Source organism: Molothrus ater, chromosome 7, assembly GCF_012460135.2.
Source record: "Molothrus ater isolate BHLD 08-10-18 breed brown headed cowbird chromosome 7, BPBGC_Mater_1.1, whole genome shotgun sequence".
Classification (NCBI taxonomy): Eukaryota; Metazoa; Chordata; class Aves; order Passeriformes; family Icteridae; genus Molothrus; species Molothrus ater.
In genome coordinates this window covers 20995241-21283598 of record NC_050484.2, presented here as the reverse complement: position 1 = coordinate 21283598, position 288358 = coordinate 20995241, and the positions used below count along the sequence as shown (strand labels likewise).

Below are 288358 nucleotides of genomic sequence, written 5' to 3'. Positions count from 1 at the left end.
CAGAAAAATGGTATTTTCTTAGTTTATGTTGGCTAATCAATTAATTTCTCAATCAGAAAAAAGGTTTTATTTGCTGTAAGTTATTTAGGTCACCAGTAGATACTGCTAAAAGCCATGGAAACCTATTGTCAAGGCACAGGAAAACTAAAGCTAATCTCACACAGAAAATTTTTATTCCTATGCATATTAGACTAATGAAAATATTTTCATATCTTTCTGATTGAAAATGAAAAAATTAAGACATTTCTGTTTGAACCACCAGAAATATGTAACAAATATACCTCTCAAATCTTGATCAGATATTTATTTGAATATTATTTCCCTGACCAATCAGATTTTTCTAGTTTTCTAATATATTTTACTACAAGTGTAGTAGATTTTTTGTATCTATGTACAATTTTAACTAGCTTAATTTAATTGAGTTTTCAAAAAAACTTTCAAAAGTCACATTTGTATCTCTTTCCAGTTAAAAATAGAAATTATGAAGTTACATTAAAAAAGCAGTAAAAAAGGAAATATTTTCATATGAACATGCATTAATGAACAAAATAGGTTTCTATTGAAATGAAACTGTCTGCAAATAGCAATAATTTCTAGAAATAAATAAATTACTTTTTCAGGTAGGTGTATTATACATATAATTTATCCACCATGCTATAATGCCTTGTAGAAAGTTCTGTAAAATCCAACAGTTCTAGTCTAAGGAATTCCATAGTAGGATGGAAGATTAAATTCAATTTTATGCAATAATCCCAATAACTATTGAAAGGCTTTAATTTTACTTCTGTGCTATAAAATTTCCTTTTCTGATCTTACAGTGATGTGGAAATAATAGTTGCTTGAGACAAACTAATCTAAAAGTGGGGCAGTGGAGTGACAGTCTGTAGGGTGACAGAGTGACAATCTGTCTGGGACAGTTTAAAATCAGTGTCTACATAAACCCACTGAATTTGTTTCTGTGCTTCTAGCTTAATCCTCATTGATTCATATTTAGGCAGTATCTATAAGGAGTGAATAATTTTAAACTCACATAATCTATCGTAAATACCCCACATTTATTAAATATTTCTACAGAAGGTACTAAAGAAGATAAAAATATAAAAATCACTAATTGTGTATCTCATTTAAATTCTTACTACAATCCTTGTCTTTCATGTTCTCATGGTTAATCTTCCTTCTTTCAATTAATTCTGCAACACAAACTGTTGATTTCCATTTATCGGATCATTCTCTGTTGAAGTAATCAATACATCAAAATATTTAAATTATGATGTCATTAACTCCAAATATCAGTGAGTATAACCTCAGAAGAAAACACCAATTTGCTGAAAGATCTGCACCTCTACTGCAAACTTTGGGCAGCACAATGCAGATAATGCACTCGGCTTTCTCAAACAAATAACTGGTAGTTCATATAAATCTTACCTTATTTTACTTAGAGGTGATACGTGGCAGCTGCAGAAAGAGCTACTCTCTCTTCTGCAACTATGGCAAGCCTTGAGGATCCTGAGCTCTGCCTAGCTGCCTCTTTTGCACAGACTTATATATATACTGTTCAGCTCTAGTAAGCATTACAGGAGTGCATCATTGCTGACAGTTTCCTTATTCAACTTTAAAAAAAAGTCATCATATTTGCTATTCATTTCATTTGATAATTTTACAAGCAATTTCACACATTCATTCTGCTTACTTTATGACATCAATGCTAACATGGATTTGCAGAAGGAGTGAGGTAGCAATGTCCAAAGTAGTAAATATCAAACAGAAGGGCATTAACATGACAAACAGTGGGCAAAAGGTGCCTGGGATCAAGGCAGCAATTTCTCTAATTTCTGATTTGCCACATTTAATAGTTAGAATCCTGATTCTATTGACATCAATAGCATTGTTTTCACTTATCAATTTTAAATCAGAGTTTATAAATTTAATTCATTGTTAAAAATAAGCACAACTTTTCCAAAGACCTTGAATGATTCTTCAGGTAATCTTGTCCCAGTATAATGAATATGAAGAGATGAGAAATATTGCAGTGATGGCTACCCACTATGCTAGCACAGGTGAAATTTAAAAAAAATGTTTTGATTAGCCCTAGATGTAAAATTCCAAATTTGCTACTGTAAGAAAATTCACACTCACTTGAGAACTATATGCCAAACATTCACCGTATACTGAGTTTCACACCGTGGCCTATAGATTTATGCAAGATAAACCATTTGCTCACATTTCCATTCCCTACAAGGAAAAAAATTAAACAAAATAGATTTGAGATGTGTACTACTGCCTGTTCAATGCAATTACTCTTGTTCAGTGGAGACAATTTCATAGCTCTGGTGGAGCAGCATTGCCAAAGAAAGCCATGGTCATCCATGCAGTGACAACACAGAGACAGGTAGGGGAGATAGTCAGGTAGGAGGAAGGTTCTGGAATCACAGCAGACATCTCACTGAATGTTAATGACAGCCTGTGTCCCAGTCGGGAGTGCCTCACGGTCTGGTTTGTGGCACAAGGCACATACTTATTACAACAAACCTTATTTCCCTTAACACTGCTCCTCAAAGCCAGCAAAGAATGTGCTTCAGTGAGGTAATTTTCTGCTGATTGATCAGATTGGCATCGCCCATAAGATACAACTGAGGTAATGTATAATCTTAATAACCATATTAGAGTGGCAAACAAAAATTACTGGATCCTTCCTAGTGCTCTATCGTAAATACCTGGCTGTGGTACCATGGTATGGGTTCAGGGAAACATTAAGTCTCACTACACAGTCCCCATAATCAAGTTTAATTTTTGCTTAGTGTAATTTTTCTATGCTATTGAATCAATCGATGAGATTCATGGTTTATTTTTTCCATTTGTAGTCCTCGGGGTGAGTGAGCCCGCGGCTCCCGCGGAGGCCAGCGGTGCGTCCTGCAGTCCCCGGGCAGGGCAGCAGATGGGGATCAAAGGGCCCCTTCCACCGCCTCTGCACCGGGACCAGCACGCACACGCTTTGCAGGGATCGCTACAATCAGCGCTCTGCGCGCTGAGCTAGATACTCTGGAAAGAGGCAGTACGGAATGTGAGACAATATCCTCTCCTCCAGGAAACAGACAGCTTTTCTCTTTTTGTTTATCTCAGTTTCTTTTCTTGTGTCATATAAAGTTCCTTGTTTACAGTAGGATGACTTCAGAAAAAAAAAAAAAGAGACAAAGCACCTCAGTGCACCTGGTTGGGCAGGTTGACACAGAGCTGTATCATCTAGCAGGTCATCTAGCATCTAGAAGGTGACCAGTTATTTGTTTTTCAAGTTGTACAGAGAAAATAAAATGTACAGGAAAGAAGTGAACTGCCATCAAGGACCATGCAACCCTCAGTTGTCATAACTGAGTCTATAGTACATATTTCAGGAGTACAGCAGAGTTTCCAAACAAAAGCAGAATATTATATCAAGTGTATGAGACATACACATACACTCAGTTTTGTTCCTCTCACATTTTAAAATACACCAGTTAGATGGTACCTCTTGGCAAAATCAAGGGCAACCTCACTGTCCTCTATATCATTGTTCTCAAATGAGACGATACTTTGAGTCAGACTAAAAGACAGAAGCTGAAAGGGGCCTGCCTTCGGGAAATTTTCATGTTTCTCATGATTCAATTGGAGTGGTTGAGTTCACTGTATCTGGAATTTATCAAAGTTTCCTGCACTATCATCTGATTAAAATTGTTAAGATTTGAACATTTTAATGAATTAGGAACTTGCTGGCTTTTGACAGTAAAAAGTAAAAAAAGCCTCATCAAATGCTTTCAAAAAAGTGACCTCCCCAAATTCTTCTGTGTATTTCTTCATTACATATTTATTGCTATTGTATTATTATCCACTACATGTCTAAAGGGAGGAGCATGTATCTTGGCGTATGACTATGGGCCCACACCCTTTACTTTCTTATATTATACAGAAAGCATTCTCTCTTAACCTTGTCAGCTGTGAGCTCAGAGGGCTGTGCTCTGCAGCCCCTTTCGTTTTGCTATCTTTGTTACACGATAATCACAAAGAGCATTCCCCTCCTGAGAATGGGAACCAATAGAGGAGGAACATATGTGTAAACACATGCACACGTAACAAACCCACCATGTTGCATCCATAAACCTGTGCCTGTACATAACACACACAGTGTGTGCCTGTGTGTGTATACAACTCCACGGCCGCCCTTCGGGGAGCAAAAATGGCTTTCTGAAATGGAGGGTGAGTTTGGGGTCTCCAGGCCTTTCCACAGCGCGCAGCTCCGTGCTCTCTGCCAGGGGTGATGAGAGTTTTGTACCTCAGCAGCCACAGCCATTGTAGCTGAGCTGCAGCCCACACTGTCTGCTCAGAGAAGTTGGAATCGCTCCACTGGAAGTCAATGGAGCTGCATCAATTTGCGCAAGCAGAAGAGCTGGCCCAATATGTACTAGTTGTTTTACATTCTGAGAAGACAATGTTCATAATTGAAAGTAATACCAAATGCTCTTTGCAAATACTATGAATTATTCAGATTAAATATAGAGCCTTCAAATGACTCTATAAAATGTTCTAAACAGCTGTGCCTTGTAATTGGAACTGCCTGGCAAACTGGGAAGTATTGAATGCACTCTGAATTGGACTTGATATCTGAGTAAAATGAGTATAACACTAACCATATTCTAGAACCTGACTGGTTTTCTGCGAAATTTCTCTTCAGGACTTTTCTTCTTTACAGCTGCTGTAATCCTGTGTGAAACAAATCATGTAGGTCTCTGTTTGAAGTATAAGGATTGCAGGTTCTTTCATGTGCACAGCTCACACAGCATGAATAAAGTAGATGATGAGAACAGGTTTGGAGTGGAATCAGTGACTTTCTACTATTTATGTACACTTCAGCTTCTAGAATAAAGGAATTTTTCATTTTCAGCTCTAGTTTTGATTTTTAAAAGCTAGAAAGAATTCATAGTGGAAACTGACTTGTAAACAACTGTATTTGTGGTTATTTATCAAGGGCCTGTCTACCTAATTCAGAAAAAATATATTCTACCTTCAGAGGCTTGGATACCTTGTTTATATGACAGGTATTTGAAGACTTGTGTTTCATTGTCTGAAGTGGTGTGTTTGAGTATCTGAAGTGTGAGAGCGTTATCCAAAAGAGAAAAGAACAGAAAGTGCTCAGCATTTTTTGAAAACCAGATTGTCTAAAACATTTGAAAGCGGGAAGCAAAACTTTGAGCATGTTAATTCTTGTCATAAGAGCCTAGCTTAATTCAAATTGTGTCCTGGTGTTGGCTCTTACACACCACATTCCATGTTTGAAGTATAGTTATATATATTTTCATTCACATACTTTGTTAGCTTCACCTTGATACCACAGGACAAGCCCTTTCACCTTGAACTACTGAAGATGTGTTACAACAGAGCCTGTCCTGTAGCCTCTTAAGGCTCTTCTCTCTGATTGAAGTGTAGTGGGGCAAATACCTGTCCAGTGAATGTTTGGGGTAATGCTTGTAACATGGATTGTGTTTGTAGACAAGTCAGAATGGAACATATTCTCTTTCTAGAGAACAAAAGGCTTGGGAGAATCTCATCACCATATATAAATATCTGAAGGGATGGTATCTTCCAAAGGAGACTGAGCCAACCTCTTTCAGTGGTGCCCAACGACAGAATGAGAGGCACCAGGCACAAACTGAAACACAGGATGCCTGTCTGAGGAAAAGGAAGCACTTTTTTACCATGAGGGTGACCAAGCACTAGCAATGGTGGCCTAGGGACATTGTAGAGAATCCAGATGGCTTTTAGTTATTCAAAAGCCACCAGGATAAAGTCCTGGGCTACGGGATGTAGGTAGCCCTGTGTGAACGGGGAAGTGAGATAAGTAGGCCTCCAAAGTTCCCCTCCAACCCCAAGCATTCTGTGATTCTGTTAGAGTACAAGGGTATGTTTGCAGTACTCTGGACCCTTTCTAGTGACTGACTGTGATATTACCTGTTATAAGCACAGGCCCAGCCAGCAATCTGATGTTGATGTATTTTTAAGAGGGTTTTTTTGACACTCACAGCATCCTAGGACATTTTCTCCCAGGTCATCAAAACACATGGTTGCTCTATCATAAGGCTTTGAGGTTAGACATTATTTCAGCAATTCAGTGTAAATGTCACACTCTGCTGGAGACATATTCCCATTCTTTGGCAAGAACATTGTGTAAGGCAAAGAAATTAACAACGTGAAAAACAATGAAGGAAAAATGTTGGCAGCAACTGCACTTATTTTTTTTTTTTTTATCCCCACAACTGCTGCCTACAAGCCAAAGTAGATGGTGAACAATTTGGAAGATGTGTATTATGATTGCCTTAGGAAACAAACAGACCTCAGGGCAGATGAATAATGAAATAGCTAATGCACCACTTGAGAAAGATGTACCTTCTGTTATTTTATTCGACTGATTTTCCTGAAATGTCCCTTATTTCAAATACTTCCAAAAGCTTCAGACAAGAGACCTGTGGGCAGGGTGTGGACAACACATTGCATCATTTTATTACTTACAGTACCGACAAAGGGCCAATCTATCTGCCCAGATTTCCAGAACTTAGATGATTTTTCAATAGAATAAATAAAATAAAGGTGAAGAAATTGAAAGTGACCTTAATATATTGATATTTATGTGTGATTGATACCATGCTTTTTTGGAAATTACTTAGGTTCTCATTGACATATTCAGGTATTTTAAACGTATAAGCATCTCAGATAAGAGCTTAATTTTTCTCTCTTTCACCACAAGATTACAATTATTTCCATGGTGTTGTATCAATAGAACAAATTGAGAATTAAATTTCATTATTTCAACTGAATTGTATTCCTTATTTGTAAGATAACCATATTTCTGAGACTACTGTTGTGTGCAGCAAATGCACATAGGACCATATAATCAGCATCTAATTAGGCCCACTTCATGTTATATTTGCTTAATTTTAACTTTCTTACAGCTATAATTTTTTCCTTTAGCCATTATAGCAGTTGAATTTTAATTACATTACCAACAAAAAGCTCATTAACATCACGTAATTGGCAGCATTTCCAAAAAAACCTGAACTAATTGAGTGTTTTCTGAAGAGTTCCCATCAAAGTATAATTTAACCATTACAAACAGCTTGGCAACTACATTTGCATAAAGATGTATCTAAGGAATGTTCTCATGTGTGGAAAATCAGATTTGATATTGCCATTAACAAACGAAGGAAGCTGTTACATAGCAAATTACTTCCACATTTTAATTATTTTGGCCAAACCCCATGTTTTTGTCAAGAAAGTCAAATGAAACCCCTTGCTTTTCCACAAAGAAGCAGCAACTGGTCTCTGACTGAGAGTTATGAAGCAGCTTGCTTTGTGGGAAGGCAACACAATCTATTTTAGGTTATTTTGCACTCTCAACAGCTAATAGCAGAGATTGTGTCAGAAAGACCATGGTTCTTATGCAGTAGACTAATTAAACACATGACCAAGCAATTGTTTAATGTACAATGGATCTCTTGCCAATTATCTTGTTAATATTCTTATATTATGACAGGACTGATTTAATTACTAATGAAAAGAATACAAGTATTCCAATAATTTTTAGCTTCCACCATTTTTTAAAGACTCCCTAAAGTTGTTGCACTAGAAACAAAACAAAGAAAGCTTGCACAATCCTTTGATCCTTCCCCTCCAGTCTGTGATGAATGACACTGAGATCAATTTGAATGCTGAGGTGATGATTAGAAATTAAAAACAGGTCAATATGGCTCACGTACTTTGAATACAGGTGAAAAACCCACTGATATATGATAGTCATTATGAGTGTCCTGCTTTCATGTTTAAACCTGAACACTGAGAGTTTTGCAGAATCAAGGTTTCAAAGAAGAGTTGAATAAAATTTGAACACATTCAATACTGTCAATAGGTATCCAAACTTCAGTGTTAAATATTGTGTGTTCCTATGTCTTCTTGGATTCTTTACAAAAGGTTGGAAATCAATTTTGAGAAACTGGTTCTTGTTAGAATGCTAACTAGGTGCTTGCAGTGCTTCCTTTGTCCTTTCCCACTTTACAGTTCTAGTTAACAAATGCAACCATATTAATCTGACAGTGTGCATTTGCAATGAACCACCATTCTTGGACTGCAGAATGTAAGTTTAAGCAAGTCAGCAATAGATGCACAAGACCCTTTACATTCTGATTTTATTTCTTCTGTCAAAAGATATCAAATGTGTCAAAACATTTGTTACCGTAACATTTGCTAATATACAATATCAAAAGTGGATGTAAACATGAAGTTTAAAATTTCAAAGTTCCTGTGATCAATTCACCTGAACACTATACAACTTGGGCACTGCTGTCTTTTCATTCTCCCAAAGATGTCTCAGATGCCTTAGCATGCTCTGAGTAACCTACTTATTCTGACAAAGAAAAGCATTGTTTGAGGAAGTGGGTCATATGTGTGTAGAGATGTTTGCTGGAAAGGCCTGGAATTCCATGGTTCTGATCAGTATACCACTGAAAGAAAAAGCAAAAACAAAACATAAACCCCTTATGTCATGTTTTCAATTCTGCAAGAGTCAAACAAAATACAAAAAAAAATGTATTTTATTGATACACATAAGAAAGTGGATGGCTCAAGAAAAATGAGGAACCTGATAATTTTATTTTTCATCAGTTCCCAATATATTCTTATTCTTGCTGAAAAAAAAGTTTCTAAGCCTTCTGTTATTTAAGAGTAAGCATTACTGCCTCAGTACTTAGAGGCCAGTTGTATCAAGTCAGGCAAAAGAGCCTTGAGATGCTGCTAGGGATGAAATCCCCTTGGCCTGCTGCATGGCCTGGGTAATAAGGGTAAGAGTCTTGCTTAGGAATAAGTACTGAGCTCTAAGCAACAAGATTTCAGCTAAATGTTAGTTCTATCCAAAACAATCTGCTTTATAGCAGGGCCATGAACCTTGTAAGTGATGATCTGGAAATAAAACACACATATGAATTATGCTAACTCAGAAATATCTGCCATTCCACTGTAGCTGAACCAGAATGACTACATCTGCATACAGTGTTCCAGATACTTAAGATATAACCAAGATTTGCTAAAGATCAGCAAAGGAGGCAGAAAATGTGTAACACACAAAAGGGCCTATAAACCCCTATTATCCCTTTTTGGGGAGTTCATGGCCCTGTGAAACCAGACTCAGGCAGAAAATCAGTATGCTTGATAGCAGGCAAACACTTTGGTTATTAGCCCTGAAGAAAAAGGTTTGGAAGCAGAGGTTAGCATATAAACCAGATCTACATTTCCCCTGTTTATTTCTCCTTTATATCCTGCAACCTCTTGCCTATGTGTTTCTCTCTCTGCCTGTGCCTGCTATCCCATGCAAGTTTTTCAGAGAACTTTTTTTTTGCTGATTCTGGATATATATTTGGATATCTTACACCCTTTTTGCTTGTTTCACTTCTTGTCTGTGGCAGGCAAGTCTAATTCAAGATAGACTCTTCCATAACTAGTGACAATTTGGCCCCAGAACTCAGCTCTTTCACCTTCCTCTTTTACCCGGTATCAAAAACACTTATAAGGAGGCTGAATTCTTATTCTTCTCCCTGGCTCATTTTAAAAGCCTCCAAGTTATTCTTGACAAGAGGAAAATCCTGCTAGCATGCAAAGGGCAAAGAAAAAAAAAAGAGCGGAAAAATCATTTGGGGAAGAATTTGAGAAGTTGTTTATGAAGGATAACAAATGCACTAGCAATTGCCAAATTTTGAAGCATGTTCAGTTGAACAGGGTAGTTAAAAACAGTGCCAAATGTCAGATAAGCTTATTGATAAAGTTATGAACCACTTTTCAAAATGAAAAATAGTCTATTATTTACCATTGCCTGGAAATCCACCTGTGCATTAACCAGAGCTTTTGCAATTTGTGCTGAGTTCTGAAAATGTACATTATCTGAAAAGAAAAAAAAAGAGATTGTCTGTTGAAACATGTTAATACCACAAAGCATAAAGTTATAGTGCATTTAGCTGTGTCCACTAATTATCAAGTGATACAGTTGACATTACTAAGAACGAGTAAGCATCTTATGATAGGTCATATGGAAATCTACCAAAGATCTAAGTCCTGACCCAATCAAAGATAGATGCTTAATGTTTTTCAAACAAAGTGATTCTGGCTCTGTGTTTGTTCTGCCATTTGCAAACCTCACCATCTGCTGTTCCATGGATGAGAAGATACTCTACATTTTGGAAATTCTTTGCTCTTGCCATCACAGTTGAATTCTGTTGAGAGGAAAAAAGAACAGTTCAGCAACTTTAATTTAAACCACTTATTATAGTGCTGAAAGGCTTTCATTACCTAGTAGAAAAACAAACGGTTGAACTGATATGACAGCAGTGACTTCATATCAATCTGAGAATAGAAACTATGTACAAGGCTGTATATGTGTGTGTATATATATATATATATGTATATATATCAGTCTCTACAGTGGGATCTGAACGATCTGGATCAATGACCCAAAGCTAGTTGTCTGAGGTTCAACAAGGGAAAGTGCCATGTCCTGCTCTTGGGTCACAACCACCCCTATGCAGCACTGGGGGCCATGTGGAAGGGTGGCTGGAAAGCTCTCTGGTAGAAAAGGACCTGTGGGTATTGGTTGAAACAGCTGAACATGAGCCACTGCATCCCCAGGTGGCCAAGAAGGCCAGAGCCATCCTCGACTGTACCAAAAGTAGTGTGGCTAGCAGGACCAGAGAAGTGATCATCCCCCTTACTGGGCACTGGTGAGGCTGCATCCCAAATCCTGTGTTCAGTTTTGGGCCCAACACAGACACTGAGGTGCTGGAGTGTAACCTGAGAAGGGTAATGGAGCTGGGGAGGGTCTGAAGAGTGAGTCTTCTGAGGAATGACTGAGGGTGTTCAGCCTGGAGAAGAGGAGGCTCAGGAGGGACCTTAACATTCTCTATGACTCCCTGAAGGTATATTTTAGCCAGGTGGGGGTTGGCCTCTTGTCCCAGGCAATAGTCAACCAGACAAGAGGAAATGGCCTCAAATTATGCCAGAGGAGGTTTAGACTGGATATGAGGAAAAATTTCTTTATGGAAAGGGTAGTCAGGCATTGTAACAAGCTGCTCAGGGCAGTGGTTGAGTCACCATCTGGGAAGGTATTTTAAAGATGAGTAGATGTGGCACTTGGGGACATGGTTTTGTGGTGCACTTTGCAGTGTAGGGTTAATGGCTGGATCTGATGATCTCAGAAGTCTTTTCAAACTAAATTATTCTGTGCATCTGTGATCTGTGACTTTGGCTTCAGGACAGGAATACCTATAAATAAATACTGTTTTTTTCTTACATCATTTGCATGTGTTCTGAAAAGCACCAGCAGAAGAAAAAATATTAATCTGCACCATATTGATGATATCTGTCCATAGAAGGTCCCTGTGCAAGGCTTGGCTTGCAGCAGGTAGCTTTCTGTGCTGTCACAAATGTCTCTACACTATCAGAAACAGATTTGATATTTAGTGTCTTTTCTATGGGCCAAATCATACAAAGAACAGCACTAGTCATGTCATTCCCAGAATGCTCTAATTCCTGGCGACCCAGACAGCTCCACCAGGGCTGTTTGGTTCGAGTGTTTCTGTTCTTCGAGTTGGGATGGAAATACGTACCAGAACACGATCCAAATCTTTAACAGAAGTGTTTCCACTAAGTTCTTGGATGTTAACTCAGGCCTCTCTGTATCTAGAGCTGGCGTGTGCTGCTAGAGGAAACTACAGACTTCCTATCAATGTGAAGAAAAGAATGGCAAACTGTTCTAGGTAGGGGAAGCTGCTCTGATCATTTAGTATGCTTATGATCTTATTATCAGAGAGCTAAATTTGGATGAAGCAGTTTGCATATCTCAGCTAACAGTACCAACCAAAACCTTATTAACATCAACATTTTAATCCCTCTCACTTCAGTTCTTTTCTAGGCTAATGTTTAGCACTGGCAGAACAGTATGATTTGTCCAAGTAAGAAAATAAGGACTTCCATTTAGCTTTTTTGGGATTTATAAATACAAACCTACAATTAATTCATGGCAGTAGCTTTGCTACAAAAGGACTGTGTCGTGGTGAGGGAAACTTGGACACTCAATATGAGTGTTTAGCAAGCTTCGTTTATTGAAGAGAGCATCACACTTTTATGCACAACAAGTAATAAGCTCATATATATTCTGCAAGCTAAGCAATTTATTGGCTATACTACAGTATCAGCTCTTCTTCATACCTTAGAGGTTACATCTTTCTTTTCTCATGTCTCTCTCACTACGTGTTATTGTACTACAGCTAAGCTCAAGGACACAGTGTTTTGCAAGTGCAGAGACCCAAATTAGCTGCATCCTCCTGATTCTTAGTCCAGAACGTAGCCCCTGTCACGTAGCCATTCCTCCACAGGACTGTACCATGAGAGCTGGTGGGCCACTTTCTTTCGTCACAGTTCCACTTACCCATAGAAGTGTTATTCAAATTTAAGGCAGAACAGCACAGAAACAGAATTCTCACCTTATAGTGCTCAAGATTATCAGACTTTATAGGAAGACCCATAAATCGTTCTGTGTAGATTGATGCTGAAATTAAAGAAGAAAAAAGCTATAGGTAAAGAAAGTGCAGATATTTTGTGGCTTCAGTGACACATAGGAATTAAATGATGTTTAACTGTGTCTGTTCTTGGCTTCCTCATAACACATCAAATTTTCACATATTTTAAAAATCAGCTATGAAGGCTAATTATTCACTGTTCTCCAAACCATCTTTGCAGAAATAGTGGTTTTATACTCATCTAGGTTTTGGGGATAAAGGTAATTAATTTATATGGCTTTATGCTGTTGGGTTGAACTCCAGAAGTCAGTTGAATAAGGCAATGAGCCAATATGAGTGCATGGTGGAAAGATGACACAGACTAATTCTGACACCTTAAAAAGAGGAGATGAGGATTTGTATGTGTATTTACAGTAAATATGGATATGCATGTTGTCATTTTCCTATTGAATGCATATATGCAGCAACTAGAGAGAGCAGGAAAAGATGCAGGCATGAATGAAAAGGTGGCCCATTGCTTTCCAGGTCTCTGTTCAATTCCTTTTTCTAACTACAACAAAGACTGGTAACAGATTTGACAAAATAAATGTGAATAACTGAACAGTATCCATCATCAAGAAATCAGTGGAAACATCTCTCTTTGAGCTGCCTTGGTATTTGTAATTTAACTAGGAGCTGCTATGAAAATTTATGGAAAACTGACACAGCAGCTGCTACTACCAGAAGATTACTTTCTTTATGACCTTGCCTTGAAGGAGGAACTGACACATATTGAGCAGTTAAGCTGCAGAATTACAAGGACTTTATTTATTTAAGGAAGTCAGGGCTTTCTGACAAAGAAGAGTTGTTATCTTTTCCTCTCAAAAGACAGGTGATGGCCATTGTAATCATTAAGGAATTGGGATTGTCTATCTTGTTCAGTTTGATACCCTGTATCAGAAGAACTTTTTGTTAAAAAATAGAAATGAGAATCCTCCCAGGAAAAGAAAATGAATCAATATACTCATGTTCCCATAGTTTATTATGTATCGTTTACATGTGCTACCTCTGAGAGCTAAAGACATGTACTATGTCTCCCACATCAGCCAAGCAAGGCTTCTGAAGATAATTTGTAATATAAGTACCAAAAAAATTTAAGTAGCCTATCTTTTATCAAAATCCTTTATCATTCCATGAAAACAGAAAATGTGCAATATCTGTTGTCAACACAGTGTCAAACAACCATATTGGGCTTAAGTTTTCAATAAAATAGACTCTTTCTGAATGGCTGGCATTTCTACAGTATTCTGAGCCAACTTTTCCACCCTCTACTACCAGTATAGCTACAACAAGTCCACAAAGGTCAGCAGAATTGCATTATAATGACTAAGTGGAAGATTCAGCTTGTCAATTATTGAGGAAGGAAAAGGCAGATGAATTTAAATAAATTTTAATAAAATGGTCACAGATACAATGCTTTTAACTATACATTATCCCTGAATGGAACCTTCCTTTCCATCTTATAACTGTTCAGCTCTGACTCAAAATGGAGGGGGGTGGGACAGTTTCTGACAAAAGATTATGGCCCAGAATCTCATCTGTGCATCTAAAAGAGGGCTGGACAGAATTTAGAAGCTCTAGGGGCCAGTACATCCTATGACATACTGATACTACTTGGAGACTCAAGGAGCTAACATCCTGTAGTTTTACTCCTAACACAGTTCACCCTAATGGTAACATGATCTATTTGCCAAAACTTATGACTCATGTTTCCTTCCTTCCTTAGTGGAGGTACATTTGCCTGTTTGGATTTTACAGTGTGTTTTCAGCAAGATTCTTTAATTGCCACCTGAAAATTCAGCTGATGTAGAGATTGAAATGGTGCAGGTCTAATCTGCTTAAACTTAAAAACTTCATTTGAATTTTGATGCTGGGACAAATTTTTATAACATGTCTTTTATTAAGGGACTTTTGCGAAAGCAGTGCTTTATGCCTGCATTCTAGAAATAATTTTGTGATCATGAGTAAAAATGCCTTAAAAAAATCTTGATGCCAGTGAAAACACGAAGACTATGCTTCCTGTGTCATACAAATATTTTCCCCTTTGTTTGCAAAACACCATAAATACAAGGAATGTCTGTGCTAGCAGTCAGGGAAGGAATCTTTCCCATTTAACCAAAAATTTTTCTCATAACCAAGACTTCTTAGAAAACGACCATATGCTAAGTAAATGTGTTCAAAGTGCTACATTTTACTCATTGAAAATATTCATGCCATGATTTTTTTTTACACTAAGGTTCCTTAACACCATGCCAAAAGCTTAGCAGGTCGGCAAGTATGAGTATGTGCCTGCTTTATTCACACAGGAAGGCCTTGGGAATATACACCCAGTGTTGTTTCCTCTCAACAGTTTGCAGCCTAATTCCATAAATATAAATAAGAATATGTATTGTACATATTGTACAACAATACAGGCATGGCTGAGAAACATTTAGAGGGAAAAGTATTAAATTAAAAAATATTATATTGAACACAATAGTCTTTCACTTTTTCCACTGCTTTTTGGAAACAACTTTGCAGTCATCAGAAATACTGATTCCTGACATAGGTCATCTGTGGTTTCAGAAGTTGAAATGTACTATGATTCTGTTGCTGGCAGATAAATCAGTTCAGCTGTTTCTGAATTCAGTGATAATGCTTTAATAGGACTTTAAGGCAGATCACTCCTTAATAGCAGTTTATTGAGAGGGCTTTATACACTTACTGTTTTAGAAGTGCATATGGAATTATCCAGACATACCTTCTTTGTGACAAAATCAGTTCCAAACTGCCAGTTGTACTCAGTTATTTTCAGCAAGAAAAACATTAAACTTAAGGTCTTAAAAGTTTTAAATCTAGGTAATTTGAATGTCTTTATGTTTCAAATTGCCAGTCTCCTGCAATGATTTAATTTAAGAAGTCATTAAATGCTACATCTTGCTTTCCAAGTCAGTATTTATGACAAGTTTCCATACCGTAATATTCCCAGCTGGAAACAGGAGCCACAGCCATTCCACATTTAAATACTCCACTGCCAGATCCAAGTGCCAAAGAAGTTACATAGCCACCATAGGACTAGGAGGAAATCACAGACGGTTTAAAATTACTGGTGAAGTATCATTCTATTTTCTGAATTAAACTCATGTAAACTAATTCCAAATGAACTAATTTGCTTTGCATGCATGGAGGACAAAATAACAAAAGGTTGAGGGTTTTTTGAAATTAATTTATTGATATCAAATGGATCTGATGTAATTTCTTGTGAGACAGATTAGACAAATTAATTTCTTTTTTTTTGCTGCTTCTTCAATGTTTATCACTGTTTTCATTACCACTTACAGTCACAGAGAAATTGAATTTTGTAGCATCCTTCACGGTAATCTAATGCAGCCTATAGCTCAAAACAGGACTAACTTCACACAGAAATGACACTGATTGCAGTCTCATCCATAGTACACATCCTCTCCACTCTATCTGCTTTAACAGTGATCAATTTTGTAATATTTTTTCCCCTAAAACCAAACAGAAACTTTCCTTCTGGTAGCTTGTTTTCATTGTCTCTCATCCTTTCAACGTGCACCTCCAAGAAGAGTTAGAGGTTTTTTTCCATCCCTTAACAAACTACCTAGGTTTTGCTAAAGATCAGCATGTTGAACTGACCCAGTCATCAGTACTAATAAATATACTCATTACTTCAGGATGGAGCAATTCTTCCCTATGGCTGCCTGTCACTGTTCTTGGTATTTTCTGGCCTGATTCCTCAAACTGGGACCCAGAAAGGAAGAATAAGTTCCCGGCCATAGGAAGGGTAAAGCAGTAAGTAAACCTGGATATAAGAATAGATCTGTGAAACTGAATGGGGCTAGTTGCTGAGACAGGAAAATAATGTAAATAAAAAGCCTTTGGTTTGGCTCTCCACAGGATGTGGAACTGAGGTTGGAAAAACTCATATAAGGTCTTTGCAAAATAATGGGTTTCTGTTTACTTGGAATGGAGGAAGGGATAAAAGTATGGCGTGTCATGAAAAATTCTGAAGATTACTTCAGTAGTATATGAAAGACTAAGGGAAATAAGCAGATTTTTTTTTTTTTTTTTGTACAGAAGTTAACTTAGTCCATCCTCTTGGCTTTTCAGCTTGGAATGATAGTGAGGGATATAGTGGTAGAAACACTAATTAGTAGAATTTTTCCAACTCATCTGATTTGCTCATTTGATCTTTCAAAAAATCAGTCCACAAGGCTAAAAAGTAAGGGATTAGGATTGGGCGATAAATATGTTCAGTGTAACAGGCTGAGAGAGTTCACAAGCCAAATTACTTTAGTAGTTATTTAAGAGCTTTTGCCATCTTGAAGAGTTTGTTGAGTCTGAAAGCACGAGTTCATGCACACTCATCAATCTGCAGCCTACAAATAAGAAAACAGCTTTCAACTCCTTTCAAAGCTTACAGACTAAGAAATGGTATAATAAATTGCAAATAAATTGGAAAAAAAGGTTGATAGGTTTGGCAGTAGTGCCTTTATTTTAATATTATATGCACTACTGGAATACAACGTGTCCAAGCTCTTAGTTGGTTCTGGAAACACTGTGGTGAAAGAAAATATGATGTGACTTAAAAAAGAAAATATTTTCTTGAGGCCTTAAATTACCTAATGTCACTTTAGAATTATTCACTTCTAAGCATCTGTGTCATTTAATTTCACCATATGATACCCATTTTATTCTGGTATTACAGTAGTAACTGTACCAAAGTAACTTAAATATTGGTTGGTAGAAGCTTCATAGAAAGATTTTTAGCAACTCTGCTCACGTGCTGTCTAAGATGAGGCAATATATCTGGCTATTAAAGGTTCTGGGAGCATTACAAAGAGAAATACATGATAAAAGCAAACATGAAAAATAGACTAGCTAATAATTTGGAATGACTCCCATACTGCCTAATTTTTCCATGTCTTGGTGAAGCTGTCAATGTTGTAAAGCCCTCAGATCCAGATTTCTCCCTGATGACCATTGTAAAGCCAGACAAGTACACAGTGATTCAGGATGATGCAGGGGTCACATTTTCTGATGAGAGATAGTCATAGGACTTTTCTCACTATCTTAAACTCAGATCAGAAAGGACAATACTTGAATTTTGGCAGTAAGTCCCTAAGTTAAAACTAAAGCCAAATAAAATGTCTTAATTTGGCTTGACTTCCAGTCCAAACAATGTATTAGATATGAGCTTTTCAAAATTCCCTCTTGAGCTGCCAAAGGTTCATTTTTGGGGGCTTGAACTGTTGCAGTTGCATGTATATAAGTACCCGCAGGAACCACCCCCTTTGGCAATACCATCATATATTTGGAGAAGAAATTTTATATATACTTAAGACAGAACCAGGAATAATAATAATAATAAGAAAAAAAAATTATACTGCAGGATTATTTAAAGATAGATCTAAAAACTCCAAACACTTACCCAGCCCCATATTGCTATTCGTTTCTCATCAATAAAGCCCATTTCTACAAATTTTCTGTGGAAAATAAAATCACAGATATAAATGCATTATTACAAAAAATTGCTAGTACAATAACAAATTAGCAAAAAATAGTTTTTCTTGCACTTTTTTTTCCACACATCCCACCAATTTCAGCAAACTGACAATCAACATAGCATGCCTGATTTCTACAAAGCATCAACTATTCAATCAATAGGTGTTGAAAGGGAAGAGGAAGAATTTTTCCTGAAAGAAAAGAAAATACTGAAATCAATACTTTCATAATAATAATTTTTATTCCACTGGATGAGGATAATTTTCATTGCTTTAGTGCCAGTGGTGCAGGATTACCATTAACATTCAAACTTTATCGTGCAAGATACCCAATATACGGATGTCACAGTGAGTTAATACTTTGATTTCTCAACAGGAACAGTATTGACTTCTGAGGAGATTAGGGATTCCCTGCAGAAATAAGCGGTTTTTTATGTGCCTGAAAAGTAAAAAGCTCTTATGGCTACTTTAATAAAAAATAATAATGAAGGAATCATCTACTAATGCTCCAAGTAGGTAATAAGTTTGAAATGTATAAAAGGTGCAAAACTTACGCTCTCAAGAGTCAAACAGGTCAAAGAGAACCATAAATATTAGGTCTCCTACAAATACCCTGAATCAGAGTGTGGAGACTGTATTTCTAAGGAAATATTAGCAACAGCAAAGAAGAGAAGATGAGGCAAAAGACCACAAAGGATTGAGAGTGACAGATAAACACAATAGGTTTGATACACATCAGAAACACAGCAGCCTTATTTACCAGGACAAGGGCAAGTGGCTGACAACACCCAGAACGTGGGATACTATCTGGGTGGGACAGAGTTAGAAAAGCCAAAAAATTATTTAGTTTTGTTATATTACTGTATAATCCCTGGGGCTCCACCTGCAGTAAAAGCCCCCTCCAAGAACTTCCCACTAGAGTATAGAGGCTCTCTAAAAATCATGCATCTTAATCCATGTGTTAGATCAGGAAGATGGAACGCACTACATTTAACTGAATAAAAATTTAGTCTGGGTGCTGACAGAAAACTGGGAAGTGTGAAGTCTGAGGTCATTTTTTCATGGCCTGTCTCAGCAGATTTTGCAACTGCAGAATCCATTTAGTTTCCCTCTGATATTCTATGTCTGAGTAATGATTCAGAATCATATAGAAACATTCTTCTTATATTTTGAAGTATACCACTCCTCCTAAAATTTTCAAGATAAAAAACCAGAATAATAGAAAAACTTGGCATGATATACAGCTATTCTGTTTCATTTATCACTGAAAAGGATAATGGTGCATTTATATTTATAACATTGAGGAAGAAATGAATTATCACAAAGCAGAAAGAGGAAGGAACAGATATCCTTCCCACACACACTTGTAAGTACAGGCAGCGCTCTCAAACAAGCAGAGAAAGCTGTGAAAATCTGGGTTGCTACATCCAATTTCCAGCTAAGATACTCTAGTATCTTCGTGGAGTCTGGAGGAAATAGGGTATTTACTGTTGCACCTGGAAGTCTATCTATCTAGATAGACTGGAAGTCCATATCTATCTATCTATCTATCTATCTATCTATCTATCTATCTATCTATCTATCTATCTATCTATCTCTAATATCTCTGAAATCTATCCAATCTATCTCTGATGGGCCAAATTCCATACCAAAGGCTAGGCTAAATTCCTGCCTTGCACTCTTCTCTGTGGGGTTCAAACTAACCCTTCTTTGAATGCTCACTTTAACAGTGCTACTGCATCTGTAAAATTAACAAGTCAATCTTTCTTGGCAATCCTCATCTTTCACTTTCTCCCAAAAATCTCTGCATAGGGAATCAGTTTCCCCTGGAACACTTTCAAGTGTTTTCATGCAAAGGAGCAGCTGTTGGGGAACACTTATCAAGGGACCTCAGGTACTTTCTGTGCTTAACTGTCCTACAACAGCACAGAATGCAGGTTTGTGACTAATTGACCTGCAGAACATTTGTGTCAGTTTCAGTTTCGCTACCGAATTCTCATTTAACCTTTAGCTAATCAGTGAGGTAAATCCCTATGGATCTCTGGCTAATCTCTATGGTCACCGAGACAGGCTTGCCCTACAGGAAATAACTTCAGAAAAATGGATAATTGGCTTAACTTTCACCACTGACAATTGTATTTCTTTAGGCTTAGGAATGAAGCCTCTGATGATTCTCTTATGCAATGCAAATGGTGAGGTCCAAATGTGGACTTACTGGTATATGGACTTAATATACCAGACAAAACCTCACTGACAGCAAGCAAACACTAATATTTTATTTTTACAAGTGTTTTCGTCTTATATCCTGGAGACCTCCAGTCTTCAGAAGAAAGGCTGAGAATTCAATATTTCTTTCACCTTACTACTTCTTGGTATGCAAATACAACAGCTATACAGGGAGATAATCTACTTACTTAACTGCTGAGATTTGGTCCTCAACTTCATAGACTCCAAGTCTTCGATATACTGCATGCAAAATCTTGTCACCTTGATAAGCTGTCCCTCTGCCATCCACCAGAGCAACAATAATTCCCTCTTTGCTTGCAAGATAGGTTATCCAGCTAATGCTAAAGGTTGCCTTTACATTTTGAGTGCAAGGTCCTCCATACCTGAGGATGAAAATTCACAGATTTTCAAATCACAGATTTATAAATGGTTATTGGACACTGGACAATAGCTATTGGTACTGATAACATGTCCTCCACATGTATTTTGCTACATGACTGTGGTTCAGAGAGCTCAGTAGACAAACAGTTCTACTACTATTATCAAGTAGTTATGAGATTTGTTATGCTATCTAACATCCATTTTAATAATTTAAGTCTTATCTGTGAGGGAAATAATTAGTTTCAGCTTAGACTAAATGGTGCAGTTTCAGCTGCTTGTCCTAAGGGGAATCCTTGGAAAAGCTATCCCTAAAAGATTCAATTCTTTGCTCTCTCCAAATTCCTTAGGAGTAACATCCTTTTTTGGTGCTTTTCTGCTTTTTTGCATTTGATTCCAAATGCAGAAAAAAAAAAGCAAGATTAAGAAGTACAGTTCCTTACACTTTTTGGCTATCCCCAGATCTTATTTGTTTCAGTAGGGAATAACATGTGCTGTTGGAAGGGTGGGCAGAACACACCCCACATAGCTGAGGAAACGGAGACACTCCTCATGAGAATGGCCTAATGCAAATTACACATTTGACCTCAAGGACAGGACTTTTCTACTCTAAACTTCAAATATACTTAGCATTCTCGGACCTTTGGATCATCACAGGTTATAAAATAAAAAATTATGTAATTGTTTATTACACCCACTCAGCTCTCCTTTCTCCATATTTTTTCTTTTTTCACCACTGCAATTTTTATCGCTTTTCTGCTTGCAATAAATTATGTCAAGTGCTCTTAACAGCTTAGTTTTCTTTTCATCTTAAAAAATGAAGCAGGCTCTTGTATTTTTTTCATATTAGCAAAGCTGAAATCAATACTACTTCCGACTACCTCATGATAAACAGAAGAAGCAACAGGGCTAAGATCTACAAGGAATAACCCAAATGATTTTAGCCTTTCTCTTTCTCTGAGAAAGTAATCCTTATCATGCTAAGATTAACACTAAAATCCTTATCGATCTCCATTGGGATGAATTTCTATTCCAGAAATACATTGAGAAAACCGCAACAAATGAAACAGAACTAAGTAGTTTTGCTTTTACTTTATAAAATGTTGCAAATGTCCCAGGTTTGTTAAATTAGAAAACTTATTTTTTCTAATGAAACAACAAGATTCAAAGAAAGGAAGAGTTACATACACCTGAATAAGCAGAGGGTACTTCTTGGATCTATCAAACTGTGGAGGTAGAAGCATTTTGTACCACAAAGCTAGAAAAGACAAATTAAAATTAGATTCTTAATGGTTGAAATGATTCCTCTAGGCATAATCCAGAGTCTGGGGTAACAGTATATGAACATGAATCAGCACACAGTACACAATGCACAAACTGTGAATCACAGAACTGATGCAGTTAACTGTTTATATTGAGCTGTTGAAGAACAGCTTTGAAGAAACCCACATTTCAATTTAGCTATGCTAAATTATTACTTCACAAAAGTCTAGGTTCTCAGTTTTTCCAGGTGCCTAGAAAAGTATAACCATTTTAAGATTATCAGATATTAGTTTTGGAAACTTTATACTGATTTATTACCATGGGATACTGTTGGTAAGTCACTACTGAAAAGAACAGTGCAAGCAAGTCAATATAATGCATAACACATGAACAGCATCTTACATTTCCCATTTTATTACCACCATATTATATCGTTTTTCACACGATATTTAAAATCTTTACCAATAGTATTAAAGATTTTTTAAAAATGTGCATTGTGAACCAAATGTATTTTAACTACTATTTTACAGAGAGATAACCTGAGGCATAGACAAATCAGCTGTTATTGAACAGGGCAGAACCAGGCCTCTTCCCAATCCGACAGGCCAACAACTCTGTTCTACAGAAAGACAGTATTTACTATAATAAAATTCAGGCAAAATATTAAAATGGTAAGAATAAAAAGCACAATAAAGACGTGTAATTCTTACTTATACCATCCACTTCAAGCTTATTAATTTCTTCTTTTGGCAGTCTGATATCTTGCAAAGCAGACTGCAATTCCCAATTGTCTTCCAATACTTTGAGCTCTAAGTAAAAGAAATGCCTGAATTATTAACTGATTTATTGTTAATTTCTCTTCAGTAATTAAGATTCTTTTACTTTGTGTTATTAGAACAGAAAGGAAATCTGTGAATTTTACAAGTAGAGTAATGAAATCCACTCAGACACTTCTAATTGGGCTTGATCACATAGCTAAATGAAAGAAAAGCACTGGCATTGCAGTGCACAAATACTTGTTAGATTTTTATAGGATGTACATTTTGCAATGCAAATCATTTCACATGTTGCCTCTGAGTGTTAGAGTCCCGCTTGTTAAGAGGAAACAGCTTTCTCCTGCAGATCCCTCATCCCAGTTTTGTAAAATGGGGGAGCTAGAAATGCAAAATTCATAGCTCTGTGCAAAACACAGTCCTGTGTCTCCGGTATCTCCTCTCTTGCCTATCAGACTAACATCAGTTTAACCTCCAAGACCCTTGGGCAGTGTGGTCAAGCACATGGTCATCAGGGAGTATCTTGGTTCTGGGTAATACAGGAAATTCAATTTCTCAAGGGGTTATGGCAAAGCTTCACTTAACCACTGGACAAAGTAGGTGTCTTTGTGTAGGTTAATTCCTACACAAAGACACCAGACTTACCATCTCACTGTCCTTATTACTGCTCACTTAGTAAACATTTTTTTTCCTTTTTACTTGCTTTAGACCAAATTCAGTTACATAATTTAAAAATTACTGTTTAAAATTTAATTAACTTACAGGACAGATTGCAGAACTGTATATTATTAATAATTTGGTTCTCGTTTCTTTATGTGTTTTCCCTGTGAGTATTGCGGGATGAAGAATATTGAAAACATAATGGAAATCTGTGACTTTTAGCTTCACTTTCAGAATGAAAGAACCTTTTAAAACTGCAGGAGATTTTTCTTTTTTCCTTTACCTTTCCCTTCTACTTGTTTCTGGAAATTTTCAAAAAAGTACAAGAAGTATTCTTCTCTCAACATATATTGAGCTAGGTAGTGCTTAGGACATGCCAGAAATATAATACTGAAATTCGTTCTTTCAAAGTACTCTTGACAAGTTTTGCAGATTCAAGTGGGTTTTTTTTATGGCTGAAAGACCATCCTGCTCTTGGATGCTCATGCAAACTGAGCTGAACCCTTTTCCAGCCTTCCCCTCAAAACTCCTGAAACTTTCCCATTACCACAACTGAATTGTAGGCATCGTGGAAGGAACTTCCAAACTGATCTATGTCAGTTTAACTGTCTCCTACTAAAATTCATGGGTGATATAGTTTCAAAATGCTGCCAACTGCAATGAAAATGGATTTACTAAAAATAGTTTTGCACCACAGAAGAGATTATGAAAGCAAGGAACTGAAGGAAAATTAATTCTAAAAATGTAATGAAGAATTTAAGGAGAAGCCTGAATTTGTTTTTGTTCCTGAGAATAACATCACAGAAGAGAGAGGCATGATGAAACCTCCATCCTTCAACCTCCAATGGTGAAAATCCATTACAAGAAACTGTTCTCTGCTGCAGAGAGTTTAAGAAACACATAACTGCAGTTGGGCACTTAGTTATATTTCAAGCAACGCATAGTTTGATAAGATAGTAGGGGCCCTTTACATAAAAGGTAACTGAATCAGAAAAAAACAGAGGTATAAAAATTGATTAAATTAAAAAAAAACCAAACACGCATGCATTGTATTTAAACCTTCTGCAAAAGAAATACCAGCACACAGTGTTTGTATACTGTAAGTGCAATACACATGTTAACCTATCTTTTCCATTTGCAAGAATTTTTAAGTGGTTATAAAATAAGATGTACCAACTGCTACTGGAGTCTAAATAATGTGATGTTGCAATTCACTGACTTCTACATGAATCACCACAGATTAAGTCAGTTTAACAGTTTAGCATTTGTCCTCCTTATGTTTTTGCATGTCTTTTGGTCTGACAACTCTCAGTTAACAGTGGGTTATCAACGCTGGCTGAACTGTAAGGACCATTACAACTACCAGCTCATTTCCACTGATTGTTGGGGAAGGAAGAGGATGCTAGATCTCTGAAGTTTATACAGAACCATGCTAGTTTTCATTAAATTCCAGGAACTGAAGGCTTAAAGTCAGAGAAGAACTTTTAGGGAAAAAAAAACAAGGGACAGAAAGAGAAGATTCACTGCAGAACAATTTATATTTTCATAGTTAGAAAGTTCCTGCTTGGCTTGGTTGCAAACAGTCTTCACTAAGAGGCTACTTAAATAATAAGGGCTCTGAATATTTCTTGCTGAAGATCACACTTTCTATCAATAATTACACCTCGTCTGAAGCAGTTATTTGAACTGATCATCTGAAAGAGCTTCTGCTCTTCTCTGACATCTCTACTGATGGCTGAAGAAGTCATTGATCCAAATTCTAATTAGTACAGCACAACAGGCCAAAGTGTAAACTCTAAATAGTATGCTATTGTCTTTTGTTTAAGGTAGTGTTGCCTTGTGAAAAAGAAAGTCTTGTGTTCATCCAAATGTGAAAAGGAATATTCTGGAAATCACAATAATGCTTTCTACAAAGTTTGACTCAAAATTTGGTAGACAAAGAGTTGCCCATGTTACTTTTATCTATATTGTGTAAACAGTAAAAACAGCAGGATGCTATGAAAGTGCTGGACTCAGGAATTGAGATAAATGCATCAGTGTGTTCATTCCCATTTGGGTTTTACTCATGAACATATCTAGAAAGACACTAGTTGTTTTAATACCAAACAAGATGAAAGGCTTCTTGATCACAATCCTAAGTATTGTACTAGGAGACCTTGATCTGTAAAGGAGGTAAAGGAGTAAACCAATTGCTCAGAAATAGGCAGGACACTTGCGGTACCTCTATCACCACGGTTCTCAAAAAGAGTAGAAATGGGAATCCCAGGACCTGTTGAAAGAATGATAAAAAGTCACTTTACAGTTTGAAGCTGGAATTAGGTGATGCAGAGTGTATTACATTAATATTGATAACCGGCAGGAGTTAAAGAGCTCAAAGCTGATGCAAAAATCTGAATCTTCTCTGCTGTATAAGTCACTATCCCTGCTACAATACATAAGGTTCTGTGTGTACAAAGACTTGGCATTGCTCAGCAAATGTAATAGAAGCAACTTTAAATTTACTAACGCTTTGTCCCTAGAGATGGAGTGACATCTAGTTAATACCTGAGATGTGATTACATAAGGTGAATGCAAAACTAACAATGTGAAACATTCTTCTGAGAACATGTCACATTGGATTTGTGAAGGTGAGTGCCTTTCACATGGTGATGACCTTACTGACTATTTTGTGCAAGAATGATTGAAAGGTGTTGTTATTTGCTACATTTGGTTCTCTCCTCCACAGAAGTTCTAAGGAACTTTTCAGCTGATCAGTCAGCGCAGAATCAGAAGAATAGTAAACTTTATAAGAAGTACACAAAAGGAAAACCTTGGATCCTTTTCCTCTTTTTTTTAGATTGTGATGTCACTGATTTTTGAGTACAGCAGTGGATGAAACCTCAGATCACTGAAATCACCTAATTTATTACAAAAGAGCTAAGACTTCCTTTAATACTTGTGTCTTGCAAGCGGATTCAATGATCACTGTCTTGAACTGAATTTTTCTTAGATCATTTATTAAAAATGTCCTCAGGTGCTAAACGGCCAACATTTATGGCTGACACAGGTCTTTATTTCAACTGGGAAACAAAGTAAAGTAGTTTCTCACAGCTAACTTTGGTCACATAAACTGAGAAACAGTATTTGTTTCTAAATCCTGCTCTGGCTGCTGCAAGAAAAAACATGGCTTTCATGAGCTGGATTAAAATCTGTTTTGTGACATGAAGGACATTCACTAATTCATTTTAAATTCTCAAAATCCCAAGCTTTTTTTTTTTTTTTTTTTGAAAAAGTAAAAAAAAAAATCCTGAATATATCTGTATTTACTGAAACATCACAACATTTTTGAACATGGGAAGTCTCTTTTTGGAAATCTTTCCTGGTTATTGTGAAATTTCTGTGAGTCATACAAAAATCATTTGGGTAATCAGCATTAACTACAGTGCTGATAAATTCCAAAGAACAACTGATTATATGTTCAGTCCCATGCCATACATACCATAACAGATCAAGGCATAATACTTTGAATGTTCACTGAATCTTGCTGTATAATACTGACATCTCTCTTTCCTTAAATTGCAAGTAATGCATTGTTTTCTCATAGGTTTACTTCCAATGCTGATTCTAAGAGAAAAATCAACAAAGCAATCATTATTTTGCTAAAATTAACTTTATATTTGTCTGTCTCATATTCTTGGATGCAAGCCCTGTACTTTCAGAACAGCTAATTTAAAAATAAATGCTTGGTTTTTTAAATCAATTTTCCCCCAAGAGTATACTTAAATGTTAGATGGCATTTCTCTCCATTGTCAGATAGAATCTGAGGTTAAGATTTAGTTAAAATAGCTTGTGAAATTACACATTAAACATCTTGAAATGAAATTGTTTTATTGACAAGTCCAGAGACATCTTCTAATAACCTACTATCATTAAGATAATGTTAATAAAACTTACTTGTAAATATTCCTTCTTCCAGGATAGCCTTCAAATTCATTGCTTGAATAGAAACTGCAAATTCATTTATATGTTAATAAATAATCCATAAAGTGATGACCTATGAATGAGCATCAAGATGAAAAGCTGTCTTGGAAGTTAATTAAGACTTTTTGAGATTTCTGCATGCGATGGAAGAATAGTTAAGCTTATATACCTTTCATCTTAATAAATCTTTGCTCAGACTATGATTAAGTGACACATAAGCCATATAAATAGGACTTCTTTCTTAATTCTCATGAGCTAATCTCTCCAATTATTTAAGCTGCCTCTATCTATACAGTAATGAGAGATCATAAAAAGAGAAGTAACTGCAAATTGTGTGAGGGTTAGCCACATGATTAAGTTAGTGTTTTTAAATAAGCCTCTCTAAGATGGGTGATAAAAATAAATAGAAAATTGAGGGCCATTTGCAAAGAATCTTTCATAAGTAAATAATTTTTACAAACCTATGCAGTACCTTAGCATACAAATTTGTTGTGGATGCATTCAGATAAAAAACAAATTACACCTAATTATAATCTGACAAGTTAACAAATTGTGTTCAAATTATTAAGTGTTGCTTTTACTGACAACATTCCCAACCTTTTTACTTCATGACACTTACATTGCATCATTTGTTACTCTGAAAATGTATATTGCCTCCCATTCTCCACTTGTAACTTGGATTGCATTCTCCTGTGTAGGGAGACATTTAAGTTACTGAATATTGTAGAATTCCTTTAGGACAGTAGATCAATGTAGAACACTTGGCTTGACTTACCACAGAGCCATTGATGTAATGAATATGCTTATAACCATTTTTGTCACTAAAAATTTTGTAGTATGAACTGCTGTCTGATGTAAAATATGGTGCAGAAACAAAGAACTGAAACAATGGAAGAAAAACAGCAGATGAGACATAAGGCTGTCCAAACTGTTTAGCAGATTATACCTCACATTACTAAAAGTAACAAGACCATTTAATCAGTTCAAATGGGACAAACTACTTTGCACAGGTTTGTACCTGTGATATTCAATCTTCCCGTGATCACATGTTACAATTTCTTTAATTTAGGATTTCTTAAATCTATAATATAGATACCACAAGAACACCACAAATATGAGCTCTCTACTTGTAAGTGGAATAATTTCTATATTCTCAATGACCTTTCTTTAGTTATTTAAAAGCAGGCAGAAATTATTTTTAATAAGAAACTTTCTGAATAATGCTGATGTTCAAGAAAGGTGCCAGACTGAGTATCCTGTGGACCTCAGTTTGTCTGCTTCACTGAGCAAGCACACCATCAAAGAAATGGATATCTGAAGTTTCCCATACTATTCCACTAATTTTAAAGAACAGATTATTCCAGATAAGATCATTCAACTTTTACTTCCTTTTGAAGAATCACATCTTTACTAAAATTGTCAGTCAAGGTTGAATTATTGCAACTCTAAGTTTTGTTTTCAAAACATAAAGATATGAAGATATAGGAATGACTTGCAAGCACTTCAAACATAGTCAAACATTCCTGAGTGAGTATACCTTTTGAATAATATTAACTCAAGCTCAACTAGGACTTGTGACCACAAGTTAAATTCCCCCGGAGACTGTATTTGTGATTCCTAATACTTGAAAGCCTATAAAGGCAAAATCTGGGATTTATGCATGTGTGCAAATTCTTTAGCTCTAATAAAAATGTGTCATCAGAACTTCAAGTGAAGTGTCAAAAAAAAAAAGGACCAAGTAAAATAACTAATTCATCTAAACATATGATCTTCTCATTAGACATCTCTTAAGGGACAGTGCACTGAAAATTGAATCTCATTGTTAAGTCCACTACAGGACATTCAGGCAGTGTGAGGTTCACACACTTGATTCTGTTAACTTCCCCTGCCTGAAAGTAAATATAAGCAACACTACATATTCACTGTTGGAATAGTCTGTATGACTGTAAATACTGATCTCATGATCTTACAATTTCCTTGCAGGTTTGTTTTTACTGCAAGTTGCTGAAGGTATATGGTTGTCCAGGGTTACTGGGCAGAGAAAACATCTTTTGCTAAGAGGTAACTCCAAAGAAATATCACCTACCATTCTAAGGAGGTTCCCCCTTAGCTTACCTTGAAGGTTCCCCCTTAGCTGAAGATGTGCACACACCTGGCACTAAAACTGTTCTGAGTGGAAGGCTTTTATTCTAAAGATTCTAGATAGCCCATTTTATCCCTTGTCCTAATGCCACCAGAGGAATTTTACATCTATTCTTAGGCTCCAGAATGCTTCTAAGGATTACACTGCACTGTAAATCCACCTCTTTTCATTAATTTCCTCCCTTCATTAAATTCTGTCTCAACCAACTTTCCTGTCTAGTCAGTTGGTCAGGACAGAAATAGGTTTTTAAATTTAGAAAGCAGATAGCCAGATACTTCGTCTAGCACAGCATTAAAAGCTTCCGTCCTACAGCGCAACAAGTCTAAGCAGTAGTGCCTCAGAAGGCTGCTTCATGTTTCAAAACACTGATGGCAAGATACAGGAAGCTGTATCTTCTAACTGAATTAAAATAGAGTGCAAGAAGAAAACCTACTCCGCCCGCCCATCCTGTTTGACTCTCTTCTATGTGCTGTTGATTCTGAAAAACAAAAGCAACATTACACTCTTTAAGAAGATTGAGTTTAAGGAGATTGGAAATCTTCAAATAAATCAGTAGCTGCCTGTAAAAGGGAATTTTAGAATCTTTGCTATGAAGGTTCAGGCCGTTGGAGGTTGTCTATGTAAATAATTTTGCTGTATTAAGGTTGTTATGTTAATTAAACTATTGTTTTTAACAGCTGACATCAGACCTAAAAAAAATTTAAAGCAATTATGCAACTTTTTCACTGAAAACAAGAATGAACAACTACTTGATCTCATTAATTTTTTGGCAAAAATCCACGTAAAATAGTATCAGGAATGTTAATACTAAAAATTTGGTTTAGATTTTCAGCTTTTTTGTATTTTCTTTGATTTCAGAGTTGAGATGTTGATTTAGAGCAGTGGTGATGTGACTATTAGGCATTCTGAGACTAGAATATAAATTTAGAACATCTTAACTCCTTGTTCTTAGAGCTGATTTGGAAACAGACTTATACTGAGCATGAATGATGCAGCTAAAGGTGCTTTTATATTTGTACTTATGTTTTGCTTGTAAAGTTTCTAGTGATATATTTAAAAAATCTGCATTCAATCAATGTATTTCTTTTTTATCTTGCAAACTTTTCTTTATACTCTACATTCAATATAGTATTTCTTCACAGTTTGAAACGAATTTAACAAATTTGCTTTTTAAGGAATATGATTTGTATTTCTTACCCTCAACATAATCTACTACTTTTTAAAATTATGTGTTCTTCCTTCTAATTTATTCCCCACAAAGTAACTTGAGGAAAAGTTGCAGGTCTTTGCCCCTTAGAAGACTAGCACTTTGCAAGGGCTCCACTGAGCTACTAACTGAAAAGACAGATTTTATTTCTTTTTAAGATGATAAAAATGGGATGTATTGTTTTATATCTGCATCCTAACATTATTTTCCATTCTCTCATTTGAGTAGCCCCCATTTCACAAAGACATGCCTACCTTTTACTCACATGAATAGTTCCACTGCTCATATTGGTTTCTGTGGTCTAGTCACATGAGAAAGAGTTGAACATGTGAACGTTTCTGATGAATCCATACTTTGGGAACATCTTGTAGATTATATTTTGTTATTATTTTCAGATACATAAAACATGTACAAGCTTATTGTACATTAGAGACTCAATGCAATCTGAATTCAACAAGAGAACTATTTTTGCCAAAGGAAATGTTCAGAGATATACTTTCTGATGGCAAATAGAGCTAATGCAGCAGTCCCATCTGTTCACACTCCTTTGATTGGCCATTTGTGCAAACTTTAATGTGATAAAAGCATTGTATCACTGTTTAAATATAGAATTATAGAAACGTCAGTAGTGACTCCATAAATAAGGTTTCATAGAGAAATGCAATTAAACAAGGATCATGAACAAAGTCCTGAAAGATGTTAATTGGTCTGGTCTGGTCTGGTTCCAGCAAAGCAATTAAGCACATGCTTAATTTTAAACACATAAACAGATCTGCTGAAGTAAATAAAACCAGCTACGTGCAAAAAGTTAAGCTTGCGTTAAAGTACTTCGCTGGATTGTGGTAGAATCCTAGAAACCTTGTATCTTTTTTCTTTCCATTAAAATATGTAATTATTAAAATATAGCTTACTGGCAGGCAAGGTAGAGATTCATTCAGTGTTAATGAACCTATAAAATGGAACAATTACTTAGGAAATATAGCAAATGCTGCATGAAACATGGCTTATTCCTACTAAATTACAGTATTTCTCTGTGGACTACTACTTCAATGACAATGTTTTTGAAGTAACAGGACCTTAAATTCCCTTTAAATTTGCAACAGTTTTCATGTCAAAGAGGAGTAAAAATTATTTTCAACTTGAAAAAGACTGTGTCAATAAACACTGAATTTATAATTTATCAGTTATACAAAATGCTTTAATAAATATTCTTGCCTTTTATTTCCAATTAGTTCAAGGTTTCATCTAATGTTAGCTTTAATAGGTGTACCATGAACCCTAAGAACAAGACAAGCCAAAAGCGCCGATACTAAAAGACAACAAATGGGATCTCTGTACTAGAGTTACTGAAATTCAGAGTTGTCTTTCCTTCAGGATCTGTATAAATTTATCTGTGTGTACACTTTTCAGGCTTTACAAAGCTCTGCTCTGTTCAGCAGAGCATAGTTTTCTTTCCAACTGACTAAATCACAGAATGACATATTGAAACCAAATGTAGTTACTGTTGCAATCAGCCTGAAGTTTTCTTTTTCGGATCTGATTGTGTTTCCGAAAACTTGCTTACTGTCTAGAACTGTATGATTTGATAAAACAGAAGACTTTCTTCTTCCAGAAAACCTGCCTTACAATTAATGTGTATGTTCTTTCAAATAATCTAAGATTAATCTAAAAGAACATGATTTAGTCAGACTTAGTATGGAATTTCAACACAGCATAATAAGATTTTCTTTAAAAAAATACAGATCCTATATGGTTTTACTTTTGAAGATGCTTACACAAGAAGGAAATAAAAAACATTACTGAAAGCCTCTCAACAGCATTTTAGGTGGTTGTTTTTGTTTTGGTTTTTATTTAAGTTTCACAAAGAAAAAATGCTGTGCTTTTATTTCCTGGAGTAATTAGTATTTTTCACCCCTCTTCCAGCAATTAAAATATTTAAAAATGTATCACTATAGTAAAATATTATTGTGATAAAACACTGAAAAATATAATTAGGGCAGGGAGTAAAAAATGCTAATTTCAGATTAGTAAAATTCAGTAATTTAAGATTTATATTTCAAACTTCATTACCTCTGGACAGTCCCAAGTATTTGAATGCTCTTTGAAGTCACAAATAGCTAAGACTGAAAAATTCTGTATTCTCTTCAGCCACTGCACACAGATTCGAGTATCTGTTACCCAAGTAAGCCAAGTAAAATAGTGATCACTAAAATATAAAAAAAATTAAAAAGGAAGAAATGGCAGTTATTAAACAACAGGAGTATAGAAGCATTGCTAAAGATTGCATTCCCCACATTTCTCTCTGAAAAACAGCAGCAAAGCTTTCACTGTTTTAGGGTACTTTTTTATCCTCTGTAACAATGTATCATATGGACAGCCGAAAGAAAAATGCAATATTTCTAGTTAGCTTCTGATCCTTCTAGGGGTTTAATATGGCAGTACACTGTTAGATAAAATACAACTCAGAGGTTCAAGCATTTAAAACAAATAGACAAAACTTTTTTTTTTTTAACCAAGAAAAGACATATTTGAGGGCACACTACCTGGATGCTATGATTGCAGGAACTGGCACCTCCTTAGGACCAAATGCTTCAGAGTTAATAGTGTCTACAATAAACACTTTAACAGTAGGATTTTTAGCTCCAGCCTTCAAAGAAAATGTTTTAGGTTATTAAAACCAGGCTCTGAATAATTCAAATTGAGGAAAATCAAAACACTTTTTGCAGGAAAGTATACAGGTAACAAAATATTAATTCAGTTGAGTATATAAGAGCAAATAGTCTTATAAGATCTAAGAGTGATACTGCAGCAGTAGTACATACTTAGTTTTCTATCATTTATATTTCTATATATAAAGAAGAAAACCTTTTAAACATTTGAGTTTAGTGCCTTTCTCTACAGAAAATGTGCTTGGTGGTAACGATTGTTCTGTTTGCAGTGGGGCCCTTGCAGCACACATTACACTGACTTCAGCATAAAACTCCAGTTTATTCACATGATTGCAAGGGCTGTTTGACATCCCAACTGGGAAATGGTTGCTTAAACTGATTTCATGGTTGCTTCTTCACTGCATACATTATCAGTTTTTTAATTCTTCTCCACGTGTGGCCTAAACCACCCAGTTTTACTTTAGAACTGTGAGCCAGCTGACAGGTGAGCAAATTCTTTAAATACATTAGCATGATCCCTTGCAATCATATGAACATGATAAGAGTCAGGAGAGCTTTCTAATGCATGTTGAAGAAATGCCAACCCAAAACCTTATTGCCTTAGATCTCACACTTGAAAGCAATTAAAATCCAAAGCCTCTTCAGATCAAAAAGCACTATGAAGTGTGCAAATAAAGTGAAGACTTTATTTTAAAAAATATATATAAAAAACACCTTAGTCTCATAATTTATTTACCATAATGAAAAATAACAACTGCATCATTTACACACCAGAATAAGTAAACGGAATTGAAAAAATATTGAGTACTTTTGCACATGCTCTTTACCTACATGAGTAATTACATTTATTTCACTGATATTATATTTAAAATATATAAAATACAAAATATATTTTAATATTATATTTAAAATTGTGTCTGTACCTACAGCTGTTCTGAGCTTAGACCAAGCTTGTTTTCTTTTATTTAAGTCACAATGGATTGAACCATGGTAATACTTAAGGAATTAAGCACAGTTAATTTTCTCATTGTCATAACTAATTTCTCAACAGAAAAGAAGTCAAAAGAATGATAAAACATACCTTTGGGTAAGGGATGGTTATTTTTCTAGGATACTGGTCCTCACCAAAATATGAATATTCAATAACTGGTATGTCAGAATCATTAAATTGTACATATGCTAAATATCTTCCACTTGGAGACCACCACAGTGCATATTTTGTTGCTAGCATCTCCTCTGGGGAAAAAAAAATTGTTTATAATTGTAATCTACCTTCCAATCTGTTTTAGCACTCTACTCAGCACACGTAAGGACAGTTACACTAAATAAATAACATCAAACATCTCCAAACATGCACACAGATTCCACTTAATTCACTTGGGATTTTCCTGTGTGCATGTTTTTTTTAATTTTTTTTTGGATGCACTGAAGTGCCAAATTTTCACTGAAATTAAAACTTTAAATCCTAAATCCCAGCCTCTGCCTTTGCAGAAAGAAGACAACTTTGCAGAGGTCTGATACGGTTTCAGACTCAGGATTTTGGTTATGTGTTACAAATACAAAATTCATACATTGTACAGTAAATACAATATGGAAAAAAGAAGTAATGCTTAGGGCTGAAAAAAAAGAGTATAATCACAGACATTTTAAATGGATTGTGAAAACCAGAACCAATCTAAACAAAGCATTTATCATGTTGCTGCCCTTCAAGATTTACTTACCTTCATAGACCCAGTCAGGAATCCCATTAAATATTTCATTCTGTTTTCCATCACTAGTTATTTTAACTGGTGCCTCTCTAGGACTTGGTTTCAAATAGATATTATTCTGATAAACATATACCTAAAGACAAGAAAGTTTTTTTTAAGAGTACAGGCAACAGGATTAGAGCAAGATCTTCTGCAGTCAATACTCCTACATTACAATAGCAAGACTTAATGAATACAAAATGGGAAATGATACACTAATAGCCCTTGTAAATTCTGCAAGAGCTGGTACCTCAGCAAATAAATTATACATTGCAGGCCAAGTTCTATGTTCAGTAAAAATTTTAGAACAGATTTTAAATCCTGTATCTGTAAATCTCCATTTTAAATTCACTTGTTACACAGCATCAAAGGGAAACCAATTGGTTTTCAGGCCTTGAAACAGCATTAAATCTTATATAAAAATTATGTTGGTCAGTTCTGGATAAAGACTAGTGAGCAAACTGGAACACATAATGTACCTGAGAACATGGATTATTCTTCTCTTGAGACACAGACAGTAAAATCTGAACAAGTTAAAACTGTTTTCTTTGTCATAACCAAGATTAATAAACAGGCCTGTCAAAAATATGGCCTAATATAAAAAAAAACCAAAACAACCAAACAACCAAAGATAAATGTCTTTAAGCCATACAAAGTAAATTCATTCTAGGACTTAATTATCTTTACTAACCAATTTGTGTCCAACGGGTGACCAGGATATATACTGAATTTTATGTGGAAGCTGATTTTCTGTTACAAAACCACTAAAAAAAGGAAAGAAGTTGAAATGGCTTTTCGTGCACAGTGCAAATGGATCATTATACTGTACATTAATAAAAAAGTCACAAAATCATTTTCTAACTGCTTATTGTTTCTCGAGCAATGCACAATAAGGCAGGCAGAGACATGCAGTTAACAGGATGGTGTGCACCAGTGCTGGCAAAGGCTTAAACTTACTCCTTTGAACACCTATTCAACTGCCTAAGGAGCCAGCCTTATCTGTTTCCAAATGCTGCACAAGCACGTGCAGTCATTTGCTGTAGCTGCAGTCTGTGTTACAGTCTCAGCAGGTTATTGGGAAATGTGAACTCAGCATGCACTGAGGCAGGTGCGACAGCAGCACCTCCAGCACTGGGTGAGGATCCCAACTCCCAAGCAGTGTCTCTCTACTCACAGCAGCTTGCACCAACTTCTTCCTGTCACCTTGAGCCAGCAGTTGCCCAAGAATGATGCAGCTCAGTGCAGTCCCTGTTGCTCAAACTAAGCACATTTGGTCACACTGCTGCTTTCAGCATAAAAAGGGATTGCAGAGGCAGATGGCCTCCTTTGGATTTGGTTTGGGCAATCTTGGGAAAGGGACCAAATGCCATGGGACAAGCTATAGCCCTTTAAGGAATGCAGGGTTGGCTGTTAAAAGAGTTTTAGGGAAGCTGAGGATTAGATCAATGATAAAAAGAATGAATTTTTAGAAGGGGATGGGGACCAAAGGGAATATTGAGCAGTGAAAGTTTTAGGGCATGAAATAGAAATCAATCCAGATGAAAAGAATGTATGGTTTTTCCTAGAGAACATTTTCTTTCTCAAGCAAACAGGTAACCTGACAGATTCAGGCAAAAGCAAAGCAAGTTGGTAGCTCATTACTACAGTTTTGGAGTGAATGCTTGCAAGCACATCACCACAGTGTATACACCACAGCTTTCTGTAAGAAATATCAGGCCTTACCCATTTATGAGATCATAAATGTGATATGATGCTGTATAAGAGTATCTCCACAGCTGCATAAATGAATAAAGATAATATTATTAACCTTGAAAAAGATAATCTAATTACAAATAATCAGCTGCCTCTTCACAGCCTATCCCTTTCTCAAGAAAGTACCAAGAAACATTTATCTATGGTAACGCAATTAACAAAATGCTACATAAAATTAAACATTACATTAAGAGGTAAATTAAAATAATTACCTTTGAATAATTGCTTTCCAGGGCTATGAAATATTTGTCTGATGACATCACATAATTTGAAGCATTAACTTGTTTCTGAAAAATTAAGAAGTAGATTATATTCTAGTCTTACTCACTTTTAAACTGTAACTTGAAATACAGCAGCACTTTTTTGCTTTTTTTTTAATGAGAAACGTACATACCATTGTGCTGTTTGTCAGGATGGTGGTTGCGTAGTTAATTTCAACATTGTAAAGGATAATATCATCCTCTGCAGACTGATGAAGATATTCATTATCTTCATAAACAAATAAATGATTGTTACCTTCACAGAAGATACTACACAACATATCTTTTTATCAACAAATTCACACTTCTTTCAAATAATAGGTTTTAAGCAAACATCTTTTGGCATCTACATAAATGTATTCCTTCTAATGAATCTGAGGTACCATATTCATTAGAGTAACCAAGAAACCATCTTCAGGGTTCTTGAGTACATTCTTGAGACTATACACTGCACAGAGGATCAACTATTTAACTTCACAAGTAAATGCCAAGAATGCCAGTGACAGACCCATTAGAAAGTCAGTATCAAAATGTAAATGTTTTAAAGAAAAATATCTTTGCTTATCATTTTACCAGAACACTCTCATTTGTATATTCTGCAGATAAAAGCAGTACCACACAACTGACACTGCCTGATTCTGCCCTTACTCACAAGAGTCCTATGAAATAAAGGTGAGTGGGCTTCATTGAAAATAGAATTTACCCTGCCTTTGCTCAAGATCTGAGCTACAGTTTGGTAGAGAATAAAGACCAGATTTTTAGTTTCATATTATTATTTTCACTGCTATAAACAGAGAGAATGAATTACATATTTGGTGTAGCTAGAAAACAAGACTAAAAGTTAAATAGGAGGCTGAAACATTGTGAAGATGTTCATTTTTAGGAAATTAGATCACCCTTGAATCTTCTGAGCACTCTTGTGTGATTTTTGTAACAGTATTTGTGTTTAAAATCATCCTTAGGATAAGATATACAATTTTGACTCCTTGTTTCAGAAGAGAAGCAGACATATGGAATGCTGTAGGCATGGCTATCTATGGAATCTATGGCATGACTTTTGTGTGAGTTTGTGACTGTTAAAAGGAAAGATAAGTCTAAGTGAGAAAGCTATAAAGAGAGAAGAAGAATATTAGGTTTAGGTGATATGCTGCCTACATTCTTCAGACATTCAGACAGAATTCTAACAAACAGTGACCTAATTTTTAAATCATACAAGCAATATCTACATACTTCAAACTGCTCATTGTAAAATTGAACCACTCAAGCAATGCCTCACTCATAAGGCTTTACTTCAGTTCTAAAATTGTGGGCTAAAACTAGCTTGGTGAGACTCCATGTGAATGGGCACTACTGGCAGAGAGCAGTGCTTGAGGCAGCACAGAGATGGGTGTAGCATGTGTGCTAGAATGTAACCAGGCTAGCTCCAGTCTCCCTGGCCTGTGCAATTCAATGATAACAAGAGCAGCACTTCAGCCACACACAGACACATTTATATCAGCAGCAATCAACCTCATGTCTCCACCTTAAGGAACTTAGAAAGTCAGCTTTCTTTTCTATGCAATATCCTGGAACTCAGGAATTTCAGCAGTGTCAGCACTTCCTTAAATGAAATTAGAACAGCTGGCCTCATTGCCGAGCCAGGTACTACTGAAAACAAAGAACAGGACCTGTAAGACAGACTACCTCAATCATTACAAGTGGTAACTCAAAAAGTGCTGTGAAAAGCATGAAAAGAAGATTGCTTAAGGAATGACTGACACATTGACAAATTTCTTTCACTTGCTGTAGTGAATATGACAGTAAAAGAAATAAAACACTGAAGGCCTCTGTAAAATTATAGTTTATACTTGACTCAGACATGTCTGTTGAAGCATCAAATACCTGGATTTTCTAGAATGACTGACAGAACAGTAAATTTCAACCATAAGTTTTGACTAACACATTGTTTAATTTCATAGTTAGCATTCATTCAAAGTAAAGCTGGAAGGAAAATACATTTCTCAGTCTGTGTAAACCAGTCTGGAAATACATATTAGAAAGGCTTATCTATGTCTGAGAAAAGGTTTTACTTACCTGACACCCAATATGGAAAAAATGTTTTATATTGGAAGTTTCCATTCAAATAATCTTCCAAGGTAAGAGCTCTAGGACCATCATCTGTGTTGACAACTAAGCATAAGACAAACATTTTCTGTTAATGGCAAGAGGGAAAAAAATTGTAGTAGAGTGCTTTGTTTTTTCTTCATTTAGTGCCATGCAACAGTGAGGATACCATACTCCTGGAGATATGCAAATCGTGGGTGCAGCAGAAAGGGAAGATCCCTGTTGCTGTTCTGATAAATTCCTTCAGTCTCTGAAAGACTCATCTTTGGGAATGCAAAATTAACTAGACAAAATAATTTATTTCAACCATTTATTCATGCAGACACATTTACCTGAAGACACTGTGAGTCCAAATAAGCCTTTTTCACACAAAAGCCAAATTAAACGTTGCTTGGGTTTTTAATTTTTTTTTTTTAAGCATGGATTTCACGAACTTGTAGAGGCAACTATTTTAATCAGGACCTTCACACGTCCAGCAAATGGTCAAACAACAGGATGTAAACCCTAACTTCCAAATTTTGTACATGCTTCATTAACCACTGTTAGAAGATAGCTTGCAAAATAATCACCATCCACATATATTTCTTAGATTTCTTAGTAGTCACATGAAAAACTTTGATGAAGGAATCCAGATAAAAAACAATTCTGAAAAGTAATGATTGAGTGAACCCAAACTTGAACTTTTATTTAATGCTGCAAAAGAAATGATTCTTGTAAGAAGACAATGATTCTCGTAAGAAGACAATGATTCTCCTAAGAAGAGAGGTACTCAAATATTTGATTTCTAAGCAGGTCAGATAACTTTATTAAAATAATACAAGTGGAGGCTGGTTTCCTGGATCTTGTCTGGCTATATTTTTCCCCAAAGCTAAACTACTTAAGTTAGGGCAGATTGTAAAAAAAATTTCAAGGTCAATCAACTGGATAAGAAGAGGATTATGCTGTGCAGTTCCTGTGTAGAAGCCTATGCAATTCACAAGAGTGAGAATAATCAAAATATTTAATCCTCAAAAGACACATGAATTGTTCTGATGAAGGCCAATTTTTAAAGTTCAACAGCATAATGATGGCAGCTTTCAGGTCTTGGCATTCTGGATGCTGTGCTTTCTCCTTTAAAATCAAAGGGTCTTCTGCCAGGGTATTCAGAGGTAGTGGAGATGTCACACTGCAGCTTAGTAGATCTTTGCCTCTTCCCCTGTTTGTTCCTTCGGAGCTCTCAGATGACAGTCAGATAATCAAGATGACTCGTTGCTCTCAGGTTTCATATCATGCTCCATCACTTGCTCATTAGTTGCCCTCTCTGTTAAGATCACACTGACTTCCTGGGAAATGTTTCTTCATATTGCCTTCTATGCTGCTTTGTAATGATAACACATATTTTCTTCTGCTAAGTGACTATTATTCACTGTAGAATACACATGTCAGGTTGACTGTTGACACAAGCCTTGTCTGCACTAATGCAGAAGAAAGCTGTCACAAGGAATAAAACTGAATGCCAATCCAGAGGCAAAAACCTGTCCCTATAAACTCTGAGCTAGCAATATGTCCAGAAAATATCCCAAGAAGTTCAATAAGAAGTTAATCCCTCTTGCTAATACTATGACTGCTGTGTTACAGATCTTTGATACATTAATGATAAACATAGAAGATGGCAGACTTAAAAAAAAATGCTCAGAAGATAATTCCAAAGAATCCAGTGCTAGTTATGTTGAATGATGATTACTTAGCACTATCTCTCAGTTAAAATTCTCCAAGTGAAGAAGCTTATTAGCAAAATAAATCAGGATCTATTTCCAAGGTTGTTTGTATAGAAAGCTTAAAATTTGCAGTCCTTTTTGATACCTTAATCTGGTAAAATTACCTGGTTTCTTCTCTCATCTTAAGAGACAAGCAGTATTGCAAACTTCCATCACTGGTCTAATTTTCACATCTCTAATTCAAACCTTACCTGTGTTAGATATTTCACCCTTACATACTTAATATTCCATGAGGATTTATTATGACTGCTGATTTCAAAATGTGCCCACTAAGGTCTGAACTTCTACCACTGTACTGCCAAAAAATTTAAAAACAACTATTTCTCACTTGAGTACTTACACTTTTGAATGCTTGTTTTTAGGTAACAGCTTCGTTTGTATTGCCAGGATTATTCTGTTTCAAAGACTGGATATGGGGAAACCAACACCACCCTTTATATCTCAAAGCTCTCCTGGTTTATGGCTTATTCCACATGTTCTAATGTGCATCCTTATAAATTGTGTCTAGTCTTGCCAAATTACAGTAAGCATACATAATAATCAGAAGGTATTGCTGTTTCTGTATATGGTTATTTTTATAGGTATATATATATATATGTATGCATTTTATATGTATTTAGCATATATGTATTTATATAAGTATTTTATTTAGCATCCACTGCTAAACATCAAGTAGATGACATGACAAATGAAAACTGGTTAGCACAGTGTTATTGTCTGCTTCTGGACTAGAATTTCCATTCTCATCTCTGTGGGCTGATGCTGAATAGCTGAAGCACAAGCTCCTCCAAAATGAGGAAACATAAAACTCAGTTTAGCACCAGAAATTAATTCCAATACTCCTGACCCTGCTCCAAAACTTTGGTCACACTCAGCATCAACTCACATCAACTGAACTTGCTTTTCCACTTTGGATTTGGCTGAGGTGTTGCAGAGAACACAACCTCTTCATAAGAAACTGGCTGCTCACCACTTTGTGGCTGAGCAGTAAGCTCTATGACCTCACCTGTGAAATCAGAGAAACGGGGATTGGGCCTCAGGCCTAGGCCAAGAGTACACAGGGAACAGAAACTTTGACAGACATGACTTTGGACATTCATTAAAAATAGCAGAAGAGATTAATTCAAAGCCTAAGCAATACATACAGTGAATTGTAACCCTGCGGGTCCACTATTGCTTCTCAACTGCAGACTGGTATTTTCTTTCTTTATGCTGCAGAAGAAGAGGACTAGGTACACCAGTGTACAAGTGAAAAGCTCCTTTCTGAACCATTTGGAGCTGCAGTATCATAGCTGGGTTATCACTGTCAGGTAAATCCCACCACATATTCCTACCTCAAAGATGTGTCAAAAAATGGTCAGTGATTTCTTAGGCATGGATGCTATTTGCTACACTGATATTGCCCACCTTGCTCTTCTGAGCCCCACAGAAATTGTCTAATACTTGCAGTTGCAAGTATTTGCCTCTTAATATCATCTCAAAAAAATTATTTTCCAGTTAACTTTTGAGAATTTTTTGACATTTTTATACACTTGCATGTGTAAATCCAAACCACCTACCACATTTTGAGAAGTCTGAAGAACATGAAATGACTAGAAACTTAGCAGACAAAACCAGAACTAAATGCTCGTCCATTTTTCTTTGCAGATTTCTTAAGTAGAAATTTATTTGGTCTGTGTCTATACATTTCTTATATGCAATTAATTGTCTTTCTAGATTGCCACATCCTTTCAGTTGAGCAGTGGTAAAGCCGGAATGTACAAACAACATTCCAGCGCTGTAGCCATTTCCTGTCTGTCTCCAGCTTGCAAAATTTGTAACTGCAAAATTAATTTATATTTCTTCTATTTCCAACTGATCAGTAGACTACTTGGAATTCAAAAAGGTTAAGGCATTTGAACAGGTAACTGCAGCACTTGCAGTTCCACCTGAGAATAAGAAGCCATAATCTGACACATCCAACACAATTGTCCAACATATGTGTTGGACATAACTGTGTGTTTGTCAATTGTTTAAAATGCTCCCCCAAAAGCATCCTGTGAAGTAAGATAATTTCTTTATCATCCTACTGGATCTAAATATGATCTTTGGTATGACTGGTTATTGGTATGACTAGTGTCAATATTCCAAGAGACACTACAAGAGTTCTCCATAATTGCTGAGGTACTCCAGAAGAGGCCAGAGAGCAGTATTTGACAACAAAAAACACACATTCATTTTTTCCTACAGTACCTTCCATCATCTTTATCAATTTCTTCAGGCTGCCAAACTGATCCTTGGTCTCCAATCTCTTTGTTCCCTCACTACTATTTTTTAAATTTAAATCTCATAAAAATATTCTGCCTTCCCTGTCATAAAATGCAGATCTGATGGGAGTAAGTCTGACTTGATACCATGTAGTGAAAGCTCAGATTTGACCACGCGTAGCTAGACAAAAAATCTGGCACCCCACTATTGACACTAAAAGTCAAATCTGTCTCTCTGAGGTGCTATCTCTTCCAGCACTGCATAGTATATATGCATATCTATATCTATCTATAGATGTATATAACTGATATGCATCTATTCTCATATTAAAATGCTACATAACAAAATCATCCCTAACTGCTTCAGAAGCCTTCAACCCTTCTCTCAACAGCCCAGGATAAACATTAGCCACAGAAATGTCAGATATGAAAGAGATTTCACCTTTCACAAAACCTGCATATTAACTGCAGGACTTAACTTTCACAAGACTTAAGCAGATGGTTGATTTTATAACATTTAGTTGTAAATACTGTTTCTCCATCTCGGTCCCCCTGCCCACACACATAAAGAAGAATAATAACAGAAAAAATATCCTTTAAATAGATAGTGTTACTGGAATATAAGCCTTTTATTAATATTTTAATTATTTCAGAGGCATTAAAGTAATCTGCTATAGTGATAAGGTCATGTACATACTTCTATTGCTGTTACTTTCTTGTCATAGAAAACAATAACCACCAAGTCAGTGCCACTCAGTTCAAAATTTCAAAACTCATTTCAAGCTTCACCAGAGCACTCAGCAGACCACACTGGGTTGATTTACCTACAGCTGGCATTATAATACTAGAGCAAACTATCCATCCCTTTTTTATACAATGCTGACTTTAATTTTCAAATGCAAGCTTGAATATATTCACAAGTAATTCATCATACCCTATCTACAAAAAAAAAAAAAAAGAAGTTTAACTTGTAATTGGATACAGAACTTCTGTAATTATTACACAAGCATTTAAAACCAAATGCAAGTTCACCAAGCTAATGAAAATTACTAACAGTTTGGGAAAGTCTCCTAACCCCTCAAACAGAAAAATAATATGGGAAGATCTGAAAGATATTTTTGCAGCGGTGACTAAGAACATTATATATCATGCACAATGAAGTGAATTCAGGTGCTTTTCACTTCAAGGAGTTCCTTGTTTCAACATCTGCTGGCATTTCAATTCTACCTTCAGGATATTTCAGCTGTCAGTACATTTCTGTAAAGTGATAAAGGCATAACAATTCTGACAGGACAATCCTAAACATGATTTGATAAACTTTTGTGAACTTCAGAAGCCACAATAGCCAAAGATACTGCATTTTACACAACATAAGTTTAGAAATACCTTACCTCTTGATGGTAGCAGTACAATACACATAAGTAATAAGGAAAGCAAAAGACATATAACCACGCCAAATATGATTTTTAGCCGGGTCTGCAGAAGAGAAACAAACAATAATTACATTTTCAATATTGTCTCAAGTTTGTTTCCATGGCTGGTAAATAATGAAATCCTCCTTCCCTCTAACTGCTGTAATCGGTCCTAGCAACAAGCAAAAAACATCCCTGCAGTACATATGAAAAGACTTCCCTTTCCTTCTTTAAAGCAAATATTTTCACATCAGAGCCAGCCTTGTCTAACAGCTGACAGTTTAAAACAAAGGATGTAAATGCTACCAAAAGTTGAATTCAGGAGCATACAGACCTTCATTTTCCTGTTGTATTCTAAAGAATGTGAATTCTCTCTTCTGGGTGTTGGTCAGTAGATCTAGGAGAGGAGTTCGAAAAGGCAGTGTCTGTTTTCACAGTTGGAGGCCAAACCTCTGGCAGACTTTTTTTTCCTACATACTTTTGGAAACTGTGCCAAATTTCAAAGGCTTTCTATAAAATTGAAACCACACTTTTGGGGAAGTTCTTGGACAAAAAATGGACAGTGGGAGGCTATCGGGGTGGTGATTATGTACTTCCCCTCAATGTGAGCTGTAACCAACATCTGCTTACACTAACTTGAGGTTTTATGACTCATCAGATACTTGACATGCACTGTTTTTCTCTGAAAAGTATCTACTGTGTTTTTTGGCACTCCCCGTCATGACCGTATTTCTACTCTCTACAGAGAAATTAGAAGAAAATCCCATAGCTTTATTGCTTATGTGGAATTCACATACGTTTACTTTTAGAAATAACAAATGATGGCACAAGAATGCAAAACAAGCAGCAGAAACAGTACTGTTTAATGTCTTCCACATGTGAGAAGAATTGTTGTTTTCCCCTGAAAACTATGCACATCTATAGGCTACGTAGGAGAGCTTACAGAAGTAAATACATACAAGCCCAGCGGAAATTCTGAAATAGTTCTCCAACCGCCAATTACACCTATTTTATTTAGCCCACTGAAATGAGGTCAGCTGAAAACTGGGAAAACTCCGGAGACCGCAGTGTCAGGTTACATAATCCATCCCTCAGGAGAGCGGAAAAAGGCTGGAAAAGGGAAGAAACGAGCCCGCCGTGCGCGACTCCCGACGTTACCCACACGGCGCGGCTGCCGCTGGCCCCGGCCCGGCCCGGCCCGGCCTGAGGGAGCCGGGCCCGCCCCCGCTGCCCGCCCGACCCGGCCCCGCACCGCGCCCCCTGGCGGCACAGCGCGCACACACACAGGGACAGGGACACACACGGGGACAGGGACACACACACACACAGGGACAGGGACACACACACACACAGGGACAGGGACACACACGGGGACAGGGACACACAGGGGGACAGGGACACACACACACACAGGGACAGGGACACACACACACAGGGACAGGGACACACACACACACAGGGACAGGGACACACACGGGGACAGGGACACACACACGGGGACAGGGACACACACACACACAGGGACAGGGACACACACGGGGACAGGGACACACACACACAGGGACAGGGACACACACGGGGACAGGGACACACACACACACAGGGACAGGGACACACAGGGGGACAGGGACACACACACACAGGGACAGGGACACACACGGGGACGGGACAGGGACACACAGGGGGACAGGGACACACACACGGGGACAGGGACACACACAGGGATAGAGACATGCATGGGGACAGGGACACACATAATGATAGAGACACGCATGGGGACAGGGTCACACACACGGGACAGGGACACACACACAGGGGGACACACACGGCGACAGGGACACACACAGGGACAGGGACACACACAGTGGGACAGGGACAGGGACACACACAGAGACAGGGACAAACACATGGGGACATGGACACACAGGGAGGCACACACCTGGACATAGACAATACATACACATACACAGGGGCATACACACAATGCAGACACACAGGGACACAGACACACAAATAGACACACCAAATTTTCCAGCAGCACTTGGGCCAACTATGATGTATTTATTACAGAGTATCACAAAGAAAAAACATCTATTACCCCTCAAGTGGCCAAGTTACCACCTTAGCTTAACAGTACGGGCTGGAATTTGAATCCTAACTGTTACACCAGACTTGGTGAGGCAGAACTGATCTGGCCAGTATTTTGGCAATATTCATTGCATTAGACTTGGAGAGAGAATTTTTGAAAATATTCAAATTTATTGTGTGGAAAAAACAATGATATGAAACATGCCTCATTTTCTCATAAAAATTCAGTTCCCCTCTCTCTGCAATTCTTGTCACAACAATAAATTACAAGTTAAACAAGATGAGATTTCTGAACAAGATCCATGTTGGTCATGTAAGAGATGCAGGACAAAAAGGCTGAGAAGGCTAAAATATATTCTTTATGTGTATATTTGTTTATACAATGTTTGTATATACATTTTTTGCATATACATTGTTCATGTATATTGTTTGTTATGCTAAAATACACTGTCTAATAAGGGCAGAACTCAGCTCAAAACCAGTGGTTTTCCTAACAAGATAAAACTGCAGCTACTCAAAATTTCCATAACAGAAAAGAATTGTGACAAACGAATTTTTCCCCTTGTAACTCGTGCTTCATATTCATATTTCCAAACTGCTACTTATTTCCTAGCATTCCATAATTAATGCTGTTTGTATTTTCAATAGCATGGTTTAGAGAAATACATTTTTTCCTACCAACATTGGTTATTTCTGACAACCAGAACATCACAAAATTGCAAATAGAGGTTTTTGATCAGGCTAGTTTTCCATTCCAAATATGCAGCTTCTTCTAATGAATGCATACTTAGAGAATGCTTCAAAGGAAATGATTCAATCTCACATGATCTAAAAGGCTTTACAAAATGACTTTATGCTGCATACCATGTATTTGTCTACTTCAGGAATCAAATTATTTAGGCATGAGTTTAAATGAGATTCACAATGGCTGCAGATTAGAAGAAAAAAATTACCTGTCAGAGAATGACATTTACAAGCTTTGTAGAACTGCTGCTAATTCCTGAACTCCCTTCTCTGGACTGTTTAGACCAGCACCAGTGAAGAAGCAAACAGCAATTCTTTCAACAGCCAAACTCTTCCTAACTTCTGCAACATAAGGAACCCATAATGTAAGAGAAATAAAAGTGTAAGAAGGGTAGAAAGAGGGTAAGTCACTTGGTGAAATGGACAAATTATGGAACAGAAAACACATTCAGTTTGGCCAGCAGCTATCCAACCAGTCATGCAACTACTCGAAGGTTACTGAAGTATTTGCTCTTCACACATGAGGAAATGCAGATTTACAGATGTAGGTTGTGCATGACAGCAGACCAAAAGGAGATACAGCAATGAACACACAACTAAGGTGGATCCAGTTCTTAAGCAGCCATACACACAGCTAGACAAATCCCCAATGACTTTCTTCTTTCTATGTTTGTGAACTAATAAAAACTGTAAGTAGTAAATACAATCAGGATTTGTCACACTCCCTGGAGGACGTTGGGTCCCTAAAGGCAATAAAAAGCAGAGCTAAGCAGAAGATAAAATACAGCAATTTAGCTTGTTTTTTTACAAATTCACACTCCCTGGATGGGTAATATAGGTGTGTTTTACAACCCCATTCAGAGAAAATAACTTGACTGGAAATTCATTACCCTACACACCAGCAGGATTGATTTGAGGTTCATTATGCATTATGCTGAACTGAGATTGTGCAAACACTCTTTAGGCTCTAGTGACAATGTGGCAGAGTCACGCTAGGAACTGGGAGTGTAACAACAGCACCCAGGTGAACTACAAGAAGCCCAGGTATGTTTGTCACACAGGTCTGTAGCACGTGTGCAGAAATTCATCTGCATCTACTTTCATTGCTTCAGTAAAGGGAAGTGTAAAAAGCTCAGATTTCAGAAAATCTACTCAGAATGGAAATTTATTTGATTGAAGACGCAGCAGAAATCTATGAAATGATGTAGTATTTTTACCAGTGTTTTACACTTATTTAAAAATAGTGAATAAACTAATTGAGATACTTGAAAATGCTATGTACAGAGTATTATATTGCATTTATTTACCCGTAACAACTCATTAATAAAGAAATCCAGAGATGACTCAGAGGATGAATGATATCTGGATGATTTCCCACAAGGCTATTCTAATAATTAATTCAGTTACTGTTGTAACAACAAATAAACCTTCCTTCCACTCTTCAATATCTTACTTGCACAATGGGGGGAGAAATCTGTCCATGAGATAAATATGGAGAAACATGCTATTTTTACAGTCAGAATACTACCACCCTTTAAATTTCTAGGATGAAGCTATGGTATTATTACTGTCTAAATACTTCCAGTGGAAGAGAATTAACAGTATCACAGTTGGTAATTGTTAGTTGTAGCAATTTATTGAAAAAAATACACACCTCATTATGTAGCCAAGCTAACAGTCCCATGAAACTGACACACAGAGAGTCACTTTGGCAATGTGCTTCTTGGACAGTAAAATAATCAATTTCACGTTAAGGGCTTGATTTCTGGAAATGTCTTCTAAGGGAAACCTAATTTTAGTCTGTCAAATTGTATGAGCTTTCAGCTATATTTATGAAGGGAGGAATTCAGTCATGAAAACACTGATGCAGCAACAGTGATTCAGAAATAATGGGTGACATCTTCTTTACGTGGCTCCTCTTTTGAGATCCTTTATCTTCAAAATGGTAATAGCATGAAGAAAATAATGACCATGGTATATCTTAAGACCAGACAACAGGTCATCTAACACACTTTTGACAGTGTTGTCATCCTGTAGTGAAAAGAGACAGGAGTTTGTTCCATAAATACACATGACTACAATGCATTTGCCATCTTTGTCCAGGAGTACAAATCTGAGAGCAGATAGCAGCTGTGTGACTTTGTCCTTCTCCCTTCTTGTTTCGCTTTTTGTCTTCAAGACAGTTTCCTTATATCCAGGAGCTTTCACAGTGCTTATGATGCAGCATGCTCTATAGGACACAGGAGCTTCTGATCAACAGAGAGAAGTTGAAAAGGGCTTTTATTTTCATTCCAAATCCTTAATCTTCATCACTTGAAGGACAATGAGCTGCATAATCAAAACTAGGAAACCTGATGGGCAGGTCTCCCCATTTCTTAAAAATATTGTTTGTTGTTTTCTTGTCTGCAAACACAACCACAAAATTTCTGATCTTTAGACAAGGCAGGTCAAGACCTCGGTGAACCATCATATTTCCCCAAGCCTGCAAGTAGAAGGAAATTGCATTTCAGATAAAAAAAGGCAAGATCATTAGACAGAAACAAATACAGACAAGAGTATGAAAATAACATGTTCCTTACTTGCCCACAGTCTTTGCATATAATTTCCCCATTTGTCTGGTAATCAGCATGCTTATCTTGCAGTGTTTTATTTTCTCTTGTATGATAAAGACTTCTGAAAAACAGACAGCAAACATCAGAATCCACTGGTTATTCCATGCTACATACAGACATATATGAACAGTGACTAAGACTGCTGAAATCAGGTATGAAACCCAAAAGTCATAGACTCTGACTGTTTGAGAAAATGCAAGGTCATGCTTCATACTCCTAAGTAATGATGAAATACACATGTACTCCCTGTCCCTCTTCATTGCCTATCAGGAGCTGCATCCTTCCTCACACATCTTGAAGTGGGAGCTGCAGGCTCTTGTTCTAATAACAGACAAATCTAGCTTGTTTTTTCAGGTGCCATGAAACTGTCAACGAAATAATACCTGAAAATAAAAGGATTTCTTTTTATTCCCTGTAGTTCAATCTTAACCCTTAACAGAATCATTTGGCTCTGACTACCCAGACCTGCAGAGTATGTGTACATTCTTGAATCATTTATTTAGAGAGTACTTGATCCTGAAGGTTACTATTGGAATATATACCGTACTACATAGTAAGTGACCTAGTTAATAGTACCACAGAAGCTGCATCTTTTTTTTGAAGTCTTAAACTCAATTCACCTTGAAATCAGGAATAAGAACAAACATTTTGTTCAAGCTCCTTAACTGTAAACTCCATAGAGCCTAGGACCCAACAATATTGGAATAATCTATTTTTTTTCTCACAGGGCCTAGAGGGTTACAGGCCCTGTTACAGCCTCGATGAAAGGAAAATCTGTTTCTGCCTGAGAGATAAAGTAGTTCATAAACACTTACTGGAAATCTTTTTTCACACTGACATGATGCATGTCTTCAATAACTTGTATGTCTTCTCCAGAACATATCGGCTTGGAGCAATTTTTGCATAAGAATTTTATTAGTGAAGGATTTTTCTTGTATGTCTTGCGCTGATCTCTCACCACCTTCATTTGTTTTTCCACTATACTTTGCAACTGGAAACCCTGAATCTAGAAACAGATCAGTAAGAGCACTGTAACATTCTGCTGGAATGACAGTTATAGTTTTCTTTCTCAGTTATTTCACTGAGTTCACTGTCAACATGACTTCTAGTCAATTTTCCCTTGCTTGTGTGTTTTCCCCTTACCAATAGAAAACCAGACTTTTCTAAAGGACAAGAAAACAGATTATAAACCAAATATTGGCAAAAGAATTCAAAGCCATATGTAGTAACAAGTATTATTTCAAGTTTTCCCCCTCTAAGTAGATTTCAAATAGAAAGTATTCTATGGAATATAAATCAGTATTCTTTAAAGGGAAAGTGAAGAGTTGTAGTGAATACCTTATTTAAATACTCTTCCTGTGGCATCTTCTGGACACGCTGAATGGCCTTATACATCATTTTCTCACGAAAAATATTAACATTTTCACGTTCAACAGCCCCTGAGCCACTTGAAGCCACAAGAGCATAGGTGCTTTCATCAGCTCGAGCTCTACCACGAGCCTACAATTTGCAAGGAACACAAAAATAAACACCACAATACTCCCTATTACATCACACAACAATTTTTTTCTTGCACTATTCCACTTGCACTATCCCCAAAATGCAGTTTTTTCCATTTAACTCAGACAGATAAAGAATCAGTGAATAATGCATACTATTTCTGCAGTATCATCCATACCTGTGAGAACTGCTCAGGAGATTTGGGATTAGCCTGTTTTGCAATGCCAAAACTACATTTTGTTCCCAAAATATAAGCGTGCATTTAAATATTAAATGTATAAATATTTGTGTTCACAAGTTAAAGGAAAGCATGTATCAAACTGGTATTCTGATATGTAATAATCTCTCTTTATCTGATGATGATGTGGTGTCCATACACTGGTGGTACAAATGCCTCTTGTATCAACTGGTCTGATGACCATATTCTTGTATCTCTTCTATTAAAAGAGCTTAACATTTGTGTAGAACTTTGAACTGATGCTACACCATTACAGAGAGAGGCAAATTTTATATTGCATATGGACTGAGAATGGAAATTGGAAATGAACCTTGTTGCAAGAACATTTTCTTTTTTAGCATTCAAGTATTTAAAAATTATTTCCAAACGCCAGGTATATGATTCACCATTTGCCCACTGCAAAAAGAAAAGCATTATTAAAATAAGGTATGTATGCAGAAAACTCCTACCTGCACCATAGCAATTTCATTGGTGACGAGGCCATAGCGAATAACGATGTTACACTCTTTGATGTCCAGGCCTTCCTCAGCTACAGTAGTAGCAATTAGTAAATTTACATTTCCACATCGAAATTTATCAATAATTTCCCTTTGCTCATTCTGCAAATTAAAATCATCAAATTAACTTTCAGTACTAGTTTCTGTTACAAGTTTATTCTAATTAGTGAGTTTCAGGAATTAAAGTCCCATCATTTCTGAGCTGAGTGCCAAACATCAAGTGGCCATAACAACCACATTTAAGCATCCTGCAAAAGAAGGAGTTTCTATTGAACATAACATGAGTTCAGCACCGTATTTTGAGGGAGGAGGGAGCAGAAGCCAATCCTTTTATGGTAACTGGGCTTGGAACTTCATAGTCTATGTCATAGGTACTAGGAGATTCTATAATATAGTTGTTCTATTGTTTTCAAAATTTTAAAGTACTTACCCATAAGACAAGATTTTTATCACTTCAGTAATTTCTGATTAAAATACACACTTCCAGCTCTAGTTCTAAAGCACTTAAAATTCTCCATAATAAATGGAGACCATAACTCTGGTGATCACAGTAGCACCAAAAAGAACAACAATGATACAATGAAAAAGAAAATATCTAAATCACAGACTTCTGAATCAACTGGATGTTTGTCACCAGCTTGAGCAGAGGAACAGAAACTTGCTATTTGCTATATTCAGTTTCAAAATGCAGAAGATATTGGTTTTGTTTGTGTAATGTGCCACAGAAATTAAATTCCAAGTTTGATAGAACTCAAACAACTTTTGGAGAGAATTTTCTGAGAGAATTTTTCCTTGAAACTCAGGGCAGCAGAAGAAAATGGACTCTGCCCAGCTGCAAAACACACCATTTTTGCTTAAATGCTGATATGGGGAGTAAGGACCAGGACAGAAGAGACACGAAGTGCTTTGATTTGAAAATGTTTTTAGTGCAAGTTCAGATCACCAGAGAGATGTGGTGTATGGAATCAATGTAATGCTACACAGATGGACACAACTGAGTGATCAATTGTTATATTTCCGGTATCAATTTTGGCAAGTTCTCTTTCAATGGTTATACATCAGTGTGAAGCATGCATATAAATTGGTGTAATTTGATTTAAGCAATGATAATACAAAAAGACAGGAATAATCACCTTTGTAATCTTATTTGTCAATTCAGCAGCTAAAATATAACGTGAATTACTGTTGTCCTGATAAGCATAAACTCATTTAATTGCATTTTTACTCTTTCCATTTTGTTTACTTTTGCTTCCCATGCCTGGCTATAACTTGGGTTCTTTTTGACTATACACTACTCCAGGCAACAGATGCTGGCTACTCCTATTGCCATAGAATCCAAAGCCAAAAATGCTTGTTACTTGTGGAAATAAAATTATTCCAGAATTATTATTCACTTTTAATCAACATTATTATTCATTTATCTTTATGAAGATAAGTTGCTGGCAGGTATGAAACCAGAACTCTGGGCTCTGAACTTCAGTTCACTGGCCTAGTACTAAGACAAGCTGTTTTCCAAAATCATGTACAAGAGGTAATGTTGACATGCATTGTTCTATACCTGAGTCATGGGCTTCGTTTCACTCTTATGTCCAGAGCCGATAAGATGATGGGCCTTAATTCCCACTTCTTCAAATTTTGGGTTGTCCTTAATCCACTGGTAAAGAGCAAAGGCACTTAGACGAGTCTTCGTGAAAATGATTCCTCTAGGTTCTTCAGTCTTCGTGAACTCCTCCATTAAAGTATTTCTCAACTTCGTTAGCTTCTCATTTTCATTTTCTGGATTTCTAGTCAACTCTTTCAGCTGTTTCTTTTTTGCTTTAAAAAGAACAGATGTAAATTAAGAAAATGTAGCTATGTAAAACAACAGCTTGAACCAAAATAAACCCCAAAACCCACAAAACAAAGAGCAACTTTCTATATAATTCTCCCAGCATGGCTATTCACATTCAGTTTGAAGAGCTGGGGCATACCAATTACTTCTGAAGTGAGTTTATAGTCACTAAATACATACTAATCAACCAAAATAAATCACCATTATCATACACTTTGCCTATATTTCATGGTAAGAATAAGCCAAAGGAAAAAACCTGCCTATACACACAAAGTTGGTACAAAGTCAAATGCACTGTAATAAAGAGTTAAATCACAGCTTATAATATTTACAAAACTATTTTAAAACCATAGAAAAAGGTCTTACAAGGAGAAACAGATTAATATGTACAGCCTTGGAGCTGGTAATGGTTTTATAAATTTAGACATAAATTGTCCATGGGACATGGATTAAAGTAGGAATCCCCACTAGAAACATGCAGTAAAGCAGACACCAGCATGGGCATGTTATTGATATTGCAGCTCCAAGACATTTCAATGCACTCAGTGAACTGTCAAATGAATGATTCTCTTCACCTGGCTCTATTGACCAGAAGGAAGGAGGATTCCTCTGTGTTTTATACTTTTAAAAAACTTATCATATTTAAAAACCTATGTCATTATCAGATGATTACGCAAACACAAGAAGACTTCAAGGTAGGGACTTGGTGTGTTAGAACACTGATGTCATGACCCTGTGCAGACTATCGCAGTGTACCTAATCCAAGGCAATCATACTCAATGTACCACAAACTGTTACTCTACCTAGATAGACTTTATGACTAGTCTTATTCATATTTTTTAATTCAATCAAACATAGAAACACATGCAAAAAGTAGATAAATGTAACAAACTCACACAGTTTTCCACTTTAGTTAAACCTACACTAAGTGCCCCAGGGCACTTATCACCCAAAGATGAATTCTGCTCTTAAAGCTGAGAAATTTTAGACACTCTTCTATTAATCCTAGCACTTTCAGTGGTAAAATCCTAAAAAAATGGAATTTTTTTTTCAGGTTCTTTTGACTTCATTTACCTGCAGAAATAAAAGCAACCAGAAATTACACTTATGAAACTGAGTTTTATTTTTAGTTGGTTTAAATTTTTGGTTCTCAGCAACAGCTCACTACTGAAAATCTAAACAAGGAAGGATAGACATGTATGAAGAGTCATTAAAACAATGCTGACATTATCTAACTTACAGTTTTCATTCTTTTTTTTTTATTTCTCAACGATAGTGAGAAAAATTTGTAGTTCATTGGATACATGAAGCTGGGCCACATTCTGCAGTATAATCTATTTTTTTTTGTACCACCCAAGAGCCATGGGTGATGGAAGCAAACTTCTCTAGCTCTTTCTGCTTGCAAAGGCAGTAAAGGAAAAAATATGAGTAAAAAAGATTAATGAATAAAGCCTACTTCCAAGGTGACTAATCTGAAAAAAAAACTTTGGTCTTTGCAGTTTGATCTTTTGTTTAATTCTCTAACTAAATGTTCTTTGCCTGAAACTAACTTAAAGTTAGCACTTTCCTTTCTTAGTACATAGACAAATGAACTTTGGCAGAAAGGGCTTGTTAAGAACTCATTATTTCATTACTTTTGTATTCCATTTGCTCAACCTTTTACGCCCCCAGAGTGTCCACTGAAATACGTATTTTATGTATCTGCTAAGAGTGTCCTCAGGGACACTTCACTGGATAAAAGCAGAAAACAGCTTTTACTTACTGGCAGCAAAAACAAAGGTGGCTTTATGTGGGAGGTGAAGAACCATTGTTACATATTATGACATGATCCCACTATGATGTTTAATGCATTCAAAAGTGTATGAACTAGGATATCAAGACACTGTGATAATAAACAACACAGCAGTTTCCAGGATGCAATGGGCCCATGCAAACCAGTTAGTGCACAATTATGGACTTCAAATATTAAATATCACAATGTATTTCAAACTCACCATGGAATAAACCTATTAGAAATTCATCTGTTTCATCCTGTTTTGATACTGCTGGTTCATCATCATCATCATCATCATCATCACTCCTTACTGTCTTCTTACTTTTCTCCTCTTTATAAAAGTTATTTAGGTGATTGTAGGCATCCACCATTCGGATGGTGTCATTTATCTGGAGAGCATCATTGTATTTCTTCAAGTGCTCTGCACAGACACGTTCCCTGCGTTTTTCTTCTTTCGCAGCTAGAATTGAACAAAAATACAAAAAAAGTCTTAATATAGAACGACAGAAAGAAATCCAGAGCTGAGGTATATTTGCTATGCAGTTACCTCTTCTCTCTTCTCTGATCACCCACTGCTCATATGTCTGAGTTCCAAACTCAGACTTTGGATGCAGCTGGCAATAGCTCTGTATTTCTGTCATGATCTCAGTGATTCTCTCTTTAAATGGATCCTAGAAATACATTGATCAGGCAAAGTAAGTAAGCACATTCTGGCAAAAAAAAAAAACACTGGCTAGTACCACACTGAGTAATTTTTTATAACTTAAATCTTAAATTAAAGAAGTAAGGCTGTTAAGTGTGTTTAGTGATATGGAAATATACAGTTCAGAATATCACAAAAATTATACTGAGAAACAGCACTTTTTAAAAAAACCCTGAATATAATATCATCACTTCAATACAAATATTTCAGCTTTAGAAGGTCTTTTGACCAGATAACTCAAAATATAACTGATGTAAGTAAAAATTTAGTCCTATTTGACTTTACTGTTACTTTTTGAAACAGAGGAAAGCAACAACATTCAAATTAGCACTCTGGATCATCTAAAGTCCATAGAAAAAGAGCATTAGGAAAAAGTTTTTGATACTGTACAAGACATTTTTAAAGGAGAATATAACTTTAATACTGATTTTTTTGTAAAAAACATACCCTTTTTTTGTCATCTGCAATCACAGTCTTCTTAGACGGCTCCTTCACCTGATTCTTTAGCTGGGAGGCATGCTCTTCAACAGTCATAATTCTACATGCATCAAGATTGGCACAGATCTGGGAGAAGACAAAATGCTGTTTTTTTAATATTGAATGAGATATTTCACATGAAAACTGAATTAATGCAACAGAGCTTCTTATTTAGATATTGAGGTTTATATATAACTTGACTTCCCACAAAAATTGGATAAAGGCAGTATCAGCACAAGAAAGTCCAAGTCTTTGAAAAACATTTGAGATAAACTGCACAAGTTACTTTTTAGGCCAGAAGTGATTCTTGCATACAGGAAAAAAATTGTAAATCAGGATGCAAACCAAGTATTTTGAGAAGGAAAATATAGCATTGGTACTTTGGAAGAATAGATTTTGGAGCACAAAATAAATAAATATAATGGTGAAACAGAAAAAATAGAAGATAAATATTAGGGATTAATTATAATAGTAAGAGCTGTTATGAGATTACAAAATAATTTGAGATAATCTTTCCTGGAATTAGAAGACATAGAGACAATTTCTGTGCTAAGTACACAACTGAACTGGACTTTTTTGCTTTTGACCTCTTCCAAGGAGAAAATATGTACATGTCATTAAGTAATAAGGGAAACTATAACACTATTCTGAGCAGAGAAAACAGTAAAGGAAGACTGACAGGTGAACTTTTTAATGTCGTCAGTGGTAGTTGTATATTTCAGCTTGCATATTCAGATTAATCTTCAGATACAAATCCCAGAATCCTATCACTAGGAATTCAGAGCTGATGAAAAGGAATTTTCTTTTTCTGCTAGCAAGTTTTTGTGTCAAAATTCTGTCTACTTCAATACAGCATAAAACATTCTTGCAGGCCTCACTAATTCAATATCACATTCTGTTCTGGTACAATTTACCAGTCAGAAGTTTTCATTGCCATACTGGGCTAAATTCTACTTTTCTATTACTAATGCAAAACCATTTAATTTCAAGTAAAATATAGTTTAAGTATAGAATTTAACAGACTATCTTTAGTCAGGTGTTCATGCAACCTCCATGAGTAACTCCAACAGAAAAAAACAGAACACATTTGTATGCTACCTGTATCTCACAAGTGGTTTCTGCTTTGTTTAAGTACTAAACATTGTTTTTCATTTTTTTGGACACACAAAAATGCTCATCTTAGTCACTCTAGAAACACAGATACAAAAATACGTTGTGTCTCTAGTATTTAGGAATACACAGTAAATTATAAGCCATCAATGGAATAATAAGACTTTCAGTAACCATAAAACCATACTACATTGTGGATTCCTTGCCTCTGATCTTGGGAATTTTTTTCAAATGAGGCAATTATTTAACTTCCCTTTTCAGTAACCTTACTCCTCCTGTAAAGTAACCTTTATTTGTGTATGGATTTCCATTATTTTTTAATGGTTATAAGCTGGACTTCCATGTACACAAGAAAAAAAAAATCAGATTGTCTATTTGGAGCCTAAAACTGACTTTAGAGGTTTTACTTGAAGAAGACAACATCCCTTTGATGGTTTGTAAGTGTTAGGGCTATTTACTTTCAGAATATGCTCTTCAGCTTTTGAGTAGGATGTTGCACCTCCTACACCAGGTGAGGCTGTAAGTCCCAGAATCTGAGGCTGTGGGATCAGTGGTTTGTTTTCTTTTGCCAGCTTCCTGTTCTTCATCTTTTCTTTTAAGTAACGTCTCATTATGTTATTGTAGACACCTTCCTTTTGAGTATGATGACACTCATCGATGATGATGAGGGAAAAATCTGGAAAAAAAAGACTCCTAAAGTGAATAATTCTATTTCATATGCAGAAATTGCATGACTAAATCTTGTAACAGGTAAGGATGGTGTTGAAAAGAACCCATCAGTTTGTCTGAGAACTAATGTACTACGAAGTTGAGGTACTGGAGAAAAGCGTGGATGGATGCTGAATATATTTAAAGGACTTTGGAACCTTTGCTACAGCCCTGTTGTGCCAGGTAGTTTTACATTCCATGTAATGGAAAAAAAGACTTTATATTTTTGCAAAAACAATCTGATTATATAAACAATTTCAGAGAAATATTTTTCATATCTTACCAGTGGTAAGAACATATCATAGTTGAACTCAATACTATCTTTTATGTCCATAACTGTGTCTGACAAACTACATATTTGCTTTTGAGAAGACACATAATATGTTAGAAGCCTTTCAGACATTCTTGAAAGGCTTGTTGTGGTCAAAATATGCTTCCATTTTGTAGCAACACAGAGATTTCCTCCCTATTAGTGTCCAGTTAAAAGATTTATATTACTTTATGGATGTGTTATTGGAAAGAACAAACAGATTAGTGGGAGCACTACCACTCATCTCTCTCTTGTAGCGGAGGAAACTGATGGAAATTCAGACAGGTATAATGTGCTTTTTGGTCACAGTATATTTACATGCAAACAATATACTGTACAATGAAGAAAAATAAAATTATTTTTTGTTTCAAATTTCTCAAAAGATATAGAAAACATATCTTTAATCTTTCTGCACATGCAGCCAGTGACATATATTTCAAGGTTCTGAGCTGAAAGAATCAGAAACATTTTTCTGTTTTTCTAGCAGCAAAACTGGTTTCTAGGAGCTCCCAGTCCTTCTGTAGCTGGCCAGTAACTCTCTAATTTTACATTGTTTCCAACAATTTGAATTCAGTTTGTGGACATGACTGTAAAGAAGATCACTGAAATGATCAGGGTTAAACTCTTCTACATATTTTTTTTTAATGTGGACAATTTCCATGGTCTTGTTTACACATTGATGTGTAAACATATTGATGTGCTCAAATTGTTGCACCACTATAAGTCAGTTTACAACAACTGGCAGCAGGAGCTGGAAATTAACAGAGAGCTAAATCAGTCTCAGCTGGTATTGAAGAACCTAAAGAAGGATGGAGACTAAACAAAGGAAGTTATATTGGAAGGGCTACACCAAGCACTTCTGCTAGCAAAGTAAGCCAACGCTCCATGTCACTGGGGAAAGCTGATTGCCTTCACAGTGGTTCAGGAAGCCAGTATGGACTGGGGTGACGTAGTTTCAAATCTAAATTCTTATTTATTTCCAAGATTTCTACACACTGCAAGATTTCAGAAGCAGTGCTGGCAGTTACTCAGTTCTTCTGCCAACATGACCTTACTGCCTCTGATTTTGACCATCATCTCCATCATGCATATTCTATAACTACTTGTGTAGAAACTAACCTACCAGAAAGGATGTGTTTCCTCTACTAAGGAAGTGATACATAGCTTTTAGAAAGTCCATACTAGTGATTTCAGCCCTTGGAAAAGAGAGTAAACATTTGATAAAATGCAATTAAGAGAGTCCCCGTCATTTCACAGAGGCTGGAATTCCATATTACATGCAATGCAGACCTCTGTGGAAACAGATGAAAAAAGTATGCACAGAAATCTGGAAAAAAACTTTAAACTAATTAGGATGATTTATAAAGGCTGTGAGTTACCCAAGTCACAGCCACAGAAATGGAGCTGGCTGTGCTCATGCTTGCTTGGCTTTGGTCCAGCTGAACCTACGAGCACAGGTGTAATAGAACGGAAAAAAACCCCTGAGGTGCAGGGCAGCCTGAGTTCTGGAAAAAATGTAGCTCCTTATGAAGGAAACTTCACAAAGTGTGAAACCCATTCAACCCACTTCATTACACAATCTGGTTGGGACTCAGCCCAATTCTAAACAGGCCAGCAGTTCCAGTAGAAATGTTCAGATGCCTCCATACATCATTCCAAAATGATTCAGATGTAGGAAAATTTATTAACTTAAGACGCAGTGGAGAGGAAATAAGTATAATAAAATTGCTGGTACTTTGCCTAGGTTAATAACAAGGCATTCTGAAGGAGGGAATGCAATTCTGAGGTACCCAAGTGGCTCTGCAGGAGTTAATTTGGATCAAGCAGTACCCAAGTCAGCACCAGGCACTGACAGACACAGACCAACCCCTCAGGTTTCTCTGCTGTCTCTGTGACATCCAGACCAATACTTTTATTTCAGGGCCATTATTTTGAATATCACAGTTCTCCCCCACATCCTTCACCATCTGAAAAGGAGTTGATTGCAGGCAAATAGAAGGAGAAGCTAACATCTCACAGAGGAAGGTCACTGTAGCCCAAGCCTGGGAGCTGACCTCATGGGCTGCTCTAATTGAACCTCCCTGACAGATAATATAATTTCCTTTCTGATCTTCCAGACCACCTGCCACTTCAGCATTCTGGGAAAACAATCTTGCCTTCTTTATCTTTTGCTTTCTTCAACTTCCTTCATGTGTTGTAGGAAAATTTTATATCTGCTGAGCTCAGAGAGACACAGTTATAAGCCATCATATCACTGTATTTTAGCAAAATTACCAGAGTTTAAAGAATATAACTTTTACGAAAGATTGGCTTTTATCTTTTGTTCCATTGTACTTCTCAAACTACCAAGTGCATTTGAGTTTTGACAGTTTTTTTTCTCATCCTGTATATGGCTTCTATCTGATGTGATTTAATGCTCTGCTGAGCTTGGAAAGTGGAACCAGTACAACTGCATGTGCACAAAGTTAAGAATAAGAATAAATAAGAATTTATTTAGATAAAATAGGAAGCATGACAAGTATTTAGTACAAATAAGCTAGAGTCTAATTTTGGCCTGCATGCTTGTTAATTGAGATATGATTTTACTACAGCTTGTATTTATAAAAAGAGTAAATTGAAAAAACCCTACTGAATGTGGCACATTTTTACTCTGCAATTTTCCAGAATAGAGATATACTTTTATACCCTCTGTAAAAATTTCAGAATAAAATACTTGCCTGATAAGTGGACACTTTCTTCATCTTCCTTGGATGCATTTAACAGTGAATTCTCAAGGATCTGTGCTGTACTGATGATGACATCATTTCTTCTGACAACTTCAGGAAATGAGATTTTCAGCTGAGAATCACCACTTAAACCAATAACCTGATACCAACGCTTCAGGAATGGACCAAACTCTCTTTTTAAATGCTGTTCTACCAATGGAACCTGAGCAAAAGTTTTCAAAGAGTTTAAAACATATTAAACACAGGATTAAAAATACATGCCCATTTGCCACAAATGTTGTTAGATAAACAAAAGAAAATTAGGCAGCAAAAATCCCCAAACCAATTTCCCCCTGCAACTTCTCCTGTGAAACCTTTTTGTCCCAAGAACTTTGGCTTAACTGAGCCTTTGAAAGAATGAACAAACCATCCATGCTCTGGCTATTTAACTGAGCTTATAAAGTGCTTTCACATTTATCTTATAAGAGAATATGGATATTGTTTATAATTTCAGTAAAATTCTTTAATGTATTTCTATATTTTAATATTACAATAGAAGATTAATTTATATGTGCTAAATTTAACTGAAAAAATTAAAGCAACTATCAGAAAATCTGACAATATATTACTTTACTACTGTAAGACTCATCAGGTGGCCTTCATTAATAAATTGAAACTCAGAATGTGAAAAATATTTTTATTTTTCAAAATTCATTACAAAATGAAATTGTACTTTTCCCAATAATGTGGTTGTTACAGCACATCTAAATTTGCACTTACACTGGGGGACACTAACGTAATTTGTGCTTGCACAAGGCTGATGGTGCAATGGAGATGATAGTCCAGATCTGTATGTCTTTAAAACACAATATACCTGGAGAAGCTGAGAATTGTCTTTATATTCAACATTGTCTTTGTATTTACAATGTTTGTATTAACAATGCATGATGTTTGAAAAATATTGTTCTTTAAAAAATGAACCAACTTACCTTGTTAACAAGTACTATGACTTTTCCAGGCTCTGATGCTCTTTTCTTCTTATCCAAGTGATCTTTGGTAATGTAAACAGCCACTCTGGTTTTACCACTGCCTGTAGGGAGACATATGATAATATTCTCCCCATTCAATGCTGGCTTTGCAACTTCCATCTGGTAATCTCTCAGGGTCAGATCTGGCTCAGGTGAGTCTCTCTTCTCCACTTCATCTTCATCTAAGGGTACAATGAAATATGAGTTTCAAACAGGAGGCACAGAACATGTATTAGAGGAGTGAAAAAATGTCAAAGGGAAAAATATTAATTTACTCAGAAGCATCTTATGAATAGAAACAGCACACTAGCATAGACAATGCTGCTCTGAGGACCTGTGCCACTCTGGATCAGAACTGCTTCCATCCAGTCAGCGCTCAGGGCAGGTGGAATAAGCCACAGTACAGTTTCACCCATCTATGTTGTAATGACTGCTTTTAGGTATAAATTCAAATGATACAGTTCAGTAGCACTGGGACCAACAAAGGTTGTGTTTGGAGCTGTGGTATTTATAACCTAGCCAAGCTTCTGTGATGTTCTCCTTTATAAATACTGAAATTTATTTGGTTACAAGGGAGTTACCTTTATAAATACTTCCCAGAGAATGAAAAATGGAGCCATAGAAAGAAAAATAGATATGGAACACTTAAAAATGATCAAGGGAGTTATAGAGACCAAATAGATAAGAAAATTCAATTGCCCATACAAGATGGAGCTAACTGTAGAATGTGTCACACCCACTCATGGTAGATTGTGTTGCTTCTTAGCCTGACACATACATAATGCAATTGGAGATTCATTAAAAAGCCATATACATCTGCCACCTAAGGCCAAAGCCTTCCATCTCTTATTGGAAATGCAATGGCAGAGTTTAGATCTATGGCTTGTAGAAGAAACAAAGAATGTTCTAAATGTAAAAGTGAAAAAAAAATACTGCTGAATTATTTTGAGCAGTAAGAAAAGCATATCAAGTCTCTTGAATTTACATATATTTAGGGAGTCAGAACTTATATATATATATCTTAATATCAGAAGGATTTATTTAAATTGACCTTTCATGGGTCATGTTTTTTTTTTTTTTGCTACAAATAAGTTTAGATCACTCTTCAAGTATTAACTGCCCTCAGTGAAGAAAATGCAAATTCATTCTACTAGATTAAAACTAGGGGAGAAAAACCCTAGTTTTGTTTCCTGATGATATCATTCAATGCAGAATCATGAGGATTTTATTATCACTGATACATTACACACAAAGTAAGTATATTTTCTAGTATTCCTGATTCCATTAAATAAAATTAAGCTAACAAAAAGTAATGAAGCTTGATAAAACACTGTTGATGGAAACATCTGAATGCCATTCTAAAGTGTTTTTTGCTTGTTTTGCCTTTAGTGTGAGTGCAGTGCTACCTGGACACAGGGACATTTGCACCAGAGAGTAGTTGATGTTACTTATCTGACTCTACTACTCTCTTTTGAGGAAGAACATTTGTTTGCTTTCTGGTTGGGTAAATTCAATAGCTCAATCATATTGAAACTAGCACTTTATCACCCATCTGTTTGGTTAAATTTCAGTTCCTTAAAATCCTCAATTAACAGTCCAGGCCTAAAAAATATTTAACTTAGCTCTCTCCTAGCTTCTTCAGCCCTTGTTTAGATAAAGGCTAATACAGGAATCTTTTCACAGATTAAAAAATTAAATACTTAAAGATTTTTCATCAAGCACAGTGTAGCATTAGGGAAGTTGTCTGCCCTCATACAAGGCTCATGTGAATTGCTGCTCTGGGCTAAAAGAAACATGGTAATTATTCTATTGTCCTACCTACACAATTTTATAAAATGTGAAATGAACCTTGCACATAAAAATGCAGCTGAATCCACATGATTCTTTGCATTAAAATCCAAATAATGTCACTGTATAATGAAACCATCCGAACATCTTTGTTAATACAACAGCCTTACTGTAACATTTCAAATTACAAAATCCATTAATAATGCATCTACATCTTCTTAGAAATTTTTTCTCATTATTGCTCTGAGTTTGCTAGACATGATTAAAAAGCATGGATGTTTTAAAAAACTTTTAAACTACTTGTTTTTAAAAACCACATGAATATAGAACATATAGCAAGTAAACACTGAAAAAATCTGTTCTCCATTCTTCACAAAACTGCAGTGTTTGGGTTATTTTTCTGGATTACTGGACACAGCAAATGCCCAATTTGCTTATTAAGAGGTACTTCAGGAATCTTAAAGGATGAGGCCATACGTACATGCATATGTGCTGCCAAATGTCATGAGCCTGGCTCAGCCTGAGTGACTGATACAGTGTGTCTGTCTGTCCACAGAACAGAGAAGTTCCCATGCCCAGACATTTCATGTGACAGAGTAAGCCAAGAAATACAATGTGACTGATGAATTTCCTCAGTTGCTAAAGAAATGCAAAGTGAATTCTTTGGAGTTAGCAACACACAGACTAAAATCTTAGCTGCAGTGTAGCAATTTAGATATGAGCTATCCTGAACTTTCTGTGTGCTTACAAAATATGTGGATTTTAATACTTTAAAGCTTCAAAGTATTTAAAAAGTGCTTATAACAAACACTTTGCAGGTATAGGAAATATAACATTTACAGTGACCTTACTGATGTAATCCTAGGTTTATTAGGCCCAGCTGGCTTGAAAGGCATTCAGAATTTTTTCTAGCCCTTGTACAAGATATTGTCCCAGCACAAATGTTATAAAGGCTAGATTCCAAAAAGTAGTTCTTGAATTCTGTATAAGTAAACAGGCTGATCACCATGGTGGACGCCTCCCAGTTTGCTTTGCCTGAGGTTTGGAAAAAAAAAAAAGGAAAAAAAAATACTGGGATGTCTTTTACAACAGCAATGTATAGTTTCACTCAGACTTCATACATAGCAAGATAATACTTTCTGCTAAGTATCATTTAAACACAGTCCAATATCTAGTTTAAAACTGTATTTAGAACATGCACATGTGTTTAAATGTGAGGTTCACGAAGATCCTCAGATAGCAACCCCACTGCTCAGGTTGCTTTTACAAATTGGGCTACTAAAGTACTTGGGCCCAAAGTGGACCTTCATTATTGTTCTGCAGGTACCCAAGAGATGCTTCTGCTCACCTTCACTGCCTCTAAAACATTCCTATTCCCACTCACCCTATGTAGGGGCCAGGCACAATCTAGCTCCTCTCTGAGAGCAAAAGAAACACGTCTGTGTGGCAGCATCACGAATATCTGTCCAGGTGACTGCACTGGGTGACTTCTAGTCCCTTCAGCCTATGTGATTTCATCATTCTGCCTCACTGACCAGTTCATACAATGATGATGTCTAGAGCCCTGCTCAGATTATCTCAGTAAATTGACTGTGTTGGGGCTAGGACTTAGGTCCAGACCATTACCAGATGGTCTGGACCTAAAATGCCCAAAATGGCATCTGTTTTCCAACAAAGTAAATTAATTTGAACAAACTGGCATCTAAATATGGTGAACTAGAGTTTACAGTGAAAGGAAGCCCTTCACTGAGTTTCATTTTAGCCCACTCACAGAATACTTCCCCCAGAACTTACTTTGCAATTAGTAAATAATAACAGAAGGGAAACGTACCTGAATCACTGGTTGTGCAGCTCTGTTCCAGGCTTCCATTCAAGTTACTGACACTTTCATCTCCTATGGAGACATCTGACTCTAAATGAAAAACACAAAGAAATGTAGCATAATATATTTGCTGTACAAATATTAATGGCAAAAGCATATTGTTTGCTCTCCCCCTAAGTTGTTAAAGTAGGTTAGATGAATGTCAGGCGGGGAGGGCTGAGATCTAAACCTTCTCTATTTTTGGTAGAGATTAAAAAAATGAACAATATAATTCATTTTCTTGTGGAAGAAAATATGGAGTGGAAGATTAATATCCACATCATGGCAGAGGTAAGGCACTATGGGTCATGATTTATTGCCTAAAACCAGGGGTTCCAGACATCATCACCTGCATAATCCCCTTTAGTCTTATTTTACTGTATCTTTCCAGAAAGGTGAAAAGCCAAAAAAAAAAAAAAAAAAGTTGCTGGCAAACTGAACTTTCTCTTTTACTCACTGCAAGCCATGAGAGCTACACCTGTAGCAGAACAAAAACAAAACCAGAATTGTGACTGTTTTTTTTTTTTTTTAAGTTTCTTGGTATTACATGAAAAGAGCGAAGCGTAGTTTCCGACTAATTGCAAGCAGCGACGGGGCCTTGGAATGGCGCGGAGCAGCAGCGGCGGCTCCGCTCGGCGATGCCCGCGCTCCGCTCGCCCTCTGCCGGGCCGGGCACGCCTCACACGCGCCCACCCGGGCCGCCAGCGCCGCTCCGAAAGCCGCACTTCCCTGAACTTCCAGCACACCCAGCTCTTCCGGGAAAACTGCCGCGAACAGCAGCACCTGAGCTGCCAGCCTGCCCACAGCGCTCTGCAGCTGAGCCCACAGCGCGCAGACGGAATCAGGCACAATAATAGTGTTGACCAATGTTTTGCTTAATTAGCTAGTGAGCTTGTGTTTCCATCAAGGTCTTTCCAGTGAACATCCTATTATAATATAGGATATCCTGTATCCTAATATACATATTTTTTGCAACTTACTGTCCCCCAAAAATTATTCATAAGGCAAAATAGATTATGTGAATGAGAATTTAGCACTGAATGGAAGCTATGGTGTCCTAGAAAGGAATGCCTGAAATATACATTATAAAGTGTTGGTGAGTGAGGTAGTGAGTGAAGTGTTGGTGAACCTAGTCTGCATTCAGTAAAGTTATGAAGCTATCTTAGCTACCACTAGGAGTCAGGTATTAGTATGTTTTCTAACAAATGAATGCAATCAACAGAAAGGCACAAAAAAGAAGAAAACCTCACCAGTTACAAGCCATGTTCAAAGACCTGTGACAAACTAATTAGTAGCATTAGTAGGAACTCCCAGCTATGAAGATGACACTGCTATCTCTTCCTTTTGCTATCCAGGAATCCACATAAAATAGGAAAGCGAGGACAAAATTAAAATTCTGTGTATCTATTCCATATGATCTCCCATCTAAACTGACCTTCTGAAAGTCATGAGAATATGAATCCATAAAGTGTTTTGCACACAATTATCTTAATTACAATGTGCAGCATGCATTATACAACAATCTCTCAAACAGAAAACAGCAGTGATGATGTGAAATGCAAAATACTCATCTTCCAAAGAAAGGTGAATAGAATAACGTTCTCCTTTTTCAACTGCAACTTACTTGAATTATTCTAAAGGAAAATAAATTTTAAAAAACCCAAAGCAGTAAGCATTTTCAAAACAATGAAAATAAAAGAGTTATTATCCTAACAGCTGTTTTTACCACTTCTGCTAATCTTCCCTTAGAGTCCTGCTTGCACATTGTAATGTGGAATTTCACAGGAAGATTTTCAGTCACTTTACACTGAGTACTAAATAAGTAGAGAGACAATGGAATGGAATGCAATGACAAGCAAGCCTTGAAAAAGAGAGCTGCTATTATTTAAATTGGTGTTTATATAGGTAACTGCAGCAACTTAATCCGTGTTAACCTATAGAATTTACTTGCTTTTGTGTAATTTTGTGTGTGAAGTTTCTCATCTGTTTTTGCATGCTCAATTTTTTCTCTAGTTATCTCTTAGGCTAAATGATCTACTTCTACTTGGTTTTATGGCCTTACTGCTCTCATACCTTCTGACTGTCTCTGTTTTGTCTACCTAACTAAAAGGGTCAGAGGAAGCTCCAGATACAATGCAAATGGCAGTAATTTCAAATTACCTGAAAAGCTTCTTTCTTCTTGAAATATGTCCTTTTCAAGACATAAAAGAATTGTGGGAGTGTACTGCAAAACTGACAACACTTGATAGCATCAAATTACAAACTAGGTGGGTTCCCAGCTCACTTGGAAGTAGAATCTGGGTTCCATTTGTATTTTAATCTTCCTGGTCTAAAATTACTGTCTTATGAAATCATTAGAAAGGATGGAAATAGGAAATGAAAAAAGACCGAAGTGCTGTTAAGTCTGAGTGTACAAGTGCACTGATATCAAAGGTTACTGCACTCGAGGATGGCTGAATGTGAGGCAGTTCCTCTGCAGAAATCTCCAAGCAGCACTGCCTCCTGGCAGCCCTTGTTACCCTGCATCTACACTGCTGCTTTGGTTCATCTCGGAACTGCGTATTTTCAGTGAATCCATCCATTGTCTGCACTTACACTACTTTGGTTCATAGCAGAGCTGGTGTAGATCAGAAGAAATGAACTGTCAGCTGAAACCAAATGAGATTTGTTCTAATTACTTGCAGGCACACAGTCCACATGAGACTGAAGTCAATCTGAACCAAACTGATGAAATACATGTACTCTGTATCCCCTTAGCCATTTCACTGCACAGATCTGCTCAAGTGCCCAAACTGCTAATACCCACTCTATTAATTTCAGTTCTGTGCTGAGACCATAGTTTTTTATCCACAATTAGCTTGTGGCACACTAGTTAATAACTGATAGGTCTCATTTTCTCTAATTCACAACCCAACAAGAGGCAAGTAGAAGATCAAGGCTAACAGCAATGAAAACCTACTCTTAGTAGGCCCAATAAGAGCCTTAGCTTTATCCAGAAAAAAATAATCCAGTCTCATCTACTTTGAATTATCATTAAATATTTGGCACCTCTTCTTTATACTGACAAATTATGTTCTAACCCAGGAAAACCAAGTTGATAATTTTGCTCTACTTGCTACAAAGCAGTGGGATATCCTGTTAATATGCAAAAGGAGAAATAAGCTACTACTGTTGCACATTGAAAGGCTGCAGTTTTTCAGAGATATTTAAAAAAAATTATCCATGTTTGATAAAAAGAGAGCAGCCTTAGCTGTCTTACTCCTTTGGCTGAGAAAGCCCACTGGTATAATTTCAGGCAGGATTAACCTTAGCTGTAACTATTGTTTGAGCTCCATGAGAGCCTGGAACACACATGGTTCCTCAATCATGCAGTGCATGTTTGAATCACTGGTTCGCAGCTGTGTTGGGGCATTGTTGCTGTAACTGCTGTCGTTTATAATCAACTCCCAAGGCATGTTTTTAAGAGTGGTCTAAATGAACAACAGGCCACAACCATTCCTAAACGTTTTTACTAAAAATGTACTTCTGAGTGTGTATGTGACATGAGAAAGGTTGTCTGATATTCTGTAAGTTAAAAAACCTTAAAAGGAACAGAAGAAATTACTTGCTGGACAACACTGAAGGACTTCTCAAAACAAAAATCCTTTTCAATATAGCATTTCCAGCCTTCTAGAAAGAAGTACTTTACAGCTGCAGTTTTTGTGGCATAAAAACAATCTTATCTTAAACTTAGTCGACACTGTACGGAGTTGATAATGTTAACCTAATGTTGTCATTGGGTAGTATAAGCCTATTATGGACAGGTGTGAAATAAAATATAGCCTAATAATATTAATATTTTTATCAAAAGTATTAAATATATTTCAAAGCTACTCATTTATTCACACAGGTACCAGATCAAAATACCAGTCAGTGGACAAACCTGTCATCACAGAATTCTTTTCTATGGATGTTTCCAACAGACTGCTCTCACTGCTGAAACTATCATCCACATTTTCTTCCTGTTTCGAATTCTCCTGTATGACGTATCCTGGTTGGCTTGTAACTTCTGTTTCTTCATTCATAGTCTGCTCCATCCCACTTGGTTTATTCTCTGTTCCCAGAAAATACAGAGAAATTCTAAGGCAGTTCTACAAAACATTTCATTTCTTTTAGTGTAGAGCCTAGAAAACACAGAACTAACCTGTATTTATCAGGCACATAACAGTATAACATATGGTCTTGGTCTTGACTCAAATGTTATAGTCTGGAATTTTGACCTTTATATAAATATTTACTAAGAATTTACTAATTTACAATTAGAAACTAAACTTAAAGAGGTTAATAGATTTATTTTTATGAAGTTCTCAATTTCTGTGCGTAGGTGTTTGCTAATAACAACATATCTTACTGTGAGAAATCACAGGGGGTCAAGCTGCAATGACAAAATGTAGCAGCAGTGTTCTTCATCCACAATGCCCAATGAAGCTGTTTCCTCTCTACGACCTTATGTCAGGGCATGCTCCTGCAACCATACACTTTACATATCTACCCACATACAGGACTGTGTACATGGAATATTACTTATCCTCTGGTAAGAGCAATACCATTCATGCTTTATACATCAGCCTGTACAGTTTGTTTTGGGGCCTACATCACCCAAGATTACAAAGAAATTGTGGAATAAATGTATTCATTCAGTAGTCCATAAAACAACTGGATTAAACTTCAGTTTTACCCTATATAGTCTGCACTATACTAAAAATTCAGAAATGCAAAATCTGAAAAGAATTGAAAAAAAGAAGAAAATAATATTAATAATTTATATATTTGTTACTTTGTTTACCTTACTGATGGCTAAGTAGTGAAAACAATAATTTAAACCTCACACAGTTGCAATACAGAATGGAAATCAGGATCACAATAGCTGCTGAGCTATTCCCAGCACGCGAGTTCCACTCAAAATGATCTTCTGAGGCTCTGACTTGGTTGGTCTTGTCCTGCAGACTGCAACACTCAACCATCTTTGAACTGCATCCTAAATCTCACAGCTGCCTGTGTGTGTCTGGGAGAACACTGTCTGATTCCTGCCCAAAGCTGGAAGAGACAATTACATGTCCCTCTTACCTCAATCTTAATGCTCTGACCCATATGCAGCAACTAAAAGCACAGAGACAGCTCTGGTGAGCTTCTCAAGGGAGCAGGCTGAAGCTGCTAAATGGGAATCTGTTAAACTAATTTAGTCACTAAAATTTTATAAAACATATGGGGACCAAAAATAAGGGATAAATTATTTGGGGGCTGCTTTCTTGTTCATATTTAAGAATACAGGGGAGCACTGGGATAATTTTACAGTATTATAAATATTATACAGGAATGAAAAGGAGTAGCCACATTACTAGTTTATTGCATTAATTTTAGTAAATTTTATAATGTTTTGAGACTTTTGAATGTCTTAAAGTATTCAAGGTACCTTAAAATGCCAAAAATATTTGTAAATTGTTCTGTAAAGGAAATACTTTTATTGAAGAAGAAATTCAGGTATAGTCTGTTTTGTTTGTTCAAATTAATTTTCAGAGTATGTTTTATGAATGATTATAAAAATCACACTGAAAACCAATGGGTTTTAAAAGTAAGGTTCAGTTTAATTGTAACTAAATCCATACTGTTGTAATTCTCATATTGCTAAATAAGGATTTTCAATATTTAAATGCTACATAACTTGATTTTGAAATCCCTGGAAAATCAAAAGCATTAGTCCCAGTGTCTCAATAAAATAATATGGTGGGAATCCTGCATTGCTTCTTAAGTAACAGTACAAAAAAAAGAAAAAAAGAAGAAAAAAAAAAAGAGATATTAAAAATCCACACATCTGTACCAGTGAAATAAGACGATTACCTCCTGTATTTCCACTTAAATCATCTGCAAGGTCTTCATGTTGGGTTTCACGGAGAGCAATCAAAAAAGAAGAGAACCAGTCTTTCTTTTGGACTATTCTGCTCAGTAGCTCCCTTGCACCATCTCTGTTCCCATGATTGTCAGTAACAGTCTGGATCTGGCAAAAATAAAAAATCAGAAACAAACCTCACACAGACTTTGGAAATGGTCTGAGGACGTTCATAAGAATAGTACAGGTGTAAAAAGCATTCCCCTGTCATAATTAAAGCATACTGAATAATAAAGATATTAAGTAGACCTGCCTCTCATCAGAAGAGAATTATTGCAATTGTGTCCAACCTCAGGTTCATCCCATCTGGTTTTGGGTAGGATATATGAAACCTACGAGATCTGGAATTTAATTGGGGAGACTGGTAATACTAGACAATGGTTACAAAAGTAACCACTATATAATAGTTATTAGTATTGTGGACTAACAACTAGTGTTTAGACTGGTTTAGGGAATAGGCAACCTTGATTAAGGAGAAATGGTGTCACACAGTTTATCAAAGCTCAGACTTAACCTGTAACATGACCTCATACATAAAATAGAACATTTTCCTGCTTAAACTCTGGCTTCATCATCTCAACTCCCACTTAAAAATACAATAGCTGAGCCTCTAGAAAGCGGCTACTGCCCTAAAAGAAGATATGGAACTGTGTCCCAAGGCTGTCACAAGCAGAATTTGACATGTGATTGCATGAGGAACAAAACCACGACCCCAAAGAGCAAAGCAGCTTGAGACAGGTGATCAGTCTCAAGGGCCATTTTCTCAAGGCTCAAGAATGACCCATTCTGATATGCAAGGAAATGGGCAGGCATAGCAGTGGGAACACCTGACTGAGATACATGACTAAAAGGAAGTGTGTGGAAAGTGGGAGACATTAGGAAAGCCTGAACTCCACTGGGGTTTAAACCAGCATGATTGTGAAGGGTATTAAATGGTTTGATGGAAATACCAGCAGCAAAAAGGTGACCCAGGGGAACATGAGGACCTATTACCAGGGAATGGAGCCAGAAGCTTCCTAAAAAGCCTCTGCATCTGCCTGCTGCGTTACCATGCTTGGCTTCCTACTAATAAGGGTGCATCTGATCATTGCTGCCACCAGATGGTCACAAGACAAAATTATTCTCATCAAAGGTTAACACTTGTTAGTTCTTGTCCAACTGGTATTTCTGCTCACATCATTGTCTAGTGTGATAGTCCTTAGTGAACCTATAGCAAAAAAGGGGACAGAAAATCTTGCTTTATTTTAACTCAGTATTATTTAGGACTTTACAGACCATCACTACTTCTGGTATGATTCAAGGGCCAAAAGACAATGATCTTCTGAGCCTAAGGTCGGTGGCAAAATGATAAGTAAAGTAAAGTCTGACATATTTCTTCACTTAGACACTCTCTTGGTCCAACCCTCTGTTCCTGGCATTTTTCTTTGCCAGGCTCTTGGCTGGCATGCCACCTGCTGGCCCATTGTCAAAAGTCTTCACTGGCTTACCTGGACCCATTATCTATTTCCCCCCAAGTCTGGGAACTCCCCTTTTATTTTTGCATTTACTATGCCATTTGTAGTTGTGGCTCCCTACCTGCCCCACAGCCTCTGGGGCTGGCCAGTGGCTGTGGCACTGCCTGCGCCCGGACTCACCCGATCCACGTCCTCGTCCTGGAAGATTCCCATCTGCAGGCACTTCTCGGCCACCTGCCCGGCGCGCATCCTGTCCACCAGCGTGCCGTGCAGCAGCTGCACCAGGTGCACGCAGAGGTCATGCTCGGCCTCCTCTGCCGGCGAGGGCAGCTGGCTGAGGCTGGGGTTGGCGTAGCAGGCGGCCAGGCTGCAGCCGCCGTGCTCCAGCGCCTGCAGGAACTCGCGGATCCAGCCGCAGCCGCGGGGCCCCCGCTCCACGGCCCGCAGCAGCTCCTCGGCGCCCGCCGCCGCGCCCCGCTGCAGGGCGGCCGCACGCACCCTGTCCCGGTCCTCCGCGCTCAGCGAGGGCAGCCGGTCCAGCACGGGCTGCACCTGGATGAACTGCTTCAGCCGCGGCCTGAAGCAGGAGATCATGTAGAGGAACTGCTCGTCCCGGGTGCCCTCTGCCATGGCGGCGCCCGGCCGCCGGGGCTCCCGCAGGCCGCTGCTGAGGCTGCGCCTGGGTCCCGCGAGCGAACCCTCCGCGAACCCTCCGCGAACCCTCCGCGAACCCTCCGCTGGCCCGGCTCAGCCCGGTCCGGCTCGGCCTGCCCAGCACCGGCGCCGCTTTTGGTTTCGCTTGGGAGGGCGGTGCGTGAGGGCTCGGCTCGCCGGGACGGGGCTGGCGGGGCAGGGCAGCTCCACGCCGGGCGCGGCTCAGTGCCACTCCTCGTGTTGAAAACGAAACTTTCGCCAGTAACGAAACCTTTGACAGTAACCGTGGGTCGAAAAACACAGTCATAAACGGCAACATGTCTTTCGCTTTCCAGCTCGCGAGAGCTCACTTCCCGGGCTGCTCACATTCTGAGTTTTGGGCGCTGGCTGCTGCCCTGGCACGCAGTGGCAGCAATAGGAGGTGCTTGGTTGGTGTCTGAGGCGTTGGAAGGTGTCTCCCTGAGATGAGGTTTCACCCGTATCGTACATGTCACTGAGCTTCAGAAGCAGTCTTGGTTTCCATCGTGGGGGTTTGGGGAACCTCAGTTTGATTCTGAGGTAAAGCAAAATGATAAACAGAGAGTGTCTGGAGTACTGTGTTCAGTTTTGGTCCGGGGCAGTTGAAGAGACTGAAAAATTGTAGAGGCCAGGGGCCAACAGGATTGGAGAGCCTGTCACACATTTGAAAGAACTACATTTACAAAGCCTGGAGAAAATAAGGGTCAGCGGAGATGCAACCGCAGCGATATTTGGGTGTTTTATTTATTGGTAAAATTGCCTTGTTAAGGTCTAGGGCTTAGGCATGTTTCCATGATCTCAGACCTAGGGGGAGGTTAACAAAGCCTGGGAATAAGGATGTATCACTGATAGCAGAACCAAAGAACACAATTTATAAGCCTCAAGGACATTTGGCAGAACTCCCAAGGTAAGGAAAAAAATAATGAAGACATTTCAGCAATTGTGCTGAGATCGGCTCTGACTGTGTAGAAGGTAATTCTGGCATGAAGAGGTGCTGACCACTGATTCACAGACCACCGATCCAGGAAACCACTGACTCCGAAGAAGAGAAAGACTGGGCGTGTGGACTAATCAGCATAAGAAGTGAGGGAATAGTTTAATCAATAGAAAAAAGAGTACTAATTAATGTGAAAAACTTTGTAACTTGTAGCCAATGAGTGTTAATGCATTTGTCTGATAAAATGTAAAAAAATGTTGACAGTCATGGTGCTGACTTTGTGAATTTGCCACCAAGCACCTCCTTCTGTGCAAGGCAGAGCTGTAAATAAATAAAATACCTTGATTCTCTGTGTAGATCAGTCTCTTGCAAAGTGGGTGAAAGAACCTGTCTTGGGACACCAACAGTTCTTCAGCTCCTAAAAGTTGGATGATTCTTCACTGGAGTACATAGGACAAAGGGGAATTGGAATATGTTTCTCTAGAGGAAATTTTCTCTAGGTGTCAAAAGAACATATTATGCTCTCTAGAAACAATTAGACATTGCAATATATTACTCAGAGAAGTAGCAGAAATTTCCTCAATGGAAGTATTCAACACTTTGCTTGACAGTGTCCTTGATTAAATGTCTTGCTTTTAAAAGAAAGCCAGCTATCTCCAGAGGTCGTTTCCCAGCCTAAACTATTCTGAAGTTCAAATTGTACCCTCAGCTGCTTGTCACATTGAGATGTGCTGCAGTAGTCTGCTCTCAGAGGAGCTTCCTTTAGCTGGAGGCTTCTTTTGTAGAAGAACTTAATTTGCTTTTACTTTCATTTCATCATTCTTATGCCTATCTTTAGTTTCACTGTTACTTCATCACTACTTTTTCATTTCTACTTTATGCAACTTTCCCTTGAAAGATTTCCTTCCCCCTAGTACTTTTTCTTCCGTCTCCAGCACCTTAGCTGGAAGGCACATGACCCTTCCTTGCTCAGTTTTGGGAGCCCACAGGACTCACTGTGTGCATATGGGTTGTTTGTGTATTTGCTTTGTTGTGTACACTGTGGTGGTAAATCAGGCTGTATATTAATTCCAAAACAATCCTTTACTGGCTCTAAGAGTTTGCAGACATTAAAAGGACATGTGAGACTTCCAGAGATAAAGAATGTTACTTGTTTATTCCAGCTAGTGTGAGGTTGCACAGATGATGGCTGAGCTCCTGCTCTGACCACGAATAATGGAAATACCCTGACTATCGCTCTCCTGGACATTTACACCGAATTCTGAGACCTTTGTCCCTTTCAGATGCAATTGAAATTGGTTTTAGGGTTCATAGCAGTCGCTCTGGCAGTGTAGAGGAGGAGCACTCGGCTTTCCCCTCGGCTATCAGGAAGGCTGCGCAGTGCCACCGCCTGGCCCCGCTACAGACCCGACGCTGCCCTTCCCTGCTCGGCCGGAGCGCAGCGGGGAAGCCGGGACGTGGCCCAGCCGCCACGGCTGCAGCACCGCACCGCGCCTCACCGCACATCAGCGCACAGCACCGCACCGCACCGCACTGCATATCTGCACGCAGCATTGCACCGCGCATCAGCACACAGCATTGCACCGCGCATCAGCGCACTGCACGGCACAGCACCGCACTGCACATCAGCACACAACACTGCACTGCACCGCACTGCACTGGACAGTACCGCACAGCACCGCACATCAGCTCACAGCACTGCACCGCACAGCGCAGCACCGCACATCAGCTCACAGCACCGCACAGCACAGCACCGCACATCAGCTCACAGCATTGCACCGCACAGCACCACACAGCACAGCACCGCACATCAGCTCACAGCACTGCACCGCACAGCACAGCACCGCACAGCACAGCACAGCACAGCGCAGCACCGCACATCAGCACACAGCACCACACCACACCGCACAGCACAGCACCGCACATCAGCTCACAGCACTGCACTGCACAGCACCACACTGAACCACACTGCACCGCACAGCACAGCACCGCACATCAGCACACAACACTGCACCGCACCGCACAGCACAGCACCGCACAGCACAGCACAGCACAGCACACAGCACTGCACCGCACAGCACAGCACAGCTCTGCACAGCACGTCACTGCACTGCACCGTGCAGTGTGCATTCTTACACGCTGCTCACAGTGTGTGAATATTTATAAAGAATATTTAACAGAGAGGATGGAAGATTAAGGGTGCTGATCTGCAGGTGTGGTATTAAGTACACCAGTCATGGGAGAAATCATTCCTTCTGCTGCACTGGTATTGCAGTCTCCTGAGATTCTATTTGTGTTCAGCATTTTAGAGCTCAGCAGCTCCAATAAGAGGACTTACAATTTATCAGTGGGCAAGACTCCAGTTGCTTCCCCTCAGCAGGCAGCCAGAGGCTATGCCAAGCAGTACATTTCAGCTTTTTGTATGTTACTTATGATGCTGGTGAATGAGACAGGAACTTTGATGAGTGCTCACCAGAGAGATGAAATTGCTAGGGCACAATTTACAGCAGGAAAATGGAAGAGAGGTCCATCTGTGGAGAGCCAGCAGCAAGGTGGGAGATAAGAAAATGCGTTTGCAAAGTGAACAGCAATGGAACATGGAAGAAAAGAGACGTGCAGCTGGGTGTGTGCTTCCAGGAAACAGCAGTTGGGCCAAGACATATGACTACTGTGTATTACAGTAAATCTGTGCCTGTAGATGAATGTGCACATCCAAATAGTTCAGGTTGCTTCACAGCTTAACTATTGAAAAGCATCACAACCTCTCCTTTGCTTTTAATGTTGAACTACACCTGTAACTGGTAGGAGCCAATTAGCTTCATCAAGAGCTGTGCTGATCTGTACAGTCTCACCTCTCACATTTGAAGTGATTGTCTACAAGTAGCTTTTGTACTTCAACTACTTTAGCTATTCCTGAATTTTCAGGAGACTTCTCTATATTTACAGCTTATAATTTATATTTATTTTTAGCCACAGGTTTTTAATATGCACAGCCAAATGTTCCTAAGCTCAAGCAAACCCAAAACTTGCTCCTAAAGTTCTGAAAGGTTCTATTGATCTGTTACAGCTGTGTTGGGTATACAACCCTTAACATTATTATTCTTAGTTTGATTTGGATAATACAGAACCATTTCTATCAAGTGAAAACCAGACTGGACTTATAGGGAGGCCCACCCCTTCAAAAAACCCTTCCAAAAACCCCCAGCAAAGTCACCTGCAAATAAAAGGGGCAATTTTTGCTGTTTAGAAAATTAATAGATTTCCATACTCACTGGTTTTTACCTGTTTCTGGAAGAAAAAATGTTGAAGCAGTGGGTCTTCACTGAACCTCAACAAGAAAAGAAGTTACCTGAGAAGTCAGATCTTTCGGTGGCAAGGAGGGGGTAGCTAGAGTGTTGCAACTACACTTTCATCTTTTCTGGATTCCTTGGCAGGGAGCTTAGAATCTCCATAACTTTAAGTCTCCCTTATTTGCACCTATTTGAGTGATTTTTTTCCTTTGGTACAAGGACAAAGAAAGAAATGAAGTCTCTTTGAGCCAAAAAATGGAATAAGTGTAGCTTTTCCTTCACTTTGACTGACTGCAGTAGTTGTCACTTTTCCTCTTCCCTCCCCAATGCTCCTTCCTCAGGCCACCTGTTTTGCTCAATCTCTTTGCAATAATGAGAAATACCAGGTGATAAAATTGGACAAAAGGTCTTTTGTAAAGCAATGCTCATGCATTATATTTTTTTCATTTATTTTATTTTTATTTTATACCAGACTTTTTAGAAAGTAGCATAACAAATGCCTTTTTAGAAAATGTGCTAACCTGTTTCTTGTAAAGACATGAGCATTAGTGACCAGGCTGAGATAGAGCAGAAGTCCTTAACCCTTGCTATTTAAAAAAACCCAAACAACAAAACCTCCCAGAAGGTATTTGTTATCCAACACTCCTCTTTCCACTGAAGTATATGCAGGCAGAGTTTCTGACTGATCCCTAGTGGGAGGAAAGATGTGTGCTAATGTCTTTACAAACAATTCCATGGATGAGGGTATGGCTGTTAAGGTCTTTGAAATGGGTCTCAATGTCTTTACTAACCTCAAGCAGCAAGTTCGTTGCAGAGCCCAGACAGCTTTGCTCCTGAAACAGGCAAGGGTCTACACGAGCCTGAATGTCAGGGTAAAATGACAGGTTCATGGGGGAATATGTGGGAGGGGGTTCAGAAAGGCTGGACCTTCCTAGTACCTCAGCCATGGGGTAAGGAAGAGGGCAACGCGCTGCTGGGAGCTCAGGATCAAAGGAGGCTGCGCACTACGAAACAGAGAGAAAACCCCACGGGTGTGTGCCCCAGGGGACTCTCCCTCCCTTTATTCTAATCAAGTTGTAGGAGTCCTGTGTCTCCTTTTTGGACATAAATCTCTGGCATTTGTGGATTAATTTTCCTGATACTAGGATCTGATCCTGCAAGGCACGGAGCAGTTCAGCCCTCCTGTCATCGCGGTAGAAGAACAGTCAGCCTGTTGTACCATTTGGACCTTTCAACAATCAAGAGTAGTATGAGGCAGTAGAAAATTTGATCTTGTATGGGAAGGGTTGGTTTATCTTTTGAGTGACAAAGGTATTGACTTAATTTATTTTGGTATCCTTAAAAGCAAAGGTAAAGCAGAGCCATGCTCAGTAGCTTAACACTCACACTAATTTTAAATGAGGAAAGATTTACCCACCTTGGGTTTATCTACGGGCTGTGTGTGACTAAAGTGTCACATTTGATTCTGACCCCAACATACAAGGAATGTATCTATGTGAGGGACAGTCACTATTGCATCTCTCTGTAGCACTGATTTTGGACAGAGGGTTTAGCTTGGTTTTAGGTAAAATTTATGTGCTCCCCCTCTAACTGGATTACATGCTTTTCTGTAAACAGTACTCATGCTAGAGGAATTTCACATTAAAACTATAAGATTAGAAAATCATATGGATATTTAAAAATATTTGAAAGCAGTAAGAAAAACATAATTTCTCTCTAAAAGAAACACAACATTTGAAGCAGAATAATATTTTAATAAAATTAAATCTAAGTATTCACAAAGCATTATGCACATACAGTACATACTGTATTTAAAGCCTACAGACCTTAGATCATTTTATTCTAATGTAGTCAGCTTTGGACACAAGCTAAGCTTACTCATTTTGTAATAAGAAAGTTTACAATTGTTTCTGAAAGTGATTTTACATATATACATATATATATATATATATAGCTCTATATCTATACTCCTACATGTAAGTGTAGGTATATACACGCACTTGTGTGTATGTGTGTATATAAATATATATACACATACACATACATACACACCTATGTACAGCTATAAAATACACACATGCACACGTCCACAGCACCTGTGGGGGGGGGTGTGTGTGTGTGAGCATTGTAGAGGGGCCAGTCAGTACAAAGAGGTAACTGCAAACAGCCACCCTAATAATTATATAACAAAAATGTGTAAAATATTTTTAAATTAAAACATTGTTAATAATTTGTATTGAACAAAAGGAACGCAGTCTTCTGCATTACATAGAAATTAGGTTTATTGCATTTGATTATGTTTGTGTGACAGATGAAGAGCACCTGTCTGCTCATCACAGCTGAATTCTATGATGCAATTAAAAAAATAACAGTACAAAAATCAAAACCCAAACTGTGATGGAAACAAATGATTCAATTTAATGCAGTTTGTGGATGTGACCTATGGTGATACTTTCCACCATATGGCAGTTTTCCTCTCTGTTAAAATACTACCCTACTTTAACTAGTTTGAAAGGAGGCTGTGTTCTCTGTCCTAATTGTTTCAAGCCCAGAAGATTTGGTTACCCTATTCTTTCTTTAGATTCAGACCCATTGTGATGTAGTAGAAAAAGCTCACTACAAGAAAGATAAATCAAGTTTCAAAAGTGAGCTAGAAGAGCATTTTTCTTGAATTTTAGCTTGGTCAGGTAGGAGTTTTTCTACGTGAATTATTGTTATTGGTCTCCTATTTGCTCTGAACACATATCCACAATAAAATACTATTTCCATGACAGCAGTAAATGGTAATCTCCATGCAACGTAAACTGTAATTTCAGAACATGCATGTTATTTAAAAAAAATAAAAATATAAGGTGCCTTGAGAATGCTGGCAGTTTTACATTTGGAACATACAGTTAGTGTGTGTGTATATATATATTTACATCAGAACTGCTCAACTTTACCTTACAAGCTTCAGATTTAGGAAAATATACAGTACTTTTGCATATAATGGTATATTCCTTGTAGCCCCTGAGTCAAGTATAGAGGATTTAAATACAAAAAAAAAAAAAAAAAAAGGAGAAACAGCCATTAAAAGCACTTACATTTTTATGTGAAATAATAGTATAAAAGTACTATTTCCCAGGAAGACCAGGATCAGAAACATGCCTATGAAGACTCAAGATTCCTACAGTGCTTAGTGAAGATTCTGGCAAGGAAGGGTGCCTAATTGGAGGGAGACAAGTTTTACAAGGCTGTGGGAGTGGCTCTACAGACTGGTCACATTCTTGGTCTAAAAAAGAAGCCAGGTTGTCTTCTGAGGCTGTGTTCAGATGCACTCCACTTGAGGATTCTTTGGATTTCAGTTTTGATTTTTCAACATCTGAAATTTCAGGACACTGTAAGGGAAGAGAAAAAACAAGATGGTAATAATTACATTGGTCTCTTCCAGGCCCTTGTTCTGTTCAAAATTAGCAGATTCAGATGGTTGATGGAAAATAATTTTTGAAAATTAAACAGTGTAGAAATATTTTTTTACATGGTACTGCATTTGATTTAATGTAATTGAATGCAATTCTGCTGATTAATTGTAGAAGTCTGGATATCTTTTCCTCCCCTCAGACTTGCTAATATGACATCAAGATACACATATTAGCAGCCCTTTCTGAAGGACTGATTACTCTTGAGACCCAGTCTAAGAGTATGGATATCAACATTCTGGAATAGGAAGTTCTGTTTTAGAGCATAACTCCAGAACTGCATAATTCTGAACATTCTAACCACTTGGATTCCTTTTCTGCTAACTTTTATAAAAAAAATGACAATGAAGTAAATCTGTCTGATTATAAGATCATTGTATGAATCTCTACAACCCTCATAGAAAATGTGGCCTCTGAAATTGTGGTGTTTAAGCCCACTGTGGAGGTGCTAGGTCAAAATAATAATTTCATATTCCTTAAAGTAGTGAACCAGCACCCGATTGGTGCATTTCTTCCTCGTAAGATAAGAAGACTAGGAAACCTCTTTTGATCTTATGGACATGTACTTACCTGAGATGAAGGACTGAAACTTCTGTCTGTTTTAATTGATGCTGCAGGCTGAAGCTTTTGTATGACCCGGACTGCTGGCTCTTGATACTCTGCACTTGCTGTCACCATGCTATAGGCAGGTGGAATGAGTGTTGACTGCCTTTGCAGAAGCTGCAGGATGGTTTGGATATCAGCAGTCATTTGGGATTCAAGCCTAGAGAGGGAACATGAAATCAGTTAGCTCATGGCCAGAAACAGGTGTATTTTATGCACTGCTTACAGAGGTCTTCAAGAGGGACCTGCAGTTTCCCAGTAAAACCATTGCTTGTTGCGGCTTGAACATGTCTTAAAAAGGAGAGAACAGTAGAGGGAGTACGGAGCCCTTCCAAAGCTTCTGGCTCTCCCTTTCCCTTGCAGAACATACCTGTGAGCTTTTCTCTGGTTTTTGCTATACTAAGAATGAGTTCATCACTCTGCCTTAGATTTGCAACAAGAAGCAACACAGGGGACTGGGTATCTGGTTGAAAATAACTGGAATAAATGTATTCTCTTCATTGTGACTAAATTGATTTGTGCTGGCTGGGCATGGGACATTATTTTGATGTATCTGACAAGGCATTCTGACATGCTGATACAATGCACTGAACTAAGCAGAAAGTGCATTTGTGTTTTTCCACAGTTAGAAAAAGAAAGATGCTTCCAAAACTATTAAAAATTCAACTGCCCAATTCTCATTAGTGTGAAAATTTATTCAAACTTATGCAGTCCTCAGAATTAATGTCAGCATTTCTAATGTTCAAATTTTGTACATTTAAAAATGTTTTTCACCTTTTTATAAATTTGTATATGACTTCTGAAACACTTGAGCTGATTATTTTGTTCATACTTACAACTCCATAGCACTGAAATGATTTTTAAATGGTCTTGCCAAAACCTGTGACAAACTCAGGAAAAGGTAATGCCTTTTGTACCTTCCCAGCTGCTGGAAGGCTACAGCACATGCTGACAGATGGTAATGCAGATAATACAGCCTTCTGTACAGCAACTGAGCTTCTGACAGAGTAAACAAATCTTTGTCAGCAGCCTTTAATGTTGTGAATGTTACTACTTGGGCTCCCTACAGTAGAAGAATTGATCCCGTGCTGTCAGATTTTTGCTTTTACCCTGTGCTCACTGATGTTATTTTTTATCCTGTTGTAGTTGTCCATTGCCTGTATCATTTATTTATAAAAGTATCTGTGAAATTAATCCAAAAGGTATGACTGAAGTGTATTTGGGATGTTGTTTCTTCCTTCATCAGAAAAAGATGATTTTGTGGCATCAGCTCCCAGAAAAAAAACAGCCCAAACCCAGACTTCTGACTGTTAGAGTCAGATGTGCCCTACTTGCCCTCTTGGTCAGCACCCTTGGGTTCTTTGCTACTTGCCAATGGGCTGTTCTCACACAAGCACAGTGCTGATGCCACAGAGTGAAATGCTGCAGGAACATGCCACCATCCAGAGAACTTCCATCTGCTATACCTGGGTAGGTAACTCCTCAGTGAATAAAAGGTAGCATTGGAGGATATCCATTCAAGATTATTTTTGGCTTTGAATTAACTCTAAAATTGCTCCCCTCTTACTTTGTTAGTGCTTGAATGTTTCCTTGTACTTCAAATGAAAGAGTGTCTCTGGTAGTGTTTATTTATCATCATTGCATATAAAGGTTCACTTTCCATTCTCCAAAATTTAAAACAAATCCATGCTACCCAAACAAATAGCAGAACTGGCCTAAATGCTAGGCCCATAGTGTCCATGAAATTCCAATTGCTTAAAGAGAAGAAACAGAGAGAATTCTAGGGACATATACCTTGTACATAGAGGGCTGGGAAGCCCTCTGTGTCAATTTAATAATTGAGTGTTATGCCAAGCCTCTAACTTGGCATGGAAAAATTCAGGGAGAAGCGACCATGCTTTTTAAGCTAGCAAGTCAGAAGTGACAAAGGCAGGAAAGGATATTGTCTGTTATATTAGTAGAAAACCCAGCAAGGCCCCAAATACCAAAAGCATGAAAAGCTTTTAAAACATGAGAATAGTTTAAAGTAATATAATAAAATACATAAAAATTTAATTCTTAGTTTATCAGCAACAATTATATTTTCTGACAGAATACTGACAACTTGCATGATAAAACGGTAACTTTGAGGTATAACTTCAGTTTTGAGAGCTTAAGGTTTCAGGAAATGAAATGTTACCAAAAGACTATGTACTGTTGATGGGGATCCTGCAGGCATGTAGTTATGTGACATTTGCAGCTACTTAGATTACTTGATTTTAACTAGAAATTACAGCAGTTTAGGGTTAAGTGTTAAAAATGTTAAAAATTGTGTTAAAAGTGTTAAAAATTTTTAATGCATTATGCCATATTCAGGAATGTAAAATACTATTGTTTGATTGGCTTCTGGTGGATGAAGGAATCAATATGCAGTTAACTTGGCTTTAAACTGATTGCTAAAATATACAGCGCAGAATGCCACTCAATAGCTACTAAAGTATGATTAGGACTGAGTGTGTTTCATATTATTTGTCATGGAAAAATATTAAAAGTAATGAAAATATAGAGTGAAAATAATGAAAAAATCAATGGTCCTGAGCCTAGGTCAATTTAAGTGAAGTTACATGGTAAATTACAGTGCAGGATGGATCAAAGTTTTGTAACCATATTTTTAAGATGCTGTAAGCTGTGCTGCTTAGCTGCCAGTAAAGCAAGATATATTAAGCATAATATATATTAATACTAATTTCTATTAATAATATAATAATATCTAATAATATCTATTAATATATAATAATATAATATATATATTAAGCATAATATATATATTAGGCACCATATATTAAGCAAAAGTGATATTGGATAATATATTGGAAAGTATAATTTTTCTGTTGTAACAGGTATAAGTATTGTGCTTTTGCATATTCCCATGTCTTACTTATAGAGTTGCAAAAAGAGTTAACGCATCAAAAAGGGAATTCATCTGCAATACATTTTAAAAAGCAGGCAGCTGGTGTACTTTGAGTCTCCAGGAAAGAAAAAGTACTTCACATCTTGAAGATACTGAAAATTGCTGTTTTGTGTCCCTGCCCGTGGCAGGCAGTCGGAACTAGGTGATCTTTAATGTCCTTTCTAACCCAAATTGTTAGATGGTTCTGTGATCTAGGAACAGCACTCTTGATGAGGTGAGATTTAAATTTAACAATTCGAGGCCTCTCAGTACAACTTCTTGGTTAAAAAGATGGTCTAAAACAGTCAGCTGAGGAAAAGGGCTCTACTGCAAAGCCATTCAGAGTACCTAATGTGCGTATCTAGAGGCAAAAGACATGAATATTCTGGCAACATTTAAAAACTGTGTATCCAGATTTCCCAGAATTGGTTTTTCCAAGATTCTGGAAAGCCTAACCTAGGTGATATACAGCCTCCGCAGAATACATACACACAAAAAAAGTGATATTCCCATTACGCATATTTTTGTATTTTTGAGCTTCTGAAGATCTGAATGCTTTTGGAAACTTCCTGCACAAACTCATTCCTTCTGTAGCATCTTCAATATCAGTTGTGTTGTGTACTCTTTCACACATAGGCTCTTTTCTCTTTGTTTTTACCTGTTAAGTTGTTCTTGAAGTAAATCTAATCGATTCTCCACTTCCCCATATATAAAATCACTTTCAGTTTCACAGATTCCCCATGTAACATGGGATAATGCTGGTTGAACTGGGGAGTCCTGGTACTCCTGGATGTTCTCCTGCTCCCAGTTTCTTTTGTTGATGTCTGATAAAAAAAAAAAAAACAACAAAAACAACATATAAAAGTATAGTTTTATATAAAAAAATTTAGAGAGGTTGACACTTCTCAAGCATCCTACTTACTGAGTTTCTCAAAACATTGAAAGTTAAATTGGTACATTAGCCAGAGAGACTGAACATCTCTCTTTGTTCCTTAACGCTCCTTAAGGAAAGATAAAAGTGGTCACATACATGCTAACATTTTGAAGCTGCAAATAAACAAGCAGCTTTTTCTAGTCAGCAGCATCAGAGTTCTGCCACTGAATGGCTTCTCTTTAGTTTTGTTTCAAGTATTTTACAAATGGATCCCAAATTTTCTCAGTGTATTTTTTAGCAATTTTTTTATTCAGTGAAAATAGAAATTCTTGTTCTAACCTAAAGACTTTAAATGATGTACTTGAATGTCTTTGATAGTGTGCTTCAGAGGCCTAAGATGCCTTCTCTTGCCCTTGAATGTGCTACTAAAGTGTATTCACTGCTTAGCTCTTTGGTGTGAAAGAAGGATTTGCTGCATTAAAATTGCACCACTGGGCATGTGGTACAGTGCATTGGAATGTCCCCTCTAGAGAAAGATGCCAGGCCTCAGGGAGATGCCTTTCTTACCCATTACTGCCACACTTCTTAGGGTGGTGAAGTGTAATATGTTTTCTCTGAGACAAGGGCCATTTAATGCAGCTCGTGCTGCTAGCAAAAGGGTACTGCTTATTATTCTCTTAAAGGAAACTGATTTTTATTGATGTTGCTTTTAGCATCATTACTCTCCTACCCAATCTGTTCACCTCTGTGTAAAGTACATCTCTGAAACTCCTACGGTACTGTGGGGTGAAAGGTGCCTGTTCATTTTGTTTAAGGATTTCAGACTTCTAAAAGAATAAAATATTCAGCATTTCTGGGTCAGCCAGAGATCACTTTGATATTAAATGAAGCTTCATAGTAAACATGATGTATCTAAAAATACTCCTTATATGGGTAATTTATATTTGTTTCTTTACATCCAGCCCCTTGTAAAAAAAAATGATGATGCTTATTCCAGGTCTTACCCTGTACCTGCTGCACCCAAATTTCATCCCTCTTGACCCTCCCACTTCTTGGATCTCTGTGACCAAGCACTACACATGACTACCAAACAGAGCTCAGGGACACTCTTTCCTTTTGCCAGGACTTCTGGTTTGGTCTATTTCTCTTTCCTCTCTCAGTTTACTTAATTTATGCATCTGTGGATTTATTAATTAGTTACATTCTTGGCTTTATGCCATTTCTCCTGTTCACCAAGTTGTTGAAAGGTTACACCTCAATTATCATGGGAATATATTTGTTGCACTTATTGTATAGAATGAAGATCTTGCTGGGACCTTTGCAGAGCCTACAGCTGACATAGTTGAGCAGTCCTTTTCCTACAGCAAACCCTGCTCCCCATAGCCTTTGTTTACTCTGAGTTAATCAGTCAATCAAACAGTAAAAACTGGTCAGAATCACTCATTCTTCTTTGATGTGATAAAAAAAAGTCTGTTTAAATTTTAACATCTGCTCAATACTATTCCCATTAGAGTTGTATTTGTAATTATTTAACTACAGGAAGTTATACAATAAATTAAACTTCTTGTTGCACCCAGGCTGCTGCTTCAGCATACAGCTGGGCAAAATCCTTGACTGCTTGTAAGACATCTGCAGTTGGATTTGAATCCCACATCAGTCCCTGAATGATTTGCTCAGAGCTTCTCCTTACACTTCACTTGGCACTGCACGCTGTTAACTCAGCATAGGTTACATTCATTTCACACTTGTGAAATTTTTCTAAGTAACCATAGCAGCTAGAGCCATGTTTCAAAGAGAAGAGAAAAAACCCCACACTGTGGGTAACATGTAAGAGCTTTGTCCAAATGCTAATAGCTAATCCTTTTCAAACATGTCATTGAGCAGTGTTTCTCTAAGTAAAGAAAAAAAAAGTTCCCACTCAGATTTAGTATTTCAAGTAGATTTAGCCAGGAAGGGGAGCTCTCACTACATGATTCCAAGTGTAGGAGATTTTCTTCTCTCTCTGTCTTTTTTTTTTTTTTTGTTGTTTGTTTGTTTGTTTTTATCAGAAAAATGTCGTTATTGTATTATCTGATCTTTGGTTAGCAGGTGGTAGAAGGTTTCCTGGAGCTGTAGAGTGTTTGGATTTCATCTGACGACCAGTAACTGATTTTATGCACTGGGCAGAAGCAAGAGGAAAGAGATTTCATCTTGGCTACACAGAAATCTGTTCTGCTTCTCAGGAACTTAAGCCAATGGAAAGAAAGAGATAAAGGGTGTCACAGAAGCATTTGGCAATTTGGTTTTAGGAGGCACATGTGGTACAATTTGCAGTGTCCAAGGAAAAGCTGGAAATCTCTCATCAAACTGAATGAAGCATACTATGAAAAATTGAGGGGTAAAGTTTCAAACTATGAGTTTAGGTGCAATGGGTTTTGTAGATTCAGCAGACTTATAAGCAGTGAATTTCAAAAGCATTTCACTGCTTTTTAATGTCCTGTAAAAAACATCAATGTTGTAAAAAAAAGATGTTGGTTATTTTAAACAGTAAGTCATTCATTAAAATCACAGATTTTCAATGCCATGGATTATCCTGGGGAAATCACAGCTGTTTTTTTCCCAGAATATGTATTTGGAGACTATTGTAATAGATGCTTAATTTGTGACAAAGCAAATGATTTGGCACTGAAACAACAAAATAAGTTCACACACCATAAGCAAGTTAATACTCTATAAAATATGGTGTAACTCATCTAAGTGTCTTTTCAGGTATTCCATAATTTTTAATAACCCCAGAAAACCCCATCAGCAACTACAACTGTATAACCTACTCTGGTCTTCCAGGGCTTGAAGAATCTTAGACTGGAAACTAAGTCAATAAATGTATCACTAGGTTCACCAGAAGAATTGAAGAATCAGTCTTTTAGCCCAAATAATGACCAAGTGAAAATAACATTTTTCTTTTACATAGAGCTAACAGCTACAGAAAAATTCTCAGATCTACACAAAAGAACCATATGTTCAAAATTTAAAAGTTGCATTCTAAGATTATGAGTGAGACTTTTATACTGCTTCTGCCAAATTATACAATGCATTTTTAATTTTCTTTCCATTCATTGAAGTAATGACCAAGGCTTAAAACACAACAAAAAATAATTAAATGTGTATCAGTCACAGTGGTAAGGAATTAGACTAGCTTTGTACAAGTGCATTTGTATCCAAGATTTATAAGACACTACAATATATGAGGATACATAAAAGCAGAGTGTTTTTTCACAAGTTTATTATGTTTGTAACTACTCTTATGGTAAGTTATAATCAATCTCTAATTCTAATAACAGAAGTAAAAATTCAGTTTAAAACATATATCAGGAAAAGCTAATCTTATTGACCTTGAAGGTTTTATAAATGTTGCAAGACAGCTCATTACCTTGCATAACATTACTAGAAGGGCTAAATTACAAAGTGGGAAAAAGTGTGGTCTTAATCAAAATTTGTAACCTTTAGATATGCTAAATTTAGCTCAAATAAAACGTGCAATAGGTTGCCTTGGAAAATGTTGCCATAGCTGCAAGGACACATTTCTGGCTATTGGTAGGGGGAAGGAAAGGTTTCCAATTGCAGTATGTATGCAACAAGTTTATGTGGTGTGGATTTATAGGGCCTTAACTTGAAGAGACCACACTTCACATATTCATACCTCTGAGATGTTAAAATCATTGTTTGGTCTAATTAATCATTAGGCTTATTTAAAATGATAGCCTAGAAGCCTAAAGTTTATTAAATGATGGTTAAATCGTTAAAGTGTCTCAATGGAAACTGCTGAGGAAAACAGCATCAAACAATAACTATGTGATTCTTCCCTTCAGACTGAAAGAATTACAAATGAACTTGCAGCAATATTTAAATTGTATATTAATACAGGGTTTTCCATTAATTTCCTTTCACTTCACTGAGAAAATTAATATTTTAGTATATTAGATATAATTTTAATTATGTGATTTAAGTCTATGTAAAAGTATCTGAGATTGTTAAATAGTTCCTGATCATTTGTCATCTACAAAAGCTCAAGTCTTTATTCTTGTGTGTTACTTTTGGAAGTCATGATTTTCTTCTGTGTGGTGTAATGGCACTCCTTTAACCAACAGGTGCAGCAAGACAGGACAGCCTTCTTTCAAGCTATTATGATTTTTTTTCACTTAATTTTTGTTGTGCCTTGCCAATGCAGTGAATAAAATTAGTTATCTGAAAACATATTTTTGGTGCATGTGCAACTATCATTATGTTTAGCTAGTCTGACTCTCACTATCTATAATTTTATACCTTCATCAACCCTGGCACATCAAATGTCCTTTGGGAGATACTGTATTGCTTTGAGTGCAGCTATCATCAATGGGCACACAGTGGAGTCCAACACTAGTGGACAATTTTGTAGTTTGTTTAAATTATTTATGTAGTTCAGTTGCAAGATGATTTGTAGCAAAACCTATAATGACTTTTTGGAGATTGTACAAGCCAGTCCAACAGAACTGGAATCCAGTTCCCACTGAATTAAACTATAATAATCCTCTCGAGAAATAATAATTTTTGATCTAAGATATTTTTTCTTAAGATTTTTGGAGTAAATATTATGTAAAGAATCAAGAGAACCATTCAGAAAGTTATTTTTGTTAATCAGACTAAAAAGATGTCTGCTCAAACTTTACTAAATAGAAACAGCTGGATTACCTTTGCAAGAACTGCTTCTTTTGTCAATAAGAATTTCTTCTGTGTCATGATCCATTTCTTCAAAGTCCATCTCTGTGGTTTTCTCTGTTACAGATGGGTAATCAGCTATCCCAGAGAACAGGGGCTTTTGCTCATCTTCAATGGAGGACACAAAAGATGATGACCCGCTTTTTTTCTCCTCAAAATGTTTCTTAATAGATTGATAGTATCTGGTACTGTCTCCTGAGGGTTCAGGATCACTCTGATCATTCTCTTTGAAATAATCTGTGAAAGAGAAATAATTGTATCCAAAAATAAGCAATTATTGAGAGTTTATTCTAGTTTATTATGATCTGAGGGTGGACACGATTCTTATATCAAGTAGGAAGTTCACTGTCTAGTAGAAAAAAATACTTGAAACCATTTTTTAGATTCTTCTGTCAGAGGAGTTTTATACTTCTTTTGAAGTCCTGGAAGACATTTGTATGTATGTATTCCTAGTCCATAAACCATAACTCCTCTTGCAAAACTTGTTTGTATCAAAACAACAAAGGCTTTATCCAACACAACTGTCCTGTGTACTCTTTTTTTTTTTTATAGTGAGGATGAAATTCGAGGAAGCCTTATATTCCAAAGTTTATAAAATATGAAATATTTCATCCTGTCTTCTAATTACTCTGATTATTGGACATTTATTACAGTCTTGACAGGCTAACAGTAATGTATGTTAGACTTGGTATCAGAAATACTCATTTAAGTTATTCTCACATGAGAGAATATTTGTTGATTATTCTTTTCCCATAAGAGGCATTAATCAATTACCTCTAATTAATGCTAGAGGTATTAATCAAACACTCATCCCCAAAATATGCTCTCAGAGAGCATATTTCTCCAAATTTATTACAGGGCTGATATGATAGGGAAAATAAAAGGAGGGAGTTCCTAGTCTGACTTATGGGATCACTTCAAATAAACTTTGCAAAGTAGCCCAAATTCCTTACTCTTTAGAGCTGGAATTCTCTGAACATCCAATCTTTTGAATAACAAAATTAAACAACATTCTGTGATATATATGGTAGCAGTATACCAGTCAAGTTGAGAATGAATCTTTCATTAATCATATTCAAGGTCTGTAGTGAGCAGAAGCAGGAGTAGATTTAGTCCTCTTAAGAAATGGCAAGTAAGCCTAGATTTAAAGCAGATAGCTTTAAAAACATATCGTAAAAAAGAAATAGGAGTTAAACCCTAGAATAATTATTTATTAATATAAAGAAGTCTTGATCTCTTTTCAGCATAAACTTGAAGCTAATTTCAAATTCAATATTTGGTTTTACCTATTTTTAACTGAAATGTCAAGATAATTTCAGTTCTGCTATTTATTTAAAACACATTTTAGCAGGGTAGTCTCAACATCATATAAATACTGTAACTAGTTTGCATTAAGTTCCTGGGGAGACAGCATGATTTCCCATCTGCTTTGTGCTAATTACTAATCAACATAGTTCTAGAATATCTGCAGTCTTTATAGCCTACAGCAGTGGCTAATCCAACATTCTGTATATTCCCTAGGTTTCTTCTCTCTTTTCTGGTCACTATGAGGAAATGAAACTGTGGCTTCATCTAATTGTCTTTGTCTGCACATAAAAAGAATGCAGTATCTGTAAAAGAGCACCCTTCAAGTGTCCAGAAATCTGTGAGCAGTGAGGACAGGTAATGGTAAAGAAAATAAACCCAATAACAAAGCAAAATAAACCCAATAGCAAAGCAGGCCCTCTGTACCTGTACCCTCTAGAGTCTCCAAGGGCAATTAACACAACCCCGAGCAGAGATGACATTACTGGGCTTTCGTTAAGCAGGACTACTGGCTATAAGTGATATTGGTGATGCTCAGTTGCTGCAAAATTGTCAAAACAACTTCAAATGGACTGGCAGTGTAAAAGCTCTTGGGGGATGCTCAGACTCAAGTGCCATATTCTCAGCAATTCCGTCTCCAAAACAGTATAAAAGCAAAAGAAAGCTTCACAAGAAAATTTTATTGTAGATGTGTCCCATGGCATTTCTTGAGGGAATATATTGAAAACATAGTCACGCTACAGTAAATTGCCTTAATTACTTAATATTTGACTGACTTCAACCTGTGAAAAAGACCTTCTAATGAAAGCTTGAAATTACCAATTTTTAGGGTAATTTTATATGTTCATGGGATTTTGTGCACTAACGACAACTGTAATGAGCACTCTGTGGAATACAAATCAAGCAGTGGACTAATTTTAAGAAGGGGTCATTGAGACTGTAGTGAAAAAAATCGTTTAGCAGCTGAAATATAGCAGACTGTCTTCTCTCTTATATTCATAAAATACTAAAATATTTAGAAACATGAAGCCAGATTCTGCTAATAATTACTCTGCTGTAAAACTAGGAAAATTCAGTTGATATCTCTCCATCTATATCAGAACAACATAACACATTATTTTCCAATGCTGTCCAAGTATTATGAACTCACTGGCATGAGAAGGAAGGCAGAGATCTGTTGAATGTAGGCTCTTGCCTATTGAAATCAGATTTGTCCATCAGCTGATCTATTTCAAATGAACATCTTTGGCTTTACTGCCATTGCTTTATCTTAGAGGCATCTGGCTATACTCAGAGAGTCAAAAGTTGTTTTCTCTTTTAAAGGCTCCTATTTAATTCTAAAAATTATTCTCTCTGGAGGATAATCTTGTGACACTTTGCACCTAGGGTATGAATTAAAATAGAAACAGCTCTATTTTATTGACTCTTCAGAACCTGATAACGGTGCAAGTTCTGTACCTCTGCCCAACACCTTAGCAGTGCCTCTGTAGCTCAGTGGAAAGTAAGTTACAAATAATAGATAGGCAGGGCTTTTTTTCAGAATGTGAATTTCTCCAATTTCTCCTTCCTTTTGTAATGAAATTTAGTCTTTGGTTTGGAATAGATTTTCCAGAAAATAAGAACTTATTTAACTGTGTATGTATGGATATGTTCACTTTCTGCCACACAGAAAAGGGTTTTAAAAGCTTTATTTATCCCTTTCTGTTCTTCTTCTGAATATAATCATTAAACCCCATCTTCCTCTCCTCCCCCTGTACCAGTTCTAGTGTTTTCTCTTTCCTTTTCCAGTAAGAAAAATTTCACTTTCTGATTCTGAAAGAGCTAGAAACTGTTTTACTGAAGATGATTATTTTAGTAACTTCCTGCTTTACCAAAGTATATAAACATTATTTACACTCTGTGGGACTGTTTTGGCATGCTATGTGTTTTGAGTGCTTGACAAGTTTACAGACAGTGTCCTCTGACCTTTGCTGTCTGGAAATTCCAAAATCTTCAAAGTAATTATCAGAAGGTTTTGTGTCCTGCTTTTTGCACATAGACGGGCAAAGGAAGGGAAGAAGTGGGGTTGTCACAAGTCTGGGTCAGAGAGCTATGACAGTGACTCACAGACATACTGGCATTAAAATCCTACTTCTACTTCATGGGATGGTTACCAGACATCAGACAGGTTTCTTTTGTGTGGTATGGTTTGCATATGGAAATTTTGCATTACTCAGGTAGGGCCAGTCTGCATGATCTAGAGGTATTTTCTCTTAATATATCAGTCTGTTGCAAACAGTATTGGTGAAAGTGTCAACAATACATTACCTGTGGAGCAGAATTGTTTAATACTGCTGTAATTTCATTAACTGGAATTTGTCATCATTAATCAAGCAAGCTATGTAGCCTAGTGTTTCAGAAGGTAGTAAATTTTTACTCCCATTTCAGCTAACCAATAATTTGCCAGAAGTTCCACCAGGCCCTTGAATTTGTGTTTCTAGATGTCCTGCTTCAGCACTATAAATTACATATTTGTTGACCTGTCAGTCCTCAAAATCTGAAACAATGCCAAAGACTTACAGTCCCTTCTGAAACCTGAACAGTGAAAGTTCTTGGATTCTTTAGCACATGCTTGTTTTCTCCTTCTTCCTCACTTCTACTCATTATGGTTCTCTTCAATTATTCCACCTATCTTTAGGACCCCCTACTTAGAAATGTACTGTCAGATATGTGTGTGGTATTTTGACTAACACCAAGGAAAAATGTTGTCTGTCTAGAAATTATGCAGGAAGATCCCTAATCCTAAGAAGAGTAGGTTGCTGGAAGTATTTTGGGAAAGCTTAAACATTTTGTCTTTCAGTAGTAAAAAGGTTTATATGTTTTTTTGTGATTATTTAATGATGAAAAATTTGTTTAATTCCAATTTCATTCTTAATTTGGGAGATTCTAAGTCTACTATGGGTCTATATAATAGATTAAGCTAGATACAAATATAGACGTAAACTAGTGAGATTCCATTGTTATAGAATTTCTGGCAATTTTGCTGAAAGTTTCCAGTAGATTCAATAGTGATGGTGGAGGAAATGAACTGTACTGCAGAGAGCTTGAATTACTGTTCTGTATCAGCACTGCTTGGGAGTGTTTGGTAAATTAATCTGTCCTTTGCCATGTTTTGTCTCTGACCCATGAAAGTTTAGATTATTTTGGAAATAGGGAACAGCAGAGGGTACTGAAACCTCCCCATCATGATGGACTGAAGTCCTTATTGACTTTTCCATAAGGATCCATGTCCCTATTTTTACAAGGGCCTAGAAAAGAGCTAGGTTTTGAATAACTGAATTTGAGACACATTTAAAAACCCAAGAATTTCAAAGGTCAAGGGAATATGAAGTCCTTCATTTATTCTTTTGTGCCATTTTCAGTACAATGAGATGTTAGGGATGGAGTGACAGCCCTCCATCTCCATTTTCTTTGTTTTGTCTGTTTTTGTGTCAATGGTAATCAGATAATGATGGAAAGACAATTATTAGTTTGTATTTCAGGAAATAATGCTATGGGGAAAAAAAATCGGAAACAAAGAATTATAGCAGTGCACCTTTCAGAATGGATTCAGGGCATAGATCAAAACAATTCTTTTATCAAATTTAGAACTCTCTTATCTTTTCCAAGGGATTCAGTTTTCACCATAGTACTGTTATTACTATTTTCTTCAAAGGATAGCTATGGATATGTGTGACTGCACACAACATTTTGCAGATTTGGCCTTTGGAAACAGCCTCTTTGGGAGTAACTGGAAACAAGACTCTTATGTGGAAGCTCCCTGAGGTGGCACCTAGGCAATGCAATAGCAGCAGAAACACTAATAGGAGCAGATGAACACTGCTCTCTGATGATGGGGGGCTGTCTGATGACTAGGTACTTTTTTGCTAGGGGTTTCATGATTAAGTAAAATTTTGGGGACATGAAGTCTTGTTTCCAGCCTGCCAACACATTAGTTGTTTCCTGAGTGTTTAATGACCTTACACTACAGGGGGAATACTAGAAACTCTTTGCTAATTAAGCCAAAGCCAACTTCATCAGCAAAATACTAACAGTTTAGCACAGTTAGGTAAGAGCTTCAATTTTTCTCTACATTCTTACCTGACTTTCCTTCTGGGAACATGGCACAGTGCTTGTCTGAGCATCTATTAATAAAATAAGCATTTAGATAAGTAAGCTGAGGGAGGGGACAAGAATGGGAAAGAACAGGGCAGGGGGTGTTTCCCCATTCTCTTAGTACACCATAGTTTCAGGCAGGAGAATCAGTTCCTGAAACGTTTTCTTGTCTTCTCTATCTAAATCAAGAGCCATGGCCTCTAGATACTTTGTGTAATAAAGCTGTGTTAATATGGCTTGGCTTCTTAGCCTGAAAAGCACCTACAAGCAGTGAACACTTAAGGTAGTAACATTAATCAAGATTCAGTTAGAAGTTTTTTAGAATTCTGGCTTTTGTGCTTACTTTGAGAATTGATGAGTAGACACTTTTTGAAAAGTCTGATCAGGAAACATAACTCTTCAAATTAAGCAATATATGAGTCTACTACTTAATAATATTTTAAGAATGAAACAAAATGTATTTTATATCCCACTTGATTGTTACAGTCTGTGTCGACACGGACAAGTGCAAGCCCCAGGGTAACAAGAATCTGGGAGAACTTTGCTTAGTGACAACTTAAAATCATATCCATGGAGCTAAAATTTTCTTGTTATAAGTTTCCTGGGCCAGCTAGAACAGTCACTAGAACAGTCCCAAGAAAGTTAAGATTTTAGAGCCAAGATTAACAAAAAGTTAAAAAAGTTGCTAGCAAAAATGATAATGCTTGACCTTCAGAACAGTCTTTTCAAAGCACCAAGTTTTCAGGCTTTCTGTGAGTCTCCTTACACTGTGCATTTTCATATATGGTGCAACCCATATATTGGATTTTATATTGATGTAAACAACTTTAGAAATTCCCTATTTAGCATGGGATAATAGAACTGCACTCAGAACTAGTAGAGGTAAAGAAAGTTCTTGTCTGAATGTACTTCCCTTGAAATTAGCTAACTCACACAGAACTGCTAGAAGTAAATGAGAAATGAGCAAGAAAAAATTGTATTCTGCACTGCTAAAAATGACAACTGAGTATAGATGGCATAGCTCATTGTCACAAAGTTTTCGGCAGGAGGCTAACTTGCCAACCCAGCTGAGAGCTTTGTTTGGAACTGCCAGGCTGGAATGCTGCTAATTTTAAGCAGTCTCAGAGACTTCCTTGGCTGACTGTCAAGGATCTATGGCAACTGGCTAAGTCTGCACCTGCACCTGTGCAAGAAGTACCATCCATTATTCTAAAAGACATGCAGTGAATTTCTTTAGGGTGGGAGCAAGTGCAAGTTGCTACATAGTGCGTACATTCATTTTTGCAGGGGACCTCTTCTGAAACTGCAACCGATTCTAGAAGCTGGAGAACAAGCTGGTCTCTCAAATAGTCTCGTAGCCTCTAAAAACACACTATGACAGAACCCTTATAAGCCTTCCTAGTTAAGATAGAAATGGTGGAATTATGTATATGTGGAGTGAGGTCTTGTGTGAAACTGGAGAATCAGGGGTACTAACTGCAGATGCATAAAAGAGAGCTGTGTTGATTTTGTTTAACCCCTGCTAAAACTTGTGCAGGAAGAGTTACCATGGAAACAAGGTCCAAATCAGGCTAGCATGAACTAAAGGCTGAGATAACACAATCCCATTTTTAGCACTCCAAAACAGAGAAAACATCATGCTCACACTAAAGCTGGAAAAAATGCAATTTCAAGCTGCATAATATGCTAGTAGGCCAACAGCTGAAAGCAAAGAATGCCAGCAAGAAGAGCATTTACTAAGCATGCCTCTAATAATTGCAAAATAAAATATCAAAATATAACAGTAAGAACTCTGGGAGTCTCTATCCTGTTCAAACTATAGTTCTGAAATCAAAATACGATTTTCATACAACAAGTACTTTTTTACCTTTTGGCACACTGTGGCCAGAAATGCATTTTCCAACTGTTTGTTCAGAAACTGTGTCTTTTCTCCTCCAGTTCTGAAAAACTCTGCAGGATCATCTCCAAATATTTATCATTATAGACTGACTATGCTGGATCAAAATAAGATACCACTCCCTCCTACATATAAAGGGTTGAAATCAATAGAACATTACTTTAAAAACCAGCAGTACCCCTAGTAGAACCTACATTACAACCTCAAAGAGGATGTGGGAAGGGACACAGAAAAGTAACACTGAAGATCTATGACTATGAGGTGTCTGCTGTGGCCATGGGAACATGTAGAGAATCTGGAAAGAGACCAGAGAGGGGCAGTAAGCCACTGGACCAAAAGTGTACTCAGTACTTGGCAAAGGACTCGTATTAGTTTTATCTTCTCCTCAGATGGACTTCCAATGTACCTCACTTCTGCCTAACCCAGTTATTACCAAGTGCTGTACAATCATTGCCAGGGCTAAGGAGCCTGCCAGTCTTGCCTCTTCTTCACCAACAGTGAAGAATTTTTTTCAAAGAGAAAACTGTGGGAAATTATATTCTTTCAAAAGTAATGCAAATAAATGTTTCAAAGAGGATGTTCAGTGTAATTGACTGGGCAAGAACCATAAAAGCCTAGGGGTCTTGAACCTCACTGACACCCGAGTAGCCTATTTGTAATTCTACTGCAGGCACAACATGAAAGATCACTTCCATCTTGTCTAGGTAGCAGCATATGTTTTCTCATAAGAAATGTGAAGGTTAGTCAGGCAAAGTATCTCTGTCAACAGATTCTTTGTGAAGAGCAGATTGAATATTTCATGGGGACATTTTCCTGACAGATTTGTTGTCGGTCTTGGCTTCCTGCCCTAAAGATGCATCTTTGATCGAACAGGGATGTCATTGTTCTGAATAGCCACACTCTGGACTAGAGTCTCTTCATTGAGCATTATACCTGCTATGGATATTTAAACTGTTCCCATTTATTATCAGCTACTCTGCTACTCCATAAATTGGTTATGCTGCATTTGGGACTGAGGTTTAACTGTGGAGTGTGAAAGACAGGCATAACAGAAACAGTAATTTGTCAGACAAAGCATTCAACCATAAAAGTGCAATGGTATTCAAGGAATTGTGTTTTTCCTACATAAAAAATGAAAATCCATGAGTATCAGTTTAGCTGTCTTCATGACTGTTGCTGTCTGACCAGATCTACTGCCTACAGTTTCCAGTACTGAGCAGTACTTAATAGTGGTAAAAAAGTTTAATGTTTCACTGAATTTTCCTTCATTAGGTCCCAAAAGCTGCTAATGTAAATGTAAGCACATAAAGTATTACATAAACTTTTGCCAGGACAACCTTTTACACATTCCCATATGGATCCAAATCAGACTATGGTGAATCTACAGTGTCCTGAAATATTTTAAATTTTTCATTTTTAAAATATTTCTATTCCAGGGAGAAACACTACCTAGCACCAAGTACAACAATGCACTTTGCTGAGGAGATAAAATAATCCACAGACTAGGTTGTCCACACAGTTTAAAACATGGTGTCTCAGAAAATAGATATTAAGACATAATTTACATATATATATATATATGCATGCCTCAAAGGCAATAAGGTAGCTTAATGTTGGAACAGCTCTTCACAGACAGATGTGAAGTCATAGAAGTGTAAAACATATATATTCTAGTTATACATAAGCATATAGGAGTTAATGCACAGAGAAGTTTTGCTGCCCAGCTGGATTCTCAAGGGCTGCTGCAGTAACAGCCGACATGGGCTCTAATGTACCCAGCTTTACCAAGTGAGATACCAATGAATAATGAGGCAGTGCTGTCTCATGTAAGAAATGAAGTTAATTACCTTTCTCTATTTCACTTTGGAAGGACAATTTCCGTCTCCGTATTTTGCAGTTATCTCCATCCGTATCATCAGTAGTTTGTGATCTTATTACGAGGTCAGACTTGATGAATGAAATATGAAACAAAATGACAGATTAGTCCCATCTAAGGAGGGCAGATTTGCAATAGGTGATTGACTGTTAATCATGTTCAAGCTTTAAAAAAGGCAATATTAAAGTCAGCCTGCATCAGCCTCTCCATCACCAGCTAATGAATGGAATTGTCCAAGGCTAACATGAAAAAAGTTTATGCAAATTGAGCAAAACCAACACTGTTATCACCTAATGGTGAAATAAAATTATACTGATAATAAGTTTACATGGAAATACATGTGTTCATGTGTTCTCAATTTCTCTGAACTTGCACAGACCTGGCTTACGTAACCTTAGACAAATTAATGAAAAAAATTAAATAACCTCTAACAGAGAATGCATACTATTTCAAGAAGTAAAGTGGTAATTGATTGCAATTATATTTATATTTAACTGATGGTAATGATTATAAAGGTTACAGTTTGTAATGATTATAAAGGTTATATTTTACAATAAATATAAGCCTGACAAGCATCAGGCACTTTACCTCATTATTTTATCCTTCTAGACCCTCCCTTCCTCTTTATCAGATTTAGATCATTCAGATACTTCTGTACCAGAACACAATGTTGTTTTTTTCTATCCATCTTAAGATGATTGCAGTGCTTTTTTTTTTTTCAGTAGGTAAAAGATGCATTTAACTCGTTTTTTTACTTTAAGAAATTTACAAATTAGCAATATAACACCAGTTTTGCTATTTGTGTACATACCCATGGCATTGGCTTCAACCTACTTCCATTCCCTGTGCTAGTGAGGTTTCCCTACCACTCAAGTAAGCAGATTTGCATGTGGGAGAAGGGCAGAAGGGAGCTGGGAAGCATTTACATCTTTCTCTATCCCTTCACTTTAAACCTGGTAAGTAATGTGCTTCTGTGGTGGCCCACTGGTGGAATAACTGCAGGAAGAAAAAGGTACTTTCATACAAACAAGAGAGCAGGGGCAGAACTTGAGGCAGAAGCCCGTCTTACTCTGATAACAAATTTAGATCTGACTGGTGTTTTGAAAATCAGACTGTGCTCAATTCTTCTTTTGGGGGGATGACTTTCTGGATTGCAATAGACAGTGGAAAGTAAGTGGAATTGTTAGAGAAAAACTGTGATTTTGCAAGCTCAGAAGCATGGTTGAGCCTCTCCTGCCTTTCTTGTCTCTGACCTAAGGAAAAAATTATAAAACATTGATGACGATGTAATTGCAAGAAATAACTTCTCAGACTTAAATCATTAATGTGAAATTATCCTCAAGAAATTTTTCAAATATATGGACATTCCGTTTTAACTTAAATTTATCACTAGACCATACATTCATTTTGTTGTGTTTTACATGTAATTAATAATTATGACCTTTTCAATGCACAAAAGGCATGACCGAAAAAAATAATAGAACTGGTCTTTTATTTTTGGAATGATATTTTATTAAAAAATGGTCATAATGGAAAGACATTCCTTGTTAGAAGTTGTATTTATTATAATTTTTTTAAAAATAAGGATCCACACTTATCAGCAAAGATGTCCCTATGATTTGCAGCCCACAACTGAAGTGTTCTTTTTCTCATTTTTTCTTAGAAGGCCTTTGAGGCCAAATTATGTTAGTTCATTCACACTGAACCTCTGTTTTTCTTTAAGGGAGTCAAAAAATGGCATTATCTCAGAAATAGAGAAATATAAACCAGTCATTCTGTGGGCAGTCTAGTCCCTGCCTGGTGGCCAGAGCTGGAGTTCCTGCAATCTTCTGGGGAAGCCTTTAGCCTCAGCAGCACAAACTGGGCAAGAGAATTTCCCCACTCCCCCTTTGGCCAAACACCCACTTCCTTTCCCAAGTAGAGTAACCCTCTCAGTCTGAAATTGGGAAACATTGGTAATATTTTGACTTTTCCTGAAGATGTAATTTGTGCAAAAGGGGACACTTAGGACAGTCACTGTGGGAAAAGAGACCAAGAAATGCCTGCAAATCTGAAGACTGAGTGAAAGTTGAAAAGTCTCTTGTAAGTTTTTAGTCCCCTAGGAAGTAGAGTGCATGCCAAGATAAGGGAATTAACAGTTCATATTTGAAAGGCAATTAAATATTTTCTATTGCTAGACACAGAAGAAATGTGGATAATCTGATTTATTCTTATTTTATGGATGTACAATTACATTTAGTGTCAAAAGTACCCCTTGTGGTGACCTAGGTTATAGTCATCTAATAAAACCATATTTTCCATGGTTTTAACAAAATCCCCCTGGGTGAAGCCTTAATACTATTTAAATATAGAACCAAATCCTGTTAGATTAACATCATCTGAATAATTTCATTGACTTCTGCTGAGTTTAACTGACTTCAGTAGAAGCAATCAGGAGAGTAAATTTTTTTAATATAGGATTTTAGCTTTTCATTTTGTTAGTTTTTCAAATGCTATTTTCAAGTATTGTTACTGTGGGACAGATTTGGCCCAATATTAAGAAAGAAAAATCACTTATCATATGTACCTTTGCAGTTTCATCTCTCAGATTAAAAGTTAGCTCCAGATTGGTGAGGAAGAGATCAGAAAATTCAGGGTACATATCCAAAACTTCAAGTAGATCTTCTCTCTGGATCTTATGTAAGTCACAGTAAGTTAAAGCTCTCACATCTGCATTTGACTTTCCTGGTTTTGCATAAAGATGTACCATCTCTCCAAAAATATCATTTTTCCCTGCAAAAAGAAAATTAAACAGAGATTATTATTTTAAACGGGAATAAGCCATTACATTGAATGATGTATTTCTTTATGACAGAGGAATACTTGGTTTTACATGAAGTGATGCAGTCAGATTCCCATTGTACATATATTAAAAAAAAGCAGTATTATTAAGTATTAAAAGTGAAATTATTAAGATCAATGATAATTTATGAGCATATAACTGGACTAAGTGAACGTTTCATCACAACTTTTCTTCAGTTTCACCAAAACAATATGATTTGAGCAGGTTCCTTTTTCCTTTCTTCTAAAAGCATTATTTGGTAATTTCAATCATATTACAATGGCAAAGATGTAATTTCTATTGCCAGTCCAGTACAGAACTTGTCTGGTCTGTAATATCATTTTGTTAAGAATTACATGAAGGAACTGACTGTACTTGAAATATATTTTAGTAGAAAATTACTTAATTTTTATATTTTTTGAGGGAATGCAAAGCTTCTAAGATGCAGGAGTTCTTTTGAACAAGCTCTTTAAACATGTCTGCCTCTGTTTTGATACCATTACGATTCTTCCAATCAGTGTTGATGCATTTGAAATAGGGGTTTGTTAAGATTTTCATCTCTATTTAATTGCTCATTTTTGCCAAACTGCACCTAAACTTCATCCATGCAAAGAAGTTTCAGCCATAAAAAAGTGAAAATATGCTACACACTAAGGGTTTCAGGGTTACCTGCAAAATGGGGTTGGGGAGGCACTAAGAAAACACTTGTGGAAAAGAAGGGTGATCATGGCAAGGGAGAAACAGAGACTGGTAAAAAAGAATACAGTGGTGATTTTTTGGTCTCTGTTAAACAGTTGTGCCTTTCACATTGGGTTACTAAGAGCAGTTCTGTTATTTCTATTTTCTAAAAAGGAAGTTTAAAACTGCAGCTAAAAACCCAAAAGGTAATTTAAGGGCTGATTTATAGCGAGGATCTTGAACATGGGAAGATTAAGAGAAAACCTGATTATATTGCATCTATTCTTTAGAGAGAAAAAATTACTTGGTATTCAATGCCTCTAGAATATAAGAAGGAAAGCATAGGAAGAACCAATGGAAAGGAATTGAAGCAAGATAATTTTATACTGGAAATAAAGCACACATTTTAAACAATAAAGATGATTAAATATGGAAATAAACTGCCATCAAAATTGATCCTATTTTCATCTCTTCATATCTTCAGAGCAAAACCTATTGGTTTTAATTCCTAAAACACAGTTCATTAGATGTAATGGATAGTCAAAAATATGAAATGTAACAGGAATCAGTGACGAAACAAGGGTTTGCCAATATACTCCTTCTGCCCTAAATGTTTATGAATTCAGAGGTCCCTATTCAAGGCATATAAAACCTTCTCTGCAATATTCTTATTATTAATAAGAATATAAATAAGAATATTGTGGGTAGATATTGATGGGAAGAGATATAGTGGCATGGCCTTGCAAATAGCTGGTTTTCTGCTAAGGTGTGAGAGCACAGGGATCTCATGTGCATGATATGAAAAACTTGTCCAGTCTGCATCTTTGGCCCAGGAAAAAATTGATGAATCCATATAACTGCCAGTTTGTCTTGACTGGAAGTGCAATAGAAAAAATACAGAAATGTACATGTTTTTGGTGTGAGAGATGAATTCCTTGATGAACCACACTGCTCATAATCAGGGCAAGACTCTTACAGTTAAGTAAAAACCTCACAATGTCATACTTGCATGCTCCCTACTTTCTTTATGCCTAAAGCTGGCCCGGCTGATGAGCTGCAACAGCAGGAGATGATAAATTATCTTGATAACACTATCTAAACCTAGGGAAGGATTGCTTTAGGCACACCTTTGTGCCTGCTCACATATCCACCCTGCAAAGTATAAACAGAATAATCAGTCAAAGTATAGCAACATACTGCCCCCAGCCCACATGTTGCTTCAGCTTCTTTGCTGAGTGTAAGTTCCTACAGTGGCCAATTAACAGAAAGACAATATATGAATGATACTACAGCTGGTATATGCTTCTGTACATCAAAATCCTAACTCATCTACTCAATTATTCTTTGCATTCTTATTATCTAATATAAAATTGGGAAAATCTGTAGTCATGTTATGCAAGGTTTTAGTTATTTTACTTTCCATACTGCTATAGCTAACCAGTTCTAGGTGAGGTCCCAGCTGGACTGAGCCAACTTTTTTGGGAAAGAAAACAAGTAACTCATCATGCTATACAAACAAGGATGTGTTAGTAATATAGGGGAAACCCTGGTGTCATTACTTCTAGATAAAATTAATCTGTTATTCTCTTCTTTTCCTTTATGCCTAGTGGGCAGAAACAGATATTTCTGAAACTCTCTAGAAGACATTTTGAATGCCCAGAGTAGATTGCTCCAGTTAGCAAAGAGAGGAGTCTATGTGTCTCAATACCTTCATCACTGTTTAAGAACAGAGTGGCCTTGACTTTTGATCTTGCAGTATAATCAGAACTGGAATAACTTAACTTGCAGCTTGTCTTTTACCTAGGGATTACTGTGACTAAAGATAAATCTTTAGAAATCTAAAGGTCTGGGCTCTGGTGCGCGTGAATTATTGCAGTAATGTAGATTTTTCTTCTTAAATTATTTCTTTGCTTGATTAAAAAAAATTAGTTAGTAAATATTTACAAATTTCCTGTCCCAGGAGCAACAATAAATATTTCTTTTGAAAATCTGACTCTTTTAATATGCCTTGTAATAATGTACTTACCAAGAATGGCTACAACAATGTCACTCTTAAGGATTTCAATGGAGCCTCTTGACACAAAATAAAGAGCAGTGAGAACATCTCCACAGTGCACTAAAGTGTCTCCAGGAGGTGCATGTGTTGTCTTAAATTTCATAGCCAAAGCTCGAAGACAGCCTTTACTGGCCCCCCGGAAAGCTTTGCAATTCTGAAGCAAATTTTGGTTGAGGTGCAGACAAATGTCAGCTTGTAAGCATTCTGGAAATCCCTTCAGGACCTGGAAAGACAAGCATAAGGATTTCATGCGAATGCTATGGATGTTCTTGATATAATTTTTGTTTTCTTCCTCGACAAAAAGAAAGAAGTGACCTAGAAACAGACATAAAAGGTGTAGGAGTATTAAAATTCAACAAATTCATAGTGTAATCTATATTACAAAGCTTTTACAATGTGAGTACTCCTATAAATACTAACCTATTTAGTGGTTAAAAATATGCTATTAATTGATTGCAAGAAATGGTCTCAGGGTACATGAATGACTATACTGCAGGAAAATAACAAATAAGACAGTGAAAGGGAAAGTCTTGACCGAATTTCCTTTTCCATTATATATTTCCATATATCTATTTCCTTTTTATCAATTGTCAAAGTACTATAGTTATTATATGAGAGGTTTTTGCTGAAACAACCATGACATTTGTAAAATGAGTGCTATCTGAAGAAGATCAGATATTTTTCAGAATGAGGGCATTTTATTAGGATTTTCATGTTAAATATAACCCTCTTGCAACTGTAGGACTTTGATTTTTATCAGAAAGAAAGCAACATGACCTATTGAAACAACAATGTTTGCAGATTTACATAGACGGATGATTCGCTCAGCAAACAACAGGGCTACTTGCTGTCGTCCTTGTTCATCTTTTACTCAGAACAATGGGAGTTTGCCTGAAGTAGAATCATGGGATTCCTCTTGGGTACCATGGCAACATGTTAATTTTGTTTAGAAGGAAAGGAGTTGTTTACAAAATGGTCATTATCTGTGTTTTTTTCTAAGTTCTCTGGGATAATACACCTTTGATTGTTTTAGAATCTATAAACGTTTCTGCTACTGACTTCATGGGAGTACTGTGAGTGATTCTGCACATGCTGACACAGTATGACACACCACCTTTCTTTGTTATATCCTGTTACCTGCTGTCAGTGATGTGGTTGGGTCATTGGCTTTCCCTAGGGACAGCTACAACTGCTGCATATTACTAAAGGCAAAATATGTACTGATGCTACAAGTTTTATGAATATGTGAACAGGATGTGTCTCTTTGTTATTAGATCAGTCTATTATTTCATCCTTGTTTATCCTCTGCACTGTTTTTAAAAAAATTTGTAAACATTTCTGCAGAGAAAAGATATATCCAAAATCCATTCACTTGTTGCTATATTAATTTCTACTTCATCACAAAATATCCTGTGTACTCACTCTCATTGCAGAAATTATTCATAACTCATATCCCTTGCTGGTGAAAATGAATGCATTTCTGATATGAGGCTTCTGTCTGCACCAGCTGAGTTATGTTGTAAAAATGAGATATTAGAACCTTTAACAGTATTGAAAAGTTTTTATGATTGTTAATGGAAATCAATGCTGTGAAATAACAAACAATGTTTTAACACACATATATAGAACAATTTTTTGAGCCTTATGGCATTACCATATGAAATCTATACATCATCAGAAAAAGCCAGCATTCAATAACAGTGAGCAAAATAAAATATCATAAATGAAAAGCTTCTGTGGCATCACTCTGTTTTCAGTATCTATCACATCACTAGAAATAGCTTAGTACCCAATTATGCTTTTTAGTATAATGTAATTATATTGAAATAAAAAAGCTATAGGTTGTAGGAATTTATTTGCTCAATGATACTGAAAAACTGAGAAACAAATATGTACACCAGTGAAACAGGAGAAAAAGAATTGTGTTTATTTTGAAATTGTTCTCCAGTCATGTGAGTGCAAAAGTCCTATTTTGAATTAATTTGTTTGTTATGTATGTATCTGAATACAATTTAGAAGAGCTCCATTTTTTATAGGATATGAAATAGGAAATGCATTTTGAATTCAGAAGTACTTACAAGAAAAGTGTATTTGAATTGTTAGGAAGTCATGAGCAGTTAGATTACATTTAGAATAAATAGTTTTAATTTTTCACATCAGTTGTTTATCTGATTTTCAAGGGATTGTATTTTACCATTAAGCAAAACCAATGCAGACAATGTGTGTTGGTTTATATTTCTGAAGATACTTTGGATATTCCCTTATAGAAACAATTATTTTTATAATTAATTTATATTTGTCATGAAACTGTTCTAAAATCATTGCATATCAGTTGATAGTTATTTAAATGTCAATGACATCTGAAAGATACCAGCCTCTTTTCAAGCATCTGTGACTAAAAAGTCCCTGCTCCATGGAGCTTACACTCTAAAGTACTTTTATACATCAGAGACAAAAAACATCTACTCTTTAATATCACAGTTTTAAAAATGCCTAAAAGGAAGACTAAATAACATTGGTTTCCAATGGAGTTTATTCCATTAATACAAGCTTAGAAATTCAAGAAAGAAGCTGATTGGAAGATAAATTTGTTAAAACAATGGTAAAACCTACATTACTAAAAAGAGCTTATCATATTGCACACATTGTGCATGGTGAGGTGTTTAATCTAAGTCCAATAGGTGACATAATACAGAATTTGATGTTTCCAGATGAAGTTTTATGCTGTGCAGTACAGACATTGTGCCAACCCAAACTCTCAAATATTTGTTACATTCACTCTCATATTCTGATTTCATTACTGAAATTCTATTGAAAATTATGTTATACTGTGAGAATCAACATCAACATCAAATTTGTACACACTCTGCCTATTCTAAATATTAGAAAACCATCCATGCAGTCTTCAAAATAAAAAATTGAAAATTATAAAATTAGAACTGCTGTTTAATAATATTATTATTAATGAAAACCCAAAACGAATAAATCATTTAAATACAGATTTGAGTTTCAATTGTTCCATTCTTGCCTAACATATTTCTATTGTTATACACAATATCTCCTCAGTTGTGATTCCACGGGGCTCTGGTGAGAAAAATCTTGGATTCTCATGGTTAGAATAATGTTTGGAATCAGATGTCATGCATAATTCAAGAAATACACACAGATATTTTTAAAAAGACATGTAATAAGACATAAAATCGGCTGTAGCCCTCCCCCTTGACAAAGAAAAAGTAAAGGAAATCAGTTAAGATGCTGTGACCACAGGCTTCAGTTGTCTGTCATTGATAGTTATCAAGTCCAAGTTCAGTTATCTCTTCCTGTTTGGAATGAAACTTACTCCACATCACATAATGTTGATTTATCTACGTGGCATGCTTACAGAGGAGGATAACGCCATCCAGAGAGATGTAAAACATTTTACACAGAATAGGTGATTGTTTGTGAGGATAGCAGGGACATGATTCTTACTGCCTTGAAGAACATGATCTTTTTATGAGGAGAGGGAGTCCAGCTTCATTAATTTCTTTTCTCAGGATGACAGCAAGATATCACACATTTATCAGGCACATTTGTGACAACAGATTTGGACATATCTTTGCGCCTTAATCTCAGGCAACAAGCAAATGTTAGGGGCAAAGATAACCTTGGGGTTTTTTGGATAAATTATAAAATTCATGACAATTTTTAGATTTTTAATTCTCAGTTCTTCAACAGGTATTGATATATGACTCATAGAAAATATTTAGAAAGTATTTAACCTGAATCAAACCAGGATATTAGCTAAATAGTTTTCATTAAACATGGAAATACCACATTCCATACCAACAAAACCACAGAACGATTGAGGATGGAAATGATCTTGTTGGAAAGATCATCTGGTCCATCCTCCCTGCTCAAGGAGGTCTACTTAGAGCTGGTAGCCAGAGTGATGCCAAGATGGCTTTCAAATACCTCCAAGGACAGAGATGCCACCACCTCTCTGGGTAACTTCTACCCGTGCTTAGTTATCCTCACAGTAAAAATGTGTTTCCTGGTGTTTGGTCAAATACTCCAGTTTCAGTGTGTGATCATTACCTCTGGTCCTGTCACTGGGCACCACTGAAATTAAACCTTTTTCTACATTTTTTAGACCCTTCCTTCAGGTATTCGCTCACATTGATGTGATCCTTTGTGAACCTTCATTTCTCCTATCCGGCTGAGCAGTCCCGGTTCTCTCAGCCTTTCCTAGTATGAGAGATTCTCCAGTGCTTGTTGCCTTACAATCAAAGATACTGTTTAATTCTGCATATAATCTTCTGTCACACATTTTCTCTGCTGAAATATAGGTGGGATCATTAAATACCAAACAGCAGCTGAAGAGAGCACAAGAGTGCTCTTGTGTGTTGTGCTGTGTTTGGGATATGTTGAAACTAGTGACTAAGGCTTTCTTGTCCTAGAACCAGTTAGACTTGTTTATGAGTGGCAGGTGCCCAGCATATAGAGGGAAAGATAAAGGCATACTCCCAAGTTCCTCTGAGAATTTAAGATGGCATAAATGGAAGAGTATTCTGGTCCTTCTCCACTTTGTCTGATTATTCCTGCCTTGTCATGATCTCTCCTTGTGAAATGGTTTGAGAAACTGATCCATACAAAAAATTAACACAGCAAAAAATTTGAGCAGCTGAAGGTACAAAGAGGCAAGAGTAAATTCACTTTGTGTCATGACCACACATACTTAATATCTATTTGGTTCTCACCTTCATAAGAGAGATCTCAGGCTATGTTGACATTGGCATCACTAAATGCTGAATAAAGTTCTCAAAATATTTGAATAATAAAAGCTGAACTTTATATTAAAACATTTTATTTTTATTAACCTTTTGTCTTTGTTCAGAAAGAATTAGTAAAACTAATTAATATTAATTCATATATTTGGTGAAATAACCTATGTATTTAATTTTTATCTTTTTGCCAGCCACCTAATTTTAAGGCTAACCTGATACTCTTTAGCTGCACAAATTGCACTGCATAGATTTTGAATTAGGATTTCTGTCCTCCAGCAGCTGTTTCCTCTGATGGAGAATAGTGTGGGATTTAGTTCCATTGCAAACATTTGACACTTGTAATTGAATAACACCATCCAGGCTAAACATTTCTGCAATTCAGTAATTTTATTTCTAGAAAGAATTTAGAATTTACTATTTAATATTACTCTGATAATTAATTACAGAAATTAATTATTTCTGTAAGTAGAAGTTTGAAACATTTCTAAGCATTTTCAGCATTTAGAAAAGAAAGAACAGGGTCACAGCTGGCAATAATACTGCTCCAGAAGCTCTTGGGCTCCACATAGAAGAAAGAATATTTCTGAAAAATCCTCTTTGTAGAGGATGATTTTTTAAAATGTTCAGTATGTTTCCTTTCAACAGTTGAGAGAGAGAAGCAGTATGTGATAATGAGCTAATTCACCTTTCAATGAGATTGAAGCCTCACAACCCTATCAAGAATAGGATCTTTTGTTTTCAGTCATCACCACAACACAGATGTGTGACATCTTTATGCTGGAATTAGTGAAGCTGCAGGGACCATTCTTCTACAGTCCTATTACAGTTTCTGAGTACATCTGAAAAGTGATCTCTGTGATATGATACATTGCTGAACAAGGCAGATGAAAAATTATTTCAGTTTCTTCAACTGTTGACTCCCCTACTAGAGAAAAGTTTTAAGTCTGTAGAAGTTGAAGATTGATCAGATCTGGATATTTCAAAAAATATGATAGTTGAAGAATTGCTCTTCTTTTGATATTTTAGACCACAAAATATAATGCACTGAGAAACTGATAAAGGATCATTTAGAAATAGATGGACATCCTTGAAAATATTTTTTTAATGAGGTCTTATTTTCTACAACTCAATTCAATGGAGGTGATCACATTTTTAAAATTGCCTCTTTTAGAAAATGAAAGAACAGGTTTATGGCTGTTTATATATATATATATATAAATATATATATATATATATATATATATATATATACTTTGTGGCTGGTTTATATCTTGTGATTTGTGTTCTAACTTATAGGCAAGTAGCAGTGCCAAGTTCCAACATGATTACATATTCCCTTGGTTTAAGAATTTACTGCTAGATTTTGCTCCAAACACATCTAATTTGCACTAGTCTTTTGATGGTACAAAGAATTTCTCCTTGCTGTTTTTGAAATTCTAATTTACTTCTCTAATTCTCTGCTTTCAAATACATTAGTGGCACTGGTTCTATTGCTAAAACTGGTTTTGTTGTAAGAAGTGATCACAGTGGGAGGAAAAGCAAGAATGAAAAAATGTAGTGATGTAAACCAGGTGTCAATGGCCAATTTCTTACAAAAGAAGCCTGTTCAAGGCAATGTTGAATCGGACCTTTATTTGCTACCATAGAATTACTGGTTCAAGATAGGTGTGTGTTCTACTGCACTTGTATGATCACAGTGGCCAAGATCACAACAGTAAAATGAGCCAATTGCCTGGATGCTTGCAGGAGAAATCATACACTCATTCATAAAAATTCTGGTTTGTGCTCCCCTTTCATGCTATTGGACAAAACCCAAACCAAAAAGACATCTGTCCCACACCCAAAATTTTAATTAATGTTTACACTGGGCTAAACACTTTTCAGCATGTCCCACTTAGTTACTTCTTTGAACTCTTTTCAAATGTAAAATAAACCAATAAAGCTATTCAGATGCACAGGAGATCCATGGAAAGAAAGGATGGGACAGGATTGTAAAAAATACATGCATAACTTAAAAAAAAATCTCAAACACTAAATAACTAATCTTTTTAGGGTAAGCATCATAGGCATGCCATTATCAGTGCTGGACTGATAACATAGGAATGAAAGGGAAAAAAGAAGGCAAAAAGAATTTAGAAAAACTAGAACAGGACAATTAAAATTATTACAAGAATTGGATTCTTTGGGACTGGTGACATCTTTCATGAAACAATGTGCAATGTAAACATTTTTTTTGCAATTTGACTTTGCCAGTGTATATCACAGGGACATGATTTAAATTATGCTTATTCTATAGACTCAAGATTTTTTATCCAGATTAAAACAAATCCCAAATCCTGTTTATCCAGTCCATGTATAATTATGTGAAACTTTTTATAACCAAAATACATTATGTAATGAAATATAATCAAAAATATGTAAAAATGGAGCAGAAGGGAGCAAATGAACAAATAAACAAGGTCTCAGCATATTTCACTAGCAGGTCTTTAAAGCTAATTTTAAGTTTAACCATTTCAAGTAAGCATACAGTTCTGGTTTGCAATCTAGGGTGTAGAGTTTTGTTTAAAAAATCAAGTTTAGTCCTAGTGCACAATTACTCCTGAGATTAAAAGGGTTTCTGTTTAATCTCTTCTTTTGTATTTTGCTTTCCACTTTACCTGGATTCTTAAATATATTACTGAGGATAATTTAAAACATCTTTTGAAATATATTCTCCATTTTTTATATATATATATATATATATATATATATATATATATATATATATGAGTATGTGTGTGTATATGTTGCATGTACATATATATATACAATGTAAATTATTATTCACTTCATATTTCAAAGGAGATTTCAAAGGAGATTTTTGATTTTTTTTCAGCTTTCAGTCATGAAATGAAGAAAAAAAATATTAGATGAAATTCTGCCTTCAGAATTCACAAAAAACTCCAAGTAGACATGGGCAGGAGTCAAACACAATTGTTTGAGGACAATATTAGTCCTTTATTCTGTAAATGCAAATATTTCATGCAAAATTAAGTAAAAAACCACATGCAAGTCCAACTCATATGCACATGGCTAATAGCCAAGAAAACTTCATAGGTGCGTGTGTTAACATGCAGATATGGTGTAAACCAAGAGCATTCACACAAAGGAAAATGCAGAATGATCAGCAGCATGACAACTTTGTCAGTGACATTCCTACAGAGCAACTATCTGATGCAAACCAATATGCACATGACCTTTTTTGGGCAAAGAAGCATGACTTGAGTTGTGGGGTAAAACAGTGATTAATAAACATGGTTAGATTAACATTTTTTAATGTCTAATTTTTAGTAACCATTTTGCCCCACATCTGATTCTGCTTGGATTATTTCCCTTTGCTATCTACCCCTTCATCATGCAAAAAGTTACAATTAAAATTAGAAAGCACTGAACAAGCTCTAAACCCAACAGATAACATGGATATTCTTCACACTTTATACTGGAATTAAATTTGATATAAATACCTCCTGCTCTTACCAGTGGGTGGTGTTATTCCATGTATTTAGGTGTGAAGCAGACAGGAAAGAGATAAATCTTTCATAAGTACAATGTAAATCACACAATTCTTATATTATCCTTGTACTAAGTGTAATACATTCAAACTCTTAAAGGAAATAAGGCGATTGACATAAAACTTGAGGGATCGAACTGTGAACAGAATAAGGAATAAAATACAATGAAACAAGATACTAAACTTGAGAGTTTTTCCACACTTTATTAAAAACAAATCCTCCATACTGCCTCACAATCATATTGCAGAATATGGGCTATTTAATCCATTTAATTGTTATTTCACATTCATGACAAATCCAAGACTAATTTCCATACACCAGTTTCCAAATTATGCAACTTTTCATGTGACAATATCCAGTTATAGTTACTATTTCATGTGAACCAGGTGGTTTAGTACATCCATTAGTGGCAATGAATTACTTAAAGCATATATGATTTTGTAATATCTTCAGAAATAATTCAGTGAGCTGCTTTAGGCTTAGGTTGAACACCCCTGCAGCTTAAGGGCCTGATCCTGCAAAGTGCTGAGTACCCCACAATTCCATTGCCATCAGAAGGAATTAGGGATATTCAGTGCCACACAGGATGAAGCTACTGATGCTGCCTTCCACTGCAGTAATCCCCAGCAGAGGTTTATACAATTGTCCTTGTCCTGCCCTGGACATATTATTCCTTTGGAGGGGACACATGGAAGTGGCAGGTGAAGACAAATATATTAATTTTCTATTGTATTTTCAAGATCTGCTTTACTTAATGGTAACCATAAAGTCAAATTGTCAGTGATTCTCCTTTATAAAAGATTTTAATCGAGACCATTTTTTCTGTTTGCTGCATAAAAATGTTGTACTCTGACAGTCATTCAGAAATGTAGTTATAGATATCACATGAAGGCTGTTTGAATGTATGTCAAAATTTTGGAAGCTGATTTCTAGTTAAATTGTTACAAAAGTGTATACATTTTCTTGTTCTTGACAGCTTTCTGGAGAGTTCTGCAGTTTCTAATCTGCAGCTCTGAATACCTCTGGAAAGTATCCCTACAGAGACACAGATTCACAGGTCCTTAAGATGTACAATGCCCTCAGTGTCTTCAAATTGATGTTGACTTTTCAGAAAAAATGTTTCTATCTCCAGAAAATAAGAGAGTGTTACAGATGCTTACTTTTGCTCACTAACAGATTGTTATTCCTTTTTAGCTAGCCATGTATTTATAGAAGGAGAGATTGAAGGGGCTTTTTTTATCAAAACCAGAAAAAATGAGTGTTATTCCTTGTCAGAAATGAGTTTCTGTGGATGGCTAAATGGTTAGTAGTACTGTGTTGATTTTCTGTGCAGAATTACATGGTTGTGAATACAAGCAAATTATTCAGACTATCGTGTGATTCAAATATGTCTCTTTGAAAAGAGCAGCAAAACCTGCCTGCTCCTCTCTTCAACCTGTTCCCAATATACCTGTTCTAGATTACATGGAAAGATTTGGAAAAAGAATTGATCTCCACAGGTTTTATAGAACAGTAGCTCTGTAGACATCAACAGAACACAGGTTCTCTTGTTTGATACTGGAAGTGGAAAATCAGGCCGAAGAATAAACAAAATTCTGGAACACCTATATCTGAAAGAAGAAACCTATATATTTTTTCCCTGTTTAAGCTTACAGAAGTAGCCTACAGTTCTCAAGCTTTCCTATACACAATGAGAATTCAGCTTACTGATATACCTGGCAATAACCTAGGCAGTGAAATGTTTGTGTGCTAAACATGTAGTGGCTTGATTGTAAACAACTGAGATATATATGCACCTTCTTAAACTTGTATTTTTACAGCTTAGAAATACTAAAGACTTAAAGACTTTTTCTAATTTCTCATGCATTTATCTATTGCTCACCCAGCATCTCTGCCTGAAAAACAGAAGAACATACCATGTTCATGTCAATGCCATTGGTGTATGTCCACGCATGCTGGAAGTATTCCTCCAGTCGCTGCCGCAGAGGGTTTGGGATCTGATGAAAGCGGATGAACTCCTTCACTCGCAGCATCTGCATGTGGTACCGTGCAGTTCCCGAGTAGAGTCTTTGGATTATTGCGGATACGTTTCCAAAAATGCTAGCATACATTAATGCTGGATTAAAGAGAAACAAAACTTGCTTAAATCATATCATTACTTAAGGGCTTTGCAGATGAGTACGGCTAAGCAAAAGTTAAGAACAAAGGGAAGAGTTAAAAAGGTATGCATACATTTATGGGTTCAGTTTTAAATAGAAAAATAAAATATAATTATGATTATATAAATATTATGGGATAGAATTTCCTAAATCCACTCCAAACTCACCTTCTTACCTTATACAGGATTTGCTTACAGGCACTGATATACAACACAGATATTCTGACAGTTTGGATAACAGATTTTGAGTCGTCAACCAACTTGATTACTTCCTGACACTGAATGAGTCACAACATATTTTTGCATACAACATTCCTTTCCCTAGGAATTTGCCCTTCCAGCTGCATGCTTATAATCTTATTAGTTTAGAATGTTAAGCCATTTGCTCAAACACAGAGAGAAAAAAAAGATTAAAATCCATGATAAAATTACTTACAGCCAATCAACATGACACAGATGGAAAAGATTTTCTCTGAGTTGGTGTTTGGAGACACATTTCCAAATCCTACACTTGTCAGACTGCTGAAGGTAAAATAAAGTGCTGTAACATACTTGTCCTTGATAGATGGTCCAGAGCTTGCATCACTCTTATTGTAATGCTTTCCTAGTTGTTCTCCTAAAGAATCCAACCAACCAATCTTGTGAGCCAAGTAAGGTCTTTCTACATTTCCAATGGCATACCAAATGCAAGCAAGCCAGTGTGCAATTAGTGCAAAAATGCACATGAGGAGCATCAGAACTGCAGCACCATATTCGGAGTATCTGTCCAGTTTCCGTGCTACCCTCACCAAACGCAGCAGTCTAGCTGTCTTCAGAAGGCCTATTAATGTAGTTGTCTGTAAAAATAAGATAGGAATTAATTTTCTCTGTTACCAAATGTATTTTCATGAATAGTAAGCATAAATAAACCACCACAAATTCAATTTTTTTGGGGAATCAACACAAAGAGTAGAAGAACCCATTTCAATGTAAATTTAATTTTATTATCTTTAAGCTATCAATTTCATTATAAAAGCAGGGAAAAAATAAGAAATGTGCATTTAAAATCAAGATATATTGAAGTTGTCATTATGTGCTAAATACCCTCTCATGTTGAATATTTTACTTGATCTGGACTCTTGAGTTGACCATAATGGATTTAACGATCCAATAGATCAATGATTTTTTTAACATGATAAAATGTGTAAATTATTGGAACTACTCATAATTATATGACTACATAAGTAATAAGTCCACATGGGTAATAAGTATTCTTGAAGAAAGCTGTGTGACTGTATTTATCCTGACTTAGAAGCTCCTTGCAATGCCCTGACACACATACTCTAGAAAAGTGAAGTATTAGGGCAGAAGTATCTCAAAGAGTATATCTACAAGATTCCTCCTGTTTGTAATGATAAAAGCATTCATACAGGTGAAAGAGGATAAAGCACTGTGAACAGAACATCATGTAAAAGTTCCTTCAGATTAATCTTTTTGCATCTTGTAGGTGTAGTGGCAAAAGCCAGTAATAAAAGTACTACACCATTATAAAAGTAAATAGGAGAATTTTAAAGAAGGAATGTATTTCAAGATTTTTAGTGCAGATGTGTGCTATTATCCATTGCAACCTCTTTGAGGCTTTGATCTTTTTATAGCAAAAAAATAGGTGATTAGTATAAGTTTTCATATTTAAATTAGTAAATATGCTAATTCCTTGTAGAAGGAATGGACAGCATTGTTAAGAGGAACAGCTGGATTTAAAAAACCCCTCAGCTACCTTTTTTCCTTGCATTAAGTCTGAACATATATAAAAGTATTCAGTAAATGCCAAGACTGCATACATTTTAATGTTTTGTTTGTTTGTTTGTTTGGTTTGGGTTTTTGTTTTAGCATACATGTATATTACATGACACTTAACAGGAAAAGTTTTCCAAGCCTCACAAACCACTCTGACAGTAGTATGCATAACAATAAAGTTTTTTTTGCAACAAGTACAAGACTAGTTTTTATGTTTTATTAAATCCTTGTATTTACCATGTTTCTGAGTAAAACCCCAAAGCTCTTGGAAAAAAACAAGAGTCTTTCTTGGCTGCATTTCTCAGTGGACAACTCAATGAATTGTTCATATTTTCTGAGTAAATGAGCAATGTATGGTAACATTCCCAAATTCAGTTTAATACCCCAAATAATAACTTTACATAAAGAAAATTAGTGACTCGAACAGTCTGAAAGACCACACCCTTCAAAATGTTATGCCTAGGCTGAGATTCAGAAACATGTAAATACTGTGCTAAGGTTATTTTTTCTTTGTAGATAGATCAGGTTTATATATTTATGATCCCTTAAGAAAAGCTAAGATTTGTTTTTAGTGGGGTGTTTGAAACATTCCCTACAGATGTAGTCATATCTCTACGTCATGCAAGAGACCACATATTCTTACAGTGCCTCTTAAATAGATGAGATGGTAGATTGTTAATCTACAATATGTCATCACTGTTCCACCACATTCTTAAGATAAAACTTGCTAATAATATTCATACTCAGTGTCAATCCTATACTTAGATACATCAGTTTGAGCTCTGGAGTATGTGGAAGGTATATAACATAAGAAAACTTCATCTCTTCAAGGGTAAAATCAGCATGAATGAGACTAGATATGCTTCAAGCATCAAAAAACTCATCCTCAGTTTTAATTTTCTTTAACACAGTGAGGAGGCTTTAACACTAAAACAGAGCTGGCAGCAGAAGTGAAAAGCATAGTCCACAAGTTTTGATGTGCCTTACATGCTGTCCACTTCTCAGCATAGATGTAGCCTTCACATAGTAACAGTACATCTCCCATGTGTCACTTGGCCAGGGACAGAAGTTCTTGGTTTCAGAACTACATCTCATGGAACGTAATTTTGTTGGTGTGCTGGAACACTTTGATCAGCACAATGCCCGAGGAGGCAGGGTGCCTACTCTGTCAATTACCTTACTCCATCTGGTGCCAGCCATTAATACCTGCAAATAGCAACCTGATAGACGCTGCTCTCTTTTCTGGATTGCTTGCTTCTCTGTTTCCATCATACCTATCTGCTGGACTACAAGTTCAAGAGTGGTTGGATAATCACATCAGATTTTTTTTCTTTTCTCTTCTTTCCTCTCCATCTACTCATTTTTTTTATCTTCCCAAATACCAGGGAAGCCACCTAACTTTCACAACACACACACACAAAAGAGAGAATTATTTACTACCAATCATCATCATTTTGAGTCTCATTAAGCAGAAAAAAAATTTAAAATTACATTATTTCCCTATTTTAGAAATTGGAAAGTTAACAGTCTAACTCTGCTGCTTTCTTATGGTTGAAAAAGTATGGCTCGAATAGAAGCATTTGGATAGTGCTGTATGTGGTATTTGGATTATTATCTCCTGCCCTTTCAAGACTCCACTTGATATCAAGGTGTTTTAAAGCTGCATGAACACACGTGGAGCTCTCTGTAGAGCTCATGTTTTCTAATAAAAAGGCTATTCAATACAATTTTTCACTGGGGATCTTCTTTGAAGAATCTCTAGATAACAAAAAAGAGCTATTTTACAAAAAAAGATAGCTTTTATGACTTAAAAAATTCTATTAAATGAAAAATGCTCCATTCTGTCAATTTTATATTTGCCTCTTCTTGCTAAAGTATGAAAAAGGGATCATTGGTGAAATATTATAGTTAGCAGTGTAGGAAGAAAAACTGCAGTAAGTAGCAGCTTAGAAAAGTGATTGACATATTCAATACCATGAATGAGAGAGAGAAGCTATGATGTCTCGGTGAATGGAACATAATCTATATAACATCATTACTGCTTAGATAAACAAAGCCATTTTTTTCCAGCTAGAGAAACTGGTCAATTACTAGATTTTGAGGGAATAAAGATTCAATTTACTTATATCTGAAATAGTGAAAAAGTCATTACATGGTCCAATAATTTCTGTTTCAACTTCCACATTTTCATATTTGTCTACTCATCTGCAAGAATGCTCTTCTTTGTTACTCTAATCTGCAATGTTATTTTATGTTGAAATTATTCCTTTAGCAGGACTTTAGCACCTGGCACTTTACTCTTAAGAACTTCTGTAACAGGAGAGGTGGGGAAGAATGATGTTCAGGGGCACTCCTTCAATGAACTTTGGAATTGATCCCTTTTGTAATCCTTTATGTTCCACACTTCTAATCATTGAAAATAATTTTTTGGCAATGACAAGTGATCAATGATCAGAAAGGAATGCAGACCATGCTTGGAGGGCAACACTGTAGTCTGAGTTAGAAGTAATGCCATTATAAAAATGTTGGTCTTTCATGTATCTGTGCTTTCAAAACCACAGAAAAAGTTATCAGCAGAAAGTTGGACACCCGCCACAGATAATGAATGCAAAAGGTGATCAAATTTTCTCTTAAATCTCTGAGCTTTTTAATCACCTACTGAATAAAAAAGTAAAAAAGTTCTCTTCTGGTAAGAGAACTATTAATATGTTCCCTCTGTCCTTTATATTACTCTCTGTCTTCTTATAGCTTTCCTTGGTAACATTTATTTTTAGTGCATGGTTTTATCTCATGTTTCACTAGACTCCTCATTTACGTTTTACTTAGTTTGCTAGTTTAAAAAAGGAAATTCTGTATTCTGTGCATCACAGAAAAGTCAAACCCAATTCTCTACTTTTCAGAGAAAATATTATGATTTTATCCCTTCTTAAATTAAATAAAATTTTTTGGATTAACTGGGTCAGGAATCCACAATATAGCATATATTTTATATACCTTTAGGCCAGTTTTGGATGCATATATTGAGCAGTTTCTTACTCTGTTGTGCAGATAGATCATGCTTGTCAAGGTAATCTTTTTTTTGCTTCTTTTGATAGTCCATATTCTTGATAAAATTGACAACAGCCAAATCTCTTTGATAACTAGTATAGTTTATGCTACAACTAACCTGTTTTCTGCTAAGTAAACATCTGACCTAAACATTTTGAGCATAGAAAAATTATTTTAATGATGCAATGCCAACACAGCACTTATATGCATCATAGAAAGTTTTTAAAAAGTGATAAATCAAAGCAGCAGTTCTTATATAAAACCATTTGACCAAGTCCTTCATACACAATATATTTATTATTTCTAAAGACAGTGTCAAATATAGTAAAACTGAAAAATACTAGCTGAATCATTCAACGTCTTCTCTTCTCAATGAAAGCTAACATTGTGCCTTATTCTACAAAGGAAGATGTAATTTTAATTTAACTTTAAAACATGGGATGGAAATACTAAGCAGCTATTAAATAACAAGCAAAAAATACTTTAGGATACACAGAATACTATCATGAAGTAATAAATTAAGATTTAAGATTTCTTATTCATTTAAGCTTACCTCTTCAGAGCCAGAGCCAAAAATCAGCAGGTCAAAAGGTATTGCAGCAACCATGTCAATTAGGAACCAGCCTTTGAAGTAGTGAATTGCTATTTTTGCTGGATCACTTACCACTTCTTCATTCTGGTTTACATATGTTGTTCTGAAGTTTATTAGAATGTCAATGATAAACATAATATCCACAATTAAGTCTACAACATTCAGTGGGCTGCAGGAATATCCACACTCTCTCCTCTTGCGATCCTCACTGTCGTTCAGAAGGAAGGCAGCAGAGTAAGGGGTGAATATGGCAGTGTATATGACCAGCAACAAAATGAGCCAGTCCCAGACAGCTTTGAAAGGACTGTAGTGCAATATCGTAAACTTGTTGATGCGAGGTGTCTGGAGTTTATATTCTGGTAGAACATCAGCCCCTAAGGATAGAACCTAGAATAAGAAATATCCACATCAATAATCAGACAGTGTATCTACTTCCAGTAAACATAGCAAATACAGGACAAAAAGTACTTCATTGTAGTTTTGAGAATTAAGCTTGAATTATTTAGTGTTTTGGCAAACTAGATTTCTGTGAAATTCATGGTGTCTGCCAGGTCCAATATATTCATTGACAATTTTGCACAGTCGGTTGATTCTTGTCCCCTGTAGCAAACATTAAGAAGCATATCTTATATCCATAAAATCTGCATTATTAAGCATGTCATGAAATTCATTTATCCACCATATTATAACCTTGCCAGCCTTCTCAGGGCCAGACTTTTCTTGCAGTGATGTAGTGTTTTTCTCCCAAAGCAAACCCATTATCATTGGCTTTCATTCCCTACAAAAGAGTTTACACTCATTAGGAAGTGTACACAACCAAAAATTAAAAAAAGTTAGTGTCCTTGACATCTATCTACACTTTGAGTTTTGTGGTGTTAGAAACCTTCATGCAAATTACAAATTACAAATTACACTGAGGCTATAGTTCTAGTTCAGCTAAAGGTGTGACAAAGGATACTACAGGAGTATTGCCTTTTCCTCCACTTCTACTTTTGTCAATGCCTAAAGCTTATTATTCTTTTAAAAGTATGGATTTGTTATCTGCTGGTGTTATCTAAGTTGGATTTCAATTTTATTTGGAAGGATTATTTGTAAGCACTGTTTAATTTGCTGGCTCTGGAAGCTGAAATGTTTGCTTTGTTGCAAAGAGCAAGCATTGTGTGAACACCAGATAAAACAAATTTCCTTTGGCTGCTCTTTCAGTCTGAGGAACAAAGGAACAAAACCTTTAAGGATCAAAAGGTAAATTATATTTTCTCTATTCAGTGTTTGGGATTGTCAGCAATGATGCTAATTATTGCCTTCTGTGCTGCAAATGATCTCCAAATCCTATGAGACTCAGAACACCATTTCATTTTACACAGGCCAGTGAACAAACATCAGATGGTGACAACCTTCAGTTATTACTCAGTTGGGCAATATTCATGTTCATGAAATCTTATACCCTTTTTCCACCAGTTACTTCTGCTTATTCCTTATTCTCCTGCTATTTAAAAACAATTCTATTAAAAAAATAGGTTACTTCAAAAGCTATTAAAATGAATAATTCGACTCAAATGAAATGGTGATTGGAAGGGGATATACCTTTTCAGTGATATTGCCTGCTTTTATTTGCTTTTTTTTTACATTTAGTATTCTGGGACTTGAGAATTCAGCTTGTTCAAGACTGAGGGAATCCATGCTCCTCAAACATAATCTTAGAAAATTCTAAGGGTCAGCACAGTCTTTTCTGTTTAAAATTCCAACAGAAATAGTTGTATAAATCTTAGATCCTATCCTTAGTAATATAAGTGACACTAATCTTACCCAGTCAAATTCTACTCTGAAAATATTGTGTGAACATGAGGGTTAATAACCACTCTTCTTTGAACTTGAAGAAAGAAGTGATTAAGTCATCCAAAAGAATATGTGCTAGCTCCAAGCAGCCACCAAGCACTGGGCTGAGCAGTCTGCTGAGGTAGAGGCGGTTCATCAATTTTTTGTATTGTAATTAAGACTTGCACTTAACTAATGGTGCTGGCTACTTTTTTATGCATTAAACACATTAGCTGACAGCAAGCTGAAGCATTGCTTAGTCTCTTAAGCAGTCTTAATATTTTTAGTCCCCCACCTGATGAGTTGACAAGGTTTTCTTAGTATTTAAGAACAGCGAGTATATGTGCCAAGTAAACTGCTATTTATAAAATTTATATTACTGTTCCGCTGGATTTTCAGACAATGAAGAAAATGGATTAAGCAACAAGGACAATAAAGCTTACTTCACATGTTTCTTTCTGTTGCTTGAAAATTCCAGACACTCTGCTTCATTTCAGAGCAATGCAGAATATAAATTGGACTAATTCCTCTGAAATCTGACTCAAAAACTAATTTTAGTTACATTTATTCCTAAATTGGTTTAAAATGAGTTAGGCAAAACTAGAGTTTAAAAATCCAAACAATTGGACAAAATGAGGGAAGAGCAGTACTCCCTCATTTCACTGAGTATTCAAGGCCAGGCTGGATGGGGCCTGAACAACCTGGAGTAGTGGAAGGTAGCCCTGGCCCTGGCAGGGAGATTGGAAGGAGATAATCTTTAGGGTCTCTTCCAACCCACACCATTCTATCACTCTATGATTCTACTAGTCAAACTTTAGTTTCAAGACAGTCTGAGAGACCCATACTGCTATCACATGTATATTCATAAATTTTGTTCTGAGGCATTCTCATTCTAAATTTATTAAAGAATGCAAATGCACACAGTAAAAACCAAAGACCTAGAAACAAAGAAGCATAATAGCATATGAATAAATCATAGCAGAAATAATAAAATATTAATGGCACCATGAATTGTTAAATAAATATTTCTGCCAAACCATTGCATGCATTAACAGTATGGTTTCCTGGTTATTCTACCACTTGGTGAGAGCAAGTCTAGGACAGGGCTGCACCCAGGCTCTTTAAGTGACTATAGAGCTAAGTAAAGCACATGAACATGGAAAAGAACCAGGAACCATTCCCAATGCATTCAAGAAGCACTGCACTCATCCCTTGAACATACTGCAATTGCATTGACCAAATGCAAAATGCAAGTTATTCAGAAAATATTGGACCTTTTTCACCTCTGTTAAGAAGTCACAATATTTTTTGTGCTGTTTATTTCCAAACAAACAGAAGATAGGTGACTAATGTACACTCACAGAAAGAATATGTAACGTTCACAATCTAGGTAACACCTTTCATCTCAGAGAGAAGTACTGCAGAAAATTTGAACAAAGAACAATGTTTGCAGGTGACAAAATATCAAAAAAGGTATAAAGGGCTTGAGTGAAACTGAACAGATTTTAGTTAGATGGACACAGATATCTGTGTGAAAAGTAGATGTGGAAGTTTGATGGTTGCAATCATTAATAAATTAGATGGTACTTTGCTATATCTCATGACCAAGTGTGCCTCATATGAAGTGTATGTATATTTAAATGGTGTAGTTATATTCAGTACTAAATACTGTTTTGTCACTGCTGCTTTTGCAAAAGATTAATTAAAGTAAATCTTGTACTGACAAGGTTAGCTACTGCATAGCACCTTTAATGTTAAGAGAATTTCATAAACACTTAATAAAGTTCAAACTATAAATATAGTCCCAAATTACTTTGGGAACTTTAAAATAAACATTTATCTCATCCGTAAAACATCTTGTGTAAAACTATGGAAGATGGTACCTGTTCAAATACAATGTTGCAATATTTATTTCTAGGAAATACTATGTGACATGAAAAAATATTATTTTGCCAATGTGTTGCTGCACTCACTTAGCAGTAGTCCAAAGCTAGGCACACAGCCCTGAGAACTGAGTGGATGATCACTCCTGCATCCTTAAGCCAGGAAGGATGTAGCAAATCTAGAAACACATCAGCTCCTCATCTGGTGAGAGACTCGAATATCTACTATGATTTAAGGAACTCATTGAATAAAGGATATTCAACATCAAAATATGAAATTACATGAAAATGTAAAGAAGAAACTGAACCATGATAATTGTATTGTAAACATTGTTGTAGCTAGTGGAAAAAAAGGAAAGAATTTGGAACATCTGTCTCTTTAGATCTAATCCAAATACACAATACAATGTCTTCCATTTTAAAGGTAGTTTTGAACTAATTTTCAGATCTTTATCAACAAGGCTAATAACAGTATTGAACAGGAAAAACTTGGAAAGGAAAAGAAATGAGAAACATGAATCAGACTTGTCAGCAAAGGCCATATTCTTGTAATTGACGGTTTTTGTCCTGACCTTAAATCAGAATGATAGAGGACTCAAAATGAGGCAGTATTGCTTCAGCTTTAAAATGATTTTAACAGATTTTATGGAAATTTCTTCTCTTGAAGTAACCTCTCCTGTCTCTCTTTTCTCCTGTGTATTAGTTCTATTGAAGCTGCCAAGCTATAACTAGTAAGTACATATCTTTACTTTTCCTCTCTATTCATACCATTACCATGAGACATCTACAGACTGGACCTCCTAAGGAGATTTCTGAATCTAAAACCAGCTAAAAATAAATATTACACGAGTATTTATGAACAAATGGAATTTAAATTAACATTGACTTTCTGATAGTAGGCATTACCTAATTCCCCAAAAGACTTTAATGGATTTTCATATTTCAGTCATCTTGATGATTGTCTTCCTTATGCAGACATGAACAATTAAGAAGATTACACCAGTACTAAAAGAAAGCTGAAGTGCTCTTGATTTGGTGCAAACACAGCATTACATAAGGCTTTCACATACCAGCTTTACAAGGTATTTTTACATGTAAAAGATATTTTTGCATGTCTTTCAAAGGACAGCTAAAAAGAACATCTCCTGAAATACTAATGGTAGGGAATGTTAATAATACTTGCCTTCTTGTCTTACTCTCTGTGTCTTTACTAAAGGTTTTTAAATCATGTAATGTGTCTGTTTGTATATAATGCTGAATGCTAAAACACTCTGTGAGACAGTTTGTAGTAAAGTAATGAAGTCTTATACAGAGGGTTTTTCTTTTTCTTTTTCCCCTACATCCTCATATTCACCAAATGTTATTTTAGGCAGGTATTGAAACAGAACTGCTAGTAGTGGTGGAACCTGAAAATTCAAAGATTATCTGAGTGTAATTTATTTTAATTTATTTTGTTCTAGATATCAATCTGTTTCACAGAAGCTTGTTTGAGAGAAATGGGACTTCCTCAGAGTGCTAAGTGCCTCGCTGAGGCCATGAAGGGCTGAACTTTCATGAAGTTATCAAATAATTATATATCTTATTCAGCTAAACATATTTACATACACAGCAACCCAAAATCTTCAAATGGTTAAAGAAACATGCATGTCTCATGGTCAAAACAGTAGAACAGCCTTTTTCTCCTGTTTGTTAAGTAAAATTGTTTGGGTTTCAGGGAAATAATACTTACTGACTTACAAGACCCTTTCACCAAAATTGAATACATGTATATCTCTAACCCATAATTTATTTTTATTAAGCTAGATATTAAAAGAGAGGAGGCATTTTTATAGTTAATTTCCATGAAAATTTTAAGAAATGGTGTGTAATCTTAAACCTCAAGAGCCTCTTCCTGCCAGTCAGCATGTAATTACTTCAACATTGGTGGGTAATGCATTGTCAGAGCAACACTTAGAAGCACATAGATTTAGGTAGAGCACTTTACTGCTCTTTAAAACTGAAATTAGGGATATATAGATTATAAAGAAGATATTACAAAGAAGATATTGACTTCTTTTAGCAAAAGGTAATGACAGACTATATATTAAAAGTTGCGTAACACTCTTATTTAAAATTCACTATGAGATAATATTTCAGAAGACAGCAAATGCTATCCTTCAGCATTCTAGTGAGTTTGTGAGTTATTCATTGCTCTTCTGGCAACACTAAGCTGCTGACAAGTATTTATATGTCTGAAAACAAAATATCAAGGGTCAAATTTCTTATAAGGACTTAAATTATTGTGTGGCTTTTAGTAATCAAGAATATATTTTCTATCATCTGTTCATAGTGTGACAAGAAAAGAAGCAGATTTTGAGATTTTGTGCTTGTTGATGTTATCTCATCCTTCTTACAATATTTATGAAAAAAATATTTTTCATTATTATACATTTTGACTGGTTTGCTGGCTGTCAAATACTTTGATGGGATAAAGAAAAGAATAAAAGCTATAAGAATTTCTGAAGTGCATGGAGAGATAATGAAGTAGCTGCATTCATTGTTTGGTTCTATGATTACAGTACTTACTGACATAACTGTCAGGAGTACAGGAGAAAGGAAGAAAAGATCCTTATGCATATCTTCATATTTAAGTTTAAGTTTCAGTTTCATGGTAAATATTTTTCCCATACTATGCAAAAAAAAGCTAACTTTAGTGTCTAGAAAATCTGCATTTTGCAATTAGACTCCATAGTGTTTAAAAATATATGAACTGCAATAGAAACTCTTCTGGTAGGGAGAAAAGCTTACTTTAAAAATTACCATCTTCCCTGTGGCTCTCCTTGTTTGTGCCTAATGAGCACTTGTTCACTTAAAGGAGATATTTAGTCTTAGCACTCTGCCCAGGTTGCCTAAGTACTGCTCTCAACACCACTTTTAGGAAAGTTAAGTGCATTACCCAAACTTCTATACAATTTGGCCATCAATATTTTGACCAAAAAGCCATCTACCAAGGGTAGATGGAACAGATTGCATACATAGATACAGACAATCTAATGATACAAATTACATTTCATTAGTAAAACCAACCCATAAAAGCGTGATCCAGATTTTTAGGGCCACCCATTCAATTAATGCTGGTTAGGCATAGAAAAAGGGTGGGTTTGTGACCATGGGGAAGCGAGCAGACAAACTTGCCCTTTGCTCAGCCAGTAGCTGCATCTTAAATTTTTGTATTGTAAAACTTTTATCGTTTTACAATGCAAAAACTTATTTTAGTTTTGGAGAATTGTGGCAAGACATGGTATGATCTTCATGATGATTCTTCACTAAATACTCTGATATTCCAACAGAATCAATAACAAAACAAAAATAGCACAGAATCAGTGAGACAAAAGTAAGTCCTTGGGAACCTCTACCTTGCCCGTGCTATGCTAAATGAAGCTCATGTTTTGCAGAGAACAAGAGGTTTTATTTATGGATTTAACCAGTGTCCTGATTCTGGCTATGAGAGAGTTAAGTTTTGTTCTTAGTAGCTGACACACTGCTCTGTTTTGGATCTGGTATGGGAATAATGTTGAAAACACACTGATGCCTTGGTTGCTAAGTGATGTTTACCCTAAGTCACGGACTTTTCAGTTTCCCAGGCTCTCTCAGTGAGCAGGTGCACAAAAAGCTGGGAGGAAGCATGGGCAGGACAGCTGACCTGATCAGGCCAAATGCATAGTCCATAGCATAGAATGTCATGCCAGACTAAAAACTGAGGGGGATCACCAGGAAGACAGACTTATTACGGCTTGGGAATGGGTTTGGCATCAGTCAGCAGGCTGGGAGCAATTGTGCTGTATAAATTGCTTTTCTTGGGTCCTCTTCCCCTGTGTCTCTGTCTCTCCTTTTTTGTCTTCCTCCCTCCTTTTGTTTACACATTAGTACTAGTATCAGCTCCTGACTTTCCCCTCCATCCCACTGAGGGTGCAAGAAGGGCCTGAGCAGCTGCTGTATAGTACTTTGTCGCCAGCTAGGGTTAAACTGTAACAACCAGGGAGATACAAGAATCTTTTTGGTGCTACTGCAGGCCCTGAGAGCTCAGTCTAGTGGAAAAAAAGCCTAGAAGAGAAGCCTGTAAGCCTTAATGCTCATTGTTTTCTAGATATATTGACTAATTTATCACACGGTGCAAACTGCAGTTTCCTTTCCTCACTGGGTATTGTGGGTGTAAAGAAGTGAGAAAACAGACAACACAATATATCTGCAAATAACTATCTTGGATAAAACTTATTTTTCAAGCTTTTTTTGAAAATCTGTAAGGAGGCTAGAGTCTGCATCCTATCCTAACAAAATTTGTCAAAAATAAATTAGCTGGCCTCTAACAAGTTCTGCAGAATGGCCATGAGCCACAGGCTCTGATTTTTTTCTCAATTCCAAACCAAGCAACTAACATCATCAGAGACTAAGATGTAGCAAAATGTGTTATTCTCCTTTGGTTATAGTCTTCCATTTGTAATTCATCTACAAACCCAGTGAAACTAAATTTCCTTGAACAGAACAAATTTGTACAAATATGAGCCCATATCATTCAGAAGTTATTTTGCTTTAAAAGAGAGGTTTCTTCATAATTGATAGAATTCATTTAGAAGGCAGAACATTTTCAAAGATGGATACTTAGAATAGAAAAAAAAAATGCAAAGCTGGGAAATGAAGAACTGTTCTTCCCATTTAATAAATGTTTCTCATTTATTAGTAGTAGTATACTCCACACTCTGTCTGAAGCTGAGCATACCATTTCATGCCAGCTTCCAAGATATTGAGTAGTTACTGGAATTTCCATATTTAAAAAGATGCTACCTTAATGTAAAAGTAGCAATTCTTTGAGTAAAAAAAGAAATTTTTATGCTTGTAAATAAACCTAAAGTATCTTAAGGACAATTTCACCATGTGCTGCAATGCAAGATTTATTCAATTGTCGAAAGAAAACTAGACTTACCCAAGGTAAATAAAATATCAAGAAGAAACAGGGTTTTCTATGTATCAATATCAGGTAAATGTTCATATAATTTCAGTACTTTATTTCAGATAGATTTTTATTTTATAGTATATTTTTACACTTTCAATGGTGTTGGAGATCGAATGTTATAATTTATGGCTTAAATATCTTCATTAAGGACTTTTGCCTATTATAGTAAAACTATATTAGAAAAGCTGCAGAGAAGACCACCACACCCAGAATAGGACTTCTGACTGGACCCAGAACTACTCCTTGATGAAGACAGTGACTCGGGCCTGGGCTGGAAGAATATATTCACAGCTGGATCATCCTTAGCACTTTCTAGGGTGGAGACCACAGCCTCAGGGCTATAAGCTGCCAGGCTGGAACAGACCCTCCAACCGAAGGGTGGGGGGGAAAGAGGTGTTGGGTGTGTGGTGAAAAAGCTTCTGGTCAGAGGTGGTGAACACCCGTCCTCCACTGTGCAGAGCTCAGATGTGGGCTGCTTCACCCTGGGAAATCTGCATCCACATGAAGGACAGCAGAGGGGTGTCATGTCCCATCAAAGGCCTTCCCCAAAGGGGTCCCCAGACCCTGCACCAGAGCACTGCAACAAGATACAACATACCCAAAGTGTTGCAAGGGACAGTGTCAAACTGGCCCCCTTAGGGGAGGCACCTTGGGCGTTCCCACCTGGCCCAAACATACATCAATCCACTGCATTCTGTACTTTTTGGTGCAGTGCTCCGGGGCACGGAGAGGGGAGACTCTCTCACCGCCAAGAAGACCAGATGGAGGGGGACAAAGGTTGGGACCCCAGGAAGGGTGATGTGTTTCCACCCTGTCACTCTCTCCCTGTCCACCCACTCCCCCTGCACAACTCTTTATCTCTTTCTTTCTCTCTTCTCTCCCTCTCTCTCCCCCTTTGCCTCTTTTACTACTAAATGAAATATACCATTTTTTGGTGCCAACATCTAACCTCATCTGGTTTTAATCAGGTTATTTGGGTACCTCTCTGGGTCTGATCTGTGTTATTCACAAATGCTTCATTTCCCTGACTCTTCTGTGTTTAAACTGGTTCATAACAGATTGCTTGAACTAGCCACTTTTAATAAATACTTCCTAGAGATTTTTGTTGTGCTATGCTTATTGATTTTATGTTCAGTAACACCAACACCATCTATAAATATAATTTAAGGAGTGTTTCTCCTTTTTACTCCCTTCCTCTTCTTTTTTTTTTGGAAAAGCATTAACTCTGAACTTCTCTGGGTTTGCCCTTCTCTATTGATCATGTTACCAGTTACAAGCTGAAAGCATTATCCAAGTTCTAACACATGACAGGGAATAGATGAGAAAAATGACCTTCTCATTCGGCTTATTAATTTTGAGGGCATTCAGAATTCATCAAACAACACACTATGCTGACTGGGGTTAATGGTCTTTGCTTTTTCTTACTATTTCTACTACTTTGAAAAAAATGCTAAACCTTATCAGGCCCTAAATAGAAAACATTTTCCTCAGTTGCCACTACATCAAAAACAACTAATCCACATGCTTTTTTCCTCCCCTCTGCCCAAGACAAAAGAATAATAACCTCATTGCTATTTCCTGTTAATATGCTTAAGGACCTCATTTATAATTAGTGTTAGAACATAACTGCTTTATAATAATCATCATACTACCTGCAAATTGCAGGAACTTTCTTTTTAAATTTAGTTTATTCATCAATTTCTTTCATTAGTGATGTGTGGGAGAGTAAAAATTTCCTTGAAAAAACTAATCAATCATTAGATTACCCACAAAAATTTTAGTTTGTATACTATCTAGTATTACATGAAAAGAGAAAAGAATTTAAATTGTTAGCTGACCACACTTGCCTTTTTTTTTCCTGAGGAAAGTCACTCTTAAGAGGTGCAACTATATAATTGCAGGTAAATGCTAAACATTGCCTGTCCAGGTTATGGCATTTTGTGACTAGATCCAATATTGGTCCTACAGTACGTACATGTGAGTTGCCTGGCACTAGAGCAGAGTTCAGAATCTAGACCATTTGAGGGTAAGGGCATTGAGAGAGGGAGGGAGTCCTGAGTCTGAGTCCGTGGTGCCCAGGGCTATTTTTGTGCCTTTTTTAACAGATGGTCATTTATGTAAGATAAGTAACAGTCAAATTACTCTGGAACTACAATCCAGGATTGCCTCTTTCTAAGAGGTTGTCCTGAATGTTAGTTACACCAGTGGTGTTCTTGAAAAATAGCAGCTTTTTGTGACCCATGAGATCCCTCTTCCTTTCCTCTTTCCCCATGTCAGCGGCTACTGCTGTCTATCTCTGGGAAATTATATACTTATGCTCTCCTAAAGATAGAGACTGTCCTGGGTTAACATAGTAACTACTGGACCCTGATCTAACTTTGCACTTGTGCTGTTTTGCATAGGAGGCTGGGTTAGATGGCCTCTAGAGGTCTCTTCCACACTACATTTTTGTACAGTTCTAAGGTTATGTGAAAGAGGGACTATGACTTTCACAGCTGTTTTAAGACAACTCTAACTGCATATGTGAAAGCTATTATTCCAGACTGCGCATGACAAATGTATCAGAGGATCTCACAGCTCTTTGGGTTTTAGTGGGGTTTGTCTTGCTGTTCATGGTGAGACTGTTCTGGTGAGCATTAAAACCGTTGGTTTCAGCAGAGTAACCTACCAAGTTTAGAAACTTCCAAGGTCAATCCACCATGAAGTGGGAGTTTGGGTGTTTATAGCTCCAGATCAGAGAAATGAGACTTGCCTAAATGCTGCCAGCACCTTGGTTTCTATAAGCTTTGCTTGCTTTGTAGAGTATTAGTTCTTACACCCAACTTATTATCAGAACAAATTACAATGCCATCTGAAAGTCTATTTTCTCCCAGTCCTTAGCATTAGAAGAGGAATGTTGCTTTGGCAAATGAGCTAATATTAACAAAGGTCATATGCTTTTTTCCATGTTAGCATCACAGCAGTAAACACAGAGATCAAACATTGATTACTCAAAACTGTAATTCATAGAAGATAGTGGATACTTTTCCCAACTCAGCAAAATCAGGTAATAGAAGAGCAGATCTTGGGGGAAGGACATGGACTAATTAAGGATGCATCCAGGTTACATGCTGCAAAGCAGCTGGGCTTTCCGACTGCTCCATTTCTACCATATGTTGTGAAATCTTCTCAAAACACTGCAGCAGTTCAGCTGCCTGAACCTATTCAGCTGTCACAAAAAGAAGAGGCTCTACTGTAATGAAGGAATATTTTATCTTTCATAATTGTTGTGAATCTTATTTTTATTACTTGGTGCAACAGCAAGTAATTATAATGAAGATACTATGCTCTCGTCTGAAACTGATCAAAACAGTGGGCTTTAATTTCTGCTTCCACACACTTGGAATAGCTGTTTGCTCTGGTGAAAAAGACACAACTTTCCAGTTGTGGTGACACCTTGGCACAGGTTTAAATGGCCACAGTGGGACTAAGGTATTTTTACTGATTTTAACCATGGCCTTTTTGCTTTTCTTGGTTTCACAGTGTGTCACACTTTCTAAATTACAATGAAATTACTCACATTTATACTATTTCTATAATTACAGCTATAGTAATTACAAAGCCTAATTATGTAATGACAATAAAAGATGAAAATTTATTGCATGAGGGTGCTAACTATTATTGTAAAGAAAGGGAATACTCCTGTATAAGATATGTCAATTCACAAATAACAGGAAAAAGAAGCATCTCATTTCAGAGTAAATTTAAACTTTCCATATATTAGGAAATGTTGGTCCTGCCTACCCCCTAATTTCATTATTATATGTATCTCTTGCTGTGTAATTGGAAGGCATCAAAATTGTTTCCCCTTTATTCAGAATTTTCTGCCTTATGCAGAATGCAAAATGAACAGCCTTGAAACGTTGTGTGTATGTGAGTTATTGCAGGATGTAAACAGCACAGTGTGTCAGCTGAATCAGACTGCTGAAAACGTATAGATCAATAATTTGGTTTATTTTTAGGTTTTATATTGCCCCCCTCTGTCCTAGATGCTGGTAGTCTTCTTTTATCCTGAAAACCTGAAGGTCAGTTTGAAGTCATGATCATATAATAGTTCTTTTTATATCAACAGCTTTATTGGCCTTGGGAGGATATTGTTACTTATTTCTTAATCTTTTGGGGAACGAAATAAAGTCTGGCCAGATTACAAAAACATGCAGTGAAACTACAAGGTCTATCACTTCATACATGGTCCCCAGCCTCCCCCCCACCCCCCTCACCAGCAGCTCTATTTTCAGAAGATTTGTGGGTGTTCAGCATGTCTGCAAATCAGATCACAATATTCTGTGTAGCCTGTCAAGGTATATATTTATCATTTCATAAGCCATATGACCAGTTTGGGTATATATATGTTTTCTAGAGGTGGGTGGATAATGAAACTGTTCTGAAATCTATTATTACAAGAAGTTAAAATATTACAGAGTTTTACTTTCCTGTTAGTCATTTATTGAGATAAATAATGAACAACAGATATATATTGGGCCTTTCAACCACATTCTGTATTCCTTCAGACTGATTAATTGCAAGGAGATAAACGTTCTCTGGACACTAGTGACCAAAGCAACAAAACAGTTTTTCTTAAACAACACAATAAAGAGACCAGTAATTTACAGTTTATTAACTGGGACAATTATTTGTAGACAGTATTAAGATATGGGAATTCAGGAATTCTCTCTTTTCTTTAAAAATAAAGCACAGACACTGACTATTTTAGTCTTCATGAGTCTGTTTACAATGGAGTTCACAACTTTGCAGCAGTACATCAGTGGAAACTGGATGTCTAAAAAGCTTTAAAATAAATCAGTATTTAAGCAAAAGATAAAATCAGTTCCTGTTGTGTCTTTGTACCTTGAAATTTTAAGGCCAGAAGTCCCCTTTATGAATTCATAAAAAATGTTAAGGGACAGATGTCAGACTTTTGCCCTACTGCTTTCTTTAATAAAAGTCTACTTTTGTGCCTCTAGGAAGACTTGTCTCTTTCTAACCATCAGTGTCAGGACCCCAACTGAACCTGTCAGTACAAAAGAGTGCAGAAATTGCACTGTCCTCCTGAACAGACTGTAAAAAAGAAATAATGGAAAAAAGTAAGTTGAGATTCTTCTAGAAGAGAGTGACATTAACACCTCCAGAAATTATAAGGAAAAACATTTTAAAAAACAATTTTTTCTTAAGTGGAATGGAAATGTAAATATAATTTAGTCATAAATATCTGCACTAGGATATAACAATGCCAATTTATCAATCAGGGTTATCTGGCAGCTACACCTGGACTAATTCTCTGACTAAAAGTCAGTTATGCAGAAAGTGTCCAGAGGATGGTATGCTTCTCGGCATTACACAAGGAGTTATGATCAGTGAAGCCCCAGGTGAACATCCAGGCAAAGCAATCAGGAATCTACTTATTCAGGACCATCACATGTGCAGCACTTCACTGCAAGCTATATCTTAAGGCAATTTTCATCTCCACATAATGTCCTGAACCCTCCTGTTAAGTAGAAAAACAGTATTGGAAGGTTTCTTGCCGTAGAATGCGTAACCTAGGTTTTTCTCTCAAGGTATAAATTACTGTCCCAGTGCATCTCCTCTTTCTTCTAAAATAATTTTCTAAACTTTATTCTACTTTCTATTTCTAACTTATTCCACTAAAATCTTTCTACTAAAGTATCTTACTCCTCTTTAAATGTTTTCTCAAAGCGCAACACTTCTTCTAAACACATTGGCCAACGACTTTTTTATTTACTTTATTAATTATTCTTCCTCTTCCCTCTGAAGGTGACTATGTGCCATCCTTACCTTTTCACTCTCTTAAAGACCCAAATTACATCTCCAGCTTGTGGATATTAAAGAAGTTATACAGCTGTTGTCTTTGGAAAGAACTTGTTGCATCCTGTGATGCTGATACTTGATTTATTACTGTTGAGAGAGAATGAGAGAGAATCCAGGCTGCCTGATCCAACACAAAAGCTCACTGATATATTTTGTGTTGCACCATGAGGAGCTACAGTAGTGGTATTGTCAGATTTTAACACCAGGGTTGCATTTCTCAGCAAAACTGAGGAAAGGGAGAAAGATAGAAAATAAGGACTACAAAGGGAGAGATGGATGGATGTATATTTGAATGGTACAATATGTGACCTTTCATGTCATCAAGTCCTGCAATCCCAGAAAATACAGCATCTTCTGTACCCCTTCACTACATCCTCAGGGTCTTTCTAGCAACACTTAGAATTGCTGCCCTAGCTTCTTTCATTAAAGACTGTTTCAGAATGTCACAACTCTGATTAAGGGTGACCTTTAAACTTACCATGGCTGTTTTATACTCATTTGCTCTTTTACTGATATTGCCCCATAGATTAAATAGGTCATATTGCTCTCTGTGTATTTTGATGCTGTTTGACAGATTTCCTTAGACTGTGCCAGCATGAGCATATTTTTACTACCTCATTTAACATTTCCACCATATTATATTCTCAACACTCTGCTCAAATCTTCCAAGCCCACTTTTGCACTGTTCTGCAGATAGATTCCTGATGGATCTATGGCCCAAGAACAGATTTACAAATAAATTTATATTCAGACATGAAGCAGAAGCTTCAAAGAGCTGACTCTAACAAAATATATTAAAATCACTGGGAATAGGAACATAAACAGGACTAAAACTAGCCACTTAAATCTTCTAAATGTCTATTTCTAATCTAATTAATGAATCTCTAGTTAACTAGATCCTTGACCACTGTAATACTATAGACCTACATTTATTTATACCTCCTAAGAGCTTCTACCTGTACCTAATTCTAGCATTTAGGATGCGGCAGCAACTAAAAATATTGATAAGTGAATGTAATAACAGAAAAAGCAGCAGCTGCAGGGAACTATTTCCAATTATAATGAATGATATGGCATCAAAGTTTGGTATGCAAATTGTGCTCTGCACAGTGGTTGAGATTGTTCTAGAAAAGGACATAAACCAATGTCAAATTAAATTGGAAGGCTTTTTTGAAGTGTAAAGATTTTATAGAGCATTTCAAATTTAATTTTGAATTTGGTAGGTATCAATTTTCATTGAAAGATTAGCTGATCCATGCCATTTCCATTGGATTTTTTATAAAATCTAAATTATTTGGAGAATAAACATAGATTTAAAAAAAAACCTTCTGCCCTCCCTTCCGCCCTCAGCAGCATCAGTAGTATGTAGAAGCTCAGCACCCTGGCACTAATTAGCCAGTCAGAATTCAAAAACCAAAACCAAAACCACAAACCAAAAACAAAGAAAAAACACCCCTAAAAAACTCCACCTTGTTTCATGCTTATATAACTTATAAAAATTATTCTTTTTTATGTAACTTGACTTTTTCCTGTATTATGTATGAAAAGATTTCTATATATAACTACTAATGAATAATTTAAAACATATCAAAATGGATCCAGAAGAGATTATATCTTTCAAAACTGACCACAGAAGAAAAGGCAATGGTTGCAGATTCAAGCTAGCTATTAAAGACAAAATATATGAAAGATAAAAATCCAATTACTTTTTAGGCACTAACTGATCTCAAAATAGAAATGATAGAACTTTTATCTCTATTTCTTTAGGAGGGTGTACAATACATCCCTTTTTATATCTGTCAAAGGGAGTAGGAATGTGGACCCTGTCTGGCAAAGCACCAATCTAGAGAAGCTGCAGTCTGGTCAGCCCTTGGGGACATGATTTAGTCATGGACTTGTCCGTGCTGGGTTAATGGTTGGACATGCTGGTCTAAAATTCTATTATTCTATGATTCTAAGCCCAAATATACTCTTGGCAAGATCTTCCTTATGGAATATCTAGCTGCATTCTACTGCAAAACGCTTTTTACCTCTTTCAGTCTGTCTAGGCATTTAAGGGCCAACCCTCTGCTTACTAACCTTATAAATGTTATTTCGGATACTGTCATCTCTTGGTATTTTTTTCAGAATGTTCCACATTCCTAGCCTGTCCCAGTCACTCTCCATATAAGATTGTAACACAAATGAAATAATATTGAAATTAGCTGAAAAGTTCTTTTGACTTCAGAGGGCACTGCATTTGTTTTGAGTGAAGAAACAGCTATTTAAAATTATTTTAAGGTTTGTTTCAATTATATGCCTTGTTCACAAGATATATTGTACATCCAGTCCAAAGGTATGTGCTTTTCATTTTGACAGCCTTATGGAAGTACAGATATGGAAAAAGATACCCATAAGACAGAGCATTATGAAAAGCCAAAGAACTTGAACAGAAATTATGAGATATAATTATGATACAGTGGCACAATCATCTACCATTTGTTATCATGTTGTACCCTACACTAATCAGCAATTCATAATGCTGAGAAAAAATTAAGAAGAATGAAACTAACATTTATGAATGACAGGAATCACTGAAATAAATGGTCTTATTTGGGACACATGGTGCATACTAGATTTCTTTTCCATTAAAAAATAGGGAGCAGAAGAGTTTTGTTTGTTAGCAGTATCATCTGATGTTGTAGACTACCTCATAAACAACTGAATGGAAGATAAATTACATAATGTTTTAAAGCCTTCAAATTATTCTGGAGATAGCCAAGCCACTCATTAAAAGAATAAGAATCTATTGAATACACTGGGAAAAAAAAAAAGAAAATGAGCTAAAATAACATGTATTACCTTACCTGTGTAACTTTCTCTGTTACATTGTGCGTTCGGTCTTTCACCTTAGGTGCAATAATTGCTTTCTCTGAAGAAGGAGGAGATGAAGATTTTTTTTCACTTTTGATATCTGAAAAGTTCAGTGTGAGCTGAGGAATTTTGTTGATTGTACTGTATTTATTGAGATTCGAATCTGATGTGGATCCCAACAGACTTGACTTGATATGATTAAAAGGCCCTGAAAAATCAGAACACATATTTAGTATCTGGGAAATTAAGGGAAATAAATTATCATTAATATTTAGGTGGAATATGTTAAAAGGGTGATTAAAAACTATTTTTCTGTATACTAGTTGTTAATAATAAAAATTATTTACATTTTAAAATAACTCTTTTGTTAATTAGATTGAAATCTAATATTGGCTATGAATATGACATTTGCTTTACATATAACCCTCAATATTTTTTAGAAAGTTGATGGATTCCAAATTGCATAATGCATCTATCCTTACTTGTTTTCATTTTACTGGGAATTCTGGTGAGCTCTTATTATAGTTCTGGCTGAATATAAAGACTATATGCTCATTTGTTTATGAGAGCGGAAATAGGGCACATGATTATGTAAGAGTGCCTGGAATTAGCAAAGGCTCTATTATCACATCTCTACCTTGCTCATGCTCACATGATAGTTCAAAGAAACTGGAAAATTGAGTAGACTCAAAATATGTTTCTTCAATTGTCATTACTAACAAAATATTGGAAACTATAGGGATGCTGTATATACCTATATAACCTATATAACTATAGGTAGAATATCAACAGATTATATATAACCTTCTTATACTATTTTAGTGTATCATTAAAATATATATAGAAATTAAATACTTCATGAGGTACATATTCTTTATAATTATTCTTTTCATTACAGACAGAGTTGTTTGAACAAGAAAGAAATATAAATTATCAGAATACTTGTTTTGTACTGTCATCATAAGGTCATTGGGAAGACAAAAGTATTCATTGCAAGGAAAAGTTGCTTTTTCTTGCAATGAATAATATTGGAAAAAGTACTACAAAGATGTTTAGACAGTGAGAACTAAATCCTCTTAGGTATTTAAGAAAAAAAAATCCAGGTCTTGCAGTTGGTAGTAATGTACATAAAGTGTGAGATTGAAAGGTATTTCTTAGATCTGCATGAGAACCTTATTTAAGGTTGCCTTAATTCTATTAAAGGCAACAGTGTGATGCTTTTCTCTTTTTCTTCTTTTTGAGGTTTTCTTTTGTCTTCCTGAGAGGAAAACAAGAATATGTATGTTGATTCAGGGTCAGTCAATAGATTGGATTAGGCCTATGGGGTAAATTGCAAAGTCAACAGTGGAAGAGTTGATTTTATTCGCAATGTGAGAATGAATGAAATTCAAAGCAACCCGCTGCTTGGGGATGGCTGTGGGGAAATGCTTTATGCTGTGTTGAAATTTTCTTTTTTTTCAAAATTCTTTAAGTGAGGGCTGATTTTCCATCACACCTGGCTTCAAATGCTTGTTGAAGAAGAAGACATTTCATTTTCTTTTGAAGCTGATAAGGATCTATACATGTTTTCTTTCTCCTAAACTCATAATAATTGCATGCTAATCTGGAACACAGATAGAAAATCTCTATTACTCCATTTCAAATTTTGCCACTGTGCAGAAAGGAATTTAAGATGACAAGGGAGGACATCATGCTCTAGACTAAAATTTTGGGTACAAAAAAGAGTTTGTGCCTGACTTCTCTAACCAATAAACTGCAAAGCAGTCCTTCTTTTTCTCCTAGTATAATTTCTGTGGAACAGATTCACAGGAAAAGGGAAGAAAGCATCACCTTTCACCTGCATGGAATGGTAAAAAAGCCTGCTACTGAGGGCACCACCAAGGGATTGTGATACTATATTTAAATGCCTTTTTGCTCAGGTGGGACCTGAATCGATCACATCATCTATATGAGTCTACTAAAAATTAGTGCTCAAAGTATATCAGGGCACACAATCTCCTCACTAATCAGTGAAGTGACTAATCTGGCTGGTGTGTGCTAATGGACATGTGGTCAGACTGCAGTTTTCCAGCCCTGTTTTGCTTCCCTGTTAGTTTGAGCAATAGTTTCTGAGTATTGAATCAGTTTAGATGTAAGCAGGATTTCAAGTTAAAACCATGAATCAGTTTGTCAGATTAAGAAGATTCTTCATACCTTAGGAATTCAAAGGTAAGAGGAAACTAAAATAGCTTAGGCAAATCTGTGATTAGATAGTAGGCAAGATTTTGTTTTATTAGTAACTTTGTAGATACTTAAATTGCATTGAAGTTTTGGTTTCTGGGATTTACATCTTTTGTTGCTTCCATTCCAAAGGGGATTACTCTCTCTTTTGCCACCTAATACTCATGCCCTAGAGCATGATATTAGGCTTAAGCTCATTGCACAAGAGAATAGAACCTTGTTTCTTTTCTCCCACCTTCTTTTGCTTTAGAAAGTGGTGAAAGGTATAATGCACCTCATTGGCAATGGTAATTGATTGAAAGACAGTATTAGCTTAAGTACAGCCCAGGCTGGCAGAAATTGAGCTGGTACTTGACAGCCAGTGGACCATTGCTATACTGTCATAGCAGGGCACAGGAAAAGGGGGCCATAACAAATCACAATCACAATTGATACTAATTGGCACCCTGATTGACTGTTTCAACAGACAGGTGGAGAACTGAATAAGCAGGGAGAATGAGTTGCTTCTGCCTAGCCTAAAAAGGAGAATCAGCTTAAGTTTGAGCTCCCCATTTTGATGGTAGGATTTCACTGTCCTTGCTTACACAATGTGGATCCCAACAGACTTGCACAATGCATTGAGAAATAATTTTACTCTCCTGAGCTGCCAATTAATCATCTTTCACCAGCAGTAAATACATTTATAAAAAATATTGCACAGCACAGAAACTGCATTTTTTTCCCTAAGATTTTGCCAACGTACACATGAAGCAAATGCAATGATTTTGTAGTCCACAAATTATTTTACAGAACCTATGTCATGCACTGCATGCAGTTTGGAGAGATTTTACCAGATACACACACTTTTTGCATCATGCATGAAGTCACAAACCAGTTTTCCCACAAATACAAATACGGCAATTAAACTGAACGCTTTAGTAAGTGATCTTCAGAAATTGAGGAAGTAATTCACAGATTATGTTCAAATTGCTTCTAAAACATATAGCTCAATGCTGGTGAAAAGAAACAGTTTTTAAATTGCACTAAATATTATTTAAACATGAAATCGGCAATGAAGTTCATGCATGCACATTTTGATGCTACAGGAAGCTTGAAACCATACCCCCTGCCATCCAGGAACGTGAAACTAGTTTTAAAGAGACAAAAGAGGAATAAGTGAAGATACTTCCACAAGGGTCCTGATTATCAGTTATTTAATTTTGAGAGAGTTAACCGAAAACTAAGGACCATGTAACTATGGATCATTTGCTAATGTCCTCATACAATCACACATCCTTTTACAGGTAAAGCTCCTGGTAGCTTCAACAGAAGTTTTGACTGCTTAAGGACAACAGCACTGAGTTAAGTAACTAAGATATGTTCTACCTCCCTCCCTTTCTTTTTTTAAATTAGCAGATAATGAAATCAAAAGGCTGTTTAAGTATGCATTCACTTTTTCCAGTGATTTGTAGTTAGTGTTTTGAGACAGGAGTTACATGAGTAACTATGTGTTTAACAAATATAATTTATGTAATAGACCTAGCGCTAGAGAGGTCACATGAGAGTGTTGCGTTTGAACATTTCATACAGCAGGCAAAGTAACATGCCAAAAAGTGTGGCTGATTGAAACACTGGAAGGTACAGTCTAGATGTATACTTTACCTTTGACATTGCGACCATTGTCTGGTTTTCAGCATAATAAAAGTGGAGAAAAAGACAAAAAAAGACAACTAAAATCTACATCAGAAAAAGCAGAAAATACGGCTTCAATGTGTGCATGGTTTGAATTGAAATATTGTTGCACCTCCTTGACTGTATTATGAAGCCTTTCAGTGAAGGTGAAGGTGAAATCACTCCAACGATTGAGATAATGTGTAAAAGTGTCTGGAGTAGATCATCAGGCAGTAGGACTGGCTTTATCTAACTTGCCTTAATAGAAACATGATAAAATTCTTTCTCCACAAGTCTGGCAGTGGGCTGCAGGAAAAAATTATTTCTTGGCAAAAGTGCCAAGAAGAAATAATTAGTCCCACATAATTGAGAGAAGCTGAGGCAGAAGTAGCTGCATGGAATGGGGGGCTGGACAGGAGGCCCAGCACAGACCCCCAGGCCCCCCCATGCCTGCCTGCACTCATGTGAGGAAACGCTTTTACCATGGCAGCAGCCTAAGCCATGCCCTTCTGAGCAAGTGCTGGAGAAAGACGCACCTTAAACCTTTCTTCAGCTCTTAGATGCCTTTCCTCAAGGAAACATTGGCTAAGCTTTCTGTCCTGACAGGCTCACCTGGCCCTGAATCCTCTCATGAGATGAAACCTTTTCAGGGAAAATATTATTATTGCTGCTGTTATCACTATTTTAAAGAAGCCACACAGGTGCAGAGGTAGATGCCACGCTGGTTCATGTGATAATAATGTGATCCACAAGGCACCATCCCCTTGTGTTGTGCCCTGCGGCTCTGAGGGTGTGAGGCGGGTCTGGCAGGGAATGGAGCCTTCCTCCTGGAGTGGGTACCTGCTGTGCCCAGGTTACCAGCTCTCAGATGTGCTTTGGGCTCACACAGACATTCACCTCCTCTGGCTGGGCTGACAGGCCACCTCTGAGGCTGAGGCTGTGCCACAACAGCCTGTGGAGAGTGGTCGGCCTTGCTCTGGACAGAGGCCGTGGCCTGCACGGGGGCATCGGACATGGCGCTGGGCCTTGCCAGACCTGCGCCCCCGCTGGCTTCTCCTCAGCTTCCCGAGCACAGCACATCAGGGGAAGGGGGTTTAGTTCCTCCCAGGCCAGTGCCTTCCTGGGCCAGGCATCTGTAGCAGTACTGGAGATTAGGCTAAGCTGGGCTCTAAAGCCTGCTGCTGTTTCAGAAGGCTGCAGTGATCTTGCTGAGTCCACTTTCTGAAGACAATAACATTTCTGAACTTGTACCTGACTGCAGAATCTGGATTGCTGGTGTTTCAGATGAGGCTGGCTTGGCTGCATTTTGGATGGTGAGTGTAGGACACAGTTCCTGCCCTGTTGCTTTTGCTGTCATATAGGCAAATTGATAATGGAATTTGATCCAGTACACTCAAATGAATTTAAAATGCTAAGCTGTCATTTTTACTGTAATAACTTTTGGCATATAATAGGCACAGTGAAGATAATTTTAAAGTGATAGACAACAAGGCTGCATAAATTAATTTAACACATGAAATAATTTATATTCTCAATTGCATTATCTTAAAATTTGACTGCAAGTAAATTACCCTAGTTAGTATTAAGCTAAGTAATGTTATTCTCTTCTTTCAGAATTCTGCTTTACTGATTCAATTAATATTTTTTGAACTGGAAAGGGTAGGAAAAATTTGAATCCTGACTTGCATTTTCAGATAGAGTAGTAGTTTTTGAATGATTTAGGAAAACTCAAAATAAAATTGGAATGGGAAAATATGTTAACCGTATGTTTCCTTTGGTAAGAGTTGAGCCCTTTGGGACTGTAGTTTACTTTTACTTGTTGTACTTAGGGTTTTGCATTCTCCCTGTTCAGAAACTGCAAGCTTGGAGCAGATGATTTAAGCTGAATCTTGGTTGCCTAACTTGCATGAATAATTTTATGGCAATAAGAGGATTTTATGGCTCACCGTTGAGTTAGGCAATTAGGACTTGCTGGATAAATTTAAACATCTTTTCAGCATAAGGTGTGCAATTCTAACATGATTGTAAGCAGGTGGCATCAAGGATGGTTACTAATCCTAATGCCTTTCTGAGAGCCATCCTCTCTTCTGCTGAATTTTTCTAGAATGACTATGTATGACATAAATTAGGGCCTGGTTCTCTATTATTTTGTAGTTTATGCACAGTGGAAACAGAGTGAGAGTGTTTTGTCGATTTACACTCTAAATGATCGCATTGCAGGAGAGGCCTTTGGAGTTCAATTGGATTATTGACTCCTCATAGTAGAAATCATTTTCATTAGTACTTAACATTTGAAAAAAGTTTTTCCATAAAATGGAGATAGAAATTTTTGCTCCTTCATTTTCCAAGTATTAAAATTATGTGGTAATTTATGCATTAGCTTTCAACCACTGTAATCAAAGATATTTAATATTCAAACTGACTTTTACACATTTTCATAGATGTGTAACTGGATGAAGAATGGCCATTTGGGAACTACTACAATGAAAAATTAATATAATAGCACAAGGAGAAAATCACACTTAAATGAAGTTTACACTGAGCATTTCACAATTTCACTAAGTATTTCACTATTCATTACACAAAGCATGGAGTTGCTGAAGATGTTTTCTTCAGCATGAGAGAAAAAGCATGTCTCAGTGTTGGATCAGTGAATGTAAAATCTGCACATTACAGATTTAAGAGAAATAAACTTATCAGTCTCTGAAGTAGGATTTCATACAATCAAAGACAATCTAATATCTGTAAGTATAGGAGAGAACAGTACATGCAATTATAATTTGATCACCTGATTTTTCCCCCCAAACCCCAATATTAGATTTAGGAATGCTGGCCCCAATATTTGCTATATCCCTATAGAGAAGATCAACACCATGATACCATTAGTCTCCTTGAAAATGGAAAACAATATTTAGTGTACATAAACCTGGCATATTTGGGCCCTTAATATTTTCAATGCACCATTGAGTCATTATATTTAGCTTTGTTTACAAAGTGATGATTATTACTATGAAATATTGAAAATAATCCTTTTTTAGTACATCAGAGAATAGTGATTGACTTTCTACCATACCTTCACTTGCGTGACGGTCCCTAAAAATGTTCTTGGGATGGACATTAAAGCCTTCTATGTCATGTACTGAAGAGGCTCTCCGTATACTACAAATACTTTCCTTTGATCTGGAATGGGTTAGTGGATTGCTTGTCTGTATCATGTCAGGGTAAAGTCTGTCCCACTGCTGCTTAGGTGATGAGTGGTCAAGAGGTCCAGATATATTAACCAAAGGTGAACATTTACTGTGTTGAATCAGTGCTTTTGTATCATCCACTTCTGAGGGACTACAGCTTTCTTTCGTAGGTGATTTAAAGTGCTTCATTGCCACTGAGTCGTCGCTGTGCTTGGATGAATCGATTATGACTGCATCGGGGTCTTCCTGGGGTAAGGACTGCTTTCTGTAGGTTAGAAGTCTCAATCCAGGTAGCCGGAACCCAAAAAGTCTGCCTATATGTAAATACACAGAAACAGAAGAAAATGTTACGCATTAGTGTCTGGTCATTAAAATCAACCTTTTTTCACTTACAATGAATGATAGTAGCTATTCCTAATAAATTAAAATTATTAGTAATGAAATGTGTAAATATACAAATACAATATAACTCCAAGTTTGTTAGAGTTGGGATCTTAAAAGATTTCATAATTCAGTTAGACCTAAGTTTTTGAGCTTAGAATGGGAATAACAGCATTAATTCTACAGCCTATTTTAAAAGCTCTGAGGTTCAGACGATCCTTTCTAAATTAAAAATCTATGTATCTATAACAGACTGCCAGAATATATCTAACACTTAGCTTGGTAGTTGTTATCCTGAAATAGATATTTGTGGATTCTAATACTAGTGGAACCTCGTGTGCTTATAAATGTACTGCTGATATATGCATTTATTTGCTACAGGTTAAACAGGAAGATACCAAGGCTAATTTCTTAGGATAGAGAAATAAGCTGTATATCAGTTTTGCTACAATCCTCTCCAATACTTACATCTGATGATTAGGTGAAGCAGTTTTAACAAGTTTAAAATGAAAAGTAAAGGAGCAAAGCAAAGAAAAAAGAGTGACACAGCTTTCAAGCATCAGTTGCACCAATACAATGCAATTATTGCTTACATTTGCATGCGATGGGCTGAGTTAGGTTTGATGTATTGAATGGCAGGGGAGACTATCCTGAGTGTGTGGAAAATTAACACTTTGTGTAATGGTAAGAAATGTCAGTAGCTGAGAGGAAGAGTATAACATGGTGCATAGAAAGAAACTATAGTGGAAGAATTGCAGAATTTACAGAATACCCTTCTAAAAAACCAAACCTAAATAACAAATATTGTTAGGTTTGGTGTAATACAACTCACAGATGGAGGCATGGGGACTTCAGATGTACAGAAAACATATTAAACAGTTTAGAAAAAAACAATGCTAAAGAAAGTTTAACAAAATAAAATAATTAAAAATTTGAAATGATCAGGTATGATTGTATAAACAGTTTGACTTATTTATAAATAACTTTTGTATCTCATTGCTTTGCTACATAAATGTTTTCAACAGTGAATCAATAGTGAAATGATTTCTTGGAGAAAATTTCTAAGTATATTCTTATTCTCTATTTCTGGGATAAGAAGTTCAGTTTGGGATAAGATTTTTTTTCAGTCAGTTTAAATTGCCAGAATTTGTAGCTACCTAACATTTATTAATATTTACCACTGTAATCTATCATTTGATACTGACATGTTTTGAAATAGTCTTTCTTTTATGCCTAAGGCAGACAGTAATTGGAGAAAAATAGATGACCCAGCTTAATCGTTTAATGTTTTAAAATGATGTCCTATATATTTAGTATTGAATATGGAATTGTATTTTGAATTCTAAATGAATGAAGGTGAGAGTACCCTGCTCAGGAAAACCTATCTAAGACCTATAGCTGCTGTACTAGGTGACACCAAAGGTCCACCTAGCACACTGTTGGACCTTGATACTTTCCAGTGGTGGATACATGAAGAAAAAAATTTAGAGTCACTACATTGTGTTATTTCTCTCAATAAATTTACTCAGTTTCTAGCTATCTGAATTTCAGAAAATTCCTGAGCTAGAGGTTATTTGCTCAAACCACAAACTGAATGTTTGGCGTACCTTTCTTCTATGAATTTGTCTCAGTGCTTTTATAAAATGGTTGTAGTTTGATCTGCAAAGCATTCTATACAATAAAACTCCATAATTTTAGCATATGTTTGTGAAAAGTACTTCCCCTTACTTGCTATACATTTGATGCCTTTGGGTGTCACGCTCGTTTTTTAAGATTTTCTAAGCCTTCTGATGTTGACATTCATGTAGTGAACTTTCTCACACACTTTCTGTGAATAACTCATTGTTTTGCATTCCTTTATGGAGGAGGAGAAAGTTGATAGACTGTTGGTTGGACCAGTGTCATTGGAGAGGTGGCACTGTCACCCTCCAATCCGCTGTCACTTTTGGAAAACTATAAATGTTGGAGTCATAAAATAAACCGCCCTTTTTTCTTCACCTTGAGAACAGCGGTGTGAGCTTGTGTTCTTTCGTGTCCTATAGTGACATTTGGGAGGGTTCTAGTTCCTATAGAAACCAGCTAATAATTATTCCCTTTTTATAGTCTCAATATAGTCTTAATATATTTACAGCTTTTAATGCATCTGCTGAATTGCTCTCTGTATACCTGTTCTGCAGGCTGAAGAATGCCTGTGTAACTGTATTGTGTACCTCTGAACATACTTCTCACTCTTCTCAGTTACTTTTTATTTCTGATGTAATCCTTTTTGATAATGGATTACACTACTGAGCTACTCCCAGACATAGGATCAATGCAGTGAAAGAATGGCTTTTTGTTTTGACCTTAGTTCACTTCCTTACAATTACCAATATTTAATTGCATTTTTGAATTATTTTTCTAACTGTGCTAATTTAAGATATTTTTGCAACAGCTGAGAAATTTTTTTGTTGTTTGGTAATAGATAATTTAGTCTCTAATATTGCGTCTGCAAAAAAATTGCTTTTGTTATTTTATCACTAGGCCACTCAGCATCCTTGGATAGGTCTTTGAATCTCATGTAATAGTCTGAATAATTTTTTTACATTCTCACCTCGTTGTTAGAACCCTTTTTATCAAAGTAATTGAAAAGTGTACTCTAAAATAAAAAACCTGTGAGTCTATTGATAACATCCAAGTGTTTAGAAATCTGATGATTTATTTCCACCATTTTCCCTACTTTAAAATATAAATCCATGTAATGATAGTACTTTTTTGTCCTTGACAATTTTTGAAAAAGTTTGTTGAATTCCAAATATTTAGCATTGAGTTTATCACTCCAAGCATATACACACAACAGTAAAATAGACAGAAATCTCTGTTACATAAACCAGAGTCATGCATCTTTAAAACAGCAGTTAAAAGTGTCAGTTTTCAGTCTACACAGTGATATTCACCAGCGTGAATCTTGGGAGTGTGTAGATTTCTTCTAACTTACTAAGCAAGCTTGAACACTACAACTGCTCACATTTAAAATTAGTGAAGAATGTTAAAAAAATATATTTTTTTAATCCACATAGAATTGAGCTGTAAAGGTGCTTATAAATAAATTCTGAAAGCTTATTGCATCCAAAGTGAAAAAAAATACTATAATTCTCTTTTTTATCAATTACTCTGAAATTCTTAAAAACACCATTCATAAGGATTTCTGGCATTAGACACTATTCAGGGCTTTTTGTTGGCACTCTATTTTAGTCATATTCATGGTGCTGCAGATGGTCTTTTCTGCCTCACCACGTTAATATGACCACGTTATACTGCATTACTGATTTAGCTGTCTAACTGCAGTTCAGCTGGAAAGAATACTCAGTGAGAGTTTTGCTTCTTGTTAAGAATTTTGGGCATAAAATAGAAAACTTAGATGAGCAGCTTTTTGCTTTTCTTCTATATACTGTAATAAATAGTCTCAAACCCTATTTCCTGCTTTTTAATTTGAGTATTCCTAAGAGAAGGAGTATTGCTATTATTCAGTGAGCAGGTAATGAGCTACATGGTGTGTTGAACATTCATCTCTCTCCTGTAGCTAAAGATATCAGAGGGCCCATTCAGAATTTGTGTAGTTTACTGATCTGAGCTGAGCAAGGAACTGTAATAACACAATTTGTCACGAAGCAAATTCATTCAGGCCTCAGGCCTGCTGTCCCAGTATAAAATAAAAGTGCCAGTGGAAGCTTTCCTGGCCTCCTGCCTATGGGGTGAAATCTTTTGTTTTGTAATCGACAGCCCCTGCTTTGTCTAAGCATGATGTCAGAGCAGATGAATCTTGGGTTACAATTCCCAAACACGTTTCAGATGCAACTGGCTATTTACTATGAATTCAGAGATAATATTACATTAAAATCCTTATGTTTATTAAAGACTAGATTGCCAAATTCTTCTTAATGCTGAGTCAGAGATTTGTATGATTGTGTCTTCCTAAGATCAATTGAGGAAAGCAGTTGAGTCTGAATCACAATTCCAGGTGTACATTCCACCTCCTCCTTTATACCTCACTTTATTGAATAAGTTATTTGCAAATGAGTTAATCTGCTGGTTGCACTTATTCTCTGTGCCATCTCAGCTGTTAAAGTTTCTGAATAGTACAACTCAGTCCAAAAATATCACTGTAGATGATATAGGACTCTTCTAAACTCTTGCAGATAGAATTGTGTCCAAAGTCTCAAATGCAAATCAACTTTTTTTGTGTTTGGGAATCCTTTTTTAATTCTGTCTCATATTTTGGGAGATCAAAAGAGAAGACTTAGTATTCATGGAAAGAAAATGTTTAGATTAATAGTTTTGGGGAAAAATGCAGGGAAAAATCCTATCTTGATAAGAAAACTTAATATCCTTGTTTTTCCATATGTATTGCAATAAGAAGTGCTAACATTAATAGAAAATTGTTATTCTTAGACACTGAATACAACCATATGGAATTTTGTGTCAGAAAAAAAAAGGAAAAATGAAAATTAATTCCCAAAAGACCTTATCAACAGCTACAATCATGATTGCAAATTTTCTGCCCCATCAATACAAGACGATTCCAGCAAAAATATCTGAACAAGGATTTCTTTTGTAACCCAATACACTTACATGGCTAGTGATTCTTGTGTCTGTTCTGTGAAACTATTTCATAAAAAGAAAGGGAAATTATATTTGGCCTGATCGTTGCCTTGATATAGTGAAGGTATTCCCCAAATTTCTAGTGATGAAAATGTATATTTACTTACAAGACACAGTGGTTAAGTCAGAGAAATGCCTGCAACTGAGAGACTTTTACCTTCTCTGTAATTTCTTTAGTGGTCTCTGGGTAGTGGTAGATGCTGTGTTATGTCCCAAGGTTTGTTTAGCCTATGTCAATGGGATTCTTGCAATACTATCCCAAGCACTGAAGAAGGGTAATCCTAAGAGATGGCTGCTGAAAAATTGTGATGACTCCTCAAAGAATTGCTCAGCTCTTGTAGCACCACTAGTAGTATTGTTATTTTCATGCTGATGCAAAGCAGTTATCCAAACCCCAGAATGTGAAAGCAAAAGGAAAAATATTGACTGGTCTAGCTGGCAGCTAGATTTAGTGTATTTGTCTCAACATTCTCTAGATTTAGACTTTCCAAAATCAAATCAAAGGAGCTCAAATATACAAAGAGTTTGCAGAAGGTTGTCTATGTGAGGTGTAGAAACTGTCAGAACTGTTTTCTGATGTGATATGCCACTTCTCCTGAGCTGAGAGATGAACAAAAGTGAGCTGCTCATGTTTCTGTACAACCTGTTGTCTGTGCTAGGGTGTTGAAGAAAATCAGGTCTTGGATAGTTTTACAATATTGAGTGACTGGTCTGGCTATAATATGAAACATATGTTGCTTTTTCAATATCTAAGATTAAAGAATAGAACATACATATCCGCAATGATCAACCTATCATAAACAGATTTCCTTCACAGGGGCAGGTAAGATAGGTCAATTATTACAGATTGTCCTCCAGAGCATGGGCTAATTCTATAATACTTTTATTCTGAAACCTTCCCCAAAGAAAAAGCAAAATTACTTTCACAATAGTAGCACAAGTCAGACCTTTGCTGAAATATTTTCTCATAAATGAATGTCACAGAATTCCAGGATTTAGGTTATCAGAAATATGTCACAGATAGTTATTGAATTGCTGCTCAAAGGCTTGGAAATACCATCTAGCAACTCATGTGATAATGCCTTATTTTCTGTCTGGGCAGAGCAGGCCTTGGGACAAAGAATTACAGAAAGAGACAGTTATGGGTTCTTCAGTTCTTTTGCCCAAAACATATTGAAGCATACTTAAGTGGATAATTTTCTTGCTCTGCTCATTAAATAATTTATTTTCAGAAGGAAAAAACAAGGCATATGCTATTATTAACATTATAAGCTAGAACTCATAATTCTCAGACACTGAATACCCTTATATTTTTTATCCTCTGGTGTGGTCTCCTTTAATTTTGGCACTTCTTTTAGTTTTCTGTAAAATTTAAGGTTGCATGTGTCTTCTACCAGTATAAGAAACCAGCAATCTTTATGTTCTCTTGTAAGTGAGAAAGATTTTACTTTGATATCTGCACATAGGAATCTGTCAGAATATGAAAGGAAGGGAATGAAGCCTCTGACTGCTTGTGAGGCTCTAGTGTGTGTGGTTGATGAGTGAATTTAGTCAGAACAATGTAAACAGGGTGTCCCTCAAAAGTTATAATCTTGATATCCTTGAATGTTAATACCAATTGGTACATTTACATGTTTTTCTTCCACTTGTCGATACAAATGTCATTTACTTTATCTTATTCATTAACTTACAGGAATTGAAGTGCTTTTGTAAAAAAGCTGTATGAAAAAATAATTTTTTGTCCTCTCAGAAAGAGATTTTACTTCTTGCATTTTTATTTCTTAAATATGATTAGAATTCTGTATGAAAGAAAAAAAGAAGTAAATAACTGCAATGAAAAAAAAGAGCAAGCATCACAGAAAATATTATATCTAAATTATTTATTACCTAGCACAATATTTAGCTGTCTTGGTATGACTATGGTGGTTTTTTTGGCAGCAGAGAAAAAGAATTTATTCTGTCTATTAAACCAGGCTCTCAAGAAGTTCTCAGCCCTTCATCACCTTGGCTGCCAGGCTTCATAGGATAAAAAATATTGCTTTTCTCTGAGACAGGAAGCCTGAAGATGTTTTCTATGTTTTAACACTGAATTCATAAACCACTATCCATTTCTGCAATGTGTTTTGTCTCATATATTGATTGAAGTTTTTTATGCTCTGCATACTGCAACTTTCAGTAATAATAGGATGAGAAGTATCATTAAATTTGGTTTTTATATGTCATATAATTATACTAAATTTAATAGTTTACCTTTTATATCTATATTTTTGCAGAAATAAATATTCAGACAGTGAGAGCAAGAGCCATATTATGACTTGCACTCTTCTAGAAATATATAAAGTGTAATGAGATCTTGAAACAATATAGCCAGAACAAAGCAATAAAAGGACGTTTGTAGACAGAATTTTAGAAGATAGATTTACCTGAAGAAGAGCCACTTGAAAGGTTGTTACCATCTGAAATACAGTTAAACTAAATTTACAAAAAGCTTTTGCTTGAAACAGATTCATAAGAAAACCAGACTATTAAGAAAAGAAGGCAGAATATCAAATTTCCACATATTTTAGAAGCAAATTCAGGTAGCTTAAATTCAAAGACAATATATGTAATATGCAAAATAATTGTTCTGAAAGTCCATTGGCTTTTATTTAGAAAATTTAAGAAGTATTCAATTAAGAAATATTTAATAATTACAAAATCAATATATGTTTCCAATTACCAAGTTTTGAAGTTGGCTAAGGTTCCAGACAGAAAACTAAAGTAGGTGTACTAATATGCTATTTCTCATGAAATGGAACTTCTAATTAATGGAAAATTTTTTGCTTGACAATGACAATTTTATTTGGATGAAACTTACTGAAAGTTGAAGAATTCATATTTTTCTTTAGAAGAATAGACTTTATTCACTGACTCTTGTTCAGAATATGAGCTGAGTTTAATTTTACTGATAGGCCTCACTTTTTTCAGCTCTTTATGGCAAGAGCTCTTCAGACTATGCGTCCTTGCCAGTTCCTCTCAGGTTTTGAAGTGCCCAACTTGCCTGGATGCTTAAAACAATCAAGTAATAATGATAGGATTCTATGCTTGAGAAGTAAGACATGGTGGAGGTAAACTCCCTTATTTTTATCTACGGATCTACTTCGTTTGCTTATTCTAAAGCAAGGCTTTTCAGGTTGAAGGCTATAAATAAAAAAACATATTTCTTGTAAACATCCATCTAAAATCTTCTCAAATCCTTTGGAAATTTTCCTGCTTTCTAGTACAGTCATTTTTGTCTAAGCTTGAGATACATTGATAGTTCTGATTTTTTCCTCTTCAAGGTCAAAAACTATAATTCAATTTGGCAAGCACACAGATGTGTTAAGTTCTCTGTGCTAATTCTTATTATGAATAATAGAGACGTGTCTCTTTCTTCCATCAGAGAATGAAGTAAAACTCACTACCTTTATACTTTCCTGAGGGTATGTATTATAATGTGGGATGACTTCAGAAAATCATTATCTTAGCCTTTAAATTACCTCACAGAACCCCCCTGTTTTAAATGTCCTGAAAGGAACAGCTGGATAGGAGACCTGTTAAAAATTAATAAAAATATATCATTGGAAGACCTGTGTGGTATGCATAAGTTGCCTCCACTGAAAGCTACTGAAAGCTGTGTCACTCTCTCATTTTCAATCTCTTTAAGCAGAGATTGGTTTTTTTTTACTGAATGTTTTTCAAGACATGGCAAAATAGCTCTGTGATCGTAGCTGGGTGAGGCTGTATTTTAAACAGCTAATTACAGTACATGGAATCCAGGGAGGCTTCCTTTCTGAGCTGAGCCCCAATAGCAGCCATCATGAGGAAACAGAAGTAGAGCTACCCCACTCATAATTCTCTGCAAAAGAAGACTAAGAAAAATCATTTATCTCAGTGGCTGTTCTATTAATTTAGGCAGTTAGGTATTTGTGGAGCATTGAAGGTGGTAATAGCAGAGGTTCTTCTGTCTTTTACTGGTGATTGGCGTTTGGCCATATTCCTTTGCTAGGAGTTCAACACTGTTTCAGTTTGCCTAATATTTACTGTAACTTACCTTGGAGACAAATACACATAATTGGCACTGGGGTTTTCAGAACCATGTTGCTGGTTGGCTAAATAGAAACCTTTGTCCTCCTGAACACAATTTTTCTTGACTAGCCCTCACTGAATATGAATTTGTTTCCAGTGGTGCAGCTAAAAATAAGATCCTGGACAAATTTCTCATTACATTTTGGGCAAAGTCAGAGGCTTACTCTTACTTATACATGCCATATTCTACAAGGCAAAATTGCATGCATCAAGCAGTATGCAGTATTTCATGACAACATGGCAGTCCTAATATTTCTAGGACTAAAAATATATGCTTGCCTTCCACTAAACTGCAGTATTTACTTATATAGCAAAGTGCTCTGCACAGAGGAAAGTAAATACTGTGTTTTTAAGCTAGCTCTTTTACTAGTAGGAAAATTTAAATTGCAATTGTTTTTGTTTACATCAGTGTATAGTGTTCTCTACTTCTCAGATGTAATTCCATGGCTAGGGCCAGGAAAAAGGAAAACTTGCAAAAGAGTAAGCACCTTGAAGAAGTTGTTTCAAAGGTTTTCTGATTATAGTTTTGGCCGTTTTAAGAATATTATTAGCCTCTTCATTTTATTTGAACCTTATCCAAAAAAGGTTATTTTCCATTTATTGGATGCATAACAGATCCTCTCATTTCCTTCACAGAAAGAAATGCAAGGAATTATTCTGGAGTGTCTTTATTAGGCTTACAGATTTTGAAATGATAAAATGATAAGACAATCCTGAAACATCTCTCTTTGGCAGAATGCAATTACATGTTTAATCAAATAACTTTTAGGACTTTCTCCCATGAGGTAATTAACATGGTGTTTGGGAACCAATATTTAGCTTATAAATTAGTACTTCTAGCTAGTCAAACTGTTTTGAAATTAAAAGAATAAAACTTGTGATAAAGTTACCTCATCTGACTAGCTGTTTTATCCTACTGATTAATAGAAGTTGTGATCTAGACAGGACTGGATTAAATGTTAGAAAAAGCATTATAGGTCAGTAAAAAGGTAGAATGCTCTAGGTGGAGCAGAAAATGAAGACAACCCAGAATTAATTTCTGAAAGGTTTTTCTCATTGCAATCCCACAAATGGTCTCTTTTGAGTAGAAAATTGTAGCAACATTCTTCATATTGAATTCAGGATCCTCAAACTATGGATTTCTTCAGTTTGAGCTGGCTGTTGATTTTCTGAGTTCAGTGTATGTCATGGTTGATTTTGATATCTTGTAGTCATTAGTTTTACAGACAAGAAGTGTTTTACAGACAAGAAGTATTTCACAGCTTTGAGGAATAGAATCAGGTGCTATGAGCAAATAGTAATTTATGCCACTACTTCTGTAAATTGCTGTAAAAACTCCTCATAAAATAATGGAGTGGATGGACATGCCACAGTGGAATGTTTGAGAGATTTGGGAATAAAATTGGACACTAAGGGTCCCTTTCCTCAATCATTCATATAAAAGACATATTTACACCCAGAAGTTATATCTTAACACTTTATAATAAGGATTTTAATGAAGTTTGTACCATACACTGAATGGGTATTCATATGTTATTTTGGTTAACAACTGTTACTAGCTGATAAATTTAAATTACAATTTGCTAGTGTTCAAAGAAATTTTTTGCAAAGGTGGTTTAAAATCACATCTCTTCTTAATTTAGTTCATTGTAGAAAATCTACTCAAAGCTCTGTGCTCATTTTTACAATGAATCTAACAGAAAGGAGTTCTCTTTTACCACGAGTATCTTGCTAAATATACATTATTTATTCATTATTTCAGTTGGAGTTCAAAATTTTGTACAGCTTTGCAAACGGGTAGATTCATGAAAATTTAGTAACTACATTTTTGGGAATAATTTTATATCATTATAGTGACAATCAAGAAACTGTTAGTGTCTTAGAAGGTGTAAGAGAGAACAGTCCATAAGAACAGTTAGAGATGAGTAAAATCCATTTTTAGGGCTTATGTAGCTCAAAACTATCAGTGTTAACACTTCAATGCACTACACAAATATTGCTTCATTTACAAAGCAGGTATTTATGTCTTCAAGTGTTCCACATGAAGTGGAGTAAAGTTATTAAATGCTTTTATCTTTTGGTATAGATGTTAATTTCTGGAATTCTAAAATGTTTACATAATCTAAGAAAAGGCAACACAAAAGCCAAGCAAACTTATTAGAAAATAATTGAAGTAATAATAAGTAGAATTCTCAAATATGGAAATGAGACAAAGCTTAGAAAGATTGAATGATAAATGGGCATCTCTAGCATAAATCAGTTTCTCCAAGTTTCTCTTTAATTGCACGTTGTACAAATATATTCTTACTGGACAAGAGGATGTAATCTAGTTGTGGGGTAAGTAAGAACAGAGGAAATTTCTGCATGTCTCTGAATGCAAAGATGGAACAGGGGTAGTACTAAATTAAGTTTGATTAGAAGTTTAAAAGAAAAGATGTGGCAAAAGTTTTGGGCTATACCCTTTTTTCCTCAAAAAAGAGAAGAATTATACATGAACAAAGGCTTCCTTAGTTTTGCTAGGGAGCTGGCATACACTGGAAAATAGAATTGCTGCAAACTACAAAAACAACAAAACAGAAAAGAGTGAAAAATCAGTTGGCTGTGATTTTTTTACAGAGGAAGTGCATGCTAGGATCTTCTGAAATTTCACTATTTGGGTATGCAAAAACTGTTCCAGCTGCCAGTGAGAACTGGTGAAAAATTCTTGCCAGCAAATATAAGGGGAAGGAAAGGACCAACTGAAAGAACTTTTACACTGCTATTGTGAAGCCACTATCTTCACTTTTCACATTCCTGCCTATTCAGACATTTGCTGCATATAAGATAGGAACTCTCGAGCACCAGATGAGAAAGGATTCTATTTATACTCAAATGTGCTCATCAAATTCCTGCAATATAAGTTTTCTTTTTAATCTATTATTATCATCATCTGCCAAGCCCAGTGCTGAATCAGAACCTAACTGTGTTAGCCATCATCCTGGCACATAAAAAAAGACAGGTTCCTTGTACTAGAGAGCTTACAAACACTGTTGGAAATATCCATCAGTATTCAGCTGATAAATTTTTAAATTTTTGCCTATCTAGAGCTAAATGCAGTCATTGAACTAAACCTAAAAAATGCTACTTGTCTTCCATAGGTCTTAATTTTTTCAGAGGGTTCTCAGACCTTTAACAGATTAAAATCCCTCTTTCCTTCACAGCATGAAATGCTTTCTTATTACATTGCATTAGATTTTACAGAATCACAGTGTTCTGAAATGGAAGTATCACTGAGTCCAACTCTTAAGTGAATGACCCATACAGGGATCAACAACCATCCACAACTTCAATGTTATTAGCACTCTGCTGCAATCAACCGAGCTCACCTCAGTGGCAATTTCTGTCATGAGGAACTCTATGGTAAGTGGTAGTGTTCAAGACTGTTGGCTGCAGAATAGATGCTTTTAGAAAAAAGGAAAGGCTTTTCAAAGTTACACTTGATAAATTTGATCAACTCTTGATAAATCCATTAGAGGAAGGATGAGAATATGAAAAGTTATCTTATTTTCTAGGGACTGGAAAATAGCTGCAATCTATTTGCTTCCTAATAACTTTTACTTCTCTCCTGCAACCTGACTCAGTCTTTTTTTTTTTTTCTTTTTTTTTTCTCCCCTCTCATGTTGAAAAGGCATTCTAATTTGAGAAATCTCAATCTAAGGAGCTCTGGAAAGAAATCTCATGATATGTGTGCTTCTGGGTAGTAGATGTTAATGTAATCTGAAATCTTTTGTCTTTTGTCATTAGCTGTTGCTTTTCCTGGTTGTCAGAGATGCATTGCACTTGTTATGTGTCTGGTTCCCTCTCTATTTTTATTCTCTTAATTAGTTGCTGCATTTGAAGGGATTTTGTTGCTTCCCCCCCTCCCCCCCCCGAAGCAGTACCTATTACTGTCCATTTTGTGTGTGATCCAGTGAAAAGAGATCACCTGATTTACCTGTTCTAAATAGAGTATGATGATGAAAAACTATCTCCTGGAGAATCTGCTGTGTACCTTTCTTATGCTGGGAACATGACTTTAAAAATATGTTTTCACTGGTAAACAATCCACCTTTTTTGACTTTTTTTTTTCTGGCTTATTGGTCTCTCTCTGCCTTTTCTGTATTTCAAGACTTTTTTCTGTTTTAGTTTAAAACCGCTATTGAACTGTACACAATATCTTGCAGTTATTTCTGGATGTTTTGCATAGCTTGGCCTCTTTCTTGCCAAGAGGAATTTTTGGCTATGTAGCATATTTTGTATCCCCATCCATCCCATCCGGCCCACATAACAGTCTGCTCTGAAACCATAAGCAGCTCGGGAGAAGACGAAGCAGCCATGTGCCTGCTCTAGTTTCTGCCAGTTTCTGGCATCTGGCTGTACCCACTAGCAGTAAAATGGTTCAAGCCACCTTTCCTTGCCTCCTTCTGCACCTTGATCTCTCTCTGAGAGAGATCAGTTATGTACTGAGCTTGGAGGTCCGCTTATTAACTTTTCAAGAACTCTCAGCAAGGAAATCCCCTGTGTACATCAGGTGTAAATACCACAAAACAAGAGAAGGATGTTTTGATGAAGTGAGGGTATTTTTTGCAGATTTCCTCTTTAGTGGCTTTTCACATTAAAATGCGTCAAGTGATAACACTTGAAAGGGTACAGTGATGTGTCACAGATATGAGAACAAAATGTTCTTTTTCAAGACATGAAGCTCTGTTTTTTCTACCCAATTGGTATTTTACCTTCTATTTTGTCCATAAAACCACAGTAAGCATGGCCAAGCGGAACAATTTTATCTATGTTATAAAATTGCCTTTTAAATGAAGGAAGGAAGATGTTTCAATCTCAAAAAAACATGGTATACTAAAACAAAACCAGAATATGGGTAGGGTTTACCTGATGTACTTATAATAATTTTTTTCTGATGTAATTTTAAAATTTTTCTGATACTCCTAATAGGATTTTAACAGTATCATTTGGAGAAAAAAAGTGTTATTTTCGAATCCCAAAAAATCCCAACAAAAGCTGCTCTATTGGTTATTAAAAACCCTCCACCCAATGCAAAACAGAATAAACAAAGGAAGCATAAAAGCACAAGGTTTTAAATATGTACTGTAAAGACTATTTACAAGGACTTTTTAAAAAATGTAATATTTGGGGAACAGTAATTATTTGTAGACTGCAAGGTTCCAGTAATGGAAATTTCCTTTGCTACATTCTTATGTACCCTGTCATTGTAGGTTTCTATGGATGCTTCAGACACTGTGTAGTGTTTGCATCAAGAAAGTTCTCTCCTTGCTTCTCACAGTAAGAATTGTACCAGTCTTTATTTCTTAAATAGAGAATTCTGAAGTGTTGATTTAACAATAAGAATACTTATGTTCCTTTATTGTACTAATGTTAAAGATTATCTCACTGTGAAAAGGTATTTTCCAAGTGTTAATGCTCACTGTTAGAGCATGCTGTGCTTGACTAAGAGCTTGTACATGCTCTGTGTACAGATGTGTTCTCGGAACTCTTGTAGTAAGAGTAGATTACGTGAGTGGCGACGTAAAGCAGAAGGATTGTGTGCTGTTGCTGAACACAGTGAAGGTCAGCAAAAGAGCACATGTTCTGCAGATAGTGGGACAGAAAGATACGCAGTGCACTTGTATAAGAAGTGGACATTTGTGTTGAGTTGTCTGATTTTGACGATACTTATGCTCCAGAGTGGAATGAAAGCAAAAGCATTTCCTGTGCATCCACCCATCTACCCTCCATCTTCCAAGTCAATCTAAATACTTCAATTTGATAAAATCAGAATATTTAATTATGTTTTAACTGATTGTTATATTTTCTAGTCTTATTTAATCACATTTCACCAACTATTAATCAAATGACACCATTTTTTTAGAATAAAATATAATTATCCAATTTCAAATAAACTAAGATGAAATATCTGGGTTATATCACAATGCTTTTTTAAGGTTTCCATTCGTAAATGATTTTTGTCAAAGGTAATGCATTTATGTGAAAGATTCTAGTTTTTATGAAGTTATACGTCCTAGTACTATTCACAAGATCTAGGCTGTTAGTACTACCAAAGGTCTGATAGATTATTTTACTATTATCTTGCAGTAGGTTTGCTACATTTAGCTTCTTATGATTTCGGATTATTGAGTCAGTCAGTGGGATTGCATCCTTTGCTAACCTATTGCCCATGTTGATTATTTTGCCAGATAAAAGTAGAGGTAAGCAAAAAAATTTCATTGTGTAACTTACGATTTACAAGTTTAGATGGTAATATTGGCTTGGACTTCTCAGGAGATGTCACATTCTCTTCATCTGTTACATACTCAAAATTAATAATAAACATCATTGCTACTCCCTCTTGATTTTTCACTGGAATTATGTGGGTGTTGCAAATGAAGGTAGATCCTGCAGATGGATTAAAAAAAAAGAAAGAAATATATAAATGGAAGGAAACATAATTTTTTTCACTTCAGTAAGTCTAGTTACACCAACAGACAGTGAAGAGTATTTATTTGAATTCAATAATTGAGCATCAAACATATTATTCTTTGATTTAAACAGTAATGTTTTCATAGAAAGAAATGCCACTGTTCATAATTTCTTGGAGCCTTACCTTTACCAAAAAGCGTCTCCTTTGAAATGCCAATTTTACTTTTTGGTTTCTTTTGTTCACTGGAAGTGCCTATATAGATGGACTTGTAATATGGAGACATTTAACACCAAAAGTAGAAAACTGAACACTGTTCCAACCACAGTCCTTGAGAAGAAAGCAGATCCTGATTCTTCTAAATGTTGAACATTCTTCAAGCATTTGGTTCTATTACACAGGATGAGTCATGCATTAAGTATTTATGGATGTAAATATACCAGTATTCTTATTTTAGCTCTCAGTCTTTTGGGGACGTTGGGGAAATGTTTAGATTTGTGTTAAAATTTTTATTTGTTAGTTGTTTTATACTTCATCACAAAAATCTTCTAAACTGTGCTAATAATTTTCAATAATTTTCAGAAGGGTTTGAATTAAGTGTTATATACAATTTGAAGTAGGAATTCAAAAATACCTTAGCTTTCACATGTGTGAAGCATACTCTGCCTATACTAAAAGTAATAGAGAGTGTAAACTTTCAATACCTCTGGTGCCCAGAATGTTCTTGTTTAAAAACCTAATTACAGATTTAAGGAGTTCTTTGTGTTAATTCTTCCACTATGGCTTTAGAAGTTTCAGTTGACAAGGTCCTTAGTTTTGATTTAATTCTTTCTCTTAATGTTACAGAACATAGTGGTTCCAAAAATAATGTGATTGCTGTAAGCAATACAATAATGTGCTAAAAATTTCATGCAGACACAACTGTGAGACGGGGTCTTTCTATGATAACTAGGGACTGGTTTAATGTACATCATCTGCAATTTAGGCACTCAAATGTAGTAATCACTGAAACTTGACAGCCTGTGCAGTTTGACAAAAACAGATCTTGATCTAGATTGTACACAAGTTTTTTTTTTGTTGTTTGTTTCCATTGAGGAGAGAGATAGTACAATTTGTATCATTACAACCAAGACCAGATTCTGGCCTCTAATATTTAATGCAGTACTTGCTATAATGTGGTATATATGGCAATTCGAGTTATGTATAAAATTGACATGCTGGCCTTTCAAGTTTTGCAGCTGTAACTTCCATCCATTTAATAAAATAGTTAAGCTGTGGCACTTGCCACAGTTTCCATGGTTACAAGCTCAATGTCTTTAGTAAACAGAAAATAAGCAATTTAAGACTGTTCCATTAGAGCTAAAAATAGAAATGCTGCAGGCCAACCATTGCAACACAGACTGGTTAAACAGAGGGGCTAGAGAGAATTCAGAATAATCTTTGTGGTTTTAGCTAACAAAATACATACTGAGTTCAAAAAGTCAAAATTATATTTATTGATTTGCTTGGAAGGAAATGATATGTATGGTTTTGACATGAAAATTTATAGGCTGAGCAGGTATTCCCCAATATCTGGAGGTGGGGCTTGGCTGAGGCATGCATGGCTTTGAATAACACTGCAGTGGATCAAAGGTTTGTCAGTATTTGCAAAGGATGATGATGAGGACACTTTAAAAACTTTTCTGCTTTTGAAGGCAAGGGTGTTTCAGCTTTTGAAATGCTTCCCACAGTGCTAACTAATGACACTATTTCCCATTTGTGTAGAACATTCCTCCCTAAAGAATTTACAAACCTCATTTGTACTGTATCTAGGGATTTGCATCTCTGGGGAGATGCAGGAGTTGTTTAACAGTCCACAGCTTAGGAACATGGCAAAAAGAGCAGATGATTAAAAGTTTAAGCTGTATGTAGATATATTTCAGGAACAAAAAATAGGAAAGTTTCATGTGTGGTTTTAATTAAGCATGGTTGCTTTGAAGACCAAATACACCAGACTAGTCAAGTCCACTGTAGTTCATTAGTCTAAATTTTTCCAAGAAACCCAGGCTTTTTAAGAGGAAAGGAATATTTACGTTTTTTGTAATACTGAAAGTGGAATGTGGAAGTTAACCAAAATATAATGACAGTCGCAGTCACTGTTCCTGACATTTCTAGTATTTTTCTTTAGTACAGACACTGCTATCTGCTATACACTTCTCAGTATCTAATTCTATTGAAGGGACAATAAGGAAATACAAAATTCAAAATACCAAGGAATATCCTAATATGATTTAAAAAGAAGAGATGGGTACAAAGAAATAACATTGACAAACTCAAAGATAAGCTTTGATTTGTTAGAGTTGATAGCAATAAAGAAATAATAAGAAGCTTGTTTACAAACAATCTTATTCAGTATTTGCACTCTGGCATCCCACTGCTCTTCATTGCACTCAGCATGTTTTTCCTGTTTGGTCTCTATGCTGAATATTTCAAAAGTAAGACATGCTTCCACTGAGCAATAAAAATGGTAATGTAGTTTTTGGAATTTGCATTTCTTATCTAACAGCACCGGGCAAGTGGATGATTTAATGAGAACAACTAGGAAAATAATACCTTCATAATTAATAAATTCAATAGCCAGCAATACATCTGAATTTTCTCATGATTACTCCTGAGGAGTAATCATGAAATATACCTGTTTTGCACTCTTGTTTTCATCATTGGAGATGATAGAGGACAAGTTAGACATTTTCTTATCAGCTTGAATTCCATGGTTATAGGGACTTGTTTACTTTTATTTAAGACATTGTAAAGCCCACTGTTTCACCTAGTTAAATTAGTGGAAAAATAATCATATGGGAAGAACAGATTTCACTCCCCTCTTTGCTGGGTGGATATGATTCCATTGTTATGTATTCAATAGTATGATTTCACAAGACCACACAGCCTTGTGTGAAACAAGTAACTGCTAAAATACATACACAAGTGACAATAAATATTTCAGAAATATATACCCTACTATAGGGTATAGTAGGGTTATACAAGGATCTATTGCACCATTTGAGCAATTCTGATGAAGGAAAACCTCTATATCTATCTGTCTGCATAGTGTTTAAAGATGACTTGCTTCAAAAGATCAGTACAAGGCAGGCACATCAAGCCAATTAATCTGGTTCATAAACATTTTTTACATTTTCAGTGATCATGTATGGAAGAATTTTGGGCAGATTTTTATCAGACTGCATCTTCTAGATATAACTGCATTCATTTATTAGAATTGTGGTAGTTCCACTTACAAACAATCTGGAGAAGACAATGCAGCTAATACAACAGTGAAGACACTCCAAATTCTCATATGAAAAACTCTGACAAGTAAACTTTGAAAAATGACAAACCCAAACAACTAATTTGATTCAGCCTTCCTGGGAACAAAATCTTCACAGGCCATTTTATATGCCAAGCTCAAAGGATCTCTGAAAAATGAGGCATTTAGGTAATTGTCCTAATTCTGAAGAATTGCCATGGTTCACAAAACAAGAACCTTTCAAAATTCATCACGGTTCTACAGGATGGTTCTGGAATCCTCTTGCCCTGAATGGGTTTTACAGGTGCTATCTGCGTTTCACCATATAAAAATTTAGACTCCTGCACTCAGTACAAATTTGTGGACAGCCTCCAGAAGGCAGAGACTGGTTTCAATATATTTTGGAACCAATCTTGGCTCCGTGTGCCAAAGAATTTATGACTTCTCAGATATTTTTTGTTACTAGAACTGCTGTAGACAACTGACTAGGGCTATAGAAAGAAAAATATTGAACATGTCCTCTGAATGCATGTAGAAATTTCTGGGCAGAGTGATCTCATACCCAGGTTTCCTGAGATTGTGATAATTTTTTACTTCTACAACCTACAGGTGTAGTAGTGTAGGTATCTCTACAATCCATAGCCACATCTGCTCATTTAAAACTGAAGATAACAAAGAATAAATCAAAACATAACAAAGAAAGAGCCAACAACAGCCTGCCTACTAGAACAAGACCAAACACAGTCAAAAAATAGAGGCAGAGATACTCTGCATTTCCAGATCTCGAGCATCCTGTTTGCTGTTTGCCAGACAGCTCTGAATGAAACATGTCTGCAGACCACAATGTTATGGTAATACAGGGACAAGAGACAGATACTGGATATTCTTTGCACTTTCATAAATAATCACTATTTTTATTTTGGAAATAAATACCCTCCAGTTCCCTCAATAGGATTCTCACTTTGTCATCAAAAGAAATGTTCAAAATGCCTTCTCTCAGAGGCATAAACTTAAAACTACCAATTATGGTAGAAATGCAGTTAAATATATTTTATATTCGATTGTGTACTCAGCTTTGTCTTAATTCTATCACCATTTTACTGAAACGGGGCACAGAAAAGTCCACATAGTTCCTGTTTTGTTAGTAATGCAGCGAAATGTTGTTTTCATAGATTCTTTTTTGACTAGTTACTGTGAAATTATTAGAGTGTGATAGCTATTATAATACATAAAAACTTAATATTGCTCTGTTAAGTAATAGTTGACTTCTGTAAATGCAAAGAATGCTATGCATTCCAAAACATAAGCAATCTTATTTTGCTATTCTATGTCCATGTTTATAGCCTTCTTTGTCCTTTCATCATATCATGGCTTTTGGGTTTTGCCCAATATTAATAAGATCTACGTTGGGGAAAGAAAAGAGAGATAATATGAGGGTGAATTAATGTGGAAGATCAGAAAACCTTCTCTATCTCTGCCTGTTCATAATGTAATCTTCATCTTTGGGATGAGGAGCCAAAGCATGGCTTTCTACTGACACCTAAACTTCACAAATTCAGTATCCTCTTCCTTCCTAATGGCCAAAACTCCCCATCACTTTCTACTTCTTTCAGCATGGGAATGGTCTTGGAAAGGTGTAATACTTTTCTAGGCAGGACATAAAGGGAATTTAATGAAATTAAATTTATGTGCTAGTCTTGGAAAAGGAGATACTGTCCTGCTTTGTGCAGACATTCAGGAAGGCTGAGATGGGGAGCTTTATCCACCATGCTCAGCATACAAATAGTAACAAGCTCCTTAGGGACCATATGAAATGCAGTTGATGAAAGTCTTGTTCTCTAGCCTAAACTGCTGTTTATAATCCATTTTGTCACTAAATGCTGGCAGATAAAGCACATAGACAAGCTTTTAATATGGAGTGTGGAAGAGTCACAGGAACTGTGAGGTAGAGGAATTACTTGGAAGGCAAGGTGGGAGGGGGGATACAATATCTTGTGAAATAAAGCTGCTGCTTGCACAGAGCTGCTAAGATTTTCACATTCCTGAAATGCCCTAAGAATTGGGAGAATATTCATATTTTATACAGCTTTGTGTGAGATGTAATTCTGGCTTTATTTCCTGCTGTTCCATAGCTACTTTCAGCCAAACTTTAAAAAAATTAATAGAAGCCAAAACCTTTGTTTTTCCAATGCGTTGTCAAGGTTCTAGTAAAATTTTAAAAACTTATTTTAGAAAATAAATACTGTGAATGGTGCAGAAGAATGCACCTGAAATTGACTGGTTGTAATTTATTAATGAGACCAGTATAGCAAAGCATTTTGTATTCATGAAAGATTGCAGACAAAGAAAAAGAAATTGAAAGAAAAACAGTGCCCAGGGAATATTTGCTCTGCTTTGTGTGGTTTTTGTGACTTATCTGTGAAGAAAGTCCTTTCTTTTATGCTTAAAATTCAGAAGCCTATTTACCCCCACTTTGAAGTCCACTCTAAGCAAACACTGTGTTAGGTGATGTTTAGTTGGCATTTAAGGACAATTGCACTGGGGATGTCTATTGAATATTCAAGCAAAGCCAGTTTGTCAAATAATGAGGCATGATGTGTGTTGTGATGTGGGGACTCAACATGACCAATCAAGGACTGAAAATCCAATTCTTTCTGTTTCTATTCAAGCATAAGCCAGGAACAATGCAGTATGTCATAAGGAATATTGTTTTAAACAATGCAAAGTTTTATGTTCTTTCTAAAATTATGCTAAGAAGTCTATTCCTGTAATGCTGTGTTGGAAAGAGGCATGCAAAATTTCACATGGTTTTATGCTAAAGGGCTCCTTTAACAGCAAATACCTTTGCAAATCTATTTTTCTGTTAACTAAAACTAAGATTTATTAACAGATTTTCACAGCTTAGTCTTCTTGTTTATACAATACAAATGAGTGGAAGAAGGACTGAATCTGCCCTGAGAATATTTCCCAGCACTTTGTGATGTAGAACTATGTCTCTAGAGACAGATACCACATAATTACTTGTTCAATTCAGTAACAAACCCATGAGAAAGATATTGGACAAATGCTTTTGTCTGTTTGTACCTGAAGCTTTTTGAATCTTTGCAATTAGTGTAATTTATTTAGACCTTTGGAGACATCTGATTTGTAAATACCTTATTTAAATTTTGTCACAACTGTGGCTTATAGGAATGAATTACCTTTGGATGTTCCTTTCTTTCCTGCCCAGCATTTGTTATGTAGCTGCACACATAAGGAATAGGAGAAAACTTGATACTAAGACTAAAGATGATTATATTGGTAGGCACAAAAAGCATCTATTCTGGGAATCCCAGTTTGCATTGCAATTGCTGCCTGCTGCTGCCCTTCAATTGGTAGTACTGGTGTAATGGGGTTACTGGTGTGTATATATATATATATATATATATATATATATATATATACTGGTAATTGGTGGTACTGGTATAATTTTACTTTCTTCTAAAGGTGTTAAGACTGAGACATGAAAAGGATTTTAATCAAACCAGCATTAAAAATGAATGAAGAAATTAAGGATAACTCAAAGAAACTCTTGATCCCATTTTCACAATTGAATTAGTAGATAGCAGCCCCATAATATTAAACTGTGTCTCATAAATTTCCATACAGAACTTTGGGCAATGGGTTATACAATTCTCTTTATCTTTCACCTGTATCTTCTGAGCTGTATGTCGCCATTTTCCAATTCCATCTGACTGAAAATGAGCCACCGTGAGTGGCTCATGCTTCCTATATCTGTGTGATTGTCTATTCTGAAAGACTCAATGCAGAGAACAATTAAAAATAGATGTTAGATTGAAATGTATTATATCCCTTTTCAATTGACTACATATGTTTAAGGGGGATGGGTAGAGACAAGAAGAATGTATTTGGCTGACATTTATTAGGGACCTTACAGTGATTAAATGAGACCTACTTCCTCTGACATTTCACTCCACCCTCCTTAGCAAATATTCATTCTGTCACTGAAATTGTTGCTGATACTAAGATTTGATTTATAGGACCATTTAGATTTTGTTAGGTATTAACTTACACTGTTTAAAGGTGAGGGAAGAATTGTTAAAGTAACAAACTAAGAAAAAAATTGACCTCTGGAAACTGTGGACATGTTCATTACTGGACTGGCAAATATGAATATCTATTTGCTTTCCTTTTAATCCCATTTGTAATATAATTAAATTGACAGATAAATGCTGTTCAAATCCTCATTCCAGCATTTCTTAGGCTACTGGGTTGCTGAAATTGTTGCTAACATCCTAATTATAATATCTACACCTACACTAATAAGCTATGGTGATTAATTGAAATGTTGAAAACATTTTGTATGGGAGGAAAATTTCCTGCTTTGTTGTTTAAGCTTATCTATAAACATGTATAGAAGATACAGAGCAGTTAACTATTTGGCAAGGAATGAAAAAATGAAATTAGGTGAAAAATACACAAGCAGTGACATGTGCATAAAGAAAAGACCAACAAAAAAAGCATAGAGTGAAAAATGTTGAAAACTGTACATGGAAGGTAAAGATTTGTTGAGATTCCAGGCTGCCTGTAGAATAATTCTATTGAAACCACAGCTGGGCCAGAAATTGCAAGATAGGCTTTCTTCTTTCTGATTCTGCTCACCTTAAAAACTACATTTGAGTTTTGTCAGAGGGGTTTTGTCAGGAACCTAGAATGAAGTCAGGAGGCCTGGTTCTGACAGTCAGTCTTGAACACTCAAGCTGATCTTTCTCAGAGGTGCACTCTTTGTACATACATAATGGAGGGAAAGCTGGATCTGAAATAGTTTTCTGGATGAGTTCTCATTACTAGAGGTTTGGAAAGAGGGTATGCAAAAACATGAGTGTTACTTGGAATTTTCCAGCCCCTAAACCTAATCTAAAATCTCTTACATGTTGTCTTTTTCTTCCAAAAGTATGTAGCAAACAGTGTTACTTCTGAAAAGCAATGTCTCTGAGTTGTTAATGGGGATATTTCTGTCTCTGCATATGCAGTTGAACATTTTGGGCCCAGATCCCTGCACCTGTGTAAGGTTTCTGAGTGCATTGCACGCTGTATTACCTGATACTAAGAAGTCAGACATGGAAGGTCAAGGCAGATTGCACAAAGGGGTACATCTATAAAAAGAACTTAATTATTAAGCCTGTAAACCCCTTTCAAATCAGTTGTCAAATAACTGAGGAAGATTTTTCATTCTTTTGTGTTGTATATGTTGCAGACTGTGTAAAAGAAGCAAATCCAAGTCTTCGAGTCTTATTTGCTTAGTATAAATGCTTCTTTTGCAGACAACTTAATGAATTTCACAATTGAAGATTTTAACAGGGAAACATTGCAAACAGTGCTATTTTAGAAAGAAAAAAACTGAAATATTTCACTGAGAAATTTTCAAAATTAATTATTTACTATTTTTAAAGGACAATATTAAAAAGTGATTTTTTTTCTACATCACACATGATTCCTGTGAGATAAAATTTTTTGAAATGTGTGTTTTACTGAAAATATATTAAGAAGTAATTTTCAGGATTAACAGTGAATAGCAAATCCCATTTTCTCAACTGTGTGATGCACTTGAACTGAGGTCTTTTTAAAAGAAGATTTTTTTTTAGATACCACGGTGTGGATATACTTGACTAGTGTTTTCTGTCTATTAACAAAAGATAACTCAGAATGTAATATCTTAAAACATAAATCATTCCAATGTGGGACAGGAATAAAAAATTACCAAAGTCCAATGTCATTGGACTTTGGTCAGTACCAATTGAGAAGGGTCAGTGATGAAATATCAGATTCATCTCTAAAATTGAAAAGGTGGGTTAAAAAAAACATAATAACTTGGCTCAAATAATAATAATGCAGCACTATGTTTTTAGTGGTACCAATAGGCATTTGTATTAGTTTAAGCAATTTTCAATAATTTTTCAGACTTTGTTAAGACAATTTTATTTAGAGAAGGAGGAATTACATTATTCAGCAGAATTCTGTGCAATTAGAATAGGTTTGAAAACAACTGGATTTCATTATGAAAATGCTTTGATTTTTTTTTATTTACATTTTCAGTAAGCTTATTTAAATCATTGCACCAAACAAATACCAGAGGTATAGTTCAAGTTGAAAAACATTGGTAGGACACATTTTCTCTCACAGTTTTCAACAGAAAAATAAAGAATTGCAGAATCCCAATGCCTGTTTAAATACATTTTGTGAAAATTTCAAATTTAAATATACCTTAAACATAAATCTTTGCAAAAACAATGAGGTGAGAAATAATGGCTCTAATATCTTATTTTTAGTTAGTTGGCCAAGGGTTAGCAAATATTTAATTACATGTGCTAAAATTAAAGATGTCTTTTTTTTTACTTTTCCCTCTCAATTTTTCTCTATTTCCACCTCTCTAGTTCTTTTTTTCCTCCTAGATATTCTTTTCTAAACCCTCATTAAAAGCTATGCACCTCTGGGCATTCAACTGAGAAATGTCTTATTATGTTCATGAGAAAAGGGATCTCAGGTTTGTTGAATATTGCCCATCTTGCAGAAAATGTGCAGACTAAGACTTTTTTTGTTAAAGTAACCTCATTTATTTTCCCAAATTAAACTACATAAACTATTTTAAGAACTAACTGGATAATTTGAAAAGCAGAATGGAACAGAAAAAAAAACCAAAAAAAAACCAACACCAAACCACAAAATGAAACCCACAAAATCCCTCCCAGAACTCCATTTTTGTAATATGTTACATTTATTCAAGGTATTGGTCCAGAATACAAAATGAAGTAAAAGAGTGATCCAGATTCTGTCCTCACTGACACTCTGCCATTTCAGGGAGAGTATGGGGTTTTTTTGTGATACAGTTATTAAAATGTATCAAAAAGAAGAAATCATTAAATGGCCATACAGTATGAAGGATGATACAGAAAAACAGATCAACAGCAGGTACCCTGAGGCAAAAGGGAAATGCTGTCATTTCTGCAAATTTTCACAAGTGCAATGTACATTCAGTTCCATTGGCCAGGTGGAAGGAGTACCTAAATATAGGCTCTTTTCTTATTGAAATCATACCCCTGGAAAATCATACTCATGGAAACATATCTTTCCTGATATTTTCTAAGTAAATTGATCATGAGTAGCTTGAAATACACAACCCCAAGCTTGTAGAAAAAAAAAATTATGTCATAGTATACAGGGCTAGATTAAAAGTCATTGTGTGTCTTACAGTGCTTTACTGTAATCCAGAAAAATGTATCTAAAGGGGAAGAATGGCCAGACACAAAATGAGGGATTCTTCTTGCATGCAGTAGCTATTATAAGGTCATGATAACAGGGACAATGTAGAAACCCTCTTCAGTGGGAAAGTCAACCCGGAAATCTGGTGGAAGTAGTCAAGCTACTTGAATCATAAAACAAATGGACTTACCCTCCCAGGACAAAAAAAGTAGTGGTATTTGGGAGTTCTTTTCAACACAAAATCATGGGATTTTGAATGCATATTAATAAATGTGGTGGGAGGTCTATGTACAGAAGGTTTGTGAAACACACTAGCAAAATATTAAACTTCTTGTAAAAAGAAAAAGAACTTGTTTCCTGGTGCAAAATTTTTCAAGCCAAACATAATGTATTTTTAATTCAAGTTCTCATTAGAACTGATAAATATTAATAACTTACTGGACTAGAAATTCACGGCTGCCCTAGGGGTGGTTTTCATGACCTGATTGCAATCAGTTTTGACAAACAAAGAACAATCCCAAGCAGTAAAATAGTGGTCCTTCTAAATGGGTAATTTTCTATGGTTGAGAAAAATATAAGCAGAAATAATTGGGAGGAGAAGTCAGACAAATACATGAATGAAAAACTGCAATTCTTAATGAGAATGTTAAATAACTAAAGAGTACCAGTTCAAAAGTGCTGAAGATCTTAGCAAGTCCATCTGCACTGAGTGCAAAAGTAAGGGTAACAAATAGGGATTAAAAGCTATATAGTGAATGGAGAATAGAGGAAGTAAAGACACATCTCTGGAAACTGAGAGGTATGGAATGTCTCAAGTGGACAGAGGAATGTGACAACTAAGGAGACTAATGAGAGTAAGTGAATACTCTCATTAGTGAATACAAGAAGCCAAAAAATAGCTCCAGTAATGGGAAGAAATTCTTTACTGTGAGTGTACTGATGTTCCGTAACATGTTGCCCAGAGAAGCCATGGATGCCCCATCCCTGGGGTGTTCAAGGCCAGGCTGGATGGGGCTCTGAGTAACCTGTTCGAGTGGAAGGTGCCCCTGCCCATGTCAGGGGGATTAGAAGGAGAAGCTCTCTAAGGTCCTTTCCAACCCAAGCCTTTCTATGGATCTATGATTGTGCCAACATCCATAAAAGGGATACTGTGGCAATGAAATGACTGCATGGTAGTGAAACTGACATCAGTTGTAAGCAAAATAAGGAAGGCAACCTGTGATGTTAGATTAATTTAAGAAAGAATACCTGACAGGAATGTAATTAATGTCACCCTTTGTGGTAATGCAGACATTCTTAATGGACAAGAAATCTCTTTTTATATTTATATTCTTTGTATAAAAACTCCAACCAAGTAGTCATTACAGACATATGCATTTGTAAGGTAGTCTACTGATTTTTATGCAATGTTCTAATAAAGTAATAGAACTATAATTGCAAAAAAGCTCATTACATGGTTTACAAATTGTCTGAGAGCTTCTGAAAAGTCATTAATGGAGAATGACAATTCAGTGCCATTTTCTAGTGGAAGTCCACAGAAATTACCACATAGCATTAATTTGCTTTGCCAAGATCTGAAGAAAATATAAAATCCTTCTATGAAATGCATGGATGCTTCATAAACCAGTTATGCAGTGGCTAATGATGTGCTAATGAGTCAAAATAGAAGCATTTAAATTATTCTGTAAGTGGGACATAAAATGCAAAAAATGCAATATTAAATGGTAGATTTAGTCAGACAGTTAAAGAACCAGGGCATGTAGGCTGAAATGTAAAAAGATAGCTATAGCCTGGAATGTTCTATCTCACAAAAGAAATAATAGGACAATATGTAAGAATGGTGAACAGAGCCTGAATAAAGAAATAGAATAAGAAGTCAACCTTTCCCTATATATATGGCACTTAGGGGACTAAAACTGGATTGTTGCATACAATTTCTGGCATCTGAATTCTAAAAGTCCATTGAAAAAATGGAAGGGGGCATAAAAATGACCAGAGGAATAGCATTCTTCAGAATGGTGCCACTGACATCTTTGAGATGTCAATCTTTGTTGTTTAGTGAAAAGTGGTTTGAGAAGTGACTTGCATTACAATCAGTAGCTTCATGGAAGGAGCGCTGAATACTAAAGAGATGTTGAGTCTAGCAGAAAGAACCTGAATGTCTAGAAGTTAAAGCAGATAGTTCAAGCTGTATCCTCTGGATACAGAGGGTCAGAGGAAGCAGTGGTTATCTCTCTCTTTTTGTTTTTAAATCAAGACTGGAAGAAACAGAAAAGTCCTTTTATTCAACAAAACCACCTATGTAACATTCATCTTCATAAAATTCTAATGTTTCTTCTCAATATCTCATTTCAATCAAGGAGGAATTTAATGCTTACTGTCTCAATTTTGCTCTGAATATACAGTGCTCCACAAACGAAGATGCTGCTTCTGTCCGTCCTGTACTTGGAATTAAAATTTCATATGCTCTCATTATTCAATTGGTAAAATTTCAAAAGCTATTCATGATTTTTTCAGATTACAGTGTTCTGATCTAAGTAAGATGTGGAATCCCAGTGGAAGCAAGGCCAAGTGACATGGGAAGAATACAGAGAATACACTTGGCACTGTAGGGAGACATTTTGTGTGGGCAAACCTCAACTGGAGGTTTGACCAATCCTGATAGATCCCTTCCTATGCAGCATTCTATGATTCAATGATTCCATGAGATCCCATTTGAGCATGTTTTGGCACATCCATTTGTAATTGTAGTGTAGCAGTGGATTAAATTCACAAAGCATGATTCCTAATCTCTTCCTCTCTCCTGCTGATGGACATAGCAGCAGATGGCTGTGGATGCACATGCCTGTATTTCACTCAGATACATCAGCAGTGCTAAGTCAGTACTCTCCAGGGCAATGTGTGTGGAGGTGCTGTGCCTGTTTTTCTTATTTTCTCCTCATCAGCAAAGGGCAGCAGCTCCCAACACTGACCCTCCCAATAATGGTTGCTGGAGAATGTGTTTCAGTGGGCTGCATTCATTGCTCAAATAGCAGTTTCCTGTCTCCTTTAGGAAAAAGGCATAGGACAGATGGTGATGCAGGGTGAAAGCACTGCCAGTGCAAAATCATTATCATTAAATGATAATGATTATCATCTTCCCACAAATAATACATATTTATCTGTGAAAATGAAATCTCCCTTGTGAAATGTTAGAACTCTCCTTTGCAATAATTCTTTTAGAATAAAAGCTCCTTTTATCTACTAGCAACTCCACCTGATTAACTATGAGCGTAACTGTTCCTGGACATGGCAGTGGAATTTATTCTTTATTTTTGAAAGTAAATCCAGCTTAACATCCCCTAACCTTCACAGAAAGCTCATGTTCTTAGGTTGGAATCGTGCCCTTAGTATCCATACTTGATGGCTTCACATGATGTCCTGACTACCCATATGTATGTCCATCTGTTAGGCTGGCATGGTGCCCTCCCACAAGTTGCTGGACTTTGGCCCTAGGACACGGCTGAGGACTCAATGCTTACTTAAATACTTATGTGACTTCCTGTCTGTGTGGGCGTGTGCGTGTGTGCTGTAACCCTCCTGCTTCTAATGGACAGGATGGAAGGTATTTGCCTAATTTGCTTCAGGCAAAACACTCTAAATGTAACCCAGAAGAACTTTAGATAGGGATGTTTTTGATAGAAAAATGGTAAGCAATTCCATGGAGTGAGTTGGATTTTCCAAGCTGGGTATGTAAATCTAAACAGTTTACTAGCAAAGCATTACTTTTTCTTAGGAAGAAATGCAAATCCTACAGAGGGGAAAAAAAAGTCAGTGGTAAATAGTCATTTTGAGACAGACCATTAACAGAAACAAGAATGAAGTTTTCATGTGCTAAACACTAAATGAAGATGGGTTTAGAAAGGTATCCTTCCTGAAAGAGATAGAATTTTGAAAGTTTTCACATAGTGTTTCATCTTGCTTATCATGATTTTACTTTGCTAGCTTTGTTTTACAAGTTGAAAAATTGTGCTTTTCTTATCAACTGCTTCTGGGAGGCATCTAGTTCATAGCACACATCCAGGCTCAATCCACATAAAGAAAATGTGCAATTCCAAAGTCCTGTCTCTGCAAACCCTAGACCTATTGACTCAGGCTCTCCTCCAGGAGGTGTTCTGCCTGCTGTATTTCCTTTCTATCACACATGCATGCCTCCTCAGAGATCCTATTAGGCTGCAGATCCCTTAACATCTCTTGTCAAATTTACTACACAGCACACACAGTTTTGACTTCTGATTTACCACTGAGACAATAGAGGAAAGGAAAAATATAGATGCTGTAGAGGATTTTCTGGGGCAAAATCATTTAAAACCCAAATGAATATTTTTGCAAAGGAATACAATTTTTCCTGAGATATATTTTCTAATGTTTCCTGGAAGATGAAACTTTGGTTACTGCTGACAGAAAGACTGTGCTCTGCCTCACAAACTCTCGTGGGAGGCTATGGCACATTCACCCCACTCACAAACCTTTCTGTAGGAAAATGAATGAATAAGACTCTGAGTTTAAGGTCTTTTGTTTGTCATCTTGACTTTCAGTTTCCTGTAACAGTCCATCAGCTTTGCCTGGACATCTGTTTCAAATGCCTTACAGTAACTTGCTTAAGACATAACTTGCTTCAGGTACAGTGCAAAGTGGAATTCATAATACTAAATGATGCAGTGTTAACAGCCACAGCCCACTCTTGTCAAACTGCATGTTCCATGTGCTGGTTCTTAAGACAACTTTTAGTTTGTTTAGGTATCCGTGTGAGGAATGAATTCTGCTTATAATTTTGTTCTTTTTTTAATGGGCTAAATTGTAATGAAATCCTGGCTAATGATCAAGAATAAAAAAAGTTGATGCTAAGTCATCATGTATCCAGTCTTGAAAATAGCCTTTTAGCAGAAACCTGTCAAATATAAGTCAAAGCATATTTATCTCATAATATAATTTAAACCTTGTTGATTTGGAAGTTTAATAACTCTAGACATTGGTTATTTTTCAGCTTGTTGAAATGACGACCCTTAGCAAATGAGCAATGGTTACTACTATTTTCCAAGCATCTCCACTTTGGATTTGTTGCTTCTATTGAACATCATAAAAAGTAGGGATGTGTGACTTACATGGGACTTCTTAACTCATGTAAATTGGTGCCTGGCAATTTTAAGGACTTCAGTGTTTTATCTATAGAGTGCCCTTGAACTTACACATATTGAAATTCATGCACAGCACACATAGTATACACAAAGCACTGTAAGGTCAAGATTATCTGATGCCTTTTATTGTGTAAATGTCCTGTTTTCAGCTGCATTGTTCAGCTCGAATTTTTTGATTGATTTTTTTTCTTCCAAAGCTCTACCTTTGTGGGAGTGTTGTAGAATCAGTAAGTTATTAATCATAATAAGACAAGAGGGCATTTATGATGAGGAACTGGAAACAAAACTTAACTTCAGGTATTCTGAATTATCTTCTACAGGTTATGGATGTATCTCAGGGAAACTGGTCCTAATAGGCAATAATTAAATACCCTCTATGAATTATTGAATAATTTATTCAGGATATGCAAGTTAAAAAGCAGTTAAAAAGAAAAGAACAGTACAATAATAATAAGAAACATGAGTGCAGAAAATAACAGTCAAAACTTCACATTAGAGCTTCATCATAACATTCAAGTTTGGTAGATGAACTCCAGATTTCTTTTCTTAAATGACTGAGATTATTTTTTTAAGATTTAATGAGTTGCACAGACTTTATGTCCTGATTGAGTCACCTTTACCACAAGAAATTAAAATGTGTAAATTACATTCTCTCCATGTAATTTCTGACAATTTTTAAATGGTCTATTTATTTAAAGGTAATAATTTTTTAATATACACAATATGCATTTTTCTGTGGGGTGAAACCATTACAGTCTATTGTAAGCTCATCCTTTTCAAATTGCAGTAGATAAATCTGTGGTAATCTCCTTTGCAAGTATGCCATAGAACATGTTATAAATACCACAAGAAGGGCAAAATTTACTGTGCAGTAAAGGTCAAAGTGATAAAACCAATAAAGGGTATAATGAAGCCCATTGGCTGTGATTCAGCTGGACACTTAAGCAGATGACAATTTTTTAGCTTGTGAGAAGTCCCATTGATTTAAGTGTCCTGCTGAATATGTCAACAATTTGGGCTTTGTGCAGTACTTTGTTTATCTTTATATTATTTAAATATTACAATTAAAATCTTAGCTTTGTGCAAATATCTGAAATGACAGTGGCAGAACTGAAGTATTGAAGTATTTACTAAGCCCCTTGTGAATAAGAGAAATTAATGAAGATTTAAAAAAAATATTTAGGAAATAAATCCATCCATATAAACATGTAATTGGAAGTCAAATTTGTATTCCTGCCCTGGTTTTTTTCTACTGTTGAAAAACTTGTAGTTAGGAGTTTGCTCCTCATATTTAATTTTTACTTTCATCAGGCATTGACTTCAGGAAAGGCAGAGACAGGTGGGTGAAGCCCTCCCCGTTTTCAGTGCAGCCCCAGAGCCTGGTGAGGCTCAGTCTCTGAGGCAGGATCGTGGCCGTGCCCTCCCTGAATGCCCCTGTGCCATGTTGATCAGCAGAGTATCTGCGCTTCGGCACACAGCTCTCTGTGCTTGCTCCAGTCTCTCTGCTTCTCTTTACAGCTCATTCCGTATGTCCCTATAAATCTGGATATGAGGAAACTGTAGTGATCCCTTAACTCAGAAGAAAGTCATGCTTTGTGCCCCAGGGCAAAGTGATATCAAATCAAGTCTACTGGTGTCCATGCAGCAGAAAATTTAATTCAGTTCAAGGTTTTTTGAAATCAATTTCAGTATCTGAATGATGAGCTTGATTTTCTTTTTGTTATAACAGATCTTGAATGAATTGCTCTTGGTCTGTCAAATGTGAGACAGGATTTCATACCCATGCTGTGCATTTTCAAAACCAATGTCACAATTGCTTTGTGTCTCTCTCATGATTCTAAACTAGGCTAAAGACTGGCTGAAAGTTATTACAGAAATATTTTCATTTGAGAGAAATGAAATTTCATTCATCTTCATTTTTGATTAATGTAGAAATTTCATTACATTATCTAAGGAGAACTTCTTACTTTTTCTTGGAAATAGAACCAAATAAATGTAACAAATAATTTTTTTGGGGGGTAGACTCTTTTAAATGGGAATTACTAAACTGCTACAGGGCCAGGTGTAAATTGTAATTTATTTATCCCTTCCTTGTATTTGCTGGATTCTTTGGTTGTGCTTCATCTCTCATAATGTAGTAATTCAGTGAATTGGCAAAGTACTGTACAAATGTTTCAAAAAACCCTAAACCATCCAAACTTACTATGGTTGAGGAAACTAAATAATTCTCTATGCATTGTTTTGATACAGATCTAAATAAATGTTTCCATTTCTTCTGAATGGGAAAGTATAAATTTGGACTGTCTTTATTAAACATTAAAATTTTTCCATTAATTTTCTCGTCTCCAAGAAATTTTACATTAGCTTCTTTTAAACAGGCTATATATATAGTATACACGTATTTTGTATATACAGTATAAATGTATTTGTGTGTGATTGGGCTTCCTTCAGTTTTATTGTGTTTTTGTACCTGAGACTAACAGCAAAATACTGATTTTAGTAGATTGTACCTGTGCTGTACAGTTGTAAATAATGTCAAAATTTGCATCCCTCAATTAGGATAAAAGTTCTGGTTGGGGTGAAAATTCTCTCACTGTAAAACTCAGGCTGTTTTCTTTTGTTGAGCAACTCTGAAGTCAGAAGGCTCAAGTGCAGGATGACTCTAGAATAAGTATATAAACTCTTTTGAAGAAACATTATTTCACATCAGAAAATGCAAGTCTATGTACTTTTGGAGTAGCACATCATTACTCTTCCCATGTTCAAGTTTTTTTTGTGGTCTGGCTAATCTAGTGCTGCTACTGCAATGGACTTCTAAAATTCCCTTTCAACCCTGTGCTGCCATTTGACACCCAAGAAGAGCAGAGAGAATAATTTCACTAAATCATAACTAGTAAGGGAACCAAAGATGTGGATGAAAGTAGAAATCAATCTTACATGAGAAAAAAGATTAGGAACACAGCATGTTCTGCAAGCCAGCAGTTCTCAGGCTCAAAGAGAAGTCTAGCAAGCATTACAGATTGAGTTGTCTGGAAAAGTCAATGGAAAAGAAAAGAAAATCCTCTCTCCTCCTTGCCAAAGCCTATTGCCTAAACCGAGGTAAGCATTAATCAAAATTAAAGTGTGTCTGCAAAGTAAAAAGTCAGTTCAGATCCAACTCAAAATATATTCTGCTAATCCATCCATTACTCATGTTAGCATGCTAGCATGCCCAACTCAATTTTTATGCTTTGCTGGAATTTGCTATTACAGATTGATATTAATTTAACAAAAACACTTTGTAGGTTATTATTTTACCTTGTTTAAATTCCCATTAAATAAATATTTGAGGGGTGGTGCAACAGACCATAGAAACACTTTCATGGTAATTCCTCCCCAAAGAATCTAAAAATGATATTATTTGCCCATGAGGTTTCCTTTAAGTGGTAGTAAAATGCATGCAACAAAAACCCTATTTAGGCATTTGCTGGCATTCCCTTGTTGCTAAATTGTATTTTAAAATAATAATTGTCATGGCAAGGTTTTAATCAGCAGTATTTTAGACTATGTTATATACATTTTAGTCTTAAAAATTTCTGTCATTGGATGACACCAGTGAGAGTACAGAAAGTTTAGTTCATGAGTTTTGTTGCAATGTAAAATATGTGCCTTTAAGTTGTTACCACCACAAATGATATCTGAAGTGATATTCTGTGTCAAGTTTTGACAAAGATTGAAGTTCTGCTCCTTTCAGTGGTACTACAGATGTGGAATTACAACTGAATTTTGCCTGTAATGCTCTCCTGAAACAGGAGGCTTTAAGTAGCAGAACTATGCAACTCCTTGAGTAGCAAAAGTCCAAAAACAGACACTGGCATGCAAGAAAGCTTCATTCTTTTCACCTTCTATCTGACTTTTTGATAATATGAAAATTCATATTCATTTGTTAATATAAAAATTCATAAAAGACATAAATATGTCTTGTAATGACAGTGGTGTATAACATTTAAAGTCAAAGTACATCAGAAGACCAAAAACAGTAAATGCTGCCTGAAGCGTAGACTAAAGTTACTCTAATGAGGGAGGTGATGTGGATGGGTAGAGTGGATCTTTATTTCCATTTGTCATCTGTATGAACTAAGCTTTTGGAATACGTTTGCAGTTGAAAAAATCTTTAAGTTGGTATAAAAGTTGGCAGAAGCTAAAGACTAGCACTAGAAACCTATACATTAGAAAATGAGAAGCTGGATTACTTGAACAGTCTAAATTAACATATGTAGTCTAAAGTAACATATGTGCATATATTGTTGGTGGAAATTTTGAAAATCTATTAAAATTTAAATAAAGGGAATATTTATAAATACCTTATAAAATATAATAGAGATAACTTTATCTAATGGTTTGCTACACCAGAAATGCAAAGACTACTACTAGTCACTTGAGGACTAATTTTTTTACTAGACTGATCTTCAGACCCTGTTCCTACAGAAATATCATGTGGGTTATATCTTGATGCAATACCTAGAAGGCAGGGAAATGAAGGTAGGAATACAATACTTTGCTAAGGGGTGTTTGTATTCTTTCTATTTCACTAATCCTATCCTTTTGCCTGACACAAAATTAATAAGTTTTTTTTTTTCTGTTTTGTTGTTGCCTGTATTTCCCATCCACATGAAGAGTAAACATCACTGTTTTATCAGCTGTAAATAAAGTGTTACTTTACAGCTCGAGTCCAGTCCAGTGTATGGGCTCTGTTCCAGTTTGCAGCTAGGATGCCCTGGACTAGTATCATCCAATGCGTATTTCTTTTCACATGGCAGAGGCAGAATTCTTCCCAGTTTCTTAGAATGCTGTGGGTGAGAAGTCAAAATGTGCCCTTCAAATGGCTTAGGCCTAATTTTATAAGCTGACATGGTATTTAATGCAGAGAAGGACAAATTTATATTTTTATAGTAAACATTCAATTATGTCTAATTCCTTCTAGTCCTGAACTCTTCATACTTTTGTGCCTGCATTGGAGCACAATATTGAACATCTGCAATTGTCACGCACTAAGGTACAAAATGTGAATAACTGTCTACATTGTTTTTCTGACTCACACAGAGTTGTTTTAAGTTGTCCAGCACTATTTAATACATCATTATTTATAATTTTCCCTTTACAACTTCATCTGCCAGAAATATTCAGCTTTATTCACACCCTCAGGAAACACAAGGAGAATCTTCTATACAGTCAAGATATATTGAAATTTTGCCTCTACCACAGACAGAATATTCCCTAAGGGGCAGCATAACATCTGTGCTTTCTGCCAATGTGAGAAAACTGGTCATGCCACTGAAAAGCAACGGTGGTGGCACATGCAAGGTACCTTGTCCACCAACCTTTTTCTTTCCACTGAAATAAAGAAATGAAAATTATCTTGCAAATCATCTTTCACTAATAACATTTCTCATCTGTTTGATGAGATGGAGTAAGAAATAATTTCCTTGATAATTTTCTAGGTGCCGGACTAAAGAATGGTCCTGAAAAAAGAATCTTAAAATAAAAGCATATATTGGTTCTTCTCCTAGAAAAGTTGGGGCCATGTTAGGAAATAAAATATTCATATTAATAACAACACTTACACTCTCATAACCAATATATGCTGGTATGAAATATAAGGTACTAGCTAAAACTTTAAAATTACTTCCCTGTTACCCTTATAGATAGTTTTAAAAGTTAAAAATCAGTTCCTCAGAGTAAAGGACTCAGAGTACAGTGCCTAAAACTCAGATGTGTTTTTGAAGTGGTATTTTCACAAATGATGCAGATAGCTAAGAGTCTGCCTGAATATCTCATTACAATTAAATGACAGTTCAGTGAATGGAAGTTAACTGGTAAATTCACCCATCTGCTCTTGTACCCTTCTGTTGTCTCAGATTCCTAAATTTATTGTGGATTATTTTTTCTTTATCTGCTATAGAGCGTGGTCCTCTTCTAACAGGTTGATCTTGAACAGTCATTATCCTGCCCCCAAGAACTTCTGCTATGATGCAATATCATATTTACTAACTTCCACATATGAACAGCAGATGGTTGGAGCTGAATACACATAAACATGTGTGACTGTATGTTTCCAGCCTTTAGCTCTGTTTAACCCTTCAGCAGCTCTTCGCCTTTGCCATTTAACAGTCTTGTTTTGAAATGGGAAGGAATTCAGACTGTGAAAACACTAATATTTTTCCTGCTTACACTAGTGGTTGAGGGGTTTTTCTTTATTATTGTGCTACCTAAAAATACTTTTTTGAACTGTTCAGTAGGTATGAAAGTGTGTTTTAATTCCAGCCGCTTACATTGTGACTGTGTTTAACATCACACAGATGGGAAAGCACGGTTTGGTAAAAGCAACAACACATAGCTTGCAAGACAGTGTTTCCAGACACTACTATCAACAATAATTTCATTAAATTTTAGGATTCTGCCCCACTTTACTTTGTTATTATTTTCTCTTTTGGTTTTATGCAATAACAGAAAAGCCTACTGCTCTGGTTGTTGATAAACTAGCATTTTTTTTTAATGCAGAGTCATTTTACATAGAAATATAGAAGTGCTCTACATTCTTCTTACCAAAAATACTTATGTTGGATGGTTTTGAGATAGGTTCATGTCTCAGGCGATTATTTAAAATGTCAGAATCACACAGTCATGACTTATATGAGTATGAGCTATGCTGCGTGCTTAGCAACAGAAATCTGTGTATATATCCAAAAGACACTGGCATGGCCAAAAGAAGTTGCCTGGTAGACTTGTGGTGCTTCAGTGGATGGGGTGCCAACAGCAGCATTCCCATGGAATACGGGACGTGGTGCAGGCTCACGACATCTCTGTAACTACAGTGTAAACTGGAATGTGCAGTTTGACTCCTCTTTTTGAACTCTACATGTCTAACCCACAGCAGAACTTGGCTTGAAAACATTTCGAAAAGTTATTTGCTATTACTGCTGACTTTCTAGGCAGATGCTTAACTTGACTGAAATTTTTTCCTGTATTTTGGGATGAGACACAGCTGTATCGTATCATGTTCTACCTCCGTACCAATGCTTTAGCTTCCACAGGTCAAGAAGGAGATGTTACTTTTGACCCATGACTGGTAGTGCCCTGACTGACTGCCTCAATTAGAGCCTAAATTAAAATAGCTACTGATGAAGTAAGAATAAAATAAAAGTGTAGTTTTTTGTGAAAAAATTTCCACTGTTAGTTGTTCTGTCTACACCTGCAACACCTCAGACTTGCAGTGACTCTGGAAGAGTTGCATTGCACTAAGACTTTGTATGGCATACGTAGCAATTTTACATATGTTCATATTGGAATTACCTCCCAATGTATGTTTTCCTGCAACTATATCTTTTCAATACCTTGTTTTGAGAAAGTAATAAGCACTTGCTAAATATTTGTTTTTAATATTGTTAAAATATACCAGAAGCTTTTACCAAAGCAATTGCCTTTAGTCCCTAATGCACAGATCATGGATGAACATAACTAAACAGCTATGTTTTTTTCAGCAGAAAAGATTTTTAATCATCATTAGGTGCTTGCATCTGGTAGCTGCTGCTTTAAAATAACACTTTGCACTTTTATGGACTATATCTGACTCAGTTTACATAGTTTATTTCTTTAAAAGCCTGTAAAGAAAGGCAACAACACTACAAGATTTTAAAAATCCATTCTAGCAGTGTTAGTACATTAAAAGGCATTTATAATCCTTTTAGGCTATCCATGTATCTACTCAGAAACCTTTGGATCTGCATGATGGAAAAAAATCTCATTTTGCATCTACCTGTCACTGTCACACCTTCACACCTAACCTGACACCTAAATACAACTCCAAAAGCATATTGAAGGAGGAATTAAATTTCAAAAATAGAAATTAGATGTCTGAACTTCAATTATTTTGCTAAAGAAGCTGAAAAAATTAGACACCAAACTACTATATATTTATAAATTTTCCTGCTGATTAGTATACTCAGTAAAAACACATGCTCAATCATGCTGACAAATTAAATGCCAGACTCCTTTAATATATACTAGTATTATTGAGCTATTGTAATATGGTATTATTAATCAAAAGATTACTTAATTCTATATACAGACTATTGGTTATAACATCTTCAAATAAAAATAAACATATTTTCAACAGAAAGCAATTAGAGAGGTGCTTGGGGGAAGGAGGTTTACAAAATTCAGCACAACGCTGAACAAAAGAATTAGATTCTTGCCACGAGAAAATTAATGTAAATGGACTTTTTTTATTTCAGTGTTGTACAAAAACATGGTAAGAGCAATTATTTTCTCATCAAATGAAGGATAACAAAAAATAACTACCCAATTCAAATATATTAATTTTTATTTCAAAATAAACATAGCATATATTGTGCAAGAAAGAATAAAATCATTGAAAGTAGTTGTAATGTTGTTGTGATTCTAATATGAAATTATGTAATATTCTATCTGGAATGGAAATGAATGATTTTTCTTCCCAAACCTAAAAATAAGCCAAATCACATAGTTGGGAGAAAGATATTTCTTTAATATTTTTTCTAACTGTTTAACCTTTGCTCTAGTGCTGGAGCATCTCCATCAATGAGAGGCTACAGAAGAGCAGTAGTCTGCATCTTATCACTGTGATTTATCTCAGTGCTCAGAACTACTCTATATAGCAAATTCAGAAACCCCATGGCTACAATTGCAACACCAGCTAAAGCTGACAAGTTGCTAGGTTGGTGGGAATTTTCAGAGCCACTGATGAAGCTGATGCTGCAGGACTAAGAGGGAGAGAGGTGTCTGTAAGACAGATGTGCAGACATACACAAAATGAGATTGTAAGCATTTTTTTTAATCAAGATTTTGTTCCCTAGTTAACATTTTTATTTCATGCTGTTGCCTCCACATCTTAGCCTAGATGTGCATTTTTTTTCAATCCAGTGTAATTTGTGCTTTCTTTAACATATGTTTTCATCTCAGTTTTGAACTACAAGACATCAGGGCCACTCAGATATTCTGTTTGTCTCTACTACATTTGAAAGTGGAGGAAGGATTCTAAATACAGATGAATGAAACCAGTACCCAGCATCAGCTAGTACAAATTGCAGTCATTCAAGAGTAGGCAGATTGGTGACAGTGAAAGAAGGATGACAGAAGCTTCAGGTGGCTTGCATCCACAAGCTATTATTCTTTTATACTGACAGAGCATAGGAATATACCCAGTGGTCAAATTTACTCACAAATGTATACAATCATTATACATGAGTATGTGTTTAGAAATTACTGGTATGTAATCATTGCTCATCTTTAGAAGTATCTTCTTTATTATGGATTTTCCATAAATATTTTTTGGCATATGTTTACAGTGTTAGCAATTTCAAGGATTAGTCACTATCTACGTGAATAGAAGTTTTGGGCAGTGCAGCTAAAGGCTAAATTTTGCATAAGTTTTATATCAATGTAAGCCAGTGTTTCTGCAAACAGAAGCAGTCCTGGCCAGTCTTGGGCTGCTCATTTTCACTTCGTTCAGCTCCTTTCTTTATGCAAATACAGATGATTGTGTGACTGTGAAACCATAGTGAACTAAAATTAAACTGGGTTTTGGCTGACTAGTATTTACTCAGATCTCCTCCCTATTCCAGATCACTAGAGAGATGTGCATCCCACTGAGTAAGTGGGAAACCTGGGGTCAAGAATGAGCACTTGAAGCAGACTGAGTACAAGGCTCTTTGTCTCAGTATGGCTGACAAACTGTTTATGGTTAAAGATACATTTTCAGAAACAGCTAGTCCTAATTACCTTATTAAATAGATTATACAGGGTCAATTTCTTTTTCAGCACTGAGCATTTCTTTGGCAATATCAGAAACTCCAGCTTAAGTTTTGCCCCAGCTGTGTATCTGTTGCTCCTATAATGTGATTACCTTTTGTTTGTGAAGGCAGTGTGGATTATTCCTTAAATGATAATATTTACATGAGTCAGAACTCAACTGCTTTCTAGGCATATGTAAAACTTTCATTTTGTAACACAGTTGTTGACATCAGTCATATTCCACTAACAGCAGAAAAGCGTAAATTTTGAATTAGTCTTTGATTGCTTTCATTGATACCCACAGGGTTTATGCAGGTCTGGTTGTAAAACAATGCTGCCTACTGTAATACAACACAATTTTCAAACAGAACACTTACTTTAGACTTAAAAGCAGCTCACACTGTGACACTATTTCAAGATGATTGACTGTAATAGTTACAGATTAGTTGAAATGCATTACAGGATATGCATTATATATCAAGACATCATAAGTTATGAGAAACTACTGTCAAGGAAGCAATTATGATAGTTCATCTTGCAATGCTAATTACAAAATGTCTGGAAAATATGTTATCTACATTTATGAAGCTTCCTGCATTGATCAATGAAGTAGATATGACAGTGTAAAGAGGAGTGCTATGATTGCTAAAACCTCAGTCAAGTAGGTATCTAAATGGCACTGGAGAACTATTCACAAATGCATACTGGTGCAATACTATTCTATGGAATAAGTGGTGTTTGGAAATGATTTTGTAACCTTGGAACAACTTCTAGTTCCATAAAGTAGTTTTGTTCAAGTTGTCCAGTATGTGTAATATCCTCCAACATAACTAAAGATGGTGATATGCAAATCTAGCAGCTAACTAGGAAACAAGCTGTATAAGAGACAAATGAGATCCTAAAATGTGTTTCACTTACAGAGCACTCCTGACACTTACTATGAAATGCTAAATACCATTCTGGACATTCTAGTTCAGGAAAATGAAACAGAAATCAGTATAGATGCAGAAAAAGGTAGGCAAGAGAATGAGAGGCTAAGAAAAGGTGTTATGTAGCCTTAGCCTGCATTAGTCCTATATGGAAGCACAATGGTCATGAGATAAGAAATATTTGAGCCAAAGTCATCATCAACAGCAAAAGGAATGGTTATTAACAGCTCAGATACACACCTCATCTGAAAATTAAATAAATGTACTTAGCGATAGCAACAATCAAATTCTGAAACAGCCTTTCAAGAAGTTGATTCAAAACCCCTAATTTTGTTTAAACTGAAATGATGAAAGTTTAGTCAACACCTTATTTAGTGTGATTCTCTGCAATAGAAGCAGGTTGGACTTCATAGAATCATAGAATCACAGAATAAGGAAGGGAGTTGGAAGGGGGCCATTAGGATCATGGAGTTCCTGCGCAGGATGCACCAAGACTCACACCATGTGCCCAAGAGCAGTGTCCAAAGGTTTCTTGAACTCTGTCAGGCTTGGTGCTGTGACCGCTTCCCTGGGGAGACTATTCCAGTGCCCAGCCACCCTCTGGGTGAGAAATCTTTTCCTGATACCCAACCTAAACCTCCCCTGACTCAGCTTCCTCCATTCCTTGAGTCCTGCCACTGGTGGTATCAAAGTTCTTTCAGCCTTAACATTCCTGTTGCAACTGAAATACCTTCTAAAATCCACTTTTGAGTTAGCTGTCCCATCCCTTCAAACACTTTTTATAAAGTAACAGGATTGCTTTTATCCTTTGAAATAGTATTAATGCCAAGTCAATAGTTATTTCCTTGTAACTCCTCATCACTGTCTCAATGATAATTAATATATCTGCATTACATTATATCTGTCATTACTGTTCAGACTGGAGTATTCTTTCCTGCTGCAACAATTTGACTAAAAATGAAAATAATTGAAAAATTGAGAAGTAAGTTCTTTCCATGTCTACCATCTTCGGGAATATGATGGAAAGTCTGCTGTTATTTAGAAGCTTCAGGTTATACATTATTAGAAGAGCAGCCTCTCTAAGTCCATAAATTCCCTTTATATAAATAAAGGCATAAGAGTAGTTAAAACAGTGAAACCATTTAGAAGAGAATAAAGAGGTGTGAGTTGGTCCTGTCTCCACCTGTGGAACTGTAAGATAATATAGTATGAGGGTCCTGATTAGTGGGATCACAGAATGATTATATATTGATTAGAAATTTTGAAATATGTAAAATTATTTAATGGTTTTAGATCTATTTTTTCCTCAGAATAGATAATATTGAATTTCTAGTCACATCTTCACAAATTTGAAATGCCTTTTTTAGTTAAAAAATGGTTCCTTAGTCACATAATCATACCTATGGAATATGGAATAATTGTATAAAATAATCTTTGAAAAAGTGGATAATTGAGTACTTGAGAACTTCTGCAGTCAAAATTATTAACAAATCATTCACAAATAGTACTGTCAAATTTAAAAAAAAAACATGTTTCTGTAGAATTTTGCATTATGCATTAAGAATATTTGCTAGCAGAAGTTGCTAGTGGGCAAGAGATAGAGTCATCAACCATTAGCTGCGTCCTCTACTGAAAACTTGTCAAGAACTTTAAAATACTTATGTGTCATTTGAGTAATTCTGCCATATCCTAAATTTCCAGTAATGTTAAGTGAAGCTAGGAAGGTCATTCTGCAGAGAAATAGACTCATGCACCTGTATGCGTGTTATCTTGATGCTAGTTTGAATGTATCTGATTGACACTTTCAGGTAAGCATTTGAACACAACTATTTTCCAGTATATACACATTTTGTTCTCTAATGTTAGGATACTAAAAAAAGATTTATTGATTTGAAGGAAAAATCACAGGTTCACAAGACATAAATGAGTATCATGATTGAAAATCTATTCTGTTACTTGGGGTTGGTTATATTTTTAGCTTTGGGAGGAAAGCCAGAAGGTAGTTCAAAGCCTGACCTTTACTCCTCAATAATCAGACCTATATATAGTGTTTTACTTGACATGCCTTCATAAAAGAGCTTCAGGTCCTTGGTCTCCCTATTCTGCTCATTAAACAAAAAGGTTGCAGCTATGGAAAAGGTTACTTTGCTATCAAGTAGATGTGGTAAATGTCTTTCTAAAAGGAATAGACTGCTCATCTCAGATTCCATACACTTCTTGGATTTAAGAAGAGGGCATTTTCACATAAGCACCTATTTTGCTGCTTCTCTCCGAATTGTATTTGCCTGCTTGGGTGTATAATTTTTTGCATATTCTCTACAGCAAATGAATATCACTCTCCTTCAGCTATGCAGCATTGTTCTAATTGAGAAAGGCAAGAAGCATTAATCATCAAAAAGGCTCCAAACATATTTGCTTAGATTTAGTACATTATAAGCAGCAACATATACTTGCCTCTAGGGCTGACTTGACCTATGTGCAAAGCTTGCTTGCTGTATATGTGTCATATTTCCATAACTGTTTAAAACTTTAGAAGGAAGAGAAATAAAGATATATGGGATGAGTTGAATACAAATTATCACTTTCCTATCAGTAGCTTCATCACATGGTTATCATTTTGTGACAATCTTTAAAACTTTTCACTGTGAGTCAGTACAGAATATATTTGCTTTAAAATTATTGCAAAATTTTCTAGGTAAAATCACCTGTCTTAAATTGTAGCTCTTTCATTTAGCATTTTGACTGTAATTTGATAGAAAATAAGTTGAAGATAGTCCCGAGCCAGGTTCTGGATTCAGAGTTATAAATTTAGAAAAAAAAAAAATTATAAGATTATTTAATTAGGAGTAAACTCTTGATGTCTTTCAAAGGCTCAAAACCAGATTAAAAATCTGAATTTTGTTGTGATTGGATATTTTATAAGAATAAAACCATTTTTGCAATACACAGAGTGGCTCACATATATTTACATGTGAAAAATATAAGGAAACAGAAAATGAAAATACAGGCTTGACTACTAAAAAGATTTGCTCTGTCTTCTGAAAATTCTTCTCTTGTCAAAGCAAAATATCTTTCATTGAAAAAATATTACTTGAATGTAAGATAGGCAGACACTACACTTTCCTGACCCTGTACATAGAAGAATTTTGCATTTCCATTAAAAATATATGACTCGTGGGAGTCAGCTGACAAGCATGGCCATCTTCAAAGCCTGAGGATTTGCCTCTATGGCCAACCTGGTTTGTGTGTTCTTTGGCAGCTCCTTCCTTTGTTAATAATTTACAGTAGTTCTCAAATAGTTTCAGTCAGCCTCAGTACAGAGTTCCAATTATACCTTAAGGAGAATCATGTAACAATTATGGCCAGATTCTAGCACAGTTTGAAATGAAAACGCTTAGAGGTGATTAAATATTTTCATGATCTAACCACATGCAGATTTTCTTGGAAAGAAATTTCTGTCTAATCATCTTGAAAGTTCCATGGCAAATTAATATTAATATATATGAAAGCACTATTTAAACAATTGAATTAACATAAAGCATGCTTTGTGGCAGGATCCAGACCCCAGCTTCTCCAAGAGACAGTGATATCTTAATCAAAAATGTCCGTTTCCTGAAGATCAGTAGATATAAGTCATACTACTCTTCTAATTGATAATAAGAATAATCAGTTACACACTTCCCTAAAGAATCTTATTTTTAAAATGAGATTTGCGTGTAAGTTTTCCCAAGATTCATGAAGGATACATCAAGGACTAAACTGGATACTTTGTTTTAGTTACAGAATCTCCAGCGATGCTGTAGACAAGCTTGAGCAAATAATTCTGCCCAAATTTTTCATGATTCTGACTAACTTTATGCAAAATCAATAAAAATTGTGAAGGAAATATTTATCCCAGAAAGGTTGAGTAAATTGTGTTCATTAAGAAATCAGGTGTTTAAGTTTTTTGGATATACAACTATCTGTTGTATTCCCATTCATATCTTGAAAAGACATTAATAGAGAACCAGTTATGCTTTATATGTATTTGACCAATAAGGTAAAAAATAGAGTACACAGGATAGAAAACACAAAATTATGGTTTCATTTGGGTAAGGAGAAATTTTGATGCTTCTATCAGACTTCTCTTTGCAATACTGCTAGGCTTTTTTTTTTAAAAAAATCATCTTAGTTTCTGATGTCATTCTCTTATTTTTGGCTAAAGTGGCAGAATTAAAAAAGACCCAGAACTAAATTCCTTCTGGTAGTCTTTGAAAAATTGATGTGTGTGTAAGAAACAAATATCTGGTGGTTTAGTAAATAAAATATAATGAAATGTGAGTAAAATTAAATGAAAAGTGGAATGAAATGAAATTTTGAATTAAGGTTTTCTTCAATTAAAATTTTCATTCTAACAGTTATTAGGAAGTATCTGAGTAAAAGAAAGTCTTGTGTCTATTATCTGTGAAATCTGGCTCCAGTGAAGGGACTGATCCAAAATGAACTACAAGTCAGAAATTCAGAATTACAACAGAAATTCAAACAACATCCCAGCTCAAAAGATACATTCAGAACTAAATTTCTTCTTTAAACTTCAAAACAGCATTTATCATCTGTATTCTGTGGAAAACCAGCTGAGTGTTCAAAGTCAAATGTGCAATCAGTAATACTTGCTCTTGGAATGGTGTATTCATGTGTTTTATTTTGAATTCATGTAGGCTGTGTACTCACTTGGCTTTTATGATACTCAAAAATTCCTTGTACAAGAGGAAAGCTATAGCTTCCCTGCTAATCTGATTCATTTCCTGCCAGCTCAAAAATTCATTTTGTGGCTGAGGACTGCCCCCAAGAACTCATGATGTAATACTACCCCGGGATGGATACAAGAGAAATGCAGAAATAGAGAGCATGATGAAAATATTCTGAAATAGTGATGAAACAGCAGTCCACAGCTCAGTCTCTCCCGGTTTATGCATATCAAGAGTCATAGTCTTCAGGAATATAGTAGTTCATATCATGCTTTTATCATAATGAGGCAAAGCAAGGAGGCCCCTTTGGTTCTGGAGACTGACACGAAAATATCAGAGGTACAATTTCTCCTGCAGGGTCTCTTTAGGAATGTAACCTCAGTATGTTTTTGGCTGAAGACTATTTTGATGTCTATAAATACATTCCTACTCTGATCATCAGTCTTCATATGCAAGTCAGTCTTGAGTTAAATTTTCTTTTTCTACTTTTTCCATTGAAAAAAAGAATTATATTCTCAAATGCTCTAATCCCCTACAGACTTTAAATTTTTTTTGCAAATATATAAAACATAAGCCTTTCTCCTGCTATGTGATGTATCGATATTCTTGGTTCACTGTTTGTATGTAGTAAGCAGTCTAAATTCTTCATCTAAGAAAGACCTTTGCAATTGGATGTGCATTTTTATTCCCAGAAAAAAAAAAAAAAAAGCGATGTGTCTTCCAGCTACATGTTATCTAGATGGTAAAAAAAGGACACCATTACACAGTAGTGACCTCTCTGACCACAAAAGAGAATAAAAAGGATTAGTCAAAAATGACAAATGCACATTCTAAAAATGGTTATAGGATACTATCCATAATTGTGTCTCAAGACTAGATGTAAAAGACAAGGCATTCAGACACTGGTACTATATCTTGTCACCTTAAAAAGACAACACTATGAGCAGGGGAACATTAAATTACAAAGATGATGCCCTCAGTTTCCAAGTTAACTCGTCAAACTAAAACTTCAATTCACTTTAGTCTTCTTAAACGGGGAAATTTGTGACTGAAGAAAAAGAGAAGATACTTTTAAATCCCAGTGCTCTGATTTTATTTTTGAAGATATTTTTATAATTGCTATTTACATTATATTTGATTGTGACAGTTGCAGAGAATCAGCTCAATACTAATATCTATTTAGATATGTATGCAGCATTTTAGCACATTAAACACAGCTCATGTTTTTTAACTTTTCTTGTCATAGTTCAATACCTCTTTGACATGCATTAAAGACATCACCACAGATTTCAAAATGTTTTGACAAATCTTGTCTCTATATGCACTTTATGGTAACTTGAATGCAAAGCCATTTTGGTACTGTGTTCCAATTGAATATAGTGTAAATTCTTCAAAATTTTATTTCAGGAAAAAAACCCTACTCCACCAAGGGCAATTGCAGTAACAAATACCAGAATTAGTTCATTTCTGTTCAGCTCTACTGCCCCAAATCTGGCAACCTGTTTTGTCCGTCAGAAAGACAAACCCATTATGCCATTTTACTACATGCGTGATAAATTAGATTATATAAAAAAAACCTGCTCAAAATTAATGCTCAAAATGGATTTATCATATTTTTTTGTATTAATAGTCAGCACTGGATGCATTTTTCAATCATAGCTCATTTGAGTTAGCTTAACGTGATGGAATATGATTAATCAATATTCAGGCTGACAAATCTGGTGTTTTCTGTGTTTTCATCTAGGATGATCTTTAGCTTTTGTGTAGTTCTCTGCAATATTTTCTCTTTTTTGCAATATGTTCTTGGATGAATAATGACATTTAAATTTTCTCTGGCCTCTGCATCAGAACTTGCTGAAGTAATTGGGAGTAGTTTACTCTCTTGCCTATTACTTTATACTTCTCTGGATTTAGGAAGACAGTCACATAATTTACAGTCCAGAGGGTCAACCATTCTTTTCCATGCTACTCAACTGTATAGATCTCTGTTCTTCAAACCTTGGAATTGACATTGGATAAGAAAAAGTTTTCAAAATTTTTTCATAGATAAATTAGTTTCAAAGGGCTTATATAAAACTAAAAAAAATTTCTAATTATTAAATCCTATGAATGATTTGTAAATGAGGGATCCATTCAACTGGGGCCATATCAGACAGTTTGTCAGAGTTCAACTAAAGGTGGGTTTGTGCTGAAAGTTAGGCAGAAGCAACTGATACTGATATGTGAGGGCATGTGCTGGCTTTAGATACTAAGAGACCTTCTGTCATTAGTTCTGTTTTACCTAAATCATAAGGATAATCCTTAGAACCTATCATGTCTGGAGCTGGAGATGATTAAATACAAATGTCAGAATAGATTAATCCATAGGCATAAAAGAAATTCAATGTGATAATATTCTGCAATAGGCCCATATAACTTACCAGGCCCCTGTTGACCCTGTACCATTGGCACCAGTGCTTTATATGTGAAGAGTGGATATACCATATTCAAAGACAACAAAAGAAGCCTCCATTTTCTTTAACCAATGTGCAAATTAGAGCAAGAAGATAAAATATTTCATGTATTATATGTATATACACTAATATTGATAACCACGCATTAATAACTATTTTGAATGAAATAAAGATAGCTTTATGCAATTAAGATATTTAAGTTAAGATAAACACATTTAAGACAGATTTGGAAGGGCATCATCATTGCTACTTTCTGGCTCTGCAGGAAGTCATGTGCTATGATTCTTTTTATTGCTTATGTTCACCTTTGCAAATGGGGTTCCAGACCTATTTAATAAAGTGGATTGAAGTTTTATTTCTGCAACAAAAAATAGACTAACGATAATATTCTCTATGCCTACTCCCTCTTAAATTAGGAAAAAAAAAGAATAAAAAGAGCATAAATTAATTAGCCCAATTAACTGTATTCTTGGCCAAAGTTTTCTATGTGCAGTTCCTTTGTGTCCATTATTTGAAAGATTTAATTCAATGTTGATTGCAGGAATGTGCTGTGTATTCAGGTATTTCATCACAGTGGAAGTCTGGATGATCATGAGAAATTCAGGAAAATCATTTAATTAAATAACATTTCAGAGCTTGCACTGCTTCAGAGCAAGTCTGAGATGCTAAACAATTTTATTGACAGGAATATCATTGTGAATTAAAAGTGATGATCATTAATTAGAAATAAATCTGTAATTAATTGTTTTTATATTCCCTTGATACACATTTAAAATTTGAATAAAATGTTTTCTTAAGATTACTGGGTTTTTTGAAAATTCAGCTTCAGGTCACCTTTCACCCACACATTAAATCATCAAATCCTCTAGATCAAGATGAGCTTATGTAAGTGCATCAACACTGGTTTATCAGTGTTAGTTGCCTGAATCACTGAGGTTACTGGTCTGCTAAAATTCTTGGCTAAAACCCAAGATATTTTATTTCAAGCTTAACAAGTTGTATTTTAACAAAGGCTTAGTTCAGCCTTGCAGTCCATGTGCAGCTGGAATATTGATAATGAGAAAGGAGTAACTTTAGGACACATTTTCTTTAGGCATAGGGACTGCAGTCATAGTTCATGGACCAGTGAATCACAGGGCTGGGACCTGTTGCATACTTAGAACAGAATGAGTTACATCTTCTAAAAGATTTTCTGCACAAAAGTCTTTTTTTCTTTTTTTTTTTACTCCAGCTACAGTAGTTGTTCTAATACATGGAATTTCCTTTCTTTGCAAACCATTATTTGCTTGTATCTTTAGGTGAAGTTTCTGTGACAGAAATTGTATTAGCTGTTCATGAAAAGTTTTTGCCCAACCTTTTTGCAAAAAATTCCTAGCACTTTACTTTCTGCTCTATTCATTCAGGGAGTCAACTGAACCAACATAAATTTCTTGCATGTAGAAAATAGTTTTGAAAATTCTCAACTAGACTAAATGGGAGAAGTTTTTGCACTAATTGCTTGAATTTCCCTCAGGGGAAATTCCACTGATTGAAGGGGCTTTGTAAGCCATCCCTAAGTTTAACTTGACTTCCTGTAAGTAGTGGTGCAGCTCCCTGAAATATTCTTTTACTCCAGCCATATGTTCAGGATTAGTAACTGAAAGGTTGTTGTCATGGGAACCACAAGAAGACTTTTTGTTGTCCAGAGTTATCCTAAATAAAATGGATAAATTCTGAAATGTAGTTCTCATTAGAAGTCAGGAAGACCCTTGCTCCAGTGGGGAAATACCTGAAAGAAAAGATGTGCTGCAGTGTAAAACTCCAGTTATGTTGAAATGTTGAAGAAAAGAGTTTTTGCTAAGGATCTAGAGCTCACAAAAAACTCCTTATTAAAGTTGAACAATGAGAGATTGTGTTTGTATAGCAGAAGCTTCAGAGCTGATGAATATGGAGACAGGGCAAGTGGCCTGCAGAGCCAGTTGAATGCTCTGCTTTCAATGCAGGCTTCTGATTTGTTTGTCAAAGTTACAGCACTTTAGCTGGTGGAAATTGCTTTTTGCTTTTGGCTAAATAAACTGACCCAAACAGATGGAGCATGAGAAAAGCAAACCAATGTCATTGTCTAATTTATATTTGCTTATGGAATTCTTATGTACAGTCAGTCATGTCTCCACACAGGGAGTCTCTTTGCTTTGCTGTTAATTCATAGGCAAAAGATCCATGGAGGCCAGTCAGCACTGGCTGAGTAACTTATGAATACCAGGGAAGGTAAGGTACAAATATTTAGTAGGAGTGGAGGGAGTAGCAGGGCTCAGAGAAGTTCTGAGTAGACAATTTATTTTTTGTGTTTGTTTCTTCTGGCTTCCAGTTTGGTTTGCTGAAAAGGACTTGGTATAGACAAATGTATGCATAAACTATAAAAGGATTGTTGAATGGGAAAATAATTTAAAAATATAAGTATTTAAAACACTTAAATGCTAGCTCTTGATCAACATCTGAAAATGAAGCCATCAAATTAAATAACCTGCCTTTTTTTCTCTACTTTTTTTTAACCCATGTGGAATGTTTATTCAAAACCAAGTCAAAAAATTATTGAACTTCTTACATTTATTTCTGTCTCAAAAGTTTACCTTTTTTTAAACACTTCCTCTTTATTCTTCTGCTATCTAGATTTTGGAATTTGAAGAGAAACCTCTTTCTCAGTTTGTCATCTCAGTTGATATCACAGCAGATCTAGGAAGAAGAATCAATTCCCTTTTTTTTAGTGCATGAACTTCTGATTTTACTTTTATTTCATTTTATTTTTTGGAAGATGCATGTTTAACTGTTTATTATTGACAGGTAAATTATGTCTAAATTAATAGATGATGAACTGCTTGTTTAACCTATTGAATAATTCTTATTTCTCACGAGTGAATGATGTTGTATAGTATTACATTTTCCCTTCCTGCTTAAATGAAAGTAATCAGCTTTAGAGAATAATGAATTTCAAACAGCAAATAAAGATTAATGAACAATGAATAATATTGTGTTCTTATCTGAAACCAAATATCAGTACTGGCTTATATTAGTGCAATTATTTGTAGAAAACATAAATTTTCCAAATGTTAGTTGAGAATAAAGTAACTTTGCTTATTATTAGGAAATAAAAAATCTACTCTTAAGACTCCCTGTATATTTGAATGGAACTTCTGCTTAATCACTCCCTTTGAAGAATGATTATGATCATCCTTAAAGGATTATAATAAATAAATAAATAAACACAGCAGTGTTTCAGGTGCTTAGCTACTCAGCCAGATATTTGTACTTCTGTACAAATAGCAATTTTTTCTGAACTACATAGCATGAGAAATATATTCCCTCTGCCATACTATTTAAATGGATAAGGAGAATAAACTGACAAATTACTTTAAAAATAACTTCCAAATTGGAAAAACTTTCAATTTTGATTTTATTCTGTCATACTTCACCTTCTGTGAACTTTAAACATGCCACTAAAATTCCTTTTAAATACAAGACTGGAATTTTGCACTTTATATTTAAACATTAAAAACCCCTATTTATTTAACTTCCATAGAAAAGATATTATTTTGAAATTTCAGAGAACTTGGTAAGGGAAATAATAAAAATATTTCTCATAGAGTTGTTTTCAGAGAGGAATTTTGAGATTTCCACCATGTTTTCTGATTTCTTCTCCATATCTTGAATTTTAGGGGCTAAACTAACAAAATACTTTGAGTGCAAACCTATACTAAGAGTGCCATTGCTAACAAATCAGATGTTAAAACAGTGTTTATAAAGAGCTACCCATATTTTTTCTAGTACAGTTCTCTGTAAGAAGTGCTATGAAACTATGGTTTTGGTGGTGAAATTAGTGTTTATTTACATAATCCGAGACCAGGAAATTATCCTTGCTCAGGATATAAACAGAGGATTAGGATTAGGAATGTATGATTGATCTGAGTTCTATATAGTAAAAATTACTGCATATAATTTAAACTATTAGTAGTTTTTTATCTATGTAAATTTTTTATAATTTTTGGCTAAATATAAAAAAATGTGGTTTTGAAAATTTGATTTAAATGATGTTATAGTAAGAGTGTATATCCATTGCTACGCCTTCTATAAGAATCATATAAAAAAGTAGATTGTTTATTATTTCTTTTAAGTTTCGTACAAGCATAAACTGCTTAATCTTCATGCTGTTTTAACTAGCATTCTTAGCTGAAATTTCTGCCCTGGATAACTTCAAATCTCTGTAGATTCTATTGCCATTTTTAGACTTTCATTTAACCTCAATCACTTAGTTTGGCAACTGTTAACTCCAATTCCTACCAGTCCATTCAAGCATCTGAATGTGAGTCACACTTTCTTGGATATTAAGATACATCTATATTGAGCTGATATTTTATTTTTAGCATCACCTTTCCTGATCTAGTGAAATGCAACCAAATAGCTCCTGAATAGGTTCCTGGCTCTACCTTTTTCTTTGTCATGACATCATCAGTGGGAGCTGTGAGTTAAGCCTAGGTTTGTTCTGCTTGTTTTTATGTGAGAAAAATGTATCTACTTTCTTTTCCTTCCTTTTGGGGAGGGAATTGTTTCCTATTCATCCTCTCTGGCCTTTTAGCTGCTGCTAAATATTGACAAACATATTCTGCTTGCCTATACATTTGGCCAAAAGGCTGTCTGGTTTTATCAGTTTATGAAAATTAGGTTAATTCCTGTTGTATTGCAGGTTCTGCCTTGTTTCTGAGGCTGCAGATCCTGTCCTGTGCCTAAGTATTTCAGAAGTATACAGACTTCTGCGACTTTACCAACAAATTGAAAGTATTTGCAATGGTTTCCTTATGCTCAGTAACACTCAGAGCTTGGCTGTCATGCTACGAGACAAAATCCAGCTACACAGAGGCAGTCAATGCCAAGTGGAGAGCCCTGGCTGGCAAAATCCACAATGAGTGTGCCTTACAGACTGTTCAGAAACTTAATCCCATTTCCATAAAAGCATGTCACAGCGTTCACCACTCTCTGTATGTATTCTTGACAGATAGCTGGCTTGTCAGCTGATTTGGTTATGATTTGAAAAGAGAAATAAATATAGTCCTGAAAATGGATATGCACCAACCAGAGGTATGTAACTACTACTTCTGTGTTCTTCACTGTTTAATTCCTCACTCCTATTATACTGCACAGAGAATCTCAGAGCATCTGCAGAGATACAGATAGTTTCACATGTGGGATCTGGAAGTCCTGGAACCACTCAGTCATGCTTATTTCCAAGGAAACAGATTATTTTTCTAGTATTTTCAAATATTCAAAGCATCAGTGTCTTGATGAGTAAATCATTATAATGCCATTATTATCAGTGGAGGTAATCTGGTTTATACTGGCAGAACTCGTGATTAAATAAAGATTTCCAATTAGTAGTGACAATAAGGGATAGAACTTGTCTGTGCCTGAAGTCCTCTTATCTCGTACTTAGTGAAGATTCAGTGACTCCAAAATGTGTTTGCCTAGTGTGAAAATAAAATGTTTATGCTGCGCATTCTGAACTTCATTTGCCATTGACTAGAGAATAATTCTAAAATATTCACTGAAAATAAGTTTGTTAACACTTCTATTTATGCTTAAGTTTCCTGTATTTTAGTTCCCTTCTGATTTTCTTCTTCTGTTTTGCTGAGAGCATTGCCTGAATTAAATGCTCCATTGAAGTGTGGAAAATTTCACCTGGCTCATACTCTCAGCTTGTAGGATATCTGTTGCATCTGCTGCTGGGTGTCTGTCACTTGCAAATCCACTTGTATATTGAAGGCTGCTGTCTCCTCTGTCAATCAAACACTCTGTTTGCTCAACCTTCAGTTATTTTTCCTGATCTTCATGATACCATGCTTTGATGAGCCTTGCATTCCACCTTCATAATGTCTAGCTCACCTATGTTTGCTTTGTGTGCATCTTTACCTTTCAGTATCATATCTAAATTATAGATCTTTCAAAGAGTAATAAAGTGTATCAGAGCTGTTGCATATATGACAAAAGTTTGTAATAATCTTGATATCCAGGATACTCCAAGGTTGAAGAGAAGTAGACAAAAATTTCTATAGGGCAAAGTTTCTCTTCACTTTAGAGAAAAAGCATAATACCCTTAGCGGAGTGCTCACTTTTTCATGTCCTCTCCCACTTTTACTCTGTGCAATCAGTGGTAATAGATTTCATAATTTTATTCCTTGTAGATCAGAATAATTGTTCTTATCACATTTTATTTGAAATTATTCAAAATTGGTATGTACAAGGAAAAAATGAGATATTTCTGTCTTCAGTCTGTAACATTTTTTAATAATTAAAACATTCCTTAAAGGCTTTTAAAGGAAGACAATCAGATCAACAACTATTTTTTTTAATATATAGAGATTATTAAATTCTTTTTGTTTTGACTGTAGTTCTATTTCTTTAATGCATTACTAAGTTTTTTACTTTTCTTTCTTTTCTTTTGTGTTCATAATACTCAAATTTTCATTTTGCCCACTTTGCTTCTGAGCTCAAGGTGCTTGCTATCAATCTGATATATTGCAGTGTATGCAAGGTGTATTTTTTGCATGGAATGCTCCTCTAGGGTTCCTAATTATAGTTTAAGAATTTTTTATATTCCCCAGAGCCTTCTGAACTTTGGAGCTCTTAAAAGTGCTTCCAAGGCATTATTTAAATAGACTGAATGATTAGAGATTAATAAAAGTATAATTTTAGGAGTTTGTACATGCACATGTAGAAGTTGCTGACATACAAAAGTATGTCAACAAGACATACAAAAGTTACAGAAATGAGCTGAGGAATTTGACAGTATAAATATTAGAGTAGACTATTGATTACTGAGTGTAATAGGTGAAGAAATATTTTAATAGCAACCTTGTGCAGTCAGCCATGGAAGAGCTTTGCTGTCATGGAAAATTAAACTAAGCCCTGAAACCTCTATGACTAAGGAGATGTATAAAGCTTGGATTGAACACCTGCTGGCAGAGAATAAAATATTCACCATAAATTAGGTATTTGTAGTCACAGATGCATGTTTTAAGCCTCATAAAATTACTTATTGTATGACAAAGCTGATACAAATTTATTGTTAGACAGTCTTTTGCAGATATTCGATGTGACTGCTTTGTAAGACCTGGTTCTGGAGACACCTGGAGAAGTTTAGTTCTACTGAAACCAAAGAGGAAATATGTATAAGTAGTAAGAAGATGACATGTTTGAGGCCTGAAATTAGATGAAAAATACTTTATAAGAAAACAATAGATTTGTTTTTCTACTTTGTACATTTTAGCTAAACTATTTATAATAAGATCGGAAAGTCAGGAAATGCTGAGATAAGAAATATTTGATCAAAAGAAAAACTAGTGGTAATAATTTTTTTATTATTATTTTAGCAAAATATTGTCTTTTGTGCAATTTTCATCTCTTTTAATTGTGGAAAGAATGGAAGTCTTAGAATTTTAAACATAGTCAAATAGGAAATTTAAGACCAGTGTTTCTTGTAAAATATGTTTCAGTAGGCAGCCATTAAGTTTCAGGTAGTATCATTGTCTCCAAATATTTTGGCTCTTTACAGTCAGAAGAATGTATTTTTCATCTTTCTCATGGCATATATATAATATGTGCACTTTTATTCACTGGAAGTTATATACATATTAAAGCTATATGAAAATATAGCACTTAATACCTACACAGTGCTTGTTGGTGTCTTAAGTCACAGCAGCTACAGACTTTGCAACTGATACAAAAAGGCTAAAGTATGGGTACTATGGAGAAATTGCTTTGCCATTGTAAGTTAGGAGTTTCTCAAAATATACGCTTTCCAGCCCACAAATCTTCCATGTGTAAATAATAGGGGCTAAAAGGACTTGAATTCTGGACTGGAAAAAGGACTGGGTTCAGTGTTTGTCTGGAGAGTCCTCTGTTAGCTCCAGCCCATAAAGTATTTACAAAGAAATAGGTAAATAAACTTTGAAACATTCAGGTTCATCTCTGTAATGTGGCTTCTCTTGCAGCTTTGTGCTTCTGTGGGGGTGCAGAGCCTCTAAAGATACAGCCCTAAGAGTTCACTGGTTCCCTTGAGATTTGAAGAGCTTTATCATAGGAGAAGTGGGTTGGCTGTTTGTATCCAAGTAGGGAATTCAAGGGAGCTGCCAAGTCAGCTATTAGCCAACAAATGAATGACAGTATATATGAAGTAGAGTTCATGTTTCTGGATGATGGAAATTTCATTAGAGTCTATTTCCACTATCAATTATTAAATAAATTCACTGGAGTCTTTTCCTTTCTTGTCTTACTGAAGACAAATATACTTTAAGGAAGTGTATGCTAACCCTGGTTATGCATGAGCAGATTTGGAAATAAGAGGTATTATATCCCTTTTGTGCCAAGGGGATTTCCTGGAGTACCTCACTAAAATTCTGTGTCAGATGCTTATGCTTTTCAGGAATGAACTGATGTCAAAGAAATAAAAAACTGTATTAAACACATAAAAAAGAGTTGCAAAATGGATAGCAGGGAGTAGCAAATTCTTAAACCCTCAGGCAGACATCTGGAAAAATTGAAACTGAGTAAAGAGTGTAAAATTGGGGGTTTTAAAAATATATCAGTCTATGGTAGTGGGTGTTCTAGCAATTTATCTGCCTAATTGAAAGGAGAATAAACATAAACACACAAACATAAAACTTTCAGATATTTTCTGTGTAATATGCAGAACCTACATCCTTTACTTTCTGTTTTTCTTTATCTGGGTCCATACACAAAGTCTGAGCCTTGTTCTGACTAAAAATCTATTCTCAACTGAAGCATGTAAACCTACACATTTTTAGCTGGGATAACTCACTACTTTCTAAGACAGCTCACATTGTTTCAAGTTATTTTCTCATCAAAGATGGTCATTCTGTTTCTTAATTTTCAGGTTTTGGTTCTTTTTGTGGGTTTTTGTTGTAGTAAACTTGTTTGAATATAGAGAGAGATAACTGTATAACTGATATAACTATAAAGAAAAACAGCTATGAAAGAAAGAAGGGTTGCTTTAGGATTGAACTCATTACTTACAGTGAGAACCTAATCTCAAGGCTGTGATTTGCACATGAACCATGCTCTTCTTTACAACACCATAAAGCTAAAAACATAGAAAGTTTTCTCATAAATAGTCTACAAAACAGCTTTGATTTCCCCATATTATTTGAGTTCCAGAATAATAAGAGAACTTTCAGACAGTACTCTAGGAAGAGTATTCTCTTGGGAAGCATCAGTGTGGGTCTTTAGAAGGCAATAGAACCATTCAGTTTTAGACCAACCTAATTTGTAATTACTGAGTAATAGTGTTGAGTAGGATTAAAATCAACTAGGCTGGATAGCTGCAGACTATCCTCCACAGGATATCGTTCAAAGCAATCCATTTCAATCCTTTAGTAAGCCAATACATTGCACGGAGTTTAAATAGGAATACAGTATAATTTCACTATGAGAATAAATCCATACAAGGATTCCAAACATTTACTGCTGAAAAGATTATTGTATTCTACAGGGAAATGGAATATGCATTAACCTTTACTAAAAAAAACCCCTGAAAAATATAAAGTATGTACCAGGCCCATTGTCTATACAATAAATCCCTAGGAATTGCAAGAAAACAAGAGAAGTTGAGAGGGTTCTCATAATTTCTGTTTTCTTTATGTGTTAATATCTTAATACACTATACAAGCACATAAACTTTTACCCACTTGGAATTTTGAAAACTGAAACTGAAGCCTTTGGGGCCTAGACACACTCTGGAAGACCAGCAAGCCAAGTACTGTCTGTGGCTACCAAGTACTCTGTGTGGCTAACAAACTAATCTTGAAAAAAGCCAGCCAATGCCACATCTGCCAGACACGGCTGTCAGTCCACTAGAGCAGTCTGAATCTAGAGTACTATCAATGCTTTTTTCACTGCAGCCTGTGCCAGCTCATGTTCTAATTTGTTGTACTAAAAAATCCTCTCAAAGTCCCTTGCTGCTAGTGATACTGGCCACTTTGTAGATCTGGGTCAATAAGATGCCAAATTGCTATATGGAAGCCAGAAGAGGAAAAAAAAAATGATGTAGTCCCAAAAGACAGAAAGGCTGTTGCCAAAGGTCACTAATACTACTGAGACTGTTGCTATTTGGGAATAGAGTTTTAACAGGCAATCTAGAAAAAACGCCATAGATGGGAAAAGAAATGTCCAGTTTGCTGCTCCTTCTCTGACAAACTGATCATATGCCTATGTCAATGGATAAATTTCCTTGGTGACCTATCTTTCCTCTCCCTCTCTCCTTAAAAATATGATTGACTGAAACTAGTAGAAACCAGTGGAACCAGCTACATCAACTAGAACTAGGCATAGATTGATTTGGGATGAGGAACTGAACACAGTCCTGTGCAGGTACACAGTTTGTGGTAATTGGGAGTGGGGCTGCCAGCCTGGGCTACAGCTGTGAAAAGCAGGTGACCAGTATGGAAGGTAATGAGCCAGGGAGTGCCAAGATGCACTGAACCAATCACAAAAAAGTAGAGAGGGACACACAGGTGCAGTGCATGAACATGGGGGGTATAAAAATGTTGGGCTAAAGAGCAAGAAGGACAGGTGCCTGAAACCTTCTGATGTGGTAGGGTGTTACTCTGTTTGGGTTGAAACTTTCTGAAATTGTTTGATGATGCTCGGTATGGAGGCTGTCTGAACTGAAACCTATGCTGTGAAAATTCTGCTCGTATGTTTGCTCTTGTCCTGCAGGATTCTACTTTGTTTGGACTTTGTGGGCTAAGGGGTTAAAAGTTCATATAAAAGAGTGGGAAATCCTGTAACTGTAAAACCTTTTGAGTTATCTGTGCAGTTGCTAAAAAATGTGAGTGGTGACAGATGGAGAGAGCTACATTTGCAGAACCTCACCAGTCACATTGAGGATCTTTTCAGCTGGAAGTAACAGGGATGGGACTTCCATTTTAGGATTGCCCTCTATTGTAGCATTAATCAAATACTTCAGTTAGAACTGTCTTAGCTTTTCTCCATAGCAGCTAGTGCAGTGCTGTGTTTTGGATTTGTGCTGGAAACTGTGTTAACAGTGCAGGGATTTTTTTATTACTGAGCAGGGTTTACAGAGCATCCAGGCCTTTTCTGTGCCTCAGGTGACCCTACCACTGAGGAGGCTGGGGATGCCCAAGGAACTGGCAGGAGCCATATCTGCTACAGCTGATCCCAACTGATCGTAGGGGTGTTTGAGACCACGTGGCAGCAGGCTCAGCAATAAAGGGGGCAGTTTTTCCAGGGGGCAACTGCTCAGGGACAGGCTGGGCAGTAATTGGATGGTGGTGAGAAATTTTCATTTGCATGACTTGCCTTTCCTGAGTTTTATTTCTCTTTCTTTGTTACTTTCCTTCTCATTTCCATTTACTGTTGTATTTACTATTATTGTGTTTACTATTATTTTATGTCAGATATTTATCTATTCCTATCTTAACCCAATAGTTTTCTCCCTTTTACCCTTCCAGTTCTCTTCCCCCTATCTGCTGCTGAGGAGAGAGAGTGAGCAGCTGTATGGTGCGAAGTTGTCAGCTGGCGTTAAACCATGACACTTTGTCTTTTTGAAGAACTCAGTGTAATCTTTAGATAGTTTTCAATTTTATCATGAAATGAGGTGGGAGCATGTTGAAGTTTTCTGATATGAGTGCTATAATGAATTGATAAAATGATCTTTAAGTTGTGATTAATAAATGTGGCAGAGATCTCTGGTCTTATAACTTTAACTGCAAAAATCAAATCCCTATTTGCCAAGCAGGTAAAGGCTTATATTTAGTAATACAATCCCACCTACCACTGATAAATTTACATCCACTATTCAATTTTCTCAATAACACTACTCATTGTAAGATTATTTTGGGGTGCTAGAAGGTTGTCTTTATCTCACATCTCTTCTATTGGCTGGAAAATGGTGAGCATCAGACATTTCATGACCATAGTCACATCTGAAGTCAATGGGAAAATTTTAGCTGACCTAGCAAAGCAAGGTAGTCATTCATCAAATGTGTTCTGTTCTGGATTTAGCCTCCATCCATGTGTCTCTGAGTCTGTCTTAGAAGAAATGTGTTGGTACTTTTCTGTACTTTTACTGAAGGAAAGTGAGGAGAATTGTGTTCTCAAGCCACTCTAGGAGAAAGACACTATCTCTGTTGAGTAAACAGAGCACTCATGTTAAAGAAAACATAGTAACTGCTCAAGGAACATGACTTATAATTGAGCTAGCCTGTATACTCTTTGTGGAAATTAGCATTTTTGCTTAAAAAATGGTTATTTCCAGCCTCTTGGTTAACCTTAACTGCTTATGGAAAAGCTGAATTCTGAGCTTAATAGGCTAAGTTACCTATTCAAGAAAAAAAGGTGATACAAACCAAAATAATGTTAAGTGTACTTTTAATGCAATTGGCTTCAGTTTCAAAAGAAGGTGACTGCAGGAATGGTCTGCTCTGTTACATCAAACAATGTATGCACCAAGGGAAAACAGGAGCGTCTACTTAGCAGCTTCCTGAAGTACTTGGTGTTTGCTGTAATAAAGAAATATACTCAGTTTCTACTTTCATTTTTACTTCCCCAAGCACTTATGGATTAGAAAATTGTGATTGACTTATTTTCTCTTTGTAAAATGAGAAGTTTTCAAAAGAACTAGAAAATTAGACTGTAAGATTTCTGTCTCCTTTTAACAGCAGGCCAGATGAAAAGTCTGGCAAAATTCTGTTTTGACAGGGACAATTGCTGATTATTTGGAAATGACGTATTGTTTCTAAATGATTCATTAAGCTGGAATTTAACTCTCATTTATTCTGCAATTCTTTATCCCCATGTCTCTGAATGCATATCACAATTTTAGTTGCTGATAACTTAAAGGCAGATTTGACTATCAAAAGTGATTCCTTTACAGGAGAACAATGAAAGATCAGTTGCTGCACTTCCAGTGTTAAGTGGCAAACTATTAGCACAACTTGGAAAATCTTGAAGGCCTGTAAAAGACCAATTTCCAGAATATAAATTTGAAGAAAATTAAAAGAACATTATGATACATATCTGTCATAGAACCCACTGAACAAAGGAAGACATGTAGAAACAGGAATATTTTCTGTGTTAAAGAAAATCAAAACAGATGCTAGGGACCAGAAAATAATGTCAAATCAATGCTCAAGCAAGTAAAGTGAAATAAGCCCAAGCAATTTTCTGTTCTGCAGTTAAACAGAAAATTGTCAATGAAACAACTGACAATTTTCCTATAGTTATGCAAACATATGCAGGAAGAAAAGACCAGAGAAATGGAAAGACCTGAAAAAAAAGTGAGAGTACTTCAGCTGCTAAAGCCAAGCTAAATTAAAAAAAGTCCTCAGTCATCCCAATACTTTCCTGCATTATTCAAGATTTAGAATTCCTGACTCTCTATAGTCTTAATGATATTTAATAACCACTGGATAGTGGTTTGTATACGCATACAAAAAAACTGTGATTTGAGAAGAAAAGAATGAGCCTTCACACCCAAACATCTGATTTTTACTGGGGAATGTTTTATAATTTATCACTTAACATTTATAAACAACTAATTCTTATAAGCACATGCAATTATGTGTACCTCAGCAAAGGATTTTCCTGAGATAAGTACTTATTACTGTGGGAATCCATGAGCCCCTGAGTTTCTAAAGTTGGACATTAACAAAATGGAAGATCCCAAGCTGCTAGTTCGTTTAGAAAACATCCTAAACTGGCAAGTTCTTGGCCTTGAGTTTGTAAATATGTGAAGAAGATGGTTCTCCTTTCAACACTTCCTACATAAGCCCATAGAGGTTTACTATTTTATGTAATTTTCCTGGTAAACCCCTCATTGAATGGTAAATTTTCATTAAAAAATACTGATTACCTATGAATGCTACTTCTTTCCCAAAGGGAAGATGGAAGGTTTTAGGCTTCCATACTATGTGCAATTTTGCTGAGGTAAACAAAACCAGTTTATAATGAAGTTTAGTAAACAATGCTTGAATTGCACTGTCTGCTCTATTTTTTTGTTTGTATACATCCAAAAATCTCATGTCTGTTGGGTGTAACGTGGCTAAATGTCATACATAAAAAGAAAAAGACACAGAATTTGTAATTAAATCAGAAGTTTACTTCTTGCTTTACAGTAAGGTTTTTAGAAAGAAATTGAAAACAGGTCCAGAACTATTTTTGTACGCAGCCTAATGCTACTTTTCGGTCATATGTATTTTTGAAGTTTCCCAATGAAATGCAATATATCAATATTTCCCTCTTTAATATCTAGCTTTTCTATTTCTAGTGCAGACTCTTTTTTTGCAAAACTACCAAAGTCCAGTTATACGGAATTTACCTCATAATTTAAAGAAGGAAATTAATTAGATAACTCTGTGCTGATAATATTGAAAATTACAGTTACTTTGTTGTCTTTTATTTTTAAAGAAGACCGCTCTATTCATGCCAGGAAGTCAGCTATAGCTTTGATTTAGTTTAAATTACGTTTTATTTTGATGGGAATTGTCAATTTATTGTTTTGCATAATGTCTCAATTTTTCTATATCCTATTAAATTATTCAGACAGGAATTATTGCCTCATATAGCAGACATGAGCATGTCCTTCTTTAAACCACTGATTAGACAGAATAGGCAGTAAATGTTTTCCATGCATGGTGAGAAAAATTAAGCTCTCTCTTTATGACCAGAAAGTACATTTTAAATTGAAAGTCAGCATCACTGACCAGAGACAGTCATATTTCACTGACATGGTATATCTTGGTTTTTTTTGGTTTTTTTTTTTTTTTATATGGGGTTGTCTTGCTGAATATATGGTGACAACAACTAAAATCTTGGGCAAATAAAAATTTATTTTTCAACCCAGAAGATAGTATTTAAGGTTAGGAAGTATTTAATAAGGTTAGCAACATAGATGTTTAAAAAAAAAACCCCAAAAAGGTAGGTTTGCAGACAGCAAACCAAATAGCTTTTAAGAACATTCCCCTTTTAGGATTTTATGGATAAATCCTGACTCTTCGTAAAAATTTTGAGAAAAAGGGGAATCTAATCACAACAAATATTGAAGATTCAAAAAGAAAAAAGATTGCCTAATGATGAAACATAAATTGTTATTGAATCTAAGAAAGTATTTTGGGGTTATTTCATGTGGTAAAGTTAAAACAATGTGAAATTTGAAATGAAATGCTGTTGCTGACTGGAGGAACCAAACATTTGTCTTCAAAGATGAACTGAGACTTTCAGATTTGGAGGAACATGGAAGAATGTTTCTCTCCTTTCTCAAATGAAGAATTTCTGCCAATTGATTTGTGAATCCTTCATAGCTGAACTCAAAATATACTACTGAAAAAGTATTTTTTGTGAAAAATTAGCTACCTTCATGAAGCATCTTTTAAGGCTGAAAAGGATCACATCAGGCTATTTATTTCCTGATTTATTAAACTGAAGGCTCAATATCTCAGAAACCAAGGCCTTAATAGAAAATGGAGGACTGAGTAGACATGTCTGTTTTTTTTCTTATGTTCTTTCTCTAATTTTGGTGGAAAAAAGGAAAATACTGCTTTTAGGCTTACATGCTCTTTTCTGCCTTGGGTGAAATGAGACAAAGGTTTCTATAACCATATTAAAATAGGCCTTATAAAAAAATGTAAGTTCAATGGTAAGGGTAGAGTTTCAAATCAAACACAATAATCATCAAATTGTCATCACTTCAGGACATATCATACCCTTCATCTGCATCCTTTGTAATTGAATAGAGCTGCCCACATACTCTAAGGGCAGAATACAGCTGTGAAATACTGAAAAACTTGCATATTATTCTCTGGAGATTTATGGGCAATTCAAGAATTGATTGTCCCTTAGTGCAACTAATGGTTATATTATTAGAAATTTTTTTTTAAAAGTTCCTCTGCTCATTTGTGTCAATCCTTCTTTGGATCTAACACCAAACAGGACACATTACTGAATTTGTTTACTCTGGGGGGTACTTACTTGCTCCCTGTTTTCACCAGCTACACTAATGCACATTGAATATGTTAAGCAGATGATCTGCAATATCTTGAAGCTGACATTCTCCTGTCCCTTTACTGCTAGACAGAAAAAAAGGCTACCTGAGGAAACCAAGTGAATAGAGCTGCTTGGAGAAGAGTGGCATCAACATAATCCACTGTAAGAAGTAAGGAAGACATAGCCAGCAGTTATATGTAATGACAGTATGCTTTCCAGAGGCTGGGCAAAACTTTCTTCAAATAGTAATTATGGACACTGAAACTAGGTAAGTGAACAAGAGCTCTTACTCTCCATATCAATTTTAGTTAAAGGAATGAAATCAAGAGGGATAGTGGCACTCTATGTGGGAGTAATTACGATTAGGCAGGTTGAAAGAAACACTTCTGGTTCACCCACCCTTCTTTCACTGTAGATGTACCAGTTGAAACTGCAGAGTTCATCTGTAATTTGGGTGGCCTTAAAGATTAGCTGTGTTTAGCATCCAAGCTGTACCTTGACACTGTGAACAAAGAAACCAAAAACTCTCCTTTTTAAACCATCAGGAGTAATATCAGTGTGAGGTCCTACCTGCACAGTACAAATACTAGGCCATGACTACTGTCTAAAATGCTTTGAAGCTTTCTAGTTAAGAATTACAGTTTAAAGAATATATGTTTTATGATGTATGGTGACATCAGCAGCTTGGCTATTAGGAGTTAAGGAAAACTGCAATGCAGTGATGCAGTATTTCACTTGCAGATCTTCTTGACATTTATCTTGATCCAAAGAGAAGGATATCCCACTTCCATCAACATTAAAAGATTTGCAGTTCATAATTTTTTTCTGATGATAGAATTTACAAATAAATAATGTTTTTGTGATGTAAGCAACTGTTTTTCTAGATTAATTTTGGATCAGATTATTTTCAAGGTTGTCTGGAAATAAAACATTTAAATGAACATCATTCTTAGCAGTAATTAGTGCTGTGGTTTATTTCTGTGGCAGGTTGACCTCTCTGGCTAAGATTTCTTTTGGTATTGATTAGGATTGTTTACACAGTGGCAAGTCCAGGACAGGAAATAGCTTTAACCTAGAGGAGAATTGATATTAAGGCAGGATGACACTCACTGTCAAGAAGATTTTATTCTGAATTGCATCCTTATAGTTAATTGATGTATACTCATGAGATAATAGAGGCACTTTAGTAAGAAGAAATAAGAATGGTAAAGTCTTCATTAACACTAAAAGGCATATATAGCTTTAGCTAAGGTTTTAATTTATCAAATCTTTGCAGTTGATTCTTCAGCAGCAAAAATAACAATGTTAGCGTTCCAGACAAGGTTATGTAGGTTATGCTCATCTGATTCATTGCTATGTTCTTATTTAATCAGATTGTTTTAAACTAGATTGTAAGTAAAAGCGAATTTGCTAGAGTGGGGGGAAAAAAGGCTTTAATTTTGAGTGTTTGTCTTTAGTTTTGAGTGTTTTGCCCCACCACTTTATCGATTTATGCTCAATTTCTACTTTGTGAAGCTCAGTTTCTCTGCTGGAAAGTCTTGAGTTGTGAGAAACAGGCAAAGCTGGAGTCCAGAAACTGATTTGCCTTATGATAGGCAAATCCATCAAAAACAAAACAAAAAACAAACAAAAAGAAAACGCCCAAAAAAACAAAGGAAAAGCCTTTAAAACCATCCTAGCAGCAAAAAAGCAAGGTTGTTGCCAAAAGAAATTTGAGAAGGGACGGGAGGTGGCTTTGTATTTTTCTACTTTGATACACTTTTCTCAGAGAATTTCTCTTTTTGCTTCCTTTTAAATCAGTGCTGTTTTCCTCCTACAGGAGTCAAATTAAAAATTGGGGAACTGAGCTGTTTAGATAGGTAACTTAAATTTTTTTTTTTGGAGCTAGGTCAACCAATAGAAAAATGTTTTATCAGACAATCTTGGTTACAACTAGTTTCACATGCTGTAGGTGGTACGTGATATCTGTGGTCTCTTGTTTACATTTTAAATCAGAATTTCTTCTTAAATTGATGCAATATTTTTTCTCTTCACTTTGAAGATAATAATATCCTAAGTTCCCCATACAACTGCTTTTTTTCCTAGCAAATTTATTTTCACAGTTTGGGTGAGCTAAATTGAAAAAAAACATTGCTTGATTGTCAAGTGGATTGCTGAACTTCTCTTTTGTCATTTTCCAAGTGGAGCCTTAGAAATAACCAAGCTTCTTACTAGTAACATTGTACCACCACATATATATAAATGCTTGCCATATAAAAGAACATTAATACATTTCTCTCACAGAAACTTTGGCAGCATTAAAGATATACTTCAGTTTGGGATTATTGCTACATATCAAACCATGAAGACAACTTTACTCTTCAAATAATACAAGAATAAGATGTGTTTGCATTTTTGTCTTCCTGATCCCAGGAAAGTGACACATAACTGATGGCGTGGAAGTCTCCAGCAGAACTTAGCCTTTCTCTTAGCAATATAATTGAGATAAAAGACACATTATTTACATTGGAGAGGGAACAGATTTTTCTCACTTTCTACTACAAATTGACTTAGTGCTCTAAGATGAATGTAGTTCTTATTATTTCTCATGGTTTGAGTAATTTAGCATTTCACTTTGCTGGAAAACAGCAGTCTTGAAAAATAAAGAATCTGACATAGTAATGGCAGCAAATGAACGAAAGAGGAAACTGCTGTGTCTGCTCTTTTCCTCTTTTCTTGTTAATCTGTTTTCTAAACTGAGAAAAGGTTACAAAGTGTATGACTGTTCTTTTACCTATGCACTGCCATTGTGTATATTGCAGGGTTGGGGGACTATAAGCACAATTGTGATGCATGGTTTTGTAATAAATCTTTAAAGAGCTTAAAAGTATTTCTCTAAGTCTATGTCAATAGCATTATACAGCATAAAGAAAAAAGAAGAAAAAAGGAGGAGTCATATTGTGACTCGGTCAGTGCATCAATTTAGTTTCAAATACAGCACAGTCAACGTTTTGTATCTGAAACTAAGTTGACGCACTGGACAATGAATTGAAGTATGATTTTCATTCTGACTGAGAATTCTCTTTGCATCATAGGCAAAATGCAGTCATATCTTATTTTTGTTGAATTAATTATGTTTAGGTATATGGACCCTATACCTTGCTTCTGAATTTGTTGCTCAAGCTGACTGTAGAAACAAATATAGAGCTGGAGGGAAAAGTAAACTGCATATGTGATTTGAGGACAACAGATGGTCCAGAATGGGGAAGTCAGTACAAAGATTTTTTTAGATCTTTAAACTATTGATATGTTAACACATACCACACAGGATAACACCAGGAAGCTCGAGAGAATTCACTGGAATAGAGGTCTGCAATCCTGGCATTATGTGGAGTCCTGGATTCATTCCAGAAGTAGCTCTATTAAATTCATTTCCTATGACCAAGGTTATCAATTAAAAATGAAACAGATCAACTAATTATATTTGATGTCCTCTCTCCAGCAATGCTACATTATAAAGAATATTTATGTAATCTATGAAATTTCATGTCTTAAATTTATACTATATTCATATTATTTATAGATTTATTGTTCATGTCAAGAAAAGCTGGAGTTTCTTAATTATGGAGATGTTTCTTTGTCTTGTATATTGTGTTATGAAGTTAGGAGACAGTTAACTATGGTCATTGGAAAGAAAATATCAGCAAAAAAACCAAAATAAAGTTCATTACATTGTCTGAAACAAGCCTAAAAGAAATCCTGAAACAGACATGGAGTCATGGAAATGTAAGAAAAAATTATACATTTGTTATGAAAAGGCCACATATTCTGTATAGACACTATTATCAAAATACTGGAATTAGAGGCTGTGAGTCAGGTGAGGCGAATGTGTTTTCCTGCAAGGAAATCTTGCCATAAACACACATTCATAGTCAATCAAATCTACATCAACTTGACTTTCAAATGACCTGTTGTGTGTTCCTGCAGTGGTGCAATGTATTTGAAACCAGAGAAACACAATGTAGAGCCTTCCCAGCAGACGGTAAACTTACTGTGTAATTTCACTTGCATCACTGAGAAAATGATCCAAGTGATGATTTCTTCTAATCTGTCTGCCATAATGGTCAATTCTAAGTCCTTTCTAGAAAAGCCTTAAATTCCATTGTCATCACAGCAGAAAGGATGACAGAGTCTGTTCCAGCTCATTTAAATACCCTTCAATTGAAATATTCTAGTTTTTAGAGTCCACTGAGCTTTTGGCTGATCATCATATGCCACAACTCACATACAGCATAAATAGGCCCACCCTTTGCTCTGACAGGCTTTCCTGGTTTGATACGTACAGTTTATGTCATGTATAAAACAGGAAGGCATGGACATCCTTTTTAACTTTGTCAGAGGGAAATACAATGTCTAGTTTTTCTGTTTCATTAAAGTGCTCAAATGTTGACTTTTGCAAAATAATTTTCTAGATCTATACACTCATAAAAAAACATAGAAGCACTTTTAATATTGCAGTAAATGCCCAAAACCTTTATCAAACACTCATGCATCTAAAATCCTCTGTTAGATGCTTCATTAAAAAATTTAAATTAAGACAGTGGCTTGCTAAATGCTTTGGAGATGTTCTGATAACATGGGAATAATTGCTAATAACATGACACTTTGCCATTGGCAAATCTATCAGACAGCTGTAGGGAAAACAGTTTGCTTTACTCTGCTAAAGTACTCGCATAAAATATCTGATCAGCCTGCCAAGCAAGCAAAGCATTTCAGAGGTGTTAAGCAGTAGGAAAATACATGCCCAAATAGACATTTAAAGGAGCTGCAAATAAGAGTAACAGAAAATGAATCTCCTTGACTATAACTTTGGGAGAGGAGATTTTCAAATGTTCTTCCTAGGCTCTGTTACACAAGTCCCCAAAGGATTGCTGTAGGCTAGCCAATGAAAATAGGCTCAAACCTGTCAAGCATCCTTAAGAAATCAGAGAAAGTAAAAAAAAAGTGTTTAATTATGCATTATAACTATATTTAAAATGACCATTTTTTCTCTTTAAGTCTAGACACAGTGTAGATTTCTTTTGTTATCTGGTGGGGCTGAACTACTTTCTTAAAATTTTACCTGCTTCCAGCCGACACATGCTTATTTTATTTTTTGGAAAGTTTTTACAGGGTGTAATTGTTCTTCAGTTCTAAGAGAGGATTAATGTTGTCATCCTCTTTAATTTTCCAAGTTACTACTATTCTGGATCAATAGACTAATTTCAGCATTTCTATGTAATTAGCCACCTTTTCTATTATAATGTTCTGGTGGAAGGACACATTACTTTGAACATTTTATACCTCTAAACTACCATTTTTTTAGATATAATTTTCCACATTTGCTTTCATTTTTCTTTTTCTGATTCAATCAGTAATAAGTAGGTCTTAATTTATCAATAAAACTGTTCAACTCACTTTAATTGCCAGATTAATTGATCAGCTTTCAAAAATATTCAGCTCCCAGACAGAGTGAGCCTTTTTGAAAACCTGAATGAGATTTATGTGCCCAAGTAGGAAGATTTGAAACTGACTCTAAAGTTTGAGCAGTTAATTGCTTGATTCTTTATTTTATGATGAAATATATTAAAATATAGCATGACCAAACAGATCAAAGGGTCATTGAATCTTAGAAAGCCAAGGTACATTAAATCATCTCTCTAGTATTATTCAACACACAGAAACTGTGAATATGGCCTCCTGTTGCTGAACCTTCAGCAATCTCAGTATAATATACTCTTTGCTTATTCTCACAAAACATTTGGTGTAATTTAGGTCATTGCAGTGGCCATCTAAGCTACGTAGGCCAATTTAAGAACCATATGTGTACTTCTGCATTAGATACATACTTCTGGCTTTTTTCATGATTGTCCCTATGCAAATGTTTTATAAGCACCATTCACTGGGGTCTGTGTAGCACATTTAGATCCTCACACAGGGAATGAGGGCTAAAAATAGCTTTTCATGCTCTCCGCCCTAGCCTCCTGGTTCAAGTCAGCATTTGGAGAACAGAACAAGATTTATCAAAACATAGATGGAACTTCCATACCTGCATACCAGAATTCATTAGGCAGCCTCAGTGGTTTTGAGCTCTAATTATCAGCTGCACAGCAGCTAACCTTTATTTTATTAAGGAGAAAATATTTCCAAGTTGTAAATATCCTCAGCCAAAATATTTTTCTTACCCAGAAACTGTCCATCTTTTACTGCTATTTTGGGCTTTGGAGAGCTCACAAATGGAATTGAATGTGATCTATTATGAAACATGCTGTTAAAAATAAAACATTAGAAATAGCACGTTTCTCTCTAGCAGGGAATGATTGATTATTGCAGAATATAAAACCCAGGATGTTAGCAAAATACTGTAAAGAACCATGTTAGAGTTGCTGCATATAAAGCCAGAATATTTTGCTTAAAACAGCGTATAATTTTCAAGGCAAGGAGATAGCTGCCTAGAAAATATTTTAAGATGTAAGGAAAGAAATGATGATATTTCTTATGATACATTGGATTCACTTGTCTTTTCTCAGATATATTTACAGCCATCAGTTTTTAAATGAATTATGCTGAAGAATATCTGTTGCTTATCATCTGCTGTTGTGAAACTGTCATCTTTGAAATGTCTAATGGCAAAATGTTCAGAAAATGATTTTTAAAAAGATGATTTCTTACCCTGATATTATACTAAACCTATCTGTTTTCCTTTCTTGAACACAAAAGAAGAGAAATAGTACCAAAAATGAGGCAGCATGTTTTATTTTGGCTGGTTTAGGTAATACCTACCTTTGAATTTATGGGGGAAATTTTACTCTTGATTTCAACTTGTTTGCTCTAACTCTATTCTTGGCATCATAACCACATTCTTAGGGCAAAAAATCAAGTTAAAACTGGAACACACACCTTGTCAATCCTAGTACCACTGAAAGCTGAGTTAGGGTACCCTGCTGTGCTGTTCTTGCAGTGGCATTACAAAGAACTAGGGAAATGTAAACAAGATTCATCACAGAACTGGAAAACACATCACCAGACTTGAAAGCATGTTACAATTTCTGCCATAAGGCCATCCTGTCTTGACAGTGGAACTCTGTTGCCTGGCTAAACACACTGTTGTTGAATATACCTCTCATAAATATCTGTGGGGTACTGGAAGAGCAACATGAAAATTGCAGAAACTACAAACCCTGAGTTTTAGAGCATCTGTTTTTTTTTTTCTATTATGTGGAAGTGCATGAAGTGAGAGTTTAGTTTTACCACTACTATAGGTGACCATAATCTATTGATCTCAGTTAAGTTTTTGCTCCAATGTCACAGGTGAATCTGACCTTGCATTCAGTGTGTGACTTTGCATAGCCAAACAAATAATCATGAAATGCATCTAGACAGCCATGCTGTCTGACAGCTTTCAGAACTTGTTTTTTTTTTTTTTTTTTGAATGGAAGTTGTTTTATTTGTATGGTTTTTTTACTCAAATTTTGAAAGCTGCCTAACACAGAAAGTGATGCTTATGGGGAAATACTATGGGATTAACATGATATCTGATTCTGTGAAGTGAAATTCTTCACATTCCTGCATTTACAAACATATTTTGAAGGTGACATTTCTTTCCAGTCTCTCACAGGCTTTGTATTATATTGTACCTCTCTTTGAAGCTGAAAAGCAGGCATACAAACCTAGACAATCTCAACCTTTTAGTTCAGGGGCTTTATCAAGGAATTGGAGTTCAAAATACTGAAGATTCTGCTATTGCTCTTTCTGAACTCAAATCTGCACCATGTTGGGAGCCTATAATTTCATGACTGATTTCTGTGAGCAAGCATATAAAATTAAAGGGAAGAGGAAATGAGAACTCTATGAGTTTGATGCTCTCAAGAAATGTAGATGGTCTTCACTAATATATTTATCCTTCATGGTAATTATTAATGAGTATAATTTTAAAGGCAATGTTTTCACCCATCACTTTCTCCTAGTGTGTTTTCTACCATATGTGTATCTTCTGAATACTTTTTCCAAATTTGATTACTTTTCATTGCAAACTCTTAATGGTTTGTAATTAGCCAAATTGTTTATCTATTGATTTCCACTGATTTCCAATTTGCAGATTTTGTGGACATTTGGCTTTTAGTCCCAAATAACAGTAGAAAGAGTTTTTCTTTTCTTAATTTCAAGTGTTACCAGACTGGGAAAATTATTTCCCACCTGGTTCTAATAATAGCATGTTTGAGTGGGTTGTGCTTTCAAACCTACTGCGTCTGAGTGCTTTGCCAACAGTAAAATCAGGGTAACCTACCTTAAGTTCCCAAAATGCCTGGCTCTTGTATAAGTGCACCAGAAAACTATGTGAATAAGAATAAATTCCCAGCTGGTAAACCCCCTTGGCCAGAGAGGACTGAAGTTTCCTTTGTCCCTTGGGTTGAGTTGGGTGCTTTCTAAAATGATAAAGCAAGCAGACCCCTAGCCTAGCTCCTCTCTGAAGCTTCTGGAATTGCCTTCACACAGTGGCAAGAAAGGCACAGAATCACTTCACTGGTGAATTGAAGATGTTGCTGAGCATCTTCAGTCAGGGCTGTATGGTTGAGAAACAATGGAGCTCTTATACTGCAGTAGCTGTTCTGGGTTTTGTGGCTGTAGTTGGGGGTACTGAGAGATTAAAAAGAACATGTATGAAATAGATTTTACGCTTGTACCTCCATCAGTCCAGTCAGATTCACCATCACTTTCTGCTTCAGAGAGTTAGGAGGTATTTACTTGTAGCAGAATTAAGAAATTAAAAAATTGGTTAGCGAATGTAAAACATTAAACACAAACTCTGGCTCTTTTAAATGTTGGTGTGTCTTTGTGTATCTGAGTGACAGAGTAAGCAAATCTTTCCAGCTTCTCTTTTTAAGCTAGAGAAATCTGTTTCCTGGTTGTATCTGAAATATTTAAGCATAAAAAAGATAACTGTTGCTTTCAATTTTTTCCTAACATTTGAAAGTCTGCTTCTTTTTTAATTCTGTCAAAGACTTTGGGAAAGAAAATAAAATTAAACTTCTGCTCATCTAAGCAGGTTTCATTTTTTATGGGTTGTATAAATTCAAACAAATCTGTTCCTCTCTTTCAGGATGATGGGTTTCCTTGTCAAAATGCTCAAAGATCTGTTGCTCTCTTTAAGCTGAGAAAACTGCTTAAGAGATTTAGAACTTTGTGTGATCATCTATTAGTACATTTTTTTTTCTAAGATACATGAAGCCTATCATTTGTGTACTGAGGCATTATAACTACTTTCACTGGACAAAGCCACTGAAAGAAAATCTCATCAAAATATTTGCATCTCTGATAATCACTCATGTACATTCAGAGTTTGAACAAAGTTTAATTTTTGGCATACAAATCACTCAGTGAATTTCTGTAAATAATAATCCAGTGCAGTAGCTTTAATATAAAATTTGCTTTTAAATGCCATGAAGTTATTTTTAACAGGATTTGGGATTTCTGTTTACTCAGCAGAAACCCCATCTATTTCATAAATATATTAAAACCATCTATAAAAATACTCAACTTACTAGCTAGTGCACATGGTAATATTATTTTGAGGCTCAAAATTCCTCTCTTTGTAAAGAATAAAGTGTTCAAAATTACACTTTGAATTATCTAAAAAGCTTGTACTGGAAGAAAAACCTTGAAGATAGTTGGCAAATAAAACCATATATACCCATACGAAAACCAAGTGAAACGCTGGTTATCAAACTCACACACTTCATGTGACAGCACTTTCTTTTTCCAATATTTGTTTCTAATTTCTATTTTAAAATGTGCTGACTTTCTTTACATGTGTAAGAAACTGCAATACACCAGGGAAACCTAGATCAGATTAATAAAACCTGTTCTTTCAGAATATGCTTGGTCAGGCTTGTCTCACTTAGCTAAGCTGATCATTCAAGAATGAATGTCAAGAATCTTTTTCAAGTCAAGCATCTTTGACTTCCAGGCAGTAAACTGGATGTGTCTCTCTTCCATTTTTTACTGAGACATAATCAAAGATGGGCTCCAGGAGGAGTGCAGACCACAGTGTACCACCAGCAAGTTCCTTCTCACTGCCTGCCATGTCTCTTAACTGGAACAGTTTTCTTGTTATGAGAAACACTGAATATCAAATGAAGAGTACAATCAAGAAGAAGGATTTAGGGAGCAACATTCCAGTGTCAGTCATGCTGAAATCTTTGGGAGTTTTGACACTGCTATACTCTAGAAGTATATAGGAGACTGGATTTCACTCTTAGTATTGCACTAGTTAGTTGTTAAAATTTTTAGAAACAATCTAATGAATGGGTCTTCAGTCTTAATTAGAAGCTTTATCTATTATTGAGCAAATCATTATGGCAAAAGCCCATGTCAGAAGATCTTCAAATATTTGTAGGCTCAGATAAACACTTAAGGGCCCCCCTGTGACACTAAATCTTCAGTACCCTAGATTACTGGCCTACTATGAGAAATAAACCTCATTCTTTTAATTTTAGAGTGAGCTTACATACTCTCCCCCTTCCTTCCCACCCCCCCCACCCCTGATGAGTCCCTGTCTGCTAATTACTGAGTAGGAATTTAGCATAGTTTGGAGTTCAGTGTCATTTTTCTAATTAATTCAATTTGGTTTTGGAAGCTGATAATTTCTGATTTGTTCCTCCACTGACATGACAGTGACTTGCTTCAAACCATGAAAGCCCTGAGATTTCCCCTGTAATTATTTAAGACACATTGCTGGGAATCATACCCTATGAAATTAAAATCACTTATGCTACCCTTATAAGCAGTGCTAAGATCCTGTTAGATTTAAGCTTCATGTTGGTAAGGATTAATGCTGGAAATTGAATCACCCTCCATTGAAATGGACTTAGTCTCTAGTAATCGTATTTTTCAAGGTCTGAAGTCCAATAAATTGGCTTCAGATTTTCAGAAGGTTCATTGCTCATCCCGTATTCTACCAAATTCCAGCTGTCTCTAGTAGGAGAAAAAGTATTTTTAAAAACTTGCCTTATTTGTATGTGGGCCTATACACTAAACCAGCAGACATTATGTACATATTTTTGTTTGTCCCTGTTTTCATATGTTATTCAGAAAAGTACAGTCTAAGGGTATGTAAGAGCTTATCCAGTCAAAGTCCCTGATGAGGGCAGAATCACATGTGTCAAATGATTCCTGACAATTGTTTGTATACTTGTTTTTGAGATGCACCAGTGATGAGGGATTTACAGTCTCACAAGGAGTTTCTTTCACAGAGTAATCTATCACTAACTGTGTTGCTAGAGGTTTAGGTATTTTTTTCTGGTTGGTTTTTGTTGGTTTTTTTTTTTGGTTTTTTTTTTAATTGTGTGACTTAATTCTTCCTTACTACTATTGTATCTTCTCTATTACATAGTAGACTACTTCTGTATTTCTCTTTGTAACAGCCTTTTATGTATCTGAAGAGTGTGATAATAGATTTTGAGTCAGGGAGAAGAATCAGCCCTCTTTCTCATGGAGGGTGTCAAGCTGTTATAATTTAATGGTTTAATTTCTGTGTTTGTTTTTCCTGCTGATTTAATTTTTACATTCACTGAAGTTTCACCACTGAAACATTGATAACATGTGTGCAGAGTTTTGAGGTTTAAATAGCTCTGAATCTTGAGATTGTATTGTGGTGTTTCCTAGGAATGTTCTGTTTCCAGTGACAGTTACAAACATTTGCTGTGGGGTCAATAGATCATCACAATAGATGTTGTGTGATCTATTCTTCAATTTTAAAATAAAAATCCAAGTTGTATTAAAATGCTTTCAAATGATGATTTTTAAATTTTTTTTTCCCCAGCAGTCATACAAATGACAAGCTGTGGAAAGACAGACTGATACATCTATGTATGGGTCTGTGGTCCTGAGTACAGACAATTGTCATTGGTAAGAAATCTTTAGACCAAAAGAAGATACTGAAGTTTGCCTTAGAATCTGTCAAAACACCAAAGAGTGGTTTTGGACAGGGATTGCTGGAATAATGAATTATTTGCATATCATTTGCCCAGGACTAGCTAAAAGAGATCACTTTGTTCTCTGTTTGACTAGAATTGATGACAGTGTATTTCCACTTATTGTGGCTTATAGAGAAAAGATATTTTCAACTATGGTATCTTATTCTTCAGGCCACTGTGTTGATTTTTGACTTGTAAAAGTGAAAATAAAAAAATTAACACTTGTAATCAGTTAAAATACCCTGGTGTAGACACTGCAAATAATAATTAGATCTGATTTCTTATTTGTCCTCTTAATTCGTTCTTAATCTATGCCTCTACTTTCCAAAACATTTCTTTAATTGCATTTTTATCTACTTCAGAATGCATGCTATCTGCTTGGATATAAGTATTATTTCTTTTAATCTCTATTAGAAAATGGAATGACTAATGGGAAAATTTCACCAGCTACATAGGGAGAAAAAGAAAACAATTTCTGTGTTCTAGTAAAGTTCACCTTTCAATTTTTGAAGAAGTTATCTTTGTTTTTCTCTAGCACAGCATTTATTTAAAATTAAAATTTCTATATTTAAAATACTTAGAAGAGATAAAAAATATTTTCATTAACACTTCAGTAAAGTAGGTGTTACTAATCTAACAAGTGGAGCCATAAATTAGATAACAGTATTTTAGGTAAAGTCTTGGTGACGAGTCAAACACTTGCCAAAGCAACAGATGACAATTACATGTCTCAAGAAGTCTTCATCCATCACCTATGGATCATGCTTAGCCCTTCTTATCAAGTCTGGAGTCATACTGGAGCTAGGCAGAACAATAAAGGAACAAAGCTGCCTCGTGAGAGCTCCCTGAAGCTCACACTGCCTTTTCAATTCTGGTACAAATAGAATTACCCAGTGACACGTGCCTTGGAAGAGAGCTCATGTGCTTTGCTGAGCCACAGAATTGTTGAGGTTGGAAGGAAACTCACGAGGGCATTTAATCCAAGTCCTCTGCTCCAGCTGGGTCAGCTAAAGCAGGTTTCCAGTGACTGTGTCCAGGTACATTTTCAGTATCTCCAGGGATCTGAGTGGCTTGGGTAACTTTACCACCTCTCTAAGACACACCCAAGCCTGCTCTTTTGCAGGCAAAGCAGTCAACTTTCTCAGCCCATCCTTGTATGTTAGTTACTGCAGTCCCTTAATTAGCCCTGAGCCATTGCTGGACTGGCTCCAGTAAGCTGCTATCTTCCTTTTACTGGGGAGCCCAGAACTGAGAGACAGCACTCCATATTTGTCTCACCAACACTGAGTGGAGGGAAAGGATCACCCACCTTGACCTGTCAGCAAATGTTTTTCCTAATGCAGTCGGGCTTTTTTGCTGTGAGGATGCATTACTGACTCATGTTCAGCTTGTTCTTCCCCAGGGTCCTTCTGCACAGGGCCATTTTCAAGCTGGTCAGACCCCAGTATGTCTGGGTGCCTGGGATTAGTCATCTCAAAGTTCTTCATGGTGTGCTCATTGTTTTGAATACAAGGGCATGAATAAATCACATATTCCTGGTAGAGCTGGACAGATGTTTTCACCAAAACTTTTCTAACATTTACAGCATATTGACAAAGACAAAATATCTTTCAATACAACCTTCCCACAGATCAGATAAAACATTATCCAAGTGTTAGGCCTTGTTTGTTGACTTTGGCACATGTTCAAACTTTTAAACAAACTAGATGAAAGGGAAGGAGGGTTACTCTTTTGCCACTCTGTTCTCCCCTTGTAAATTTCTTTAGTTTCTCCCACACTCTGAGTCCAGGTTTCTGCTGAGTGAAGACCAGTGTTGACTTACTACACAGCTGCCTTTAGAAATGGATAATAAGAGGTTTTGTGATGACAATGGTATCTACCACTTGTAAGACAGTCGTGTCTGGAAAAAATCAAATCCTACTTGCTAGTCTGCAAAATATTCCTTAGAGATACCATGAGTATCTTGAAATGTGTCAATCCAGCTTTTCTTGGCTGAGACTGCTGAGGACTTTGACAGCTGCCAAATAAATACAGCTCAGCCAGAAAAAAGAGGGAAAGGCAAGAGCCAAGGCCTGGGCCCTAACAAGAAGTCTGTACATACACACTGGTTGCAGGGCTGATCTCTTTGGCACTGCATGAAACAACGTGAGTAGAGAGAGATTAAGGGTTTAATGGTAGGACTGATAGCATTGCAGCTACATGGATTCAGTCTGCTGTGAAAGAAAAAAAATCCACAGAGGCAGAGTAATTATTGACTTAGTTTCTTATATTTGAGAACAGGAAGAACATACTGAACAATCCCAAATCTGTGATGCCTATTTGTTAGCTGGTGATAGGTAGACAGGTTGGGTATGTGATTCACTTCACGCCCTGGAATAGATAGTGTTCAAATGCAAAATAGGTTTTTTGTCCTTTTTTTTTGTTCCTCAACCTTTAAGATGTGCTCAGTTCAGTTTCTCAGATCTTATATAATAAATTTGGGATTTGCTTATTATTTCTCTTTTTCTAATTAACCCTGCAAATCTCCAGTGTATCTAATAGCCCACTGACTCTTTAGAATCTGACTCCTCAAGGGAAATTTTGTAGGATGCTTTTAAGAATTTATATTAGCTGTAGCTGTTGCCAAAGTCCATTTTTACTGACTTAGGATCTTTGCTTTATCCTACAGCTGAGAACTTTCCCTTCTTTTTACAAGTATGTTGACAAAGGAAACACAGACAACGTGTCCCATGAACCTCATCTGACTGAGTCTTGTTCAAGTTATGGAGTGCAGCTCCATGAGTTAAACTTTTCTAGTGTTCTTGGCAGCACAAAAGTAGATAGTACAGGAACATAGGCAAATGTCTTCTACATGTTATGGTGAGAATGATTCAGGTGCAGGTGATTTAACATTCAGGCAGACTCAGAAAGAACACTGCAGAGACCATAGAAAGATGAAGCAATTAGAGCTGCTTCAGCCTTTTGTTCTCTTTGGTGCAACCTTATAATTGAATAGCACATATTACCAGAAATGAATCCAAGCTGAAGAAAATAACCTGAGAGAATGAATGGAAGAGATAAATACTCCCAAGAAACTCTAAATGTAGGAGATCACATTTGAACTCTAGATATGGGAAACCAATGTAAAGAGATTCAGACAGTGCTGTCATTCTTTATTTGCAGACTGAGTGTACCAGAAAAACTGAAGGTAGTCTAAGCTTGTAAGAGTGTTTAATGAGTTTCATGTTTTTCAGTTAGACTTGGCAAGGAAGATGACTGTAAACTTATATTGTTATAAAAACACAGTCTGCATGAAATGATAATACACAAGAGACACCTAGCTCATTATCCTAATTTCCTGGGCATACAAAGTGAAAATGAGTTTATACAAACACTCTAATGAAAAATCTAAGGACGTCTGGTAAGATTTCAGTCTGGGGCTGGGACAGGAGTGAGAAACTGGCAGATAACTGGAAGATTCTGACTTGAAGCTTTATAATAAAAGAACAATTTCGAATTTTCAGTTTGAAATAAAATGTTATTAATTTTTAAAAGATTCTGAAAATATTAATGGCTACTGATGTCTTCAGAATCTGAAAGACATTGACAGAATAAATTTATGCACAAATAGGAAAATAGCAAATATAGTAACTAGTAAAAAAAATTGTTGAAGTACGGAAATTAGGGTACAAATTAAATTGTAATAAGGGTAAACATATATCCAGCTGTGATTTTATTAGGGATATGCACTCATTTGCTCATTCAGCAAGGTAAATAAGTGTGGGCAGAGAACCACACTAAAACAGTGACCCTGCTCCTAATTAGAGAAGTGCCTCATTCAGTGATAGTGTGTGCGTCTTTGAATATTATATTGACTGAACAGGAATACCAGAGATGCTTACTAGAGAAAAAGGTGACAGAATCTTCAGGTATTTGTGGAAAATAATTAAATAAGTATGTTATAAAAAATAGTATTTTCTGCTGCTTCAAAACAGAAGTTTTGAATCCTAAAGGGTGGTACATATTTGAAATGCTTCTCTTTCCATAAAGTCTATTCTAAAAGTAAAAGAAACATTTTGATAGTGACTTGACTGAAAAAAGAAGTAATGTTACCAGTTTAAATAGAATGCTGTGTTTCCCCTATGTTTTCTATTTTCAAAGCAACAATTAGAGAAAGCTCCCAACCTTCATCTCTCAAACTTTATACTGGTATTACCTTAAAAAAACCAAATACACAAAATGGTCCTTAGTGTCAAGTTACAGCTTAGGCTATAAACCCGTATTTAGGTACAGTATCATTAAGATATTTCTGTCTTATACTGCTCCTGTAATTTTAATCTTTCTTGATGTAAGATGCATCATTTCATCAATGACTGGTCATGTAACAGCTTAGCCAGAAGAAAGATCTAGTTGAATTGAAACAGTAGCTTGACAAATAGAATTCTTATTGTAAAATTATGTAGATTAGAGCTCTCTCTTACCATGAACTATCATGGTCAGATGATAGCAGGGCACACTAGCCCTGCTTACAATAATATTAAGAATGTGCATGATGATGAATAACTTGAAGTTTTTTACTGTACTTCATTCTTCTCTGTACAAGTAATATTTTATAGCATTAAAAATCTATGCTATCTATATTGCTCTGTTTTCCTCCTGGCAGGTTCTTTAGGTAGTGACGAGAAGGGCTAGTATTTTATTGCATAAGTCATATTGACAGCAGAAAGTAGTTTTGTCTCTGGCTCTAAGTTATTATAGAAAATTAGGCAGATTATCTTGTGGTTAAATTTCTGCAATCAGTGATGGGAGCTTCTTATCACTGCAGTGGGTTCCTTTCATGAGATTGGATCAATTGCTGAAATCAAACCTCCCACAGTGTCTTGAACAGTGTCCAGAGTAAAACCAGGCTTCTTATAAAACTCTTAGCTCATTTTATCACCTGACAAGAGCTAGATGTTCAGAGCTGTTCAAAAGCCAGAGACATAGATTTTTATGAAGGAACATAAAAAATGCTTGAGATGAAATGCAGTGCTAGTCCTTTTAATATATGAGGTCTTTAACTATGTGCATATTCACCCTTTAGTCTTATTTCCTCACCTTTCATATGGGCACAATATTGAATGTGTCTGCATGGAGGATGAAAGGAGTGAAGATGAAGTGATTTGACTTTAATGTATTTCTTAAGTGTTATGCTGGTAAAAAACTATTAAAATCCCATGTGGAGAATAAATTGAAAAACAAAGAAAATAGACATTTTTTTCCAAATATCTCCTTATTCTTTATTTTACAGGAAATTTTTATTGTCAATTGCCCTTTACTGTTTGTCTTTTCTGGGAGACTGCAACAGGAAGAGTTTTTGACTGCATTTTGCCCCCACATTCTCAGATTTTGTACTATGCCAATACCAGGGATGAATTTTACATAGTTTGCTCTTGATTGCATTATATACAGCAATATTGCTATTTTAGTCTTCCCAAGCTTCAGGAATATAAACTAGATGTGTATCTTTCTTGTCCTAATTGCAAACTCCTGGGATCCCTTTGTGTATGAGATATTGTAATCTAAGACTAGTTTCAGAAAGCAAAATGTTAACCAAGGTATGAAACTCACTGTGGATACTGGGAACCTTTTCTTGTTTCCTTGTAAAATCTTCAAATGAGGTGAATATGAGTATGCTTTCTTTCTGATTTATATGAAAGCCTAAACTCTCCCTAATTAAGAGAATGTAGAATTGCAGGGAAATTTTTTAAAATAAATCTTTCCTGACAATTATAGCTAAGCATACACTGTAAAGAGACAAGCAGAATTGTCCAGAGAACAGCTATTAACCAAATGTTTGTAGGTTTTATTTTTAAGTAGGAAACTGTGGGTTTTTTACTTAATTAGAAAACATTAAGGCAGTCGGCTATTTTTAATCATTTGCTTATTGATAACTGAGTTTGCAGATATATCTTTCCTAAATTTGCTTTCAGTGCTTCCCCTCTATACCTGCTGGTGATAAATAATGTTGCCTTATGTGGTCCATTGCAAGGCCATTTATATCATTCTCTGAATTGGTGGATATTTTTAGTCATGTTTAAAATACTAAGAGCTGTTGGCTACTGCCAAGATAAGTAAGCAGAGAATACTGTCACTGTAGGGTTTGCTTTGTCTGTTGCTGCTTAGGAAACAGTCACAAATCATGCACTGATTGACAGGGCCTCACTGCTGCTCTTGACAACTATCAGGAAGGTTGTCATGTAGTTTAAATTACTTGCATAAGAATGGGAAAAAAAAAGAATGGAGATTCATTATTCACAGTACTTTCACAGTAATCATAACCCCTGGGCTTTTCAGAAAAACTGATATATAAGCAATGAAATCTTTTCTGTGCTTATCCAAACATATCCAGAGTATACCAATCTACAGAGCAATGAACAGGTAACTACTCTAGAAGCAGTACTACTGTTCTTAGGAAAGGGGATCAATAATGGAAGTAATAAGAGCATGATCATAGGCACTGGACCAAATAATTGAAAGATTATCCTGCCCAATTTTGTGCTTACCTCAATTTCCAAATTAAAATCATATCTAGCCTAGAGCAATTGAAGCTATTGCTTAGTCAAGAGTTATACCTGTATAGAATATTTCCCTTTGTCTTGTAGGGGAGACACTCTTTAGTGTTCAAAAATAAAACCTAACACTCAGCAGCTTCCTTGGCCATGAGATCTATCCAATCCCACAACTGGCAGCACAAGCTTGTCAGAGGCGTGTGCTGCTCATTTTTGGAGGGATATAACAGCATAGCCCATAATGTCTCCAGTGATTCCCCATGGAGCCCAGTTCAGTCTAACAGTTTCTATACAAGAAGAAAGTTTTCCTAGTCTCCATGGAAGAAAATAATCTGAAAGGGATGGTGTGCAGGTGATTCCCTTGATTTGAAGGCTGTTAGTACAGATTTTGCAATAGGAAACAGATGTATACCAGCAAATAGAACATAAAGAAATAGACCTGGAGCTTAAATTTCAAGCTCATAAAGTGCCTAGAAAGGGTAAGATTTTTTTTCTTGTTGTAGTTCATAAAATGACATTAGAAAGGTGAGCTGCAAACTGACAATTCTCTGTAATGCACAGAATTGTTGTATTGGAATGATATACTGTGAATGAAACAAAACCCAGCAGAGTTGCGCCAATTTTACTTTGGTAGACCAGTAGACCCAAGATAGACCTTAGAAAGAAATAAAAAAGTAATTTAATCAAAATTTTGGCATACTAGCATTTCACTACTCTTGACATACTGATAAAAGCTTCTCTTATGAGTATTTTAAAGCAGATATGTTCTGACAAGCCTTTATTCCACAATGAGAATCTATGGAAACCATCTGAAAGCAGTTGGCTTCCAGATCATCCTAGATACATAAAATGTCTGGAAGCCAACTAGCTGATTTCAAATCAGTTAACTAGTTAATTCTCATTAAGAAGCATGATTATATTCTGCAAAGTTAGATCTGAAAGCAAATGACTTCTGATCTTAATAGCAAAAAATGCGGTTCCAGTACCAAAATAGAACTAAAGACATGGAAAACAGAATATTATAAAGTGTCCCTTCCAGTGTCCCAGGAACCACCTTTTTTTCCCATATTTCTCAAAATATCTGAACATCAAACCCTTCAATGCTCTATGTATTTGTAAATTAATTTTCACTTCTATTTTGGCCTATACACTGACAGGAAAATGCAAAGCAGTTCTGTCAAGAAGCAAAGTCTTTTTAGCTCATTTTCTTGAAATCACTAGTATCATTGTCTCACCATCTCTCACACACCTCATCATTCCCAATATCCCATTTTATGAGACCCTTAATCCCACCTCAAATACTTAATAGGCATTGGCAGTTGCAGTGAGTTTTAGGTTACTAAGTTAGGTTACATAATAAATTTAGTATCTAAACAAAGCATTCTTACATTAGAGAACTAGTAATATTTATAGTCACTGTATTTATAGGCTTTATGTCTTTCTTTTTGGCAGCTTCTCTTTAGTTGTTATCTCTCATCTTCATTATTCTAGAGGCAGTGAAAATCAACAGATTATGAGATCAGTAGGTTAATGTATGATTAAACTATTTGGGTGTCATAAGAAATGACAGTGTTTTAGGCCAACAGAAGATACTGCATTTTAATAGTTGTATTTCATTTTTTCTTCTACCTCATGCACCTTACTCTACCAATGTACTTATTTAAAAGCACTTATTTTCATAATTACATCATATATGTCAGGGAGCAACCCTTGAAATAGAAGTAGTGCAATGATTACAAAGTCTGCTTTGCAGAGAGCTTGAAGAATTTCTCATTCTCTTAACACTTTCTCTGACCATGTATGGTAGTCATTTGTATGCTTTTAAAAGATCTTTCTTATTTCTGAAGAAAAATTGCTGGATTCAAATCAAAAGAAAATTATTTCAGTGGACTATGGATCAGTGACTTTTTTGCCAGTCAGACTAAGGCAATTAAAATTTTGGTTCAAAATGGATTACTAAAATGCCTTTGAATCCTTTGGAAAACAGGTGCTTTTGTTTGAAGCTATATTTGAGTTGCATGTGAGATGCTTATAATTATTATATATTATCCTATGAACATGAATGTTGTTTTGGTTAGATAGAGTGTTTTTACTTAGATTTCACATAAGTGCATAGGTATGACAAGAAAAGAGAAGACATTGGAATAAATTCATTAACATGAATTTCCAATTGCTCACTGCTTTTCTTGTTGCTGTAATCACAGGAGTCCACAAGCTTATCTCACACACAAGAGACTCTGGTGCTCCAGTGGATGATCCAGTAGCATGACTTGAAATGGCAGCAGAAACAATGCCAGCACTGTGAAGAACTAGATAATGTGTACATGCTTAGTCACTGAGTGAAAAGTGATTATATTTAGAAGAAAAACTTGGAAGGGCTACAAACCCTCCACAGCCTCTCATTGTTTGGTCATACGTGATCAGAGAGTGACAAAGCCACAGAATCACAGAACAATTAAGGCTGGAAGGGAGCACATGAGATCATCTAGTCCCACTCCTCTGTTTGAGCAGGGTCCCAAAGAGCAGGTTACTCAGGACACTGCCCAGTTCTCCAAAGCAGAGGAAAACTCCACAGCCTCCCTGGGTTGCTGTGTTTGATGACCTTTACTCCATCTGTCAGGTACACATTCATGTGTATACACATTAATAAACATTAACATATGTTTTATGAAAATGAAATAATTGTCATGCTATAATGGCCTAATTAAAAAAAAAAGTTATACCGTGCACTGTGTGCAAGCTGACAAGTTGAGATCACTAGGGGATCACTAATTTTTACTGCTTTACTACATCATTCCTTCTCTAATTCTTTCCTGCCTCTCATTTTTAGGGAGCCAATAGTGTTTCTAAATAGCAACTTCAGTAGTAAGATGAATAAATCTCCACTTAAAACAAGAGAATACAAGGAACCAAAAGACTTATAAGTCTTGACAAGTGCACCTGGGTCTCTGCCAGTAATTTGATTATTGGGATGACATAGAAAAGACTTAGGCTTTTGTTTAAAATACCACAAAAGGCTCCTATTTGACTTTTGAGCAGGCAGAAGTTTTAGTGAGACCTTCCTGGAGACGACAACGTGTAAGGGAGTGAGCTTTGTTGCTCTTGCACAGTGTCAGCAAGTTTGGGAAATATTCAAGATGAAAGTGAAAGTCATATAGGCAAGAGGTTAAAATTTATTGAGTACATAGAAATTTCTTTGGATGTGTAGCACTGGAAGATCCATTGGCAAGTGCTTTCAGGGAGAGGCCCCCACAGATAATGGGAGATTTCAAGGGAAAAAGGATTTAAGAAGAGGGGGGAAGTCTGTATTAAATATTGGGGCTCGATAGTCACTATAATATTTATTTGTTTCTCAGTTTTGTGGGCAGAAAACTCTGAATGCTGCACAATGCTTACTCATAGGGCAGCATTATGTCTACTGCATTTAAATTTCTAGACCTACTTATTGTTAACCATACTTTACTGCAGTTGTTCATTTTATTGTTTAGAAATCAATTGAAATATGAATTTAATTTCTGTGTTGTGTCTGTAGCCCACTAATGAAGTCTTAGAGCGGCAGTTTTTCATATGCTTTTGTAAATCTCCAGGAAATGTCTTTCTTAATGCTCTTGGCTCATACTTGTCTCTTTCAATCAAGATTGAAAGATTAAATGTTAAAAAAAGGGAAAGCTCAAACCATAAATACTGTGAGTGCCTTAGTTCCCTGACTCATCAATTGATTTTCATATGGAAAGTCTGAGATGTGAAGTGTGATGCTATTACATATTTGTCCCTGAAGAATTAAGCAGCTTACAGAAAAGCCTTCATCAAGGTGACCTCCCATTCTGAGCTAACAGAAGCAAAAGCTCTTGCTTAATGTCACTAAACTCTCATTCTTTTCTGTCTTCTCCATAGTGATGACGAACACTATGTAATAAGAACGTATTTTAGGTTCAGTGTGTGAACTATGCTTGTGTTGCAATATTTAAAGAGAATTCTGATTATTGTGATGGTGGCAATTCAAGGAAAATGAGCTCAAATTAGTTATACAAGTAGAAATAAAGAATAATGCAAGTTGCCTTAGCACTGTGATAATAACATTTTATGAATTCTCCATAATCAAACAATGCTTCATTACCTGACCCTGTGAACACCTTGCTGCATGACGGTCTTCTACATAACAAACATAATCAAACATCTGTATGCCCTGAATTAACCAGACCTGCAGCTGGTCAGCCATCTGCAGTGGCTGTCCTCATGTCTCCCTGTTCACTTATTTGTTTTTCTGTTAAACTCTAATGTTTGTGGTGGATTTTTCATATCTACCTCTAAGTCAATATTCTGTTTAATCTTTTTTTGGTGGTGATATGTATGGGCTTTCTATCAAAGTGGTAGAAATCCCTAATGGTGCTGGGGATTGATGGTTGGACTTCATGATTTTGAAGGTCTCTTGAACCTGGACAATTCTATGATTCTATAACTGAAATCCTGAAATGAGGATGGGAAGGATGATGAACTTAAAGCCTTATCTTCAAGGTGAATTTTGTGATTCAAAAATACTATATGCAGCCTAGTTTTGTGCAAGTATTGTGACCAGATTTATAGACAGATTTCTAATTGGGAAGTTAATGAAATACTGATGAATATTTGGACACTGTTATATCACAAATATCTTAAACATTACACTAGTTAGTATAAATCTAATTTCCATTTACCCTACCACATTTGTGACAGTTACAGAATATTACAGGTCATGTTTCAATGCTTTCAGTTCTTGAAAGGAAGTGAACAAACATTTTAATTACCTTTAGCCCTCATCACTGGCAATGGATCAGATAGGACTTCCAGAGAGCCATGCTTTGCAAGTCATCAAAATCAATTCCAACACCCATGAACTGAGAGTTAGCACTGCTTTTCATTTTACAGTTGGCTTCCATTCTAGTATATAAAGCATCATCTCAAGACAGTAACTGCCTGGGGTTTCTGTTCTCTTGTTTGTGGACAAGAAACTTTGGATTCGAAGAAAATTATCTTCTAACATTTAGAACAGGTTAGAAGAAAAATCCCACAGAGAACAGTGGTAGCATTACAGTTACAAACAGCTGCTTTCTCTAATATTTACATGGGGGGGAAGTTTCTTCTTGTGCCCATTTTCTCATACTTTGTAGTTAAGCTCTTCCTAGGTCACCAGTGCTCTCTTATGAGTCACTTATTCTGAATTTCACATATTCATTATATTTTTTCTTTTGGAAGTTCTTCCTTCTACACCTAACATGCACTTGAATTTTAAGAATTTTCACTCTTTTCCAACTCCCACTATGATTTTATTATTTACACATTATGTTGTAAGTACTGTGAACATAAGTCTTAAGACTTTCTTTTGAATCAACTCTGATTTATTTTAGATGTGTTCAATATAACTTCAGCACATCTAAGATTTATTCTTAGTCTCAATGACTTTTGTTGGCTCTTTACATAAATTTTTCTGCATTTCCTAATTCTGCAGTTCCCTTAGGCAAATGTATGAATTTTGCATTTTTTCAGATTTCCTAATATACCAATACTGACCTGCATTTTTATCTTCATTTCTTGACAGATCTACGTTTTACATTTGGGGGCAGGGAGAAAAATGGTTTAGACCACCTTGCCAATCTAAAATCCTACATGTAGGACACATGAATGTTAATCTAAATAACTCGATATAAACCTGAGACTAGTGGATGCTAATATTATGTTGGCAATATAGATTTTTCAAACTATCATTCATAGACTAGCAAAGAGAAGCCGATAAAGCAGCCCTAGCTAACCCAGCATCAAAATCAAGTTCCCAGCCAAGTGACAATTCTTAGCCCTGTGTTTCTGAGCCTGTATGGAAGGACTAATGGTTAAATATGTACTGTCTAGATTGTTGTGCAATTTCCTCAGTAAGTAAATACCTAAGGACTCAACTAGAAATAAATATCATCTGCCCATTTCTCCTCTGCATGCCAAGAACTGGCAAAAGTGGTGGTGGAGGCAGTGAATGACAGCTTAGGTCTCCTACATGCTTTCCCCCATTCTGATCACAGCTCAGTAGTCCAAGCTGGTGCTGATCAGCTTATTCATCTCATGCATGTTTGAAGGAATATACTGTAATGTACCAGACTGAGATCTTGGGACTCAGTTTATTGGAATCTTATCTTCCAATTTATAGAAAATTTAAAGCATTCTGCCTCCTGTTCTTGAGAACAGGAACTTGATGTTTTTCTTAGTTCAAACCTGTGTTTGATTTCTTTTACTATGAGAATTTCGATTGTATAATTCTGTACTGGCAGAAGACCTTGTGTAACTGTACCTACAGGGCTCAAAAGAGTTTTGCTGTGTTAACTTTTGTTTATTTGTGACACTGGCTATAACTACTTTGTGGGAAACGGTCTTTGTCAGGAGAAAGGGTATCTGCACTTCAGGATATAAAGCTACAGTTGTAGGTATCTTCTACTGTGTAGCAGGATTGTCTGGTATGGTACCTGGAGTAGAAGAGGCTTGCTGCACAAGCAGGTGTATCAAAAGCTTGAATACCTCTGTAAGTAGAGTGAGTACATAAAAAATGAGTTCACTTGAGTAAATCCACAGTGACTTGCTGACTAAGAGCTGCAGACTGAGATAATTCATTTATCACTAGCTCTATTGCTGATATGTCAGCATATATATGGTGGTAAGAACCCAAAGGACTTGTAGGCTCTATGTAATTCATGTAGGCAAAATTTGACTTCTACCAATACTACTACTAATGGCTGTAACTTCTTTTGTTTTCCCTGTTTTGAGCAACATTATAGTTTGATTATATGTTTTCAAATGCTGACACATTTAAGAGTTATGTGGAAATTTGAGAAAAATAAATTCTAGTAAGCTTTCTTTTCTTTTCTTACAAATGCTGATTGCAAAACCTGTCTTTTTTACATTTTGTGATTTAGTATCACGAACCAATGGTTCAGACTGACCTTCTGCAACTTTTAATAAAGCCAGTGAAAAGCCTTGTAAGTAAGGAAGCTGTTGAAAAGCCAAGTGATTTATTACAAAAACAGTAGGACCCAGTAAGCTGGAAAGGTCAGTCTGACAAAAATCTAGACTCAGAAATGCTGCTACAATATAAGAAGGCATTATCAGGAGGAAAGCAAAAACCAAATGAGAGTATTCCTGGGAAAAAACATAGATCTGTTAGCGAAGGAAGCAATGTATTTGTCCTGCAATGTTCTCATTTTGAAAAGCTCCCTGTGGAGGCACTTTTCTATAGAGTAGGAACTTGAACGCAGTTGGTGCTTCTGAAAGAAAATATGGGGGAAGGCTTGAAACAAGGGAAACCCACTGCAGAAAAAACTAATAACAGTATTTAAGATATTCAGTATCAGAGAATACCATATTTAAGATTTTCTTCTAGGCTAGGCATTGTAGAAATTAGGAACCTTCTATAACCAGCTATAAGGGGTGCATTTTTGCTGATGAAGAAAGAGGGAACTGGGAGAGTGGGAAACTTGTAAATTACCCTTGATAGATCCTTAAATGATCAATAATGGTCCTGGTCAGATGACTATCAAATATTTCACTGAACATATTGATATTTCTGATGATTTTTTTGTGTGTTTGTTTATTTTACTCATGTCAATCGTCCTGGAATTCATCCTGGATGAACTGGTGGGATAACGCAAGCCAAGAGGAAAAGGAGTGTCAGAGTATGTTGTAGTTTTATGGCAATTGTAGATAGGGCAAGAAGTTAGGTGGTATGAATGGCTACTGCATCTGTTTCCATTTTAGTAACTTTACACGCAGAATATTTGAGAATTTCCAGATAAAACTCTTCTTTGTGAATGAGTTTTCTGGTTTTAAATGTAATATACTTTACTTACTCTTTATATATAAATACACTATACTTTACTCTTTCTTTTGCATTTCAGTCAAAGTTTACCACAAATAACTTTCAGTTTGGTTAAACAATGCCATACATCTCCTGATCTTTACAGGAGTTAAAAAGTGAAGATGGGACTTGGAAGTCATCATCCTTAAGTTTTTTACAATAAACAATGGACTGTAATTTGACAAATGTGTGCAGAATCAAGGTGATTCTCTTAAGAGGAATCTATCCTGTCTTGCCAAACTGAAGTGTATCACATGACAGACCATGTTCCAGAAGACATTATACATTACTGCAAGAATGATCAAAATATTCCTTTTTATGATGGAAAAGATGATTGTCAAAAATAGATGAAAAAAACTGCATTTATGTTACTAGTATTTGCACTTGAAGCCCCCAGTGGAAAACTTCAGCCTTTTGTAATATAGTCATCGATAGATTTGCCTTCATTTCTTTTCTGGTTTTTTTGGGGTTTTTTTTTTGTATTCTCTGCTTGATTTTAAAATTTTGCTATTTCATATTGCTATATGGACCGTAATTTAAAAATATATGTTGAATACGGGGGGAAATCACTTCATTCTTTAAGCATACAAGGATTCTAGAATATATTGTTTCGCTAGAACAGAATATTTGCCTTATTATCATGTAAGGAAAAGTACTATGTGCTCAGCTGCTTAGAGTATGTGCTTAGATTTGAGATCTGAACAAGTTACCCTATTACTTAAGAAAATGCACCAGAAAGTCTGGGGTAATTGTGTAAATCAGGAAAATATATGAGGAACTAGGCTGTACATCTTCCTTGGTTATTTAAACACAAAGGCTTGTCCTTGCATTTGCACTAATGCTAATGATCCAGTCAAATATTTGAGTCAAACACACCAAATCTTGCTGAAACAAACTATGCTTTGTGGATTGTCCTCTAACTACATCTGACCTTTCAGGGTGGCTGTGTACTCAATTATGTGAGCATCTGAACAGCATTCCATTGTTTTAGGCTGTTCTACAGATAGTTACTTTTCACACATTCATGTTATTATTCAGTTTTGACTTAAAAAAATGCTCCAAGTGGATAAATAGTATCATGGGTTTTAACCACAAAATGCTGTGCTTTTATTGAATGAAAATATTCATGCACCTTTACAGTGCTGAAGTTAGTTAAGTATGAGTTTGAACATGTCCTGTAAACTTGTACATGCAATTGCAGTACATTATTTAGCTAGCAGCAGTTTTCAGTGCCTTCTCTGTCTCACTAACAATATTTTGCTCCTTCCGAGATCAGTGGGAACTGTGCTAAGGATATAATGAACTACTGTGGCTCATTCTGTGAAAATGTGAAAATGAAAATATTCACTTTGTTTCAATATATGGATAGAATTTTCATTTTAAAAATAAGCTAAGTTTGTGTTGATAGTTGGAGAAACTATGTGATATTCTAGATTTTCACTTTTGTTTCTCTGAGGAAAATAATGATCCTCCACCAATGACTGATGGAGATCTGGTATTAGACCTGTTCAGGGACAGACAGTCTTTCTATGTTAAAAAGATTAAGTGATGCATGAGTGCTATGTACCTAAGAGTATCAAATCACCTCTTTAATTTTGTCATATAATTTTAAGGGCGTGGGGAGGTTCATAATCCTCATTGATGTTTTGTCCTTGTTCAGAGACAAGCTACAAATTCTTAATACAGAGAGTAATCTTTTTTTTTTCTTGGTTGCAGTCCACTGGATAATTATGTCACATTAACCAGCAGAATAATCCAAACTGTTAGACAAGCACAGCTTTTTCATCACCATCTACTAAAAGCCATTTGAACTAATGACTGATCTTTAAGCCAACCTTCCTGCTGCCCCATGACACTCTCATAATCCCACTTGAATCTCATTTCAGGTCCATTCCCAAAAGTAGCTAAAATTACACTGCCACAGATGTCTTCTAAGGTTTTGGAGTTTTTATTTTTTTCTTTTTTTTTTTTGGTTATTATTTGTTTTGTTGGGGGTTTCGTTATTATTCCATTCAGAATGTCATGTACCTTGATCTAAATACCTTGGCTTTCTTTTACAAATCCAGTTCTCTAACAGAGCCCTGTTAAAATGGATTAAGGATGCCTTTATAGCTCTGTAATAACTAAACACTGTGCAGTGAAAGTACTATTTTGGCATATATTACTACAATAATTAAATATATTATTCCTGAAAATGTATTCCTTAAGCTGAGAAATATATTATCCATGAAAGTGTTTTACTTAAACCAAACCCATGCATTCTTTTTGTGTTCCAATTAACATAGTTGCATCTTGCTCTGCTGCCTTTTACAGACACTGTATTTTTAGATCTGTTTTCAATGGAATAAACATACCATAAAAATAATGTGCAGGCATAGAGCTGAATTCTTGCTGTGTTTGATGGGAAAATGTAGTCATGAAGTCTGTTTTGTATTTAAAACATTATTTCACACATTACTAAAACTTAAAATTTAAAAAAATTGTATCAGTTTGCACTGAATATCATGAAGTACCCAACTGTGGAGACAGCTTTTTTGTTTAGCAAAAGTTTTAAAGACTCCACTTCTCCGATAATCAACCTCATGATAAGGAATCCCAATCTACTATTTGCTGGCAAATAGCAATTACTTTCTTCTTTGCATTGGATCATCTCTTCTGAATTTGCAAAGGACTGAAATTATACAACAAAAAGGATGATGACAACTCTTCATACTTGAAGCAAAGAGAAATCAGAGGAACTCTGAGTTTACTTTTTTTCACCCCACTCTGACTGTGTTGCCTGGAGCATGCTATAAATTCTCTATCTAAATAGACAGGCAATGTTGCAAAAAATTATACGCTTTGGTATTCATGAATGCCTGGAATTCTCTATTGAATTTCACCTTCAACAAAGATTTCATAAAATAAGAACAGCTTTCTTGTTTCCCATGCATAAGTTCTCCCTTATGGGATTTTAAAGTTTATGCAGACTGTTTGTTTATGGGAACATTTAATTAATTTTTATTTTTCCTGGTATGTGTTTCTATTTTTAACATCCAGTATATTTTATCATTTATCTTTTTCACTAAAATCTGCTTTTCTCAAATCTCATGCTCTGGGATGTTCTTTTCCCATCACTTTATTCCAACAGTGGATCAATCTAGAAGTGTTCATTGACATCTGCTAGACCACAATATAAGTTTTAGGCAATCTGAAATTCCCATTACATGAGAAATCTAGAACAATTCAAAGCAAACAACCAGTATGTATGCAGCAGCACCTGTATCAGCAAGGTCTCGACCTGACAACTTTTAACATTTTTTTTAAACCCTGACCTCATTTGGCTAATTTTTGAATGACTGACTTACCCCCTGGAGCACACACAAACACATATATCAAACACATATATATATATATTCTTTTTATAATAATTATTTTTTTTTCTTTCTGGTTATAAAACTAGAAGGTAAGCCTAACTATTTTTCAAAATAGCTTTGAAGGTTTGCTTAGTACACTTCTGTCCTTAGATGTGATTTATTGTCTGTCTGCCAGCAAAGATTAAAATACAAAAATGTTTAGCTCCCCTGTATTGTACAGGGTATGAAATAAAGAAGCTTATCATGAGACAAAAATTACAACTTAATCCCCAGCCAAAAATCACTGTGTCTGATACTTATTCAATGTATGCCTCGGAGTACTCCGAGAGTGGTGAGTTTTGTGGAATTTGTACTGGTATTTTTTCTCTTTCCTCTAGTTGGTCTGAGTGACATTTGCAAAAAAAAGTGGGTCTGTTCCTGTACCTGTAAAACTTAACAAGAGTTTTGTCACCCTCACTAAAGTGAGTAGATGCAAGCAAAGGTGTAGGAGAAAAAAAAAAAAGTGAAATCCATTATTATACTCGTCTGGAATGCTAGAATATTCATTTTAACCTTATTTCCTATGAGTAATGGGAAGAGTATACTTAGAATTTAGGTCTTCTTGCTGGAACACTACCTTTATGTTTTTTTCATGCTGGCTCCTTATTCCCAAAAAAGTATTATATGCATACCTAGCTAGTAAATATTCATGGCAATCTTTGAGTTGTTCCAACTTAAAGAACCAGATTTTGATTGTGATAGCTAGATTGGTATTTGAACTATCATCAGAAACTCAGAAGGCTGGGAGTAGTATGCTTCAGTTACTTTCTTGATGAATTTTTCTAAATTTTAATTTAGAAAATAAAAATTATTTATTTACCTATGCATTTCTAATTACATACTTGTTCACTTACTAAAGCAGCTGCAATACTTTTTAAAACCTGAAGTTTTTTTAATATTCATAGCCCAGGTGTTAGGTCTTAGAGCTAGGGAAAGCTGGTTGAAGGTTACTACTTGCAAGTATAAATTCGAAATCCAACTGGCTGGATGGTTCAGTCATGACATTTTACCTGTGGGTTTGTATTTTTTTCATTTAGTCACCAAAAGATATTTGTGGCAATACTGCAAAAATAGCTAGCCCTTAGGAATTCCCATATTAGTTTCAAATGCATCATATTTATGCAATAATTCAGCAGGTCCTCATTCATCAGCATTCCCTACTGGTTATTCATTACTTGCCTTTTTTCAAAGTTGATGTCATGTGGCTAATGGGAGAAATTACTTGCATCAAGACTGAATAACCAATAAAGAAGGAAAATTAACTAAAATACACAAATAGTTAATAAATCTTTACAGAAACTAGTATGCTTATAGAAGAATACTTTAAATATGTCTGATTCTTTAGCTGTCATTGGGAGAATTGTCATTTGATTAATAACACATTATTGCCTCAGAGAGGCAAGTATATACATATATCACATGGGAACTCAAAAGTGAATATGTGTTTAAATACAGAGGAAAATTACCAAATCCTACAAAATTTGAAACTCAGCTAAGATGTCATTTGCACAAAAATTTATATTGTCATTCAAGAGCTGAAAAACGGGGAAAAAGATCTCATTGTGGTAGATGTTTTTCACATGAAACTTTTTAAACTGCAACAGAATATTAGAATTTGCACAATCTCAAGGTCATTGAAAATGATAAAAAATTTCAAATTAATTACAGAGGAAAATCTTGGTTATATGCATTATGACTTGTTATCTAGTCAGATGAGAAGTTAACATGCCTTATCATTAATAATATATGAATAATCTATTTAATTTAGTTCATTAATGGTTTGAAAAGTCCACTTCAATTTGCAGATGATAGCAGGCTGGTAAGGGCCGCAGAATGTGGATGAGCTGAAGATAGTTGAGATGAGACAGGTTAAAGATAATTAGAGGTAGAGAAGCATGACTTCTGAAGATATAGCTGAGTTTGTTAATCTAGAGCAATAAAAGGAAACCAAATTGCTAACATATGTGACATTTGATGGAACAAAGGAAATGAATAAACCCATCCTTATGTCCAAAAAGACAAGATCTGCAGCTTGAAAGATTCAGCTTAGCTGTAGTAGGAAAAACTTTTGAAGATGAGGATAATTATATAACGGAAGAACTGCACAGGGGAACACATGTAATCACTGTTTTTCATTTGAATCACATTCTGCTGTATTTGTTCACCAAAAAGGCAAGTGGAGATGATAATGAAAATAAAACATAAATGTAGAAAACTAACATCTATTTGGAATCAAAATATTGGACTACAGAAATGATTCAAAGTAAAGTAAATAAGATCGTTCTGAGAAAAGTCAGCCACCTCCTTGGAAGAGCAGCCTGAGGGTGCTCTAACTTCTCAGGATTGTCTATACTCTGTACATGCAAAACTGAACCCTAGAATGAAGGCTATTGACTGGAAGGCAGTTCAGAAAGCATCTGCTGGAATCAGTAAGACTTAAATTGAAGTCAGTGATACTTGTGGATTGAGAAACAGAGCAAACAGAAACCTGCCAATGGCCAAGGAATGCAATCTTTGAAGGAAATTCTTAGGATGCTTTGACTATGCTTGGGTAATAATAGACAGAATATCATTCCTACACATGTTTGAGTGTCAGCATAAAGAGATTTTCTGAGAGTTTGTTGGCTGCTGCTTGACTTGTATACTATAAGGATTTTTGTATTATATAAAATATTCTGTGTTAATTTTTAAATTCTCTGCTATTACATTGAGAGTTTGAGTTGTGTATATTTAGGGGTTTCTTGCTAGGCTCAGTCAAGCGTTAGGATTCCCTTGAGACAGCATTTTAAAAGATTATACTCTTTTTCAATACAATGGAAAAAAAAAGATCAGTCATGTAAAAGAAATTATTTGAGATCAAAACTTGTGTAGATCATGACTCATAAAAAGGAATAAACCTGATTTTCCTTTTACTTTTAAGTTTTTCTCAAAGTAACAATAACTGCAATATGACCTGAGTACTCAGATAATAAACACAATTGAAACCAAGAAAAAGACAGTAAAGAAGTGCATTATTATCCAGCAAAACTACTAGCAATTTAACAAGAGGATAGGCCTTATTTCTCTTCCCATGTCTTAAAAGAAAACAAAAATCCTAAACTAGTGAGTTCACTGAGTGTAAGTAAAAGATGGACTAATTCTTAAGCTGTGTAGGATCTGCACAATTGGAGAGGAACAGTTTCAGACAAAATAATAAAGTCAGTCTCTGCAATATGGATTGATATATATTTCTGCTATGGATAGCAAAGACCCCTACAGAATATATAAGCTAAGAATCTGGTTCTTTTAGTGCCAGAATGGTTGTCTTCTGCTCCTTTGGAAAAAAAGAAGAGTACAAGCATGCTATATTGGACTGAAAACAGCATCAGATATTGAAGGATATGGTACCTACTTATCTGCTAAAAATGGAGTGTGTTGATGTGAACCTATAATGAAACAAAGACCCCTTTCCATAGACACAGTATAAAATAGTATAAAGTATTTAAGGACTTTTCACTGGCAATCTAGCAACCACCTTAATTTTGCTTTTACAAAGGCAAAGTAATGTTAGTATTTGAACTGACCAGAAATATTTTGTTTAGTTAGAAGCAGCTTTATTTTTATGATAGATCCTACAAATTAATAACTTGAGCTGTTGATAGAGTTGTGGTGGAGGACAAAAATGCAATAGTATAAACCTCTAAGAAGAGGGTATCGACCACCTCAAGTAAGGATGAGCTTATAATGCTCTTTATAGGAGTTATTCTATAGATAACTAGAGTTTGGCTTTGAGATTTAAATTAGTGTCCTGTAGAGTATGAGTATGTCTTCTCCCTGCTCTTCTGTGATTTTGTTCCAATACTGTCATGTCATCTTTCAGGAACATGTTGAGAAATGGTGGCCATTTGGCTAAAGTCTACTCTTTCATATTCATGTGCAGGCTCACAGAACTGAAGGGTCGTGTGAGAAATGTATCTTGATGAAACTGGAAAGAATAATTTATTCTCTTTAATACAGCCATATATTTTTCCCATGGAGTAATGGTGCTTCACACTTTTTCTATATATAAACTGTACGTTAAATGCACTGTCCAGCTTTAAATTATGGAATATAGCTCCCTCATCTGTCCAACTCAGTGCATAAAAATATGCCAAATATTCAAAAGGCAAGTAAGTTCATGCTCAGTAGTGTATCTTCCCTTTTTTAACCAATGGTTTTGCCTGCTTTTAGACCTATTTTCAATGTACACAGGTAGAATAATTTAATTTCTATGTTTCTTATTGGATATTCTCAATTTTTCTGCAAGATATTCATAATGAGAAGGTTAAAGGTGAGCATCACAGAAATCTGACTGACATGAAAGTTTCTACAATGTGTTTCACAGTTTAAAAAACAAAGAAATTTGCCACACATAGTGCTTAACTTGTCCTGTTTCCTATATGTTCTCTGGTTACACCTTATTTACTTTATTTTTTTATTTACTTCTGAGTACTACCAGCTGAACTAATGAGCTTGGCAGCCTTGACTCTCTGTAGAGGAATTTCAGTGGAAATAACTGAAGTACAAACTTACATGTCAGTGTCATTATAGCTTAGTCCTTGTCCTTCAGTATTTATCCACAGTACCCATTTCATCGTTTGGTATGTAATTGAAAAGGGTCAATAATTGTCCTAAAAGGTATCTCCTGTGAAGATGATCTCATCTGTGAATTGCTGACTTGGATATACACATCAAAATAATTTCATGGGCCAATAAAAGTCATTTTGCTGTCATCTATGTTGCTACTGTAGTATTTATGACTTTTTATTAGAAATAAAAATGACTTTAATATGACTCTTTTGTTGGAATATAAATACTGAGAATGTCTTTTTCTAGCCATTATTCTTTCTATTTCATACATTGTAAAATAGAGCACATATATTTTCTATATTATATATGTTCTTTTTTTATCTTCCTGTCAAATTTAACACAATTGTCTCAGTTTGTGGCAGTGCTGCTTCTGGACAAATAGTCCTGTGAAAAATTTTAAATATATGCCACTCAACAAAACTAAACCATCAGGCAGCATCATGCTAAAGCATGCAAAATTAATTTACTCACACAGCACTGACATCTAAAGAGAGGAAATTAATCTCATGTTTTATGATGCACTATAGCAATACCACAAGTGACTTCCATTCTGAAAAGCCAGAAAGATGTTTTGGTAGAGAAGCTGAGACTTTCTTAAATAATGAATAGAGGACCCATGATCCAAACTGTTTGCATTGTTCATGTATTAGAACTATGTATTCTAAAGATGTCCTCATGTCGAGTTGAAGTAGTACAGGAGAGGTAATGAGATGTGTTGATATGCCAAATAATGACTTTTGGATGACCCAGGGTTCTCAAAACTGTTTACTCAGTTATCATCAGTTCTGTGATCTTTGTGTGCTGACAGTCCTTGCCGTCCTTGCCACTGTAAAGATTCTTGCAATATAACTATGACTTAAATGTTGAGTGTCAGTTTGGCCCTTTGTACTTCACCTGTGGGCAAATCAAAAACCGAAACACCAGATTTTTCTCTTTGTTTAGATTACTAAAAAAATAAAGCATCGGCTGCCTATACAGCTAGGGTGTGACAAATGATGACAGAATAATAAAAACAATCTCCTTATCCTCTATCTCATCAATGAAAAAAAGGCCATTCAAAGGTCCAGGAAAGGGGATAGGAAGTTTAGAGCAGGTTCTCTGACCTAAATATGAGCTACACGGTTCTACATAGTTTACAGTGATCAATCTAGTATGTTGATTGGTGTTAATGTTTAACAGTTTTTCTCCATTGGGTAAACATGAGACTCACTCTGAGCTGGTAGTGGCTGTGTGGGTCTTTCTGTCTCAGGTATTCTGGATTCAGTGAACCCTACATGTTATTTTCACTTCTCCTGTCGCTGAAGTGAAACCTGTGTGGCTGCAGCTCTGCAAAATCTTGCTGATGTTATCCATGGGGTTTGTTTTGTGGCAAACACTTCTTTTCACCTTGGTTTTTCTTCATTCTTCCCTTACCCCAAAACAGTCTCAACAAGATCACAGAAGATCTTGGAATTTGGGTATTTACATGCTGTGACCATTGACCATCTGAGTGCTCTTGATCACAAATACAGGAAAGCTGGATTTTGTTGGTTGTTTGGTTAGTTGGTTAGTAGTGTGGCTTTTTTTTGTTTGTTTGTTTGTTTGTTGTTGGGTTGTTTTGTTTTGCTTTTAGCTAGCCATTACCAATAAGTGTGTCCAGAATATCTGAAAAATGACTGATTGATGAAATTCAGAAATTTACAATTTATATTAAAGTCTAACAAGGAATTTACCTTCTTTTCAGGCTTTGGAGTCTAATGGGTCATTTCTGTCTCCAAGACTGAAGGGTCCAAGAGCTTTTCATGCAGTATGAGATATAACATTAGATTATCTGAGCACATTAGTGAGATGTTAGCATTTTGCATTTAATTCATGTGTACCTTAAATTCCAACACCAGAGTCCCCACTGCCCTGCAGGCCATGCTAGCTGAATGAATGTGATTGATTATTCTAGTTATATTGAAAAAAAGTATAGTTGCATGACGTTTAACATAGGTGGAATGTTGGTGTGTGCCATTGAATAATAAGTTTAAATATAGTTTGCTGAACCAGCATTTGGAGTAGCTTTTAAAAGCTGTCATTGACCAGCAAAAATAAAATGTCAATTACTACATTCTTAATGCTTTCCTAATGTAGCACAGGGGTGTAAAGAGGCATGCATATTTTATCCTTTTATTCTCTCATTCTGTTCTTTTAAATTCTAGTTACGTGATAAATGTTCACGCTCTAGTTTGCATAAAACAAAGCTTGGTTTCAATCTTTTAGCCAATTGCAACATCTGCCCTACAAGGTTTTTCCATTTTGTATACAGGCTTCCCTGAAGATATAAATATGGTCTTCCTAATAAACACATTTCAAATGTCTCCAGAGAGAGAAGCTTTCATAGAGGGATTAGGATCTGGTATTACGAGACTCACTAAAAATGTTTGATTTACCTTAGCATGAGAGATGGAGCTCACCATGACTTTGATATAAACCTAGCACCAAAAAGGAGTATAAATAAGAGCAGAATGTGGTTCCTTGTCTTTTCATAGTAATAGTGCCTTAAGACTAGAAATGCAAGAGATTCTCCGTAATGTAATGAAGCATACTTGTGAGCAATGCTTCCATGGACCCAGGGAGTGGGTGCACAGACAAGCCATTCTGTCTCTTGGTATAACAAGGGGACATCCCATCTTTTCAGCTCAACTGATCCTTTATGACACTTACTATGGAAGTAAAATATGTGAAAGTAAACTGTAAAAAGTACTAGGTCTCTTGATTTTTAAAAATAAATGTATCCTTGGTAGTGCAGACTGCTATAGTGTGTCAGGGCAAGTGTTAGGAAGCTCTTTAGAAACTCAGTTAACCCATCTAAGAATCCTTACTACCTTTAGTTTAGAATGATAGAAATGCCTTAGTGTTTTGGATCTGTTTCACACTTGACTTCAAGTGAATACTTGGCCACAGTCAAACTTCCTGACCCAGCCAAAGCACTGTAAAAGCATCTGCGACCTGTTTGGTTTGCCAGTTACAGGGTGTGAATGGGAGGGTAACTCTGGTCTCCTGTACACTGTAAGTTTTGCTGTAGGAAGCTGTTGTGTATTTTGTAAGTTTGGACAAGAAGGTATTAGAATAATAAATAAGAATAAATGACATATTAGTCTTTTGGGGGGAAAGTACAGTCTTGGGGCCATAAGACACCTAAATTTGGTAAAGTTTACAGCAAGGCTTAAGATTTTTACTTTATGATTATGTTACTTTTCTGTATGCACTTTACACTTCTTTATTCATACTCTGTGCGTTTGAAATATGTCATATTTTTAGAGAACTTGCTGATATAGATTCTAAAGTTAGAAATGTATCTCACTGAAAAGCAAGAGATGCCACCACTGATGTCATGCTCAAAAGAGGTGACTGGTGGTTGTGTATTCACAGATCCCAAAGCTGAGGCCACACATTGAATCTGGGAAGTGTTTTTGAGGTGTGTCGCCCAGGAGGCTTCAGAACGTTAGTGTTCTCTAAAATTACATTTCCATAATTTAGAACAGATTCAGATCTGTTCTAAATTCAAGGCAGTGACAGAGAATGTAATATTCTGTAGTTAATAGGGTCATTAAAATAATGGTCTCTCTCTATTTTATTTTTTTCTATATAGGTACATACGTTACTTATGTATCAGCCATAGTTTGGTGCAAAGTCAATGTTTATCACTATTTCTAGGTGAAACTACTGTTTGATAGTATTTGACCTGAATGCAAATGCTATATCTAATTCCACTTTGCCATTGAATCCTATTCTAACTGAAATTTGGAAGAGTTTTTCAGCCAACAAAGATTTCTCTGAAAAGCAACTATTGGAAAGCCTGAGCATGAAATTAATTTCATCAGGTCCTTGCAGTTTTATACATTAATAATGTGGTCACTTAATTCAGAAGAAGAGTAATAATGGAAAATTAGTGCATTCACTTCTAGTTCATTGGTTTACATCTGGTCAGGATGGTAATAGCACTTTTTCTGTATAATTTGGTGATTATTTGATAATCTATGTTAAAGATTTCTTTGGTCCTGAATATCTGTTTCATCCAGGTCTTCAAATGCACTGAACGGATTTGAACTCAGTGTCATTCCATAAGCACTGTAAAATTTTTTTAAAGGAAATAGGTCAGTGACCCCTTAGATTAAATGTACTGATGCATACTAATACTAATCTAAAAATAATAATGAATCTTCTATGGTGCCTCATTTTTTGGGGGGGGACAGAAAGGCTGTGTGTTATATATCTTGATTTTAAGAACAAACTCTTCGATGTAAGGCATTAGTAGAGCTGAAGGCTTTCTAGTGATGCAGAGAGACAGGCTAGGATATTGTTTGTTTCACAATTGAGAACATTTTGGTTACAGGAGCTCAAATTGCTGAAACTGATCCTGATGGTAAGGATACTCAATTATCTAAATTTTATCTTACTGTTTGTTGAGAAGAAATGTCAAAGGGTTGATGGAAATTTTTGATGAGACATTCATGTTAAAAATTTAACTGTGGAAGCATTTGTTGTTGAACTGAGTACTATTTAAATAAATTGGAACTAATTACATTTGAGGATGTATTTTATAAGTCCCAGCAAAGGCTGGTACTTAAAAGTCCATCTACTGTTGCCTTTCATTAGAGATTAGGCATCTAATTTCTAGCTCAAGATATCAGAGACAATGAATGTCTAAAAAAATAATGACTGAATATATGAGAACTTTTTGAAAAATGTTGGTTTCACTAGAGAAGGTCTCACCAGTGCTCAATTGAAAATAGCCATCTTTATTTTGGGCCTTCCTGATAAGCAGAGCCAGCTATCAGAACCAGTCCAAACAAGCATAATGAAAATTAGTACATTTTCCAGAGTATCAGTTTTCCTGTATTCCAAGTTTTAATGTGGTATGAGCATTCTTCCTACCAATAGCTGTCTCATGACAGGCTGTACAAACTTTCAAATATCAGTGAAAGTGTTGCTACTTTTTTTTCTTTTCTTTTTTTTTTTAGTCAGTGCAGTGTTTCTATCTTGATATGTTGTGAAAAAAATGGATCCATAAAAGCTGCAATTCCTCCCATTATAATGAACTAACATAGGGTGACCATGGATTCTGAACATTTTTATATGAGTTTGTCACTGATAGGAGCCATCAACTGAAAGAAGACCATGAATTAAAATTCTCCTTGTCAGAGATATGAAAAGATTATCTGTTCACAATGAACTAAAAGTATAATGTGATATTTCCATGCAGCTGTGAGTATCCAATTCAGCACATGAAATCTCTCTTGATCATCTTCCTTAAAGCATCATGTTCCAAGCTCATCAAAATGAGGGACATTTTAGCATGATTCACACAAACATACATTTTACGTTTGAAATACCTAATCCTAATTATAATAACAATCTAAGTAATGCCATTGTAATAAGTCTAGTGATTTTTTTTAAATTTGGTGAGTTATTTAGGTCCTATATATTTGTCAAAGAGAAAACAAAAAAAAAAGTATGTTTCTTTTTTCTGGATTCTTGTTTCTTGCAAAAGCTGACACAAATATTAGGTATTGTGGATCTAGGAATGCTGTCTTGATAACTGAGGAATGAAACAAGCTTGGTGACAGAACCTAATTTATAGATGCTGAATTTTAGAAAGAAAGCATTAAAATTCACATCATGCTGTTGTATATAGTCCATCTCTTTTTTCAAAGGCTATGTATTTTTTAAAATTCAGTTTCACCAAATGGATTACCATTTACCTTACCAATGTACATGCACAATATAGATATTTAAGCACGTCCTATTGGTAGGTATTGCAGAGCTGGGCCCGTGACAAGCCCGCAGAGCCGTGCGCATTTATCCTCTGCCAGAGCTGAAGCGCGTCCGGCGCCGTTCACCTTAGCGGGCTGGATCAGCGCAGATCCCGGAGCGTGTTGTCCAAAAGGGGATGAAGCGTGCGAGGAGCCCCGCGGGCGGCGCGGGGGAGGATGCTGGGCCGTGCCGCGCCGGGGAGCTCGCTCCGGGCTGCCGGGTTGCTACAGCAACCGGGGCTTTGTTTGTACATAGCGGGAGCAGCTGCCTCCCCCCGCCCGGCTCGGCTGCGGCACGGCCGGCCCGGCGCTCCCTCGGCCCGAGGCTGCTGCGGCCGCCGATCTCTGCATGGGAGATCTGACCGTAAGGACATGAAAGGCGCTTGGAGACATCAAGTCCTACCGAAAGAAAAAGGCTGCCATCTGAAAAACAGTAGCGCTCTCTCTGGTGTTGTGCTATCTGTGTATTTGTCTCTTGTATCAGTAATTTGTTTGGGTCTTTGTGAACCAGAAGGTTTGGGTTAGGAGCCCTCTGAATTCAAGGCAGAAGAATGTGGTGCACAATGGTCCTTGTGCTTGAGGACCAGTAGCATTTCAGGTTAACAGCAGAATATAATAGGAAATTTCCTCGTTCTATAAACATTGAAGACAGTGTCCTTAATTCAGTCCTTTTTTGCCTTACCATCCACATAATTTAAGAACAGATAAATAGGAAGCAAAATCCACTAATATTTGTTCAAGAAAGATGAATATTCATCACATTTATATTAGTGTAGGCCTTGGAGAGCTGTTCTTTGAAGCAGATTTGCAGATGGCCATCACAAAGCTGAGTGCCCTTTCATAGCATGCAAACCTGCATCAGCGGCCAGAACATTCTCTTCAGAAAATGTGACTAGATAAACATAGATTAGAAGGAGCAAATTAGTTCTCAGACAACACTGTCTTTTTCATGTAACAATTGTTGTATGTCAAAGCCAGTAGGGTTAGCTCAGCAGTCCTCAGAGGGCTGATAGTAATTGAATAACCAGATTGAAAATTTGTTGACTATTTGCATGCACAACATTTGCATGTACAAAAATTGCATAACATTTGCATGTACAGCATTTGCACAACTTTAACAAGAGTTTCCCTAGAGACATAACCTCCATGTGACCTTCAGATATTTTTACCTTTTCTTCACTGTATGAAGCACCAAAAAAAGGAGAAATTTTGTTGATGTTTTTCAGGTTTAAGAGCTGGAGACAGCAATAGGAAATTATGAGGATATGACACCAAGAGAAATAGAGATTATGAATGTTTCTGCAAATAAAAGGCTTTCAAAACAATAGTAATTCAGCAGTAAACAAAAAGCCTAACTGATAACTCCTGGGATTCTGATAATTTTCAAAAAAAACCTAAACCAGGTTAAAATTACATTGAATGTTCCTGATTATGATTTCATTACAATTATGTATGGAGAGGATAGTGTACTTCTCTACCGAAGTTATACTGTTCCAGATATAAAAATGCTTGAGATCTTACAAATATGAAGGTAACAGCACAGCAAAAGATGATAATTTAGCTGACGTTTCACTTGAAAATCCCAACTTTTATGAGTAACACATTGACTCAGATGCCTAGTCTACTCACAGATGAGATCATTTGAGCCTTAAATTCTAGCCAGCTGAGACTGGTTGAGAATGATGCTTAAAATGTATTGAGGATCTCATAGTGAACTCTGTCTCAAGGGGAGGAATTGAGACTGTGAAAGTTAAAACTAGTAAGCTACCACTCAGATGTATTTGGCTTCTGTCCCGCTCTCAGTTCTTTGATGGTGCTTGCTGCCTTTGAGATTACTGGTTTCCCTGAATCTGACTGACCAATCTTTGTTTTTGTTTTTGTTTTTTTTTTTTTTTGCATAGAAGATGCTGGACTTCAATAGTGCAAGATTTATATCTATTTACCCTCACAAGAAGTAAAATATTATATATTTTTAAATGGAAGTGTTGAAAATGGTCTGATTATACTCAGTTCACTTGCTTCATCAACCTGCTCTTACCATATTTGTGATATACCTCCTACAGTGATTTCCTGATATCTAAAGGTGACATTGTCCCAAATTTTTGTTTCTGTTGAAAGTCCTTAAAGAACTGTATAGCTGGGGTTTTGTGTCAATAGTGGTGCTTTATCCATGAGAATAGAAACCCATGTCAACTAATCTGAGCAGAAAGTGGATAGAACCAACAGGCTTGTAATTTTACTTGTACAAGAATTTGCTCCTAAGAGACAGTATTTTCCTATAAACATTTAGAGTGAAATATTAATGATATTTTTAGTAATATAACAGCCATGCCTAAAGAAAGTAATAGTGAACAGTCATTCAGGAGAAGATTGGTTTGAGGAATAAAGGCTGTCTTTTCCTGCAGATATTCTATGGGGTTTAAATAGTTTCCCTGTATTTCTTATTTTATTTTAATTATTACTATACTTGGCTTCATGTTTTAGAAATTTACATTTAAAATTTTCTGACTGTGCCCTGGATGTTGAAAACCAGTTAGGGAAAAAAAAAGAGCATTTCATTTAAAACCAGAGAAAATACATTCTTCATTAGAAGTTCAGGCTCAGGACAAAAATTACAGTGAGGTTTCAGATTAATATTACCTCATTATTTTTTAGCAAAGGTATCATAGAACAACTCCATCTATGATCTGCAATATTCTAAATTATTAAAACCCAACAACAAGTACTATAGTAAATGAACAAAGTTCACATCATCATCCATTATTCTTTAGTTTTAATCACACAGGTGAAACTCATTACCCTGTGAAGAGAAACACAAAGCTCGCTTCAGTAGTGTACAGCTGAAATGGAACCTAATCTGTACATTAGTGGTGGCTTCTCTGGGCCATCATCCTACATCAAACTGAACTTGAAATAATTTGTTAGTTCATGGTATTCTGTAATTCCTGAGGGAGTGGGGGGACAGATTATTTTAGTTCCAGTGAGAATAACTAAATTCTTGCATTAGAAGCTGTAGTTGGGGCATGCTTTAGACTGGAGGAGAAGCCCCTTTAATAAAATATGGATTCTGGTGTTCAGCCTTGTTTTTAAACCCCATTCCCTGCATTAATTATTAATTAGCCATACTGAAGTGGATGCAGTTATATTTAGATCACAGCTGCCAGTAACTAAATTTCAAGTGGTCTTCTGGTTTCATATTTTTATAGGATAAAATGCTGCACTCAGAGGGGTAAAAAAAAGTAAAAAAAAACCCCACTGCACATAAAATTAATTATCATACTGAAATATTAAAGCAGAAAACAGGTACAGCAATTCTCTGAATCCCTCTTCACTTCTGAGAGAGAAATGATAGGAAAACAGGAAGATCTCCACCCTTTAATGGGGAAAGGGGAAATAAAGAAGAAAAAAAAACCAACCCACTGCTCTTAGGAGGAGAAAAGAATCGTCATCATGAGTAAGAATATCAAAGGGATTCCCTCCCTGCTCAGAGAGGGGACAGAAGGGAAAGGGAATTCCCTCTCTCCATTGGGAAAGAACAGAAGGGAAGGGAATTCCCTTTGTTGCATTTATGTTTTGAGCTCTAATTAATCTTGAATGTTTTGTACTCCTGCTAACATCAAAGCAGGTCTGTATATCAGGCAAAACTTGCTTTCTTTGAGCTGAAGAAAGTCAGTCTTGAAATTCTCATGGAACGTATGGATTTATGTCATTGCTGTCATGTGGCCAGATGCAGTCCCTAACTTTTAAATACAATCTAAAAGGGATCTTGGTTGCTTTAGCCTCAGGCTTGGAGAGATTTTGGTTACAGCTTAAGATTTGTTTTTCTATGATTTAATTGTCGCTTCAGTTAAAGGGCAAGCAGCAGAGGTGCCAGTAGAGCAGCAAAAAGCGCCAGGAGCAACATATGGGACTGAAATTCCTTATAAAGTAAGGATCCCATGAACATAGTTGCCTGCAGGGGGAAGGTTGCATAAACAAATATTTAACAAGGAAAAACAGTGAAGTCTTTGCAGCAATCATACAAATACCCAAAAATAGATAATGAAGACATATAAAGCCCACAATTTCCCTGGCGTGTACCAGCCCATGCGCACATGCTTGAAATAGTGTTGATAATGCCTCTGTTGTAAAGAGGTTTCAAGCTTTGTAATTCCAGTTTAGGGTGAGGAGGGGGCCGTGCTGGCTGCTGTGACCTACTAGAAATCCACTTGGCATCTCCACTTCTAAGCAAGGTTAGCTCTGACTAATTTTCTGAATGGTTTGATGACTGGAAAAAGTAGGAACTGATCAGATGCCATTGTGATCATGTCGCAAGGGAAAGGTTACCATGTTCAAAGACTGTTTTATACATATTTCATTGGTTAAAAGGTTGAATTTCTTATCCTGAAGGAACATCAGGACTTGGTTATTTCTCTTGCCTTTATCTCCTTACTGTGTGTGCAAAGGTAATGCTAATTAATGCCTGGATGGAAAAATCAGATAGTATATCACCATAGAGAAAACAAAACTTGCATTGGTAATTTCTCAAATTTCTGCCCAATTTTGATTTAAGTATGTGCATACCACAATCACCAGTTGATTTGGGACTTGTTACAGTGAGTTGGGGACACAAGCAATTTCAGATGTACATAATTTGCTGTACAGTTCCCAGAAGATAAGGGTGTTATCTCCACCCACAGTGGACAATATCTTAAATAACACTTATCATAGGCAGAAGAGCTTGTTTTACACAGCTGGCTGCATCTAGGCTGTGGTTCTAGCAATTCTTATAAAAGGACAGTAGGAGGTGAAGACTAAGTGTTTGCTTGGAAAAAACAAGTTTCAAGTATAGGTAGATGTGAACAGTATAAGTATTTTGACCTATTTTAATCTGTTTCACCTGTGTTTGAAGAAATGTGGGGAAACCACCTGCCCACATTGCCTTTCCTCAAAGTGAAGACTTGAGATAAATATATCACCCAAGTATATCACCCTTCTATAATTTATCAAAATGCTTTTTTTTTCCCTCCTGCTTCTGCCTGCAGAGCAACCTCTGTCTGAAAAGCTCTTCCCAGGGTAAATAAGGAAATGCATGAAAAAAATCTGGGGGAGTTACCAAGTATGATCTTATCTTTGTGTCGCTATGTTTTAAGGCGCTAAAGTTGTAGAGAAGGAAGCACTTGAAAATTAAATTGTAACATTGTTTTTGTCCCCTTGACATATAACAAACATAGTTGTGTTTGGGGTTTTTTACATGACAATTTACAGGGTGTTTATACCCAATCCTAGTTGCTGAGTGTGACAAGATCACTGAAAGGACTCTTTTTTTGTAATTTATCAATCATAAACTCAAATATATGAGAAAGAGCTTTCAAGAGTTTCATTAAACATTTACAAGTGCCGCAGCATTTGCCTGCATTAAATTTATTTTTACGCAAGGAAGTATATTTCACCGCTGTATTTGTAAAATAAACTAGTGGCCCGTTGAAAAGATCATATCTTACATATTTTAAACAGTACTCCTCCTACTCTCCTAACTTCCACTTGGCTCAAAACAAACGTAAAAAATTGAGCTAAAACAGGGAAATGGCTGACAGTGTTACAGCAGGTTCAGGGAAAAATAGATGGGTGAGGAAAAGAGAAAATAACCTCTGTGACCAAAAATAACATCCAATAATGCTGAAGCTGGGGATAAGTAAGTATTTCAAAATTTTCTAAATGTCACCAAAGTGACTCTTACTAGGTAGTTTAACTGTTACTATGATCAGTCAAGAATTTAAATTTAGCAATTAAGGCAAGATAATATTGAGACCATGGGATGAATACCTATAATTCTGCTAGGGAAAAAGAAACAGTAATACTGGAGCAACAAACATATAGAGGAAATTTTAGGAAGAGCAACACAGTTTCAAAGTGCAATGTGTGCACCTTCAACAGGAAAGCAATGACAGGCAGAGGGATAGCTCTTCTGCCACTTCATTTATGGAAAGTCACTTGCTCTGAAGTAGTTGGGATCTGAAAGGTGAAGTTTGCTACATGTAGATACCAAAAAGCTGTTTGCAAGGAAACAGTATGGCACAACAGCCTGGAACCAATCTTCTCACGCCCACCCCAAAATGCTATTTACAAGCAATTCACCCACTGCAATATGGTTATTTGAATGCAACAGAGGACATGGGAAATGTGTATTTTGCTAGAGAAAAGTGACATTGCCAGGTCCCATTAAAAATCTGTTAATGGCACAGAAGGCAGGTCAGAGCAGCCCTCTGAATTTGAGTGAAAATAGTCCAAACTCTGAGAACAATCCAGCTGGCTGGCCCTACATTGTTCCAAGAAGTTGTAGTAACCATTGGTGCTGGCACAGCTCAAATCATTCATTAACACTTGTGGTATCTCAGTTGACTGTGTCATAGACCAAGTTCTTGGGAAGCTGGACTGTGACACAAGACAGCTGTTACTCAGGATAAAGGCAGTACATGGGCTGAATTCATCAGTGTTAAACTATTATGGGAAAAGGCAAACTGTCTCATGGAATGATACACAGATGAGAGGGGAAAACACTGCAGACACAGTTTATGGTTCCCCAAAATCATCAGCTGTTACTGAGAAAATGCATTTGGTTAACTTACTCTGCACAAACTTTTGGAAATAAAGTTATATTTTGCATTCCTGAGTTTCACTGTGTTTATACAGCCACAAATTTTGGCTTCCCACCCAGGGTCTCTGTCTTGAGCTGATTATTATTGATGCTGGTGTTGAAAAAGAAAATTATCATGCCTGTTCATTAAGATATTCTCAGTGACACTAGCAAAGACCACAGGCTGTTATGCCAGTTGTTAAATGTAGAATTATTCACCCATTTTCCAATCATTTATTAAAGCTCCAAAATAAAGAGAAGAGAGAGGAAAAAAGAGAGAGTAAATTTTTGAAAGCACACAGATTTAAGGAATAATCCTGGCTTCATATTGCTAGAAAGAGAAGTTTTATGCGTGCAAAGCTACTGCTAGATAATCAGGGAATATTATTAATACTTGGTTAAGACAGTTAATACCATTAATATTTTGGTAAGGGAGAAGACTTTTTGAGATTAAGAATACTTTGGCTATATTTTTCCATCTGGTTAAGGCTAGTCAGACAATATTAAAAAGTCAGAGTAATATAAAAAATTAACTGAGATTCTTGGATGGCAGGTATCAAGCAGTTTAATACATGTTCTACAGTTAATAGTATTTATGCTTCTGGATGCTTTTAACAAGTTTGTCCTGAGGCCCTTTCCGCATGAGTTCAAATGTGCTAAAAGGTGTCAGACTTTTCCTTACAATTTTGTCTGTGCAACTCCACCATCAGATAGAGGACCGAGGAGCTGAGCAATGTACTGCTGTTATCCCATCCTACAATTTTTGCATTGTTCTTTGATTTTAAGAGCCAACCTCCCAAAATATCAGGAAAATAGAAAAATGCTTTACTTCTAATTTCTTCTCAGCTAATCCTTGTGCTTGGCTATGCCCAACCATATCCTGAAGCAAAAGCTGAGAAAAGCATTCCTGTGCTACAGAAACCATGTTCCTTGACACAGACATAAACGATTTGTAAGAATAATTTAGATACCTCTTCTGTGCCTCTTACCCAGGCACAGAAATACTGGCAACATTGCCATATTATGAAACCTAACTGTATTTAGGTAGTAATCTGCTTTTCATATGATTTTTTATGTGGCACAGAAACAGTAATCCTCTGGCTGTAACAGAGTATTTGGTGTCTGTTGTGCTTGATGTTGCATAATGTGAAAGGGAAAACATAAAAGATCAGAATATGGCCAAGATTAAGGTGTGTGTGAGAATAATGTTTCAGATCCTAGACCTCAAAAAGAATGAAAATGAACTGGTGTAGTTAAGCTGGCAAATGAGAAAAAACATGCTTAAAAGTAAGTCCTATTTATAATTTGACTGAACTAAATACTGCTTGAGAGTTAGAGGAATATTTTTTTAAAATAAATTATTTAAAGAATATTCTCCTTATTCTCTGACTCAAATGTTTTCAGTCCTTTCCAAATGGATTAATGAAGACTGCCAGGGAGAAATAGAAATTGCCATTAAAATTTAACAGCGAAGGTTCACCCCCATTATTTAGTCCACTTCAAGTGGTTTCGTAGTAAACAATAAAAAAATTATAATAATTAATGTAATTTTAGACAGACAGATTTTGATAGAAAGTTTGATACTGCAGTGCATAGATTTTAGCCAAAGGTAAATTTCATAGCTATGGAAATGTCTTTCTAATGTACCTTGGGATTAAAAAAAAAAAAAATTAGGACCACTGAAACTAAAAAACTAAAAAACATTATCCAAAAGCAAGTTATAGTTTAAAAAATATAAATAGAACCCACATATATTAACATGATTTTTAGTCAAAGACTTAAAAAGACCCTGTTTATTATATTCCCCTCCTGTTAGTGCTGTTTCTGATGATGGTAGCACAGATGAGAAGTTATGTGGCAATATCCTTATGACATGACAGAGAACCCTCAGAACATGTCTGTTGTGATACATCAATAATTCAGTAACATCAAATTTCTAACTTGCCACTTTTCCAGACATGATGTTTTATTTCAAATCAGTCTGCTTATTTGTTTTGGTTTTTGTTTTTGATGTTGGGTTTTGTTGGTTTGCTGTTTTTCGTTTGGTTGGGGTTTTTTCCATTCCAGATACCTGATATTTTGACTAAATTTTAAAAAAAGTCAATGTCATAAGTAACATCTGGATGGGGATTATCTGGCACTCCAGTCAGCAAGGAGACGCAAAAAAGTGACTAAGCAAATACCTGCTCTTTTAATCTTGTGTGCGCCCTGCTGTTCACGGCTGAGTGGCTGTACCCCATTTCCCTGTGTCATTATAATTCACCATCAGCCGTCCTTAACTTATCCTGCGCTGTACACCAGTAATGGCAGCTGATAGCAGCTCTGTCTGGGACTCCAGTTGTGTTCAATTGCTTTGCTGCATTTGTTTTACTAATGGATTTCTTTCCTGCTAAATTTGTCTGTGGCTTTAAATGTGGAAGTTCCAGAGAAACTGTGTATTGAAAAGGCTTTTATTGTGGTTTTGCTTGCTGGTCAGTAATCTATGCATTCCCTGAAACAGATCCTCACCAGTGCCTTCCTCTCTGGCTGTTTTTTCAGATAGACTCAATTTCATATCTGAGTTTCCTCATTGTATTTATTTTACTTTTGATACTTAAAATTATCTAAAGTTAAACAGAGCACAAATTAGGAGAACAGAATCACATTTGAAGTAATAACATTGTAGAAAACTGTACTTTACTTGCACATTCCTATTAAAGCCAAGGACACTACACAAACAGAAGACAGTTCAGAACAGGCTTTGATCCATAACTACTGCTATTGTGCAAGGGGATTTATAACTTTTTTAGCTGCTTGGTGTAAGGACACACGACACTTGCTTCAGTGGGAGATATCTGGTTCATTAAACTTAACAATTAGCCTCAAGAAAATCTATACATTGGATTAGTTAAATCATCTTTTGCAGATACAGAAGTGCTCATTAATTAGTAGCAGGAATAATTTGAGCTTTACTGAAATATCAATCAGGATTAAATGTGTTATATAATTTATTCATTAGGCAACACAATTATGCTGCAGTTTAAAAAAAAGGAAAAATTCTCTGGCTGAGCAACATAAAGGAAAATCTACAGCTATGCTTTATACAACAGCAAAATAAATTATTACAGATGATACAACTAGGAACTTGTGCCATTAAAAGGGAAGGTGCATTAGGGCTTTCTTGCTACAATTTTGTTGAATTGAAACTGTCTTGAATATTTGAGTATCTCCATCAACATTTTTATTTTCTTTCATATTTGCAGACGCTAAAAGATTACTAAGGCAATTTATTTTCTTTGTCCCACAAATCCCCAACTGCAAAGTAAAGCAGAATTCTTTTAAGAAACAGAATATGGGGTAAATATTTCAACAGTGCACTATACTGGAAACTTATACAAGGATACAAGTAATGACTGCTCTAGTTCAGGATGATCCACAACATCAGGAAAGCAAAGCAGCATAAGACAGTCAAGTACATTTTGATTTTAACTAATAAACAAAAGCAAATAGGCTAATTTCCAAAGCAAAGCAACTCTTTCATTTTTCTAATCCTAAAGTTACAAGCAAGGAAAAAATGCATCAGTCTTGGTTCTGATAAACCCTCTCCTGGCCTGTCTTTTTGACTTTTAAATACCGCTCCAAGTTAGCTTAATATGTTCTTGCATGCAGTTTTTAACCCCAGTTCTAATTTCAGTTAAACTAATGCACACATCTGGGACAATTTTATTGAAGTGGAGTTGCTGCAAAGATACATTCAAATCAGAGAATTACTGACTGAAAAAGGACAAAATACATTTGGGTATCTTTAGTTTTGGGGTTAGATTTCAGAATAATATTTTAAAATCCTTTATACTATTTGCAATAAAGAGATCAGAACTTTACAGGCTTTGATTGGAGATGGTAGAAAGTGCTTTTGAGCTCTTGCCTAACAGCTTGAAAGGCATTAAGTTTTAGTCTCAGTTTATCCTGTCACAGTAAAAGGCCTAAGTGACTTCAATCCGTGCTGTATGAGACTAATCCTTTCATCAGGTCTCAGCCGCATGTTTCTGCACCTAACGAAGTCTGGTATGAGACAGTTTTTCTAGGAAATTGAAAGAAGAAATGTGAATAGATTTCTTCAAAACAAGTAATTTCAATCACAGTTGTAGTTAATTAGTAAGGAACCAAACTTCTCTATCAATGTGGGTTTTGCTGTCTGTTTTTCCTCTGATCTTCCTGACTGCCTGCTGGCATAACATCCTGAACACTTTGCATTTACAATCCTCATATCCAAAGACCGACTTAAGAAGTATTGATATGGATTAGCAAGAAAACAAAGACATTTAAGCCAGGAATTGAACTACGTGTTTTTGAGCATGTGTACAAATGCGTTATACCCACAGACCTTTGAAGTACAGCTTTAGTCTTATATCAGGGCTATATCAGAGACTGCTTGACACTCAGAGCTGCCAGAAACCTGGTAGCCAGCTGTAAACTGTAACTCTTTACACCTCCCCTTTTGGCCAGCACTTTCTACATGCATGATACAAGGTCCTTATAGAGAATCTAGCCAGTTGTGTTGTCGTAAGGGATCCTGTCAATTATAACAGCACTATAAAGGGTTTTATAATTTTATTTTTACCAAATACATTGGAGGAGAAGGCTACTGCATTGATCTTTGTTGCACACAGGCCTTCAAAAGCAGGAATATTATTGAGCTGATAAGGCATTTTGGGGCTAGCAAGATTCCTTTTGACAACTTTCCCACCTTGTAGTACTGAATTTTTTTTTCTCATTGACTTTATCTTTCTTTATCACTCACTATCTCTTTTCCCCAGCCCAACTCTGGTCTTTTGTTTGACTTGGAGCAGTTTTTTTTTCCTCTCCAGTTTTCAGTTCACCAAATAGAAGAACCACCAAATTGTGGTTCACATCAATCTCACATTTGTTCATAATATGAGTAGTTCACACTGGTTCATTCCCAACCTGAGTGATTAAAACTTATCTGGAATGCCGAGGTGCTATGGTGTTTCTCTCTAATAATGCTGTATTTATCAGTGAGCTTTTGTCTGTGGCTTCTGCTTCTGGGGCAGCTTTCAAAAAAGGATGACGATGAGAGTTGCCAGTGGTAGCTTTTGATAGAAACTGCACTAATTTTGGCTGCTCCCTGTATATTCAAACACTATGGTGAAATAAGCCATTATGGTATTTGTAGCCTTAGTCAAAATTTCATTCCTCAGTTGTCTTCTCTTACTTCAATTTGGATGCTGGGATGCAGAGCTAAATTGTACCTCTGGATTAAAGTAGCTGTTAGCAGTCATAATGATCTCTGTAGAATTCAAACCAGTCACCTTTACTACAAAGAGAGAGCCGCAGTTTAGCCACATGCTACAAGTGAAGTCCTAAGATAACATACTGTGCTATCCACATGAATATTTAGCTCTTGAAGGAGGGCTGCTACATTTTAAAAGAAGCATTAAATTAAATATTAGTAATGCAGTTTCAGTAAGATGATTAAATTAATAGGTCTAGTCCTATTTCTGCAATAGGCTGGAAGAAATTACTCAAGTGATGTAACAACACTGTGCACTGTAATTTAGTATCTATTTATCTTGCTGTAGCAATACAACAAATATTCTTAAGAGAAATAAAAGTACTTAATGCAGTATATGTTAGTCTTTAAACTCTTCTGTAATATTTAGGGCCTTGTTTATTTTTATATTTTATGATTATTTCTATAAAATGTCAATTATTTGTATCACACTCCTACTATTTGTGCAACAACAGTAAGTATTTTGCTGCATAATTCAAAGTAGGGTGAATGCCTTTATGGTTGAGATCACAGTAGATTTTTAAACTCACCAGAAAACGGTGAGTTCAAGCCCCACATCAAGACTTGGACAGAAACCCAGAAGTGATACTGCAATGCAGTATTAGAGATAATACTGCATTTGATGTTCAGTCTTTAGGATGAAATGATAAGTTTGTGTTTGCTTCATTAACCTTGAGTAGTGGTTTTGTGGAAATGGTTCAAAATGATGCTTTTAAAAAAGAACATATAATAACCCTATATCCTGGTCAGCTGTCATTTCTCCTCCTACTCAGTATTCAAAAATTCTCCTACAAGCTGTTAGTGAGCACACAGTAGTTGTTCTTTTACACATCCGATAGGTATGTCCCTATTTTGGGAAGTACTCAGAGATGAGGATAAATGTATCAGGTCACATTCTTGTTTTTCACTTCCAACACTCTCTTTGGGCTGTAGAGGTTTTAACAAAAAAATGTGCACTGAAGTGACTGTTCAAAGAGTTCTGGTGATCTAGGGCATGGCAGTAAAAGTCCTGCCATCTTTGAAATTGGTAAAACATGTAGCACTGTGTTGATAAATAGGAAAGCTTGTAACACCATCCACCAACTCTTGCATAAGGGTACAAAGGATAAAGATTCTTGAATTTTCCATCTACTCATTTTACATGAGTGGAAGACTGGAAAATCAATTAACATACATATGGGTACCTAGTTGGATTTTGCCCTTGTTCCTAAAGTATCTGGATGCTTTATACAGATCTTGTTCTTAAGCTGCTGTCTGCTCAACTTCCACCACCTGCTTGTTTGCCTAAGTATGGCATGAAATGCTTCTATTCAATTAAATAATTTAAGGCATAATGGATAGATAATTTCTAAGGAAATTTATATCTGGAACAGTTTGCCTTGTAGTAGTTAGTGAAAAAACATATTTTCTGAAATTTTCTGAAATTTAGTATTAGGAAGGACATGTACAAATATTGGCTGTTATATGTTTTCCAAAAAATGACTGTTCTTGTAAATTCTGATGAGAAACTTCTCCATAGGAATATGTGCTCAATCTTTGATTTCTGTATATAACCTTGAAACAAGTACTACTGCTGATCGTGACTTAATTGTTGGTCTTGACCTGTTTTGTGCTCATTCATACAGCTCTGCAATGACCAATTGACGTTTTCAGTATTTATTAAAAGGTCAGAGATTTGTCCTGAGATGATATTTTGCTTGTAGACCAATGTGTTTTGTGCCTGGGAGCATAGAGTTCAGGGGCAGTGGCAGAAGTAGTGCTTTAAGGAATAAAAACTAGTTTTATAATGGGAATTGTAATCCAGTTTCCCATGACACTATAAAATATCTATTTACCCTGTATGGCTCTACAAAAATCTCGTTTTTTCTGACTGGATTAAAATGAAATGCAACTAAACAAATGACAACAATAAGTGACAGGTTGGAGAGGGGAGCATTAAGCAGAGAGAGGGAACTAGAAAAGATAGTTGGAAATTGGTCTGCTGTTTGCAGCATGAAAAATACCTTTAGAAATATTAGGTATCAGTACTTTCACTTAGATAAACAGAAATTTTAAGTATGGCCTAGACAATGAGGAATTATAAAACCAGCATGGTGTCTGGTGAAATAAGGAAGACATTTCAGATTTCTAAAATTTTCAAGAAGTAGTTATAAATTTTTCAGAATTATTTAATGACATAATGATGGGTATGTAAATAATAATTTTGTGTGTGTCCCATTTATAATATATGTATTAAATGAAAGCACCATAGATTTTTTTTTCCTTGATTTCTATGTAATACAAAGGATAGTACAGGATCTTACAATAAGTATATCATAGACTACTTTATAAGAATTTTTAAATATATATTAAAAATCATATGATGATATTATGTGTAAAAACTAAAGATAAAAAATGTAAATTTTATCTCTAATTGTATATCAGCTATTAAAATTTACTGAATTTCAGAGAATCTGAGGCTAAACATTTTAGATCAAAAGCTTTTTTACCAGTTTTCATCTGTCACTCACAAAAATGCTTCAATTGCTATAGAGTGAACATTTTAAGAATATAACATAGATTGTAAGGAGAACTCACTTTCAACAACATTTCCAATTTCAAAATTATTATAAGTTTTAGACTTGAGACTTTTTAAGAATGTTTTGTTAAAGAAACTCTATGCCCATGTTTTTTTGATTATAGGATGTTTGGGATTAGTGTTTGAGCTATTTATACTCCTCTTTGCACATTTCATAAAACCTCATTAATTGTTGATATTAATGACACTTATACAACTGGACTAGTCACATTTTTTCATTAATAGTTAATGAAATTAAAGTGATATTTTAATTATATATACGTCTGTCTTTCTCCTTGTTTGTTTGATTGCTTTTTTCCTGCCCAGAAGATCAAAGTTTAAGTAAAAGCTTTCATCCTAAATTTTTAAAATTTTAATCATATTTAATTCTTGTTTTGGCAGTTTGAAGCCAAGTGTTTGGGCTTAGTAGATATTGCAACCTTCTCTGTGTGGTGCAATTATACTCACTTAAGCTCTCAAGCATTCACGGAGAAATTTAGCATTTGCAAAAATGACTGAGTTGAATCATGACCTGAGAAGTTATTAGGGTGGAGCTTGAAAAAAAATATTCCTGTTGTGTTTATTCATCAGTTTGGCCAAGAACCAAATTATTTCATGCACTCTTGTACAGTAATTTATGCATAAGTTTTCTTATTGTGCTTATGTATTTCTTAGAGAACCTAAATTTGATTTCTTTCCTTTTGGAGTGGTCTGTAATAAACATCTTCTCCAGAGGATCCCCACTCCTGAAGTCTGACCAGGGTCCAATTCAATGGGTACATCAAGCTTTCTGTTTGACTTTTTCACTTTAATACAGAGCCAAACCAATTTCATGTGTAATATTGACTATATCTTTGGTAAACAGTGTTAGGCATCCAATTATATAATTATGAGTGATTACAACCCCCACAGTAAATATATCTGAAGCTATTTACTATACTTCACATAAACTGCATTAAAGTTAAAAATCAACATTGCTACCAAAACCAAGGAATATTCAGTGCTAGATTTTGCTAGCTGCTCTGAAGAAAAAAGTTGTGGAAAAGCAGTGAGTTTGTAATTTGCCCCTTCTGTGTTTCACCATACTCTGATATTTATTCTAGAGGTAAAAAAGTGCAAATAAGCATAAGTAGAAGCAATGAAAAAGATATCTATAGTACTTTTATATTATTATTCTATATTTTATATATATATTTATATTATTATTCTATATTATTTTTGAAGATACTACTGGATGCAGTATATTATTGCTAAATTTTACAATTACAGAAGATAGATCCTCTATGATATAATAAGAAAAGCATCAGTGAGCTATTCAACAAATCAGAGTTATCACTTTCCTAAATTTGTAGCTCACACTATATTTTTCTTATATTGGGACAGAATGCAGACCATTACTTTCATACCAAATAAATAATCAAAATCCTCACGAAGAGCTAAATCATTAAAATTTTCTTGAAAATCTGAAGGAAAGGTGAAGATATCTAATAATTTGAAAAAATTTACAGGGCTAAAATTGTGGGCACTCTTGTAAAGAAAGACAATGTGATTCTTGGTACTAGCAAAGATTACCACAGAACTGAGGAAACAGCTCCTTGCTAGGTGTGCTCATCCCATTCATGTCCAGCGTGTGACTATGCCAGATGCTTTACTTGAGCTGAATGATAATTTGAATAGAAGAAAAAATGTAATTCTAGGTATTCTTGAGAATTCACATTTCCCTTCTTCTCCCCACTGAAAGGTATAGTAATGTTAAAGGTGAAATGAACTTTATGCATGGAAATAACTGGAGAATTCTTTGTCAGGTTTTTGCATGCTTTTCTCTCCCTTGCTTAAACTTCTCAATAACTCTAGGACTGTAGCCCTGAGAGCCTAAAATTTATCAAAATAGTTTTGATTTGACCACCACTGATTGAAGGCTGATGCACTTGGCAAAACTAAAACAGATTTTAACTTGATTCAATCCTAGCAAAATTTTCCTTTCTACACTGCTGTTACATAATAACATTATCAATTTGCTGAAAGTATTGGTAGCACAGAACAAACAGACTTAAAAACCTTTCATTTTGTTTTTGATTTTTTTTTTGCTTGTTTGTTTTTTTCTTTAGTAATTTTCTTTTCTTCTGCAATATATAGATGATATGTCCATGGCAGGTCATAATGAACTTTCTTTACAATTCTTCAATCTGTTTTAGAAAGTTTCCTTTACAGATAATATCTCAGAGGTAAAATGTTAACTTTGATTCCTGATCTCATTCCAGCACCACTGTTCTGGTGTTTTATTCCCATAAAATGTAAAAAAAAATCAAACTCCAACAAAGATATGCGTGAAGGTCTCTATATCCCCTAAAATACCAAAAGGAAACCTGAATTTACCATTGCAGGATTTGGAAAAAGCATTTTGAGGTGATGCAAGGTACCTACTTAGCCAGAGGTTCTGCTTACCCTTTTTGTTGCACTTCAGAAAGGCTGGTTAGGTAGACTTAATGGAACTGTCAATCCTGTACTCAAAAAAGGTTTCTATTTAGCACTTACACTTTAAAATAAGACCCCATTTTTTCCCAGAAAATAGACCCTGGCTGAATGGTCCAACTCACTATCCTGATCTCCAAAATTTGTTATGATTATCCTGGGTACCAGGATAAGAAAATGTAACTTCAAAGAACAAATATGCCATAATTCTAAAGATTAGGGCTGAAGTTAGTAGGAAAATACTTCAGTTTTAAAATACCCGCCTGTCATTTTGCTCTCATAATTGCTTGCAAACTGTACATTATAATATATTGTGTATCTAAAAACAATGACTTGCTGATCATTAAAATGGTGATGTGTTCAACTGAATCACAAAAATGCATGTATTTGTAAAGCCTTTATCAAATACGTAACTATTGAATAATTTCAAGCATTTCAAATCCATATAAAAACATAAAAGCTTTTCAGTTATTCAAAAACCTTAGAAATGAAACTTAATTTCTTTGGGACATTTGGTTTACAATTCTTTTGCTATAGATAAAGACCATTAAAAAAAAGGGATGTAAACACAATTTTGAAAGTTATGTTAATCAAGGGAAAGTTGTTTTGTAATAACTGTGTGTAAAGATAACTGTGTTTCTCTGCAAAGCACAGTATCAGAAACAAGGCTAGAAAAGCCATCTTTTTGGCTCTTGCTCACATTCTGACTTTACTCAAGCCTTGTAGGGCCAACTATCTTTAACTGTTCTTGACAAAAACAAGTCCACATTTGCAATCAGCTTGTCACGGGCAATCTGACGGGGAATACTTGGTCCAGTCCAAGAATGAGAAATGATTTGTACAATCTCATTCCTTTAAATTAAAAATAAGACACATGTCCAGTACTATGCACACTAAATTAATCCTATGTAGAAATAAAGCACATAGAAGCTGCTATCCTGAGCACTGTACTATATCTGTTGCTTGCAGAAATGGGTGCATTTGAAACCTCAGTGTGTGAATCTCTCACTGACTACCTTTGATGTAGGAATGGCTTTGCATCTGAACTGAAATAAAAATACAATTAAATAAAAAGTTACAAATTGAAAAATCCTTGCATAATACTATATTTAATGCATATGCTAAATGTGTTCTCTTCTGCATCACCAAATTAACTGATGTAGGAGCAACCAACATTTGTAATGTAATGCCAGGAACTGCTGCAGTACACCCTCAAGATACTTTTACCTATCACACGGGCAGAGAGCAATTCCTTTCAGGCAGTCAATAAAGCAGGTTTTATCTACAAACGTTCCAACATCACATTAGGATGATTAAAAATAAAATCCAGCATGAAACAGAGAGATCTGTAAGTGTTAAATATGCATACAATATGGAGAGAAATTATTTTAATAATACCATTACAATATTGTCAACGCTGGTTTAGTCAGTGGAAGTATATTCGATTAAGCATATCAACACCTTCAAGCAGCAGTTGAACTCATCACTAATAATATTCATTAAATATGCTTTGTCATACTGTGTTTTAACAGTCCTTGTCTACAGGTAAAGAACAGACAGAAAACATGAAATGGGTAGGAAATTGGAATAGGCTGTCAGGCCCCCCAGCTGGGGTGTCTTAAATCAGCAGGATTATGCCTCAGCTTTCTTTTTTAATATCCTCACATGGAATCACATCCCTAAATGATGGGTATTTGAAGAGGTACTGCTTAAACCCATGGGTCTGATATCACTGCAGTGGCACACAAGGTGCAGAATCCCTGATGCTCTGCTGCTGAGGTCTGTGTTAGGGGCCGGCTCCAGCAGGATGCTGAGAGCCATCAATGCCAGCAGGCAGATGTTGGGAGGTAGCACACTTCCATACTGATTGTGGTGTTCCACAGGATAGGGGAAAGGGAGTTGATATTGTCCTAAAGGAAAAAGCTGGTATTAACCCTTGAAGAAAAGAGACTTCTATCTCTCCTAGTCACTAACCTGGAAAAAAGCATATAGGACAAATCTATAATTTTTAGAAGGAAATATGAAATTAAAAATGGCAGAAATGGCAGAAGAGAAATGGAGAGGAAAATGCTGTCTTTTGCATGACCTGGCTAAGGAAATGTTAGCAATAAGCTTTTTCTTTTGAGATGAGACAGTTTTTCAGTAATGTTACCTCACTACTGAAAGTCACTGAAAGAATTTGACAGTGTAAAAAATATTTCTCTCTTAGAAGATCTGATTTTTTCATATCTTTAGTGACGAGAATGAAGTGCTCAATAATTTGTACCAGGGATGCTCTGGTTAGTTGCCAGTGCAGTTATATTTATCTTCTAGTGTAAGACAATTGATTAGCTGTTCTAAAACTTAGTAGTCCATCGCAACTTTCTTTAGCATTAAGTTGGTTTGGATGACTGTAATCCACAGCAAAATAAGCATTAGGATTTTTTTTCTTCTAAACTCAAACACTTTTGTATGAAAAATATACCAAAAAAACCAGGCAGCTGCCTAACAGCCAGGTGAATTGACCATTATTACAGGAAAACACTGATTTCTTCATACTAAAATATGTACCAACAGAGAATTTATACCATGTACCACATCAGTAATGATATTTGGAAAAGGTATTCCATCAAAAAACATCTAGGTTGCAATTTCAGCCTTCTTGTATGTGTAATATAAAATGTTTTCCTAATGAATAAGTGTATCTAAATTATGTAAAATACAAGGTCTAAAACTTGACACATACTGAAACATTGAAGAAAGAGTAAGAATAATACATAAAAGTAGCATAGGTGCCACTTAGTATAATCAAAAATATGTAAAATACCCCCAATATCGGTTACTGAATAGAGAGGAAAAATAAAACAAGTATGGTATCTATCTCATTAGCTCTTCAAACATTGCAGAGGGTATTGCTCAAATGCTTTCTCAAGCATCATATCAGTCCATTCAAATACTCAGAAAAATGAATAAATGTATTCAAATAGCAGTTGGTTCCACAGAGAACTCATGACTGAGCTTCAGTGGAAAAAAAAACAAATAAAAAACCAAACAAAAAACAGCAAAACAACCCCAACAAAAACGGTATTTAAAAGAGGTGGGAGCAAGGACAGGCTACAAGAGAGAAATACCAAAACACTGCCCAGGCATGCTGGGATGGTTTTGGAAAAGGAAAAGCTGAGCTAGATTTGAAATTCTTGGGATATCAAAGGCAACAAGAAGAGTTTGTGTTGCTAGTATGTTAGCAGCGAAAGAATGAACAAGTATACAACTCAATTTGTATACTTGTACACAACTAGTGTACAAGCTGTATAGTCCAGTATACAACTTGAGTCTGCTAATGAGTGGGGAGAGTGATTTAGTGGCAGTGGATGCAGATAAAGTTGAGGTACTTTAAACATTCACTGCCTCAGTCTGGGAAAGGTTTGAATCTAGAGGTTGTGAAAAAGGACTCAGATGGTGATCTGTTGAGAAATTTGAGTCCAGCTGTGTGCAGGATAAAACATACTGGGTTGTATCATCAGAAGCTTTGCCAGTAGATTGAGGAAGTGATACTTCCCCTTTACTCCGTGCTCAGTTGATCACACCTGGAATAGTGAATCCAACTTTGGAACTCTAATACAAGAGAAATTCTGATAAACTTGAATGAGGCTAGCAGAGGCCACCAAGATGGATGTGGATTTGGTGCACATGTCCTTTGTGGAGTGGTTGAGGAAATTGGCCTTGGCTGTGAGCCTAGAGTAGAGAGAGCTCCAAGTGACTTAATAGAAGTCTTTCAATAGGTGCGAGGGAATTACCAGGAGATGGAGGCAGGTCTTCAATTGAGGTGCGTGGCAAAAGAATGATAGACAATGCTTTAAATTGGTGTAAAGAAAAACCAGTTTCAATATGATGGTACTGGAACAGGTTGCCCAGAGAGGCTCCATCCTGGAATCCAATTGGACAAATCCTAAGCAACCTACTCTGAATTCTGTGTTGCTCTTGCTTTTGGCAGAAGACTGGGATGACCTCCCAATTTTTCTCCTGACCTAAATGCTTCTGGATTCTATGAAAACACAATGGTTATAAAAGAGCAATCTAAGAAAAGGGTTCTTTGCTATACCAGAATGGTGAAACGCTATATACTAGAGTATGTGCCATACTAACAGAATGCTTTCTGAAAGCAAATAAAGCCCCATTTGTTGCATAATACATGTAGCACCAGTTAAACACAAATAATACTCAGTTAAGTTTTGCTTTTTTTTGAAGTATTGATGCACAGGCCCTTTGTGACTGATTAGTGCTAGCACCTGAATAAGTGCTACAAATATCACAACAAAGTTCAATGTGAGACTGGCAAATGATTATTTTTTTCTGTTTGAAAAAAGCATGAGTTTAGCAGCCACTGAAATTTCTCAATCATGCCTCCTGCATTTTTACTTGCCATTTATTTGGCAGTTCTATTTTCTATATCAAATTTGGAAAGAATGAGGGCTGAAGACACAGGAGTTGATTCTACCTTTGTGCTCTTTTAACTTTATGTCAAGAGAAGGAAACAGTTTGGAGGCTTTTGCCATTCAGTTTGGACACTTTTGCCCCAGCTATCTCTAACCCATTCTGGCACTTCAGGGTCATTTGTGATGTCTGTAAGACAATAATGCATTTCTCGGGAAATTATTGTTTATTATGACAGGAGAGAGACATGTACACAACTGCATTACCTAGGGTGTTGTCTTGGACGTGACCTGTGGTCTGAGATGCTCATATTACAATAATCCCTATTAAGTACAATTCCTATTAAAGGTATTTTGACAGAGAATAGAAAATATCATTTTCTATTCTCACTCTGTTATCCCTTTTTTAGACTTGATCATGTTGGGGACTTTTTGTGGCATTTATATATATATATGTACACTGGGAAATGTTACAATGCAACTTTGGTGTACTGCATTCGAAAAGAGAAGAGGATAGTGCAAAAATGCAGTAGAGAAGGATGTTTTGGAACTGTGAGCTTTTTCAGAATAATACATCTTTTGAGGTAAAAGACTCACTGCATTAACCAATCAGTTCATTAGGAGCCCCTCTAATTTGCTGTTCAGTTCAAACTTCCTGTGATTTAATATATTTAACAAAAAAAGTGCTTTATTAGCAAAAGTGTTGTGAACTATAGAATATCAGTTTGCATTCTATGATGGGGTAGGAAGTAATTTTGGCATCTCCTCAAAGTGGCTCTTAAACCTTCTGAGAAGGAGAAATGCACTTTTATAATATACACATATAATTGGAAATTAACTCCTTAATTTGATTTTACACGTAGAACTTCAGGTCAGTAATTTCTCTTGCAGTAACTCAACTTCAGCATGCTCTTTATAGTTATAATAACTTAGTTAAATCTGATCTTTTAGTGCCTGTGGGATCTATGGGGCAACAGCCTCCCCCCTCCCCCCCAGCATTATCTACTTTCCAGGTAATAATCGAGATTAAATGTGTAGACTTGTTTCTCCATCATTTCAAAAAGAAAATATCTTTCTTCAGATATTCCTCAGAAAGTGGAAATAAAGTCCTTTATAATTTATTTTTATTTCCCGAAAAATTATCCCAAGGTGAAAAGGGATTCAGAATAAAATTTTATTTAAAAGGGAAACAATTTGATTAATTCCCATGAAGCAGGGACAAATGCTCTTGCACATTTAAATGTTAAAGAGATTATGTTTGAAATTCAAGCAGCCACACACAATGTATTTGTCAGGCTAATAATTATGTTTTGCATATGTCGAGTTCTGCAGAGACAATGATGCTACTGGTAATTCTGCTACTGCAGGATCTGCTTTTTTTACAAATGAGGTCAAAAGACAATCAAAAATGAGTGTAAATAGATCTGCGTGGTAGCCTTGCCTACCCATCAGCTAGGAAGAAGAGTGGTCTGTGAACCATGCATTCCTTCCTCTTTTCTGCTTTTAAATAACCGTGAGCACAGGAGGGGGAAGCCACCCACACCCAGCTCCTGATCTACAAACATCACACAAATCAGACACTAATTCTGCTTGTGGCTGCAGCAGAAGTGAGTAGTTTTTAATTGACTTTTTAGGTATTTGGGAGTAGGTCCTTACATCCAATTTGTAATCCTGACATGAAAAGGGATTTGCAAGTTGCAGGATAAGGAGGAACGAGGTTTTATTACAATTTTGTGGTCATCCACAACAGTACTCAAACTCTGCTTTATCGCAAAAACTACAAAACTTTTCTTTAAAACCCTGTGGGTAAAACACTAAATATGCTTCTGTGCATTAGGTGCTCACATTTTTGTTGCAATAAACAATCAGTGTAGCTTATAGAAAGGCTAAGGATGTTCTGCAAAGGATGCTCTGAACTGCAACCCAGCATGGACTGGTTCAGGACTGACATTATACATAAGCTTTCACACCAGTTACTGAGTTGCTCCGTTAATCCACAGAGAAGGCTCACATGTTGATTTATAGGTACCTGGTTTTGTACTCCAAGGCTGTTGCCACTCTATCACGTAATATGGTTATGTTGTCCATGACCCTAGAAATAGTCCTTCTGGGAAGAGTTGTTCTTTCAGTTGAATAGACTTTGGTGTTAAATTGATTCCTGGTATATTTTATCAAGCAAAAATAACACTGGGCACTTAAAATGGAAAAATGGAACATATTCTCCTTTATTTTATTGTCATTATTTAAAACGGCATGGACTTTAGGTTCTTTCTTTCTTTCTTTACACTTCTAAAGCAAGTAGACAGAATTGCAACATTATTTTAACTTAACTGCCATGACAATAGGATTTATGGACTACTGAGTTTCATGTCCTTTTGAAAGTATAAAAAGAAATGCCATAAACATGCAAAATACTAATGAGATTATCGGGCAATTTTTTCCAGAGAGGAAGGAGTAAAGCAGATTGACATATATGAGTTTTGAAAGGAGGAAATTTGCAAGCTATTTTCAGAGATCCACTTGCATTGATTTGAATGAAAATCAGCAAAGAATGCTCTAAGAAATAATCTCAAAAGGGTACAGACTCCAAAGTCTGACAACAGCTGGGAGTAAGTGCTTTAGCACATGGATGTTAGTGATGAAACACATTTACATGATGATTAACAGCTTTTCAAGTAGCCTAGGTATAAGACAAAGACAAAACCCCCTAATATGTCCTTGTTCTGAAGTTGTCTCTGCCTGTCTATCCTGTGGATAAAAATGTAGGAAAGTTTTGTCTGTGATTTGCACGTTTCTTTCATAATTTGCTGTCTCTTTATGCAGCAATAGAGATTCAGCTAATACTAGTTAGCAAAGTTATACTGTATGAGCAGTGCTCCAATGCCTAAAGATCAGGATTTCTTAGTCTTACAAAAATTAAACTTTGCAATTTAATTCTATGAAAGCTATTGACGTGCAAGCTAATTCCTGTGTCAGTAGGCATTGATATCTTGCTCTCAGGCCTTTATGAGTTGCCAAATAGTCCCATGCATTTGCTCAGAAAAGGCCAAGACAAGCTGTCAAGGATCAGTATTCAGATGTTGCGACAAATCCTAATTTCCAAGTATTTAAAGTAAATTCTTGTTGTGTTTCTCTGAACTGGCTGTTGAGGCAAGACCTTCTGGTTTCCACTACAGTCTCATTTGGCAAATCAGAGGTTTAAATGAGGTAATGTGTTATTATGGAGGAACAAGGACAGGAAAGCAAGAAATTTCACCATGTAGTCAAGTACTAAATGCAGCTGTGATTTCTGTACTAAGCTTTCTTCTGGTCATTTCCACTCACTATCTGTAATGAAATAGTTAATAATGCAGATACTTAAATACCATCTGTAGATTTTGATTATATGATGGCTCTTTGTTAACAAATAAGCTAGAATATATACTTTGTGTGGATAACACTTCAATGCTATAATTAAAGGCAGTATCAAAACTAGGTATAATAAGATCTATAATTGGAATCCAGTTAATGAAACAAAGAAAACATAAGACCTTCCCTTTACACTGTTTACTCTGACTTTTTCTCAGATTGAATTTTGGTATTCTTTGTGGTGATCTTTCCTGATGAGATTTCACTGTGATTTCAGTATTAAAGAATTAACAAAATGAGAAATGCAAAGGCTATATTGAGAACATTGGTGAGGAAGCTTAAAATTGTATATCTGTGGAAATTTTGGAGGTCAAAAAGCATTTTGTGACTAGTTATGGCTATAATTCTGCTTTCAAAATGAAATTTTAGTTTAATTTCCAAGAAATTATTCAAATATGCATGTTATTGCCTTTTAAAAAAACCCAGTATACTAGAATAAAAAGTTCAAGCTGTACAAAATCATAAGGTAAATAGTTCCCGCCTCAGAGATGTGAACTTTCAGAGTTGCAGACAATGTGAAACGAGCAAGTAACTATAGAGCCACAATACCCTGCTGTCATTGTCATTTATCCGCTCTGCCTGGACTGAGGTTCACAGCTACAGTTCTGATTGCTTTTGAGATATGCAGTTTCCAGAGTCAATTAGCAATTTCCATAGTCAGCTTTGTCTTCCAACTCTGAATCCTATAGTGCCTGATTAAGCTTTTTCCATACTTAGCTTGGAAGAGCATGGACTGCCTAGTACACAGACTGAGTCATACACTAAGTCAAGCATGTAGGAAACACTTTAAAGCTGGACTTGAAAGCACTAACATAAAATCTAACCCACAACACTGTCCTCTTCCCATTGCTTGGAACAAGAGGGAACAGCACTCATGTCAACACACTGGTGTTACTCGAAATGCCATGTTTTGAAGTTTGTTTCATATCAAATATGCAAAAGGGCGCTATTAGAAAAGCAGTGGCTCTTCCCCTGTGTCTATTGCAAGGTATGATGTCTGATTTGCTCTCAGCATCTCTTTTTGATATATGGGCCAAGTCGGTGGAGAAGGGAAAGAACTAATCAATAACACGAATTAGGAGTACGCAATGACTCTCTTATCATAATGTAACATTAGAAAGGATGCACGATAAAGATGGAAAGAGGACACAATAAATCATGTGAAATGACACCAAAAATAGACTGACAGCATCTGTTCTTTTTGTCTCATAACCCAAAACCAAAATAGCTTTCACTACAACTAAAATGAGCATATTCAAAGCAGATAAAAAATGTTGTCAGCAATGTCTAATTAAAAAATGAAGCTCTTTTGAGGATGTGCATCACATCGTAACCTTACATTACCATTTCACTCTAAAATGTGTCACCTTTCTTACTGCTACGGCATACTTTTTAAAAGTCAGCAATCATTTTTTCTTTTTAGCTTAGAATAGAGAAATTTGGGCCCCTTGATTGGTGCAAATTGGCCCTGTGACATTCTGAATCCTGACATAAAATTATCCTATGGAAGTCCAGTGTAAGAAGAGTTCTGTCTTAACACTGTACTGAAATGAAAGACTCCTGAACCAGTAGCCTGCAGGTTTTTTATTTGTGCCATAGAGGAACTCAAAACTGTCAGAATGGATTTTTCCAAATTAAGACTTTTTTCCTGTTAAAGATGCAGTACCTAAAATATTGGCAATTTTATACTTAATTACTTATTAAAATTATATATATATATTCATACCTTTCTGACCCTAAACACTGAGAAAGAGAGTAATTTAGAAGTCAATTTAATTGTTGTTCTATTTATTCAGATACTATCTCTTCCTATAAAAGTTCCCTCCTTATTTAAAATCAATTCATCTTTACCTGGAAAGAAAAAGAATATATTGGAAAGTCAAGCAGTTGAAAAATAAGGTTGAAATTGACCTTATAAGCTTTCTTAGGCTTTCTAAGAGGTGCTTTATCATAATCATTAGATATTCTACATGAAATGTGAATCAGAAGAGACCTACAGTTCTGAGCAGACATAGGAGCAGTATCTGAATGGGGATGGGTAAATGAGATATTTGGACAATGGATATTTTGGATCACTGAGGTATTCTCACTGCTGGTGGTTCTCCTTGCTGTAAAATCAGCAATACTGAGTGGGGCGAGGGATGTTTTTTTCTTGACAAGTATTAAAGCCTAAGGTAGAAACACAGCACTACAGACACAAGAATGGATATCCTCATTTGTTTCCAAAAGTCCAACACTTTCAGTAACAGTTTGGATTTCATCCAAGGGGTATTTTAAGAATGCCTGGAAAAAAAACCCCGGATTAAGAAAGGGGTTTTGGCAGGTTTTTTGGGGGGGAAACACTTTCTTTATCAAAATGCAGTCAGATAGTATTTCTTCTGTCAAGGAGTCCTACACCAGCAGGGTAGCAGAGAGATTGGATTCATTGGCCTATCTCAACAGCTACCGGATAAGGCACTGAAACTATGGTCAAGACTGCAGTTACTGACTCTCACGCTAAAACAAATCTAAGGGGACTTGACACACATGTAAGCAGCTTTCTTTTCAGTTGTGTTTTTTATTGATTGGTAGGTTCACACAAATAGGTAGTAAAACACCTATGCTGGCTGAAGTCTAGATGATGAGTTTCTAAATGAAGTCCTTATCTTTCTTCTTAAGAACTCTTAATACCATTTTCACTTTATTTCATTACCATGTTTGCACAACTTTTATTCTCCTATCCTCAAAAAAAGAGCAGAAAAGGCCTTAAGATATAGTTGGAAATGTGCTTTGAAAATGCAAGTATGTTTAATTTGTAGTCAGTTGTGGCAAATTGTTTTTTTGAAACTGGTAAATAGCAAGTAGTTTATGAGGTTTGTACACAGTCTGCAAATTGCTTGATCTTACCTTTGCTCAAACCTATACTCTACCTTAGTTCTTCTCAACACTAGAATATATGATGGCTAAGCCTAAATTTAAGCTGAGCTTAAATGATCCTACCTTCCTTTAATAGATATCATCTGCAAGCTTAGACAAATCTCATTATTGCCTACAAAGCATACAGTAAAAAGTAAAAATGTATTCTGTGTGGTACAGTATTTTCTGATTATTATATATATCCATTCTCAATCCCAAAATAATTATACTTTTTATCTCAAAAGTTTTACAGCTTTACCACCTCAAGCAATATTTTACATCTGTCAAGAATGATTTATGCAATAATGACTTAAACTGCAAAATGGAGTCCTCAAAGGAAGAGCTGTCAAATATTTTCACCATAAATAACTTTATTAAAATAAGAACTGATATCCTGTATAAACAATATCTTGCCTTCAAGTATAATTCAGATCATATAGCTATAAGATTAGTGAAAAAAATTTTGAGATAGTAAGGAATTTATGATATTGCTGCTTTGATATCAAAGTATAATTTTTAAATTAAGCAGATGCTAGTGCCTAATGGGCAACCTTGGAAAAAAAAACCTGTTTCAAAATAATACTTCTTGTGACTTGTATTTATCTACTGCTCTTTTTAAAAAGGGATATTTACATTAAAAAAGAAATTTTATGTGTCTTTAATCCCAGGAGTACATCCAGCAACAACTGTGGAGCTACTTGTGCTATTAAAACCTGTAAATTTGGACCTTTAGTTTTGGCACTGTCTGTTCCCCTTAATGATTTTTCTCAGTAATAACTCTTTCAGTAGCTATGTAATTGCCTATTGTGGCACTACTTGAAGAGGACAGAGGACTAGAACTTTGCTTAGATTGTGTCAATACCTTCCTAAAAGGAAAAAGAGAGAGGAGAAATTCAAACCAAAAGCAAGCTACACTCTGATAGAAGTACTCTGAGAAAAGCTAGTAGGGATTTTAGCTGCAAATGTCAAAAACTGCTGTGAAGGCAGCACTGGTGTGGCTGGGACAGGGCCTGCTGGGTGCCCAGATCATGCCGGGCACCCAAGTCTGGGCTACCTAAACAATTACACAAAGCCATCACAAGCATTTGATGCTTCTCTGCACCCTCCCCACACTGCATAGTGGAAAGGGAAACAGGGTCCATCCAGGTTACTCATTTATAAAACCATCATGCATAAAAATTTTTCTCCTTTGACCACTCTATCTTTTGTCTGTCATGTTTAAGGCAGCGTAGATTCAAGTAATTGCCATTTTTTTAATATGAACTTACAATATTTTTTCCCATCCTTCTGTCCCATCTTCTTTGAGTGAGTAATTTGGCCAAAAATTAAAGCAGTGAACAAACAGCAGCTTTCAGTCTTGCATCATCACGATGTTTAAAACTCGGGATCCTGCACTTTCATCTAGAAAAGTGGACTATAGACCAGTAGAGAACATCAGAATCCTAATTCATGTGTGTGTGTGCAATACCATTTTTCTATAGCAAGAATTAAAATTATATGAGGTGGTATTTAGAATCAAAAAGAAAAAGCATTATTTATAGAGTGATTCCCTTTCTGATATCTGCATTGCTGCAATTCTGATGACAGATTAGCTTTAAAAGTGATCCCATTGACATTTGCCTTACTTCAAAATATTAGAATAATTTTTAATATAATCAATGGCTTATGGAGAGTAAATGATAGCGTGATGTGGAATAAGGTTTTATTTGCAATTCACTGGGCTTTTAGTCAGGAGTGTAATATGTAATATGGTCTTCAGAACCTCTGGTCAGTGGAAGCTCCAGCAATTCACAGCTACTTGAGGTGTCTTCCTCCTCCATATGTTTAGTATTACGTTAAATATTATACAGTGGCTTGCCATGAAATAAAATATCAAATTAAACTTTTAAGCAGTGGATAGTTCATTGGAGGAACTTGGGTTACTCACATGTAGAAAGTTACATTTCTGACCTCTGAAGATTGAAAATTGCTGAAATTGACCTCAAGTCTCCTACTCAGAGCACAAATGCAAAATAAGCCACTAACCAGGCACTAAACTCTCACATTTTTAGAAAACTCTAGAAATTTACTTTGTTTCACAACCTGGAGGAAGTCTTTGTTAGGTATCACTATTCTGTATATTGTTACAATATACAGACTATGTTATATATAGGGATATGTATATATGCTATATATTGAAAAATCAAATTTGAAAATTTGAAAAAGTGAAGATGAAAAGTGAGATGTTATCTTTTTGAGTTATTTAGAAGAACTATAGGATATGTTTACTAACATTCATTACATTCATCATACAGGTAATTTCAATTTCATGACACCACATAGACTTAAGGCTTTCTATCACATTTTGAAAAGAAATTGAACATTATGTGGATCAAAACAAAAAAACCTCTTTATATACAGACAATCAAGCTGACAGATAGCCATGCATTTGAGTGTTAGACCTATCTTGTATTTTGAAAATTTTTGCCTGATTCACCTGCTTAAATTTAGCAGATCATAGTCCACATGCTTAAATTTAGACAAGTAAAATATAGAGGCAATTAAAGTAACTATTCATAGAAGTGATGTTACTGAAAACCCTTATGCATAAGATTGTTTACAATGAATAATCTCTAACTCTGCGTTCAAAACTATTTATGAAAGATATGGCAACTTTTATGGATGGTATTTCTTTGGTATGTCTCAAACAGATTATGGTGTGTTGCATGATTTCAGAATTCAGCATTTTAGAAAGGATCTATTCTATCTATCTATCTATCTATCTATCTATCTATCTATCTATCTATCTATCTATCTATCTATCTATCTATCTTCCTCTGGTAATTGACAGATAAGCAGTACTTTTAAAGGCCTTTTCCTCCCTCCTAATGTTTTGGGAGACTTTAGGACTTTTAAACTACCACATCTCCAAACAGTGCTCCAGGCTGATGGCTGTGAAAGTTAGCAATAACATTCTCCTTTTGCAATATTATTTTTAACACATGCCAAGTTAACACAAACACACGGTAGATGTGTAAAAGACACACAGTGTCAGTTCTCCTGGGAAATCTACGTCCAAGGCACAGCTACAAAAAATCTTAACTGAAATCTGCTCCCGACCACCAAACCAGATCTAAGAATATAGGGCTCTACTGAGAATCTGCTACCAGGAGTATGCTTAAATATTGGTAGAGTGGGTAGGATGGTTGGCCTGAGTCCTATCTGAATTATACCAGCCTAAGCTAAAAATAATATTCCTTAAGTCTCTCCGAGATAACAACAGAATTATTGAGAACAGGATTTAACTCTGTGACTTTAAAATGAGAGAGCACATTGCATGTGATTCTAAAATTGATGTAAACAACACACTGGCACTTCTCCAGAACTAATTTAAGCTCAGCATTTGAATATGAATTTCCTTTTCCTTCTCCCAAGAGTGTACACAGCAAGAGACAAAATAAGGTACACCACAATTATCAATTATTTGAATTCATTTGAAAGATGGGTGTTTCTGTAAATAACTCTGGGTAATTAAAAAAAAAACCAACAACAAAACTCTACATATAACTATTATGTATCATAATTACTTCTCATGTGTGTGCATTTTAAAATCTGCAAATACATTTATTAATTTTTTGCTCTTAACAGAAAAAAAATATCAGCAGATTCAGCCATTCTGCATGTATTGACTTCTTACTGAATAACAGGGAATAGTTCATAGTCTAGGCAAACCCAAGTTTTGACTCTGGCAATAGTAGGACAATATCTGTAGTTCAATTGCAGGTACTTCACAATATCTCAGCTCTGAAAAAGGCTTGTCCCTTTCTTTATAAACTAATGCTTTCTTTATGACGGGCTGTTTTTTTCTACTTTTAACTTTGTGGTAAAATATTGAATTTAAATCAAGGTATGTTTCCTCTATGCTGATTACTTTAAGTGATTTACATCTTCTTTAAACCAACTGGGAGAAGAACTTCTGTTCCAGAGTTGCAAACACTGTGCTGGCTTCATTCAGCTGCTGGAGTGAGTGTGCAGTGACATACTCCATACACCCACTACTCTCAGGGCAGATTTCCTTACTGACACACACAAATGTATTTCACTGGACTTCAGAGAAATTACAACAAAGCAAAGGGGCTGGCCAGTACAACATACACACTTCTTTTACCGATCAACTGCTAACTAAACATGCAAAAAGTTTTGAAAATAAAACCAGACTTTACCATCTTTGTGATAATAGGTGACTTCTACTTTCCTTTCCTCTGACCCCAGCAGGGCTTGAGCAATTTGGGCAATATGATGTCTTTTGGTCTCTGGCCCATGAAGAAAATCACAGGTGCAAGGTTTCTGCATGACATCTGGCCTGGAGAACCCAGTCATCTCACAGAACCCATCATTGCAGTAGATGATAGCACAATTCTGCACTCTAGCATTAGCAATGATGAATTTTTTATCTGCAATAAAAGAAAGTGATGCATTTTTTAGTGCTCTTTCAACATTTCTTATAGGGTCGATTGCAGAGATGAATGCTGAACAACCCTTCTTTTCACAGAATGCCTGAAATACAGAGATTTTCAGTAATTTAATGAAGATTATTTGATCCATAACTTTTAAAGAAACTTCAATTAATTTAGAATACATTAAAGATGAATATAATTCCTTTTATAAGGAAATAAAACCACACTATGTAAGTCTCTGTAAATCTCCTTTTGACTTCAAAATTTTGTCTGTTTCAGGCTTCACTGAAGCCCAAGCGATGAGCGCCGGTCCATCAGTCACAGGAAAGTCTTTGAAAAGTTAGCAGCTTCCTTTGGGGAAAAGTAGAGCCTTGGGAAGGGGGTTCTACTTTAGGGAAGGGCTTCCTGATGTAAGGTCCATCTCAATCTACTCTATAGGGGTTTTTATTGAGGTGAATGACAATAAATTTATAGTATTTTAATAAATCTATCTGGAATGTAACAGAAGAAAAGTTCCTAAAAACAAAAAACATGAAACGATTGTTATGCTGGAAACATTTTGCAAATTTCACTGAAGTTCTCTGTTTCCATCCATCCTCCTTTCCCAAACTCTCATCTCAAAGACATGTTCAAAAGTTTTCAACTCTTATTAGTTCGTTTCTGTTTACCTTTTAAACACACTATACCCATTGTAATTATAAACGTGACTGTGATACACTTACTGCTAATAACATTAATTTTTAGCTACTCAAATTCACAAGGGGATTGCTCACTTTATAAAATATTTTTACATGACACCAAGTAAACAGTGCAAGTCTTCAAAATTTTAAATATGTCCGTCTTTGAACACAGCGACATATCTGGAGATTTCATTCTTACTTTTTCTGCTATCTTTCAGTCATGTTGAACTTTCACTATCACTTATCTATTTAGCAGCTAGTGCATTATTACTGTCAAAAAATCTACACTTCACTACATAAAAACTTGGAGTAGCAACACCAGCTTAATATAGATATATTAGGAGTAGCACTGTCTTTATTTTTTTCTCAAAAAATATAAATATTACACATGCTATTATGGGTTAAGTATATGGAAGTATATGAACTGGAATTACCTGTAAGGGCTCACACCAGGCTGATACTAAAATTATGCTAAATATTTAAATCAATGTACATATATCAAACTACTGTTTCTAAATTAAATTCATTTTAAGTATCAAGTGATCTTTCTTACAGCTAATAGGAAACCAGAATTCTGGCCAGGAAAAAAAGCACTTCAGCTTCAGCCTCCTCGACAGGTAGTAAACTGCTGCATTGGAAAAGATCTCACAGACTCTCCCTGAGGATGCATTTGCACTGGTTTGATAGATATTTTAGACTTACATAAAGAACAGAGAGAAATTTGACAGCTATATCTAAAGGCAGTCATGACAACAAGGTAAGAGAGTATTTCCTCTTAAATAACTCTTCTGCATATTTTCTCTTTCCTCTAAATCAAAGTCTGAAGTTCTGCTTTATTTTGAAAATGCAATTATTATTAACAGCATTAACAATCATAATAATAAATCTAGCCTATTTTTTAGACATTGCAAAGACAACAGGGTTCTACATTCTGCTTTTAGAGCCATCTCACTGGTTCAGAAGAAGGTAAGAGATATAACTTCTATAGCTGTACAATATGGATACAATCAACGATAAAAACTATTCCTTGAAATAGGATGGGAAAATAGCCCCAACCCCCCTCTCAAAAAAAACCCAAACCCAAACAAACCCGCTAGCCAATAATTCAAGTTAGTAATCTGTATTCTAGATCAAAAACATTGCTACTTCTGCCAGGGATCCCCTCCTTACCTCCGGGGTTTTCTTTGCAAGCTACAAACTTAAAAATAGTCTGGAGCTGCTGTCCATTTAGTCACAAGCAGAATAAAACTACTATAGCAAAATAGATAGAAAGCGAGAACTTACTTTGCCCTTCAAATTTTCGTATGATTGTACCCAAAAATGTATTTTGTGGTGCCACATGACCTCTGCGAACAGGCATGTTTGTACAGGTCTTCGGTTTTCTGTGCACAATGACTTCTCCAAGGATCTCCTACACGGCTCCAGCCCAAAGCACCGAGCCAGCTACCCTTTGTGACAAATCATCGTCCTCTGGAGCTCGGAAATCTCTTCCCATTAGCACCACTTCTAGAGACACGCTTTTCCTATTGGAGTCAGATTCATCCCCCAGTTTCTTTCTTTTTCTTTCTTTCTCTCCTTGCTTTCTTTTCTATTTTTTTCCTGGAGGAGCTCGGACGCTATTGTCTGGGGCGGGTAGGGGTGGGGTAAGCAGGAGGAGGTGGCGGGTGGGGAAAGATTACAAGGGTAATCGATCTCTAGCACCAAACATCGCCAATTTTCCAAAGCAAATGGCTGTGACCCGGCAGTTTCCGACGCTGTAGTGGTGGTTTGAGGGCTGGAAGACTAATGTTTCTCCGCTGCCAGAGGGAGTGACGTTCCCCCCCTCCGGGCTTCACCACGGCGCGCAGCAGCTCGGATTACTCAAGCGTGGTTTAGCAAGAGCCAGCCAATAAATCTCTTCAAAACTCGGCGACAAACAGCGGCATCAGGAATAAGCTACACCCCAGCAGCACCGCGACGTGCCACATCCCCCACCGCGGCGGCTGCAGGGGTCAGCGGGGACCGAGGGCGATGGCAGCAGGGGGGCCCCGCCACCTCCGGTAGCCCCGGCGTCCCCGCCCTCCCGGCACCGCCGGCCCCTTCGCGGCCCCTGAGCGTGGCCCGCCGGGGAGCCCCAGGCGCTGGCAGGGCCGGGGGAGGGAGGGAAGCTGGTACACGCCCCGTCTGGGGCAGGGGGCGGCGCGAGTAGGGGTCGATGTTGAGCGATGGGGGAGCGGGGGAAGGGACCACCGGAGCCCTCGGCATCCTTCCTCTCCCCGGTGGAAGGGATTGCCGCCTCCTACGCAGCGTGACCCAGGCGAGGGCTTCCCCTCGCCACACGACCCCCTCTTGGGAGGAAGGGGGATTCCCCCGGCGCCGAACGCCGCTCCCGGGCAGGTGCCAGACCCCGTTCGGGGCCGAGCGAGCGGCGCGGAGGGCGCGCCGGGTCCCGCGGGTGCGGGGGCTGAGCTCGGCACGGAGCCCTCGCCCGGCCCGCGGCGGCACCGAGCGGGTGCCGAGGCCGCCCCGCCGCTGAGCGGCTGCCCGGGACCGCGCTCCGCCCCGGGGCCGGGGCCGCGTCGGGGCGCGGCGGCCGCTCGGAGCTGGCCGTGGTGCTGGGGCCGCCTCGCCGGCGCGCACGGAGGCGCCGCTGCCCGCGCTCGGGCCCGGGGAGCGCCAGCCTCCCCCCACCTGGCTCCTCTCAGCTTCTCCCATCCCACAGGAATAGCTAGGGAGGCTCCCGGGGGAAGCGGGTATTATTTTCAGGCTGTAATTAAGGCTTCCTGCCCTACCCAGCAGGCAAAACTGTGTGCGTTCGGCACGGCTCGGCGAGGTGACACGGGGAGGGAGATGGGGGCAGCCATGCGATGCTGGAAAGGCATCTCTAGGGTAGTGCAAAGCACCGACGGCCTCTTAATAAACTCATAGGGCAAAAAGAGAGAGGCACCTGAGCACCGCTCTTTGTAATCTCAAGCACAGGATATTGAGCCGGCAAACCACCGCTTCCCACCTGTTCTTCCGCAGCACAAACAGGTGTTTCCTTATTCCTGTGAGCTTTTCAGAGGTGTGGCCCTTTGTGTCACTGTTACCGTGTGTCATCCTCTATATTTCTCAGAGGTGGGGCACAGTCTCTTGAGTATGAGGGTGCATTTCAGGACTAATTTAATTTAATCTCAGCGGAATCATCCTGGATTTACACAAGTGTGAATGGTGTCTGAAAATAAAATTTATATATACATAAACTGTATTAAGATGGCTTCATATTAATTGACTGTATACTAATTACAAAGCCTAGGCTACATGAAGGGATATATAATCAGATATGTAATCAATTTTAGGAAGTGAGCATTGCTTATTTGCAGAAACAAATGTTAAAATCTCTATATACAGAGGTATGAATCAAAAGAAAAACATCCATATATGTTTTTGTAATACTATTTGGAGAACTCATTTTTTTGACTCTGATAAACATTAGAAAAAAAATCTCAAAGTATTTTTGAATATTTTTCTTCTGGATAGTGGA

At 36.0% G+C, this 288358-nt stretch overlaps 3 protein-coding genes across 6 annotated transcripts; all 3 read right to left on the bottom strand.

Moving 5' to 3' along the window:
• Positions 1-8187: 8187 nt before the first annotated feature.
• Positions 8188-45211, bottom strand: FAP (fibroblast activation protein alpha). Its single transcript, XM_036386699.2, has 26 exons — positions 45016-45211; positions 44661-44745; positions 39237-39332; positions 37298-37392; positions 37116-37190; positions 36874-36926; positions 35843-35915; positions 35125-35245; positions 34485-34639; positions 33278-33381; positions 32805-32940; positions 29961-30005; positions 28160-28264; positions 28004-28074; positions 27358-27411; positions 26903-27027; positions 25646-25693; positions 22702-22800; positions 21917-21986; positions 20539-20733; positions 18052-18106; positions 15572-15671; positions 12543-12607; positions 10205-10277; positions 9875-9948; positions 8188-8519 (listed from the first exon to the last, which is right to left on the bottom strand). The coding sequence occupies exons 1-26, from the start codon at positions 45019-45021 to the stop codon at positions 8418-8420; spliced, it is 2280 nt and encodes a 759-aa protein (XP_036242592.1). The 5' UTR covers positions 45022-45211; the 3' UTR covers positions 8188-8417.
• Positions 45212-49127: 3916 nt separating this feature from the next.
• Positions 49128-74723, bottom strand: IFIH1 (interferon induced with helicase C domain 1). Of its 2 annotated transcripts, XM_036386696.2 has the most exons (16): positions 74216-74723; positions 72533-72689; positions 70578-70748; positions 66626-66706; positions 62968-63188; positions 61991-62201; positions 58714-58931; positions 57116-57232; positions 56513-56636; positions 56186-56425; positions 53919-54175; positions 52313-52462; positions 51464-51625; positions 50941-51131; positions 50093-50186; positions 49128-49995 (listed from the first exon to the last, which is right to left on the bottom strand). In XM_036386696.2, the coding sequence occupies exons 1-16, from the start codon at positions 74663-74665 to the stop codon at positions 49813-49815; spliced, it is 3027 nt and encodes a 1008-aa protein (XP_036242589.1). In that variant the 5' UTR covers positions 74666-74723; the 3' UTR covers positions 49128-49812. The 2 variants fall into 2 exon arrangements, with proteins under 2 accessions (XP_036242589.1, XP_036242590.1); XM_036386697.2 differs by lacking the exons at positions 49128-49995; positions 50093-50186 and adding an exon at positions 50201-50508.
• A 5944-nt stretch (positions 74724-80667) lies between these two features.
• Positions 80668-286931, bottom strand: KCNH7 (potassium voltage-gated channel subfamily H member 7). 3 transcript variants are annotated; one of them, XM_054515413.1, is made up of 17 exons: positions 286141-286931; positions 283943-284173; positions 162051-162206; positions 146540-146968; positions 143458-143478; positions 142919-142942; positions 139590-139804; positions 122152-122577; positions 117211-117610; positions 116533-116732; positions 106270-106522; positions 103311-103516; positions 100716-100815; positions 91506-91769; positions 86583-86748; positions 82963-83155; positions 80668-82311 (listed from the first exon to the last, which is right to left on the bottom strand). In XM_054515413.1, the coding sequence occupies exons 1-17, from the start codon at positions 286214-286216 to the stop codon at positions 82048-82050; spliced, it is 3624 nt and encodes a 1207-aa protein (XP_054371388.1). In that variant the 5' UTR covers positions 286217-286931; the 3' UTR covers positions 80668-82047. The 3 variants fall into 3 exon arrangements, with proteins under 3 accessions (XP_054371388.1, XP_036242535.1, XP_054371389.1); XM_036386642.2 differs by lacking the exon at positions 143458-143478; XM_054515414.1 differs by lacking the exons at positions 142919-142942; positions 143458-143478.
• Between the last annotated feature and the right edge of the window lie 1427 nt (positions 286932-288358).

Excerpts from the sequence above, each read along its gene's own strand:
- FAP (XM_036386699.2), bottom strand. Across the intron at positions 22,801-25,645 it reads TGAGAACCGTGGTGATAGAG|AGCTCAAAGTATTGGAAGAC; the intron begins GTACCGCAAGTG and ends TCTTTTACTTAG. Across the intron at positions 20,734-21,916 it reads TACCCTCTGCTTATTCAGGT|GTATGGAGGACCTTGCACTC; the intron begins GTATGTAACTCT and ends TTTCATCCTCAG.
- IFIH1 (XM_036386696.2), bottom strand. The coding sequence starts at position 74,665 with ATGGCAGAGGGCACCCGGGACGAGCAGTTCCTCTACATGATCTCCTGC. Across the intron at positions 66,707-70,577 it reads AAAGAATTCTGTGATGACAG|AGTCAGATGTCTCCATAGGA; the intron begins GTTTGTCCACTG and ends TTTTTCATTTAG. Across the intron at positions 58,932-61,990 it reads AGAAAGTGTCCACTTATCAG|ATTTTTCCCTCATCATCATC; the intron begins GCAAGTATTTTA and ends TTTTTTTTCCAG.
- KCNH7 (XM_054515413.1), bottom strand. The coding sequence starts at position 286,216 with ATGCCTGTTCGCAGAGGTCATGTGGCACCACAAAATACATTTTTGGGT. Across the intron at positions 284,174-286,140 it reads ACGAAAATTTGAAGGGCAAA|ATAAAAAATTCATCATTGCT; the intron begins GTAAGTTCTCGC and ends CTTTTATTGCAG. Across the intron at positions 162,207-283,942 it reads CACCTATTATCACAAAGATG|GATCTACCTTCATTTGCAAC; the intron begins GTAAAGTCTGGT and ends ATCCATCTGCAG.